Source organism: Bos grunniens, chromosome 8, assembly GCF_055505025.1.
Source record: "Bos grunniens cultivar Pamir isolate PY7600 chromosome 8, Bosgru_T2T1.0, whole genome shotgun sequence".
NCBI classification, from domain to species: Eukaryota; Metazoa; Chordata; class Mammalia; order Artiodactyla; family Bovidae; genus Bos; species Bos grunniens.
In genome coordinates, this window is record NC_141172.1 from 75,749,068 (window position 1) to 76,002,388 (window position 253,321).

At 41.5% G+C, this 253,321-nt stretch overlaps 3 protein-coding genes and 4 long non-coding RNA genes across 15 annotated transcripts; 2 read left to right on the forward strand and 5 right to left on the reverse strand.

The window, feature by feature from the left end:
* Positions 1 to 3,874: 3,874 nt before the first annotated feature.
* On the forward strand, positions 3,875 to 51,785 carry LOC147367481 (uncharacterized). 3 transcript variants are annotated; one of them, XR_015170112.1, is made up of 2 exons: positions 3,875 to 4,261; positions 49,548 to 49,689. It is a non-coding gene; the product is annotated as an uncharacterized LOC147367481 (long non-coding RNA). The 3 variants fall into 3 exon arrangements; XR_015170114.1 differs by having other exon boundaries at positions 3,932 to 4,211; positions 49,548 to 51,785; XR_015170113.1 differs by lacking the exon at positions 3,875 to 4,261 and adding an exon at positions 37,956 to 39,730 and having other exon boundaries at positions 49,548 to 51,785.
* Positions 10,069 to 11,216, reverse strand: CCL21 (C-C motif chemokine ligand 21). The gene is made up of 4 exons (XM_086416739.1): positions 11,095 to 11,216; positions 10,858 to 10,978; positions 10,581 to 10,763; positions 10,069 to 10,501 (listed from the first exon to the last, which is right to left on the reverse strand). Exons 1-4 carry the CDS (start codon positions 11,165 to 11,167, stop codon positions 10,477 to 10,479), a joined length of 402 nt encoding a protein of 133 aa, XP_086272865.1. The 5' UTR covers positions 11,168 to 11,216; the 3' UTR covers positions 10,069 to 10,476.
* On the reverse strand, positions 40,214 to 46,466 carry LOC147367483 (protein SPATA31F1-like). The gene is made up of 4 exons (XM_086416740.1): positions 46,326 to 46,466; positions 45,700 to 45,745; positions 45,126 to 45,186; positions 40,214 to 44,141 (listed from the first exon to the last, which is right to left on the reverse strand). The coding sequence occupies exons 1-4, from the start codon at positions 46,464 to 46,466 to the stop codon at positions 40,388 to 40,390; spliced, it is 4,002 nt and encodes a 1,333-aa protein (XP_086272866.1). The 3' UTR covers positions 40,214 to 40,387.
* Positions 51,786 to 66,322: 14,537 nt separating the features above from the next.
* On the reverse strand, positions 66,323 to 75,453 carry LOC147367484 (uncharacterized). The gene is made up of 2 exons (XR_015170115.1): positions 74,356 to 75,453; positions 66,323 to 68,317 (listed from the first exon to the last, which is right to left on the reverse strand). It is a non-coding gene; the product is annotated as an uncharacterized LOC147367484 (long non-coding RNA).
* A 4,855-nt stretch (positions 75,454 to 80,308) lies between these two features.
* On the forward strand, positions 80,309 to 97,043 carry LOC147367485 (uncharacterized). Its single transcript, XR_015170116.1, has 2 exons — positions 80,309 to 80,539; positions 96,879 to 97,043. It is a non-coding gene; the product is annotated as an uncharacterized LOC147367485 (long non-coding RNA).
* A 7,841-nt stretch (positions 97,044 to 104,884) lies between these two features.
* Positions 104,885 to 191,161, reverse strand: RASEF (RAS and EF-hand domain containing). Of its 3 annotated transcripts, none has more exons than XM_086416742.1 (17): positions 190,443 to 191,161; positions 156,650 to 156,796; positions 153,572 to 153,662; positions 148,513 to 148,608; positions 143,130 to 143,207; positions 140,922 to 141,037; positions 137,868 to 137,936; positions 134,829 to 134,913; positions 133,646 to 133,734; positions 123,588 to 123,822; positions 123,129 to 123,266; positions 122,865 to 123,012; positions 121,140 to 121,221; positions 119,573 to 119,687; positions 115,841 to 115,960; positions 112,117 to 112,193; positions 104,885 to 106,384 (listed from the first exon to the last, which is right to left on the reverse strand). In XM_086416742.1, the coding sequence occupies exons 1-17, from the start codon at positions 190,871 to 190,873 to the stop codon at positions 106,279 to 106,281; spliced, it is 2,223 nt and encodes a 740-aa protein (XP_086272868.1). In that variant the 5' UTR covers positions 190,874 to 191,161; the 3' UTR covers positions 104,885 to 106,278. The 3 variants fall into 3 exon arrangements, with proteins under 3 accessions (XP_086272868.1, XP_086272869.1, XP_086272867.1); XM_086416743.1 differs by lacking the exon at positions 190,443 to 191,161 and adding an exon at positions 160,179 to 160,338; XM_086416741.1 differs by lacking the exon at positions 137,868 to 137,936 and having other exon boundaries at positions 190,443 to 191,148.
* Positions 191,162 to 217,688: 26,527 nt separating this feature from the next.
* Positions 217,689 to 223,451, reverse strand: LOC147367487 (uncharacterized). 5 transcript variants are annotated; one of them, XR_015170130.1, is made up of 4 exons: positions 221,921 to 223,294; positions 221,054 to 221,212; positions 218,032 to 218,159; positions 217,689 to 217,841 (listed from the first exon to the last, which is right to left on the reverse strand). It is a non-coding gene; the product is annotated as an uncharacterized LOC147367487 (long non-coding RNA). The 5 variants fall into 5 exon arrangements; XR_015170128.1 differs by lacking the exons at positions 217,689 to 217,841; positions 218,032 to 218,159 and adding an exon at positions 223,305 to 223,440 and having other exon boundaries at positions 220,181 to 221,212; positions 221,921 to 222,396; XR_015170129.1 differs by lacking the exons at positions 217,689 to 217,841; positions 218,032 to 218,159 and having other exon boundaries at positions 220,181 to 221,212; positions 221,921 to 222,396; positions 222,958 to 223,294.
* Positions 223,452 to 253,321: the final 29,870 nt, after the last annotated feature.

The following is a 253,321-nucleotide window of genomic DNA, read 5'->3' on the forward strand; positions in this document are numbered from 1 at the left end:
GGACAGAGGAGCCGGGCGGGCTGCAGTCCATGGGGTCGACAGAGTTGGTCACGACTGAAGCGACTGAGCACACAGCCTAGGAAGTAGGGAGGAGCTGAGAAACAGTGGTCTGGGGAATGTTGCACCTTTATATGAAGAGGCACAATGCTTAAAGAGAAGCTTGGATTTGGGAGGCAACATCTATCCTATTTAGGAGTAGTACAGCAAAATATTTACTGGATACGGCATAAAGCTGGCAGTTTTGACTGAGGCCTAGAGCAAGGAAGGGGTCTGCAGCAGGTCTAGGCTCTGGAGAAATTTGCCTGGCTACTTGAGGCTTTGACTCATAAATCCAATGAATTTCAGATTGTCTGTGGCAGAGAAGGGTGCTGTAGGAGCCCCAGTAGGAGGCTTACAGCAAAGACTTAGGGTGTTGGAGGTAGCTCCAACACCCTAATGATTATTTTCTACTTGAAAATCAGTTTCTGATTTACCACTGGACCCTGGTCTAAAACTTAGACTATAGTCTAAAACTATAGATCACCCAGTGGCAATACAACCTAGGGTGTTATCTATAGCAAATTGTATAGTTAGATGTGCCTGATAGTATTCTACTGTCAAATGAGCATTGTATATTTGAGATCAGGCCTTAGAAGTTTCAGAAGGCATGGATAAAACATGGCTGGGTGACTCAGATTCCTACTTGTTTTCTACCTCTTCTTCTGATCATACTTGTGCCTTCACGGAGAAATTTTCTACAAACAGTTACTACAGAGAGAAAATTCTTGGTCTTGATTTTCAGATGGGTCTCCAAGGTATGCTGGCATCAGTCAGAGATAGATGGTTGTTTACCTTCAGGGGTGGCCCTGAAAGACAGCAGTGAAGGGAAGTCTTCTCAGTGGGCAGAATTTCAGGCAGTGTAGTTAATATCACTTTGTTGAGAAGGAGAGATGGCCTGAAGTTTGGAGCTATACTCATTCATGTACAGTGGCTGCCCACCGTAACCCTGCCCTCACCTCTGTAAATGGACACTTCACTAAATTTTTAAAAATTAAGCCTTTTAGGTCATGCCGTTTATTTCCCACCAAGATCTTGTATGATACAAGAGTATCATGCTGACCTGGCATTAAGCTTTCAATTAAATTTTAATACTCTCTTCCTGGAATTTCTGTTGGGAAAGATCTTGAGAATCAGCAGCAAAATGTGAAATAGTGAAATAATTATATACAAGGGATTTATACCACATTCATTCAACAAATATTTACTGAGGGCGTCTTATGTTCCAGACTTTGTTCTTGGCCCTGGGACACAGCAATAAACCAGAAAGACTCCTGCTCTTGTGGAGTTTTTATTCTAATGAAGGAAACAGCAATAAGCAAACAAGAAAAAAAAATAGTATGTCAGATGGCAGTAAGTGCTATAAAGAAAAATAAAGAGGGCCAGAGGGATAGGGAGTATTGGGGAGGATGGTCACGGAAGTCTTTTCTGATTACATTTGAGGAGAGAGCTCATCTGAAGTAGGTGAGGGAGAGAGCCATGTGGAGATCTGGGGAAGATGCTCTGTTAGAGAAAATAGCAAGTGTGAAGGTCTTGAGGCAAGAGTGTATCTGAGGAATAGAAAGGAGGCTATTGTTATGGGAGGAAAGTGAGCAAAGAGCAGAGTGGTAGGAGATACAGCCGGATAACAATATGGGACAGATAGTGTAGGGCTTTGTAGGCTATTGCAGGGTTTCTGTTCTCTGAAATGCGTTGGGGAAAGCTTTGGAGGGTTTTTAACAATGACATGATCCAGCATGTGTTAAAGGCTCCCTCTGGCTGTCAGATGGAGGATAGAACAAAGTGGTGCAAAAATGGAAGCCTAGAGACCAGTTTGGAGGCAATTGCAATAATCCAGGGAGGACATGAGGTTGCTATGAGTTGGTGAGAAGTGGTCAGATTATGGAAATATTTTGAAGTAGAGCCAAATAGCTCTGCTGAGGGGTTCAGCACAGGATATGAGAGAAAGACAAGAAAAAGAGAAAATAGTGCAACGGTTTTGGCTTGAGCAATGCGATGGTTGGAGTTATATTTATCAACATGTGAAGAGTTGTAGAGGAGTAGGTTTGTGAAAAGGTCAGGAGACTTGTTTTTTTTAATTTTATTGAAATATAGTTGACTTAGAATGTTATGTTAGTCTCAGGTATACAGCTAAGTGATTAGGTTGTATATATATATATATGTGATTATATAGATATATATATGTATATATTCTTTTCCACTATAGGTTATTACAAGATATTGAATATAGTTCCCTGTGCTATACAGATTCTTGCTGGTTATTTATTTTTTATATAGTTCAGTTCAGTTCAGTCGCTCAGTCGTGTCCGACTCTTTGCAACGCCATGAATCGCAGCACGCCAGGCCTCCCTGTCCATCACCAACTCCTGGAGTTCACTGAGACTCACGTCCATCGAGTCAGTGATGCCATCCAGCCATCTCATCCTCTGTCGTCCCCTTCTCCTCCTGCCCCCAATCCCTCCCAGCATCAGAGTCTTTTCCAATGAGTCAACTCTTCATATGAGGTGGCCAAAGTACTGGAGTTTCAGCTTTAGCATCATTCCTTCCAAAGAAATCCCAGGGCTGATCTCCTTCAGAATGGGCTGGTTGGATCTCCTTGCAGTTCAAGGGACTCTCAAGAGTCTTCAGGGCTTCCCCAGTGGCTCAGTGGAAAAGAATCTGCCTGCAATGCAAGAGACACAGGAAGCACAGGTTTGATCCCTGGGTCAGGAAGGTCCCCTGGAGGAGGGCATGGCAACCCACTCCAGTATTCTTGCCTGGAAAATCCCACAGACAGAGGAGCCTGGCGGGCTACAGTCCATGGAGTCGCAAAGAGTTGAACACAACTGAACACAACATGACTTAGCTTGCAGATGTGTTTTAATCCCAAGACCCTAATTTAGTCCTCCATCCAGGAGTCTTGCTTTGACTTTTTAAGATGAAGCTGAATTTTGGACATATAAATGGAGATGTTAAGTGGGTAGTTGGTAGTATGAGTTTAGAGTTCAAGGGAGAGATTCTAGCTGAAGATAAAAATTTGGGAGCATATGCCTGGTAGTTAAAACCTTAAGACAATGAGATCATCAAGGGAGTGAGTGTAGACAAAAGGGGTCAAGTTCCAGGGTCTGGAACCCCCTAGCACTGACACATCAGGGAGATGAAGAGGGATCAAGGAAGGTGACAGCTGTCAGGTGTTGTGATGGTACCCTCTATAATGGCAAAAAAGTGAGGGGATACAGGACCTGTGTGTGGAAGGTGTTAAAGCACCAACTCCCCAGTCGTTGGTTTAAATGATCCAGGGAAGGAGGGGGTGGGGCTGGAGACCAGGGCGGTGGGTTTGTAATGGTGTCTGACCATACACCTAGAATGTGCTTCGTGCTTCACCTATTTCAGTCTTTTCTCAGCCAAGTGACCTTTGTGGTGATCCTGGTTTAGTGTTAACTCTGGACAAATCTCCCAGCTTGGGGTGGCTCATACTCTTTCAAGGAGCCCACTCGGCCTTCATGCTCCTGGTGTGACCAAATCCATGTCCCAGGGGTCGCAGATTTTGGGTGGAGGGCACTTTAGTCACCGGGCAAGGGAGAAAGCTGCGGGACCTGGAAAGTCAAACAAGGGCATGGTAGGAGTGGGAGTAGAGGGGGGTTGGGGATTGTGGAGAGGAGCTCCATTAGACACTTAATAAATGTTTGTTGAATGGATGAATGTGCATATGTGGCTGAGCGTGACTGGTGTGCCTGTCACGTGTGTGTGTGTGCGCGCGCGGGCGCACACGCGCTGTGATTGTCTTCACTTCTGCGTGCCCGATGTTTCTCCCTTCCCAGGCCTGCAGAGGGCGCTCCAGCCTGGGAAGGGAGGCTCTGGAGGGAGCGCCGCTGATGCTCTAGCAAGGGCGGGGTGCGGCCGCGACCCGGCAGGCTCCTCAGAGAGACTGGGTAGGGCGCTGGGCCCAAAGTCCGGGGGCCTGGCACGGCTTCTGGTGCTGTCCCCTCTCTAGGCCCCCGCTGGTCCCCGAGGCCAGGGGTCCCGGCGCGCGGTCGGAACGTGCGGAAAGGAGACTCGGGCTGTGCGCGGGACCTGCAGCCCGGGGGACTTTGGGTCAGAGGGAACCTGGGAAGCCCCCCGGGAGGCGGTTACCCCGGGCTGAGCACAGCGGCCGTCTGGCCAAATCTTCGCCACTCGGGCCACTGAACCCGCAGGTACCGGGCGGGGCAGACCGGGGCGCGTGGGCAGCGGGAGGCGAGTGTTGGTGAGTGTCTGCCCCACCCCAAACATTCCCGACTTATCCCGAGTCCAGCCTCAACGTGGAGGACATGGTCATGTTTGTCTTAAAGCTTAAAGGCTGAAGAAAGTTCACTATGTCTCCGGGACTTCCTTCGCAGCATAAATAACCCGCACACGTAATTACTGAACTCTGAGAAGGGTTTCTTTCTTTAACGGAGGTTTTCTGAGCGCCTCTGTGCGGGGCTCAACCCTCCGTGCCGGAGGATGAAGTGGTTTCACCCGGACAAGGGCGGAAAAACGAGTTTGACCTGCTCATCAGTGCACACAGGAATTTCTGGCCTAGCATGAGACAATTTGAGGAAAATAATTTAAAATATGATCCCAGAAAGATGAAGGAAAAGAGAACAGTTCAATGTTACTCAACTCACAAGCCTGTTTGCCTTTAGAGGACCAAGGACCGCGGCGACGATGCTGCCTCCTGGTGGCGGAGTCGGGCAATAAAACCGAATGGAGTTTGACATCCGTTGTCGGGTATTCAGTTTAGTTCAGTTCAGTTGCTCAGTAGTGTCCGGCTGTTTGCGACCCCATGAACCGCAGCATGCCAGGCCTCCCTGTCCATCACCAACTCCCGGAGTCCATCCAAACCCATGTCCATCGAGTCAATGATGCCATCCAACCATCTCATCCTCTGTCTTCCCCTTCTCCTCCTGCCCTCAATCTTTCCCAGCATCAGGGTCTTTTCCAATGAGTCAGCTCTTCGCATCAGGTGGCCAAAATGTTGGAGTTTCAGCTTCAACATCAGTCCTTCCAACGAATACCCAGGACTGATGGACTGGTTGGATCTCCTTGCAGTCCAAGTGACTCTTGAGAGTCTTCTCCAACACCACAGTTCAAAAGCATCAATTCTTTGGCTCTTTCTTTGTAGTCCAACTCTCACATCCATACATGACCACTGGAAAAACCATAGCCTTGACTAGACGGACCTTTGTTGGCAAAGTAATGTCTCTGCTTTTTAATATGCTGTCTAGGTTGGTCATAACTTTCCTTCCAAGGAGTAAGCGTCTTTTAATTTCACGGCTACAGTCACCTTCTGTAGTGATTTTGGAGCCCAGAAAAATAAAGTCAGCCACTATTTCCACTGTTTCCCCAACTATTTGTGGGGTATTATGAACTGAAATTGGTGCCTGCTGCTCAGGTAAATCACAGGTGGAGTTCGTTTAATATTAGACTAAAATTTATTATTAGCACAATCCATGTCTGTAAAGCAAAAGTCTTCAAGAATATGTCAGTAGAGTTTCCCTGGGGAGTTTTGATTTGCCACCAGCTGGGAAATGGATATCTTGAAGAAAATAAAGTTTTCAGCTTCTTCACATAGCTAGCACAATTTCTGTAGGGGAACTGCAGAATAACCGTTACTAGGAGGATTCCAAATATAGGCATTAGAAAAATATTTGGCAATTTCAGCATCCATAAAAATGGTAATTCACTGGTCAAGATTGATACCAAAGAAAAGAAACCCTGATTTTTTTTTTTAAAAAAACAAAACAGCATTACTTTGTCCCCAAAATAGAAGAAATAACACTCAGATATGGGAAAGGAAAAGAACTTCACAAAAGAGGTCAGTGGAAGCTGAAGACATTTAGTCACATGTAAATGATTAAAGCTAGGAGACAAATTACTTTTGAGCTTTCATAAATAGCAAGTATAGATCTAGTTTCGCTGACCTTCCTATGCCTTAAAGCAGGATAGGAGGTGCCAAATATGTCAGTTGTGCTGTGCTGGTAGCTCCATAATACCCCATTTTTAATTTTTAAAAGGAAGAAGTCAAAAGAAAGTTCCTGTCATTGGTAATCATGTCCCTCTAAAGGCTGTGTTGATAAGTAAAGACTAAAGTAGTGGCTAGCTAAAGTGTGGCCCAGGTACCATGGAGGGAGGTGGGTGTTAGAAATCTGGTTGCTTAATCTGGCATTCGTTTCTGAGGTTAAGACATTTTTATTAGCTGTAATTCTGGGAAGTCTTACTTGCCCCATCCATTCTTTACATTTGTGTCAAAGGGGCACTTAAAGATTTACAAAGGAGTGAACCAGGGGAAGCAGAAAGTTTAAGGTTTTGAGGCAACACTGACAAGGAACTGGCCCACCATTTCATAAGTGTGTGTGTGGTTGTGTTATCATTTCATGGAAGAGACAGTGCTAAATAATCATTTAAAAACATGGTATTATTAATTTTCTGGATAACAGTGAGGATGATTTATTGTTAGACAATTGTAATTGTCTATTAAGGGAAAACCAGGATTCTGGGGATTACAATGAGTTTTCGTGTTTATGGGATGATGGTTTTATACATTTTGGGGATGACTGATGTTTAGAATTTTTTCCTTTTCACATTTCCAGTAAAAGCCATTGATTGTCTTACTATTGAACACTGGCATACTGTACTAGTATTCAGTAAAATATTTTTACTGTATGCATGAGCATAAATTTGGAAATCCTCCAAATTTATAATTTCATTTTATGCTTTGTACTTTTTTTTTTTTTACTAAAATGTTTGCTTATCTAAGCAGCAATCTTCTGGAAAGTTTCTTTTGTCTCCCCTCCCATTTATATTGTTGTGATTTGATGCCTTTATAAACATATACGCACACCAGAAACGTTTATTATAGTTTTAGTTGGGACTCAGGAAGGAGTGAAAATAAATGCATGTGTTTAATTTGCCATCTTTACCCTGAATTCCTATTTGTTTTTGAATTCAGTGGTATTGATCTTTCCCCCTTATAATTTGTGTTTTATGGCTTTATGTTTAAAAAGTTTTTTCTACCACAAGTTTATAAACACATTTATATTTTCTTTTATAACATATATTTTAAACATTAGGTCTTTAATCCTGTGATAAAATGTTTGAAAAATATTGAGGCTGTGATAATGGGAAAGTAGAGGTATTTTAAAAAAGGAAGAGCAATTAGAATCTTAAAAAAAAAGGCTGAGTGACAAAAGGAGAGTAAGCAAAGTATGCTACTTTTCTCTGCAATGAACAACACTTACATGGTCATTACGAAGTAAATTCTGATCATTGCCTAATTGTAGTTGTTGTTCAGTCGCTCAGTCGTGTCCAACTCTGTGACCCTGTGGACTGCAGCACGCCAGGCTTTTCTGTCTTTCACCATTTCCTGGAGCTTGCTCAAACTCATGTGCATTGAGTCAGTTATGCCATCCAACCATCTCGTCCTCTGTTGTTCCCTTCTCCTCATTCCTTCAACCTTTTCTAGCATAAGGGTCTTTTCCAGTGAATCGGGTCTTCGCATCACGTGGCCAAAGCATTGGAGGTTCGGTTTCAGCATCAGTCCTTCTAATGAATATTCAGGATTGATTTCCTTTAGGATTGACTGATTTGATCTCCTTGCAGTCCAAGGGACTCTCAAGAGTCTTCTCCAGCACCACAGTTCAAAGTATCAATTTTTCAGCACTTAGCCTTCTTTATGGTCCAACTCATACAGCCATGCATGACTACTGTATGGTGGTATAGGTATTTTTAGAGGATACGGTGACAGGGGAAGAGGGTTAGTAAGAGAGCTAAATCTTCACTTTTTGTAATAGGAAATCAACTGATAACTTTAAAAATAAGTAAATTAAAAAAAAACAGAGGTATGAACAAAGCATTTAGACATATGGCACTAACTCCTAGAAGAAGTAGCTTAAGAGTTAAAAGTTGTAGGAAATTGTTGTTCAGAATAAGTGCTTTGGTACTTTCTGATTTTATTAACCATGAGTATGTATTATTTGGTTTTTTTGAATGATACATCTTATAGAAAGAAGAAAGAACAGGATAGTATTGTCAAAGATGAAGGCAGAAAAGGAGAGTAGGGACTCATTCTCTGATGAGATAAATATTATATTACATGCCTATTCAGGTCAGGGCTTGAGGCAAATACCAGGTATGCAATGTGGTAGGATAATTTAGTGAAATATGAAGCTTTGTTTTGCCTGTGTTTTTCTTTTTTTCTCTTTTTGCTGATCATTTTCTTTTCTCTTTAGAGCAAGTGAGGATTTTGGTAGCGTTGAGAGTATCAGCACCCTGATGTCAGAATCCCTTTTACTTTTGTGAAAGTCTAGAGTAAACCTGGGAAGAGGTTTTACCTTGGAGGGACTGAAAAAAGGGAGGGTTTTGGAGAGAATTCCTGAAGACTGTGGAGGGGATTGGTGTGTATGTCTAGCCACTGTGGGCAGTGGGCTCTAATCCCTGACTGGGATGAAGCAAGTGGTAGGACCTAAGTAGATGGCTCTGGGGGGTGTCTGGGGAAGCCAGGACCAAGCCCAGAGGCTCTCACAGCTGAACTCCTGTGGCTCAAATGTGGCACAGAGCTATGAGTTGGGAGAGTCCAAAACTCAGGGAGTTGTACCTGCTGGGAACACAGGGGTCGCGGCATTCACTGGTGAGACAAATCCCCTGATGGGAGGGTGTCAGGGGCATGTAGGAAGCCTCCCCTGTGCCTTGCTATTTCTTTGACCTTTGCACAGCCCTTGGCAGATGGGATCCTGAGAGTGTCAGCCCTCCAGTGCAGGGCCTTGGAGTAGGTTCATTGGAAGAACATTTTATATTGTGTCTTTGGCCATGCCATGCAGCTTGCAGGATCTTAGTTCCCCAACCAGGGATGAACCTGGGCCCTAGAAGTGCTGAGTTCTAACCAATGGACTGCCAGGGAATTCCTGAAAGAGCATTTTAAAGTGCAGTAACTCTTGCACATCTGAGTTTATAGACTAAGATCACACCTGCTGCATGATGATAGGTAGGGAGCAGCCCCTGTCTTCACTGGCCTCAGGAGGAGCAGACAGCAAATATTTTCATGACTTGATAATAAGTGGTTAAGTGCTCTGGCATGCTCAGGCCCCAGAGGAAGAACAAGGGGATGCAGCAGACACCTCTAGCTCCTTGTCCCCCTCCCAGGAACTGTCCCCTCCTTTATCACTTGTCCTGGCCCCATCTAATGGTCTCTCTCCCCTCCCTTACCTAAGGGTGAAGTGGGGAATTGAGGGGTTCTCTGCTCTGGGAAGGGAGAGGTATAGGAGAGCCAGGCTGGAGTCTTCTTGTAGAAGAGACTAATTTACATCTGATTTCTGGGGTTCCAAATACCTGTCACTGGAGACTCATTCCATGGGCTCAAGAGGTTAAAGTGGCTAAAGTACCCTGGACTCCAGCTAGGGAAGAAAGGAGAAAAGAAGGGATGAGGAGGATGCATTCCTAGCTGGAAGGAAGCTGAGGCAGGACTTGAGAGCCCAGGTAGGAACAAGAGCACACAGCCCCATTGGGCAAGGAGGAGAGGCCATGCACCCCCTTTCACTGGTCAGGGTGGAAGGGAATCCTCTGGGGTCTTTGGGAGGAGATGGGAACTCTGGGTAGGGCAGGTTCCAGTAGAACTTGTGTTTGCCTGTGTAACAGGCGGGCTCAGGCTCCCACCTCCCTCCAGTATGCCAAAAGACAAGAGTGGACAGCCTCTGGTGAAGCTGAGAGTGAGAGTGCTGGGCAGAAGCAGAGTAAGTGGTGTCTTCAGGGTCTCAGAGGCCTGCAGAACCATTGAGGATGTGTGTCCTGGAGCCACCATCTCTCCATGGGCTGGGATTTCTCCTAGACCCGGAGCAGCCCAGCTCCCACCCCGCCAGTCAGCTTCTCTTTTACTGCCTGCGGGTCTGGGCACCTGGGAAGCAAGGAAAGTCTTGGGGTGGGCGAGAACATAGAATTTTTCCAGCCTGAGCTCCTGATTGGGACCTTAGAGTGTGTGACTCCCCCCTGTGGTGACAGTGGCTTCTCTGCGGACACAAACACACAGAAACAGAAACATGGGAAGAAGGCCAGAATGGCTGTTTATTCAATTGGGTGTAAGTCATATTTACAAAGGAAAAAAGAGCTGGGTAGTGTGTAGTGTGGAGCAGGGTCAGGTCCAGGACCCTGGGTGACCTTTCCTCGGAGGGGCAGGCCTGCTGCCACCTCTCACACTGCCTAGGGGACATGCCCTTCTCTGCCTGTCTAGGCCTGGCCTGATGTGGGCAGTGCAGCCGTGCAGGGTAGGGTGGGAATACAGAAGGGGTGGTTGAAGCTGGAGAAGGGGTGAGGCAAGGCCAGCATGAAGTGGCTGCTCTGGGGCCCCCGGGTCCTGCCTCTCTCCTAGCCTCTCTTGTCCCTTTGGTTGGGGCTCCAAGCCCTGGTGAGACTGGTGGGGACCTCCTGGGCTCCGGGCTGGTCACTGGGCTATGGCCCTTTTGAGATCTCAGTCCTGGGAGGGCAGAAGAGTGGTTTGAGCATGATCGAGGCTCTCCTTCACCTCCCTCCCCCTGTCCCTTTAGCTCCCTTACCTCTTACAGCCTTTGGAACCCTTTCCCTTCTTGCCAGACTTGGGGGCCCCCTTTTCCTTCTTACAGTCCTGGACTGGTTTCCGTGGGGCTGATGGCTTGTCCAGACGCTGCATCAGTTTCTGCACCCAGGCCTCTTTAGGGTCTGCACATAGCTCTGGCTGAGAGCGTTTCCGAGGCGAGAACCTAGGGTTCGGGGGTTAGCAAGCCTGTCCTAGTCTTGCCCATCATGCCCTCCCACTCAGCTGCCAGCCTGCACCCACCCTGTGTACCTACTTACAGGATAGCTGGCATAGCGCAACTCAGGGTTGGGTCCTGCTTCCGGTAGCTGCGGACAATGTTGGCGGGAATCTTCTTTCGGCTGTACCTGAGGCAACAGTCCTGTGCCCCTCCATCACTGCCTGTGGGTGGGGTTCGCAGGGAGTGAGAGGCTGCTTGTAGACTCCTACCCAGGCCTCTCTAGCTCTTCCCTGACCCTGTCCTCCTCCCCCTACCCCCGCAGGCAACTCCTTGATACCTTGGACCTGGAGGATGCAGAAGGCCAGGACCAGGACAAGGATGCTCAGGACCAGTGACTGAGCCATGGCCATGGCAGAGCTCAGGCGAGGTGGGCAGTTTCAGTCTGGGGGTCCGTGTGTGGACTACGACTGGTGTGCTGCCTATTTATGCAGGCGGACACTTTCGCTTCCCCCATCCCTAGGCACTCAGTCCAGGCAAGAGTAGGAATCTCCCTCCTTCCTTCCTGAAAGACACCCAGATCCTGTCCTGGCACCCAGCCTCACTAGTATGCGGAAATTAAAACTTCACACAGCTAGTCAGTCCCCAAGCCGACCCTGTCTCCTGCTCAATAAAAGTTGAATCTGAAAGGCCCGCTTTCTAGCCCCAGCCCCTGTCTTGATGGAGGACTTACCACCTCTCCTCTGGAACACTGTGACTGCCTCTTCAGTTCACTCCAGGCTCCATGTTCTTCCATTCCTTCAAGCAGACTGAGGACTGTTACTAAAATACAAATCTGATTAATGAGTTGTAAGAGTTCTGTGTACATTCTGGATAATAGCCACTTATCAAATATATGATTTGCAAATTTTCCTTCCATTCTGTGGGTTGTTTTTTCACTCTCTTGATATCTTGATAGTGTCCTTTGATGCACAAAAATTTTAAATTCAGTTGATCTAATTTTTCTTCTGTTGTCTGTATTTTTGGTATCATATTTAAGAAACCATTGCCAAATCTAAGCCCTTGAAGGTTTCCCCTTAGGTTTTCCCTGCAGCATTATTGAGGTATAATTGACAAAATTGTGTATGTTTAAAGTGTACAATGTGATGAGTTGATATATGTATATATTGTGAAATAATTACCACAAGTTAATTAATACCTCCACCACTTCATGTAGTTATACCTTTTTATTTTTTGTAGTTAGACAGTTTGAGGCCTATTTTCTTAGCAAATTTCAAGTATAGTATAAATGAAAGTTGCTCAGTTGTATCCGACTCTTTGCGACCTCATGGACTGTAGCCTGCCAGTCTCTGTCCATAGAATTCTCTGGGCAAGAATACTGGAGCGGATAGCTATTCCCTTCTCCAGGGGATCTTCCCAACCCAGGGACTGAACTCAGGTCTCCCGCATTGCAGGTGGGTTCTGCACTGTCTGAGCCACCAGGGAAGCCCACGGTACAGTATTGTTAGCTATAATCACCATGTTGTACATTTGATCCTCAGAACTTACTCATTTTATAACTGAAAGTTTGTAGCCATTAAAACATCTCTCCATTTTCCCCAGCCCCTGGCAATCACCATTCTACTTTCTTCTTTGTATTTGACTTTTTTGTTGATTCCCCATATAAGTGGCACCATACAATATTTGTGTTTCTCTGACTTATTTCACTTAGCATAATCCCCTCCAGGTTCCTTCTTTTTCTTATGGAAGTTTTCCCTCTTGTTGTGTCCAACTCTTTGCAACCCTATGAGCTGCATGAGCTATTAGTATATTTTGGAGATTAATACCTTGTCAATTGCTTCCTTTACAATTATTTTCTCTTATTCTGAGTGTTGTCTTTTTGTTTTGTTTGTGGTTTCCTTTGCTGTACAAAGCTTTTAAGTTTAATTAGATCATGTTTGTTTATTTTTGCTTTTATTTCCATTACTCTAGGAGATGGACCATAAAATATCTTATTGTGATTTATGTCAAAGAGTAGTAGTCTTCCTATGTTTTCTTCCAACAGTCTTATAGTGTCGGTCTTACATTTAGGTTTTTAATCCATTTTTAGTTTATTTTTGTGTATTGTGTTAGGGAATGTTCTAATTTCATTCATTTACATGTTGCTGTCCAGTTTTCCCAGGACATTTATTGAAGAGACTGTCTTTTCTCCATTGTATATATTCTTGCCTCCTTTATCATAGATTAGGTGACCATACATAGGTTTATCTCTGGATTTTTTGTACTATTCCACTGATCTATATTTCTGTTTTTGTGTCAGTACCATATTGTTTTGATTACTATAGCTTTGTAGTATGCTCTAAAGTCAGGGAGCCTGACTCCACCAGCTCCATTTTTTTTTTCTCAAGATTACTTTGGCTATTTGGGGTCTTTTGTATTTCCATACAAGTCATAAAGATTTTTTGTTCTAATTCTATGGCTGCATTAAATCTGTAGATTGCTTTTGGTAGTATAGTCATTTTCACAATATTTATTCTTCCAATTGAAGAACATGGTATATCTCCTGATCTGTGTCATCTTTGATTTCTTTCATCAGTATCTTATAGTTTTCTGAGGTCTTTGGCCTCCTCAGCTAAGTTTATTCCTAGGTATTTTATTCTTTTTGTTGTGATGGTCAATGGGATTATTTCCTTAATTTCTCTTTCTGATCTTTAGTTGTTAGTGTATAGGAATGCAAGAGATTTCTGTATTAATTTTGTATCCTGCAAGTTTGCCAAATTCATTGATGAGTTCTAATAGTTTTCTGGTAGCATCTTCAGAATTTTCTATGTATAGTATCGTGTCCTCTGCGAACAGTGACAGTTTTACTTCTTCATTTCCAATTTGGATTCCTTTTCTTTTTCTTCTCTGATTGCCATGGCTAGGGCTTCCAAAACTATGTTGAATAATAGTGGTGAGAGTGGACATCATTGTCTTGTTCTTGATCTTAGAGGAAATGCTTTCAGTTTTTCATCACTGAGAATGATGTTTGCTGTGGGTTTCTTGTATATGGCCTTTATTATGTTGAGGTAGGTTCCCTCTATGTCCACTTTATGGGGAGGTTTTTTTTTTTTGCCATAAATGGGTATTGAATATTGTCAAAACCTTTTTATGCATCTATTTCCCTAGTTTCTTATTGTCATCAATCTTCATTAGGGCCTCAATCAACTTGACACATGTAGGTTCATCATAGTTGGATGCAAGCACTCAAAGATGGGCATGGCACTGGTCTAATGCTTTGCAACTTTGCAAATCCATGTGCTAAGTCATTGTGATGAGAGTGGTCTTCAACACTTCTTGCAAAACAATATTAATGTCCATTACCCTCCAGCACCAGTGCCTTCCTTGGCCATAATGGTGGGTAATGGGTGGAGCTGAATCTTGAATGTACCCCAGGCTCCATCTCTGAGCTACTCAGAGGTTGCAGGAAAAGAGCCTCCAGAAGTTTTTTAGTTTGATGTACTCCCACTTTGTTTATTTTTAAAAGTATTTATTTATTTATTGGCTATGCTGGGTTGTCATTGCTGTGTGCAAGCTTTCTCTAGCTGCAACAAGAGGGGCCACTCTCCATTGTGGTGCTCAGGCTTTTCATTGTGGTGGTTTCTCTTGTAACGGAGCATGGGCCCTAGGTGCTCAGACTTCAGTAGCTGTGGCGCTTGGACCCTAGAGCATGCAGGCTTCAGTCGTTGTGGCATGCAGGCTCAGCAGTTGCAGCTTGTGGTCACTAGAGTGTGGGCTCATGGAGTTGTGGTACATGGACTTATTTGTTACATGGCGTGTGGAATCTTCTTGGAGTATGCATGTACCCTGCATGGGCAGGGGATTCTCAACCACTGAACCACCAGGGAAGTCCCCACTTGTTTATTTTTGCTTTGTTTTCATAAATTCAAAAATATCATCGCCAAGACCAATGCAGAGGAGATTTTCTTCTGCGTTTTCTTCTAGGAGTTTTATGGGTTTAGGTCTTACATTTAAATCTTTAATTAGAATTAATTTTTGTGGGTGGTGTAAAATAGGGGTCCAGTATCATTCTTGTACATGTGGCTATCCAGTTTTCTCAACACCATTTATTGAAAAGACTATCCTTTCCCCATTTTGTATTCTTGCTTCCCTTTCAAAGATTAGTTGACTGTATATGTGAAGGTATATTTCTGGACTCTATATTCTATTGCATTGGTCTATGTTTCTGTCTTTATGCCTGTACTATACTGTTTTGATTACTAGAGCTTAGTAATATAGTTTGAAAGCAGGAAGCATGATGGCTCCAGCTTTGTTTTTCTTCCTCAAAATTATTCTATTTGGGGTCTTTTGTGGTTCTATGTGCATTTTAGGATTTTTTAATATTTCAGTGAAAAAATGCAATTGGAATTTTGATAGGGATTGCATTGAACTACTTTGGGTAGTTATGGACATTTTAGCAATATTAACATGCCAATCCAAGAATATAGGATATCTTTCCATTTTTGTCTTCTCCAATTTCTTTCATCAGTGTCTTATAGTTTTCAGTGTATAGGTCTTTCACTTCCTTGGTTAAATTTATTCCTAGGTATTTTATTGTTTTTGATGCTATTGTAAGTGGGATTGTTTCTTAATTTTTTTCCAGATACTTTGTTGTTAGTGTATAGAAACACAACTGATTTTTTATGTTGATTTTGTATTTTACAACTTTACTGAATTTGTTTATTAGTTCTAAGAGGTTTTTGGTGGAGTCTTTGGGGTTTTATATGCATACATAAATTTTCTTGCCTGATTGCTCTCCCTAAGACTTCCAATACTAAGCTGAATAGAAGTGGTGACGATAAGCACCTGTCTTTTGTTCCTAATATTACAGGAAAAGTTTTCAACTTTTCACACATGAGTATTATGTTAGCTGAAGGCTTGTCATATATGGCTTTTATTATGTTGAGGTACATTCCTTCTATACCCAGTTTATTGAGAGTCTTTAAAAAAAATCATAATGGGTGTTGAATCTTGTCAAATGTTTTTCTGTGTCTATTGAGATGATTGTATGATTTTTATTCTTCAGTTTGTTAATGTGGTGTATCATACTGATTGATTTGTGGATGTTGAACCATCCTCATATCTCTGAAATAAATCCCACTTGATAGTGATGTATGACCCTTCTAATCTGCTATTGAATTTGGTTCTAGTATTTTATTGAGAATTTTAAAATCTCTGTTCATCAGGGATATTGACCTGTATTTTATTTTCTTATAGTGCCTTCATCTGGCTTTGTTATCAGGGTAGTGCTGGCCTCATAAAATGAGTTAGGGAATGTTCCCTCCTCTTCAATTTTTTTTGGAAGAGTTTGAGAAGGATTGATGCTAATTCTTCTTTAAATATTTGGTAGAAAAAATATTTGGTCGTATTCATTAATGAAGCTATCTGGTGCTGGGTTTTCCTTTGTTGGGATATTTTCATTATTGATTGAATCTCCTTACTTGTTATAGATCTATTTAGATTTTCTATTTATTCTTGAGTCAGTTTTGATAGTTTATATGTTTCTGAAATTTATCCATTTCATCTAGGTTACCCAATTCATTGATGTACAATTGTTCATAGTATCCTCTAATAACATTTTTTGTGTTTAGAAAATTGATAGTAATGCCCCCAGTTTCATTTCTGAGTTTAATAATTTGAATTATTTTAAAAACTTGAATTATTTAAAAATTCTTTCTTTTTTCCTTAGCAGTCTAACTTCAAGTGTGTCAATTTTGTTGATCTTTTCAAAGAACCACCTTTTGGTTTTGTTGATTTTTCTCTATTTTTTGTATTCTCTATTTCATTTGTTTCTGCTTTACTATTAGTTCCTTCTTTCTGATATTTTGGGTTTGGTTTTATTGACTTCTAGTTTCTTAAAATGAATAGTTAGGTTATTGATTTGAAATATTTTTAAATATAGGCATTTATAGTTATAAATTTCCCTCTTAGCATTGCCTTCATTGACTCTCAAAAGTTTTAGTTTATTATGTTTTTCTTTTTATTTGTCTCAAAGTATTTTCTAAGTTGCCTTGTGATTTCTTCTTTGACTCTTTATTTGAGTATATTGTTCAGTTTCCACATATTTGTGAATTTTCCACTTTTCCTTTTGTTACTGATTTATAGTTTTATTCTACTGTGATCAGAAAAGATACTCTGAATGATTTCAGTCTTAACATTTTGTTAAGATTTGTTTTATGGCCTATCATATGATTTATTCTAGAGAATGTTCCATGTGAACTTCGGAAGAAATCGTATTCTTCTGTTTTTGGTGTGTATAAATGTTAGGTCTAATATATTTATAGTATTGTTCAAGTTCCCTGTTTCCTTATTGATCTCCTGTTTTGTTATCCATTATTAAAAGTGAGGTATTAAATTCTACAGCAATTATTGTAGAACTGTCAACTCTCCCCTATAATTCTGTTAGTTTTTTGCTTTATATGTTATGAGGCTTGGCTGTTAGTTGTTTATAACTGTTATATCTTTCTGTATCAAACATTTTATCAAAATACAGTCTTTTTTATTTCTTAAAACCTTTTTTACAAAAAGTCTGTTTTTTCTGACAGGAATAGAGCCACTGTAGCTCTCTTTTGGTCACTGGTTGCATGGGATATTTTCCCATCCTTTTACTTTATTTATTAAAATATTTATTTATTTATTTGGCTGTGCTGGGTCTTAGTTGCAACATGTTCAACTTCGTTGTGGCATGCAGGATCTGTAGTTGTGGCATGTGGAGTCTTTTTCTTTTTAGTTGCCACATGTGAACTCTTAGTTGCAGCATGTGGGATCTAGTTCCCTAACTAAGGATCAAACCCAGGTCCCTTACACTGGGAGACCAGAGTCTTAGCCACTGGACCACCAGAGGAATCCATCCTTTTACTTTAAAGCTCTGTATTTGTATCTCAAGTTAGTCTCTTATAGATAGCATATAGATGGATCATGCTTTTATTTTTTCAATTCATTCTGCTAATCTCTGCCTTTTATTTATTTATCTACATTCATTTATACATTTTATTTATTTTTGGCTGTGCTGGGTCTTCATCACTGCATGCAGCTTTCTCTAGCTGTGGAGAGTGGGGACCAGTGTCTGTTTGTGGTGCTAGGGCTTCTCATTGCCATGGCTTCTCTTGCTGCAGAGCACAGGCACACATGCCTGTGTAGTTGTAGGGCACATGTGCCTTAGTAGTTGTAGTGAGTGAGTTAAGTAGTTGAGGCTCGCAAGCTCTAGAGCGTGGGCTCATTAGTTGTGCCATATGACATATCAGATCTTCCTGGACCAGGGCCTGAACCAGTGTCTCTTGCATTGCAAGAAAAGTTCTTAACCACTGGACTACCAGGGAAGCCCCACATTTTATTTATTTATTTATTTTTTATTGGTGTATTTTTTTTTAGTGGTACATTACACTGCTGTGGCATTTTCTGCTATACTGTGAATCAGTCATATGTATACGTATATCCCCTCTTTTTTTGGATCTTTTTTCCTATTTAGGTCAACCATTTAGAGCACTGAGTTCCCTGTGCTATACAATAGGTTCCCATTAGTTAGCTGTTTTATACAAAGTAGTGTATATATGTCAATCCTAATCTCCCAATTCATCCCATCTCCCCTTTTCCCCTTGGTGTATGTTTGTTCTCTATGTCTGTGTCTCTATTTCTGCTTTGCAAATAAGATCATATATACCATTTTTGTAGATTCCATATATATGTGTTAATGTACAATATTTGTCTTTCTCTTTCTGACTTACTCTGTATGACAGTCTCTAGGTCTATGCATGTTGCTGCAAATGGCACAATTTCATTCCTTTTTATGACTAATATCCCATTGTATATATGTACCATATCTTCTTTATCCATTCCTCTGTTGATGAACATTTAGGTTACTTTCATGTCTGAGCTGTTATAAGCAGTGCTGCAGTGAACATTGGGGTGCATGAATCTTTTTCTTTCCTTGACTCTGTAAGGTCTTAGTTGTGACATGTGGGATCTAGTTTGCTGACCAGGGATTGAACCTGGGCCCTCTGCCTTGGGAGCATGGAGTCTTAGCCACTGGACCATCAGGGAAGTCCCTGCTTGTATCTTTTTGAATTATGGTTTTCTCTGGGCCCCAAAGTGGAATTCTGGGTCATATGGTAGTTCTCTTTTTAGTTTTTTAGGGCTTTCCATGTGGCCCTAGTGGTAAAGAATCTGCCTGCGTAAGAGACACAGCTTCAGTCCCTAAGTTGGGAAGATGCCCTGGAGAAGGGTATGACAACCCATGCCAGTATTTTTGCCTGGAGAGAGGAGAGAGCATATAATATCTATACACTATCTGCAATCTCCAGAGACAGAGGAGCCTGGCAGGCTATAGTCCTTAGGGTCACAAAGAGTCGCACATGACTAAAGAGACTTAGCATGCAAGCACACAAGCTGTTCTCCATAGTGGCTGTATTAATTTACATTCCCACCAACAGTGTAAGAGGCTACCCTTTTTTCCACACCTTCTCTAACATGTATTGTTTATAGATGTTTTTGGATAATGGCCATTCTGACCAGTGTGAGGTGATACACCATTGTAGTTTTGATAATCTCTGCCTTTTAATTAGAGAGTTGAACTCATTTTTTTTTCACTTTTTTACAGTTTTATTGAGATATCATTGACATATAGTACAGTATAAGTTTAAGGTATACAGCATAAATATTTGACATATATATCATGAAATGATTATCACAAATCATCTCATATAGGTACAAAATAAAAGAAAAAAAGTTTTTCTTTGTGATGACAGCTCTTAGGATTTACTGTTTTAAAACCTTTCATATACCACATATAGTAATGTTATTTGTCTTAATTATATTGTATATCACATCCCTGGTACTTGTAACTGGATGTTTGTACCTTTTGACTCCCTTCAATCCAGTCCTCCCTGCCCTTATTCTACCTCAGGTAACTACAAATCCAGTCTCGTTTTCTATAAGTTTGTTTTTGAAGCACAGTTGACCTGCGACACTGTTAGTTCCTGGTGTAGGAACTATTTCTGTACAGTTCAAAATGATCACCACAATAAGTCTAGTTAGCTTCTGTCACCATATAAAATGTCTTATACTTATTGACTATATTGACTCTGTGCATTTCATACTCATGACTCATGTAGCTAGCTTGGAGTTTATAATTAACATCTTAAGCTTATAATAATCTAGTTTGAATAATATCAGCTTTGTTTCAGTAGTACAAACAAATAGTACTCTGCTCCTGTACATCTTCGTTCTACCTCCTTTATATTGTTACTGTCACAGATTACATCCTTATATACTGTGTACCCATTAACATAGATTCATAATTATTATTTTATGCCTTTTAAATCACATAGGGAAAAGAGGAGTTATAAACCAAAGATATGATATACTATCATTTATATTTGCCTGTGTTGTTAACGGCTGTAGCTGTCCATTTTGACTTTTCCAAAAATTTTTTGCCAAGTGCACTCTTTGATGTGTGTGGTCCCTGAAATTTCTGTTCTCTAATCTCTGTGGTCAGCCAATGTCCTGACAAAGATTTATCTCTCCCTCTCTCACAAGAGTTCAGTTCAGTTGCTCAGTCGTGTCCGACTGTTTGCGACCCTATGAATCACAGCATGCCCCTTAAATATTCTGATATCTGCTACTGTGGAAGCTGCTGCAGCTCAAGAAGGCAGAAACCAAGGCAAACGTCTGCACCTATCTCTCAGGGAACCCCCAGACCAACCAAAATATAAAACCCCAATTTTTGGAGGACATGATTCTCTGCCACCAACCAGCCACTACGGGAATGTGGGCTGCCATCCCCTAGCATTGACTAGTAGCTAGTTCATGTATGATCTCTTCTGAAAGATCAACATCCTTGGCCTTTATCAAGCACTCCTCTCAATGTTCTGTGTCCAGTTAGGTTCCAGAGTTCTGAAATAGGGGGTTCCAATTGCTTTTTTCAGCCCAATGGTTGCTTCAGTGGAGGGATTAACCCTAGAGTTTTCTACTTTGACATTCTGCATGCTGTCGTTCTTGTAGTTGAATTTCTAACATTTAAAATCTTGAAACCATTTGGAATTTATGCTGGGATACAGTGTGTGGGGATTATTAGGTCATAGGTTAGAATCTATGTTTAAAACCAGTGTAGAATCTCGAGTTATGATCACCAGGTTAGGACTAGAAAATTCATCTGGTTCCCAGGGTGCTAAACCCAGTATGCCCCTCACCCCCAGGCTTACCCCAGCTTTGTGGAAATAGAAGACCACAGGGAGGACAGGACTGGGAGGGGTGCAGTCAGGACAGCGCAGGCCAGGCACAAGGTAGTGACAGAAAGGTTGTGCCTGGGATAGGGGTGGTGCTATTGGGGAAGGATGGGATGCGGAGGGGATGGGATTAGATATGGAGATATTGCTGGGATGGGGGCCCCAGAAGAGAGGGGCTGGAATCTGAGTACATTAGAAGAGAGATACTTGAGATCTTGGGTTGGAGATTTTACAACAGGCTGAGATCTTAAGCAGGGCAGGGAGTGTCCCAGTTGGCAAGAAGCTGGCATTCCTGGAACAGGACCGGGCAAAAAGAAGGAGATAAGATTTCTTGGGTCTTTTACCTGATCTTATGGCAAATCCTGGCATGAGAAAGCTTCTAATTCCTATCTCTAAAATCTCCCCTTCCACAGCTGCCCTACCTTTTGTGGAAGTGTCTAAGTAAATAGTGAACTGCCTGTGTCTGAAGAGTTCCCAGAGAGGTGGGATAGCATGGGCCTGGGGGGACATGGAACTCATACCAGAGGCATATCATGTTAGATTGTTTACACTGTTTCCAAACTTGTCTGCACTTCGAAATCATGTGAAGAGCTTAATAAACATACAGAATTAGAGGCACCACCCCAGACCATCTTAAACAGAATCTCAGAATAGAGCCAAAGGATATGTATTTTTATCAAGCTGTCCAAGTACTTTCAAGAATTTGGTGGGGTGGGGCTGGGAGAGTAAATAGTGAACTCATTGCAAACTCCAGATGGGCACAGAGCCATGGGAAGGGAACAAAGGTGGTCTGGGGGAAGAGGACGCTGAGGTGATATACCCCTAATCTTCCTGAGGGAGGACCTTCTGCCCTAGCACAGCTTGTGGAAAGAGGGAGAACATGAATGGGGAAGAGATGGGGACTGTGCAGTCTCCTCTCCTAACATCCCAGGTTCCCTGGCTCTCCCAGGACATCCTGCCCCATTCCCCTTGTTGATGCCATCATGGGGCCTCTTGTTTGTTAGATGGTGTCCGCAGCCTCCTTGGGTCCCATCCTCAATTATCTTTCCCTCAATTTGGGAAACTTCTGAGGATTTGCCCTAAGTCCCTACCTCTGAACTTGTGCCTGTAGGGGTAGACCAGCCTCAGGGAGATGTTCCATACTGGAGGTACTGGGACTTCCTTACTTGCTACTGTGGCTCGGAATCTAAGTTAGGGGCTCTAAAGGAAGGGAAGGAAAGAGTGGGGATTTTGCCAGAGGTATTAATAGATACCTGGCTGGACCTAAAGCCAGGTTGGGAAAGAACTGCTCTCAGAGCAGGAAGGTGACAGAAAATCGCTGCCGTACACTGGCATGCATGCAGATGTCTGACTTGATGGGTGAAGGTGGGAGCCTGGAAAGAAGTGGGGCTCAGGTACAGATGCAGTCCCCAGGAAAGGGCCTCAGGTGGTGAGAGGAGTTGTTATCCTTATCCTTATCCTTCTCTGGGGCCTCAGGTCTGTCACCTAGCCATTCCTCTGCCCTCGGATGCTGGCCTGGGCCCACCCAAACCCTAAGCTTGGTGTAGGAGTCTGGAGCTTGCAGCCCTGAACCAACCCCTCTCTTAGTCCTCCAGCCAGCCTGGGTGTAGACATTAAGGAAGGGGACACAGAGACTCGAATGGCTGCACATATGACATGTGAGTAGCCACCTAAGTGTTCTAGTCTGTTGGGTGAAGATTTGGGCTTGGTGAGCTCCTGAGGGAGCCTAGGTGGTATTGGACAGTCTCTGCGGTGGCTGAGGTACAGAGGTGTGTTATACCAGACGTCCTGTGCTGAGGGAGAGGGAGGTGTATGTGATTCCCTTCAGCTTTACTTGCCGATGAGCACAGAGTGAACACACTCTGTCACCAGATTGAGACCCTGGAGGACAGGGAGAAGGTGTGCCGTCCACTCCTTCTCACCCTAGTGTTGGCAGGCTGCTACTTCTTTAGGACAGGCACCTGGGCCAGGCTCTGGGGTAGCAGTAGCGGTCCTAGGTGTGGGTTCACCAGTCTGGAAACCCCCACATTGGGAAGAGCCCGCATTCCCTTCAACCCCAGGCCCATTCATTCTTGCTTGATGGGGGTTCCAGTGCAACAGATGCTCCCAGCTTGGCAGGCGGGAGCCGGGGAGGGGTATGGCAGGAATTTTAGCTCAGAAGCCAAGCTAGTCCCGGAACAGGGCTTGGGGTGAGCTGGGCCCCTGAGGGCTAATACATCTAACAAGGGTCAAAGGACCTGGGTGCACTGGTGCTCCTGGGCTCCCAGATGATCACTGAGGCCTCCAGGGACAGGCTGCCCTGATGACTGTGCAGATGTTACTGAGGGAGCTATGGGATCCCAGGACTGCAGATGACCTGTTCCTTCATTAGTGTGTGATGTTTGTGCTCAGTGTAGTTGCAGACATTACCCGATGTGTGGCTGCCTAGGGTCAGGGTTAGAGTTCAGACCATGCTTGGAATATGACATAGTGCTTACAGATTGGAAGTAGACAGTGGTCAGCGTAGGACTAGAATAATGGTGATGGTAAAGTAGGATTTGGAATTGCGTTTATGATTCCTATTGATAGAGCTAGTTCATCTTGGACTAGGATTGTGTTCAGATTGGAGTAGGGTACTGTTTGAGTTTAAAATTGGGATCAAATGGGACAAGGAGATAAGTTTTATGTTGGGGGTGAGTTTTAAGCTTCTAAGATGGTCTGAAGAGGGACTTAAGCTTATGTGTATTGTGTGATATTGATTTGGTTTAGATGAGAGGTTTTGGATGTTTTATGGCCCTCTGCCTTTGAGAGTTATAAATGGCTGTGATTCCTGAAGCTGCAATCAGACTGGAGGGTAGTAGGGATCTAGCTCCTGGGGAGAGGGAATATCGCAGTTTTCTTTCCTAGACTTACCTGATCATGTAAACAGTTTTTGAGTAACACTCTAGCATTACCTTTCTAAGGTACAGTGTTCTGAGGGTCCCGCTTGAAAGACTGTGGTTTTAGATTGTTTGTGATTGAGGTTAGAATTGTAGTTAGGGTTAGGGTTAGGGGCATGGACTACAGTTATTGTTAAAAGTTTAGGGCAGTGTCATGTGGTACATCCTGAGTCAAGGGCTTTTTCCTGAGGAACCAAGAATGGGTTCCTCACAGTTCCCTGAGGCAGATTTTGACAGATAGGTCTGGCTGGTAGACTCTTCCTTTAGATTCTGTTTCTGTTGCGTCAGAGACTGAGTGAGGGTCAGGGCCCTGCTGCAAACTGGGGACACTCCTTGGGGTGGGAGGGGGTGTGTCGTAAGTGAAGGATGAGACTGCTGAAGAGGACAGAGGACTCACTTGCTGACTGATATTTTTTTAAAGCACACAGCCAAGTTATTAAGGGCAGGGGTGTGCACGTGGATGCAAGACTGTTTTTATTAAAGGACAGGCAATGGGACAGAAATTCCAAATTGGAGTTTAGAGGTGGATCAACAGGCCTGGGCTGAGGTTTTATGGAGGAGAAAGACTTTGCAGGATGGATTTGGAATGCATTTGTGTTTGTGGATTTGGAATGCATTTGTGTTTTTGTGGATTTGGAATGCATTTGTGTTTGTGGCCTGTGGGATGGGGGCTGTCTGTTCCATGTGTGTGGTGCCAGAGTCTGTGGACACATCTGACGCTGGGTGTTCATGAGTCTCTGAAGGTGTGTTTTCTGAATGGCTACTCCAAGTTAGTCTCTGAGTGGCATCACTGAAATTATGTCCTCTTGTGTCTGTAACCGTGTGTCTTTGACTGCAGTGAGGCTCTGCTCTGGCCTCTCACTTTCCCCTGCCCCTCTCCTCTGATGCACCCCAGCTGCCAGTGCTGTTTACCACAAGAGATGGTTTCCTTTCCCTTCCCGCTGTCTGGATTCCCATGTGTCCGGCTGCCTGCCCGGGGCCCTGCCCCTGGGGCCTCAGTGTGGGGCCTGACCTTGGGAATGATACACTCTGGAAAGCCCCCAGTATGCTCTCTGCCTGGCTGTGGACCCAGAGACGTTCCAGTGGAGGAGGGGGACAGGGTGGGAAAGGGGGGCAGCTGGCAGCAGGCACCCCTCCTTCTGGAAACAGATCGCCTTCTGGCCCCTTCTCAGGCCCCCTCTCTCCTCCCGTGCTCCCATCAGAGCAAGTACACAGGGTCCTGGCCTCACTGTGTCTGTGCCTGGGAAGGGACAGTCCTCTCCAAGCCCCGTTAGGCACAGGTCCTCGGCCTCCCCCAGCACCTTGCGTGCCTGCACTGTTTTCACTCCTCATGTCCCCGCCTGCACTCAGGGCTGTCCTCCCTTCTTTCCTCTCCCTGCAGTGGACTCTGTGCTTCCTTCTCCGACAGCCCAGGCCTCTGCCCTGAAGCAGGTGCAGCAACAGGCTTGGCTGACTGGGGAAGAGCAGAGACTCAGCTCCTGTCACATGGCACAGGAAGCAGCATCTCCAGTGGTGTTTATTCCTGTGCCCACCCCGTGTTTGTTGAGGTGGTACAGAAACGAAGCAGCCACGGTCCTTGTTTGCTGAGACTCAGTGTTTTACAGGAGAAGTGATTCTGTGGAGAAGCCATCCCCCCACTGCAGGAAGTTAGTTGCCTGAAATCCTCTCTCTAGAATTATTTTTTTAAAAAATATAAATTTATTTATTTTAATTGGAGGCTAATTACAATATTGTAATGGTTTTGCCATACATTGATGTGAATCCGCCACAGGTGTACATGTGTTCCCCATCCTGAAACCGCCTCCCAAGTCCCTCCCCATCCCATCCCTCTGGGTTATCCCAGGTGCACCAGCCCCAAGCACCCTTTCTCATGCATTGAACCTGGCCTGGTGATTAGTTTCACATATGATAATATACATGTTTCAATGTCATTCTCCCAAAGCATCCCACCCTCGCCCTCTCCCACAGAGTCCAAAAGACTGTTCTACACATCTGTGTCTCTTTTGCTGTCTTACATATAGGGTTATCATTACCATCTTTCTAAATTTCATATATATGTGTTAATATACTGTATTGGTGTTTTTCTTTCTGGCTTACTTCACTCTGTATAATAGGCTCCAGTTTCATCCACCTCATTAGAACTGATTCAAATATATTCTTTTCAATGGCTGAATAATATTCCATTGTATATATGTACCACAGCTTTCTTATCCATTCATCTGCTGATGGACATCTAGGTTGCTTCCATGTCCTGGCTACTATAAACAGTGCTGCGATGAACACTGGGGTACGTGTCTCTTTCAATTCTGGTTTCCTTGGTGTGTATGCCCAGCAGTGGGATTGCTGGGTCGTATAGCAGTTCTATTTCCAGTTTTTTAAGGAATCTCCACACTGTTCTCCATAGTGGCTGTACTAGTTTGCATTCCCACCAACAGTGTAAGAGGGTTCCCTTTTCTCAACATCCTCTCCAGCATTTATTGCTTATAGACTTTTGGATAGCAGCCATTCTGACTGGTGTGAAATGGTACCTCATTGTAGTTTTGATTTGCATTTCTCTGATAATGAGTGACGTTGAGCATCTTTTCATGTATTTGTTAGCCATCTGTATGTCTTCTTTGGAGAAATGTCTGTTTAGTTCTTTGGCCTATTTTTCGATTGGGTCGTTTATTTTTCTGGAATTGAGCTGCAGGAGTTGCTTGTATATTCTTCAGATTAGTTCTTTGTCAGTTGCTTTGTTTGCTATTATTTTCTCCCATTCTGAAGGCTGTCTTTTCACCTTGCTTATAGTTTCCTTTGTTGTGCAAAAGCTTTTAAGTTTAATTAGGTCCTATTTATTTATTTTTGCTTTTATTTCCAATACTCTGGGAGGTGGATTATAGAGGATCCTGCTGTGATTTATGTCGGAGAGTGTTTTGCCTATGTTTTCCTCTAGGAGTTTTATAGTTTCTGGTCTTACATTTAGATCTTTAATCCATTTTGAGTTTATTTTTGTGTATGGTATTAGAAAGCGTTCTAGTTTCATTCTTTTACAAGTGATTGACCAGTTTTCCCAGCACCACTTGTTAAAGAGATTGTCTTTTCTCCATTGTATATTTTGCTTCCTTTGTATAAGGTGTCCATAGGTGTGTAGATTTATCTCTGGGCTTTCTATTTTGTTCCATTGATCTATATTTCTGTCTTTGTGCCAGTACCATGCTGTCTTGATGATTGTAGCCCTGTAGTAGAGCCTGAAGTTAGGCAGGTTGATTCCTCCAGTTCCATTCTTCTTTCTCAAGATTGCTTTGGCTATTCGAGGTTTTTTGTATTTCCATACAAATTGTGAAATTATTTGTTCTAGTTCTGTGAAAAATACAGTTGGTAGCTTGATAGGGATTGCATTGCATCTATAGTTTGCTTTGGGTATATTTGTGTCCTTTTTGATTTCTTTCATCAGTGTTTTATAGTTTTCTATATAGAGGTCTTTTGTTTCTTTAGGTAGATACATTCCTAAGTATTTTATTCTTTTCATTGCAATGGTGAATGGGCTTGTTTCCTTAATTTCTCTGTTTTCTCATTGTTAGTGTACAGGAATGCAAGGGATTTGCTAATTTTATATCCTGCAACTTTACTATATTCATTGAATAGCTCTAGTAATTTTATTGGTGGAGTCTTTAGGGTTTTCTATGTAGAGGATCATGTCATCTGCAAACAGTGAGAGTTTTACTTTTTCTTTTCCAATCTGGATTCCTTTTATTTCTTTTTCTGCTCTGATTGCTGTGGCCAAAACTTCCAAAACTATGTTGAATAGTAGTGGTGAGAATGGGCACCCTTGTCTTGTTCCTGACTGTAGGGGAAATGCTTTCAATTTTACACCATTGAGGATAATGTTTGCTGTGGGTTTGTCATATATAGCTTTTATTATGTTGAGGTATGTTCCTTCTATGTCTGCTTTCTGGAGGGTTTTTATCATAAATGGGTGTTGAATTTTGTCAAAGGCTTTCTCTGAATCTATTGAGATAATCATATAGTTTTTCTCTTTCAATTTGTTAATGTGGTGTATCACATTGATTGATTTGTGGATATTGAAGAATCCTTGCATCCCTGGGATAAAACCCACTTGGTCATGATGTATGATCTTTTTAATATGTTGTTAGATTCTGTTTGCTAGAATTTTGTTAAGGATTTTTGCATCTATGTTCATCAGTGATATTGGCCTGTAGTTTTCTTTTTTGTGTGTGGCATCTTTGTCTGATTTTGGTATTACGGTTATGGTGGCCTCATAGAATGAATTTGGAAGTTTATATTCTTCTGGAATTTTCTGGTAGAGTTTGAGTAGGAAAGGTGTTAGGTCTTCTCTGAATTTTTGGTAGAATTCAGCTGTGAAGCCTTCTGGTCCTGGGGTTTTGTTTGCTGGAAGATTTCTGATTACAGTTTCAATTTCCGTGCTTGTGATGGGTCTGTTAAGATTTTCTATTTCTTCCTGGTTCAGTTTTGGAAAGTTGTACTTTCCTAAGAATTTGTCCATTTCTTCCAAGTTGTCCATTTTATCGGCATATAGTTGCTGATTATCTGTATGTAGTCTCTTATGCTCATAAGAAAGAATGAAGGGATGGAGCCAAAGCAAAAACAATACCCAGCTGTGGATGTGACTGGTGATAGAAGCAAGGTCCAATGCTGTAAAAAGCAATATTGCGTAGGAACCTGGAATGTCAGGTCCATGAATCAAGGCAAATTGGAAGTGGTCAAACAAGAGATGGCAAGAGTGAGTGTCGACATTATAGGAATCAGTGAACTGAAATGGACTGGAATGGGTGAATTTAACTCAGATGACCATTATATCTACTACTGCGGGCAAGAATCCTTCAGAAGAAATGGAGTAGCCATCATGGTCAACAAAAGAGTCTGAAATGCAGTACTTGGATGCAATCTCAAAAACAACAGAATGATCTCTGTTCGTTTCTAAGGCAAACCATTCAGTATCACAGTAATCCAAGTCTATGCCCCAGCCAGTAACGCTGAAGAAGCTGAAGTTGAACGGTTCTATGAAGATCTACAAGACCTTTTAGAACTAACACCCAAAAAAGATGTCCTTTTCATTATAGGGGACTGGAATGCAAAAGTAGGAAGTCAAGAAACACCTGAAGTAACAGGCAAATTTGGCCTTGGAATACGGAATGAAGCAGGGCAAAGACTAATAGAGTTTTGCCAAGAAAATGCACTGGTCATAACAAACACCCTCTTCCAACAACACAAGAGAAGACTCTATACATGGACATCACCAGATGGTCAATACCGAAATCAGATTGATTATATTCTTTGCAGCCAAAGATGGAGAAGCTCTATACAGTCAGCAAAAACAAGACTGGGAGCTGACTGTGGCTCAGACCATGAACTCCTTATTGCCAAATTCAGACTGAAATTGAAGAAAGTAGGGAAAACCACTAGACCATTCAGGTATGACCTAAATCAAATCCCTTATGATTATACAGTGGAAGTGAGAAATAGATTTAAGGGCCTAGATCTGATAGAGTGCCTGATGAACTACGGAATGAGGTTCGTGACATTGTACAGGAGACAGGGATCAAGACCATCCCCATGGAAAAGAAATGCAAAAAAGCAAAATGGCTATCTGGGGAGGCCTTACAAATAGCTGTGAAAAGAAGAAAAGTAAAAAGCAAAGGAGAAAAGGAAAAATATAAACATCTGAATGCAGAGTTCCAAAGAATAGCAAGAAGAGATAAGAAAGCCTTCTTCAGCGATCAATGCAAAGAAATAGAGGAAAACAACAGAATGGGAAAGACTAGAGATCTCTTCAAGAAAATCAGAGATACCAAAGGAACATTTCATGCAAAGATGGGCTCAATAAAGGACAGAAATGGTATGGACCTAACAGAAGCAGAAGATATTAAAAAGAGATGGCAAGAATACACAGAAGAACTGTACAAAAAAGATCTTCATGACCCAGATAATCACGATGGTGTGATCACTGACCTAGAGCCAGACATCCTGGAATGTGAAGTCAAGTGGGCCTTAGAAAGCATCACTATGAACAAAGCTAGTGGAGGTGATAGAATTCCAGTTGAGCTATTCCAAATCCTGAAAGATGATGCTGTGAAAGTGCTGCACTCAATATGCCAGCAAATTTGGAAAAACTCAGCAGTGGCCACAGGACTGGAAGAGGTCAGTTTTCATTCCAATCCCAAAGAAAGGCAATGCCAAAGAATGCTCAAACTACCACACAATTGCACTCATCTCACACGCTAGTAAAGTAATGCTCAAAATTCTCCAAGCCAGGCTTCAGCAATATGTGAACCGTGAACTTCCTGATGTTCAAGCTGGTTTTAGAAAAGGCAGAGGAACCAGAGATCAAATTGCCAACATCCGCTGGACCATTGAAAAAGCAAGAGAGTTCCAGAAAAGCATCTATTTCTGCTTTATTGACTATGCCAAAGCCTTTGACTGTGTGGATCACAATAAACTGTGGGAAATTCTTCAAGAGATGGGAATACCAGACCACCTGACCTGCCTCTTGAGAAATCTGTATGCAGGTCAGGAAGCAACAGTTAGAACTGGACATGGAACAACAGACTGGTTCCAAATAGGAAAAGGAGTACGTCAAGGCTGTATATTGTCACCCGGCTTATTTAACTTATATGCAGAGTACATCATGAGAAATGCTGGACTGGAAGAAACACAAGCTGGACTCAAGATTTCTGGGAGAAATATCAATAACCTCAGATACGCAGATGACACCACCCTTATGGCAGAAAGTGAAGAGGAACTCAAAAGCCTCTTGATGAAAGTGAAAGTGGAGAGTGAAAAAGTTGGCTTAAAGCTCAACATTCAGAAAACGAAGATCACGGCATCTGGTCCCATCACTTCATGGGAAATAGATGGGGAAACAGTGTCAGACTTTATTTTTTTGGGCTCCAAAATCACTGCAGATGGTGACTGCAGCCATGAAATTAAAAGACGCTAACTCCTTGGAAGGAAAGTTATGTCTAACCTAGAAGGCATATTCAAAAGCAGAGACATTACTTTGCCAACAAAGGCCCATCTAGTCAAGGCTATGTTTTTTCCTGTGGTCATGTATGGATGTGAGAGTTGGACTGTGAAGAAGGCTGAGCGCCGAAGAATTGATGCTTTTGAACTGTGGTGTTGGAGAAGACTCTTGAGAGTCCCTTGGACTGCAAGGAGATGCAACCAGTCCATTCTGAAGGAGATCAGCCCTGGGTGTTCTTTGGAAGGAATGATGCTAAAGCTGATACTGCAGTACTTTGGCCACCTCATGCGAAGAGTTGACTCATTGGAAAAGACTCTGATGCTGGGAGGGATTGGGGGCAGTAGGAGAAGGGGACGACAGAGGATGAGATGGCTGGATGGCATCACTGACTCGATGGACATGAGTCTGAGTGAACTCCACGAGTTGGTGATGGATAGGGAGGCCTGGCGTGCTGCGATTCATGGGGTCGCAAAGAGTCGGACATGACTGAGCAACTGATCTGATCTGATGATCATAAGTAGTCTCTTATGATCCTTTGTATTTCTGTGTTGCCTGTTGTGATCTCTCCATTTTCATTTCTAATTTTGTTGATTTGATTCTTCTCCCTTTGTTTCTTGATGAGTCTGGCTAATGATTTGTCTATTTTATTTATCTTCTCCAAGAACCAGCTTTTGGCTTTGTTGATTTTTGCTATGTTCTCTTTTGTTTCTTTGCATTTATTTCTGCCCTAATTTTTAAGATTTCTTTCCTTCTACTAACCTTGGGGTTCTTCATTTCTTCCTTTTCTAGTTGCTTTAGATGTAGAGTTAGGTTATTTTCTTGACTTCTTTCTTGTTTCTTGAGGTAAGCCTATATTGCTATGAACCTTCCCCTTAGCACTGCTTTTACCATGTCCCATAGGTTTTGGGTTTTTTGTGTTTTTATTTTCATTAGTTTATATGCATATTTTGATTTCTTCTGTGATTTGTTGGTTATTCAGCAGCGTGTTGTTCAGCCTCCATATGTTGGAATTTTTAATAGTTTTTCTCCTGTAATTGTAATCTTACTGCATTGTGGTCAGAAAAGATGCTTGGAATGATTTCAATTTTTTTGAATTTACCAAGGCTAGATTTATGGCCCAGGATGTGATCTGTCCAGGAGAAGATTCCATGTGCATGAGAAAAAGGTGAAATTCATTGTTTTGGGGTGAAATGTCCTATAGATATCAGTTAGGTCTAACTGGTCTATTGTATCATTTAAAGTTTGTGTTTCCTTGTTAATTTTCTGTTTAGTTGATCTATCCATAGGTGTGAGTGGGGTATTAAAGTCTCCCACTATTATTGTGTTATTGTTAATTTCCCCTTTCATACTTGTTAGCATTTGCCTTACATATTGTGGTGCTCCTATGTTGGGTGCATATATATTTATAATTGTTATATCTTCTTCTTGGATTGATCCTTTAATCATTATGTAGTGTCCTTTGTCTCTTTTCACAGCCTTTATTTTAAAGTCTATTTTATCTGATATGAGTATTGGTACTCCTGCTTGCTTTTGGTCTCTATTTGCATGGAATATCTTTTTCCAGCCCTTCACTTTCAGTCTGTATGTGTCCCTTGGGTGGGTCTCTTGTAGACAACATAGATAGGGGTCTTGTTTTTGTATCCATTCAGCCAGTCTTTGTCTTTTGTTTGGGGCATTCAACCCATTTACATTTAAGGTAATTATTGATAAGTATGATCCCATTGCCATTTACTTTGTTGTTTTGGGTTCGAGTTTATACACCCTTTCTGTATTTCCTGTCTGGAGAAGATCTTTTAGCATTTGTTGGAGAGCTGGTTTGGTGGTGCTGAATTCTTTCAGCTTTTGCTTGTCTGAAAAGCTTTTGATTTCGCCTTCATATTTGAATGAGATCCTTGCTGAGTACAGTAATCTGGGCTGTAGGTTTTTCTCTTTCATCACTTTAAGTATCTCCTGCCATTCCCTTCTGGCCTGAAGCGTTTCTATTGAAAGATCAGCTGTTATCCTTTCTCTAGAATTCTGAAAGGCTCTCTGCAGAGACCAGGCTAAGGGCTCCATGTAGGACAGGGTGGTACTGCAGAACAGAGAGGCAAACTCCAATGTTCCCAAGCAAGCACCACTGTATTCCTAGCATCTGCCAGCAGTTCTGGAGTTTGTACTCTGCCATGAGGGTTTTCATTCTGATTTTAGCTCTTGAGTCAAGGGGGAGCTGGATGGTGGGGCTTGTGCTAGGGTTATAGGATGGGATGAGTGAGACTTCATCCCACTACACCATCCTGCATAAATCCTAGGCTCTGAGCCTATCTTCTCTCAGCTCTTGGTTTTGGTGAGAAATTGAGAATCCTGAAGGTCTTGGTTCCAGCTCATCTCTCTGCCCCCAGCCCTTTCTTGCAGGACTTGGTCAGCACTATGAATTCATGCTTTTCTAGGGCTGGTAGCCTGTGGTGGACCACAGGAGAGGCCCATTTCACCTAAGCCAGGATGTTTGCACACTAACCTCAGCTTCCACTTGACCTCCCTCTCCTCTCCTCTGTGGCTCTCTTTTCAACTCCCAGCAGGCTGGGAGGATGTGCCTGCCACAAGACCTCCTCTGATCTTTGGGGATGCTTTAGGGAAACAATGGAGGGTGTGGCTCAGCAGGGTTGAGCCTTGTGCCTCCTCCCCTTGGGGGCACAGTATCACCATCCAGAGGGACACTCTTGCTTCTTCCCACCCTGGCTTTTCTGCATCCTGCTCGCAGGACACATTGTGCTGCATTCTGGGTCCTCACAGAAGAAGAGTCCTGCTTCCACCTCCTGGTCTGATGTATGTTGAGCCATCCTGGATTTCCTTGGGAATCAGTGAGGCAGGGGCACCCCACAGAGCCCCACACCATATCGCGAGAAAGCTGCAGCACTTCCTGTCCTTACTGCAGCTTTTGGCTCTTCTGTGGTAGGTCAGAAGGTGAGAATGCAGAAGTGTCACCTTGTGAGAGAAACGAGGCGTCCAAAGCAGAGGTCCCTCCCATCTACTCAGGGCAGCCTCTCTGTCTTTCTGTTTCCCAGTTCTCACTTCCCACCCGCAGACATCCTGGTCTCTTCCTGGACACTAGGATGCCACATCTGCCCATTTTCTCAGTCTCAAGCCCCAACTTCTTCATGCTCTGTGTATCTGGAGCTTTCTCCCCTTGTATTCCAAGAACATCTGCTTCACACATGTGATCACCAACCACATGTTTGCCCACCTGGGCTCATGTTCTGCTACTGACTTCTTAAGCCCTAAAAGAAACCACCTGCCATGGTAACTTCCAGAGTTTTGGCTGTCTTTATCAGTTCCTCCCAGTTTGTCATTCACTCCTTTAGGTATTTGCCCCATTCTTTAATTGTAGGGAAACTGTTCTTATGATACACAAAGTCCCCCATTACTGTCCCTTTCTCTGTACTTAGCACCAGCAAGCCATCTGTGATTTAAGCCAAGGCCAACCCTTCAACCTGGGGACTCACTCCTATTCTGCTACTTCTGCACCATGACATTGCTCCAACAGCTCCCCCTTTCTCTCCTGCATCAAGTTATTTCTCTTGACTGGATCTTTTCCATCAACATCCAACATGCTACTGAATATATCTCCTACCTTTAAAAAACCCTCCTGATGCTATTTCCTCATTTTTCTGCAACTCTGTGGAAAAACCTCTCTAAAGCAGTTGATTACACTTGTTATCACCAATTGCTCTCTCTCAAATCCACTTGTTATGCCTTTACCTCAGTCTCTCATCTTATTCTTCTCAAGGCCACAAATGATCTCTGTTATTAAATCTAATGATCAACTGTGAGTCCTCATCTTACTTGGCAGATTGGCAACATTCATGCAGTTGACCACTTTCCCTTGAAATACTTATCTCTCTTGGCTTCTAGTACTCTCCTGGTTTTCCTCCTATGTCACTGGCTATTACTTCTCAGTCTTTGCTCACTCATTCCTGCTTTTCACCTCAATTTTTTTTTAAACATGGGTGATCAATATCAATAACCTCAGATATGCAGATGACACCACCCTTATGGCAGAAAGTGAAGAAGAACTAAAGAGCCTCTTGATGAAAGTGAAAGAGGAGAGTGAAAAAGTTGGCTTAAAGCTCAACATTCAGAAAACTAAGATCATGACATCCAGTCCCATCACTTCACGGCAAATAGATGGGGAAACAGTGGAAACAGTGTCAGACTTTATTTTTCTGGGCTCCAAAATCACTGCAGATGGTGATTGCAGCCATGAAATTAAAAGACACTTACTCCTTAGAAAGAAAGTTATGACCAACCTAGATAGCATATTAAAAAGCAGAGACATTACTTTGTCAGCAAAGGTCTGTCTAGTCAAGGCTATGGGTTTTCCAGTAGTCATGTATGGATGTGAGAGTTGGGCTATAAAGAAAGCTGAGCTGCTTTATTGAATATGCCAAAGCCTTTGACTGTGTGGATTACAATAAACTGTGGAAAATTCTTCAAGAGATGGGAATACCAGACCACCTGACCTGCCTCTTGAGAAATCTGTATGCAGGTCAGGAAGCAACAGTTAGAACTGGACATGGAACAACAGACTGGTTCCAAATAGGAAAAGGAGTACGTCAAGGCTGTATATTGTCACCCGGCTTACTTAACTTATATGCAGAGTACATCATGAGAAACGCTGGACTGGAAGAAACACAAGCTGGAATCAAGATTGCCAGGAGAAATATCAATAACCTCAGATACGCAGATGACACCACCCTTATGGCAGAAAGTGAAGAGGAACTCAAAAGCCTCTTGATGAAAGTGAAAGTGGAGAGTGAAAAAGTTGGCTTAAAGCTCAACATTCAGAAAACGAAGATCACGGCATCTGGTCCCATCACTTCATGGGAAATAGATGGGGAAACAGTGTCAGACTTTATTTTTTTGGGCTCCAAAATCACTGCAGATGGTGACTGCAGCCATGAAATTAACAGACACTTACTCCTTGGAAAAGTTATGTCCAACCTAGATAGCATATTGAAAAGCAGAGACATTACTTTGCCAACAAAAGTCCGTCTAGTCAAGGCTATGGTTTTTCCTGTGGTCATGTATGGATGTGAGAGTTGGACTGTGAAGAAGGCTGAGCGCCGAAGAATTGATGCTTTTGAACTGTGGTGTTGGAGAAGACTCTTGAGAGTCCCTTGGACTGCAAGGAGATCCACCCAGTCCATTCTAAAGGAGATCAATCCTGGGTGTTTATTGGAAGGACTGATGTTGAAGCTGAAACTCCAATACTTTGGCCACCTGATGCGAAGAACTGACTCATTTGAAAAGACTCTGATGCTGGGAAAGATTGAGGGCAGGAGGAGAAGGGGATGACAGAGGATGAGATGGTTGGATGGCATCACTGACTCGATGGACATGAGTTTGGGTAAACTCTGAGAGTTGGTGATGGACAGGGAGGCCTGGCGTGCTGTGGTTCATGGGGTTGCAAAGAGTCAGACACGACTGAGTGACTGAATTGAACTGAACTGATCATTAGAAACATATCTGGAGCTGTGGAAAAAAAAATAATATGCATCTGGATTTTAAAAAGTGATTACAGGTTTTTCTATTAAATGGTAGCTTTGGTGATACCGAATTCTGTTATTTTTCTGTTGACTAGTCATGATACAATGGTATTAAGTGAATAATAGTTACATAATCACAATAGTAAAAGATGTTTATCAGTTTTCACAATCAGTAGCCAGATAAAAAGTAAAAGATAATTACAATTGCAATCCATAATGGGAACATGATTAACTTAACAATATAAAATAATTACATATAATTTGGGGAGTCAAGCAGAGTGATGTCGTGAGTGGAAGTGCATACATGCACATGTTTTCATTTGCCCAGCCAGTCTCTGTCTTTCGGTTGGTGCATTAGTCCATTTATATTTAAAGTAATTATCGATATGTATGATACTATTACCATTTTAATTGTTTTGGGTTTATTTTATGTAGGTCTTTTATGTTTTCTGCCTAGAGAAGTTTTTCTAGCATTTGTTGTAGAACTGTTTTGGTGGTGCTGAATTATCTTAACTTTTGCTTGTCTGGAAAGCTTTTGATTTCTCCATCAGATCTGAATAAGAGTCTTGCTAGGTAGAGTATTTTTGGCTGTAGGTTCTTCCCTTTCATCAGTTTAAATATATCATACCATTCCCTTCTGGCTTGTAGAGTTTCTGTTGAGAAATCAGTTGATAACCTGATGAGAATTCCCTTATATGTTATTTGTAGTTTTCCCCTTGTTGCTTTCAATATTTTATCTTTTAATTTTTGTCAGTTTGATTACCATGTGTCTCGGTGTGTTCCTCCTTGGGTTTATCTTGCCTGGGACTCTGATTCCTGGACCTGGTTGACTATTTCCTTTTCCATGTTAGGGAAGTTTCTGGCTATGATTTCTTCAAATACTTTTACTTTCTCAGGTCCTTTCTCTCTCTCTTCTCCTTCTGGGACCCTTGTAATGTGAATGTTGGTGTGTTTAATGTTGTCCCAGAGGCCTCTTAAGCTGTCTTAATTTTTTTCATTCTTTTTCCTATATTCTGTTCTGTGGCAGTGATTTCCACCATTCTGTCTTCCAGGTCATTTATCCATTCTTTTGCCCCAGTTATTCTGTTGACTGAGCGACTTCACTTTCACTTTTCACTTTCATGCATTGGAGAAGGAAATGGCAACCCACTCCAGTGTTCTTGCCTGGAGAATCCCAGGGACAGGGGAGCCTGATGGGCTGCCGTCTATGGGGTCACACAGAGTCGGACACAACTGAAGTGACTAAGCAGCAGCAGCAGCAGCAGCAGTGTATTATTCATCTCTGTTTGTTTGTTCTTTAGTTCTTCTAGGTCTTTGGTAAACATTTCTTGCACCTTCTCCATTGTTTTCCCGAGGTCCTGAATCATCTTCACTATCATTATTCTAAATTCTTTTTCTGGAAGGTTGTTTGTCTCCACTTCATTTAGTTGTTCTGGGGTTTTACCTTGTCCCTTCATCTGGGACATAACTTTCTGCTTTTTCATCCTGATTAACTTTCTGTAATGTGGTTTTTGTTCTAGCTTCTGTGGGATTGCTGCTTTTTTTTTTTTAATTGGAGGATAATTGCTTTATAGAATTTTGTGGTTTTCTGTCATACATTAAGAATCAGCCATAGGCACACCCATGTCCCCTCCCTCCCAGACCTCCCTCTCATCTCCCTCTCCACTCCACCCTTCAGCCTGTTGCAGAGCCCCTGTTTGAGTTCCCTGAATCATACAGAAAATCCCCACTGGCTGTCTGTTTTACACATGGTATTGTAAAATTTCTGTAAATTCATCAGCACCATCTCTTCAGATTCCATATACGTCAATATATGATATTTATATTTCTCTTTCTGACTTACTTCACTCTATATAATGGGCCCTAGTTTTGTCCACCTCATTAGAACAGATTTAAATGCATTCCTTTTATGGCGGAGTAGCCTCTGTGGGTTTGTGGTTCTTGCTTCTTCTGTCTGCCCTCTGATGGAGGAAATTAAGAGGCTTGTGTAAGCTTCCTGCTGGGAGGGACATCTTGCTGTGGCTTCTTTGTCTTTGGACATGGGGTATCTTTTTTTTGGTGGATTCCAGTGTTCTCCTGTTGATGCTTGTTCAACAACTAGTTGTGATTTTGGTGTTCTCCCAGGAGGAGATGAGCACATGTCCTTCTACTCTGCCATCCTGAACCAGAAGCTTAATCCCTTCAATTTCTTAATGTTGGGCTGTCCCAGAACCTGGTCTTTAGATCTGTTCTTTGTTTGTGAATCATTGCCTTGGTGGTCTTATTCAGTTTTATGGTTTTACATTTCAATTTTTCTTTATTTCCTTCTTTCTCCTCTTCCTCCCTCCCCTTCCCTTCCTCCATTTCTGCATCACCACCATCATCACCATCTGATCTATCTTTCTATCTAATTATCAACAGCTAGGACCTTACCTTAGGTGCAGCAAGCTTCTGTGTTGAGAAAAAAAATGTTGGAAGTATGATCTCAGGCAGAAGCTGAGAGATTAGTCATGTTACTATTGCAGTAATCATAGCATCAGAGAGAGAAATGGTCATGTTTTGAATTCATTTCATAAGATGTAGCCAAAAGGATGGTTTGGATGTGAATGATCAGGAAAAATGTCAAGGATGACACCACTGTTTTTGTCCAGAACAACTGGAAAGACGGAATTGCTATTAACTGATGTGACTACTGTGATTGGAGCCTGTTTTGTATATGTAATTAGATGATGGTTGGGGCAGGGACTCAGGAGTTCACTGTTGTGTAGTTTAAGGTGAATATTGGCCATTCAGGTATTTATGTTGATTTACAATTTGGGCAGGTGAGACTGTCCCATGAAATCATGAACTCCATTGTGTACTTCCTATGTCTTTGCTGTGATTGTGATAGTACCTTGCATATAGTAAGGAAGCAAATATTTTAATTGAATATAAGACACTTCTCAAGGTGTTTTTTTTTTTAAATATTTTTCTTCCCATTTTTACTTTGGCTATGTGGTTCAGCTTGTGGGATCTTAGTTCCCTGACCAGGGATCAAACCCATGCCTCCTGCCGAGTCCTAACCACCGGACCACCAGGGAATTCCCTTCCAGTTTTAAGATATAATTGACACATGGCACTGTTAGTGTGCAGCATAATCAAGGTTATTTTTATTGTGACCCTTCTGGGGTCCTCCTAAGAAGAGTACTTCAGTAAGCCTGCGGCAGGATTCCCTGTTTCATTACATGTCATACTAATGTAATGATTTGTGTGCCTCCCCAGGTGTCATTCACTCCATGCAGCTGATAGGCAGTGGAAGTGGGATACAGGCGAGAGAGCTCCAGCAGCCTCCCAGGTGTGTTCTCCAGAACGATCTAGCCAAAGAGGGGCAAAGAGGGGAGATTCTACCATTTGCTTCTGACATGAGTTATATTAATATGCTGTTGATAATAAACCAAAGCACCTCCTCAAAGCTGGAACACTGGCACTTCCCTCCAGATTGTGGGCATATATAGAAATCATCAATGAATTTTGCTTGTGGGATTCCTGGCTACTCCTTCTTGACAGTACTATCCTCAGGCCCACAATGGTCCTCTGTGCCCAAGGATGCCATGATAGAAGTCAAGCCTGATCTTTACTTTCAGTGTACCTTAGACAAGGGCCTTCCTTCTCTGCTTAAGTCCCTTTCTCCACAGTCCAGTGAGGGGGGTGTTGTGTGGAATGCTGACCCAGCTTAAGTGTGAGTTACAGCTCCTTTTCTAGATAGGAAGAACATTTACTTCCCATGTGCCTTTCCTGAACACACCACAGTGGAGTAAAGAGCAGACACACAACTCTCTGCTTAGACATATAGAGTGTATTTTGGGTGGTATTCTGCCCACCTGTACATTAATGAAAATTACAGTAGTATCCTCTTCAAGGGATGCAGACATTGGGTAGACCATGAAGTCTTTTGATTGCGACGAGTCTTCTTGAGCAGACCAGTGCTTTTGTCTGAGGTGACAGCTGAGGGTCATGGTGGATTCCCTGGTTGCGTGGCACAAACCACTCGAGGACAGTGCCGAGGGCAGTGGTGGGGGGTGCTCAGAACAGAGGCTGAGTGGAGTTGATGCGAGTGGGAGTGGTGCCAGAACTTGCTGTCCAGGGACCGGGGTATGTCCGTGAAGACCAGGCCCATCTGCTTCTCAGGGGGTGGAAATTGGGCCTTCAGGTCCCCTCTTGTCTTCTCTGTCTTAGTTCTCTCCTTGGGACTTCTGGCTGGAGCCAGGCTCTTTGTTACATTTACTTTTCTTGTGTTAGCCATTTTCTCAGAGGTGGAGGACGTGGATTCCTTATGTCCTTTGCCTTTTGTTTTGAGGTTAATACAGTGCAAAAAAGATTTCATCTTATTTCTAAAGCCAGAATCTGAAAGACTGGGCCTCTGGTGAGTATAGCCTGGCATCACTGGCCCCTGCAACATCTGACCATGTAAAGTGCGGCCCCGCAATGGGTTACCTGGATTGAGTTGGCCCAGGAAAGGCTGGCCCTGTGACACCGGGGGTACCACCTGGGCGTTCTCAGGAACTCTTGCTGGTTTGAGGATGACATTGAGCTTGGCTTGACTGGCTCGCAGGTCATTCTCAGAGTCTTTTCCCTCAGGGACTCCAGGAGGTAGCTCTGGGAGTTTAAGCTGAGGGTGATGCTGAGGACTGTGCTGGCAGGGAGCATCAAAGTGAAAATGACGTCTCTGGCAACAGGAGCTGTGGGGTGTCCTGTTCAGGAGCACCCCTTCTGGCCTCTGCGCTTCAGTTGAGTGGTTTTTTTCTCTTGTGGAGGAGAGTGTGAAGCTTGCATCCCCTTCTCCATGCTCCCCAACTGATTTGGGTTTGCCTAGCTTCTTTCTCTTTTCTGCCAGTGTGGGAACTTGGGCTGAGTCCTTGCTCTTATCAGGCCTCTGGGGTTCAGAGCTCCGGGGCTCCTCCAGGCTGGGGTTGTTCACACTGGCTTCCAGCTGAGCACAAAGCACCTGGGCTTTGGCCTCTGTCATGTCCCCACTGGATTGTGAGATCTGGGTGGCCCAGTGGACAGAATCACAGTGTGCTGCACTGGAATGATGTTGCTTCTGTTTCTGAGGCACTGTCTTTAACTCCGTGGCTAGCTCTTCTGTGAGGTGGAGCCATTCTGGATCTGGGGAATGTGGTGTGTCTGGTGGGATGGGGAGATCCTGGAGTGGTGGTTTTCCTTGGTTGTCTAGCTTCCCAGGAGACTCCTGTGTGCACATGTTCTTTGGCATTGCTACAGTTTTTTCTCTGGACGCCCTTGCCTTTAGGGGAATTCCCAGTTGTATCTCTAGGATCTTCTTTCTCAGATGGAAATTTAGTTTAGCCAAGATAGGTTCCTTGAGTGAGCAGGGCCTCGCAGGCCCTGTCTGGCTTTCTTGAGGCACCATCTTGATTATCTCTTCTATCTGCACTTCAGCCTGGAATTCACCTGCAGCGTCTGCACAAGCCTCATTGCCATCTTGAAAGCCTGGCCCAGGACTCAGACCCTGCTCTTCAGGTGAGGGCACCTGAGTCAGAGGTTCTGTTGGGAATTGGACAGGTCCAGGCACCATCTCTGTCTTCATAGCTGGGGAAGTAATTGCTGGAGCCATAGCCCTGGAGAGAGCCACATAATAAAGAGCAGGCAGCCCTGACAAGAAGGCCAGATACTTGTGCTGTAAAGTTGTCTTCAGTTTCTCAATGGCTCCCTGAGACAGGGCCCAGGGCAACTTAGGATGTTTAATGAGAGCATCTGATGAGGCTTGTTGATGCTGGTCAAGGGCTGTTGGCATCCAGGGTGTAACTTCCTGTCGTTGGTCCAGGTCATCTGCTGCCTGTAGTTCCAGGGGCTTGCTTTCTTGGATGCAGGTGAAGGGAGCCACTTGCAGGCCCCCAGGAATTCTGAACTCGCAAGAGCCACATATGCAGACAGGAACCTTGCCCTGGTGAATCTCCTCGCATTTGGAGTCAACATGGCTCTGCAGTGTTGCCTTGGCCTGGTCAATCACATGCGGCATAGGGACTGACGTTGGGCCCTTAATGGCTGGGAGGGGGTTGCCAACCCCAGTGCCCTCTAGATCTGTGGGTTGGGGGACATTCACATTGTCCAGGGCTGTGCTGCTCCTGGACAGAGTCTGCTGGCCAGCAGAGGGCAGGAGCAACTGGAGGGACCGCTGGATCTTCCAGGGCAGGCTCGAGCGATCATGAACCAACTGTCTCTGGAGGTGGAATTCCAGCAGCCTCCTGGCCTGCTCTGGGAAGAATAGTTTCTTTGTGATGATGGAGACAGGCTGACCTGGCCAGGAAGTTTTACCAGTCTCAGAAGATTGAGCTTGGTCACTGGGCTTACACTGCACAGGGCTCTCAGTGTGCTGATCTCTCTGGAAAACATCTGGAAAGTCCCACCGAAGCTGGAGCTGCCTCTGCAGCAGGTGCCACTCCAAGGCTTCACATTCGTCCAGAGTCAGCAAGGGGCTACTGATCTGAGCTTGTTGGTGCTCAGGTGGAGCTGTCCAATTTGGGGAAGATGGAGAAGAGGGTAGAACTGACTGGGGCAGAGTTTTAGGCATCAGAGGGAAGCAGGAGAGCTCTTTGAAGAGAAAAGGATACTTCAAGGAGTGCTTGGACATGCTCCCGTTCATGGAGAGGCCTTGATAACCCAAGAAGGTGTCAACCAGGGACTCGCTGTGCAGAGAAGGGAGGCCACAGAATAGCTGGCTGTATTTCAGCTGCACAGGGCCCTCTGAATCACTAGCCTGTTGCCCAGGCATTAGATAAAGGCCACTTAATTCTTTGAGAGCTACATAGGGTGAGGCTAGAGTCATATGGTTTGAGATTTGGTCATAGTGTCTTTGTTCTGGGTCCATAATGGACCATTCAGAAACCCAGAAGGCCTGGGTGGGTTGGCCAGCTATACATGAGCCCCAGTTCTGGTATGAAATGGTCCTGAATTTCTCAACAGAGAACTGAGAAATATCATTCTGGATGAAAGAAACTGGTTGATTATGTACAGGGTGGCAAAATAGTGGCGGGTTTGGCATAAGCTGCCTCAGGGACTCTTCCACACGTCTGGGGAGCCCCCACCTCTGGAAATGCATCAGTCTTCTTACATGCACCTCAAGAAGCCTCAGGACTTCAGGACTAAGGAACGGCAGGTGGGCAGGGAGAACAGTGACCATATTTAAGGCCATAGGATGTGTTAGAGCTGTGATTTCTCGATTCAGGGTCAGGAGAGAGACCTGGGAATTCAAGGGCTGCTGGCCTTGATTCCCATAGACAAGGTTGGGGTGGCTCTGGATTATCTCCTGCAGGTTCACTGAAACCCTTGGCTCCTCAAATCTCGAAGAAAGCATAGTCTCTGGGTCCCTGGGCACTTCTGGCATTTGAAATCCCTGCCTTAGCTTGAGTTGTTCAGCCCAGTAATCATGGATGCCAGCTGTACCAGTTGACTGGGCCACTGACTGTGCCAAGGACTTCTGTGACACTGTGAAGTTTGCAGATGGACGTGAAAGGTCTTTGGAGTGTGGGGAATGATGCTCCATACTCTGCTGGAAAGAAACTTTAGGAGTGGACAAAACCTCTAGGCAAGAGGAGCCCTGTGCTAGCCCCCCTGAAGTCGGGGAGACCAGGGTATTCTCCTCTGCCAGCACCTGCTGAATCTCCAGAGCCATGCCGTTGCAGGTTTGGCAGCAGGGATCTTCACACAGGAGGTGCCGCACACTCCCCTCTTGAGGAAGCCAGTCCTGGCTGGGGAGGGAAACATAGCAACTGTCTGTTACTGATGGAGTGACAGCTGCCTCTTTGGCCTCAGACTGGGCTGCCCTCCCCTAGTCCTATAAGCTCAGAGGCCTGCCTCTGCTGCCTGTTTACTCATCTGTTTTTTCCCCTAGGGAAATGACATTTGGCGAGTTATGGTGGGCTGGGCTGAGGGCCTGGGGCTTGTTGGATGAGGTCTCAGACAACTGATGGGAGCACAGGGCCTTGAGAGAGTGGGTGGTCGGTGAGTCCTTTGTGACCTGTGTTGAGAAGCTGAGCTAGGAGAAGGCAGGCAGGGGGTGCAATGTTTAGCTGATGGCACAGCACCAGGAACATCACCATGTAGAACCTGGAGTCATTCTCTTGAGGGGCCGAGGCTGTGACCTGGTATTCAGTATTTCTAAACTATGAAAAAGGAGATGCTTTTGGGAACTCTGTTCTGGGGATTAAAGAGTGTACACAACATCTCTTGAGAGTCCATCCCCTTTCTCTAGAGAAGAAAGAAATAATATGACAAGCTCCTGTCTGAGGGCTGTCCCAGGAACTGACCTCCCTGAAGACAGAACCAGAGGAGGTAATGTCAGCAGGGTCCAGGGGTCTGCCCTTGAATGGGTGTAGCTGTAAAGAGAATATGAAAATGATGAATTAATTATGCACTTAATTATCTATTCGCCTGACTGTATAACTTCTCTTGTGGCTTGAGTGCAAAACCATGTAGACTCTTTTATGAACTAGTGCATCTACTAGTGAACTCCTGAATTCCAGGGCGACTTGAGCCTAGCACAGAGAACTAGGACACTCTTCTGAAGTAGCTGAGCGCCCCTTGCCCTGGCAACCCTCCAAACCAGTGCTCCAGGCTCCAATGTGTCTGGCTCCCTCCCAGCCATTCTCCTCTCCAACCTTGTCACAGGTCAAACAGACAAATGATCACAGGCTAGGTTGGGAATTGGGAGACTGCAAAGAGCAAGAGATCACCTTCTCATGACAGAAAGCAGCTCCCACGGCTTCTCAGCTTCTTCCTGGGAAAGTCTCCTAGCTGAGAAACCAGGAGACAGTGTTATATGGAAAAGGAGAGGGTTCAGGGACTCCTATAGGAAGCCTTTGAATGAGAGGAGATTACAAACTCCAACAGTGAGTGCTGTAAAGCACGTCTGTGTATGACTTAACCAGGTATGATGTGCTCTTCTGGGCCTGCTCTCATTTGATCTTCACAGCTATGCTGTGAGTGAGGCAGGATCATCAGATACTGTTTCGTAGGAACAAGACTGAGAGATGAAGAGACTTCCAGAGGGTCATAAAACTAGTAAGTGACACAGTTAAGGACTTCTCCTGTGTTTCCTCTTTTCGTTCCTGGGGGTAAGGTGGACTTTAGAACATTCCCAGACTCTGATTTCCCATCCCCCCTATTTTTTTTCTGGGAGAATTTGTCAGCTTAGACAATGGAAGTCTTCAGTGGTTAGAGTACCTGGCTCCTGGCACCAGGGCCCATCAAGGGACAGGGTTCCTTGCCCACAGTGGAGGGGAGTGAGAGCAGAGACTGAGACTTTACCTCTTGACGCTGCATCTCTAGCCCCTTGTCTGACTTTTCGGTGACTCTTAAAGAAAAAGAATTAAAAGAGTGTGACGCTGGGACATCATTTTTTTTCACATCCAAAATGAAACAAAGGAAATATACATTTCCCAGTCTCTTTCTGTATATCTGTCTGCATTTTATACACTTGTCTATATGTTCGTCCTGTACTCCAGTTTTTCACCTGAACATTTCATTTTTTTTACTTATTTCGCACTTACTTCAGTGCTTTCCATGTTCTATACCTCCTGTCCCCTTTCTCAGGACAAGTTTGTCAGGGGGCTTAATGTGATACGGGAGGAATAATGGAATGGATTAAATGGTTGGTGGCCCTCAGCCAAGGACTTCTGCTTACTAAGTCCACCAATCAGAAAAATGCCCCATTTTTGGAGGTCAGAAGAAATCCAGTGAGGTCGATTCCATTTTATCTAGCACTCAACCCAAGTTAGATAGAAATTCTTAATTTTTCAACTAGAATATACAGAAGGGGTGGGCTAGCAGAGCATTATTTCTAGGCTCTGAGAAAGATAAGTACTATAAAGAGTAACTGAATGTGTCTTATCTAAGATTTAACTAGTGTAGCCATGGTCATAGCATTTCCCTACCGGGCAGAAGCTCCTTTTATGTTCTGTTAATCCATGGTAACTCTCTTTCACTTGCCAGATAGTTAGGATAATAATGAAGATGGAACCATAGATATATAAGAGATACCCTAAATCCCACAGAACAGAAGTCGGGATCAGCATGGTCTAAAACCTCCTTAGCATGAGGAGACCAACCATTCCTATATGTAGGCACTCAGGGTCCTGGTGCCTAATGACTCTCCATGCTATGCCTGTGGTCTCTACCTCACAGATGACGGAACCAGCCATCAGACTACATCACAAAGCCGGCCTGTTTCACAAGGCAGGTGTGGTGTCAGAAGACATACCTGTCTAGAGAAGCTCACGTGGTGATTCAGTCTGTAAATGAGGGCATCTTGTTGTAAGGACTGAAGGTGTTGCTTGCAGGCAGTGTCTTTGCTTCCAGTCTGTCTTCACTTTCCACAGCCTCCACCAGCCTGACAGCTCTGCTTTTCCTTTGTGACAGCTGTCTTGTCAGCCATCCACTGAAAACTGAGTGTTTAGGAACATTAGGTACCTTTTGAGAAAGAGTAGCTGGGACAGAGGAACCTATGTAAACTCCACCTGTACTGAAAATGTACGTGAGAAGCATACATTAGCTTAGGGACAGCAGAGACTGGGTATGGCTTGGGAATGGAGAACTTTATTTATGGCTGCTCTGGGTCTTCCTTGCTGCTCTTGGGCTTTCTCTAGTTGTGGAGAGTGGGGGCTTTCTCTAGTTGTAGAGAGTGGGGGCTAATCTCCAGTTGTGGACAACAGGCTCTAGGTGTATGGGCTTCAAAAGTTGCAGCATGCTGGCTCAGTAGTTTTGGGTTGCTGGCTCTAGGACTCATGGGCTTCAGTAGTCAAACACAGTGGCTTATTTGGTAACTTTTAGGCATGACGGGTGTTTTCCAATCACTCCCAAGACCCATCATTCCTACACCTTGACTATTAGATTTAGACATTATATTACCTGCTTGGCTGTCTGTGGATATTGTGATCTGACTCCAATATCTCAAAATTTCTGAATTTCCTTGAGAGAGTCTTTCCCTGGTAACAGTGATCTCACAGCCAAAAAAATTCTTGGCCTCAATATCTCTGAAGTTACCACTTGGTCCTTCCTCCAGTGTCCAGGCCTCTATCCATCTAGCATGGTGAGTGATCAATCTGCGCTCAGTCCTAAGCTGGACAGTGTCAAGGATACAAAGATATTTTCAGTCATGTTGTTTTTACAGCCAGCAACCCAAAACCACTTCACTGGTTTCTAAGATAAGACTAATCCACACAAAGTAAGAACCAGCAATGGAAAACAAATGGAATCATTTATTCATCTGTGAAGCCCAGGTCACAAACATCCCATTCCTAAGGGGAAAAAACACAGTGAGGATCAGGATGCATAGACAGAGAAGGGTCCTGGGTAGAGTGAAACTGGATTTGAATGTTACAGCTCTATTTTATTTAGAAGATAGCAGGAGAATCCAAGACTTGAAGAGAAGAGAGTGGAGGAGTGCGTGGGGAGGGAGGGGGAGGGAGGGAGAGAGAGGGAGAGAGAGAGAGAGAGAAAGAGAGAGAGAAAGAGAGAGAGAGAGAGCGCATGCACTCGGGAGAGAGAGTCCGTGAGAAAACGCTTTGGCTCCTCCTTTTGTATGTTTTTTTTCTCCACCTGGGCCTGCCCTATGCAAATTGGGCTTAGCCAGGAGTGCTGTTTGTTCTGCCTGAAGTTTTCACTCTGGTCCTCGGACCTTCCTTTGACCTTCCTTGTCTTTTAGCCACTGCCATTTTGGACTCCTTTTCCCTATTCTACCTACCTAACACTCTGGAGGAAGGCATGGCAACCCACTCCAGTATTCTTGCCTGGAGAATCCCATGGACAGAGTTAACCTGGTGGGCTATAGTCCAGTGGGTCGCAAAGAGTCAGACATGACTGAGGGACTTAGCAGCAGCAGCAGCTAATTTGAGATTTTGATTGTTCTTTTTCTAATTCTTTTAGGTGGTAGGTTAGGTTTTTTGGAAATTTTCTTGCTTTTTGAGGAAGGTCTATATTTCTCTGAATTGCTCTATATTCCCTCTTTTAGACTGCTTTTGCTGTAGATATTGTATGGTTGTATTTTCATTGTCATTTGTCTCAAAGTATTTTTTAATTTCCTCTTTGATTTCCTCATTGACCCATTGGGTTTTTAGTTGGATATTGTTCAGGCTCCGTGTAATCATTTTTTTCTCATTTCTTTTTCTGTGGTTGATTTCTAGTTTCATGCTATTGATTTACAATAAATCAAAAGAATGTCTCAAGGTTGAAAGATCTTATTAGACCCACTCCTACAATTTACATTTTAAGATGACAGGATTAGAACTAACAATAGAAAGATTTTACCAGACCCACTCCCATAATATACATTCTAAAATAACAGGATTAGTCAGAAGGCTTTCAAGAAGGAGAAACTGTCCTCAAGCAGGATACATTGTTATATAATCCTTAGTACAGAGGTTAAACCGAGTTGTCTGTTGAGGTCAGAAAAGATGCTTGAAATGATTAAATTTAATCTTAAATTTCTTGAGGCTTGTTGCCTATCCTAGAGAACATTCCATGTGCAATTGAAAAGAACATGTATTCTGTAGGTTTTTAAAAATTCAATATCCTAAAAATATCAATTAAGTCTAACTGTTCTATTGTGTCATTTAGAATATGTCACCTTACTGATTTTCTGTCTGAAAGATCTGTCCACTGATGTTGGTGGGGTGTTAAAAGTCTCTTACTATTATTGTATTGCATTCCTGTCAACTTCTCCCTTATGTCTGTGTTTGTTTTATGTATTTAGGTGCTCCTATATTGAATGCATATATGTTAGCAAGTGTAATATTCTTTTCTTGTACTGATTTTTTTATTATTATATAGTATTTTTCTTTATGGCCTTTGTTTTAAAGTCTGTTTTGTCTGATATGAGCATTGCTGTCCCCACTTCACTGTCATTTCCATTTACATGAAGTATCTTTTTCCACCTCCTTACCTTCAGTCTGTGTGTGTTCTTCACCCTACAGTGGATCTCTTGTAGGCAGCATATGGTAAGCTTTTATTATCCAACTTGCCATTCTATGTCTTTTGATCGGATCAGTTAGTCCATTGACGTTTTAGGTGATTATTGACAGACATGCATTTATTGTCATTTTAAACCTTGTTTTCCAGTTGATTTTGAATTTCTTCTTTGTTCTTTTTTTTGCTTTTAGGGTTTGATGGAAGGAACATTTCATGCAAAGATGGGCTTGATAAAGGAAAGAAATGGTATGGACCTAACAGAAGCAGAAGATATTAAGAAGAGATGGCAAGAATACACAGAAGAACTGTACAAAAAAGATCTTCACGACCCAGATAATCACAATGGTGTGATCACTGACCTAGAGCCAGACATCCTGGAATATGAAGTCAAGTGGGCCTTAGAAAGCATCACTACGAACAAAGCTAGTGGAGGGGATGGAATTCCAGTTGAGCTAATTTCAAATCCTGAAAGATGATGTTGTGAAAGTGCTGCACTCAATATGCCAGCAAATTTGGAAAACTCAGCAGTGGCCACAGGACTGGAAAAGGTCAGTTTTCATTCCAATCCCAAAGAAAGGCAATGCCAAAGAATGCTCAAACTACCGCACAATTGCACTCATCTCACACGCGAATAAAGTAATGCTCAAAATTCTCCAAGCCAGGCTCCAGCAATATGTGAACCGTGAAGTTCCTGATGTTTAAGCTGGTTTTAGAAAAGACAGAGGAACCAGAGATCAAATTGCCAACATCCGCTGGACCATCGAAAAAGCAAGAGAGTTCCAGAAAAACATCTATTTCTGCTTTATTGACTATGCCAAAGCCTTTGACTGTGTGGATCACAATCAACTGTGGGAAATTCTTTAAGAGATGGGAATACCAGACCACCTGATCTGCCTCTTGAGAAATTTGTATGCAGGTCAGGAAGCAACAGTTAGAACTGGACATGGAACAACAGACTGGTTCCAAATAGGAAAAGGAGTATGTCAAGGCTGTATATTGTCACCCTGTTTATTTAACTTCTATGCAGAGTACATCATGAGAAACGCTGGACTGGAAGAAACACAAGCTGGACTCAAGATTGCCGGGAGAAATATCAATAACCTCACCTATGCAGATGACACCACCCTTATGGCAGAAAGTGAAGAGGAACTCAAAAGCCTCTTGATGAAAGTGAAAGTGGAGAGTGAAAAAGTTGGCTTAAAGCTCAACATTCAGAAAACGAAGATCATGGCATCCGGTCCCACCACTTCATGGGAAATAAATGGGGAAACAGTGGAAACAGTGTCAGACTTTATTTTTCTGGGCTCCAAAATCACTACAGGTGGTGACTTCAGCCATGAAATTAAAAGATGCTTAGTCCTTGAAAGGAAAGTTATGACCAACCTAGATAGCATATTCAAAAGCGGAGACATTACTTTGCCAACAAAGGTCCGTCTAGTCAAGGCTATGGTTTTTCCTGTGCTCATGTATGGATGTGAGAGTTGGACTGTGAAGAAGGCTGAGCGCCGAAGAATTGATGCTTTTGAACTGTGGTGTTGGAGAAGACTCTTGAGAGTCCCTTGGACTGCAAGGAGATGCAACCAGTCCATTCTGAAGGAGATCAGCCCTGGGATTTCTTTGGAAGGAATGATGCTAAAGCTGAAACTCCAGTACTTTGGCCACATCATGTGAAGAGTTGACTCATTGGAAAAGACTCTGATGCTGGGAGGGATTGGGGGCAGGAGGAGAAGGGCACGACAGAGGATGAGATGGTTGGATGGCATCACTGACTCGATGGACCTGAGTCTCAGTGAACTCCGGGAGTTGGTGATGGACAGGGAGGCCTGGTGTGCTGCAATTCATGGGGTCACAAAGAGTCGGACACGACTGAGCAACTGATGTGATCTGATCTGTGTTCTCTTTTTGGTTTTTGTGAATCTATTGTACGTTTTTGATTTGTGATTACGCTGCTTTTCAAGGGGCTTCCCTGATGGCTCAGATGGTAAAACGCCTGCCTGCAATGCGGGAGATCCGGGTTCGATTCCTGGGTCGGGAAGATCCCCTGGGGAAGGAAATGGCAATCCACTCCAGTCTTGCCTGGAAAATCCCATGGACGGAGGAGCCTGATAGGCTACAGTCCATGGGGTCGCAAAGAGTCGGACACGACTGAGTGGCTTCACTTTCACTTTCACTTTGCTTTTCAAGTGTGTTAACCCATTACTATATCTACTTGCTTTAGTGGTAGTCATATAAGCTCAAACACATTCTTAAAAAAAAACTACGTTTTCTTATGTCCCCACCCAACATTTTATGATTTTGATGTCTTCTTTTAAAACTTCATGTTTATCCTTTTGTTGTTCATTATGGTTATAATCACTCTCATAATTTTTTTTTATTTTAAAAATCCTAAAAAAAAAAAAATAATAATAAAAATCCTGTGTATTGCCTTATTTAAGTGATTTACTTTTTGTTTTATTAATTATATTGGAGTATAGTTGCTTTACAGTGTTGTTTTAGTTTCAGGTATATAGCATAATGATTCAGTTACACATATATTCATTCTTTTTCAGATGGGTTATCCACATCTGAATATGGTTTTTCCACATGGGTTATCACAGAATATTGAGTAGAGTTCCCTGTGCTATACAGTGGGTCTTTGTTGATTATCTGTTTTATGTATTGCAGTGTATATATGTTAACCTCAAGTTCTTTTTTATTCCTCCCCACCCCATGTTTCCCTTTTGGTAATCATAAGCTTGTTTTCGAAATCTGTGAGTCTGTTTCTTTTTTTTTTTTTTAATAAATTAATTTATAACATTAAAAATTAGACTCCACATGAGTGGTGCATGCCTGCTAAGTCACTTCAGTTGTGTCTGACTCTGTGTGATCTATGGACTGTAGCCCGCCAGGTTCCTCTGTCCATGGGATTCTCCAGGCAAGAATACTATAGTGGATTGTCATGCCCTCCTCCAGGGGATCTTCTCAACCCAAGGACAGAACCTGCATCTCGTATGTCTCTGGCTTTGGCAGGTGGGTTCTTTACCACTAGTACCACCAGGGAAGGGCCCCACATGAGTGATATCATATTGTATTTGTCTTTCTCTCTTATCTCACTTAATATGATAATCTCTAGCTCTATCCATGTTGCTACCAATAGTATTATTTTGTTCTTTTTAAAGGTTAAATAGTATTTCAGTGTATATATGTACCACATCTTCTTTTAAGTGATTCATTTTCTTATTGTGATTTTCTTTTTCCTGTACATTTTTCTTTTCTATTTAGGGAAGATCTTTTAATATTTCTTTTAGGATATGTGTAGTATTGCTGTATTCTTTTAGTTTTTGTCTGAGAAATTCTTTATCTCTCCTGTTCTAAATTATAACCTTGCTGGGTAGAATACCCTAGGTTGTAGGCTTTTACCTTTCAGGACTTTGAATATATCTTGTCACTCCCTTTGGCCTGCAACATTTCTGTAAAGAAATCAGCTGATAGACTTGTAAGTTCCCTTGTGATTAATGTTTTGCTTTTAATATGCTTTTTTCTTGCTGCCTTTAGAATCCTCTCTTTAACTTTTGCCATTTTTATTATAATACATCTTGGTGTAGGTCTGTTTGGGCTCATCTTCTTTGGGTTCCTCTGTGCTTCCTGTTGGAGAAGGCAATGGCACCCTACTCCAGTACTCTTGCCTGGAAAATCCCATGGATGGAGGAGCCTGGTGGGCTGCAGTCCATGGGGTCGCTAAGAGTCAGACATGACTGAGCGACTTCACTTTCACTTCTCACTTTCATGCATTGGAGAAGGAAATGGCAACCCACTCCAGTGTTCTTGCCTGGAGAATCCCAGGGACGGGGGAGCCTGGTGGGCTTCCGTCTATGGGGTTGCACAGAATCGGACACGACTGAATCGACTTAGCAGCAGCAGCAGTGCTTCCTGTACCTGGACATCCATTTTCTTCTTTAGGTTTGGAAAATGTTCAGCCATAATTTCTTCAGATATATTTTCAATCTCTTTTTCTCTTTTTTCCCCTTTCTGGGATCCCTATAATGTGTAGATTGGCTTGCTTTTATATTATCCCTTAGGTCTCATAATTGCTTTCATTGAAAATTTTTTGTCTATTTGCTGTTCTAATTGGGTAATTTCTATTACTGTATGTTCCAGATCACTTATTCATTCTTCTGCACTATTTGGTTTGCTGTTTATTGCCATTAGCTCAGTTTTCATCTTGGCAGGTGAGTCTAATTTTGATCTGCTCCTCTTTATAATTCTAATTCCTTGTTATAGTCATCTGCTTTTTTAATTGATAGCCTTTCTTAATTCCTTCAGTATTTTTATTACCTCCTTTTTGAATTTGCAGTCTAATAGACTGGAAAGGATTGTTACATTGTTCTTTCCTGGGAATTATCCTTTTATTGGGAGCGGTTCCTCCACTTCTTCATTTTACTTCTATTTCTCTCTGTGTGTGCTTAGCCGCTCAGTCATGTCCACTCTTTGCGACTTCATGGACTGTGGTCTGCCAGGTGTCTCTGTCCATAGGATTCTCCAGGCAAGAATACTGGAGTGGGTTGCCACTCCCTTCTCTGGGGGATCTTCCTGACCCAGGGATCAAACCCAGGTCTCTGGCATTGTGGGCAGATTCTTTGCCATCTAGGAATTTAGGAGAAAGTTATCTACTGTGGTCTTAAAGAGCTGTTTTTATGTGGGACCCTCCCTGGTAGCCTGCATGAGTCTAATGTTTTTGACGTGAGGGCTGTTTATAGTATGGATACCCTCCACAGCTTTTCTCAGTGTGTGCTGGCTGTTATTCTCTTGACAGGGGGTGTGATTAATATTGCAGTGACTACAGCTGCACTGTATGTTGAATAGGGCCTCCTCCTTGCTCTGTGGTTGTCACATCCCTGTCAGGGGCAGAGTCTGTTTCCCAGTTGTTGGGGTAGAAGCCCCCAGATTTGGTTCTAAGCTGCAGTATGAGGTAGGTGGGACTGGAGTGCTCCGGATGGGAGAGGAGCTACTAAGTATTCCCTTGCAGGAGCTGTCCACTAGAAAGTGCACTTTGTGGTGTTGCCTGTCACTTGTTGTGTGAGCTCACAAAGTACACTGTCCTTGGCCTCGTCTCAGCTGTGGGAATCTGCCTGGATGTCCCTCAGGTACTGTGCCCACAAAGCTGCTGATACACTTACATCCAGCTGCTGGATCCACTGTAGTTGTACACCTGTACCCATCCTATGAGCTATAGGAATCAGCCTAGACTGCAGCCCCAGTTCTGTGTGTGTGTACCCACAAAGCCTGCCGCTGCTAATGCTGGACCCCCTCCAGCCTTGGGAGCACCAGTAATCTGCTTGGATGTCTTGCAGCCCCTGCACTTAGAAAGCCACCAGTGGTACAAATCTGCCCAAATCACACAGTCACAGGGAACTGGCTCAGATTTCAGCCCCAACTTCATGTATGAGAAACCTGCTGGTGCTTGTGTGCTCCCATAGCTTCTAGAGGCGGGCCCTTACCCAGTGTGAACATGTGGAGAAGGAGGCTTCTGTGGTGGGGGCTTTCCCTCTCTCTTTGCATGTGTGTTAACAATAAGGCTGCTATGGAGGATCTGGCTCCATTCTGTACAAATCCCTGGTTGTGGCCCAGACCACGCTCTAGCCCCTTTGGGCTGTTTCTGCACAGCCAATCCCAGTACTCTCCCCAGGTCTGTCTGCTGAAGCCCATGTTTCAGCACTTAGGCCCCATGCATACCACCAAGGCATGTTTCCAACTGGAGAGTGGGAAACAAGGTGGCTGGGACTGTCTTTGCGGTTTTCTCTGTGTTCCACCTGCAGAAGGTCAGCTGCTGCTCTCTCCCCTGAGTCTTTGAAGTTCCCTATTTGTCCTGACTGATCCCCCAGCCAGTGACAGGGGTTCCCAGAGTGAGGGAACCTTCCCCCTTTTTTAGCTCCCTCCCAGGGGTTCAGGTCTCGTACCAATTCCTTTTTTTCCATCTTGTCCTACCTGGTAATGTAGTGATCTTTCTTGTAGCTTTGGTTGTATGAGATCTTCAGCCAGTGTCCAGTAGGTATTCTGTGAGACTTGTTCCAAATGTAGTTGTATTTTTGATGTATTTGTGGGAGGAGGTGAGCTCCATTTCCTTTTCTTCTGCCATTTTGATCTCTGCCCTCTACAAACACGTATTTTTAGAATTTTATTTAGTTATGTATTTTTGGCTGTGCTGGGTCTTTGTTGCTGCATGGGTTTTGTCTAATTATGGTAAGCAGGGGCTACTCTCTAGTTGCAGTGTGCAGGCTTCTCATTGTGGTGGCTTCTCGTTGCAGAGCATGGGCTCTAGGGCATGCGGGCTTCTTAGCTGTGGTACGTGGGCTCAACAGCTGTGGCTCCCAGACTCTAGAGCCCAGGCTCAGTAGTTATGGCACATGGACTTAGCTGCTCCGTGGCATGTGAGATCTTTCTGGATCAGGGATTAAACCCATGTCTCCTGGATTACCAAGTGGATTCTTTACCACTGAGTTACCGGGAAGCCCTCTGCAAATATTTTTGTTACTTGATATTAATGATAGTCTTTTTTTTTTTGCCATGCAGAAAATCTGCATTGTATGTAGTAAAATTTATTAGCCTTATTATTAATATTTTGTTTTATGGCTTCTGTGTTTTAAGAAAACTTAGAAGCAAGGCACCCAAAGCCAGTGCTCTGTGACAACCTGGAGGGATATGATGGGAAGGGAGGTGGTGGGGGGTTCAGGAGGGATGGGACACATATATACCTGTGACTGATTCATACTGATGTATGGCAGAAACCATCACAGTACTGTAAAGTAATTATCCTCCAATTAAAATAAATAAATTTAATTAAAAAAAAGAAAACTTAGAAGGGTTTAAGTTCTCCCCAATTCTTCAGGTACTCAGTTTTATTTCTTGATGCTTACACCTTTGCTCCATTTGGAATTTATATTTGAGTAATGTTGCTAGTTGGTACTTGTATTAGTTACAAATTGCATTCTAATACATGTAACAGACTTAACTACAAAACAGTTTCTCAGGGGCCTTTGGATTCTGCTTATGACAGAGGGACGCTGGAGACAGCACTGCTTCCACTATTACAACAACAACCAAAAAAAATCACAAGACAATCTGTAAATCCACAACTTTTTGGAATTTGTTGGAGAGCTGATGTTTCAGAGCAATCTAATTAATCTTAATCTTAGGAAAGCCAGGTGCCTCCAAGGAGATATAGCACAGGTGCATTTGCTTATTTGAGACTGACTCCATACCTGGACACCATCAATCTGGTAAGAATTCAGTTCTAGGTTTTAAGGAATTGCTCAAGGCCAAATGTAGGCCAGTGTGAGAATTCAAAATACTTCTGGGAGTCACAAGTACATGGGAAATGCACACTCACTTGCAGGCTCTTCTCCAAGGACCTTACCATGTGTTCTTATGAAAGACTGGGACAACACGCAAATCCTGAGAAAGTTTCTCTTGTGGTACAGGCCTGTAGGAAAGGAAGAACAGCCACTTCAGGGAAAGGCATCAAGCCCTACCCAGATCCTTCTCCCTTGTCTTCCCTATAGAACAAAAGCCGTAAGCTGCTGGTGAAGGGCAGTAAATCCTGTCATCAGGCAGAAAATCTTGTGTTGGTAAAGACCAGCTGTAGCTGGAGAAAGAAGAAGAAAATCCCTGCGCTATAGGGAACCCAGATCATTAGAGATTTTCCAGCAGAAGGTGGGGTAGGATCATAAGGAAGGCCTTAACACTAAGACCTGGTGGGGTGTGGGGTGGGTACAGTGTTTATCTAAAACTGACACTGAATCAGAAAAAGAGAGAACACCTCCCTTGCCCTGTCAAGGAGACTTGTGAGCATCAAGTAATAGGTAAAAGCAATCTACTGCTAAAATAGCATCAGGAAGATGTGAAGCTTGAGGGTGGGGCAGACACTGATAAAATCTGTGGACGAGCAGCCTCAACAACAAACACAGGTAATGTTAGATAAATTTGAAGCTTGCAATACACTGACAGTATCTATAGCACAAACAAAACCCAAAAGCAAGTCAGCTCTTGAGTACACTGACTCAATCTCTTACACTAAAGTCCTAGTAGAAGGAAAGGTGTGTCCATTTCCAGGAATAAAAACTATTTACCTCAGTCTTTATTGCCTTGCAATAGATGTCCAGCTTTCAACAAAAATTATTACAAGGCATACAAAGAAGGAAGAAAAAAAATCACACACTATTAAGAGACAAAGCAATTAATAGAACCAGACTAGATATGATACGGAGAAGGCAATGGCACCCCACTCCAGTACTCTTGCCTGGAAAATCCCATGGATGGAGGAGCCTGGTGGGCTACAGTCCATGGGGTCGCTAAGAGTCGGACACGACTGAGAGACTTCACTTTCACTTTTCACTTTCATGCATTGGAGAAGGAAATGGCGACCCACTCCAGTGTTCTTGCCTGGAGAATCCCAGGGACGGGGGAGCCTGGTGGGCTTCTGTCTATGGGTTCGCACAGAGTCGGATACGACTGAAGCGACTTAGCAGCAGCAGCAGCAGCAGCAGCAGATATGATACAGATACTGGATTTATCAGACAAGGAAATTAAAGGAACTATGATTAATAAAGTTAAAGGACCTAGTAGAAAAAGTGGAAAGCCTTTAAAATTAGGTGGGTCAATTTCAGCAGAGAGATGAGAACTCTAGGACTAAAGAATCAACTGGAAATACTAGAAACAGAAAACATGGTAACACAAAGATTTCTTTTGTCTGGCTTCAGTAGTTTTGACACAGAGAAGGAAAGGATCGGTGAACCTGAAGATAATTCAGTAGAACTATCCAAATTAAAATGCAAAGAAAAAAGTGGAAAAAGAAACCCCCAACAGAACAGAGCATCCTAGAGCTGTGGGACAATATCAAAGAGTCTGATATATGTGCAACTGGCATCACAGGAGAGAGAGGAAGGGAGGGAGGAGAAGAGAGAGAGAAGAAGTGAGAGAAAGAGAAAGCAAAAGAGACAAAGTGAGGAGGGGAGAAGGGGAGAAGGAGACAGAAGAAATGGGACAGAAGAAATATTTGAAGAAATAATGGCCAAGAAATGATTTTCAAATTAATGACAGATATAAAACCATAAATACAAAAAGATTAGAGAATATCAAACAGGATAAACAACTAAAATACAGCTAGACATATCATACTTGAACTGCTGAAAACTAAAGAAAAAGGGAAGATCTTGAAGGCAGCTTGAGAAAAAAAGAAACATTACATAAAGAAGAGGAAATTAGAAATATAGCAGACTTTTCATAAAAAACTATGTAAGAAGGAAGACAGTGGAGTGACATTTTCAAAGTGCTGGAAGGGAAAAATAAGGTTAACCTAAAATTCTATATTAAGCAAAAAAAAGTTTCAAAAATTAAAGAGAAAGCCTTTTTCAGACCAATAAGCTTTCTCCTCTTTATAAAAATAGGAAATTGGCTGCCAGCCAGTGATTCTCCCAATTCTTATCTAACAGAACCCCAATTTTAAAAAATTGAGATAAATTTAATCATTTCAAAAATAAGCTCTATACTCATTAAGCAGTCGATCCCCATTCATTCACCTTCCCAGTCCCTGTCAAACACTCATCTGCTTTCTATATCTATGGAATTTCCTATTCTGAACATTTAATGGAGTCAAACAACATGTGGCCTTTTGTGTCTGGCCTCTTTCACTTAGCATAGTGTTTTCAAGGCTTGCTCCTGTTGTAGAATGTATCAGTACTTCATTTTTATAGCTGAAGACATTCTATTTTACGGATATACCACATTTTGTCTATCCATTCCTTAGCTGATGGATATCTGGATTGTTTCTGCCTTTTGGCTATTATGAGTAATGCTGCTATGAACAGAATTGTTGGGTCATATAGTAATTCTTGCTTTCGTGATCACAGCCTTGTCATGGTGAAGGGGCTTGCATAACTCACTGAAGCTATGAGCTATGCTGTGCAGGGCCATCCAAGATGGACAGGTTAAAGAGTTCTGACATAATGTGGCCCACTGGAGGAGGAAATGGCAACTCACGCCAGTATTCTTGCATGGAATATTCCATGGGCAGATGAGCCTGGTGGGCTACAGTCCATGGGGCCACAGAAAGTCAGACATGCCCAAGCAACTAAGCAGCAGCAGCAGCAGCAGCAGAAAGGCTACTGTCAATGACAAAAGCAAAGAGGCTAAAAAGCTGAGCAGAAACTTTAATGGATTCATAGAATAGAGGAAAGAAGAATTAGAATTATGAATAAAGTTACTATAAATGTCTGTGTGCATCTGTGTGGGCCTGATAGGAAGGGCTCCAGTAAACACCATAGACTTTTGTTTGGGACCCTGAAAGGCCCATGGCAATAACTGGAATCAGACAAGCCTTTACAGGGACTGAATCCTCTATGTCCCTGACTGAACTACAGTAATCTGGAATTGATGGTTGGATGGCATCACCGACTCAATGGACATGAGTTTGAGTGAACTCTGGGAGTTGGTGATGGACAGGGAGGCCTGGTGTGCTGTAGTCCATGGGGTTGCAAACAGATGGACACGACTGAGCGACTGAACTGAACTGAACTGAATCTGGAATTGCCAGTGCCTCTAGCTTAGCTTCCAGCTATAAGAACCCAAACAAAGCCTGATAAGGATAGTGTGAGAAAGAGAAATTACCGGCTAATCTCATTTGTGAACATAGATTTTACAAGCCTAAACAAAATATTATCAAACCAAATCCATAAATAATAAAAACAATAACACACGATGACTGAGTTGGCTTTATTTCAGGAATTCAAGGGAAGTTTAGGATTGAAAAAGCAATCACTACAATTTCTTTCTTATTCTTTCTAGTAGAATAAAAGAAGAATTATACAATTATTATTAATTATATTAATTAATAAAAATAATTAATAAAATAAAAAGTAACAAATGTCAAAGAATTTGGTAAAATTAAACATCCATTCAAGAGATAAAAAGTTTTCCTAAACAAGGAATAAAAGAAATCTGATACAGACTACTGCTAAGTAAACCTATATAAAGAAGAAATGTTGAAAGCTTTTCCCTGAGATAAGCAGTGAGACAGGTATGCTTGCTATCATTCTTTATATTCAATATTGTCCGTGTAATAAGGCACAAAAAAGAAGGAAGAAGGTAAGGACTGGATAGGTGGAAATAAAGTAGCTATAATTCAAAGATGATTTATATGTTGAAAATAAGTGAATTTAGCAAGGTTACTAGATAGAAGTATACCTATCTATCATATATATATAGATGCATCCATATATAGATATATGCTATTCTATGCTAAGTCACTTCAGTCGTGTCCGACTCTGTGCGACCCCATAGACAGCAGCCCAACAGGCTCCCCCATCCCTGGGATTCTCCAGGCAAGAACACTGGAGTGGGCATATAGATATATAGTATATATAAAAATCAATAGAATTTTATACATTAGCAACAAATTCCATTTTATTTCCTAATGAAAATAAAAATAATACAATTTAAAAAATCATCAAAAATAATCAAACAGCCAGGAATAAATCTAACAAAAGGTGTGCAAGAGCTTCATGCATAATTTATAAAATGTTATTCAGAGAAATTAAGAGAAAACAAATAAATGAGGAATATACCATTTTAATGTATTATCAATATTATAAAGATGTCATTTTTCTCCTGACTTGATCTATGATTTCAAGAAAATATCAATCTAAATATCAGTGATAATCTTTCGTGTGTGACAACCTGGGTCTAAAATGTATATAGAAATGTAAAGAACCAAGAACTGTGGAGACAATCATGAAGAACAAAGATCATTTACCAGGTATCAAAACTTGACTTATTATAAAGATACAGTAATTAGAAAATCTGGACATCAGCAGATGGTCGATACCGAAATCAGATTGATTATATTCTTTGCAGCCAAAGATGGAGAAGCTCTATACAGTCAGCAAAAACAAGACCGGGAGCTGACTGTGGCTCAGATCATGAACTCCTTATTGCCAAATTCAGACTGAAATTGAAGAATGGAGGGAAAACCACTAGACCATTCAGGTATGACCTGAATCAAATCCCTTATGATTATACAGTGGAAGTGAGAAATAGATTTAAGAGACTAGATCTGATAGAATGCTTGATGAACTATGGATGGAGGTTCGTGACATTGTATAGGAGACAGGAATCAAGACCATCCCCAAGAAAAAGACATGCAAAAAAGCAAAATGGCTGTCTGAGGAGGCCTTACAAATAGCTGTGAAAAGAAGGGTAGCGAAAAGCAAAGGAGAAAAGGAAAGATATACCCATTTGAATGCAGAATTCCAAAGAATAGCAAGGAGAGATAAGAAAGCCTTCCTCAGCGATCAATGCAAAGAAATAGAGGAAAACAATAGAATGGGAAAGACTAGAGATCTCTTCAAGAAAATTAAGAGATACCAAGGGAACATTTCATGCAAACATGGGCTCAATAAAGGACAGAAATGGTATGGACCTAACAGAAACAGAATTTATTAAGAAGAGGTGGCAAGAATACACAGAAGAACTGTACAAAAAAGATCTTCATGACCCAGATAATCACGATGGTGTGATCATTGACCTAGAGCCAGACATCCTGGAATGTGAAGTCAAGTCGGCCTTAGGAAGCATCACTATGAACAAAGCTAGTGGAGGTGATGGAATTCCAGTTGAGCTATTTCAAATCCTAAAAGATGATGCTGTGAAAGTGCTGCATTCAATACTCCAGCAAATTTGGAAAACTCAACAGTGGCCACAGGACTGGTAAAGGTCAGTTTTCATTCCAATCCCAAAGAAAGGCAATGCCAAAGAATGCTCAAACTACTGCACAATTGCACTCATCTCACACACTAGTAAAGTAATGCTCAAAATTCTCCAAGCCAGTCTTCAGCAATACGTGAACTGTGAACTTCAAGATGTTCAAGCTGGTTTCAGAAAAGGCAGAGGAACCAGAGATCAAATTGCCAACATCCGCTGCATTGTGGAAAAAGCAAGAGAGTTCCAGAAAAACATCTATTTCTGCTTTATTGACTATGCCAAAGCCTTTGACTGTGTGGATCACAATAAACTGTGGAAAATTCTGAAAGAAATGGGAATACCAGAGTACCTGACCTGCCTCTTGAGAAACCTGTATGCAGGTCAGGAAGCAACAGTTAGAGCTGGACATGGAACAGACTAGTCAAGGCTGTATATTGTCACCCTGCTTATTTAACTTATATGCAGAGTACATCATGAGAAACACCGGGCTGGATGAAGCACAAGCTGGAATCAAGATTGCTGGGAGAAATATCAATAACCTCAGATATGCAGATGATACCACCCTTATGGCAGAAAGTGAAGAAGAACTAAAGAGCCTCTTGATGAAAGTGAAAGAGGAGAGTGAAAAAGTTGGCTTAAAGCTTAACGTTCAGAAAACTAAGATCATGGCATCTGGTCCCATCTCTTCATGGCAAATAGATGGGTAAACAATGGAAACAGTGCCTGACTTTATTTTTGGGGGCTACAAAATCAATGCAGATGGTGACTGCAGTCATGAAATTAAAAGACGCTTACTCCTTGGAAGGAAAGTTATGACCAACTTAGACAGTATATTGAAAAGCAGAGACATTACTTTGTCAACAAAGGTCCATGTAGTCAAGGCTATGGTTTTTCCAGTGGTCATGTATGGATGTGAGAGTTGGACTGTGAAGAAAGCTGAGCGCCAAAGAATTGATGCTTTGAACTGTGGTGTTGGAGAAGACTTTTGAGAGTCCCTTGGACTGCAAGGAGATCCAACCAGTCCATTCTGAAGGAGATCAGCCCTGGGTGTTCATTGGTAGAACTGCTGTTGAAGCTGAAACTCCAATACTTTGGCCACCTGATGTGAAGAGCTGACTCATTTGAAAAGACCCTGATGCTGGGAAAGATTGAGGGCAGGAGGAGAAGGGGATGACAGAGGATGAGATCGTTGGATGACATCACTGACTCAATGGACATGGGTTTGGATGAACTCTGGGAATAGGTGATGGACAGGGAGGCCTGGTGTGCTGTGGTTCATGCGGTCACAAAGAGTTGGACACAACTGAGTGACTGAACTGAAGTGAATTAGAAAATGTGATACTGGTGCAAGAATAGACAAAGTCACACAACAAAAGAGAGAATACAGAAATAGGTCTATAAATATACAGATGTTTCATTTATGACAATGTGGCACTGCAGAAAAGTGGAGAAAGGAAGACTCTTTTAAGTAAATGCAGCTAGGTCATTTGGATATCCGGCTTCCCTGGTGGCTCAGAATTTAAAGCGTCTGCTTCCAATGCGGGAGAACCGGGTTTGATCCCTGAGTTGGGAAGATCCCCTGGAGAAGGAAATAGTAACCCACTCCAGTATTCTTGCCTGGAGAATCCGATGGATGGAGAAGCATATTAGGCTACACCCCACAGAGGTGTCACAAAGAGTTGGACACAACTGAGCGACTTCACTTTCTTTCTTTTCTTTCTTAAGTTAAAATAAATTAAGCAACCTCTACCTCAAACTATGCATAAGATTCAACTCCAGATGTACAGTATATCTAAATGTGAAAGTAAAACCACATAATAAAGAGTCTGACTCATTTTTTATGTTTGATTGCCAATAGCTTTTTATAGCTTCAGCCCTCTCTCTTCCCCTTGTGCCCTCTATTGGGTGAAACTGGTAAGAAAGCCTGGTTTCTGTCCTTTGGTACTGGTGGAAGATTCACATAAGGCCCTTCCTCATAAATGGGAACACTTACCCCACCCCCAACACCAAATTTACAATAAAAAGTCCAAGCCAGTCTCTCTGCTTGCTCAGGATCTGCTTTTGAGGGTCTGTCCTGCTCTCCCCAGAGATCTCAACTATGTAAGCAATAAAACTTCTCATAACTTCTTGACATGTGCCTCTGACATAATCAGTCTTGACATTTGAGTCAAATTGTGGGTGGAAGCCTATCTTGTTGCTTTAGGGTAGTCACAACATATCAGAAAGCTTCTAGAATATAATACAGAGGAATATCTTCATGACCTTAAGGATAGGACATTTTTCTTTAAAGGGACACATAAAGCACTAACCATAAAGAAAGGTTGATGTATCAGACTACATTATAATCAAGATCTTTTGTTTATCAAAAGATACCATTAAGAGAGTAGAAAGAAAGCCACAGAAGGGTAAAAGATTATGTGTGTGTGTATGTGTGTATGTGTATAGTCAATGATAGTGTATACATATATATGACATTTAGTCTATAAATTAGGTTGCATCCAGAGTTCTAAAGAAAAAAATATCTAAATCAATAGAAAAAGGCAGACAACCCAGTAGATGAATGGGCAAGAGACTTGAACAGGCACTTCACAGAAAAAGATATCTATCTGACCAGTAAACAAATGAAAAGGTTCACAATTTCATTAGAAGTCACTATAAATAATTAAAACCACAATGAGATACTATCATAGGCCTACCATAAAGTATTCAATTAAGAAGCCCGACAATGCCAAAAGATGACAAAGTTCTGGAGCAACTGAAATGTCCATACAGACCTGGCAGGAGTGTAAACTGGTACATCACTATGGTAAACTGTTTGGTCAGATCAGATCAGATCAGATTAGTTGCTCAGTCATGTCTGACACTTTGTGACCCCATGAATCGCAGCACGCCAGGCCTTCCTGTCCATCACCAACCCCCAAAGTTCACTCAGACTCATGTCCATCGAGTCAGTGATGCCATCTAGCCATCTCATCCTCTGTCGTCCCCTTCTCCTCCTGCCCCCAATCCCTCCCAGCATCAGAGTCTTTTCCAATGAGTCAACTCTTCACATGACGTGGCCAAAGTACTGGAGTTTCAGCCTTAGCATCATTCCTTCCAAAGAAATCCCAGGGCTGATCTCCTTCAGAATGGACTGGGTGGATCTCCTTGCAGTCCAAGGGACTCTCAAGAGTCTTCTCCAACACCACAGTTCAAAAGCATCAATTCTTTGGTGCTCAGCCTTCTTCACAGTCCAACCCTCACATCCATACATGACCACAGGAAAAACCATAGCCTTGACTAGACGGACCTTTGTTGACAAAGTAATGTCTCTGCTTTTCAATATGCTATCTAGGTTGGTCATAACTTTCCTTCCAAGGAGTAAGCGTCTTTTAATTTCATGGCTGAAGTCACCATCTGTAGTGATTTTGGAGCCCAGAAAAATAAAGTCTGACACTGTTTCCCCATCTATTTCCCATGAAGTGGTGGGACCGGATTCCATGATCTTCGTTTTCTGAATGTTGAGCTTTAAGCCAACTTTTTCACTCTCCACTTTCACTTTCATCAAGAAGCTCTTTAGTTCCTCTTCACTTTCTACCAACCCATATTTTACTCTAGGCATATACCCAGAGAAATGAAAACATGTTCATGCAAAAACTTGTCCACGAGTGTTCACAGCAGTATTTCTAATAATAACCAAAAGGCAGAAACTACCCAAATGCCCATCAACTGATAATTGGATAAACGAATGTGGTATATATCCATATATGGGATATTACTCAGTCATAAAAAAATGAAATACTGATATGTGCTACAACATGGGTGAAACTTTCAAACATTCTGTTTAGTGAAAGAAGTCCATCTCAAAAGACCAAACTATATGATTCTACTTACATTAAATGTCCAAAACAGGCAAATCTATATATAAAGAAAGTAGATTAAGTGAATTTCTAGGGTTGGGGAATGGGAAGGTTGAGAGGTGATGATTAAAGGATATGGGGTTTCTTTTAAGGTGATGAAACGTTCTTAAATTGAAGGGGTGATGTTTGCCTAACTCTGTGAATATACCAAGAATCACTGATTTTAATCTTTAATTGGGTGAATTATATGGTACGTGAATTATATTTCAATTAAAACCATTCCCAAAAACACTATGAAAGGTTGTTGTTGAATCACGCGAATACACCGGGATTTTTGGCCCCCAGAGGAGAAGAATTCAATCCAGGGCCAGAGACGAGGCTTGATCGCTCAGAGCTTTTGTGTAATAAAGTTTTATTAAAGTATAAAGGAGATAGAGAAAGCTTCTGACATAGGCATCAGAAGGGGGTAGAAAGAGTACCCGCTTGCTAGTGTTAACAATGAAGTTATATAATCCAAAGAATATCTGGAGGTTGTAAAGACCTCATCAGACCTACTCTCATAATTTACATTTTAAGATAACACTGTCCTCAGGCAAGATACATCCTTGTAAAGACCAGGTCTACTCTCATAATTAACATTTTAAGATAACAGAAGGTTGAATCTAAAGACTGTCCTTAGGCAGGATACATTATTGGTATATAAGCCTAAGGAATGTGGAGAAAGAAAAAAAGTTTTTCCTTTCTTTTTCCTTGAGAATTTCAGACCCCTCTCCCCTTGGGGACCCCTAGACTCCCTATCAACCTGTCTAGGAACTGACTCATTCTCCCCCCTTTTTTTAGGAGAATTATGTTGTCTAGGGAAAAGGGGCGTCGTTCTCATTTTATAACTACTTTCGAGCTGACAAGGGGCGTTGTCCCTAAATTGGTGAGGCAACATATTTTCCTAATCCTCATATTGAGGATATCTGATCCAGGGGCCCCAAATAGTAGCTGTAGGAAGCTACAGCAGTAGCAGGAGTTTGAGCAACCATTTGTAACTTAAAAGCTTTCATGCGGCTAGAAACAAATCCAGTTATACAATTACAGATGCAGGGAGCAAACAGCAAGAACAAAACAACCAGAATTATTGTAATTAAGATAGTTGTCCACCATGGGGAACTAGTTAACATTTCTCAAACTGAGGCAATTGAGGCTTCAGGAGTATCCATGGCCCTAATCATCTTGTTCATGTGGCTGGTAAAATGAGTAACATTCGTGCTCATATCAGGTATATATGTACAGCATTGGGTATGAACAATGGCACAAGTTCCTCCTTGTGTAGCTGTCAGAATATCTAGAGCAAATCTGTTTTGTAAAACCACCTTTCTAATTTGTGCTTGTTCAGCATTAAGAGCTGAAATAGCCTTTTGAGAATCTTGTAATGTCTGCTGAGTAAAATTAGTCAAAGCATCCACTCGTAACATAACATCTGTAGTTCTCAAAGAGGGAACAAACGCTGTAACCAAATAATCATACCAATGAAATACAGACCTTGCCCACCGAGTTTTAAGGTGGGGTAAATTAGCAGGCTTTTCTGGAAGCTCTGAAAATATAAAGCCATGAGTAAAGGCTAGACCCAGGGTACATCTCCCTATCCAACCAGGGGGAAGCCATGCCCATAGGTAAGAGCCACATAGCCAATAAGTCCCGTTTGGAGCAAGCCAGCGCGACTGAGATATCCAGTCCCAATTCATGCCTGGCCAGACAAAGGGAGAACCTGAACTGGAATTGGAAAACACGGGAATGATTACATTGTATGTTTCCTGAGACAAATATCCCAATTGTTTCCAATCATTGTAAGTAAGTTGTTGGCTAACTTTTGGGGACAGCTCTGTTTGTTCCCAGCATATAGAGGCAGTAGATATTAAACGTCCTTTTTCAGGAGTTAGCCATGTAACCTCATCTCATATTTGATAAACGTCAGGTAAAAAACCATTAGATCTAGACCTATTTACGTTATATGTAGCAAAATAGTCATTGAACCGAGACAATGTATAATCAAAATTACAAGTTTTTAAAACATTATGTCCATAATTAGAGTACAAAGTGTTGCACCAGTCCATTTTAGGGTTGGTAGATGTCATCAGATGAGGAAGAGGCATGGCATGTGATTGTTGTCGAAGGTATTCACAGACTTGGAGAAAGTCTTTTCCTTGAAGTGGGGATGTCCACCACGGGAAGCCTTCCACTGATGAAGAGGGGAGCGCTCCACAGACCCAGCAGTTAGATCGATTGTGGAATGCAGCATAGGAGTGAGCCCAGGACAGGAAGACATTGTCTTGAGGATCCAACGGCAGACTCAGGATATTTGGAGTCAGCAGAAGTAAGCTCACATAGGTTATCAGGTCCATCTAAAAGGTACAAAGTCAGAGCATAGAAAGTAAAGACATAAAATGAAGTCACTTAATTTTGGTCAGGGTGCCACCTCTTAACTCGAATATGATGTACCCACGAATCAATTTTTGGCACTTTGACAGCTGTGGGAGAAGAAAAAATAACCTGGTAAGGACCTTCTCAGAGAGGCTCGAGGGATGGGCCCCCAGATCCCAATGTTTTTATGAGGACCTCGGTTCCTGGCTCAAATAGAGGCTTGCTTGTCTCAGAGGCTGGGTCAGGAGTCGTCTCCCTGAGTTCTGTTAATGCCTGTTGAAAAGCTGAGAGCTGAGTTACATAATTAGTTAATTCCAGGCTTCAGGGTCTATAACAATGTCTGTGCATAAGAAAGGCCTTCCATAAATACATTCAAAGGGGGACAGTCCCTCCTTTTTGGGGATAGTTCGAGCCCTCATTAAAGCTATGGGTAGGACTTTAATCCATTTGTCCTGCGTCTCTTGAGTTAATTTGTGCAGATGTCTTTTGATAATGTCATTAGCTTTTTCAACTTTTCCGGAGGATTGGGGTCTCCAGGAACAGTGTAAGTGATATTCTATTTCTAGAGCTTTAGATACCCCCTGAGTTACAGCAGCTTTAAAGGCGGAGCCATTGTCACTCTGAAGGCTCCGTGGCAGCCCAAACCTGGGGATAATTTCATGGATTAAAATCTTTATAACCTCCTTAGCCTGTTCACTATGACAGGAAAAGCCTCAATCTATCTAGTAAAGGTATCTACCCAAACTTGTAAGCAAGAATATCCATTAGCTTTTGGCATATGAGTAAAATCAATTTCCTAATCTTCTCCAGGATACTTTCCACTTCGTTGTAATCCAGATTTTGCTAGCTTTTCAGTCTTTGGGTTATTTTTCCGACAAATCTCACACCTTTTGATAATATTCTTTAAAGTTTTCATTACATTTTTACCTTTAAACAAATGAGAAACCATTTGGTAAGTACTCTTGGCACCCAAATGAAAACTCTGATGTAAACCCTTAAGAATTTTCCACTGAGCATTTTCAGGAATTATTAATCGTCCATCCTCAGACTGTAACCATCCTTTATCAGTAATCTTTGCTCTTCGTTTCTCATATCTTTCTAATTTTTCCTCAGTATACTGTGGTCTTTTTTGTTCCACAGGACCTGTCCAGATCAAAGGCGTCTGTAGTGAAGGGGTTTCGTAAAGTGCCGCTTTTCTGGCTTGACAGTCAGCCAGATGATTACCTTTGGCTATTTTACTCCCATCCCTGCTGTGCCCTTTGCAGTGTATAACAGCTGCTTCTTTAGGACAATATATAGCAGTTAAAAGTCTCTCGATCTCTCTGAAATGTTTAATAGGTTCTCCTGTTGCTGTTTTAAAGTGTCTCTCTTTTCATATTGTAGCATGAGCATGTAAAGTCAAATAAGCATACTTAGAATCTGTGTAGATATTTACCCACTGCCCTTTGTTTAACTCTAGAGCTCGGGTCAGGGCCACAAGCTCCGCTAACTGAGCACTGGTTTCCTGGGGGAGAGATTTTGCTTCCAAAACCTGTTCAGCAGTCACCACTGCATAACCTGCTTTACGCTTTCTATCCCGAACAAAAGAACTGCCATCTGTAAATATTTCCACGTCAGGATTGTGTAATGGGATATCCTTTAGATCCTCCCGAGCTGCATAGTTTAAAGTTAGGAATTGAGAACAATCGTGATCAGGTGTTTCATTTTCCTTCTCAGGAAGGAAAGCGGCAGGATTTAAATTTCCACAAACTTTAAGCTTAGTTACTGGTCCTTCTAACAATGACTGATACTTAAGAAGCCTACTGTCTGTCATCCAAATGTTAACCTTAGAATTTAAGATTCCACTCACATCATGAGAAGTCAGTACAGTAAGGTTTCGTCCATTAATTATTTTTAAAGCTTCAGGTGCTAATAAAGCCGCTGTCCCAATTACTCTTAGGCAGTGGGGCCACCCACGTGAAACTACATCTAATTTTCTGCTCAGATAAGCAATAGGTTGTTGGTGAGGCCCTCGGGGTTGTGTCAAAACTCCCAATGCCACACCTTTTCTTTCAGTGACAAACAAATTAAATTTTGACCCTGTGGGCAAGCTCAGAGCTGGAGCTTGCAGGAGAGCAGTCTGAAGAACCTTAAAAGCCTTTTTGAGTTTCTGGAGACCAAACCAGTTTGTCGGTTTGGGCCTGCTGAGTTTCAGCTATAAGTTTATATAAAGGCCAGGCAAGTTCCCCGTAACCCGGAATCCAAATGCGACAGTAACCTGTGATTCCCAAAAATCCTCTCAATTGTCTTAAAGTCATAGGTAGGGGATGATTTAGTATAGGTTTAATTTTCTCAGGGCCTATGGCCCTAGTCCCTTCTGATTTGATTAGGCCCAGATATCTAACCGATTGTTGACAAAGCTGAGCCTTTTCTCTTGATGTCTTGTAACCACAGTCTGTCAGAAAGTTCAAGAAATCTTCTGAGGCTCGCGAACAAGCTTCCTCTGTCTCAGCACAGAGCAAAATATCATCTACATATTGTAACACCACTGTTTCAGAGCTATTAAAGTTTTGTAGATCCCGTGACAAACTTTGTCCGAATAAGTGAGGACTGTCACGAAATCCCTGGGGCAAAACTGTCCAGGTTAACTGTCCTATATATTGTTCAAAGGCAAATAGGAATTGACTTTCTTCCGCCAAATGCACTAAATAGAAGACATCTTTTAAATCGATTACTGAGAAATATTTGGCCCGTTCAGGAATTTTAGACAATAGAGTATAAGGATTAGGCACCACAGAGTGTAAAGGAACTACATCCTCATTTATTATTTGTAAATCTTGAACTAGTCTCCATTTACCATTTGATTTTTTTATACCCAAAATAGGAGTGTTGCAAGGACTGTTACAGGGAATTAATAGTCCCTGCTCCTTTAAATTTTCAAAGATGGGTTTTAACCCTTCCTTAACTTCAGGTTTCAGTGGATACTGCTTCTTATGTGGAAATACATGTGGGTCTTTGAGCTTAACAACTACAGGAATAGCATTTTGTCCTCGACCCACAGATTTTCCATCAGCCCATTCTCTAGGATTTACATCTTGTTCAATTAAAGGGAGAGAAAGGGAGGGCTCCATATTTATGAAAACAGAGGCATGGACCTTGCTCAGTATATCCCTTCCCAAAAGGGGTGAGGGAGATTCTGGCATGATCAGAAACTCGTGTGAAAACAGCACAGAATCCCAGTTGCAAGATAAAGAATAACTGAAATAATACCTTTTGGCTCTTCCAGACAGTCCCATTACGGAAGCGGATCGGGAAGAAAGTGGGCCAGGGGCTTCAGTAAGCACAGAATAAGTTGCCCCAGTATCTAAAAGGAAATTGACGGATTGGCCCCCCACAACTATTAATACCCGGGGTTCCTCAGGTGTAATTAGGATGGGAGCTTGTGTGGGGACCCCCGGGCACCTTTAGTCCTGATTGTCTTGAGTCCGACCCCGGAGACCTGCGCCTCTGGGGGCAGTCTCTCTTCCAGTGTGGTCTTTTGCAGACCGGACATGGAGCCGGGGGCGGCTTAGATGCCTGAGGGCAATCCCGCTTGAGGTGCCCCTCCTTTCCACAGCAGTAGCAAGCCCATCCCTTTTCACCTGGGCCCCTCTGGGCATTTTTCTCAGGCTGTTTAAGAACGTTTTTTATAGCCATGGCGAAGGCTTCCGCCTTTTCCTTTGTCTTTTTTTGCCTTTTTTTCTTTTCCTCATATTCCCTACCATAATAGACTGTCTGGGCCAGTTGTAACAGAGTGTCTAAAGACTGATTTGGTCCATACGCCTGTTTTAATAGCTTACGGCGATATCTGGAGCCGACTGAGTGAGAAATCTATCCTTTAAGATCACTTTTCCCTCTTCACTTTCGGGATCAATCTCAGTGAATCTGAGAAGGCCTTCTCTCAGTCTATATAGGAATTTACCAGGAGCTTCGTTCTCTTCCTGTTCTATATCTGTGAATTTGCCATAGTTTAAAGGCTTAGAACGCGCCTGCCTAAGTCCTTCAAGAATACATCTAACAAAATGACTCTGATCCCATCTTCCTTTAGCTGTGTTGTAGTCCCAGTCTGGTTCTATAGTTGGGACCACCTGATTCCCAGTGGGGAGGGCCGCTATCTCGTTTTCTCTCTTTCCTACTGATTTATTACCAAACCATTCATCTCTATAAGCAACTGCTTTTCCCAAAACTCGAGTCTTTGACTTGGGAGTCAGCGTTTGTCCCAAGATATACATCACATCCTTCCAAGTGAGGCCATAAAGCAGAGTAACACCTTTAAAAGCTCTAATATATTTTTCTGGGTCCTCTAAATAGTCTCCCAGATCCTCCTTGATTCTTTGTATTTCTTGATAAGAAAAAGGCTTATTAACTCTCACAGACTGATTATTTCTCCCAGTGGGTGTTTCATAAAGAGGCAACAGCTTGTGTGGCTGTTCCTCAGTCTCTCTGGCTACTCTGCACATATGATCCCAGGGATAGACTGGAGAAACCTGTTTTTTCTCTTCTCTTTGTCTCCTGTCCTCCATCTCATCTCTTACTTCGATGGTCTGAGTTTCTACTGAAACCAGAGTAGTCTGAGGTCGTACTGAGACAGGAGTTGTTTGGACCTCCATGTGGGCAGTTTGAATCCCAGTTTGGAGTCTCAGGTACGGGGGCAAAGTAAGAGGACAGGAGGGAGCTGAAGATTTCACGCCCAAATCTATACCCTTAGGACATAAGTCTGGAATATTTTGCAGAGAGAAAAAGGGCAACACATATGCTACTTCTACCCATTTCCCTTGTTCCTTACAGAACCGGTCTAATTGTAGAACAGTATTATACTTAAGAGACCCTCCAACTGGCCACCGTTCGCCGTCCTCCAATGGATACCGTGGCCATGCAGTATCACATAGGAAGACCAAGTATGTCTTCTTTAAGCCCTGGGGATCAAATCTATCCCAGTTTTTCAGGATACAGTTCAAAGGAGTGAGGCTGGAATTGTTAGCTCCCATCTGTAAGAGAGAAAAAAAGCGACCAGTGCCATTTTTCTACCGGAGGCGTCCCTCCCTGCTCTAGATAGGGGTGTAGACAGACGTTACACCAAAAGCTTTTCCTTCCTGGTCGGACTTAGTCTGTCCCTTACCGACGCAGGCACCGTACTCGTCCCTCCCGGTTCTACCACCGAGATGGGGTGGGGATGTACCAGGGGTAGACTTGATAGCATCCCTACTTGACGTCCAGCTCTTCACCCTTAACCTTGCTTGCCTCTGATGTCACCCGGGGTGAATCAGAGTAACCTTCCGGAATGCCTCCCAAGCTAAGACCGCTGTGGGAAACTTTCGTCACCTGAGTGCCTGTGCACGACCCTGATTCCTGACTACAATAAGACCGACACGAACATAAAACTGAGATGTTCTTTCCAAGCATCACCACACCAGTATAACAGCCTCCTCTGATCCACTAAGAGCCGGCGTTACCAAAGAAAAAAAACCCATCGCAGTCCCAATCTGTGTAACCTTTAACCTCAGAGATGTTCTGGGAGCTAGAGCTCCATCTAGTTTCCGAACTTTCGATTCCTAGCAAGGCTAGGCACGTTATTGGCTACCAATCCAAGTTTGGGACCTAAGCCACAGTACACAATAACAGTATAGATCACAAGTCCTTTGAAAGTCTATGATCCGATAGATTAGGTTAGTACTTCTAATTCCCAAGGAGTTATGAAATGGTCAAAGAGACCGAAAAGCTTGACCGAGAAAGGAGAGTTTGGTCCACATGCTTTGCCCATTTCTGGTCGGTTCCCGAAGGAGACATTGGGTGCCTCTTGGCATTGGCAGGTCGGTATAACCCCCGACAGGTTTCTGCCATAAGCCCTATGAGATCACCATGGAACCGCAGAGCAGGGCTCCTTACTTGCTTCATGCAGGGCATGCCATTCATTCACACAAGCACATGGTAGAGTTAGTAAAGCACAGCAGAAAACGTGTTCGCTAAGAGAACAAAGAACTAAAGCTACAAGCATCCTTACCTTGTCCTGAAGGATCCCGGATGAGCCCCCAAGATGAAAGGTTGCTATTGAATCACGCGAATACACCGGGATTCTTGGCCCCCGAAGGAGAAGAATTCAATCCAGGGCCAGAGACGAGGCTTGATCGCTCAGAGCTTTTGTGTAATAACGTTTTATTAAAGTATAAAGGAGATAGAGAAAGCTTCTGACATAGGCATCAGAAGGGGGTAGAAAGAGTACCCGCTTGCTAGTGTTAACAATGAAGTTATATAATCCAAAGAATATCTGGAGGTTGTAAAGACCTCATCAAACCTACTCCCCTAATTTACATTTTAAGATAACACTGTCCTCAGGCAAGATACATCCTTGTAAAGACCAGGTCTACTCCCATAATTAACATTTTAAGATAACAGAAGGTTGAATCCAAAGACTGTCCTTAGGCAGGATACATTATTGGTATATAATCCTAAGGAATGTGGAGAAAGAAAAAAAGTTTGTCCTTTCTTCTTCCTTGAGAATTCCAGAGCCCTCTCTCCTTGGGGACCCCTAGACTCCCTATCAACCTGCCTAGGAACTGACTCTCAACTATTAGCATGAGGGTTTTGTTCCCCGGCCCAGGCCTAAGTAAGAATATTTAGAAAATGATTTAAGACAAAGAAACTATTACTTCATGTAATTAAAAAAAATCCTTATCATCTATGCAAAACCAAAATAGATCCTTACATTTAAGATAATTTAGGAATATACAAAGTAGTTTTTATTACTTCCCTACATGTATTATAAAGCCTAAAATTTCATGTGCTGCCTTGACATTCTAAGCCTTATATTAAGGGTCTCAAAGGACTAACCGTGAGTTCTACCCTCGCAGCTTTGCCCCTCACCCAGCGGGAAAGGTCTCCTACTCACTAGTTTCCCTATTGGCTGCACCAGCTGCACACGACCCATCCTCAACCTAATGGGCTTCAGCTCCCCACAGCCTGTGGAATTATTCAAACAAACAAATCAGATCTTTTGTGGGAACCAAGGGTCACCTCACCCTCTTGTTACTACAAAGCCTGCCTTCTGCAGCCCCCGTTTGTTCATACTTCTGAGAGCAGCCCTGTATGGCACTACATGGTGTTTTGTGTCCTCCTCCCCTGGGATGTGAATATGTGTGATTAAAAAATTGCTGTCAATCGCAGAGATCCAGTGTCAGATGTGTGTTTGGCTATTCCCAGAATCCTAGGGCGGGTCTCTCCCAATGGGATGAAGAGAAGGTGAACAGGATACTTTATTTCCTACCCAATCGGTTCCTGCTTCCTGAAGCTGCTGCCATCGTTTTGTTGCTGCAGCATTTCTCACTCTCCCATTAGCCTGACCTCTTGCCCCAGGAAAAACCCATCAAATTCAGCAAACCTGGCACTAGCTCCAACCCGTATACTGTTTACCTTACAGATAACCCACAGTCACTATCATCCCATTAAGCCATTAAAACCTGTGCTGCAAACTCCTCTACAGCACCTTACACAGTCCTTGCTCCTCTGTCTCAGAGCTGAGGAGTCAGAGCCAAAGACAGTCTTACGCCTTTTCGCAGAGTAGGTCTTTAGTACAGGTTTATTTATTGATTCTGTACGCACTGACAGAGGGTGCTTGTGTGGACAGGGCAATGGGACCAGTGCCTTCCTAAACAGGGTCACATTCATGTAATGAACACATGAGTGTGTTCATTAAAATGATGTGGGCATGGGCCTTCACATTTACCCTTCCTGTTTCATGGTTAATAGAGAACTCTGGAGGGCTACAAGCTGTAAAGGATTCAGACTCATCTGTTTCTAGAAAACTTGCTAAAGTCAGATTCTGCTTCCATGATAATGCTTTGTGTTAGTTGCTCAGTCATGTCTGATTCTTTTGCGACCCCATGGACTGTAGTCCATCAGGCTCCTCTGTCCATGGGATTTTCCAGACAAGAATACTGGAGTGGGTTGCCATTTCCTTCTTCCATGATAATGCTGCTGCTGCTGCTGCTAAGTCACTTCAGTCGTGTCCGACTCTGTGTGACTCCATAGACGGCAGTCCACCAGGCTCCCCTGTCCCTGGGATTCTCAAGGCAAGAACACTGTAGTGGGTTGTCAGTTCCTTCTCCAGTGCATGAAAGTGAAAAGTGAAAGTGAAGTCACTCAGTCATGTCCGACTCTTAGCGACCCCATGGACTGCAGCCCACCAGGCTCCCCCGTCCATGGGATTTTCCAGGCAAGAGTACTGGAGTGGGGTACCATTGCCTTCTCCAATAATGCTACAGCATCTCAATTATTGCTATAATAGAATTTCTTTAGGAAACTTCAAGGTTACTGATTAACACGTACCGTGGGTCATATCATAGCCTCATAAGAAAAATCCTCACAGAGAGGCCACTGCTATGATTTTTGTCCCTCAACATGAGCCTTACAAAGGAGTTACACTGTGTTTTGTCCCAGGTTCTGGGGACAGAGAGGCATAGTTGCTGCCACTCAGAAGCAATGTTTTTATACAAAAGCATTTTTATTAGTGACAAAGAGCTAAGATTTCTAGGGAGTTGGACAGGAATCCTCAGAGTAGTGTCAGGCAGCAAGACTACCAGAACACACACAGCAGGTTGCTACACTACGCAGCAGTGCAGCAGCTACCAGTAAATGACAGCCAGAGATGTTCCCTGATGGCTCAGCGGGTAAAGAATCCATCGGTGATGCAGGAGACACAGGAGATGCAGGTTCAGTCCCTGGGTTGGGAAGATCCCCTCCCTAGAGGAGGGCATGGAAACCCACTCCAGTATTCTCGCCGGAAAAAATCCCATGGATAGAGGAGCCCAGGGTTGCAAAGAGTCATACATGACTGAGCACACAAGCACTAGAGGGAAGCATCTGCCCAATCAATGAGTCCTTGGGACTCAGTGACAGGAACTTTAAAATGTCATCTATTTTGCAAAGGAAACCATCAATGAAATGAAAAGAAAAATCTACTGAGTGAGAGAAAATATTTCCAAATGATATAACTGATAAGGGGTTAATATCTAAAATATATAAATAGTGCATACAACTCAGTATCAAAACAAACAAACCACCTGATTATAAAATGGGCAGAAGACCTGAAAAATGTCTTGCTTTAAAGAAAGCAACTATTATATCTCTCCAACGTTAAGGTTGGCTGAGGTGCTAGTCAAGTAGATCAATAATATGTCCATGTCCTCATTCTCATTCTGAGATTGGCTAAGACATGGTAGGATCTGAGATAAAAAGCTATACTTTATTATAAAAACTTATCAAGAAAATTTCCATTAAATAACAACAGGAGCTAAATACCAAGGAGCTCTTTTCATAGGTGATCCTCAATTCTAAACATTAAATCAGCATTAACTTGCTAGATTTCAGCTCACATTCCAGTATTTATATAAGAGCCAGCTATGTAAAGGAAGCTAAAGTCTACGAGACTGATACCTAGGATCAGTCAACAACACATAAAGTTTTGCTGGTAGGAGTGTAAACTGAGACAACTCCTTAAGAAGGGGAAGTGGCTATGGATATCAAAGGCTTATAAATGTGCCAATTTTTGGACTCAATAATACCACTTCTAGGAATTTATCTTAAGGAAATAATTAAGTGTATATAAAAATCCCATGGACAGAGGAGCCTGGTGGGCTACAGTCCATAGGGTCGCAAACAGTCCCACAGGACTGAAGTGATTTAGCACACATGCACACAGAAAACCTTATTACCTAGTATGATCATCAAAATAAATCATTAAATTTTACACTAGAATACTAACAGGAGGGAAATGGACAAGGCACAACTTTTGAAAGCATGACATAGATAAAACATAAACTTATTAGAATCAAATGGGTCCAAGATGGAAGACAAGTTGACTTCAACTAGACCTTGATCCTCAATCAGCAAGCTAATTGACACACTCAGAGGTGCCATGACAGTTCCAAGGCACTGTCAAAAGACCAAGCAGTGGGCAGTGGCCCAATTCCTGGAAATCCCCATCCTTTCCCCAAAATAGTTGGAATAATCCTCCCACTCATTAGCATATGAAATTACCCAGCCCATAAAAACTAACCATGCCACTGTTTGCCACTACACTTAGCTGTGATGGCCCACACTCTTGTCTGTGGAGTGTGTTTCTCTCTAAATCCACTTCTTACCTATCACTTTGTCTCTCACTGAATTCTTTCTGCAGTGAAACATCAAGGCATCTTGTTGTCTGTTTTTCAAGAGAAGAACCTGAGCTTCATTAGGTCCTGAAACCAGGTACTATGGGTTTTGGCTGGGTTTGAGTCCCAGCCATGTGGATTAGAGTCCCAAGCAGGGTTTTGGCTGGGTTTCATTCCCATACACGTGTGTTCAAGTCCCAGTCTAAGGTAAACAATTTCAGAATATATTCACTTAATGCAAAAGAAGGCAGTAAGGAGGAAAGAGCAAAAAAGATATGAAACAGAGAAAACAAACTCAGAATGGCAGAGATAAATCTAACCATATCAATAATAACAGTAAATGTGAATGGATTGTGTAACAGTATCTTAGATGGTAAGAAAGCTGATTCTTTAGCTCCTGTGTTTGATCTGGCTGCCCACTATAAAATTGCAAAACTTGCCTCAAAAAATAAACTTATAGTCCTGAGAGTGAGATAGCTTTTCTGTTTCACTTTGACCTTTACTGACTTCATCCAAAAATCCTCCTCAAATGACCTATCTGCAGACTTCCTGCCATCAGAATTCTAATAGGTCTCTGATTCAACATGAACAAACCTTTGTTTTCTCATCCACTCATCACATTCTCTCAGTATGCTTCACACTGCATCTCAGGGGACATGCATATCCCATGCCTTAGCAGTGAGCCATCTGAAAATATAACCTATTTTTCAAATATAAACCAGGTTACAAAAGTGGCCCCTGGGGAACCTGGAGTATGTTCAGGTTGCCAATCAAGAACTATTCCAAATATTTTCTCCCATTCTGAGAGGTGTCTTTTTGCCTTGTTTATGGTTTCCTTTCTTGTGAAAAATCCTTTAAGTTTAATTGGGTCCCAGTGGTTTATTTTTGCTTTCCTTTTCATTATTCTAGGAGGTGGGTCAAAAAAGAAGCAACAGACAAACACAAAAAGCAGCAACAGACAAAAAAGAAGCAACAGACAAAAGGTCCAAAATAAACAGCTCATAGAGCTCAATATAAAAAAAAAATCCAATCAAAAATGGGTGGAAGACCTAAATAGACATCTCTCCAAAGAAGTCACACAGAACATACAGATGGCCAAGAGATATGTGAAAAGATGTGCCACATCACTAATTATTATCTAAATGCAAAACAAAACAATGAGGTATCACCTCACACTGCCAGAAAGGCAATTATCAAAAAACCTACAAACAGTAAGTGCTGGAGAGGATGTGCACAAGAGGGAACCCTCTCAAACTGTTGGTGGAAATGTAAATTGATACAGCCACTGTGAAGAACATTATCAGTTCAGTTCAGTTCAGTCGCTCAGTCGTGTCCGACTCTTTGCGACCCCATGAATTGCAGCACGCCAGGCCTCCCTGTCCATCACCAACTCCCGGAGTTCACTCAGACTCACGTCCATCGAGTCAGTGATGGAGGTTCCTTAAAAAACTAAACACAGAACTACCATATGACCTGAGGCCCGAGTGGGCAGCTGGCCTTGACAGGAGAGGCAGACCCCGGCCCAGGCCGCTGGGTGAATCATTCCGACCTCCCCAGGAAGGTGGCGGAACTGGGAGCGGCCGCAACCCCCGAGGAGGCCCCTCTCAGACTGTCTCCTCCAGGCAGGCACTAACCTTGCTGCGGAGCTGATGGGGAGCGCCCACAGGGACCCGAACCCGCAGCTCATAGGAGCGGGCCATCAAGCCCGGGCCGAGCCACCACCCTCCAGTGGTCCCTCGGCGCCTCATTCGCACGCGCCGTGGCTAGCTGCCGCGCGAGGGCTGAGCGTCGAGGCTCAGGAGGCAGGGCAGGGCGCGCACCTCCCTGCCCGCGGAGGCCGTTGCTCGCGTGCGCACGCGCCGCAGGCGCGCGGCCAGAGGGTGGTGTGCTCGGGCCGCGCGGGCACCCTGAGGCCCCCTCCATCGGCTGCTCTGCCTCAGCGTGCTTCTCTGCGTGTTCGGCCTGCTCGCGGCACTTGGCCAGCCCCGGCAGGCGGGAGACCTGCAGCCCCGGGCTAGCGTCCCGCAGCCTGACCGTCCGGTAAGCGGGGACGGGGGCGGCGGGGAACGGGCAAGCACCATGAGGGGCTGGTCTGCGGGCAGCGGACAGCCCTCCGTGGACTCTGAGGTGTGGTATTGCGGCCGCCCCGGAGCGGTCCCTTTGTGAGTGGATGAACCTCAAGTGAACCTCAGGGGTCCCTGCTTCTACCCTCTGGGAGCGTGCCAGAAGCGGAGCTGCCACACGGGGAAGACCTCGTGTGAATGGAGACTCCGGGGTGCTCTCTGCATTTGCTGCCATGGGGAGGCCCTGTGCGGAGGACGCTAGATGGAGACCTGTGAGAGGGCAGGGGTGGTCTCTGGTGTTGTTTCAGTGGAAGACGATTCGGGAACAGAAGGGAGCCTCAGGACCCTGCACCGTGGGGATGGACCCCGCAGAGGACTGGTATACGGGAGGACCTGAGTTCTGCCCCAGAACTGCCTGGAAGGAATCTAAGTGGTGGGAGGGATTCAGGAGTATCTTCCCTTATGCCCAAAGATCTCTGGCCTTGATCTCCTTCAGGGTTTAATGTGCCCTAGGTTGTGTCCCTCCAACATGGTCGAGAGGCAGGAGCCCTGTGGGGCTGGATTTTTGTCCATTCCTCCCCCAAACCCTGTTAGAATGAGTATGCTCTGTGGTAGCTCAGTTGGCTCCAAGCCGGATATTAGTGTGGAGGCATTAACTTCGATAAGAGAACAAGGTTAGGGGAGTTGGGGAGGACCAGCGAGTCCTCTGAAACAAAGAAAGGAGATTTGAGACCCTAGACTTGACCCTCAGGAATAAAACGGTAAAATCAGGTAGAATAACTGACTCTGGCAGGTCCTGTAAAGAAAGTACTTTGAAGGAAAAAAGAAAGGAAATAAAGGTTTATTGAGCACCGGTGTGCTAGGCACTACACTAGCAATGTTTAAACCTATAACTCTTAAAACAACCTTGTGAAATTATCTCTTGAGGGATAATTAAACTGAGACAGATTAAGCAATTTGAGAAAGGTTATAAGGATTAGAATCATGAAATATGGTTTTCAGATTTTATTTGGAAAGAAATATCAGAGACTGCAACGAGAATGTATGTTTGTCTAAGATCTAGAACTATAAAACTCTTAAGCGAAAGAAGGAGAAAATCTTCATGGTCTTGGATTTGGGAATGGTTTCTTAAGTATGACATCAAAAGCACAGACAAAAAAAGAAAAAATAGAAAAATTGGGCTTTATCAAAATTTAAAACTTTTGTTTATCAAAGGACGCTGTTGTGAAAGTGAAAAGACAACCATGGAATGGGAGAAAATATTTGCAGATCTACAGCTGACAAGGGGTTAATATCCAGTTAAAAACAGAACTTTTACATCTCAACAAGAGCAAAAAATCCAACCTAATTCAAGAATGAGGAGAGGACAGGACATGAATAAACATTTCTTCAAACAGAAGATATACAAATGGTCAACTAGCACATGAAAAGATGCTCAACATCATTAGTCAGTAGGGAAATGCAATGAGATATTAAAAAAAGTCAAACTGTAATGAGATAGTCACATCCACAGAAGGCTGTTCTTGAGAGAAAAAAGGAATATAATGTGTCTGCAAGGCTTTGGAAAAATTCGAATCCTGTTGCATTGCTGGTGGAAGTGTGAAATGATGCAGCTACTGTGGAAAATGTTTCATGGTTCTTCAAAATATTAAAAAGAACTTCCATATGACCTAGAAATTCTACTCTAGGATAAATATGCAAAAGAAATGTGATGGGTTATGGAAACTGACTAAATTCCAAAATTTAGTAGCTTTCTCCCATGAGCAGAGAAATCATATCTGTTGTACTGGTTACCTAACATCATCCCTGCTAACCTTCAGATCAGATCAGATCAGTCGCTCAGTCGTGTCCGACTCTTTGCGACCCCATGAATTGCAGCACGCCAGGCCTCCCTGTCCATCACCAACTCCCGGAGTTCACTCAGACTCACGTCCATTGAGTCAGTGATGCCATCCAGCCATCTCATCCTCTGTTGTCCCCTTCTCCTCCTGCCCCCAATCCCTCCCAGCATGAGTCTTTTCCAATGAGTCAACTCTTCACATGAGGTGGCCAAAGTATTGGAGTTTCAGCTTCAGCATCATTCCTTCCAAAGAAATCCCAGGGCTGATCTCCTTCAGAATGGACTGGGTGGATCTCCTTGCAGTCCAAGGGACTCTCAAGAGTCTTCTCCAACACCACAGTTCAAAAGCATCAATTCTTCGGTGCTCAGCCTTCTTCAAGGTCCAACTCTCACATCCATACATGACCACAGGAAAAACCGTAGCCTTGACTAGACGGACCTTTGTTGGCAAAGTAATGTCTCTGCTTTTGAATATGCTATCTAGGTTGTGCTAAACTTAGCTCACCATTTAGCCTCCACCTCTGAGGAAACACAATGGATATGATGAGCTTGTGATTGCATAGTTTCTAGAAATGAGTTCTGAAGAATCGGTCTTCTCATCCCCCTTTAGCCCACATTGAACTAGAGAGAGGGTCTGACATTGATATAAAGAAAAAAAAACTTTTAGTTTTCCTTACTCATCTTTTCAACATTTCTTCAAGAAAAATTTATTGAATACCTACTCTATGTAAAGCTGTGGGAACTATCTCGATTGTTCCTCCTTCCTGAACTGAAAAATCTGGGGCTCATTTTTCTCTCTGTAAAACCCTTTGTTTTGGGTTGCTTCCCTACTTTTCAAAAGTTTCTTTTGTGTTTTCATTTCTTGGAGAACACCCCTGTGTGGGTGTGCTAAGTCACTTCATTCATGTCCGACTCTGTGCAACCCTATGGGCTGTAGCCTGCCAGGCTCCTCTGTCCATGGGATTCTCCAGGCAAGAATATTGGAGTGGGTTGCCATGCCCTCCTCCAGGGGATCTTCCCAACCTAGGATTGAACCCAAGTCTATTATATCTCCTGCATTGGCAGGCAGGTTCTTTACCAGTAGCACCACCTGGGAAGCCCTGGGGAATACCCTTCCACATGTTCTAAAGATCACTGTTAATTATAATTTTGAGCCTTTTAGGAATGTGTGCATGAAGGCACAAAAGGATAACTTACATTTAATATGCAGGATGAGATGTTTCCAGCCCTATAAGGAGGGCTGCAGGCTCTCCCTAGCTACACGTCTTTATAGAATAAGCTGAGGGAGAGGAGTTCCCTAGATGCCTTCTCCTCTATTTCTTCCCTGGCTCATACTGTGGAATTAGGGTGTGCCTTGCTTATGCACAAATTCCATACTTCAGACATATGCCTTACTGCCTTACAGATGCTTCTCTTTCGTGGTTACAGCAGTGTATTTTCTATTACTGGGTAACAAATTACTGTAGATGTAGTTTAAAACAGCGTACAATTTATTGTCTCATAGTCTCTGTGGCCTCAGAGGATAAGATGGTTAGATATCATCATTGACTCAATGGATATGAATCTGAGCCAACTCCAGGAGGTAGTAGAGGACAGAGGAGCCTGACATGCTGCAGTCCATGGGATTGCAAAGAGTCGGACATGATTTAGTGACTCAACAACAACAATTTCTGTGGGTCAAGAGACCAGCTTGGTCCTCTGCTTAGGGTCTTACAAGGCTGCAGTTGGTGCAGTGTTGTCTGGGCTGTGTTCTCATCTGGAGGCTTGACTGGGGAAGAATCTTCCAGGCTCACTCAGCTTGTTAGCAGAATTCATTTCTTTGCAGTTGTGGTACTGAGAGCCTAGCTTCTTGCTTGCTCTCAACTGAAGACCACTCTCAACAACAACTAAAGGCCACACACAGTTCCTAGAGGCCACCTACAGTTCTTTGCCACATGGGCTTTCCCAGCATGGCCACTTCATCAAGGCAGGAGGTAGTCTGTAGAGTGAGTATGCTAGAAGACTGTCTTATGTAATATAATCATGCAGTGGCATCCTATCACCTTTGCTGTGTTCTGTGGATTAGAATCAAATCACATGTCCACCCATACTCAGGAGGATGAGATTACACAAAGCATGAACACCAGGTAGGAATCATGAGGAGAAGCCACTTCAGAGACTTTTGCTTCTAACATGGAAAGGTTTAGGTTGTCATTGGCTCTCATTTTTTCCATTTCATTCTGCCAAATGGACCTATTCAGCTTTCAGGTTCTACTGTTATTTGCCACCACCTTCCCCTGCCCCTTGAAGATTTTTCTGAACTATTCTCAAGTTACCAGTTTTTTCAGTATTCACATTGTCCCTATGATAGTATCTTCTCTCTCCCTTGATAAGGACCAAGACAGCCTCAGTTGCACCTGTCAGTTAAATAAGTAACGAATAAGCATTCTTTGTTGAGGCTTTGTTAATTGATTTCCTTTTTAACTGGAGTATCTCCCCTGGGACTTCTGGTATAGATAAAGCTGGTTGGTTTTGTTTCATTTTTTTTTTTTTTCTCCTTCACCAGCCATTTATTTTTACCCATTGCTAATCACTGTTGAGAGGCAAACCACCTTAGGCCTTTAGGATTCCTGAATGTTCTTACTAGGTAGGCCAAGACTGCAAAACCCTGTTTCCCAGACCATTTCTCACAATTGAATTTGCAACAAGCTGCCTTGACAGATAAAGCAACATCTCCCCTGGACAAAGATTAGGCCTGATTCTTCTTACTATAAAAGCAGTGAATCACCAAACTTCATTGCCACACACATTTGCCTTACTGCCTTACAGATATTCCTCTTGTAACATAGCCCACTGTGTGTGCAGGCATCTACCATATATCCTGTGCCAACCCCTTGGTACTTGGTAGGCATGGGAAACTGATGCACAAACCTATGCTAAAGCTCTTGCTATGCCTGTGCTATGAGTAATAAAATCCTTTACATCAGACCCAGGAGTCTTGCGTCTTCTACCAGCATTCATGGAACAGTAACATGATAGCCAATTAACTTACAAATAGAGTAAAATCTCACTCTTTGTGCAGTACTTGGCAATCATGTTTATCTAGATGGTAAGCTGATTTTGTTAATTTCTCAAGCACCTCATGTGCATATCATGGAGCTTGCAGCCCTGAACCAACCCCTCTCTTGGTCCTGCAACCAACCTGGGTGTAGACATTAAGGAAGGTGACACAGAGACTCGAATGGCTGCACATATGACATGTGAGTAGCCACTTAAGTGTTCTAGTCTGTTGGGTAAGATTTGGGTTTGATGAGCTCTTGATGGAGCCTAGGTGGTATTGGACAGTCTCTGCAGTGGCTGAGGTACAGAGGTGTGTTACACCAGACGTCCTGTGCTGAGGGTGAGGGTGAGGGAGGTGCATGTGACTCCCTTTAGCTTTACTTGCTGATGAGCACAGAGTGAACACACTCTGTGACCAGATCGAGACCTAGAGGAGAGGTGGGGGATGTGCTGTCCACCCCTACTCCCCCAGTGTTGGCAGCCACCTCTTTAGGACAGGCACATGGGCCAGGCTCTGGGGTAGCGGTCCTAGTTGTGGGTTCACCAGTCTGGAAACCCCCACATTGGGAAGAGCCCGCATTCCCTTCAACCCCAGGCCCATTCATTCCTGCTTGATGGGGGTTCCAGGACAACAGATGCTCCCAGCTTGGCAGGCAGGAGCCAGGAGGGGTATGGCAGGAATTTTAGCCCAGAAGCTGAGCTAGTCCCAGAACAGGGCTGGGGGTGAGCTGGGCCCCTGAGGGCTCATACATCTAACAAGGGTCAAAGGACCTGGGTGCATTGGTGCTCCTGAGCTCCCAGCTGAGTACTGAGGCCTCTAGGGATTGGGTGCCCTGATGACTGTGCAGATGTTATTGAGGGAACTGTAGGGTCCCTGGACTGCAGATGACCCTTTCCTTCCTCAGTGTGTGAGGTTTGTGTGCTCAGTGTAGTTGCAGACATTACCCCATGTGTGGCTGCCTAGGGTCAGGGTTAGCGTTAGGACTATGCATGGAATCGCACTGACATATCATCACAGATTGCAAGTAAAGAGTGGTAAGCATAAGGTAATGTAAAGATTGTTTTGGTAAAACCTACTAGTATTACCTTGATGGAGTAGGTCTGTTTGGTTGACTCTTCCTTTAAATTGTTTTTCTGCTGCATCGGAGAGACTGACTTAGAGTCAGGGCCCTGCAGCAAACTGGGGACGCTCCTGGGGGTGGGAATGGGTGTGTAAGTGAAGGATGGGGCTGCTGAAGAGGACTAGGGACTCACTTGCTGACTGTGACATTTCTTCAAAGCACACAGCCAAGTTGTTGAAGGCAGAGGTATGCACGTGGATCCAAGACTGTCCTTATTAAAGGACAGGCAATGGGACAGAAATTCCAAATTGGAGTTTAGAGGTGGATGAACAGGCCTGGGCTGAGGTGGCCTAAGAGGATTTATGGAGGAGAAAGACTTTACAGGCTGGATTTGGAATGCATTTGTGTTTGTGGCCTGCAGGATGGGGGCTGTGTCTGTTCCATGTGTGTGGTGCCAGGGTCTGTGGAGCATGTCTGAGGCTGGGTGTTTATGAGTCTCTGGAGGTGTGTTTTCTGAATGTGTCTCTGGCTACTCCGAGTTAGTCTCTGAGTGGCGTCACTGAAATTATGTCCTCTTGTGTCTGTAACCGTGTGTCTTTAACTGCAGTGAGGCTCTGCTCTGGCCTCTCACTTTCCCCTGCCCCTCTCTAATGCACCCCAGCTGCCAGCGCTGTTTACCGCAAGAGATGGTTTCCTTTCCCTTCCCGCTGTCTGGATTCCCATGTGTCCGGCTGCCTGCCCGGGGCCCTGCCCCTGGGGCCTCAGTGTGGGGCCTGACCTTGGGAATGATACACTCTGGAAAGCCCCCAATATGCTCTCTGCCTGGCTGTGGACCCAGAGACGTTCCAGTGGAGGAGGGGGACAGGGTGGGAAAGGGGGGCAGCTGGCAGCAGGCATCCCTCCTTCTGGAAACAGATCGCCTTCTGGCCCCTTCTCAGGCCCCCTCTCTCCTCCCGTGCTCCCATCAGAGCAAGTACACAGGGTCCTGGCCTCACTGTGTCTGTGCCTGGGAAGGGACAGCCCTCTCCAAGCCCCGTTAGGCACAGGTCCTCGGCCTCCCCCAGCACCTTGCGTGCCTGCACTGTTCTCACTCCTCATGTCCCCGCCTGCACTCAGGGCTGTCCTCCCTTCTTTCCTCTCCCTGCAGTGGACTCTGTGCTTCCTTCTCCGACAGCCCAGGCCTCTGCCCTGAAGCAGGTGCAGCAACAGGCTTGGCTGACTGGGGAAGAACAGAGACTCAGCTCCTGTCACATGGCACAGGAAGCAGCATCTCCAGTGGTGTTTATTCCTGTGCCCACCCCGTGTTTGTTGAGGTGGTACAGAAACGAAGCAGCCACAGTCCCTGTTTGCTGAGACTCAGTGTTTTACAGGAGAAGTGATTCTGTGGAGAAGCCATCCCCCCATTGCAGGAAGTTGGTTGCCTGAAATCCTCTCTAGAATTCTGAAAGGCTCTCTGCAGAGATCAGGATAAGGGCTCCATGTCAGGACGGGGTGGTACCTCAGAGCAGAGAGGCAAACTCCAAAGTTCCCAAGCAAGCACCACTGTATTCCTAGCATCTGCCAGCAGTTCTGGAGTTTGTGCTCTGCCATGAGGGTTTTCATTCTGATTTTAGCTCTTGAGCCAAGGGGGAGCTGGATGGTGGGGCTTGTGCTAGGGTTATAGGATGGGATGAGTGAGACTTCATCCCACTACACCATCCTGCATAAATCCTAGGCTCTGAGCCTGTCTTCTCTCAGCTCTTGATTTTGCTGAGAAATTGAGAATCCTGAAGGTCATCTCTCTGCCCCCAGCCCTTTATTGCAGGACTTGGTCAGCAGCAGATGCCAGGGCTGGCATCCAGCAAGTAGGATACATCGGAAGGACCTGCTCCACCTAAGCCAGGATGTTTGCACACTAACCTCAGCTTCCCAGTTGATGCTTAGTCAGTTCCCTTCATTTGGGCCTCCCTCTCCTCTCCTCTGTGGCTCTCTTTTCAACTCCCAGTAGGTTGGCAGGATGTGCCTGCCACAAGACCTCCTCTGATCTTTGGGGATGCTTTAGGGAAACAATGGAGGGTGTGGCTCAGCAGGGCTGAGCCTTGTGCCTCCTCCTCTTGAGGGCACAGTATCACCATCCAGAGGGACACTCTTGCTTCTTCCCATCCTGGCTTTTCTGCATCCTGCTTGCAGGACACATTGTGCTACATGCTGGGTCCTCACAGAGGAAGAGTCCTGCCTCCACCTCCTGGTCTGATGTATGTTGAGCCATCCTGGATTTCCTTAGGAATCAGTGAGGCAGGGGCACCCCACAGAGCCCCACACCATATGGCAAGGAAGCTGCAGCACTTCCTGTCCTTACTGCAGCTTTTGGCTCCTCTGTGGTAGGTCAGAAGGTGAGAATGCAGAAGTGTCACCTTGTGAGAGAAACGAGGTGTGCAAAGCAGAGGTCCCTCCCATCCACTCAGGGCAGCCTCTCTGTCTTTCTGTTTCCCAGTTCTCTCTTCCCACCTGCAGACATCCCTGGTTTCTGGCTGGACACTAGGATGCCACGCCTGCAATACTTCTGTGTCTCTAGCCTCATGCCCGAGGCTGCATGCATCTAGAAGATCTCTGCAGTCTTTCCTGCTGCTCCTGCTTCCAGGAGCATCTTCTTCACACATATGATCAGCAACTCAACCACCTTGGACACCTAGTGCTTACGCTGAAATAGTAATTTCTCATGGTAACTTCCAGAATCCATCTCCACCTTTGACATTCAGCTTTGGTTCTTCATACTCCCATCCTCTACCCTCAGCCATGGTCCCTTCCCAGTTCCTCTTTTAAGATTGTAAAAAAAACTTAAAAAAAAAGTTTATTTATTTATTTGGCTGTGCTGGGTCTTCATTGCTATACTCGGCTTTCTCCGTTTTTGGTGAGCGGGGGCCTACTCTATCTTTGCAGTGTGCGGGCTTCTAGTCGCAGTGGCTTCTGTTATTGCAGAGCATGGGCTTTAGACTGTGAACTTCGGTATATGCTGCATGTGGGCCTAGTAGGTGCAGCACATGGGCTTAGTTGTTCTGTGGCACGTGGAATCCCTTCAGCCTATGAGTCAAACTCTTGTCTCCTGTGTTGGCAGGTGGATTCTTAACCACTGGACCACCAGGGGAGTCCCTCATTTACTCTTTAAGTCTTTGCCCAGGCTGTCTTACATGTGGGAGCAACCTTTCTTCTAATGTTCAAAGTCTATCTCATTAATGGCTTCTTCTCTCTACTAACCACCAGCCAACTGTCTGTGCTTTTTCCAAGACCAGCTCCAGGACTTGGATATTTGCTCCTATCTCCTCATCTCTACACCACCACAGGACTCCAGCCTTCTCTCCTTCCTCTCCTGCAGTATCAGTTTATCACACCTCAACTGCATCATTGATGCTAGCATCCAGCACATTAAGTCTCAGGGTGCTTAGTCTCTCAGTTGTGTCCGACTGTTTCTGAACCTGTGGACTGTAGCCCTCCAGGCTCCTCTGTCCGTGGGGATTCTCCAGGCAAGAATACTGGGGTGGGTTGCCATGCTCTCTTCCTGGGGATCTTCCCAATCCAGGGATCAAACCCAGGTCTCCCACACTGCAGGCAGATTCTTTACCATCTGAGCCACCTAGGGGGGTTGCTCCCTCTTTTAAAAAACCCCTCGCAACCTCCCTGGGTTGCATTTTCTCTTATAGCTATATCCTTGTTTTTCTGCACCTCTGTGGAACAAACCTCCTTGAAGGAATTAATTACACTTGCTATCACCAACTGCCCTCCTTTCATTCTCTTTTGAATCCACTCCAGTCATGCCGTCACCTCCATCATGTGTGAGTCTGTTCTCAAAGCTGCGAGTGATCTCTGTGTTGTTAAATCTAGTGGTCAACTCTGCATCCTCATCTTACTTGGCCAATTTGCAACTTTTCATGCAGTTGACCAACTTTGTCCTTGCTATATTCCCCGCTCTTGACCTCCAGTATGCCACACTCTTCTGGATTTCCTTCTTCCTCCCTGGTTACTGCTTCTCAGTCTCCTCTGCTTCCTGGTTCTTCTTTTCCCTTCCAATTTCTTAATGTCAAAATGTCCCAGAGTCCAGTCCTCAGATCTGTCCATTTACACTCTTTCCTTTGGTGACCTTATCTGGCCTCATGGTTTTATATTCCTCTATCTGTCCACCCATCATCTGTAGCCAGTACCCTCCCTGAGCACATAGGGCTTCTGTGTTGAGAATAGACTGTATGGTCTCAGGAAGAAGCAGGGTGATTAGTTATGAAACTACTGCTGCAATCATCGTAGCAGAGGAAGCAAGAAGGGGTTTCATTTTGTTTCTGATTCTGGTTTCATTTTGAAGGCAGGGACAATAGGATTTACTGATGTATTGGAAGCTGATTGTTAGAAACGTAAGTCAGGGATGACACCATTATCTTTGGCCTGAACAACTGGCAAAAGACAGATGCCATTAACTAATGTGGCAAATACAGTGATTGGAGCAGGTTTAGTATGTATGATTGGGTGGTGGGGGTGGTGGGACAGGGATAAACAGTTTTGAGATAAACATTGGACATCCAAGTATATTTTGATTAGACGGTTTGTGCGTATGAGACTTTCTACCCCATAAGATAATGACCTTGGTCAAGGCATGTGTCTTGGTGACTGTTATGTCTGACACAGTTCCTGGCACATGGTAAGTACTCAGATATTTTAATTGTTAAGCGCAAGATGCCTCTCAAGGTCATTTTTATTGTGACCCCTTTATGCCACCCTACTTTATTTTTTGGGCTCCGAAATCACTGCAGATGGTGACTGCAGCCATGAAATTAGAAGACGCTTACTCCTTGGAAGGAAAGTTACGACCAACCTAGATAGCATATTGAAAAGCAGAGACATTACTTTGCCAACAAAGGTCCATCTAGTCAAGGCTATGGTTTTTCCAGTGGTCATGTATGGATGTGAGAGTTGGACTGTGAAGAAGGCTGAGCACCGAAGAACTGATGCTTTTGAACTGTAGTGTTGGAGAAGACTCTTGAGAGTCCCTTGGACTGCAAGGAGATCCACCCAGTCCATTCTGAAGGAGATCAGCCCTGGGATTTCTTTGGAAGGAATGATGCTAAAGCTGAAACTCCAGTACTTTGGCCACCTCATGCGAAGAGTTGACTCATTGGAAAAGACTCTGATGCTGGGAGGGATTGGGGGCAGGAGGAGAAAGGGTCGACAGAGGATGAGACGGCTGGATGGTATCACTGACTCGATGGATGTGAGTTTGAGTGAACTCCGGGAGATAGTGATGGACAGGGGGGCCTGGTGTGCTGTGATTCATGGGGTCGCAAAGAGTCGAACATGACTGAGTGACTGAACTGAACTGAACAGTCATCCTCATCAGCTGAGTACTTCCTTCTGTGGCAGGACAAGACATACCATAGCACTCATCACACTGATGTATTAATTGCTGTGCTCCCTCAGTCCAGACTTTGCATCAAGTACTATTAAGGTATTGCTATGCATGTGCCAGCCACTATTCTAAGCCCCGGGGATACTGTAGTTGTTCAGGAAAGAAAGGGTGAGAAACTGAACTATAAGCAGAGACAGTAAAAAATAGAGGAAAGGGGGGCAACTTCATATCAAAATTAGAACCCAGTGACTGACTTGGGGTATGGTCTGAGTAGATGTATAGTGGCATCCATTCCCTGACATTAGAAAACAATTTGGTGGTGTGGAGGATGTTTGGAAAATTTGGCTTAGTTTGCACTGTCTTTGGAGCAAGACAGAGCTTCCCCTGGCTATTGACTGTACAACTAGAGCCCAGAGGAATGGCTAGTGCAGAGAAGTGGCTTTGGGAATTACCAGCACATTAACAGTGAATGATGTTTTGGGTTTGAATATACTGTTATTCTCTGTTTCTCAGATGAAGAAATGGGCTCAGAAATATTAAGTAACTTGTCAAATGTCAGATTCTGACTCTGATGATTTTTTCCACATTCCATTCTTGTGAAATTGACCTTAAAGTCTGCGTCCTCTCCAAGGGTCACACATTTGGCCTGAAAATTGCAAAAACACATGCCCAGGGATTTTGTAATGTTTTCCTTGTGTTGTGATTTTGCTGCCCTTTATTCATGTTTATCATCATTGTCTGAAATGATTCTCTGGCCACTTTAGCCAGAAGTTTCCTTCCAGAGGGAAAGGGGTGATCCAAATCTTTTACTTATACTTAACCTTAAATTGAGTAGAACAAGTACAGCCTTGAGCTATGCTGTTCTGCCATGAACTTCTTAATGGTCTGTGGTTCCAGTCTTCCTTCCAGGGAGACCAGTTCCTGCTCCAACCTAGTTAACAGGAGAAGCTAGGACAGGGTCCACTTATGCCTCCTCAGGAGGTCAAGGGAATATGAGTATGATGGCCACCATTAAGAGGTCCATTCTGGCGCTTCCTTGGTGGTCCAGTGGTTAAGAATCTGCCTTGCAATGCAGGGAACACTGGTTCAATCTCTGGTCAGGAAAGATTCCCACATACTGCAGAGCAATTAAGCCAGTGCACCACAACTACTGAGCCTAAGTGCTGCAACTACTGAAGCCTGCACATCATAGAGCCTGTGCTCTGCAACAGGAGAAGCCACTGCAACAAGAAGCCTGCACACTGCAACTAGAGGGTAGCCCCCACTCACAGCTGGAAAAATACTGTATGCAGCAAAGAAGACCCAGTGCAGCCCCAAACAATATATATATAGGCTTCCCTGGTGGCTGAAGTGGTAAAGAATCTGCCTGCAATGCTAGAGACCAGGGTTCAGCCCCTAAAAAGAGATCCATTCATGCATTGGGTGGTCGTGCTGGATGTGGGGGTGGGATGCAGGCTGACTGCACAGGAAGCAGGAAAGAGCTCTAGGAATATCTCAGTATGGCAAGTTATTCAAGAGGCTTCCTATAACAGTATGTAGGAGGAACTCCATTCAATCTAAGGGTTTCAGAGAATTTCATGTAATTACATTAATGATAAACAGATATTTCTCTGAAGTATCCAATTATTGGGCATCGTCAGAGAGAAGTAAAGGGGCCATAGACCCTCTTCTGTTCTGAGCATTTTATCTGATTTTTGAAGATTCATGTGTGGCATTAAATTCTAGATTCCTGGCCACTTTCCATGTCTGTTTAATGGAACCAGACACTTTCCAAAGCCTTAAAAGTTTTCTTTTGACAGTCAAGGTGAATCATCTGGTGCTTTCTGCAATGCAGTAAGACATAATCAAGAAATGGGGAATGATGACAGGAGTGAAGGGCTGGAGCTAGCAAGGTTATATGATGAATCTTTGGGGAAAGGACAGGAGGCACCCTCTGAGAGGAAAGCACCAGGCAAATCCTGGCAGGGCCCACAGCTGACTTGAGTTTAGCACCATATAATATACATATATAAATATATACATGAATATGCAGGGAGGCAAGGCTGGTGGGAAGGAGGAAAGTGGAGAAGGATCCCAGGAGTAGGTGGTGTAGAAATGAGACACAGCAGTAGGGCTGAGTATAGGCTGCTGGCAGTTAACTCAACCACAAGGATCTGTTTAGAAAACCTTGTGTTTGTGGTACTCTCCCAGAAGCTTCAGTGCTAAACTCACTGCTCTTTATTACACTGTGGGCAAACACTGAAGCTGAGATTTACTTGCCTTCTTCTTCCAAAAGGAGGACCTTGAGGTGGCTTCCTGGCTCAAGGTTCTTTTGAACCAAGGTTCTTTCGCTGGTTTTAGATAGCAAACCATCTTTTTGTCTTATCATGCCCTCTTCAGGAACATGTCAGTTTCTATCCCAGGTACTCAGACCCCCATCTACACGATCTTTCTTTCTGTTTCTCTTCCTGCCTACCCTTAAGGGAAGGGTCCAGCCCCTTCCCATGTCCTGCTTCCGTGGACTACTTTCCATGTCCCTGATCTTCACTCCAGGTGCCATTCACTCCATGCAGCTGATAGGCAGTGGGAGTGGGATACAGGCAAGAGAGCTACAGCAGCCTCCCAGGTGTGTGCATGCATGCTAAGTTGCTTCAGTCAAGTCCAACTGTTTGTGATCCCATGGACTGTAGCCTGCCAGGCTTCTCTGTCCATGGGGTTCTCCAGGCAAGGATCCTGGAGTGGATTGCCATGCTCTCCTCCATAGGATCTTCCTGACCCAGGGATTGAAACTGTGTCTCCTGTATCTCCTGCATTGGCAGACAGGTTCTTTACCACTGCACTATCTGGGAAGCCCAGAAATATGGAACCAATAACCAACAGGGGCAGAGACGAGAGATTCTACCATTTGCCTTTGACATTTGATTATACTGTCGTTCAGTCCCTCAGTCATGTCTGACTCTTAGAATTGAAAGACATGACAGCAGAAATTTTTTAAAAAGTAAACAATATAGAGTTTTGTAGATAGATTTGAGGAGTCTTCCATAAAGAAAAGTTCAAAGAAAGAGAAACCAGGAGACCCCCTGGACTGCAGCACACCAGGCTTTCCTATCCTTCACAGTCTCCCAGAGTTTTCTCAAACTCATGTCCATTGAATCGATGGTGCCATCCAACCATCTCATCCTCTTGTTGCCCCCTTCTCTTCTTGCTCTTATTCCTTCCCAGAAGCAGGGTCTTTCCCAAGGAGTTGGCTCTTAGCATCAACTTCAGCATCAGTCCTTCCAATGAATATTCAGGGTTTATTTCCTTTAGGATTGACTGGTTTGATCTCCTTGCAGTCCACGGGACTCTCAAGAGTCCTCTTCAGCACCACAGTTCGAAAGCATCAGTTCTTTGGTGCTCAGCCTTCTTTATGGTCCAACTCTCACATCCGTACATGACTACTGATTGATTATGTTATCCTGCTTTCCCTGTTGTTTCCTTCTGGAACAGCTAGTTTTGGCTATTATACTTCCTTCCTTCTCTCCTGGTTTCTCTTTCCTTGTGCTTTTCTTTCTGGAAGACTCCTCAAATCTGTCTTCAAAACTCTATATTGTTTACTTTTTTAAAAATTCCACTGTCATGTTTTTCATTTCTAAGATCTTATTTTTTGCTCTATGAATGTTCCTTATTGATACTATCTTGTTCTTGTTTCATGGCTACAGCAGTTTTGTCTGTCTCTCGAGATACATTAATGAAAGATTTTTTTTCCTCTGCATAAGCTCTATTTCCCCAACTTGATATTTCCCTGTTTTATTTGGTCTCCATTTTCCATGTTAGAACCTTTCCATAAAAATCCAGTGGTCCTTCGATTGTTCAGAGGAGCTAACATCCTAATTGAAAGCTCAAGTGATGGGAGCTATTTACCAATTTTGAACTTTACAGTAGGGTGATGGGGGCAGGGTCATTTCTTGTAAAGGTCTTTCCTCTTATCTGGTCAGTATTCCAGGGGAAAGTCTTTCAGTCTCTGAAAGATAAAGGCATCAATGTCCTGAAAGCTGAGTGGGTAGTATTAGCTTTTAGCGCTGAGCACTCAGATGACATGTCATTTAACTCCCCTGCTTTTTGAATAGTACCAGCACACTCAACCATGCCTTGTATAGCCCCCAATCTAGCATCCTTGTTTTACTGCAGAAAATAGATATCCATACTTAGCTCAGAGTAGTAATGGCATAGCATGAGAGGATATACTTAGGGATAAAACTTATGCTTAAGGATAAAACTGCTTCTCAAATTGCTTTCACCCCACCTTCCCTTATACCCCAACCCCTAGTTCCAGAGGTACCTGCTTCTGCCAGTTCCTGAGTCTGTTGGGAAATCTGCAGTGTAAACCTAGATTGCTCAGTTTCCCCACACTACTAGCTTAAGATTCAGCCTTCTTAGGTTAACTCAGTTCCAAGTTTTCCATCTACTTTCCAGCTTCATAATTTTGTCCCTGTTCTGCCTTTCTGGCTCTGATTCTTTAAAAGAAAAATGCATTTGACTCTAGTTTCAGTGGAGTTTTAGAGGAGAAAAATGATTGCCATCACACCCTGGAAAACATTCAATATTTCTGCTTCTCAACTCAGTTATCCCCAATCTTTATACCTTTCTTAACTTCCTCAGCCCATGTTCATGACTATAAGATAGATTAAATCAGATTTGCTTCAGAGCTGCAGTTCTTTTTTAGTTGTACTCTATTTGTAATATTTAATTTTTTAATTAGAGGGTAACTGCTTTACAATATTGTGTTGGTTTTTGCCGTACAACAACGTGAATCAGTCATAATTATATGTATATCCCCTCCCTCGTGAGCCTCCCTTCCATCCCATCTCACCCCTCTAGGTTGTCACAGAGCACCAGGCTGGGCTCCTGTGTTATATAGTAGCTTCCCACTAGTTATCTATTTTATACATGGTAGTATATATATATATATATATATATATATATATATATATATATATATAATCATTGCTGCTTTCTCAATTCATCTCACTCTCTCCTTCCTCCACAGAGCTGCAGCTATAAAAGCAAGAGGTAGACTACAACACATTCCTGCAAGGACAACATTTTATCCTTAAACTTCAGCACACTGGATGGTCAAGAACAATTGGCTACATACATTCTTTTTCTTCTGTGAGATCTGGCCTGCTCACATATAAATGGCATTTATAATGTTGGTATCATGCTCCTCTGCTTGGAGCCTGGAGGGGAGTATATCAGCAATAAGTGGTATTCAGGGGTGCAGGACAGAGCAGGGGGACCAAGGCCCCCTTCCCACAGCAAGCTTCCAGGCTGAAGCAGACCTGAACTGGATCAGGGAGAGGATTGATACTGCTCTGTCCAGCTTTGAGTTTTGATTTCTATGTGAGAATTCTCTTCTAAATAGTCTATGGTTGCAACTTCTCACCCAGGGCAGGGGTTTTTACTTGGGGCCATGAACCTACTGGGTCAATGGGTAAAAAAATCTGTATTTCTACACTGAATGGGAAAAAATAATGTTTATTTACTTACTAAACTAACTGGAATTTAGCATTTCATTTAGTATAAAATGCTAGCACCAAACCCCAGGAGGATTATTGGTATCTGTGACTGTGTCACCAATAGAAATCACAGATATTTATAATTTATATTAGGTTCTTTGCAGATGTCTCAGAATACAATTTACCTTCATCATGATGTCAAAATAATGGTTGTTAATACATGCGCCATCAGTTCTTGTAATTTAATGTGCCAGTAAAGCAGCATCAATACCTGATAGCTCAGTTAGTAAAGAATCTGCCTGCAACGCAAGAGACCCTGCTTCGATTCCTGGGTTGGGAAGATCTGTTGGAAGGGATGGGCTACCCGCTCCAGTATTCTTGGGCTTCTGTGGCGGCTCAGCTGGTAAAGAATCTGCCTGCAATGTGGAAGACCTGGGTTCAATCCCTAGGTTGGGAAGATCCCCTAGAGAAGGGAAAGGCCTACTCCAGTATTCTGGCCTGGAGAATTCCATCTACTGTATAGTCTATGGGGTCACAAAGAGTTGGGCACAACTGAGAGACTTTCACTTTGATAATGTAAAATATCACAACATTTTTATTTAAAAAAAATTTATTTCTTTGAACTTGTTTCATTCTTTTCATTTGTTTTTTTTTGGCCATGTCATGAGGCTTGTAGGATTTTAGTTCCCTGACCAGGGATTGAACCCAGGCCCTAGAACAGAGTTCTAACCACTGGACAGCCAGGGGATTCCCCACAACATTTTAAATATCTTGGGAATAATCTTTCAATATCATTGGCTTCCTTAATAATCTTATCTATTTTATTTTATTCATTTAAAAACATTATTCCAAGGGGATCCTGAGCTTCAGAGAAGTCTATGACATAAAAAACCCTTGAGACCTTGATCCAGAGGAATATGAAGTCATGAGGCTGCTGAAGTGTGCACTGAGGGTGGGGAAATCTTTACCCCTACTCAGTAAATTCTAAAGGGCTGCAGGAAACAAAAGTCATCCAGCATGTCAGGTACACAGGTAACCTGCTTATCACATGCAGTCTGACCAGGCGCTGTGATGGGCATTGGGATAGAAATCACAGGGGGAGAGGCCCTAGCTCAGATCCCAGGGTTGGGCATAGCTGCTGGGAGTCTCTGAATTGAGATGTACAGGACAGAGAGGAGTTGGGCAGGCTGATGCCGAGAACAGACAGAGTGGTGTTCCATGCAGAAAGTGGAGCTGAGTAAAGGGCTGGAGGAGAGAGAACAAGGCTTGACAGGAACAAAGCTTTCCTGTGCCTGATTGGGGGCTTTGGGGTGGAGAAAGGTGGGGAGGAGGCAGAATGTGGATCTTCTTTGTTTATTAAGTTTGTTGTCAACCCCTACCAGAATATAGTCTGCTTAAGATCTGTCTTTCTCTGCTTCCCCTGGGTCTAGAATTGCACCCATGACACAGGCTCAATAAAAACAACTGATTAGTGAGAGAACAACTAGGAGTGAGATCACAGAGGGCCTGAGAGGTCGTGTTAAGAAATTTTTGGATTTCATCTAAGAGTAAATATATCTGTTTCTGAAATGACTGATCAAGAACAGATTTGTGATGAATTAAAGAGCATTAGTTTTACTCCTAAAATTACACTGGAACTCATAAAACTCCCTTTGAAGAGATGTTTATCCAGCTCTTGAGTTCTACCTTGCTTTACAGCAATGGGAAGATGTACCAGTAAACTGAAATTGAAAAATTTTCAGAAAGTCAAAATCCTAAAGACAGTGAAGGACTCTATAAAAATGTATGCCAAAGGCCATGAAATGTGGTTCCTGAACTGTCAGCCTGAGAGGTCACAAGTCAAAGGTCCTTAGAACTAAATTCCCACTCTCTGGAAATTTAAGAAATATAAATTCTCAAATAAACCTGATAAACAAATGCAGATGAAAAATTAGAACTGGATAGTTATTCTTAAGTTTTGCACTTGAAAATTTATCTTACTCCATATTTTCAAGTTGAAGCAAGGATTTGTGCCTATTTCCTATTTTCAGCTATGAAAACGTCTTACCGTCTAGATCTGGAAAGAAAAGATATTATTTTAAGGCTTGCAAAATATGCTTTGTTGGTGATTCATTCCTATCCTGTGGACTTTTGGATATATATGCTGGAAATCCTTGTCAAGAGGCATCATAGTATATAAACATAAAGGTTGGTTTCCACTTAAATAACCCCAGTACCCACCATCATTTTTATTGTCAGGTAGATTTGAAATCCCAGTTGGAGCTCTTCTTCCTTTTAACTGCTTCATCCAGTCACCCCTTAATAAATGGAGGGTCTGCATTTACAAGGATTCCATTCTAGTTTTCAGGCCCTCATTTTTCTCTCAAAAGATTTACTTCTCTTTTATGGTTCTGGTTCAAGATGATGGAGTAGAAAGACATACACTCATCTTCTGTGAGAGCAACCAAAATTGCAACTAGCTGTTGAACAACTATCAATAGGAAGACACTGGAATCCACCAAAAAAAACACACAAAAAACAAACAAAAAAAACACCACGTCTAAAGACAAAGAAGCGGCAATAAGATGATGGAGGGGTGCAACCAAATAAAATCAAATCCCATACCTGGCGGGTGGGCAACCCACAAACTGGACAGCAATAATAGCAAAGAAGTTCTCCCACTGTTGTGAAGGTTCTGAGCCCCGTGTCAGGCTTCCCAGCTTGGGAATCTGGCAGAGAGACTGGGAATCCCTAGGGAGTCTAACCTTGAGGGCCAGTGGGATTTGATTATAGGACTTCCACAGGACTGGGTAACACAGAGACTCCAGTCTTGGAGGGTACAAACAAAATCTTGTCCACACCAAGACCCCGGGGAAAGAAGCAGTGACCCCACAGGAGACTGAACCAGACCTGCCTGCTAGAGTTGGAGGGTCTCCTGTGGAGGTGTGGGTCAGCAGTGGCTCACCTTGGGGACAGGGGCACTGGTAGCAGCAGTCCTGGAAGGTGCCCCTTGGCATGAGGTCATCAATAACCCTATCATAGAGCCCACATATGCTAGGGCTGGGTCGCCTCAGGCTAAACAACTAACAAGGAGAGAGTGCAACCCAGCCCATCAGCAGATAATTGGGTTAAAGCTTTACTGAGCATGTCCCTGCCTACTAGAGCAAGACCCAGTACTCACCTCCAGTCCCTCCCCCATCAGGAAGCTTACACAAGCTTCTTAGCCTCATCCACTAAAGGGCAGACAGAACCAAAACCACATTAAAGAAAGTTAATCAGGATGAAAAAGCAGAAGGTTATGTCCCAGATGAAGTGACAAGAAAAACAACTAAATGAAGTGGAGATAGGCAAGCTTCCAGAAAAAGAATTCAGAATGATGATAGTGAAGTTGATCCAGGATCTTGGAAACAGAATGGAGAAGATGCAAGAAATGTCTACCAAAGACCTAGAAGAACTAAAGAACAAGGAGAGATGAGATGATTATACTAGAAGTAATCAATAGCAGAATAACTGAGGCAGAAGAATGGATAAATGACCTGGAGGACAAAATGGTGGAAATCACTGCTACAGAGGAGACCATAGAAAAAAAGAATGAAATAAAATGAAGACTGTGTAAGACCCCTCTGGGACAACATTAAACTCACCAACGTTAGCATTATAGAGGGTCCAGAAGGAGAAAAAAGGACCTGGGAAAATATTTGAAGAAATAATAGCTGAAAATCCTAATAAGGGAAAGGAAATAGTCAACCAAGTCCATGTTGCTCTCTCCAAGCACAGAGAGTCCCAGGCAGGTTAAACCCTAAAAGGAACATGCTGAGATACACGGTAATCAAAAGCACAAAAATTAATCTACACCACCTTTATGGCAGAAAGCTAAGAGGAATGAAAGAGCCTCCTGATGAGGTGAAAGAGGTGAGTGAAAAAGCTGGCTTAAAACTCAACATTCAAAAAACTAAGATCATGGCATCTGGTCCCATCACTTCATGGCAACAGACGGGGAAACAATGGAAACAGTGACAGACTTAATTTTCTTGGGCTCCAAAATCACTGCAGCCATGAAATTAAAAGATGCTTGCTCCTTGGAAGAAAAGCTATGACAAACCTAGATAGCATATTAAAAAACAGAGACATCACTTTGCCAACAGAGGTCCATCTAGTTAAAGCTATAGTTTTTCCAGTAGTCATGTATGGATGTGAGAGTTGGACCATAAAAAAGGCTGAGTGCCTAAGAATTGATGCTTTTGAACTGTGGTGTTGGAGAAGACTCCTGAGAGTTCTTTGGACTGCAAGGAGGTCAAACCAGTCAATTCTAAAGGAAACCAACCCTGAATATTTATTGGAAGGACTGATGCTGAAGCTGAAGCTCCAATACTTTGGCCATCTGATGCGAAGAGCCGACTCACTGGAAAAGACCCTGATGCTGGTAAAGATTGAAGGCAGGAGGAGAAGGGGACGACAGAGAATGAGATGGTTGGACGACATCACTGACTCAATGGACATGAGTTTTAGCAAGCTCTGGGAGACTGTGAAGGACAGGGAAGCCTGAGGTGCTGCAGTCCATGGGGTTGCAAAGAGTTGGACATGACTGAGTGACTGAACTAAACTGATCAAGGTGCCAGGTACTGTTCTCAGCACTTTCCTTACATACACTTAAGGTACTGTTATCATCTCTGTTTTACCAATGAAGAAGCTGGGGTACACAAAGGTTAAATAAGCTCCTTATTCACAGTTACTGACTAGAAGGTTCATGAGGCAAGGTTCAAACCCAAGCAGGCTGGCTACAGAGCTCAGACCTGTGGCCACTACAATATACTGCCTGTTATTCTGTTGTGTGTGTATGTCTCTGGGTATGTGTGTCTGCAGAAACTCTGCAAAGCCTGCCTTATTTAAACAGTTTTCTTTGATCACCCATTCAAGCACTGTGTATAGCAGAGGGGAGGCAGCAGCAAACAACAGGGATAAAGCTCAAAGAATATGTCTAGTTAAACAAATATGGGGTCAGTAAGGATGCTGACCAGTTAGAAAGAGTACTAAACAAGTGAGCAGGTAGCCGCATCCAAACCAGGATGAGCAGGGAAACTTCCTGAAGGAAGTGACGTTTAAGCTAAAGCAGAAGGAGAAGCAGGAGTTAGCTAGGCAGGGTGTGTTGCGGGGGGCGTACAGAGGGGTGTCAGAGAAGGGGCCTAGCCCAAGGTCATGAGAATGGCCAAAGTTTGTCCTGCCAGTTTTCTACTAAAGCCTCACTACTCCTATATATCACACCCCAAAGCTGGTCGACCGGTAGCCCCGCTGGTCGAGAGGACGAGATGTGCCACAATACCACACACCACCCTTTTCTTCCCCAGCTAGCTGCCCCAGCCAGGGTTTTAGAGGCGCAGTTTCATGTAGGCACATCCTAGAACTAAAATTACTTCAGCAATGCCTGCAGCAAAGCTGGAGGAAATACCAGAAGACCAAAGCAAGTGTTTTTTTTTAAACTGAATTTATGATGCAGAAAATATAATGTATTCTTTAGACATTTGTACTACCATAAATTACACATTATGGGATAATTATTAATGGTTTGAAGAGAAACAGTATAAATGAAATACAGCCAATATTATGAAAATGTAAACCATGTAAATCAAAATCATAAAATAATTATTTCATTACTTAGAGGTCTTCTTAATATATATGTATGAAATTTCTTACACATACATATAATAAAAGCCCACAAAAACCATGACTCTGAAGCTGATCACTACAAATATGAAAATAAATCTTTATCTTTAAGCTCAATTTTATCTTCAGCAAGAGGGTTGTGTGGTTTGGGCCTTATGTAAATCACATTTAGTATTAAATAATCAGATGTCACATATGTTATATAAAGCAGCAAGTGGAAAAAATAAATTATAAAAATGCACGAGGCTAAAAGTTAACAGGGAAAAATGTCTCTATGGCCAGTGTTCTTTTCATGTCGAAACTAAAATAACATCCAGTGTGTCAGGATACATAAAAAAGAGTGTAGTGTGATTGTGATTTTAAAATTTCTACAAGGAGTAACTGAGACAAGATGAATAGAGTAGCAAATTAAGTTCAAGTTAAAAACACTAGCTGTTTTTGTTATTACCAAAAATAAACTCTAAATTTGGGAACAGCTTCATAAAATCAAATGTTGGTAATAAACTTAGTTTCCTAGCAGGGCAGTGAAAGAGCTAGCAGTAGCTTTTCTTTAAATAGGATCGCTAACCAGAGCTGTAAGTCTAATTTGAAAGTTGTAAGTCTAATTTGAATTTTGTTGCAAAAATATTTATCCACATTAAGATAGTTAAAGATGTGTGCTTCATTTATCATAGGCACCTATGTAATCTAATCGGTTTGGGTTACTGCCCATATAGTCCAGAAGCAAAGACCAAGATAATACTTCTGTATCAAAGGTATATACTATTATATACATATTGTAAGACAATATAGACACTGGGGGAAAATAAATAAAGACAACACAATAACATGTATACTAACACAATTTTGTGCAACTGCACCAAACTCCTAAACTTGAATACCATATATCAACACACAGGTCTGTTAGGTCTGTTCTAACCTGGGCTCCACAGATGCCGAGGCAAACAGCAGTGGTAAAACTTTCATCGCACCATGGCACAAAAATAACCATCCCTCCCTGAATCAGTTTGACAGTTCCCCACCAGCAAGGTATTTCTTTTTAGTAAAAAATGTAAACTTTTTTCCCCTCTCTGGGACCAAAAAACAGGAAACAGGAATCCATGGTAGAGTTGTTGAAGACAGAACCAACTTCCCAGTGAAAAAGAACAAAACCAAACTAGATCTCACCAGTAGAGAGAAGGCACACTTTGAAAAGCTAAATGGATGTTGTGGCTATTTATAAGCTGTGTTAACATACTACCCAATTTTCATTAAAAAAAAAAAAAAAAAACCTTGGAGAATTTAAGGTCTGATCATAAAAACTGTAAGTAGAGTTGTTTTAATTCCATAAGAGGGATGTTTTTAGCTTACATAGTACAATAAATAAGAGCTATTATTTTTTTCAGCAGGCTACTTGGGGCCTGGACCTATGAATCACGTTAAGTTCAAGTCTTTCTGGTTGGGAATAACTTAGTTGGTTCTGGCCACTGAAAATTGAAACCAAAGACCACGCCTGGCTGACCCACCCTAGGGTCAGATATTGACTCCTTTGGCTCTTGGAGACATTTCAGTGGGGAAGTCTGGGAGGCAGCACAGCTTCTTAGGAGAGCAAGACCCCTGAGGCTGTTGGTGAGGGTGAGTCCCGAGTCACCTCAGACGAAGGACTGACTCACCTGTACCCTAACCACAATTCCTCTTCAAAAGAGATGATTTTTCAAAACTACACATAACATTTCTTTCACTGTTCATTATTTAAGATGTGAATGCTGGCAGCCAAGGTGTTAGGGTATCTGTTATAGAAAAGACATTATGCTCTTAAGCCATGGGGAGGTTTGAATTTGCATATTTTCATCTGGCAAAATGATAAACTAGTATATTTTAAAAACTATATATATACACATATATAGCTCACATACCATAAGATTCACCATTAAAGTATATAATTTAGTATATAATTTAGTGGATTTTAGTATATTCACAAAGTTGTGCAACATTAGTACAATATAATTCCAGAACATTCTCATCATCCCCAAAGAAACTATATACCCATTAGTACTGCTACTACTAAGTCATTTCAGTCGTGTCCGACTCTGTGTGACCCCATAGACGGCAGCCCACCAGGGTCCCCCGTCCCTGGGATTCTCCAGGCAAGAACACTGGAGTGGCTTGCCATTTCCTTCTCCAATGCATGAAAGTGAAAAGTGAAAGGCAAGTTGCTCAGTCGTGTCCGACCCTCAGCGACCCCATGGACTGCAGCCTTTCAGGCTCCTCCATCCATGGGATTTTCCAGGCAAGAGTACTGGAGTGGGGTGCCATTGCCTTCTCCGATCCATTAGTAGTCACTCTCAGTTACTCCCTTTCACCAGCACCTGCAGTCTCTTGCTGTTTTTTTTGTTTTTGTTTTTTAAGTGAAGTGGGACAACTTTCCTGGGCATTGTATTTTCAGTAGTATGTGGCTTTATATTTTTCGTTAGAATTTTTAGCAGTGAATTCAAACCATGGTCTTTATAAGTATTCTGAGATTATAAAACACCCTCTTTAATATACAAACTATTTTTGTCCCCCAAATGTTTTCTTTATATATAAGACAATAGATTTTTCTATCTCCACGGGAGCATAAAACATTACCATTTTTCCCTCAATTAAATTCTGTTCTTGTACAAGAAGTGAGAAAAATTGATACTTAAATATTTAAAAAGATGAACAACCAGAGTCCTTATAAACTGTGGGCCATCACACTCTCCTTCTCAGTCCTTAAAGAGCTTCAGAGCTGAGAGAGCCGAGGCCTCAAAGGCCAAGCTGCTTGTTTACAGATGAGGAAATGGATCTAATGTGGGTTGGTGACAGGTTCAAGACCAGAAGGCTAGTTTACAGCAAAGGTAGGAAGGTAACCCCCTTTTACTAGTTTTCTATTGGGTTGACCAAAAAGTTTGTTTGGGGTTTCCTGTAAAATGGAGAAAAACCTGAATGAACTTTGTGGCCAACCCAATAGTACTGAATATTGGAAGTAAATGTCATCTACCACATGAATCTAATTATATCAGTGAATTTCTTTTACAGCTTTGATCTGAGCATAAAAATACTGTCTAAAGATAAGGCAGGCATATTTAACCAGGGGGCCCAAATCACTCATTGAAACAGCAAAAAAGAGCTGAGGTTCTGGAGGGACCCAAGAACACAGTTCAGATTCCTCGCACTGTAACTCTCCACGCAAGTGTCTGTAGGATGTACCACTTCACGTAAGAAGCAAATAAGTCATATACATTCAGTACTCTGGGAATGATGGCTTCGTGGGCTAAGGATGTTTTGGAGTTAACCATTGCAGCAGTTCTTCATCTGGGTTGACTTTTTGGAACTAGTGCCACTCAGATTGGTAATGGATTTGCTGTCATCCTCATCAGTTCTTTTTTTCACTTCCCTGGAGACAGAAAGAGAGACATACAGACAGAGAAGATTACTGAGGTATAAAATAGAACCATAAACAATTCTGTAGAAATAAAACTGCACTGCTAAGCACTTGCTGTGTGCCATCCAGACAGGGTGCTAAATGCTTTGTAGGTATTGACATTTAATCCTCACAGGTAGGATTTTACTGTGTCCCATTTTATATGTGAGAAAATGAAGGCAAACAATGTTAAGAAATTTCCCTTAGGTCACATAGCTGAAGAAGTGGCAGAACTTGGATTGCAACCATGCAGGTGAGCTCCAGCCATCTGCATTCTGAACAGTAGGCTACACACTTATGCATGTACACAGAAACACATACCCAGGTGCATACACACATGCACACAGGCTACTGTTGCTCTCCTGTGGTCATGCCTGGTGTATAGTCTGCCACACGCACAGCTCATTCCTTAGGACTCTGGAACCTAGCTTCCACCCCCAGCTAATGCTTAACATTAACAAAAGCAATGATGGCTTTATAACCATTTTGTAATAATACTTGATCATGGAGATAACAGCAGATGGTTAAAATCCAAAAAATCTTTTTGTCTCTTCCTAAATTTCTTTTAGAATTAACAGAGGCACTTTTAGAATTAACAGAGGAACATTTCATGCAAAGATGGGCTCAATAAAGGACAGAAATGGTATGGACCCAACAGAAGCAGAAGATATTAAGAAGAGGTGGCAAGAATACACAGAAGAACTGTACAAAAAAGATCTTCACAACCCAGATAATCACGATGGTGTGATCACTCAGCTAGAGCCAGACATCCTGGAATGTGAAGTCAAGTGGGCCTTAGAAAGCATCACTATGAACAAAGCTAGTGTAGGTGATGGAATTCCAGTTGAGCTATTCCAGATCCTGAAAGATGATGCTGTGAAAGTGCTGCACTCAATATGCCAGCAAATTTGGAAAACTCAGCAGTGGCCACAGGACTGGAAAAGGTCAGTTTTCATTCCAATCCCAAAGAAAGGCAATGCCAAAGAATGCTCAAACTACCGCACAATTGCACTCATCTCACATGCTAGTAAAGTAATGCTTAAAATTTTCCAAGCCAGGCTTCAGCAATATGTGAACTGTGAATTTCCAGATGTTCAAGCTGATTTTAGAAAAGGCAGAGGAACCAGAGACCAAATTGCCAACATCCGCTGGATCATGGAAAAAGCAAGAGAGTTCCAGAAAAACATCTATTTCTGCTTTATTGACTATGCCAAAGCCTTTGACTGTGTGGATCACAATCAACTGTGGAACATTCTGAAAGAGATGGGAATACCAGACCACCTGACCTGCCTCTTGAGAAACCTATATGCAGGTCAGGAAGAAACAGTTAGAACTGGACATGGAACAACAGACTGGTTCCAAATAGGAAAAGGAGTACATCAAGGCTGTATATTGCTACCCTGCTTATTTAACTTATATGCAGAGTACATCATGAGAAACGCTGGGCTGGATGAAGCACAAGCTGGAATCAAGATTGCCAGGAGAAATATCAATAACCTCAGATATGCAGATGACACCACCCTTATGGCAGAAAGTGAAGAGGAACTAAAGAGCCTCTTGATGAAAGTGAAAGAGGAGAGTGAAAAAGTTGGCTTAAAACTCAACATTCAGAAAATGAAGATCATGGCATCTGGTCCCATCACTTCATGGGAAATAGATGGGGAAACAGGGGAAATAGATGGGGAAACAGTGGAAAGAGTGTCAGACTTTATTTTTTGGGGCTCCAAAATCACTGCAGATGGTGACTGCAGCCATGAAATTAAAAGACGCTTATTCCTTGGAAGGAAAGTTATGACTAACCTAGATAGCATATTCAAAAGCAGAGACATTACTTTGCCAACCAAGGTCCGTCTAGTCAAGGCTATGGTTTTTCCAGTGGTCATGTATGGATGTGAGAATTGGACTGTAAAGAAAGCTGAGCACTGAAGAATTGATGCTTTTGAACTGTGGTGTTGGAGAAGACTCTTGAGAGTCCCTTGAACTGCAAAGAGATCTACCTAGTCCATTCTGAAGGAGATCAGCCCTGGGATTTCTCTGAAGGAATGATGCTAAAGCTGAAACTCCAGTACTTTGGCCACTGATGTGGCCAAAGGAGCTGATGTGCTAAACTTGGAAAACCGCTGCACCTGAGTAGGAAAGAAAAGGGAAACTAGTTCTTGCTGAAGACCAGTTAATAAATGCTATGGTACACGTTTTCACGTAGTCCTTATTACACACAACACACACACTGTCACGTGACAGGTGAGCATCACTGTCTTCACAGATGAGGAAACAAAGACTCAGGAAAAGGAGGAGGATATACAGTTCAACCCATAACACCCTATAAGACCTGGTTCAGATTTATGACCTCCTGAACTATATTTGTATTGCTTAAACCACTAGGTTAGTAGGAATTTGTTACAGTGACAACAGAAAACTAATACAGCTTCCAAATGCAAAATCTTGACTACCGGGTCATTCAACAAGTGTCCGACTTATGCCAGGCTCTGGGATCCTCAACTAGTGAGCTCTGAGAGCCAGATAATCTAAATAAATCGTTACCAGGTCCTGAAAGCTGCTAACACACAAGCACAGTGGAGCCGACCTACTGGCAGGATAGGGATTCATTTAAAGAGGAAGGGAGGTCACAGCTTGCATAGAGACAAAGAGGAATAAAAGAACCTGGCCATGACTGGAGGCAACCTTGCTGTATCTAGAGATTATCCTTCATTTGGGAAGCAAGAAGAGATGCAAACAGAAAGGCAGGTGAGATCTGGCTCTGGGGGACTGTTAGCCACTTGCTAAAAGAGACAGGGTTCTTTGCTGTAGGTCGGACACCAATGTGGGGTGCAGGCAGGAAAGTATTAATTGGATTTTTATTTACAAAGATCACCCTGATTAGAGAAAGAATATGGACAGATTGAATAAAAAGTGCAGAGAGGTCACCGAATCATTAGGGCCTCAGAACCCACTAGAGGCAGATGATGAAGAAAAAGGAAGAAGTCAAGACTGACTCTAGGTTACTATTTTTTTTATTATAATGTTAATAGTTTCCTGAAAAGGGGAGTATAGAGTGAAGAACAATTTTATAGAAAACACATTAGGATTTAGCTATGTTGGGTCACTCAGATCTATAGAATTTCCATTTGTTGGTGGGTGGGAACATGGAATTTTAAAAAAGATGGGAGTTAAAAAAAATGGGAGTTAAAAGTATAGAAATTGGAAGTCACCTTCTAGACACAGTTTTAGGAACCATGGGGATGGAAGACATTAGGCAGAGAAAGTAAGAGCAAGAATAGAATCCTGAAATTGCCAGCATTTAAAAGGCAAATCAGAGATTCAGAGTAGTGCAAAGTCCTAATTTTGCCACTTAGCAGCTGTGTCACTTTGAGCAAGCTGATAAAGCATTCTAAACCTCAGTTTTCTTATCTGTACAGTGGGCACAGTAAACACAGCATCTTCACAAGACAACATACATCTCTCTCTCCTGGGAGGTCCAACAGGCCCCTATCAGCTATGCATCATATGGCTGCCTGGTCATAGTTTTCTTTTTTTCCTCTAATTTTAAATTGAACAGCCTATCTTACATACCCTGATATCCCTACAAGGCCTTCATGCTGAGCACTCATAATAATGCAGACATTACTGAACCTTGAAAGCAAATATTAAGGGAGAAAAACAGGCTGTATTTTTCACTTGGCCTTCCGTTTCCTTAAATCTACTCAAAATGCAGGCACTCCCACTTTAAGGGACTCAGGAAAATACAATTCCAAACATCTAAACCAGGTTTAAGGTTGGGAAAACTAAATTACCTCACCCCAAACTGCCATATGCTTAACTGCATTTTAAATGAATCAGTCTTATGGACAGATTTACACCCAGTGAGTTCAGCAATGGTGCTGAACTGATTTTTCAGCCTGAGCTTTTTATGTTTTTCTCAAATTTCAGGCCACTGACCAATTTGATGCTTGTAGTACTTGAATCTATTGCAAAATGTTTAAAGCCTGTGGCTCTAGTGGTGGCAGACTGACTTACTGATGGACAGTAGTTGGAATGAACGTCCTGTCAGCCCTACAGGGAAACTAAATTTCTAGGAACGACTTTTCTTGGAATTGAGATGTTTTTCAAGAAAAGGCAAAGGAATTCAGGTTGTTAACCAAACACTTATGGCCTCCCTTTAAAAACAAACACTGTTTCAGACAGTGAAAATCCATAAACTTTTCTAGATCAGGTTTTAAGACATGACATGGTATGAAATGGAATTATGGGAACTATCTTATGAGATCAAGTCAAGAATTTAATGTTTTGCATTATACACAACGTTTTGAAGGCTGTAAAACTTTTTAAAGTTATCTTACTGGTGGAAACGAAACCATTTTAAGACTTGGTACTCTGACAAACAATCAGATGACATGGTATAAAGCAAATTAAAGGCTCTCCAGATTTGCTTTATTTATAATTTTCCTATTTAACATATTGTTAACATAAGTAACCTAGAGGTCTCAACAACAATTTAAAGAGCTCTCTGATGAGTGATTCACAAGAAGTGACCTTGTTATCAAAATGCTTCTGCACATAGCTGTTTTAAGTAAAGCTACATTGTAAACGGGGGCTGCTAGGCTGACTCAACACACTTATCTATGGACTCATAGGCTGTCAGGACTAGAAAGCCTTACGGATCATTTTCTTTAGCCCCTTCCCTCATTTTACAGATTAGAAATGCCGGACTTAGTCACGACTCCACAGGTGTTCGGGGAAGATTTAAGATTGGACTTTGAGCCTCCTGACACTACACTCCTCCAGCGTGCTGGGCAGAAGCCCTCAGCCACGCAGAGCGCCTTAGCTGGAGCTTCCTTTCCTGCTCAGCTGGGGCAGCAATATAGCACCTCCTACCTGAGGTGAAGGTAGTGCTGAGCCCTTTATTCTACTAAAGTTAAGATTCTTATAAAAACCAGAATCTCACAAATGGTCAGACACAGAACTACATGCCTAAAGTGGTTTTGCTTTGTCAGCAATTAAAATTCATTGGCTGGATTTTGATAACACACGTTTTTATACTTTTTCTTTCTTTTTTTTTATATTTAAACTGTTGGATCAGTAAAGAATCATCTTTTCACTTGTGGCAGAAAACTAGCAGAAGAAATAAGTCTAACAGAAAACACTTATTTCCTAAGAATACTGCAAAGATTGAAATACAGTTAAATCCAAGTTCCTCAATGCTGCAGTTTTCATTCTAATCCACATCCCAAAATGTTATTTATTATTAACACCATTGTCTAAGCTTAAAAATTACCTGGATAATAATGTAAACAAAGTGCTTCCAACTGGCATGATATACAATTTGCTTTGTGAAATTTTTTTCCTTTACCTTGGAAAATGTCATAATACATAGTTATATTCATAATGGTCTCTTGTGTTTAAAATCTGGTTCCTGGAAATGATTCATACACGTCAGCTGTTAGCTTTGTGGTGACATTTTGCAGAAATGTCAACGACACCTCAGATGCACCTGCTTTTGTTTGGCAGTAGAGGTATTTTCCCAATGTTCACAGGGAACAAGCAGCATTACCAGTTTTTTCAAAAACTGTTTCTCCAACCACTACTGAAAGACAAGACAGTGTTCCCCAATATAGATTCACTTTATAGTCAATATATTTGACACATACAGCAGCTAAGTGAAAATTCAATCCTACATTCAGTTTTTCAAATATAAGGCAAAACTTTACCGAGCAAGATGGAGAACAGCTTCCACTATATTTGAACCATCTTTGGCGCTTGTTTCACAAAATAATGCCCCATAGGTCTGTAAAAAAACATATATATATGTATATACAATTAAATGAAGGTTTTGATTAGGTTTCCTGGAATGTTCACTTTTAATATCAATAAAATAAAAATATTCTCCTGTTGAGTATGCTAAAAATAATAGTTAAGTAATTGGATTCAAAGTTTCAAGACTTTAAAAAAAAACACATTTGAGCCTAGTTATTCCAGTAACATTTCCTAGTCAAAGAATTAAAAAAAACAACTTTTTATTTTTTATTAGGGTATATCCAGTGGCACCCCACTCCAGTACTCTTGCCTGGAAAATCCCATGGACAGAGGAGCCTGGAAGGCTGCAGTCCATGGGGTCGCTGAGGGTCGGACACGACTGAGCGACTTCACTTTCACTTTTCATTTTCCTGCATTGGAGAAGGAAATGGCAAGCCACTCCAGTGTTCTTGCCTGGAGAATCCCAGGGACAGGGGAGCCTGGTGGGCTGCTGACTATGGGGTCACACAGGGTCGGACACGACTGAAGTGACTTAGCAGCAGCAGCAGCATCCAGTTAACAAATAATGTTGTGATAGTTTCAAGTGAATAGCAAAGGGACTCAGGCATACATATACATGTATCCACTCTCCCTCAAATCCCTGTCTCATCCAGGCTGCCACATAACACTGAGCAGAGTTTCATGTGCTATACAGTAGGTTCTTGCTGGTTATCCATTTTAAATATAGCAGTGTGTACATGTCCATCCCAAACTCCCTAACTATCCCTTTCCCCCAACCTTCCCCCTGGCAACCATAAGTTCCTTCTCAAAGTTTGTGAATCTGTTTTTGTTTTTTAAGTAAGTTCATTTGTATAATTTCTTTTTAGATTCCATATATAAGGGATATCTTATAATTTTTCTCCTCTGTCTGACTTACTTCATTCCGTATGATGCTCTCTAGGTCCATCCATGTTGCTGCAAATGGTATTATTTCATTCTTTTTAATGGCTGAATAATATTCCACCCAGAGAATTTTTATTTTGCACCCCCTCCAAAACCCATCCCACTATACAAAATTTCATAGTTTAACATTCTTATATCCAAAAGTCACACATGCCACCAAATGTTCTCTATCAAATAATTTGAGACAGATAAAAATGATAGCTTAAGGTAACCACACAGGAATTAAATGTCCATCAGAAGTATGTCTCCTTTAGGCCAGCAGCTAACACACCCCTCTTCACCATATCATCCTTTTCTAATGAGATTCAGCAGCCTTTGTGTTGCTAAAACCAATGGACATTTTCTAGTCCTCTATTATTTAACCTCCCAGTGGTTATACATACAGTCACTGATTGTTATCACTCTTCTGCTTCAGACCTTCTGATGTTTCCCATCCCTCACAAGCAATATTGAAACACTTACCTGGCTGACAAGGCCTAGGTATGCTTGTATGGGGCCCCAGCCAACCTCTCAGTTCTACTAGTGGCCACTCTCCCTCACAACGCTCAAGTTACCCTGGCCATCCCTCTATTTCTCCAATGCTCCAAATTTTCTCCCACCTCAGGACCTTTCTGGGCTTCCCTTGTGGCTCAGTGGGTAAAGAATCTGACTGCAATGTGGGACACCTGGGTTTGATACCTGGGTTGGGAAGATCCCCTGGAGAAGGGAAGGCTATCCACTCCAGTATTCTGGCCTGGAGAATACCATGGACTGTACAGTCCATCGGAGAAGGCAACAGCACCCCGCTCCAGTACTCTTGCCTGGAAAATCCCATGGACGGAGGAGCCTGGTGGGCTGCAGTCCATGGGGTCGCTAAGAGTCAGACACGACTGAGCAACTTCACTTTCACTTTTCACTTTCCTACATTGGAGAAGGAAATGGCAACCCACTCCAGTGTTCTTGCCTGGAGAATCCCAGGGACGGGGGAGCCTGGTGGGCTGCCATCTGTGGGGTCACACAGAGTCGGACACGACTGAAGTGACTTAGCAACAGCAGCAGCAGCAGTACAGTCCATGGGGTCGCAAAGAGTCAGACACAACTGAGCGACTTTCACTTTCAGGACCTTTGCACCTGTTGTTACCACTACCTAGGTTATCCTATATCCTTAGTAACCCACTTCACCAGGCTGACTTTTACCTGCCTTTTCAATTTTTCAGTAATCCTTCCTTGAAGTTGAGAAGGATGAAGAAGTCAGCACTAGGAATTCCTATTATAAAACCTCTTGACATGTATTTTTCCAGCACGGCACTTGCCACAATTGTAATTGATGAAGTGTGTCTTTGTCTAACAAGCTGGAAACAACTCCTTTAGGAAAGGAGGACTGTGTGTGGGGTGGGGCTAGGTATGGTTTACCTGGTTCCTGTGTGGGACTGGGAGAGGATATGATGGATACTCTGGAGCAGGGAGAAAGGAACAACCAAACAATGGGGAAAGATTACTGTGAAGCTTTTACTCATGACCCCCTCAATCCACAGCAATGCTAGAATAATTCCCCAAATGAATCTTACTTCTAGTAGAAATGGATAGTTCTGCTGCTGAATTTCATAGTCAGGATGTTACCGGGTGAAATAGAGATGGCCTTAGAGGATGCAGGAGGGTGGTGGACATGAGATGCATAATAAGTAAGCAAACCTTGGGGAACCAATAAGAAATTTTGGAGAAGGAATAAAGTTGGCATGCGGCCAGGAATGATGGCTCTCTAGGGGGGACAAGTGGATTACATAGGTTTAATGTCTGTCTCCCCTAGACAGTAAACTATGTGAGGGCAAGGATGGTCTCTTTTGTTCTCTACCCTTTGCTCAGCTCACAATAAAGTACTTTTCACATGGTAAATACAATTAAATATGTGTTGAATGGATCTTGTCTGTATTTCATTGCCTAGTTTTAATGTTTATCATATTTGGCTCACAGTTATAACATTTAAAATAAGAAACAATTCCAACTTAAAATAGGGAAATTGAAACTTCTTTTTAAAGTTCACTTGTTTGTATTATAGAGCAGTCTTTTCATTGATGACGATAGACAACAATGTAGCTATGTCAAATGAGACTGTTACGGTAAGAACTTATTTGACCCAAGGGCCATCTGATTCCTTGTTCGGGTAAAACAAATCATAAGAAGGCCACGAAGATTCTGACACAATGACAATGATGAGAGAATAAGCACTGCCCACAATAGTAATCTGAACAAAAATGAGGCCCATTCCTTATACAAGTGCGTAACCAAGAATAATTTTATACTATTCCAACTGAGTACAAATCTTAGAAAAAAGAACATGTCTACCAATTCTCTTCACCCTGTCACCCAGTTAACACCCTGCATCATCCGCTGCTCCTTGGCACAGTGACCCTCTGGAACCAAAGTCAACTTTTCAAAACAGGACACCCATTCTTATTCCTTTACCTGGATCCCAGGACTAGAGGAGGGTTCCAGGAACTGGGGAAGAGTGAGGAAGAAGACAGGAGAATTTTGCCTCCTCTTTTTCACTGATACTCAGTGGGGAAAATGATCACATGATTGTTTTACCCCCACAAGGGATTTAATTCTTGTTGTTAATTATTTACATTTATGGGGTGGATAGGGGGCACTGGGAATTCTGTCTGTGTAAGGACAGAAAACCCATCACACAGAGTGGAGGTAGCACACATAGAGAAAAGTGAAAGACCCCTTCTAGTTTGGACCCACTCTTACTCTTACCATGGCCAGTTTTTCTCCAAAGTACCCTGGGACACATTTTTGTCCCTCTGCTTCAGCAGCATCACGAAGATCAGCCTTGTTTCCTACCAACATGATAGGAATGCTCTCATGGGCTGCATCCTACCACGAAGAAAAGAAAAAATGGTGCATACATGAAACACTGGACAAGTTATGAGGATGATGACAACAGCTGCCATTTCTGAATGCCCCTTGTATACCACATGGTGTACAGACAATATCTTTAAACTTCAAAGTATCTCTAAAAGGACACAAACTTTTCCCCATTTCCAGACCAGAACACTGAAATTCAGAGAGGTTAAATAAGATGTTGTAAGGGTGAGGGCCAAGGTCCAAATGACTCCATCATCCTTGCCATTACAGAAATCGATACAAACTCAAGATGCATGACCTAGAGTTACATTTAGCTGTAGTGCTCACATAATTTGCTATAATTTTCACTCCAAACAGAGGTGATAACAAGCCGGCTTCATTATCCCAGGTACAAAACACACAAATATTCCCTCAGCTATGAGGGGACAAAAAAGGAGTCTGAAAGTTCCACACTCACCGCTATCTGGCTCACAACAGAAGCAAAATACAAAGGCCCTAAAGATCAACATATTTCTTGTGAGGAGTCGATGAGCAATCATTCAAAGTACCAGTTTCTCAGGATAATGCTCCCCAATTAGCATGTGCACACTGTCGTGGACTTCACAGAGGAGCTGGCTGACTGACTGGAAGATGTGAGAGGCAGAAGTGAGTTTGAGACTCCACCTCTCCCACCACCTGGCTGCTCACCGGCTGTGACTGAGTGAAATCCAGCAAATCTCTTCCTGTTTCTGACTCCATTTCCCTGTCTGTGAAATGAAGGGGTCAGTAAGCCCCCCTCAGCAGGCTATGATGAGAATAGAAGACTACGTGACTAGAAAAACAGCCTTTTGGCTCCTAAACAAGCGAAGCAGCAGTGGTGACTGACACGTGGGGAAACGACCCTTTGTGGTGCCTAAACACAGCCGGGTGCTCACCCACTTTGGTGCCACACCTGATACAGCATCAAAAATGAGCCTTGAAACTAAAATTATACTTCACCATTCTCCTCCAACGGAATGCATCAGCATGAAGTAAAAGCAAAGGGGAGAAGGAAATGAAAAGCCCTCCCCCAGACTAGACCCCACCCATTAATGTGTTAAGTAATTGCATTCTGTGGGGAACTGCTCAGGATCATATGGAAGCCATTAATCAAATATTCACTTAAGCCAGCCAAGACTTCTCAAAGCCACATGGGTAAGTAATGGCACATTCAAGTCTTGACTCAAATATGACCTCCTGGTCCGACCGGCCTGACTGCACTACCTGCAGCACTCTGCCTCCCCATAAGGCCGTTTATCCTGGCCTTGTTTTGTTTCTACATCTAGCACTTCCTGTCATTCATTTTATTTACTTATGTTGGTTGCCTTTTAAATCTCCCTAACTAGAATACAAGCTCCAAAGGGTAGGGCCTTTTGTTTTTGTTTGTTTTTTTTTTGTTTGTTTTTTTAAATGGATATACTGCCAATACCTGCACAAAACTGGGATGCCCAAAATATTTTTGAATGTGTAAAAGTCGAAAAGAGATCTCATGTCTCAAGTGTCTCCATTCAACTTTTACCCACATATCCAATCAACAAATTATTCATGACAGGTATATGGCCATAATTTTAAGATTTTATAACCCAGTGGTTTTCAAGTGAAATATATTAATTATTAATTCAGAGGGTCCATTCAGCACTGACACTCCACTGCTTCCCAATCCTTTTATGCATCTGAGCTATCTCACTGTTAGTTTTGACCCATATTATAGTGGCCATATAAACTGTCCCAACAGAATTTCCCCAAATGAGACAAGGTGAGCCACGGTGAAGACTCACTGAGATAAGTCAAAGTCAAATGCCAAGCAACGTCTCATTTTTTCTCCAGTAACAAATTCAATATTTCATCTTGAATACAGTTTTCTCCCTTTTCCGACCCTATGAAAGATAACACCAATAGCTAAATGAATCACTTGCCACAAGTACGTGCTTACTTATCTAGCAAATTATGGCAGTAGGGCACCTGGTATAGGCCGTAACGTCACACAGGGCTTTTTCCAACCCTATGGCTGACCCTGCCTTTTGTGCCTCCTTGTCTTGAGTATAATCCAAAGTCTTGAAAGAGAGATCAAGTCCAAAAGTTTCAACAATAAACAGTTTTGCTATAGATCCTAAATATCTGTGTGTGAGTTAGTTGGGATTATCCATTCTTCTCTCGTTGGTCTCCCCAGAGCTTCCTCTGTTCCCTTGAGTAGATGCCTCTCCTCTAGGCACTACCTACCTTGGAGATCCTTTCTTGATATTGCAGGAGTTTCTCTTAACCTGCTGCTTATTCTGGAGCTTCATCAAAAGAACAACCTGTGTTGAACCAGGAGGTCTAATTCTCCCTTCCACTCCAACCTCTAAATGACTAAAAGCCAGTGTCATGTACTTTCTATGACTCAGGTTTCTCATAAAAAGTGAGAGCAACATTACATTTACTTCCTTTCTCAGATATGTTACAGAGGTGAATATAACATGGAGAAAATTTTGTGAAATAAAAATACTACATAAATGTCAACATGCTTTTGATGTATATATAATTTTCAGTCATGATTTTTCAGTTGAGCAAAATGCATATTTATCATTGAGTCTTATTGCCATTTTTCAGTCAGTCATTTCTTACATCTTTAGTTAGAAAGAGAACATTTTGGTATTTTACAGGGTATGAAACAGGCCCAACTAAAGAATCTAGAGGCTGACTTGAGATCAGACAGCAATCAGTTCTCTGTTCAGCCACCACTGCACTTAATGCCTGTTAAAAATGATAGATCATAGACATACTTGAAAAATTGTATTAGCCACTAGGTTTTTTTCTCTTCCCCCAAGAGACTATGCTGAATCATGGCTTGAACTGTAGTTTTACGGTGATTAATAATGTTGGCAGCACATTAACTGTGGTCAAAATAGTTTCCTACTTTAAAAAATTATTGACCATGAAACAAAGGATATGAAAGCTCCTCAAATGAAAGACACCATCTCATTTGAGCAAAAGAAAGCATAGATAGTAAGCATACATGTTTAAAATACCAATTAGTATGTTAGTAGTACTTTGGGTATGTAAAGACCCAAATCTCTATCAGAAGAAGGCAGAGAACACAGTTCCTATGGAATTTGGACCAGGTGGTGCCAGGTGGTGATGGTATTTCACCTATACTTCTAGCACACGTGTTGGTGTGCTTTCACCTATACATCTAGCACACGTGGAAGCCCCTATTACACCTCCAGTCACACTACACACCCAGCTCCATCACCCTCTTGTTTGTGAGAACTGATTTTCCTTGGGTTGTCTGGATTTTTACTTGCTGCCAATCGGGTTCTGATCATATTAAAACCCAGGACTTCCCCCTCTCCCACCACCACTCAGAAGCTCACTTTGTTAGTGTCCTTGGTTCTGTGGGAACTGGCCTGCTACTGAGGAGGAGACCAGTGCTGCTAAGTACCATTAGGAACCCTGCCTCCCACAGGTTCTTTCTGAGAGCCTAGATCAGTGGATCTAGGTTCTTTCTGAGATCCTAGATCAATGGTTTCTGAGTTCATTTTTACAAAGGAGAAACAGCATTTCCTGAGATCCAGCCTATAACTCTCCCATGTAATTTTTTTGTTGTCTGTTTTGATTTCTTACCTCAATCATATCTACCCATTCTCGTACATTAAGAAAGCTTTTCTCACACGTAACATCATACAGCAGCAAAACACCATCTGCTCTTCTGAAGTAAGACTTGGCAATGCTTCTGAATCTGGAAAAAAGCATGAAGGTAACAGTTCTAATCAGTCAGTCAGTTTGGTGTTGCCTCATTCTTCATCTCTTTTATGCTCACTTCCCCCACCCCCTCATCTTTAAAGCAAGCCTTGGGACTTCCCTGGTGGTCCAGTGGTTAAGAATCTGCTTTGCAATGTAGGGGGCGCAGGTTCGGTCCCTAGTCAGGGAACTAAGATCCCACATGCCTCAGCGTAACTAAGCCTAAGCAAAACTGCTAACCCCTTGTGCCACAACTAGAGTGTCTGTGTGCTGCAACGAAAGATCCTGCATGACACAACTAAAACCCAATGCAGCAAATAAATAAATAAATAAAAATATTAAAAAGAAAAACCAAGCCCAATTGAGAAGAATCTAATGGCAACGTATTTCTGTGAAAGAGTCATCCCAGAGGACTAGAATGACCTAGTGAAAGGTAACAGAAGAATCTGCGCTAGTGATTTAAAAAAGTCAATCATTTTTTCCACCAAACAATCTCAAGGAAGTCTACAAAGCCCAGGGCATAGTCAGGACAAGGTTGAGAGCATAACTTCTAAAATTGTCAGTCTCAGCAACAAGCTACTGGAACCCAGGTGTGGGACACAGAGAAATATGGAAGGAGAGGCACATCCAAGCAAAATTATTTTTTGGGTGGTGGGGAGGGAGTACTGTGGGTGGTTGGAAGAAGACCCAACCATGTGGAACACCACAGGTACACACATGGGGTGTGGGGGGCTTCCCAGGGGACGAGCACACCTCAATCTATATGTCCTAACTCAACCAAGTATAATATTCTGCAAGATCTTAAATAGGGCCCTGTCAACCACACATTTTTAAAATGCTGCTGGAAAATATGAGCTCTGTGTGAGCAGGTATTTGTGTGTGTCTATTCACTGTTGAATCTGAAAACCCTAAGTGGCGCCCTGTTACAGAGGCTGGCAGGTACCCCCAAAATTTTTGCTGCACAACCAGATTCAGTCTGTTCCCAAAGAGTTAGATAAGATTAAGACCTATGCTTCACACTTCTGTCCATCAGCAATGACAGAAAGGGAGGGAACTGTCTGTCGCCATATGCAGCTCTGCTGTTTAGTTTGTCTCTCTGCCCTTGAACAGAAGAGCTAACAGGTCTTCTTCTCCATCTTCTCTGGAGCCCCAGCTCCCCAGCTGCTCACACTGTTGCCACTTTCAGGAGTGCTGCCTCACCAACATTCTCTCACTAGGAAAGGGCACTCTCTTTTCCCAATGGGTCACCAGTTCAAAGGGAGCTTAGAAGGACTCACATGACTGATGATGGAAGAGTGAAGAAGGAAAGGATGTGGAAAAAAGTGAGCATTCTTAAAATTCTAACACTATATCAGAACTATATTATCATGAGCACAAAAGATACCAAACGTCCTACAAGGCCTGTCCATGCAAACCCCAGCAGAATTCAAAGCACTGGGAAAGCACTTGCCTCTCCTGGCCCGCTGTATCCCACAGCTGCAGTACTGTCCGTTCTCCATCTACGATCAGCATTTTCATTTGAAAATCAACTCCTGAAAAAGAATATAAGAGAACATGGAGAACACAATGTAAATAATTCCCTTGGATTTTACTTTTCAAGCCCTCTTTAGATGAGACAAAGCCAATAAGGTGAAGTTCAGTGAGACAGAGGAAAGAACCTGGCCATCAATGAGAGTGACCTTCACATAGTAATTATAAGCCAGATCACACTTGTAATCTGGCTTGGAGATCGGCTGGCTTGGGGAAGGATTTAATCTGTGGACAAAAGGAAAATCTATGTTCTGTGTTTACGTAATTAGATGGACTCAGTTTTATGTGTGTGCATGCACACAAATATGCCTATGTATATATGCAGGTATATCCATGTGTGTATGCATATGTATATAAGTACATGTATATGGTGTGTATATATGCCAGGTGCTCTAGCAACTGAACCAAATATTTTAGGCTTTTTATGACTTGAAGTGAACTTTCAGCTTTGTTATCTTGAAGGGTTGTAACAGTACCATAAATTTACAAAGACATCCATTGTGAAGAGGGTAACCAATCTGTTTTAGGGTTTCTGGTTATCAAAATAAGAGTTCTTTGCGACCCCATGGACGGTAGCCTACCAGGCTCCACCGTCCATGGGATTTTCCAGGCAAGAATACTGGAGTGGGCTGCCATTTCCTTCTCCAGGGGATCTTCCCAACCCAAGGATCAAACCTGGGTCTCCTGCATTGCAGACAGACGCTTTACCGTCTGAGTCACCAGGGAAGCCCAGATAAAGAATAATAATATATGATAATTTGCATATCTTCTTTTACTGATTATTATGCAAATGTGGAAATGAGGAAACTACTTTTCCTTGTTCTGAGAGGTATTATTCATGTGTTCCATTGTGAGGGAGGGGAGGGAACATACACTTGTCTATAATTCTGACCATGATGACAAACTGGCCATTGGTAAGATCACTTTATCAACATCAAGTGACTCCTGATCAGAAAGGCTTTCCCTGGGCATCCTGTGCCAAAAGGCACTTCTCCCAAACCTTGTTTTTTAAAATGTGTTTCTCATCCATTTCCCTCTTTGTGGGCTGGGATCTAGCTAACTTTCTTTACTGTGTATCTGTGGTGCCTGTAGGGCTTCACTGGTGGCTCAGTCGGTGAAGAATCTGGCTGCAATGCAGGAGACCTGGGTTGGGAAGATCCCTTGGAGGAGGGCATGGCAACCCACTCCAGGATTCTCTTTCCTGGAGAGTCCCCATGAATAGAGGAGCCTGGCAGCTGCAGTTCATGGAGTCTCAAAGAATCGGATACAATTGAGTGACTAAGCAGTGCCTGTAACAGTACGTGGCTCACAGTAGGACTCCAGAAATGCTTGCTGAATAAATGAATCCGTCATCTCTGGCATTAAACTCGGTTTGGTTGATCTCACTGGGTAAGCAGATACCTTAGTCCCTTGTTAGCAGATACCTCAGTCCCTTGTTAGTCTTCCTTTCCGAAATTTAGGCCTTGGCCAAAGCAGAGGATTATTCTATAGCAAAGGACACGTGAGCATTGACATACACATGTACATATGTATTATACAGAGGGAAAAGAGAGAGACCTATGGGTCTGTGAATATAATACCTAAAGAAAATAGAATCAACCTAAAGAAGGTCATTTTCCCGTTATCCTCTGAAAAAGAACCGTACCCAGGGTAGCACTTGTGTTTCCTCGAAATTCATTCTTGCAAAGTCTCATGAGGAAACTCGACTTCCCCACTGCAGCGTCCCCGGCCAGCACAATCTTGTAAGCCTTCTGTGAGCTGGAAGATTTATGGCTTTCATCCACCATGTCTGTCTAGGGGAAGGAAGCCACAGTGGATGACAAAGGCAGTGCCCGCTTTCTTCCTAGTAAGTTATATGACATGAAAATGAAGAGTGTTCATGAAGAGAAGTGTCTCTGAAACCACATACCTGTGGTGAAAGTGCAGAGATGGGCTTTCTTGAGGAACTAATGATACTGCCTTCACTAGCAGATCCCGGGGGCTTCCAGTCCAGGATGGAAGCCACACCTTCTGAGCCATATGTCTCTTCATCCCTTATATCAGGAACCTGTATTTTTTTTTTTTTAAGTCAGTCATTAAAAAACAAAGAAAGTCTTTCATTACACATGTACATTGTGAAATAAAAAGAAGAAAAATATGCTGCTGAATCAACAGTCAGTGCTGTTAGGGAACAGAGTGGCCACAAAAGGAAATCTATTTTCCTTTTTCCCTAACTTGGTAGAGAAAAATGTTCTCCCAACTATGTTTCACATGTATAACCTTTAAAACAATGCCTGTGACAGATAAAGCTCAAACAGGGTGGGATATGTATTTCTGTGGAAGAAAGGAGAGCAGGCCTAGGACTTGAAGCAGTGACTTCAGGGCTTACGTCCGTGTCCGAAGCATCACCTCCAAAGCTCTCTTGCATGCCGTGCGACCTCTGGAATCCTCTCTGGTGCTTGTACTCCACCTCCGAGTCATATTCATTGGAATCCCGAAGGGTAGACAAGCCACTATCGAAGCAGCTCTCAGGCAGGCTGTCAACATCACAGTTCATCCTCTGCATGGGATCACAGAGGGCCAGCGAGTCACAGTCCTCATCCATGTAGGAAGAGCGGGATGATCTGGTAATAAAGGAGAGGACTGCTATACCTGAGGGCTAGTGATTCTCAAGATGACACAGCAATGGAATCAGAGAGCAATGCAATCAAGACCAATATTTTTGTTCTTACCAAGAGCTGTAATGTAGTCCAGGATTAAGCATCAGGGGAAATAAAAAACTCAAAGAAACAGTTCATTCTATGCAACAATCGATTAAGATAAAGACATTTAAGTCAAGTCAAACATTTAATTAAGGAAGTCATTTAAAAAAAATCACCTTCCTTATACAAAAAGAATCAGAATGTCCAGAATGTAAATGCAATCTCAAGTTGTGTTAACAAAAACGTATACAGAACATGGGAACATTTTTATTCTAATATGATCGGACCATATTCTGAACAGTGTGTTCATTTCTGGATAATATCTCTATTGTGACTTGAGACTTAAAACCCAACGGTCTGAGAAATGATTCAGTGCACTTGGCTGAAGTTGTAATTGTTTCTTCTCTCCTCAAATACTTGGAAGAGTTGACCCTAAGGGCCAAGTGATAAACTTTTCCGGGAGTCACATCTCTAATCGACATGGTGAAAACTGACAGGCAGTTAGACGTGTATGACCTGGACTGGTTTGGCATATGAGACAAGGTTTCTGCCACGAAGTGTTGACGTGTCTGCAAAGACTCTGATGGGGGGCGGGGGGGGGGGGAAGGCGTTTCCTAAGAAGGTGCCCCAGAGAAAAACTAGAAATCCTGACTTCGATGGGTCTTTCCACTTGGGAAATGCCAATATTTTATAAATGTATATTTTCTCAGTTTATTTTGCTTTTCCATTTGATTCCCATAAGTATCTAAGTTTATATTGAAAGAAAACAACTTATTTAGTCCCTACTACACATTGGGAACCATACTAGCCATTTGATATGATATCATCATAAAGAGGAAATGGGAAGGAAACATAGATCTCCAGATATGAGAAATATTCTCAAATGAATATTCTTAGACAAGAAAGGGTAATCTTTACAGAAATATATGCCATATAAACCTGAGAAGTCAAAAATATTTTGGTATCATAGCAAATGTTTAAAATTAACTAAAAAGGTAATTTAACCACCTAACTTTCTGTAAATATGTTGCTCAATAATAAAGTCTTTCTCCTGGGACAGGAATTTCACACAATATCTCAATCTGCTTAGCTAAATGTGTGTACATTTTTTTAATTTGTCTCATCTTTTATGAAACTCTCCTTCTGACACTGATTTTAGGTCAAGCTGTAAGGAACCTAAAGAAACCATTTCATTATAATATAATGAAAGATATAAAATATATATAAAAATCAGCTCCATGTTATGATTAGTCAGAACATTTTTTTTAACCTATTTGTATTTCTGATTAGGAATGACCGAGAAAAAAATCCTGATTGAAAAGACACCTTCATACAGAATCTAAATTAAAAATATAGGTATAGATCAGACTTTCTCCAGAGAAGGCAATGGCACCCCACTCCAGTACTCTTGCCTGGAAAATCCCATGGACAGAGGAGCCTGGTAGGCTGCAGTCCATGGGTTGCTACGAGTCAGTCACGAGTGAGCGACTTCACTTTCACTTTTCACTTTCATGCACTGGAGAAGGAAACGGCAACCCACTCCAGTGTTCTTGCCTTGAGAATCCCAGGGACGGGGGAGCCTGGTGGGCTGCCGTCTATGGGGTCGCACAGACTTAGACACGACTGAAGCGACTTAGCAGCAGCAGCAGCAGCAGACTTTCTCAAACTCAACTTATATACATACCCTTTCAAAAGTAAACTAATCTTTCTGCCTGAAGAATATTTTCACTACAATTAAATATAAAAAAAATAACACGTTATTATATATTTTAGAGTTCTTAGAAAAAACACAAAACTAAAACAAGTATACAACTTAAAATCCAATAAGGATGCAAAAGCAATAAATAAAATTAAATTTACAAGATGCTTTTGATTAAAAAATTTTAATTGAAGTATAGTTGATGTACACTATTATATAAATTATAGGCACAGAATATAGTGATTCACAATTTCTCAAGGTTATATACTCCATTTATAGTTATTATAATATATTGGTTATATTCCCTGTTGTATAATATATCCTTATAGCTTTTTTTATGTCTAATACTTTGTACCTTTTACTACCTTATCCCTATATTGCTCCTTCCTCCTCTCCCCTCTAGTAGCTATTGGTTGGTTCTCTATATCTGTAAGCCTACTTTTTTGTTATATTCACTGCTGCTGCTGCCAAGTCACGTCAGTCGTGTCCGAGTCTGTGCGACCCCATAGACGGCAGCCCACCAGGCTCCCTTGTCCCTGGGATTCTCCAGGCAAGAACACTGGAGTGGGCTGCCGTTTCCTTCTCCAATGCATGAAAGTGGAAAGTGAAAGGAAGTTGCTTAGTCGTGTCCGACTCTTAGCGACCCCATGGACTGCAGCCTACCAGGCTCCCCCGTCCCTGGGATTCTCCAGGCAAGAACACTGGAGTGGGTTGCCGTTTCCTTTTCCAATGCATGAAAGAGAAAAGTGAAAGTGAAGTCACTCAGTCATGTCCAACTCTTAGCGACCCCATGGACTGCAGCCTACCAGGCTCCTCCGTCCATGGGATATTCCAGGCAAGAATACTGGAGTGGGGTGCCATTGCCTTCTCCGATATACACACTACACCCTTTTAATCCATTCATCTGCTGATGGACACTTAGGTTGCTTACATATTGTGGCTATTGTAATGCTACTATGAACACTGGGCTGTATGTATCTTTTAGAATTTTTTTTTTTTCAGATACATACCCAGACGTGGAATTGCTGGGTCATATCATTTATTATTTGTGTTCTTTTTGATGATACCCATTCTGACAGGTGTGAGGTAATATCTTATTGTGGTTTTGATTTGAATTTACCTGATAATTAGTGATGTTGAGCATCTTCTCATATGCCTATTGGCCACTGGCATCCTCTTTAGAAAAATGTCTATTCAGTTCTTCTGCCAATTTTTTAATTCAGTTGTTTGCTTTTTTGATTAAGTTGTATGAGTTGTTTATGTATATTAGATATTAACTCCTTATCGATTATATCATTTCCAAATATTTTCTGGCATTGAGTGGGTTGTCTTTGATTTTCTGATAGTTTCCTTTGCTGTGTAATAGCTTGTAAGTTTAATTAGGTCCCATTTGTTTGTTTTTGCTTTTATTTCCTTTGTTTTAGGAGACAGATACAAAAACTATTCTATGATTTATATCAGAGTGTTCTGCTTACATTTTCCTCTATGAGTTTTATGGACCTGATCTTACACGTAGGTCTTTAATCCATTTTGAGTTTATTTTTGTATATAGTGTTAGAGAATGTTCTAATTTCATTCTTTTACATAAAAGCTATCTGGTTTTCCCAGGACAGCTACTGAAGATACTGTGTTTTCTTCATTGGATATTCTTGCCTCCTTGTAATATATTTATTGACTGTAAGTGCATGGATTTATTTTTGGATTCTCTATCTTATTCCACTGATCTATATATGTGTCTGTTTTGATGACTGTAGCTTTGTAGCATAGTCTGAAGTCTGTGAGTATGATTCCTCCAGCTCTGATATTTGTTTTCAAGATGATGTTGGCTATTCAGGGTGCCCTGTGTTTCCACACAAATTAAAAAATTTTTTTTTCTAGTTCTGTGAAAAGTGCCTTTGGTATTTTGTTAAGGATTACACTGTTAGGGATTGCATTGACTGTAGATTGCACTGGTCATTTTAACAAAATTAATTCTTCTAATCCAGGAACACAGTATATGTTTCCACCTATTTGTCTCATCCTCAATTTCCTTCATTGGTGTCTTATAGCAGTAGTCCCCAGTCTTTTGGTACCAGGGACTGGTTTCATTGGAAGGCAATTTTCCCATGGACCAGGGTGGGAGATATGGTTTAAGGATGATTCAAGCACATTACATTTATTGTGCACTTTATTTCTATTTTGTGGCAACCCCAGGATATTTTTGCCTTGACTTTAGGGTTAGGGTTCACACTCCTATGAGAATCTAATGCCGCTGCTGACCTGACAGGAGGCAGAGCTCAGGCAGTAATGTGAGCGATGGGGAGTGGCTATAAATACAGATGAAGCTTCACTTGCTCCCCTGCCACTCACCTCCTTTTGTGCAGCCTGGTTTCTAACAGGCTAGAGACTGGGGTTGGGGATCCCTGTATTATAGTTTTCCTAGACAAGTCTTTTACTTCCTTATGTAGGTTTATTTCTAGGTATTCTTATTCTTTTTGATGAGATGGTAATGAAAATATCTCAATTTCTGATAGTTTGGTGTTAGTGTATAAAAATGCAACAGGTTTCTGTTAAATTGATATAAAATTAATATATAAATTACAAATATACGAATTTGTATATATTATAAATTTGCAATATAAAAATTACATTAATTAAATTAATATACAAATTAATTTTGTATCCTGGAACTTTACCAAATTCATTGATGAACCTAACAGTTTTCCGGTAGCATCTTCAGGATTTTCTATGTATAGTTTCATGTCATCTGCAAACAGTGAATTTCACTTCTTCCTTTTCAATTTGAATTCCGTTTGTTTCTTTCTATTCTCTGAGTGTTGTGGATAGGACTCCCAAAATCATGCTGAATAAAAGTGGCAAGAGTGGGCATCCTTGCTTTGTTCCCGATTTTAGAGGAATGCTTTCAGTTTCATGTTGAGTATAGTATTAGCTGTGGGTCCATCATATATGGCCTTTATTATTTTGAGGTATGTTTCCTCTATGTCCACTTTTTGGAAAGTTTTTCAAATCATAAATGGATGCTGAATTTTGTCAAAGGCTTTTTCTTCATCTATTGAGATGATCATATCGTTTTCATTCTTCAACTTGTTAATGTGGTATATCACATTGAAACAGAAAAATCCTTGCATCCCTAGGACAAATTCTACTTGATCATGATGTATAATCATGTATGATCATGATGTATTGTTGGATCTGGTTTGCTAATATTTTGTTGAAGATTTTTTTGCATCTACATGTATCAGTGATATTGGCCTATAATTTTCTTTTTTAGTGATACTTTTGTCTGGTCTTGGTATCAGGGTGATGGGGGTCTCAGAGGATCAGTTTGGAAGTATTCCCTCCTCTGCAATTTTTTGGACTAATTTTAGAAAGATAATTGCTAACTCTTCTCTAAATGTTTGGCAGAATTCACCTCTGAAGCTATCTGGTCCTGGACTTTTGTTTGTTGGGAGTTTTAAGATTACTAATTCAATTTCATTACTGGTAATTGTTCTGTTCATATTTTCTATTTTTCCCTAGTTCATTCTTGGGAGACTGTACCTTTCTAAGAATTTGTCCATTTCTTTTAGGTTGTTCACATTATTGGCATATAGTTGTTTGTAGTAGTCTCTTATAACCCTTTGTATTTCTGTGGTGTTGGCTGTAACTTTTCTTTTTTCATTTCTGACTTTATTGATTTGGACCCTCTCTCTCTTTTTTTTTTTGATGAATCTGGCTAAAGGTTTATCAATTTTATCTTTTCAAAGAATCAGCTTTTAGTATCATTGATCTTTTCTATATCTTTTAGTTTCTATTTTATTTATTTCTGATCTTTATGATTTCTTTCCTTCTACTAACTTTGGGTTTTGTCTGTTCTTTCTCATTGCTTTAGGCGTAAGGGTAGGTTGTTTATTTGTGATTTTTGTTTCCTGAGGTAAGCTTATATTGTAGAACTGCTCGTAGAACTCGTAGAACTGCTTTAGCTGTGTCCCATAGGTTTGGATCATTATTTTTTAGTTTTCATTGACCTCTTGGTATTTTTTAATGTCCTCTTTGACTTTCTCAGTGATCCACTGGTTCTTTCATAGCATATTGCTTAGTCTCCCATGTGTTTGTGTTTCTTTACAGTTTTTTCTTGTAGTTGATTTCATCTCATTGTGTTGTGGTTAGAAAGATGTTTGATATGATTTCAGTTTTCTTAAATTTACTGAGGCTTGTTTTTGTGGCCCTTCATGTAGTCTATCCTGGCAAATGTGCCATGTACACTTGAAAGAATGTGTATTCTGCTACTTTTGGATGGAATGTTCTCTCTATATCAATTAAGTCCATCTGGTCTAATGTGTCATTTAAGGCCTATGTTTCCCTATTGATTTTCTATTTGAATGATCTGTTCATTGATGCGAGTTAAAGTCTCCCCCACTACTATTGGGTTACTGTTGATTTTTCCTTTTTTGTCCATTAATATTTGCTTATATACTTAGGTGCTTCTATGTTGGGTTATGGCAGAAAGTGAAGAGGAACTAAAAAGCCTCTTGATGAAAGTGAAAGTGGAGAGTGAAAAAGTTGGCTTAAAGCTCAACATTCAGAAAACGAAAATCATGGCATCCAGTCCCATCACTTCATGGGAAATAGATGGGGAAACAGTGGAAACAGTGTCAGACTTTATTTTTTTGGGCTCCAAAATCACTGCAGATGGTGACTGCAGCCATGAAATTAAAAGACGCTTACTCCTTAGAAGGAAAGTTATGACCAACCTAGATAGCATATTGAAAAGCAGAGACGTTACTTTGCCAACAAAGGTCCGTCTAGTCAAGGCTATGGTTTTTCCAGTGGTCATGTACAGATGTGAGAGTTGGAGTGTGAAGAAGGTTGAGCGCTGAAGAATTGATGCTTTTGAACTGTGGTGATGGAGAAGACTCTTGAGAGTCCCTTGGACTGCAAGGAGATCCAACCAGTCCATTCTGAAGGAGATCAGACCTGGGATTTCTTTGGAAGCAAGGATGCTAAAGCTGAAACTCCAGTACGTTGGCCACCTCATGCGAAGAATTGACTCATTGGAAAAGACTCTGATGCTGGGAGGGATTGGGGGCAGGAGGAGAAGGGGACGACAGAGGATGAGATGGCTGGATGGCATCACTGACTCGATGGACATGAGTCTGGGTGAACTCCGGGAATTGGTGATGGACAGGGAGGCCTGGCGTGCTGCGATTCATGGGGTTGCAAAGAGTCGGACACGACTGAGCGACTGAACTGAACTGAACTGATGTTGGGTTTAGATATACTTACAATTGTTATATCTTCTTGGATTCATCCCTTGATCATTATGTAGTATCCTTTTTCATCTTATGCTATGCTAAGTCACTTCAGTCGTGTCCGACTCTGTGTGACCCCATAGACGGCAGCCCACCAGGCTCTCCCATCCCTGGGATTCTCCAGGCAAGAACACTGGAGTAGGTTGCCATTTCCTTCTCCAGTGCATGAAAGTGGAAAGTGAAAGTGAAGTCGCTCAGTCGTGTCCAACTCTTAGCGACCCCATGGACTGCAGCCCACCAGGCTCCTCTGTCCGTGGGATTTTCCAGGCAAGAGTACTGGAGTGGGGTGCCATTGCCTTCTCCGTTTCATCTTATAACAGTCTTTATTTTAAAGTCTATTTTGTCTCATATAAGTATTGCTATTCCAGCTTTCTTTGGATTTTCATATGTATGGAAATCCTTTTCCCATCCCTTCACATTCAATCTGTGTGTGTCTCTAGATCTGAAGGGAGTCTCTTGTAGGCTACACATATATGGGTCTTGTTTTTATATCCAGTCACTCTATGTCTTTTGGTTGAAGTATTTAGTCCATTTACATTGTTGATGGGGTGATTTTAGCAGAAACTAATGTCTATGGCTGGGGATTTGTTATGTAAGTGAACGTCGAAATGTCTCTTGTCAGTAATGTTTGGGTAACAAAAGACATATAAATATGTCTCTGGTCAATAAAGTAATTATCAATGTGAAGAATCCTCCTGCCAAGCAGGAGACACGGGTTCTATTCCTGAGTCAGAAAGATCCCCTGGAGAAGGAAATGGCATGCCATTCCAGTATTCTTGCCTCAGAAATCCCATGGATGATGGAGCCTGGCAGGCTACAGAGCATGGGGTTGCAAAAGAGCTGGGACTAACTAAACAAACAAACAAAAACAATCTTATTGTCATTTAAACATTAATTTGGTCTTGTTTTGTAGGTATTTTTTCCCTTTCTTCTTCTTTTCTTTTCTCTTGTGATCTGATGACTAATAAGTTTTACATTAGCATCAAAAAGAAAATAAAATATTAACTTCCTATATCAAACTGTAACTCCCCCCTAAAGGAACATCAGTCTGGATCATGGTGGCCCTCTAGTGACTGTTCCAGGTTATGAGCACAGAAGTGCTATATTCCTGTCACTTGGAGGCAATGGGATATGATGACTTTGTCCCTTAGTCATATTGCTAAGGAGCTCTTTGTTTAGTACTACCAGCCTTATTCATGGTGCCCACTATTTTCAAAAATTAATCATGGTGAAATTTCTGAAATAATTTTCAGTAATCTAGCTTTTCCCTTATTTGCTTAGAACTGACCTTAAGCGTCAGTAAAGAAAAATAGCATCACACCCATATATTTTAAAAAGTAGTATCTACTTCTCAAAAACAGAAAAGCCAGATGCCTAGAGATACCATTAAATTGTTTTACTTCACAAATCAGTGAAAAAATTCTGATATTTGGATAAAATTTTATTAAAAGTGATCACCAATAACCTTTGAAAATAGACCTTCTGGAAAAGCTATCTGGCCATTTTGCTGTTGCCAAGATATTAGATGCATTATTCTTTAGCCCAAAAGTTCTCAAATGAAAAGGGAAGGAACATAAAATATGAAAGTGGCATCAGAAGTGGAGGGCCAGAGATCGACAGTTTATGCACTCACTTCTACCATCAAACTTGATACACTACAAAATGAGCCTTCTAAGTAGCAACACTGGACACGTGTGGTAAATCTCCTACATAGGAACCTTCAAGTTGTGAACTTTCAAAGATGTGAACATGCATTTCATCAACGTCAGGCATGAGTGAAATTGCCCTCCATCTCCTATTGCTGACAATCCTTCAGCTCTACCATCTCCCACCTCCTCTCCTATCTCCATTCAGTAACTCTTCTTACCTGTTCACTCACTGCCAGCCCCTGTATGCCAGCTGCTGTACTTACTACTGTACTTTCCAAGGTACTGGACTGTAAGATTAAAAATGTTCTCTTTATTTTTTGAGTTTACTTTTTATGTATTATTTATGTGAAAATATTATAAACCTATTACAATACAGTATTATAGAGCAGGTTGTATTAGTTGGGTACCTAGGCAAACATTGTTAGACTTATGAACAAACTAGACTTGTGAATGTGCTCTTGGAATGGAACTCATTTGTATGTAGGATATTTATTATATATGTACACACATGTATACACAAATATAACATTTTAGTTTTCATTGCTAGATCTCAAGTAATAGCAGGGCCAATATTTCACTTCATTTGATTAAAAACAGAGCTAAATTCTCACTTCTGGAAAGCCTCTGTGACTCCTTTTGTACATTAACTCATAAACATCTACTCTCTACATTTCTATTTGTTTTGAAAGTTTCCCTTTCCTTGAACATAGCTTGCATAATATATACTGAGCCGCTAAACATTTACAGATTGTTCCAAGAATCTTAACATCATACACCACAACATCCCATATGGTAGTTCCACTGGCTTTCCTGAAACACCTCTTACAAAGGGCACTTCTAAGAAATAAGACATAATAGGGATGATGTAAGGGTGAGCATACATAAAACCAAGTCATGATAACATCTTAAAGAAATCACTTTGGCCTCTCTGAAACATTCTAAAACACTTTAATCTTTACGTGTTTCATGTTTCAGAAATTCACAGAGAGTAGAAAATAAAAATTAGTGCCCCAAACGTACGCTTTTAATTTACCTCTAAGGAAATGTACTTTCCTTTTAACTTTGATCCAGAATTCAAACAAAAAGTTAAAAAGGTGTTAACATACCTGTCATAGCCCAGAGGTTGAGGAGAATGAAGATTAAATTTAGGACTGCTTCTAGAAACTGTATTCCCTGGTGAGATATTATTTATGCGCTGTAATACATAAAATACAGAAGTAATATTTTGTCATTCCATTTAAACATTTTCTATACATTTTAAAAACCTGTAGTACACTAATCTACTAATGTAATTGAGAGTTTGGTATCCTATATGAGAAAATGTAAGCACAGATATCAAGGGAAAAAGTGCAACAAATGCCCAAAGGACTCTCTCTCTTCATCTGAAGTCCAAACCATGCCATATAAGCCCTCAAGGGGCATCCTGGCTCCCAGATTTGCCAGGACCTTGCAGTACCAGCTTTGGATTAGTCTCTTCTCAAATCATCATTTGACTTAGTGACTGACTCATCCACACCCAAAGCTGTGGCACTGGAACCCCAACCTTGAAGCTGACCTCCAAAAGTCAGGGAAGAGGCTTTCTGGCTTTCTGGTTGGGAAAAGGTCCTCAAAATTCTAAATGGGCCTTAGCCTGTTTCTGTAGGAGGGTTTAAAAGCCCAAGGTTTCCACTCTGGTGATCTCATAACCACAGAGAACAACCAAAGAGTCTAAATAAACTCCTTGGCCAGAAGCACTCTCCCTCTTCTCTCTACAGGGAAATAGTTATTTGTACCTCCATGAGACATCTTACTTTTTATATTAGTGGTATCTGTGCACATCTTAATTCCTTGCGTGCGTGCAAAGTTGCTTCAGTCGTGTCCGACTCTTTGCAGCCCCATGGACTGTAGCCCACCAGGCTTCTCTGTCCATGGGATTCTCTAGGCAAGAATACTGGAGTGGGTTGCCATTTCCTCCTCCACGGAATCTTCCTGACCCAGTGATGGAACCCATGTCTCTTTTGTCTCCTGCCTGGGAAGCCCCCTTAAGTCCTTACCATACTACAAACTTTTCCAGGATCCAGGCCACATCTTTTATATCTTTCTCTGGTTTTCTGGAACATTGAACAAAGAGTTGGCAAACATCTACACATTATTCAGAGGAGTGGCATATTTTTTAATTTGGGAAAATGTTGCCTCCTTTTATTATATGAAATTGTTTTCTCATTCTTATAAGTTCTAAGACACGATTTTTTGATCAAAATACTCTACCACAAGAAAGAAGAAATTGCGTTGTAAAATTCTGTGGCCTACCAAGGCTCTGCTGAGCTTGCTGCAGCTGTTTTCAAGGGCACTCCTTAGGCCGTCGTTACTGTCATGCAGTTTCCTGTTAGCTGTTCTGCAGAGTAAATACATACAATAAAGAAGCAGATAAGAAAAGTATTAGTGGGATCAATGTCACCACTTTCTTTTCAGGCTGTGATGTTCAGAACATGGACCTATTACCTCTTGTAACTTTCTACCACTTCCCTTCAAATCTTCTAAACTGAGATGTTAATTCATTACTAGAAGTGCAATTTAACAATGTGTTAACTCTCTTCAAAGGTCTCCAGGCATTTTAGGAGTGAGTCAGTCATGCTGTGGAAACTGCTTCTCCTTCAGGGAGCTCCACTGTTAAGACAGGTTTGGTGCAGGCCTTTCTGTTCCCTAAAGGCCTGAAGCCAGCTTGCCCCACTTACTCTCTCTCCCCTCCATGCTGGGGGATACATCTGGTGTGTTCTGTCACACTTCTTTCTCCTGGTTCCTCCTACTTGTGGCCTGGTGCTATACTGCCAGGCCACAAGTAAACCAGTTAAAAGCTCCAATGTTACAGCTATATGCAAAAAAATGAAATTAGAACACCTCCTTACACCATACACAAAGAGAAACTTGAAATGGATTAAAGACCTAAATGTAAGACCAGAAACTATAAAACTCTTAGAGGAAAACATAGGTAGAGCACTTGATGACATAAATCAAAGCAAGATCCTCTATGACCCACTTCCTAGAATAATGGAAATAAAACAAAAGTAAGTAAGCGGGACCTAATTAAACTTAAAAGCTTTTGCACAACAAAGGAAACTATAAATAAGGTGAAAAGACAACCCTCAGAGAAAATGCTCATTTTCTCCCAAAGGAAACAACTGACAAAGGATTAATTTCCAAAATATATAAGCAGCTCATACAACTCAATACCAGAAAAACAAACAACCCAATCAAAAAGTGGGAAAAAGATCTAAACAGACATTTCTCCAAAGAAGACATACAGATGGCTAACAAACACGTGAAAAGATGCTCAATACTGCTCATTTTAGGGGAAATGCAAATCAAAACTACAATGAGATATCACCTCACACTGGTCAGAATGGCCATCATCAAAAAGTCTACAAACAACAAATGCTGAAGAGGGTGTGGAAAAAAGGGAACCCTCTTGCACTGTTGGTGGGAATGTAAATTGATAAAGCCACTATGAAAGACAGTATGGTGATTTCTTTAAAAAACTAGGAATAAAACCACCATAAGACCCAGCAATCCCACTCCTAGGCATATACCCTGAGGAAACCAAAACTGAAAAAGACACATGTATCCCATTGTTCACTGTAGCACTATTTACAATAGCTAGAACATGGAAGCAACCTAGATGTCCATCAGCAGATGAATGGATAAAGAAATTTTGGTACATATACACAATGGAATATTTCTCAGCCATAAAAAAGAACACATTTGAACAGTTCTAATGAGGTGGATAAACCTAGAGCCTATTATACAGTGTGAAGTAAGTCAGAAAGTTAATATCGTATACTAACGCATATATGTTGAATCTAGAAAGATGGTACTGGATAATTTATCTACAGGGCAGCAATGGAGAAAGACATAGAGAACAGACTTATGGACATGGGGGGAGGGCAGGAGAGGGTGAGATGTATGGAGAGAGTAACATGGAAACTTACATTACCATATGTAAAACAGATAGCCAATGGGAATTTGCTATATGTCTCAGGGAACTCAAACAGGGTTCTGTAGCAACCTAGAGGGGAGGGATAGGGAGGGAGGTGGGAGGGAGGTTCAAGAGGAAAGGGACATATGTGTACCTTATGGCTGATTTATGTTGAGGTTAGACAGAAAACAACAAAATTCTGTAAAGCAATTATCCTTCAATTAAAAAATAAATTAATTTAAAAAAAGCTCCAATATTGACTCAGGATTCAAACCCCAACTCAGGCACTTACTTTCCATATATCTTACAGAAGCCATTTAAACAGCCAGAGCCTCAGCAACCTCTAAAATCAAATAGTCTCTGCCTTAGAGACCAGCTACTCTTTCCCTGCTTCAGGTTTATTCATCCTTCAGAACTCAATTCAATTGTTTCTTCCTCCAGAAACACTTTCTGGACCTTCCTGGATAGGAGAATGCCCTTATGAGATGCATGGCTCCCCTTGGCCCCCCTCTCTCCTTTGGCACGTTATATTTAGAAGTACTGATCAGGTTCCATCTTCTTCCTCTAGACTAGCCCATAAGGAAAGAGGCTGAGTGTCTCTCTGAGTGTCAGCTCCTGGTATACCTGAACCATAAAAGGTGCTAAATGAAAACCTGCTGAATAAATGAATAGATGAATTAACAGGATTTTTATAACATATCAACTCTATCAGTGCCACAGGTGAGGCTTCATAAGCATTTGTAATGGTGAAAAAAATCATCAAGCCTGACCTGACATTACCTGGGGGAAGTAAAACCAGAAGAAAATATTGCCTGGGAGAAAAGAGAGAAAGGGCGTCAGGGAAGAGGGAGGTTTTGTCAGTGAGGTCCTCAGAGAATGGATTCTGCAGCTTAGTTGCAGAGTTGACAGAGCAGGTGCAATATTTCCAAGAGATTTAAAAAAAAGAAGAAAAGCATACTGCTAACCAGGCACAATAGACTGAGCGAGAATGATCGTGTATGCCTGGTGATGTGACAAGCACTATGAGGGATGCCTGAGACCTCTCAGTGTGCCAAGCTGCACAGAAAGCTGATGAGGTCAGGGCTGTTGTTCTTTCCAGTATAATAAATCTATTATAAAGATGCGCTGGACATACCAACCTGATTTAAGAGGACTTCTAGAGAATTCTAATCTCGTTCCTGGATTGGAGGAGTTTATGTAGGATGAGCAGCATCAGAAAGCTAAACTGATGTGCTAAAGTCACCATATCAAGAAGGAACATGTGTGGCTCTCCGAACCCAGCCTCTGATATATGGCAACTCGTGTTATATGTGGCACATGTTTTACTAACAAAATGTAAGTTAAATGTAAGTGTGATGAGAAATATGAGAACTTACTGGAGTATTTCAATTTGCCTCTCAAGACTATTTCGATCTTCTGTGTATTCTCGGATTATTTCCAGATCCCTGTAAAATTACATTTTATGTTTGAATGAGCATTAGGTGTTCAGTCCTGCCTTACCTGTACCTACTCTCCCAGACTCCTTTCCACCTCTTCCAAAGTCCTGTGTCCTTGACCATGGTTTCTATCTCTCCATGCTCCTGCTCAGATTCCCTCAGCCCATTAGCAGCCTCTTCTCCCCTTTGAGCCACAAGCATACCCACACCTCTGCTTCCTCCTGCAAGGCTCTGCTTCCTCCATTCCCCTTTGCAGCATCCACAGCTCCTCCACCCCAGCCCACTGCCCTGGCTCTGTTCCTTACCGGGACTGAAACCCTGGTCTTCTACTAAGCCTGCTCTCCACAGGCGCTCACATTACCCATTCAACCCAACTCACTCTCTCATCTCTGACTCTTCTCTGCTCATTCCAAGCCTTACTGCTATTGCTGCTAAGTTGCTTCAGTCGTGTTCAACTCTGTGCGACCCCAGAGATGGCAGCCTACCAGGCTCCTCTGTCCCTGGCATTCTCCAGGCGAACACTGGAGTGGGTTGCCATTTCCTTCTCCAGTGCATGAAAGTGAAAAGTGAAAGTGAAGTCTCTTAGTCGTGTCCAACTCTTCGTGACCCCATGGACTGTAGCCCACGAGGTTCCTCCATCCATGGGATTTTCCAGGTAAGAGTACTGGAGTGCGGTGCCATCAAGCCTTACACAACCCCTGCTGCTGCTGCTGCTAAGTCGCTTTAGTCGTGTCCGACTCTGTGCGACCCCATAGATGGCAGCCCATCAGGCTCCCCTGTCCCTGGGATTCTCCAGGCAAGAACACTGGAGTGGGTTGCCATTTCCTTCTCCAATGCATGAAGGTGAAAAGTGAAAGTGAAGTAGCTCAGTCCTGTCCGACTCTGAGCGACCCCATGGACTACAGCCTACTGGGCTCCTCCGTCCACAGGATTTTCCAGGCAAGAGTACTGGAGTGGGGTGCCATCGCCTTCTCCGTACGCAACCCCAATCCCAGCTATATTAATACTCCTTTCTCATCTCTGTGCTCCCAGTCCTGCTGGCCCAATCCCAGCTATATTAATACTCCTTTCTCATCTCTGTGCTCCCAGTCCTGCTGGCCCTCCCCTCCCCACCCTAAGCCACAGAGGGATCCACAGAACTAGGCTTTCTCTGTTCACTATAAACTCATGCTCAGCAAGTCCTCTGTTGCTTTATTATGAAGCAGTCCTGGCCTTCTCCTTAAAATGTCCATTCAGAACATCAGCCACTTCCCTCCAGCCCCTATCCCACCCCAGCCCCATTTCTAAGCAGACAACCCCCATCACTATCTTTCCCAGACCCCCAGGCTGTCAAATTTTGTCCCTAATAACTAACTTGCCCATTTGCACTCTTGATAAAGCTACAAGTGTCCCAATTGTCTCTAGGAATTTAAGTTCCTTAGCCAAAAATTCTGGGACCTTTCATTACAGCCTTAAACTAGTTTTAAAACTTTTAAAATTTTTTAAACTTTTGCCTTTCCATTCAAAATATCTTTTTCTGTCCACTGGCCTGACCACTGTTGCCCAAACTAGTCATGTCCCTCCTTATGTCCTTGCCTCTGCTTTGGGTTTTGCCACACATGGAATGTCTCTGAGACTCTTTTTCCATCTGTAAAATGAGGATAAGGAAAGGTCCTATTGCATAGGAAACTGTGACTGAGTTAATGCTAATGAAGTACTAAAGACAGTGTCAGGCAGTTGTCAGTGGGACCTGTGTTACTTGTTGACAAGCTAACTCAAATGTCTCTTCTTTAATAAAGTCTCCACCTTTCTGAACTAAAAGAACACTTTGTCTACCATCTCACGGCAATAAACGCAACGTGTGACACTGCTGGTGGTATTGTTTCTGACATTGTTGAGTTCTTATACTGTTTAACTCCGTAACCTTTTAGGTTTTAAGTTTCCCAACTAAATTTGAAGTTCTCAAAGAGCAGAGGCCACATCTTTTCTTTTTTTAAAATGTACTCCACACTCATAACTCCTTATCTAGCTCAGGGTGTATATAGTAAACACTTAATAAATGTATGACTGCTTTTCACTGTGCGTGGGCATGCTCAGTCATGTCTGATCCTTGCATCCTCATAGACTGTAGCTCACCAGGCTCCCCTTATCTATGGAATTTCCCAGGCAAGAATACTGAAGTGGGTTGCCATTTCTTACTTCGGGATCTTCCCGACTCAGGGACCGAACTCAGATCTCCTGCATTGGCGGGTGGATTTTACCACTGAGCCACCTGGGGAAGCTTTCCATTACAGGATCTTAATTCTGAATAAGGTTGGTGAAACAACAAACAAAACACAAGGTATTTTTCTCAAGTGTACATGTACTAGGGGATACATGCATATACATGCATATAGTCATGCATATAGATGCATTTTCATATTTACAATACTCCTATATAAATATATATAAATATCTATGTGTATCTTCCCTATGTATAATTACATGCCTTTGTGTGTACTAGATCCTATATTATTATGTGTGTGTTAGATCCTATATTATTAACACCATACTGCAAAACTAAAGCATAGTAAAAATAAAATGACTTGCCTATGTTGCAGGGCTGGAGTTTCTACCTTCAAAGCACCTCAGTTAGCACTGCCTCTTGATACTTTAGGTATATTCTTCTGCTCCCATTTAATTCAAACATTTCTAAGCCCTCCACTGTTCTGAGCAGTCAATAATTAAACTAATGAATCAGTTTGTTTTTTAAAAAATTAAAAACATAAGAATCACTAGATCTGACACTAAACATAAAATCTTTAGAAAGCAAAGAAAATAATAGCAAACTTAATAAATTAGCAAACTTAATAAATAAACTTAATAATAAACTTTATTTATTTTATTTATATAGTACCTTATTTATTTATTTATTTATATAGTACCTTATTACTATATAGCTAAGCTTCATTCACATGGATGTTACCTAAATAAACATTCCATTCAAACTACAAAGTAAAATGTGAAGTTTCATACCTTTCAGAATTCAGACTCTGATCAGCATAATCACTTTTCAAAGAATCTAATTCACTCTGAAGAAAGGCTATGTTTGTCTGTGCTTCTAAAAGATCTTTCTTAACTTTCTGATTTTCCTAGAGGAAAGGAACAGTGCAGGTCATTAGACTCAGAGTTTCTTCCACAGGGAGCCATGAAGTCAAGTACAGTTTAACTTTCCCACATGTCACTCTCACCCCTCCACTGTCTTCAAACCTTGGTGTTCAAAGAACTAATTATCAATTCAAGGTAATTTTAAATTTTAATAAAGTTTTAAAATGTCAAAATTAAATCCTCAAAGTTGTTGTTGTTGTTCTTCTTTTTTAAATACTTGGCCATTTGGTGCCAAACTACAACAGTAAGAGTTTATCATGATGATTCTTTAACATGTAATTGGTAAAACAATGTAGACCAAACATTTAAACATCTGCTTTACTTAATGAGAGCTGTGGAATTACTGATAGTGTGTGGAATTGACAGTATCTATTACCAGGTAGATGGGCTACTTTTCATAATACATCCTATTACCTAATATTATTAACTTTTATACTTAAAAATAAGCCTGTGTGGTTAGGAAATTTCTATATTTTTCTTAAAAACAAAAAAGAAAGAACAAAAAAAAAATCACTGGAAGTTTCTGGTTAAATATGGTAGACTGGGCACATGAACTAGTCTTCTTTCCCTTTTGAGACCCTATTAACATGAAATACCAAAGGAAATAAACTAATAAAAGAATGGAAGAGGGGCCAGTCAACAGCCAAGTGATCTAAAAACATTGCTGGAAAAAGGAAACTGGATGGCAATGCGCTGACAAAGGGAAGACAGAAGGGGAAAATGAGGTCCAGATGATAGGTGTTGAAGGTTCTGCTGTAGAGCAGAGCAGAGACAACTGGTCAGGCAGAAGCCCAGAGAGTGAGAAAGAGGGCTGAAAACAGAGATTAAAATTGTGTATTAAGTCATGCTGCCTCTCAAGCCCATACCTGCTCTTACTCTAGGAAAGAAGAGCAGAAAGCCAGAGCTGATTCCAAAGGCAACAAGTTATTTAAAAATAACTGAATGATTCCCCAAAGGAAAGCTACGCCTTCTCTTTGTACATATCCATGCCTCATGCATATGGTACCTGGGGTTCCACGTTTGACAGCCAGCTTCACATAGAGAGCTCCAAGCAGACTGTCTTTCAGAAGAGAGGCCCTGAAGTAAACAGATCTATTTTCCTAGCTGCACAGGAATCATACATTGGCTACCTGAAATGGTCAGAAATTCCAAGGTGACATTTGAGTAGCAAATTTAAAAAGCAATCAATCCAATAAGAATTGAAATCTCCTGGACTCCAAAACTTCTCCAATATTTTCAGGAGATGAAAAAACAAATTCCATGTACTGCAAAGAATAGATAGAAATTGCAAGGTATCAGGGATATGAAGATGGCAGAGTTTCTTTTTATAAGTAACCAAAAACCCCACCAAGAGAATCCAAGAGAAGTAAGCAACTCTTTAAAGTCATGATTCAAGCATAAAACCAACTAAGAGGTAGCAAAATCTGGAACTGGTAGTGCATAAATGGATCCTAACCACAAAGCTGGGGGACCTTCTCTTTTTGAGTGACACAGGGATAATAAGTGGAGAGAAATAAATGCAATTCTAGCTCATTCATGCTCACTTCTTGGCTCTGCAGGGGAGAATATTTAGATTCATAATAAAGGAAATATTCATTATTGGCTTTCAGTGTTTGAGTCAACCTAGAAACTAAAGAAAATAATGATGATGAAACAGATATAGATATTATCAATTCTGGGAACAGAAATACTAGAGATATTGTCAGCAGAAGATGGAAAGGGACAGCAAGAGGAAGGATAGGGCAATAAGACCTCATCTTACAAAGCTAGGGAAGCAGATCTGAGTTGATGTTATATGAATGCAGGGGTTAACTAATAAATGTTTAAAGGTCACATAATCATTGCTCTGAGTGAAAAATAAAAGCATTTACAATAGGTATTAGGTAACAGACTGAGGGAAAAGTCTGCCAAAAATGTAACACCTTTAGTCAGAGGTATTTCAAAGACTCTCTAACTGTAGTATTAATTTTTCTTTAAGTTTTTATTCCTGGAACACTGAAATCATAGCATGATTTTATTTAAGAAACAGTAGTCTAACAGGAAATACATTACTGAGAATGAAAAGGTAATTCTTACCATTGATAAATCATAAATTTGTTTCTTTAATGCAGCCACATCTTGTTTCTGACTTATGTGTTTTGATTGTTCTTCTAGCTGAAAGAGCAAGTAAAAGTTGAACATTTACAAATTCACTTTTAGTTGGTTCCACTAAATTTAGGAATATATTCACATTCAGATCTGGGAATTCTAAACGTCTTCAATTTTGAACATTATACAACCACATAAATCATTAAATTAGATGTAATCCATAAGAATTTGAAATTTTGCTTTAAATAATTAAAATCTTTGAAATGCAGGTTTATTTATTTTTTCCAAGTCGTACTTTTAAAAAATTTATTTATTTTAATTGGAGGCTAATTACTTTATAATATTATGGTAGTTTTTGCCATACATTGACATGAATCAGCCATGGGTGTACATGTGTCCCCCTGTTACAAACCCCCCTCCCACCTCCCTCCCCATCCCATCCCTCTGGGTTGTCCCAGTGCACCGGCTTTGAGTGCCCTGTTTCATGCATCGAACTTGGACTGGTCATCTATTTCACATATGGTAATATACGTGTTTCAATGCTATTTTCTCAAATCATCACACACTCGCCTTCTCCCAGAGTCTAAAACTCTGTTCTTTATATCTATGTCTCTTTTTTTGCTGTCTCGCATATAAGGTCATCGTTACCATCTTTCTAAATTCCATATATATGCGATAATATACTGTATTGGTGTTTTTCTTTCTGACTTACTTTACTCTGTATAAGAGGCTCCAGTTTCATCCACCTCATTAGAAATGACTCAAACGCGTTTTTTTAATAGCTGAGTAATATTTCATTGTGTATATGTACCACAACTGTTTTATCCATTTATCTGCCGATGGACATCTAGGTTGCTTCCATGTCCTAGCTATTGTAAACAGTGCTGTGATGAACATTGGGGTACACGTGTCTCTTTCAACTCTGGTTTCTTTGGTGTGTATGCCCAGCAGTGGGATTGCTGGGTCATATGGCAGTTCTATTTCATTTTTTAAGGAATCTCCACACTGTTCTCCATAGTGGCTGTACTAGTTTGCATTCCCACCAACAGTGTAAGAGGGTTCCCTTTTCTCAACACCCTCTCCAGCATTTATTGCTTGTAGACTTTTTGATAGCAGCCATTCTGATTAGCGTGAGATGGTACCTCATTGTGGTTTTGATTTGCATTTCTATGATAATGAGTGATGTTGAGCATCTTTTCATGTGTTTGTTAGCCATCTGTATGTCTTCTTTGGAGAAATGTCTGTTTAGTTCTTTGGCCCATTTTTTTGATTGGGTTGTTTATTTTTCTTGTATTGAGCTGCATGAGCTGCTTGTATATTTTTGAGATTAATTCTCTGTCAGTTGTTTCATTTGCTATTATTTTCTCCCATTCTGAAGGCTGTCTTTTCACCTTGCTTATAGTTTCCTTTGTTGTGCAAAAGCTTTTAAGTTTAATTAGGTCCCATTTGTTTATTTTTGCTTTTATTTCCAATACTCTGGGAGGTGGGTCCTAGAGGATCCTGCTGTGATTTATGTCAGAGAGTGTTCTGCCTGTTTTCCTCTAGGAGTTTTATAGTTTCTGGTCTTACATTTAGATCTTTAATCCATTTTTAGTTTATTTTTGTGTATGGTATTAGGAAGTGTTCTAGTTTCACTCTTTTACAAGTGGTTAACCAGTTTTCCCAGCACCACTTGTTAAAGAGATTGTCTTTTCTCCATTGTATATTCTTGCCTCTTTTGTCAAAAACAAAGGTGTCCATAGGTTTGTGGATTTATCTCTGGGCTTTCTATTTTGTTCCATTGATCTGTATTTCTGTCTTTGTGCCAGTACCATACTATCTTGATGACTGTAGCTTTGTAGTAACTTTGAAGTCAGGCAGGTTGATTCCTCCAGTGCCATTCTTCTTTTTAAGATTGCTTTTGCTATTCAAAAAAACACAAATTTTTTGTGTTTAAATACAAATTGTGAAATTATTTGTTCTAGTTCTGTGAAAAATACCATTGGTAGCTTGATAGGGATTGCATTGAATATATAGATTGCTTTGGGTAATATACTCATTTTCACTATATTGATTCTTCCAATCCATGAACATGGTATGTTCTCCATCTATTTGTGTCCTCTTTGATTTCACCAGTGTTTTATAGTTTTATATATATAGGTCTTTTGTTTCTTTAGGTAGATATATTCCTAAGTATTTTATTCTTTTCATTGCAATGGTGAATGGAATTGTTTCCTTAATCTATTATGGGCAGTGTGGGGTCAGTTCAGTTTAAGATAGTTCCTTGTTCCAGCCTTTATTTGTTCTCAAGGTCTATAGGCCCCCTCCAATGCATAGTCAATGTTAACTACAGGGTTTAATCTGTTGCACCTGTCACTTCTGGAGCAGTTCCCTCTTGTTTGTTTATTTTGCCTTCCTCTGTTTGCAAGTCTCTTCAGTGTCCAATTTCTGCCCTGACACAAGGGGGTAAAAGGGGTCACTTATTTAGGCTCACTTGTTCAGTTGTGTTGTGGGGAGGGAGGGACACTGCAAACAAATATTGCTGGTGTGTGTGTGGGGAGTGCTTGCAGTGTATGGACTAGAGGACCCTGCTGTGATTTATGTCAGAGAGTGTTCTGCCTGGGTCTGCCACAGCTCAAGGCAGCATGTGCTTCCCGGGTCTACACTGCTCAGGCTCCAGGGTGCTCTGCAAGGGCACTGTCTGAAGTGGGCCCTACATTTCATACATTTCCCAGGTCTAAGTCTGTCAGGTTCTTGTGTACTCTGCAAGGGCATAGACATGGATTGGTGTGCATTTTGCACCCTTCCCAGCTCTGAGCAATTCAGGTGACCAGGTGCTTGGCGAGCACACTGTCCTGGGGGACCATGCATCTTAATCACCTCCCTGGTCCCAGCCACTCAGGGTGCTTTATGAGAGCACCATCTCAGCTGTGCCATGTGTCTCCTCTGGGGAGCTGATCTCAGGCTGCAACCCTCCTGGCAGATGTCAACCATCCAGGATCCCATGAAGACATGGTTAGCTACTGGAAGCATGCTCACAGTTTGGTGGAAGATGCTATCTCTGGGGCCGAGACTGTAGCAGCCCCTTGCCTTCTGGCTCTGGCTGTCACATGCCTGCCTCTGGGAGGATGGGGTGAAGGGGCTTGTGTGCAGCCACCTAGCTCTCCTTTGGTATTCGTTCAATCCATTTTTTTGTGAATGGGCCAGGTGAACATTAGAGCTTTTGCGGGAAAGTTCTTTTTTTTTTTTCTCTCTCTGGTGATCCCACAGTTCGGGTTGCTTACCTCACATTAGCTTCCTCAGATTGCCCTCAGGCATTCAGGCCCAGTCCTTACTTTAAGCACTGATGATACAGCCTACATCTCCCTGCCCAGTGCCCTGCTCACTGGTGGTAGATGCAGGCGTCTGGGCTACTTCTCCACTGGCAGTTGCGGTTAGGCTTTGAACAAGCTATTAAACCTGGAACTCAATGTCCTCAGCTGTAAAAGTGGGAAACTTATACTTTCCTCAGACAAAGTTTGAGAATTCGATTTTCTTAAATAATGAAGAAGAGGGTTAATAAGCTACACAGTCAATAAAATGTCAGTTATTGTGGTTAGACAGGACAGTTTATTATTAATCCCATTTTACAGATGAGAAGCTAACCATCAGAATCATGAAGCCAATTGTCCCAGGTGTTACAGGAAGGAATTGGCACAGCCTCGATAAAGACTCAGGTCTCATCACTCCTGACTCTTACTGTTCAGTGCCTTTTTGGTCTTCATCATTATGTTGTATGAGGGCAAGAAATTCTTGTGTCTCCTCTTTTTTTATTAAAATATTTATTTATTTATTTTTGGCTGCGTCAGGTCTTAGCTGTGCATGTGGTATCTTTGTTGTGGTGGGTAGGCTCCAGAGTGCTTGGGCTCAGCAGCTGCAGCCTGCATGCTTAGTTGCCCCATGGCATGTGGGATCTTAGTTCCCTGACCAGGGACTGAACGTGTGTCCCCTGCAATGGCAGACAGATTCTTAACCACTGGACCACCAGTGAAGTCCCTCTGTGTCTCCTCTTGCAAACATAATCTTAGTATAATGATTTGGGATGACATGGAAATAAGTAAGGACAGGGACTAGGAGAATCTATGACTCTAGCATAAAGCAAAGGATTGGTCCATTCAAATTCTGTAATACAAGCATTGTATTATGGTCTAATGACCTCTGGAAATCACATACAAGGTTGACATTGATAATACTTTTCCAAGAAGAATGCTGGGGAGAAATCTTAATATGTCAGAGGTTTAAATTACAATAACCCACAAAATACAGTTGTCACTTAATCTCATTCAGTATGAGCACTGAAAGGAGCATTAAAGGTTATCGTATGACCGATCAGAGAAGCAAAGTGATGTGCCCACATTCACAGTGCCACTTGCAGGGACAATTATTTTTTAAGTACCTATTTTCATTTTAGCTAAGATATTTCTATTAGTTATAGAGACAATCCACATGCAGGAAGTGAATCCAATACTGTGCTGGAGACAATGTATATCAGCAGGTGAGAGCCTATTTATTTTAAGCATCTCTTCCCAAACTGCATTCAGTGATGTCAACTTGGCAGCTTGAAATTGGTAATGGTGGAAATATTTATACTATGGAAATTGGCAAATATCAGAAATCCTCCTTCTTTCCTCCCCTTTCCAGAACCTGCTTTTTCTTTTTAGGCTGTGCCAGGTGTGGCATGTGGGATCTTACCCCCATCAGGGATTTAACCCACGACCCCTGCAAGGGAAGCTCAGAGTCCTAACCACTGGACCACAGGGGAACTCCTCCAGAGCCTGTTGTTAAACACCTACCAGCAAACCACACAGTAAAATGGACCCTAATCTTTAGAAAACAAATAGAACAAAGGCCAAAACCAATCACACCTTTGCTTTCACTTCAACAGATTCTCTCCCACCCTGTGCTCTGATCAGGGGTCCTCTAGATCTGGAACTTGCTACAGAGAAGAGAAATATTCATTTCATTTAATAAATATCCAGTGAATACATGTAACCTGTAGTAAGCTGGGTGAAGGACTACATGACCAGGAAAGACTGTTGCTGCTGTCATGAGAAGACAGTCCACCAGATACGTGGGACTCGAGGGCACTTGGTAAAGACATGGAAAGAAAACTGAGGTTTGATGGACAACTGTTCAAGGGATCAGAAATATCCATTAGATCTATGCAAAAGATATGCTGCCCTTAGAAAAAGAAATTGAGGCCTTTAAAAAAATTCTTGCCAAGGAGTCCAATTTGATTCTGATATCTGATCCATCCACAGCTTCAATATGATTCCCTATGTTTTTAGTTGCTAAAAATTTAGACACACGGAGATAATGAAGTTATCCCTCAGTCGAGCTGCCCTATATCTACCTTCTTGAGTTTCTTTATCGTCACCTGCAGGTCTCCCACTTCTGTTTCATACTGACGCCTGAGGTCACTGAGGGCTTCCTCAGCTTTGCGTTTTTCCTGGAAAAAAAAAACAACACACACACACAACAAAACCAACTTGTTGATTTAAATAGGCTCTTCAAAATACTAGAGGTGAGAAACATTTTGTGTCTAACCAAGAGAGCTGGACTATAAAGAAAGCTGAGCGCCAAAGAATTGATGCTTTTGAACTGTGGTGTTGGAGAAGACTCTTGAGAGTCCCTTGGACAGCAAGGAGATCCAACCAGTCCATCCTAAAGGAAATCAGTCCTGAATGTTCATTGGAAGGACTGATGTTGAAGCTGAAACGCCAATATGGTGGCTACCTGATGCAAAGAGCAGACTCATTGGAAAAGACCCTGATGCTGGGAAAGATTGAAGGCTGGAGGAGAAGGGGACAACAGAGGATGAGATGGTTGGATGGCATCACTGACTCAATGGACATGAGTTTGAATAAACTCAGGGAGTTGGTGATGGACAGGGAGGCCTGGTGTGCTGCAGTCCATGGGGTCGCAAAGAGTCAGACATGACTGAGCAACTGAACTGAACTGAACTGAAGGCTGATCCCAAATCTTCTACACAGAGATGGTGAGAAGGCATAAGGGAAGTAACCAAACTTAAGATGCCCAGCACTTCCAGAATGGAAACCTACAAGAGTGAAGGAACTGCGGAATCCTATAACCTATATACACACATTATCTGGGGTGACACCTCTAAGGCCACTACTTGATTGTGATAGAGGGCTGTAGCACATTGATTAAGTAGCTAATTAAATACTGCTATGTTTAATGAAAAACTCTGGCTCAGCCAAGGGCCCCATCACTTGCCCGAGTCCCATCATGTTATCAGGACTCAGGAAGACCTGGTGTGTTCACTGTTTTTCCAAGAGTCTCCCTGGGCTTCCCTGGTGGCTCAGATGGTAAATAATCCACATGCAATGCAGGAGACCCGGGTTTGATCCCTGGGTTGGGAAGATCCTCTGGAGGAGGGCATGGCTACCCACTCCAGTATTCTTGCCTGGAGAATCCCATGGATAGATGAGCCTGGTGGGCTACAGTCCATGGGGGTCACAAAGAGCTGGATACAGCTGAGTGACTAACACTACTACTATACCTTATCTAAATACAAATCACACCAACTGCAAATTTCCATGCAAAGTGCTGCTCACAGGCTGGTACTTCTCTTATGTATTGCTCCTGGTGCAGAGAATGGCAAAAGGGCACCCCTGGAGGTCAGGGGCTGTAGCTCTCATGAGCCTAAATAGCTCTTAATTTTCTTTTTCTCTTAACATATTGTGGAATTTTATATCCTGTGTTCTGTATTCAAATAAAGTTTTAAGTTTATAATGTAAAACTGAGTGTAATAAGACCTAAATAAACAAAGAATATATCAAGTTTGTGGATCATTCATTGTTATTAAGATGCCAATTCTCCTCCAATTGATCTATAGATGCAATGAAGTCCAGCCGAACCCCAGCAGAGTTTTTTTTTTTTTTTTTTTTAAGAAACTGACAACCTGAGTCTTAGAGAAGGAAATGTCAACCTGCTCCAGTATTCTTGCTTGGAGAATTCCATTGACAGAGGAGCCTGGAAGGCTATGGTCCGTGGGGTCGCAAAGAGTTGGACACAACTTAGTGACTAAACAACAAACAACAACCTGATTCTATGGAAATTGAAGACCTAAAATAGAAACTTTGAAAAAGAACAAACCTGAAGAATTAATTTTATTTGATTTCAAGACTTATTTATGAAGCAACAGTCATCAAGACAATGCAATACCAGCATTGTTGCCATTGCTGTTCAGTCGACGAGTCGTGTCCAATTCTTTGCGACCCCATGGAACAGAATGGAAAGCCCAGAAATAAACCAAACACAGATAAAAATGATTTTGGACAAAGTGCAAAGGCAGTTCAACTGAGAACAGATAGTATTTTCAACAAATGGGCTGAAACAATTAGATATGCACATGCAAAAAAATATGAACTTTGATCCATACCTTGCGAAATGGATCCTAAATGTGAAACCTAAAACAATAAAACTCATAGAAGAAACATGGGAGAAAAATCATTGCAACCTTGGGGTAGGCAAAGATTTCTTAAATATCAAAAGCAGGATACATGAAAGAAAAAGCTGACAAACTGGACTGAAAAAAAAACCCCAAAAATGTCTACATTTTTAGAGACACTGTTAGGAGAATGTAAAGATAAGTCACAGTCTGGGAGGAAATATTTACAGATAAGAATATATAAACAACTCCTAAAACTCAATAATAAGAAAACAACCAGGGACTTCCCTGGTTCCCAGTGGTTGGCACTTCATGCTTCCACTGCGAGGGGCACAGATTTGATCCCTGGCTGGGGATTTAAGAACCCACACATTTTGCCCTGTGCATGGCGAAAATAAAAAAAGAAAAAAGAAGACAACCAAACGGAGTTTTAAAAATGAACAAAAGACTCTGACAGATGCTTCACTGGAGAAGACACCAAATGGTTCTGACAAGGAGGGGCCGAGAGGGAGGCATGACACAGGGGCATGGAAACCAGCAGTATGTGAATGTAACCATTACCTTGACTGTGATGGTGGTTCCTCAGTATATACATAAATCTCATCATATTCTACTCCTTGAGTATATACAGTTTATTGCCTGCCCATTACACCTCCATAAAGCTGTTAAAGCATATTTTTTTAAAAAACCCTAATTGACACAATGGGATAAACACTACCTGTGCAAGAGGAGTCAAGGTCAGGAGGAGGTGAATGTGGCTGGAGGACTATGGCAGGGCACTGGGGAGAAGGGAAGACTTTCTCTGAGCTTTGCAAAATTTAGGAAAGTGGAAAGGAGTCATCAAGGCCAAGAAAACAGCTGGAGTGAAAGCAGAGCAATGAGCCGTGGAGAGCCAGGTGAGACATGCTTAGTAGAGGTAAGTTACGGAAAGTCTTCAATCAGCCTAGAAGTGTTATTCCAGACAGACTAGGAGACTGGGACAGACTAACAAACAGGTGTCATCCCACGGTCAAAGGAGCTCTGTTGGCAGCGTGTGCTGAGGTTTTCAGAGACTGTGTCTGTGCAGTGACTCACTGGCTGTGTATGCCATTTCTGTGGAACACAGCAACGCTGCTGTGGATGCCACGTATGCACCACCCCTGTACCAGAGCCAAGGAAAGAGAGGAAGATGTTATAATGAACAAAACATGAAGTTATAACAGATGGTCTGTGGTCAGGTATCCACTGTGTGCTAGTCTGTGCTTAGTCATGTCTGACTGTTTGCGACCCTATGGACTATAGCCGACCAAGCTCCTCTGTCCATAGAATTTTCCAGACAGGAATACTGGAGCAGGTTGCCATTTCCTACTCCAGGGGAGCTTTCCCACCCAGGGATCAAACCAGCATCACTCTGTCTCCTGCACTGGCAGGAGGATTCTTTACCACTGTGCCACGTGGGAAGCCTGGGTATCCATTACCAACAACCAATTTGGGAAATGCTTAGCTGGATGAGGCAGAGATTTATCGCAGAACAAAACATGTGCTTGATATGTGCGATGAGTGAATGAATGCAGATTAAATGGCTGGAGAGGGGAAAGGCAGAAAAATTAGGATGTTATTGTTTTTAGACTAGAAAGATAAAGGGCTAACAAAAGAATGAGATAACCATTACATTAACCCTGGATCATGGACTCTGAGCCATTTACATGATATCCAAACAGTTATTAAATGTGTTATTAAGAGATAGGAGAACAAAGAGACCTGAAGGCATATATGTGGTAAAGCAAAGCAAAGTGAAGAATCTGAAAGATCATAAGGTATACAGAGCAATGGGAAAGAGGAGAATGGTAACAGCCATGGTGCCCCTACCACACCTCAGCACTAGGCTAGGCATGCATATAGACCATCAGGCTCCACCCTCCTTAAAGCAGGTTGGTGGCTTATCCTATCTAAAGTTGAAACAACAAAGGCTCAGAGGCTAGGTAATTTTTCCAGTGCCACTTAACTGAGATGGGGCAGAGCCAGGAGGCAAACTTAGGCCTGCAGTTAAGTTGCTAAGTCCTGTCTGACTCTTGTGACCCCTGGACTGTAGCCTGCCAGGCTCCTCTGTCCATGGGATTCTCCAGGCAAGAATACTGGAGTGGGTTGCCATGCATTCCTCCAGGGGATCTTCCCAGCTTAGGAATCGAACCCAGGTCTCCTCTATTGCAGGTCTATCAGAGGCCAATACCCGGGCCCTTCTCACTCAATTTTCTCCTTCTCAGAGTTAATGGGGAAAAATGAACAGAAAAAAGAGAACGTTCAACCTAACATTAGCTACTCAAAGAAATATGTCTCTTTTCTGTTTGCAGTAAACATTAATCACTCAAATATATTTTATAAGGAAGAAAGACAATTATTTCTCCTATGAAAGTCACTAAAGGTTAACACCTAACTTCCAACTATGAGAGTTCCTGTATTGGTAAGTAAAAGCATATCCCACCGTGACAGTGTTTTAACTTCATTGTAATCTAGATTTATTTAATTTATATTATTTATTTATTTGACTGCCCCGGATCTTAGTTGCGGCATGTGGGATCTAGTTCCCTGACCAGGGATCGAACCTGGGCCCTCTGTATTAGAAGCTTGTAGCCTTAGTCACTGGACCCCAGGGAAGTCCTTGCAATCTAGATTTAAAGCAGTAGTGGCCATGGGCTGAGAGACAGTGGTATTAAGGGTGAAGCCAACCTCCCCTATGAAGACGGGTTCAGCCTTCTCCTTTAGGCCTCAGCTCTCCTGTCCCCTCTTCAAGGAGGCTCCTGACCTCCAAGTCTGAAGCAGCTTAGCCCCTTTATTTGACTTCTTATTGTCTCTCTCTTTTTCCCTAATCTATCCCCCTCAAAACCACCACCAACAAAGCCCTTGTTGAGAGTGCCTGTGGCAACCTGGATGTGCCATAACCCAGAGAATGCCCCGTGCCCTGTACACAAAAGGTAGTCCAAGGATTCATCGCATAAACAGGCCAGTCCCACAAACTCACATCTTTCCGTGTCTTGTGTTCTGCAGCCTGAATCCTCTGATCCATTTCCTCTTCCAGTTCACTCAACTGCATGGCTGCCTTGTCCTGGGCTCTGAAATTCAAGAGGGTACACACCTTTTCATTATACTCTTGGCCTTGTAGCATGAAGAGAAAATTCTGACCTCAGCTATTTCAAGCTATTTTACAGATTCCTTCCACATAATAAAGTGAGATTGGCAATTTGACCAGCTGGGTGTAAAGGGACATTGAAACTAGATATTAAATAAATGGAACAGAATAGATTAAGTGGTATTAAACTATACTGTAGCAAAGAACAGAGAAAGATACCAGATTACTGAGAGCTCGCAGTAAATTCTGAAAAGTTTTTTTGCTGCTGAGCTACAACACTGAAAATCTTTTTTGCTGCTGAGGTACAACACTGGATTAAAAAAAAAAAACCCTCCATGGATAGACACAATTCTGAAATTTTATTACATGAAACACACAATGCTATATGCTACAGTTAAACAGGAAAAAAGATCTGAAAAATTATTTCTAGTCAGTTTCCTAAAGTTTTGCAATGTAGATATTGTTGCCCTTTAGAAAATTCCTGTTTCTTTTATGAATATAATCAATAAATCATATTTCTATGGGGGCAGAGCATACTGAATTGCCAAAAGTTAGAAACAGGACAATTTCTTTGAGATGATGTTCAGATAGTTTTATTTAATAATTGTCTAGTAAGAAGACATCTGTCACTTTACAATAATTGAGGCTTCAGATTAAGCCCTAAAAATTTTTGGTTCAATCTCAGCTCGATGTCCAATTATCTAAATTTTCACATGCATATGTCTTGCCTACTCAACTAGATTGTGACTTGAAAGCAGCCACCATGAGACTTAGAGTCAATTTACTTGCCCCAATGATATGGTGTTGATAAAAGGAGAAACAGGATTCAGTAGAAGGCCTTCGTCTTCCAGTCTAATGGCTTCCACCACACCATCCTGCTGCTGCTGCTGCTAAGTCACTTCAGTCGTGTCTGACTCTGTGCGACCCCATAGACGGCAGCCCACCCGTCTCTGCCGTCCCTGGGATTCTCCAGGCAAGAACACTGGAGTGGGTTGCCATTTCCTTCTCCGTTGCATGAAAGTGAAAAGTGAAAGTGAAGTCGCTCAGTCGAGTCTGACTCGTAGCGACCCCATGGACTGCAGCTTACCAGGCTCCTCCACCCATGGGATTTTCTAGGCAAGAGTACTGGAGTGGCTTGCCATTGCCTTCTCCACCACACCATCCTACCTGCTTCTAATTCATTTACTCCCTCTCATACAATTTACTCGTTAGTTTAATTTCTACATAAGGTTCCAAACAAGCATTGATGGGTGGAGGGAAGACCCCAAAGTAAAATTCTGGGTGACTTATAACTGTTTTCTGCTCCCGTTAACTTCCTCCTCACCTTACAGCCCGCTGAGGTTATGTTAACCAACTCTGGACTGTCATCTAGTTTTAGTCTGTTTACAAACACTTGCTATTTCAAATGCAGGCACCATGTATCTCCACAGAGACTTTCAGGTTTTATTGGTCAGCTCTGGGACTGTACGTAGCTAAGCCACACATTTGTTTCTCCCTTTACATGTTCATTTTCCTCAGCCACCCAGTGCCAGACATCTGGGCACTCAGGACTGCTCCTGAATGTGTCCTCTTTGCCTTCTTCACTTCTGAACAACTCTTTTTTTCTTTCATTTTTTTTTTTTGGAGGGTTAAATCAGGGTAGTCTATAAAGACACACTGTTTGCCCCATAAGACTTGGTCAGTCAGTCAGTTTAGTCGCTCAGTTGTGTCCAACTCTTTTCGACCCCATGGCAGAAAGACTCAACTCCCAGTAATGTGTCCAGCATGTTGGGAATGCCCACTTTAACCTTAGTCCAGGACTCCTACTAGGACACTGGGAATCCCTTCTTCAGACGCAAGGGTGGAGTGAAAAGACTGAGGCCCTCCCCCAACCCAAAACACATGAAGACGGATGGTCCTTAGTCAAGAAGGTAAGAGAATGTTTACAGGAGTCACCTAAACACCTCAGTGAGGTTTCTGTCAGCTCAGAGAAGCGGCCTTTAAGAGGCCTTGTGCTTAGACCAGATCCCACGCACAGAAGTAGAGGGGAGAGATGCCCCAAGAGTTCTACTCCCTCTACAGCGGAGAGCAGCCTGGCTGGGAAGGAGAACAGAGGGGACAGAATGCCATTCTTTCTTCCTGATGGGTTTACACAGGACTATCCTTACAGGCCACCTGTGTGAATGTGTGTATATCTATGTGTGTCCCATGTATCTGTGTGGGTACATGTATATACAGGGAGTGAGTGTGTTTTCGCTGATGTTTGGACTGTAACATATAAATTATATTGCAAATATAAATTTTTCTTTGGCACTGCATTGCTGTTAAAACCATTAACAAAGTCTGTGTGAGCCAGCTGTGGCTTTCATAAACTGTCTGATGAGAGTCAGGGGCTAGAGGTTTTCAGACTTTCAGTTTAAGCTGGTGAGGAGGGCTAGAGAGAGGGAAAGGAGCACTGCTGAGCACTCGCCATGTGGTAAGGCCAGTGCCAAGGGCATCACCCATGACTCACCCATGAAGTCTCCACACCCTGAGGATGTGAAAATTTATAGCCTCACTTTGCAGATGCAGAACCTGAGACTCAGGTAGAGTAAGTAACCCACCCAGAGTCACTCTCCTGTTAGTGACAAGGTCAGGCTTCAAATGAGAGACAGGCTCTGCCTGCCTCTCTCTGGATGAAAAGTTTCCTGTAGGTTTCAAGTGGCTGGATATAAGATAATGAAACTCTTTCAACAGTTCTGTATGGATCACAGCCCTTGAAAGGTTTATACGATAGGATCATGGGGACATGCTGATGGACTGCTGGCTGATGCTACAAAGTACTGCCAGACTCAGCTTCCCTCATGCTGGCTTAGTTCAGAAGGCTCCAGATTCCTCAGGTTTGGGCAGTCCCCCCATATCATAACATAATATGTTTCATTTTTGTGCCACTCAGTCAGAGAGCCACTTAAAGGACCCCTTCTGCCATGGAGAGAGGAAAGACTTTAATACCTCTTCACTGCAATGGCGAGGTTTTCCATTTCTGTGCTCTGAAGTTTGATCTCACGGATAAAGTTCTTTATAACATGTTCATATGGTTGAATGAGTCTTGGCTCCACGAGGTTGATGTTTTGATACAAGGTACTGACTTGCTCTTTTCTGTCCAAAAAAAAATTAAATTAAAAATTAAATAAAACCAAATACAAAAATTCAAATTTCAGAATATGTCTCGGAAAGAGATATATAAGAACCAAGGAAGAAAAATGTAAAAACAAAATGACCAGAATAGAGGGAAAACAGAAGTCAGAGATGCTAATACATTATTCTACATATTATTATTATTTTTTAACAGTGAACAGCAACTTCATTTTTTCCCAGCTTTATTATGATTGACAAATAAAAATTGTATATATTTAGGTTGTACAATATGATTATAAAAGGTGTATAATGTGTACAAAGTGGTGATTTAATATTAGAAGATCGAGGCCTTCTTCACAGGGCAGGTCTGATAGGGAAGGATATTTTTTGTCACTGCTGGCTATTTCCTTTCTTTCACACATAGATTTATAGAAAAAAATTAGGCAACCAGTTAATTACTTATAACATGTTCTACCAACCCCTATAAGATGTATTTCAGACTTTATGATCATAAAAGTACATATACCTATCATTTTATAGTCAGTTAAAAATTATTTCATTTATTATTATGTGACAATCCTCATACCTGTTATTGTTTGTAAAAGCCAAATATTTTGGGGTCATTTCAAAAGAAAAACTGGCAAGACTGGGCAGCTGACCTGCTAGGGGACAAAGGACTGAGTCAGTGAGGCTAGTGGTGTCCTTGACCCAAGTATGGGAGCTCACATGCTGAGTAATACCAAGGGAAGACCATGTGAAGACATGGTTAGATGGCCAGTGACAAGCCAAGGGGAGAGGCTCTCACCTCCAACCCTCCAATACCTTGATCTTAAACTTCTAGCCTTCAGAATTGTGAGAAAATAAATCTCTCTTGTTTAGGCCACCCAGTCAGAAATATTTGCTATCAGAAATACCTAGGCAACCATAGCAAACAGTGAAAGTTTCCAAGGTCATATACTGATTGAATGGTGGAGTTGGGATTCAAACTCAATTTGATACTACAGATCACATGGCCAACCATTACATTATATTGCTTCCTAGTGGTGTCAAACATCTGAAACTTGGCAGAAGAAATGGGATTCAAACTCGTTCCAATAACTATGAAACACTGCAAAGTGTCAGGTATATATTAACCCGAAGCTTAGTTAAGCATGGCCCTGAGGTGTGTCCATGTAGCTATAAACTCTCCCAGGGTTTGCTCTTAAAAATAAACTGCTTGATGTGTGTAGAGGCCAATTATGATTCAAAAGAATGGCTCATGTGAAGTATTATTAATAAATCTGCAGGAATATGTCAATTTATTTGGTGATACGAGGTACTCATTCCTATCAGAGCTGAGTACAAACACTGCCCACAGTAGTGAGCCTTATATTAAAGGGCAGCAAAAAAAAAAAGTCTACTTTTAGATTGTCCCGTACTTTAATGGATCACTAACTTCTTTACTGACTACCAGTGGTATACAAAGCATTAAAACTTTCTTGTTAATAGGAACCTGCCTGTGAAGGATGGCCATTAAGACGGTGCTCTGTGACAACCTAGAGGGGTGGGATGGGGAAGGATGTTCAAAAGGGAGGGGACATATGTATACCTATGGCTGATTCATGTTGATGTATGGTAGAAACCATCACAATATTGTAATTATTCTCCAATTAAAAATAAAAAAAATAGTCACCAAGAGTCCTTATCTCTTGGATAACTGCACAGCAATAAAATGTTCAGAAGTAGATGTCTCATAAGATTCCCTGAATTTCTGAAAATTTCTAAAATAAGAAAGAAGCATAATGTATGTACATTCTCTTGGGTCCTTTGCTGGTCCTGGTATTATACAGAATGTCAGGAATAGTTTACAGTGAAGCGTACAAATAGGTTAATTGTAGGAATGTCTGCCATTAGCAGGAAATATGTTACATGGTTAACTGTTGTATCAGGGACTAGCTGAGATCTACCCTGCTTCTTTTTTTTGTTTGTTTGTTTTGTTTTAATTAATTAATTTTAATTGGAAGCTAATTACTTTACAATACTGTAGTGGTTTTTGCCATACATTGACATGAATCAGCCATGGGTGTACATGTGTTCCCCATCCTGAACCCCCCTCCCACCTCCCTCCCCATCCCATCCCTCAGGGTCATCCCAGTGCACCAGCCCTGAGCACCCTGTCTCATGCATAGAACCTGGACTGGCAATCTATTTCAGTTCTAATGAGGTGGATGAAACTGGAGCCTATTATACAGAGTGAAGTAAGTCAGAAAGAATAACACCAATACAGTATATTAATACATATATATGGAATTTAGAAAGATGGTAACAATGACCCTGCTTCTTTTTATAGGGGAGAACTGATTCTTCAGCACCTTAGGCAGGTAGGTGGGAGCCATGTGACTAGTTGTGGCCCATGGAATGGGAACAGAAATGATGTGTTTGCCACTTCTGTGCTTGGTTGCTAAAATCCTTTGTAAGATGCTAGCTCGAAGCTAGCTGATATTCATTCTCATTATCTCTTTCTTGTATCTATTTTGTTTGCACTCTCACACCCCTGCCCTCTCTCCTCCCCATCCCCACCACTATCTGTCTCCTCCTTTGTCTCTCTCCTCCTTTCCTCACCCTCGCAGCTGAAGTGAAAATCTCTAGCATGGCCAAATATGTGATGAAATGTGTTTGGATCACCTCACTGAAAGACACTGCCTGACTACATCAATCTTCCCAACATGAGAGAAAGAAGTTAGTATTTTGTAGAGCTTAAGACTTGGAAGTTCTTTGTAAAAGTCAACTTGGACTTAAAAAGTTGGCATTACACTTTCCTATTTTGTTTTTTTAATCATCATCTTCCAGATTAAATTACCTTCTTCCTTCCTTCCTTAATAGCTTCATATTAACTAAACAATAAAACTTCTATGACGAAGGTAAATCTTTACTGCCACCATCTACTCTCTTCCAAAGGAATAAAAGACTATTCTGAAGCATTTATATAGTGAAGCAGACATTTATTAAGCTCCTTGTATATGCAGTCCTGGGGTGATCTCAGCATTTACATGTACTAGTCACTTAACGTTCATGACAACACTATGAAGACGTTACCACTGGTATGCTATTCACCACAGAGGAAAGGAGGTGAGTACCATCCTGGTCTCAGAGCCAGGATTCCAATTCACCCCACCTGGCTCCAGAGTCTAGCTCTCAGGGAAGAACTATCTCTAGGCCTAGAGTAAGCACTAATGTGCTGTTCAAGGGTCCGAAGGGCATACTTCCAATAAAAAATATTGATGTACCAAGATGTTTTGAAAATTATTTTAGAGGAGGATAGGTATTACCACTATAAGGACCATCTATATTACAAAGGGACTCCTTTAAAGAATGAAGGCATGACTAAGACTAAGATGAGATAACCTTACCAATTCTTATTTACCTAAAGCTATCTGGGGAAAGCACTACTGTACACAGGGGGCACACTTCCAACTCCCGCTCCTTTTGCCCGCTTGCTTCATCTAGTCCGTATCTGTGAAACTAGAGAACCACTGGGATTATGCCAAGAGACTGGAATGAAGTGCAGTTGGAGATTTTCATACCTGATGCAAAAAACAGAACAAAAACAAAAAAATACTTTATCTGAACAAAAGATGATACGTGGTGCCTTTATGTAAGATCCTGTACAGGCAGCTAAACACCTACGGATTCTTCAGTTCAGCAGGCTGGGCACCATTACTTGGTGCCAAGACAGTCTTTTGTTCTGCTGCCAAGAGGACAGGAGTCCCCAGCGTCCTCACTCCTGACGTCAAAGGTTAGACAAGCAGACCGCATGACAGTGTATACATAGCTCTTGTTTTCTCCTGGCCCTGACCCAGGGTGGTACCTCTGGGTGCTAAGAAGGGTGCCCAGTAGTGACAAGGCTCTGAACATTTTGAATTCATTAAATCCAGGGTCTCATATAAGACAACTGGGCTTGGATTCACAAACGCCGTGCAGACCTGTTTACAGGTGTACTGGACAAATACTGGGTAAAAATTCAGGGTTGCACTGTATGTGTTAATTAGCCAAGATGAAAAAAGGTTTTTTTCTTCTGTTCAGAGAGAGTTACTCACTAAAAATTACCTAATTTATATGTTAAGGAAAGAGATCAAATGAAGTGAGAAAAACACGCCCTGGATTACCAACTGGTTTTAGATGTCTAAAATCCGAGCCTTTTCATCTTCTTATTCGATAAATTACAAGACTTTGTATCTAGAGGCAAACTGCTGATGAAAAAGTCACAACTTAAAAATGTAAAATTATCCCTGGAAAATAGACATTGTAAATTGTAAATATTTCCATTAAAGCTGAGAGGGAAATTGTCTGAATTTAGGAGAAAAAATTGGTTATCATTAAAATGGGTAAAAAAATTTAAAGGTCACACACTTCCACAGGATTAACGTTTTACATATTTAATATTACATATTAACATAGCACATATTTGTCTATGTTTATATATTGGTAATGTAGTAGGGCCTCAGATGGTGGAGAATCTGCTTGCAATGCAGGACACCTGGGTTTGATTCCTGGCTTGGGAAGATCCCCTGGAGAAGGGCACGGCAACCCAGTCCAGTATTCTTGCCTGGAGAATCCCATGGACAGAGGAGCCTGGTGGGCTACATACAGTCCATGGGGTCCCACAGAGTTGGACAAGACTGAGCAACTAACACACAAGGTAGTAAGGCCAGTATTCAGAATGCCTGGACCCCTTTAGTCTCAGGACAACCTTGGGAAATAGTCAAGTACAGGCAACACCACTCTAGGCTAAAGAACATGGTGAACCAGTTGGTAGGAAAAGTTGGCCCTTAGATTCCACATCTTGCTGTTTTAAGCATTGAAATACAGAGCTAAACTACTTATTTAAACTATAAGTTATATATATTTAAAACTTTAAATGACTTTCTGTAGACAAAAGCAAAGAGTATTCAATGCCAATGTCTACATCATTCTACATTCAGTTCAGTTCAGTCGCTCAGTCGTGTTCGACTCTTTGCGACCCCATGAACTGCAGCACATCAGGCCTGCCCTGTAATCATTCTACATTAGGGATGGCTGGAAGACTGATGCTATGACCCTAACATCTGGGCATGGGAAATGAAATACCCACACAATCCAAAGGGCACTATGTTAGATCCTGGAAATAAAATGCTAAGAAACAGACTGAGTACCTTCCCTTATGGGGCTCACAATGAAGATTAAGTATAAGACGCTCTGACAGCCCAGAGCAGGTGAACGAGACCAAGCCTTGGGAGATGATGACCTGAAACATGACTAGATGTGAATGAGGCAGAAGTGGGGTATAGGTAACTTCTCCCAGGAACCAATAACCATAGGCTGAGGGAGAAGCAAGGGAGGGGCCAGAAGAAGTTCCTGTAAATGGAAGAGGCTGGGGAGCTTGGAGTAGGGGAGGGGCCAGCAGCATTAGATTGGGAGAGGTATTAACAGGAGCAAGGGACTGTACAGAGACTGAAAGCATGGTAAAGATAAGACATGCAAGGGAGCAGTTATTTTGAGAGGGTGGTAAGACACTGGAAGGTTTGAAGGAAGAGATGACACGATCAAGTATACATCTTAACTATTCCCATCTTCACAGAGTTCTGGCTGAAGCAGAGAATTAAGCAAAGGATTGTGAAACAAGTTTACAGATACAAAGGTAAACCTCAGTCTACTGTAATTTAATCCAGCAATGTGGGGCTTCAGGAATTTTCATGAGCTTCTATTTTCCTTTATTATAGAACATGTAAAATTATAGACAACTAAATGGCAGAAGTGAAGAAGAACTAAAGAGCCTCTTGATGAAAGTGAAAGAGGAGAGTGAAAAAGTTGGCTTAAAGCTCAACATTCAGAAAACTAAGATCATGGCATCCGGTCCCATCACTTCATGGCAGATAGGTGGGGAAACAGCGGCTGACTTTATTTTTCTGGGCTCCAAAATCACTGCAGATGGTGACTGCAGCCATGAAATTAAAAGATGGTTACTCCTTGGAAGGAAAGTTATGACCAACCTAGACAGCATATTCAAAAGCAGAGACATTACTTTGCCAACAAAGGTTTTTCCAGTGGTCATGTACGGATGTGAGAGTTGGACTATAAATAAAGCTGAGTGCCAAAGAATTGATGCTTTTGAACTGTGTTGTTGGAGAAGACTCTTGAGAGTACCTTGGACTGCAAGGAGATCCAACCAGTCCATCCTAAGGGAGATCAGTCCTGGGTGTTCACTGGAAAGACTGATGTTGAAGCTGAAACTCCAATACTTTGGCCACCTGATGCAAAGAGCGGACTCATTGGAAAAAGACACCGATGCTGGGAAAGACTGAGGGCAGGAGGAGAAGGGGACGACAGAGGATGAGATGGTTGGATGGCATCATCGACTCAATGGACATGGGTTTGGGTGGACTCTGGGAGTTGGTGATGGACAGGGAGGCCTGGCATGTTGCGGTTCATGGGGTCGCAAAGAGTCGGACATGACTGAGCGACTGAATTGAACTGAAAATCTGATTGTATAGACAAACACATCAATGGAACAGAAGAGACAGCCCAGAAGTAGACTCACGTAAGTACAGTCAGCTGAACTTTGACAAAGGAGCAAGGACAACACAATGAAGCAAAGATAGTTTCAACAAATCATGCTGGCACAACTGGACAGCCACATGAAAAATCATGAACCTAAATACAGATTTTATAATCTTCATAAAAACTAGCTTAAAGTGGATCACAGATCTGAATGTAAAATGCAAAGTTATCATACTCTTAGAAGAGAAGCCTAGGAGAAAATCAAAATAGGCTTGGATATAGCGATGCCATTTTAGATTAACACCAAAGGCATGATCCAAGAAAGACATAATCAATAACCTAGCCTTCATTAAAATAAACTGCTCTGCAAAAGACAATGTCAAGAGAATGAGAGGATAAGTCAAAAGCTGGGAGAATATATTTGTAAAAGAAACATTTGATAAAGTTATCCAATATATAAAAAGAACTCTTAAACTCAGTAACAAGAAAAACGACCTGATTATAAAATTGGTCAAAGACCTTAATTGATACGTTATCAAAGAAGATATACAGATGGCTAATGAATATGAAAAAGATACTCTACATCATATGTCATCAGGGAAATACAAATGATAACAATGAACTATAACTATATACATATTACAATGGCCAAAATCCAGATCACTGACAGCACTAAATGTTACTGAGGATGTGCAGCAACAGGAATTCTGGTTTGCTGCTACTGGGCATGCAAAATGGTATAGCCATTTTGAAGACAATTTTGCAAATTGTAATAAAACTAAATACTCTTTTACCATATGATCCAGCAATCGATTTCCTTGGTTTTTATCCAAAGGAGATGAAAACATAAGTCCACACAGATTTATTCTTACAGCAGACTTATTCATAACTGTCAAAATTTGGAAGTGACCAGGATGTCCCTTAGTAGGTGAATGAATTAATAAACTGTGGTATGTCCAGACAATGGAATATTATTCAGCAGCCAGACAACGGAATATTTTTCAGCATTAAAAATAAATAAGCTATCAAGCCATGAAAAGATAGGGAGGAACTTTAAATATATATTACTAAATTATTGTTGTTGTTCAGTTGCTAAGTTGTGTCCAACTCTTTGTGAACCAATAGACTGTAGCATGCCAAGCTTCCCTGTCCTTCACCATCTCCTGGAGCTTGCTCAAACTCATGTCCATTGAGTCAGTGATGCCATCCAACCATCTCACCCTTGGTCGCCCCCTTCTCCTCCTACCCTTAATCTTTCCCAGCATCAGGGTCTTTTCCAATGAGTCAGCTCTTTGCATCTGGTGGCCAAAGTTCAACTACATGACGTTGTCAAAAAGGGAACATTTCGAGGCAGTAAAAGTATCAGTGGTTGTCAGTGGTTGGAAAGCAGGGAGGTAGATGAATAGGTGAAGCACAGAGGATTTTTAAGGCATTGAAGATACTTTGTATAATACCATAAAGAAGGGTACACATCATTGTACACTTGTCCAAAGACACAGAATGTACAACAGCGAGATTGAACCCTAATCTAAAATAAGGAACTGGGTGATGATGTATAAATATAGGTTCATCAACTACAACAACTGTACCAATCTGGTGGGAGTTGTTGCTAATGAGGGGGGCTGTGTATGTGTGGGAGCAGTGCGGTATATGGGAGATCTCTGTATCTTCCTCTTAATTTTGCTGTGAACTTAAACTGCTCTAAAATATAGACTTTTTAAAAATCTGATAGTTATTTTTCTCTGGGAGTAAGAATAATAAATATATTCCTATTCAGGTAACACCAGCAGATGTTTTTAGTTGCCTTGAACAAACCAGACTGTCATATGTCAATTGAGGGGACATACAAGTTAAATGAAAATGAATGATTTCAAAATGCATTTTCATTACATAGTACACGTACTTTCAGAATAAGCCCAACTAAGTGGAAAATAAATTCCAGCAGCCAAACTCCAGCAGTGCTGCTAGAACAGGGCAGCATTAGTTCCCGGCATTAATTTAAGGCTTGCTTTCCAGACAGGATATGCCTCTGCCTGCTAACAGCCTAGCGCCGGCTGCCTGTAACTGGAAGTGATTCGAGTCTCTGTTCTCACAATAGGTTTGGATCTTCATTAACTCAGTTACAGAACTGTGACTGGCTCTCCCTTCTAGAGAAAACAAACAATGGTCTATTCCACCTGGTGCTGCTCCCCCCAGACTGGGAAAGACATCCAGCAGTTGCCTGGGCTTTTTCCAGTTGTTTTGATGCTACAGAGTCAGAGGATGACCTGGTCCAGGTATTCAACCACTGTTGAATCCCTCAGTTCCCCCAGCCCGAATACACCTCCTGTAGGTAAAATTCCTCCTGGGTTCATGCCACCCTCAAAATATCTTACTTGCCTAAGTACTTACAGGCAGTGAAAGGTCCCTGGAGGAGGGCACGGCAACCCACTCCAGTATTCTTACCTGGAGAATCCCATGGACAGAGGAGCCTTGCAGGCTACAGTCCATGGGGTTCACACAGAGTTGGACACGACTGAAGCGATTGAGCATGCACACAAAAGTACTTATTTGGGTAACAATTCCTCGTAAAGGCTTAAAATGGAAACTTCTGGAAGAACAGCCTGTTAACGAGATGTATTAAAAGTCTAGAAATATTTCAAATTGAAAATTGCTTTCTATGTAAAATCACTGAAATTTAGTTTCAATGGGAGTTTGCCAATGGAGGGAGGAAGACAGAGCCAGCAAGAGGCACTGTGCTGAAGGTTTAGAGATGGCCCACATCTAACAGCTGAGGGCTTCTGAAGTCAGGAAGGAATAGCGCATGGGGTATGCCTGACAGCCTGGCTAAATTCAAATGCTTCCTCAGCACGTCCTGGCTTGACCCAGGGCAAAACACTTAATCTCTTGAGCTCCAGTGTCCTCAGGTACAATGTGGGTATAGTACTGGAATCTACCACGAAAATGAGGATTAACTGTACTGAAGTACACTCAACAGCACAAGGCACGCTGTAGGTAATTGGTAAATGTTAGCCATTGTTATAATCTGTTATACTTTTTGACTCTTCTACTCAAATGAGTTAGACAGAAGTAGGTGGTAATTTCCTGTCTGCTTCTATCAATACATTGTGTTTTGGAAAAAGGCTGAAAGGAAGAAAGTTGTGTGGTGTGGAAGCCCCTTGGACAGAAATGTTGTCTTCTGGGACCAGTGCAAAGGAAACTGACAAATGAGAGTTGGGTCACACTTGAGGTCAGTCTGCAAAGCGTATATAGTCCAGGGGTCAGTACAGATATAAAATATTACCATCTTTGCTGTTACTACTTAACTCTGCTATTGTAGCATGAAAGCAGCCATAAACAACAATCAATGAATGAGCTTGGTTGTGTGCTGATAAAACTTTATTTATACTAACAGGCAAAGGGCCAAATGGGCCTTACTTTGATTCCTTTTATAGTCTATTAGCATAAGGCCCTGAGCATAGGAATGGGGATGGGGCAATGCCCAGGAAAATAAGCCTTTGCTCACATCTTGATCCTCGGTCCATACCACATTTTTTCATTTATGGACATCACATTATCAATGTGCTTATATATGCAGACAGTAAACAGGGCTTCCTTTGTAGCTGAGTTGGTAAAGAATCTGCCTGCAGTGCAGGAGACCCGGGTTGGATTCCCGGGTTGGGAAGATCCCCTGGAGAAGGAAATGGCGACCCACTCCAGTATCTTTGCCTGGAAAAATCTCATGGACAGAGGAGCCTGGTGGGCTGCAGTCCATGGGATAGCAAAAAGTCAGGCACGACTGAGTGACTAACACTTAAACAGGCATATGTGGGAATATGCACCTTTTAATTTCAGAATTCTTAACTTATAATGCACATCCATTCTCCCAATATTTCTCTTCTATCAATTTACCTCAAGTCAAGTAAAATGTAGGCATAATCTAGTAATGTTAGTGCAATTAGGTGTATTATAGTTATTTTTCACTGAAAATGTCTATTTTGGCAAGAAAGAGAGGGATTGGGAAAAAACTAAAGAGTGTTATGTCAGTTTCTATGCTAAATTTTCCCTTCAGATGACATCTATCACTTCTCAAGTTTGCCAGGAACAATTTCAGTTTAAGCCTGTTGTCCTGTATTCAGTCCACTTTAGTATTTATCATTTCGCCTTTTCGGTAATCAAAAAGTTACATTAGCGGTAACTGTTATTATACCGTACATTAAAGTTATTAACAGCTGTGTTAAAATAAGCCAAGATGAGTTGGTGGATGTGCGCTTTACACCTTTGCCGTTCAGCTGGTAGTGAGACATCCATGCAGTTGGAAACATTCTCATTAATGTGCAGCTAAATCAGAAGACAATCAGTGATAACTCATCTCTCCTCTCCTGACTCTCTCCAGACACAAGATAACTACGATTTTCCTTTCAGGAGTGGGGAAACAGGAATACTCACTGATAAAACAAATTAAGCATAGGCAAGAGAAGCTGGAGACAGATCACTCCTACTGGTCTCAATGCTGATGAGAATGATGGAGAGGGTTACCCTGCAGGCCACCGGGAGAACCTGCCCGTTGTGCTGCTACCTGCAGATGCACAGGGCTGCAGGGCAGCCTTTCAGCCAAACTGACAGGAAATTAGGAAATTACAGGCACAGTGTATGTGAAATGGGTAGAGAAAACAGAGGGTGGAGAGTCCTGCTACAGAGCAACAGACAGTAACTAGAGCGTCCTTGCTATTGTGATTTAACCATTTTTAGTATGGCTTAATTGTATCAGTAATGCTTTTTATATTTGGAAATAAATCCTTTTAGAAGCAATGTCTTCACAAAACAAAAGTGCATGCCTAATGCACCAAATTTCCTGTCTTTAATAAAGATGGTGATAAATGTATAATTCGCTTGAAATATTTAACTATGACAACTAAGTATAATGTGGTGCCCTGGATGGAATGGGAGAAAACAATGGCACCCCACTCCAGTACTGTTGCCCGGAAAATCCCATGGATGGAGGAGCCTGGTAGGCTGCAGTCCATGGGGTTGCTAAGAGTCAGACATGACTGAGCGACTTCACTTTCACTTTCCACTTTCATGCATTGGAGAAGGAAATGGCAACCCACTCCAGTGTTCTTGCCTGGAGAATCCCATGGATGGAGAAGCTTGGTAGGCTGCAGTCCATGGGGTCACACAGAGTCGGACACGACTGAAGGGACTTAGCAGCTGGATGGAATGATGGAACTAAAAAAGGACACCAGGGAAAAACTGAGGAAATCTGAATAAAGTATGGACTTTATTTGCTAATGATGTGTCAATATCATTTCAATGACTTTAACAGATGTACTACACCAATGTAAGATGTTAACAATGGGGGAACGTGGCTACAGGTTATATACGAACTCTCTGTACTGTCTACACAATTTTTCTGCAAATCTGAAAAGATTCTTATAAGCATCTTTAAGATTCTATAAGCTTAAAAAAAATGGAGAAGGAAATGGCAACCCACTCCAGTATTCTTGCCTGGAGAATCCCGGGGACAGGGGAGCCTGGTGGGCTGCCATCTATGGGGTCACACAGTTGGAGATGACTGAAGCGACTTAGCAGTAGCAGCAGCAGCAGCAAGCTTAAAAATAAGCTTATAGGGGCTTCCCTGATGGCGCAGTGGTAAAGAATCCACTTGCCAATGGAAGAGATGCAGGTTTCATCCCTGATTTGGTTTTTTTTTTTGTTTGTTTTTGTTTTTTTGTTTGTTTGTTTTTTCATCCCTGATTTGGGAAGATCCCACATGCCACAGGACAACTAAGCCCGTGGGCCATAAGTACTGAGCCTGCACAGTGCAACTACTGAAGCCTGAGCACCCTAGAGCCTGTGCTCTACAAGAGAAGCCAGCACAATGAGAAGTCTACACAACGCAGCTAGAGGGGAGCCCTCGCTTGCCTCAACGAGAGAAAAGCCTGTGCAATAACAAAGACCCAGCACAACCAAAACTAAATAAATAAAATAGAAAAAAATAAGCTTATAAAAAAGTCTGTCAACATTTATTTTCCATATGAACCAGACGACACAAATCAATCTGAAGAAGCATCAACATCAACATCTTTTAAATTTACACCTTGTATCAAAATAAAATGAATTTGAAAAGGCCTATAATTTTGAAGCATCTACGTATGGGAAAACATTCAAGGGTTTTCAATGGAGACAACTTACTTGATAAGTCTTGTCTCATAAAAGCTAAGAAACTTGTCAAGATATTTGTCAAAGAAAGTACTTTGAAGGGAGGCAAAAACATAGAATTTGTGACAATCAAGGGCTGAAATATTTACAAAAGTCAATATTTATACATGTCAATATCAAAAGAAAAATAGAATTGAGAATATCTTCCATTTTGTAGAATTTGCTCTAAGCTTATCACATAATTTGCTCTTAAAGTGCTCTTCAGTCCTTGTACAGAGAATAATTTTCTTAATTAAAATATTATGACCTACAGAGAAGAGTCAATTGCTGATTCCAACAATTTTAAGTTTAATAATCATAACATATAACTCTAAAAAAGATTATAAGCAATTTTATGGGGGAAAAAGCATGATAAGGTCACATTGAAAAATATTTATATTCTTCAGAAAAGTATTAGAGGTACACATGAAAAAGTAACTGATTAAAACACTTACCTGTTTTCCAAAACTAACTATTCTGCTTATGTAATTTTAAAATATTCATGGAATTAACAAAAGATTTTCTTTGTGCTAATACACCTAAAATTTTTATGTTTAGAAATAACTTTTTTATTTATTAAAAAACTTTTTATACAGAAATCTTTTAAAGGACAACATATATAATAAAAATAATTTGTCAGACAATAATATAATACTTAGATAATATTAGATAATTTTAAGTATATTAGTCCTTCTCATTTTATTCATAGGAAAATTCTGGTTTGGAAACTCATTCCATGGCCACTCTACTTGCCTATCTCATCTACTTCAACTTTCCCATTTTCTAAACACTCTTAGGTGCTCACACTCCCAAGTATTTTGCACCATGCCCAACACACAATACATAAATTTTCAACAAAGGCAACAAATGTATTATCTTAGTTGATTTCACATTATCCCATCCCTTAACATTTTTTTTTTCAATTTTTGAGACTGAAAAGAGTTGGGAAACAGCTTTATCTTTTAATATTACTCTATGACCAAAACCCAAACTTTTTGCATTTCCTACCTAGAAACCAAACCCTGCTTATCAGTCAAGGCTCTCCCAAAAGTCACCGCTTCCATGAAGCATGCCCTGACTGATTCAACCACAAGAAAATTCTTCCCCTGCCACATTTTATCTGAAACTCTATGTACTGAGTTTTTTGTGGATGTCTTATATCTTTCCGTATCTCTTGAAGCACTCAGAGATCTGACCAGCAACAGATCCTGCATGAATGAGTGAATGAGGCTGGAACCTGGGGAAGGAGGACACAGTGGGAGGTGAAATGAAGAAGGTAGAGCTTTGTTTGGATCTGAGGCAGGTGAAGGACTCTGTCTTACGGAGGGCAAAGAAGACAAGTGGTGAGGAGGGATCGGAGGGGACTTCAGGGCACAGGATCAGGAAGGAGACACACTATGGTGAATTTGATTGCCAAGCTGAAACAGGTCAATCCCCTTCTGAACACAGTGAGAAAGGAGAGATTCTAGAAAACACACCAGACTGCATCTGAAATCTACAGGCAAGAGATTTCAAAATCTACACTCCTCTTCAACCTGCTGGCCGCCTTTTGCCTTGATTTGATTTTCACCTTTTTCTTTTCACGTGGTTTCCAGCAGGGGAAGTGTCCAATATTTGCTATGTAACATTTACTAAGAAAGCTGAAGAGAGTCAGAAATGGCCAACTGGAGATACTGTCCTGGGAGGATTTCTAGTATTTCTGATACACAGAGGCCCCTTCATTTCCCTCCACCTTGGACTTGCGTTTCTGTGGGTTGAGGATGCTGAAATCAGAACTCCAAGCTGAGTGGGCTACAACAATGCTGTGAATTCCAAATACATTTCAAGAAATTAAACTAGGATGCATCTTAAACAAAGTAATATTTATACTTAAGTTTATAAATACTATTACATATATATGTGAATTTCAAAAACATGAATTAAATCACATGATTTAATGAAGATCAACATGGACTTAAAATATTGTATGACATAGATAACTCATCACGTTTCTATAGAAGATAAGGATTGGCTTGTCTTTCTAAAATCTCCCAAACTTCTTATACTCCAGAATCATGAGTTCCAAGAAAGAACTCATTTTCTCTCCTAAAATTAGCATATTCTGGGATATAAGTGTATTCTATCTGTTACCTCAGCAGTAAATTTATTTCTTGAATTCGTACTTTAACATACATTGAATACCTACTACTAACTACTGAATGACTAGCATTTCACTCTAAATTATTATTGATATTATAGAACTGTTAGGTGCATAAGCTATAGTCACATTTTCTTCAACAGTTAAATCTCGACCTTAAGCTTGAGCATACATCATACTGGCAAGAAGATCTGTTGGAGATTACACACGACTTGCTCTGGACTTCTTTAAAGTTTTTCTCACAGGTTGTAAGAATCTGCTCTGAAAATCATGTAATTAAATGAGAATTTCTTTTCTATTAACATGGCATCTTTGAACTATCTTAAAACTATTTGTAAACATTAAGTATTTTTTTTAGTTATTGTGTAAAAATAACACAGAAGAATTTTTAATCAACTTTTAGAATCATTGCCTTTACCTACCTACCTTGCAAGATAAACCAATAATGGTCTTTCAGTCTCTCTGTGCAGAGGTGGACCAAGGAATATTAAACTGAAACAAAATTAGTTGTAGAGATTTTCTTACAAATCTTCTTGAACACACTTCCCCTTTAAAATAAAATGTTGTTGGGACTTCCCTGGTGGTCCAGTGGTTAAGACTCCCTCTTTCAATGCAGGGGGTAGAGGTTCAATCCCTGGTTGGGGAGCTAAGATCTCACATGCCTCGCAGCCAAAAATCCAAAACATAAAACAGAAGTAATGCAACAAATTCAACAGACTCTAAAAATTGTCCACATTAAAAAACCTTAACATAAAATGCTGACATCTTCAATTTCAACATTCCAACAGTTAAAACCCTTTGAGAGGTTCTTGGTCTCATTCAACAATGCCTGGGGTGTATTCTCCACAAGGTGGAAGTTTCCTGAGATAAGAGGAGGAACTTTGCCTTTCATTCCTTCCCTAGCAAACTGCAGGAAAGTTTAATTACTTTTCCTTTGGTTTTCTGAAGAACTATAGGGTGATTTTCTGAAATGTGATTTAAAAAAATGGTAGCCAAAAATCCTGTTGAAGTGTGACTTTCTTACACTATACCAGGATCGGTTGTGCAGAAAAGAGTCTACTTTTGTGCTCCCAGAGCCACAACCCATGAAAAGAGCAAATGATCTGCAGATTCTCAAATCCTATCTCCTGATGTAATCTAACCTCAACCACTCAGGAGAGCCATTCAAAGAAAAACCAGTCTTTACTGAGTCATCATCTTAATTCACTGGTTCATTAGATCATGAAAAAGCAATTTCAGTCAGCTGTGCATTTACATTTATTTCAGTTTACATTTTTCACACCAAACTTTTATCCTTTCCTGTTTTCCAGGTCTTGTTCCTGAGGTATGAGCTACCCTCTCTCAACAAGGTGGGCAACATCCCTTCTCAGCAGTACAAATAGCCTAATAGCTACAAAATAAAATGGAAATAAATGCTGAATGACTGCTTTAAATACAAGTGATACTGTATTTAGTATCACTAAATAACAGTAGGAGCTGTAAAAAGGTTATTGCGATAATCCACAAGTGGCCAAGAGGAACCCACACAGCAGTAGTATCTGTTTACCTCCATGTATAGTTTTTGTAGCATTTCCCCAACACTCAAAAAAAAAAAAAAAAAAAAGACCACATTAAAAATAATTTGAATAACAAACCTTCGGGCTAGGGGCCCAAGATCCAGGATCACATCTTTTCAGACTCCTGTGGATTCATCTCAGCTCTCACATGTATTCATAATAATATAAATGCACGTTTTGTGCTTACTTTTCTAGATGGTATAACTTCTACAAAGACAATTTAGAATTGCAGTGTCTACCTTGGGGAACTTTCAGAATGAATACAAGGGGGCAAGGAGTTAAAATATAAATAAAAATGGAAGAGGAACAACACTACAAATAATAATAATTTTAAACAAGGGCAGCATTCCAGCTATCGGAAACTCAGGTACCTGGCACCATAAAGAATTCAAAAGAAGACTGAAAATCAAGAAACTGTGAACAGCAGCCTATGAGCCACTTCGCCTTGGCACAGGAATAACCTGCATTCAAAAGGGGGTTTTAAAACACAATTCTAGTATATCTGATCATTTTGCTTTTCTGCATCTTCAGCATACTAAGGTGCCCAGGAAGGACGGAAGGAAGGAGGGACTGACAATAGTAAGTGCACAGAAAATGCACACAGGAACTCAAAGAGCCAAGCTGGACTGCCATCCCCACAAACGCTGGGGACACACTACACCAAAGTCCAGGATGAAACTCGACTCCATAACGATGACCCTGAGTTAGCAAGGAAAGCTGAAATTATTTTGTAAACAGTTATTGAAAGCAAGGCATTGGGTGGGGTTTCCCTGGTGATCCAGTGGTGAAGAATCCTCAAGGGACACCAGCTTGATCCCTGGTCTGGGAAGATCCCACTTGCCACGGAGCAACTCAACTCATGCACCACAGCTACTCAGCCTGTTGCTCTAGAGCCCAGGAGCCGCAACCACAGAGCCCACGTGCCCTAGAGCCTGTGCTCCACAAGAGAAGCCACCGCACCACAACTGCGGAGTAGACCCCACTCTCTGCTACTAGAGAAGGCCCGCATGCCGTAGCGAAGACTCACCACAGCCAAAAATTAAAAAATAAATCTTTTTAAAAAAGGAAAACAGAAAGCAAGGCATTGTGTGAGCCCATGTGTTGACCAAAAGATGTGTGCCAGATGGCCCATTGCAGCACGATATGTAATAGCCACAAAGTAGAAATGACTCAAATGGCCACGCACTGTGAAGTGGATAAATAAGTTGTATCTTCACACAATGAATACTCTACAGCAGTGGGAATGACGGAGCTACAAGCACAATGTTGAGTGTGAGAAGCCAGACCATGTAAAAGGAAAAAGACATAGGAGATCAGGCCTGGAGGTCAGGGAGGGACTGTAGTGATTGGAAGGGAGCACAGAGGCTTCTAGGTAACATGCTGTTTCTTTTTTAAGTTCTTTTTAAACATTATTATTAATTTTTAATTGGAGTATAATTGCACTACAACGGTGCAATTGTGCAATTGCAACGGTGCAATTTCTGGAGGGAGGGGATGTATGTATACATAAAACTGATGCACGCTGTTGTTACAACATGCTGTTTCTTGATCTGGATGCTGTCCATGTGGAGTCAGCAAGCTGTACACCAAGCTCCATGCACTTTTCTGTAGGTTTATTTGTCTCTGAAGAACACATTGCCAAAATAACACACAACAGACTTGATGGAAGTATAAATTTCTTACCTTCATGGGGAATTCAATCACCAACATGTCACAATTCAGATTTCAAGTTCAGAGGCAACCCAAGGCAAAAATTTTGAAGCAGGTGATGTTTATCTTTTCTACCTCAGTTCCACATTCTCTTTCTGGGGCTTTTCTATGTTGTTGTTGTTGTTGTTTTTCATCATTTTTACTTTTCTGGGGTTGTGCTGGGTTTTCACTGCTGCACGCAGGCTTCCTCAAGTTGCAGAGAGCGGGTGCCACTCTCTAGTTGTGACGCATGGGTTTCTCATTGTAGTGGCTTCTGTTGTTGTGGAGCACAGGCTCTAGGGCACGCAGGTTTCAGGAGTTGCATCTAACGGACACTAAAGCACAGGCTCAGTAGTTGTGGCACATGGGCTTAGTTGCCCCATGGCATCTGGGATCCTCCCAGACAAGGTATCAAACTGATGTCCCCTGTATTGAAAGTGGATTCTTAATCACTGGATCACCAGGGAAGCCCCTTTACCTTTTTAACAGGAATTCTCAACCACATCCCACACACTAACTTCTCATTTCTTTATCAGAGTTTAAGACATACAAATCACCCAGGGACCTTGTTAAAGCACAGATGCTTCAGTAAGTCTGTGGTGGGGCCTAGTGTCTGCATTGCTAGAGAAGCTCCCAGGGGTGGCCAGTGCCCCTGGTCTGAGGCCTCAAGCTGCAGAGAAAAGACATGATTTAAAAACCAGTGTCTGCTGAGCTCCTGGGAGCGGAATGCCTGGTCCTGGGAATCTGAGCATGGAGCTCATCGCTTTCTTATGGCTGAATTTTAGGACCTAGATCCGGTGGAACATTCTGGGCTTCCCTATGCCTCTTGGCTTGCACCCCTGTTATTAAGCTACCAACTCAGAGTCAAGAACTGGTAGCTGGGGACAGTAAAGTAAGAACTGTTCCTACCCTATGGAGTTTTGTACTGTTTCTCATTCAAACATCATCTTTGGACTTCTGAGTACAGTGCTTTTCCCACAGCTTGTGCAGAAGGGAGGGAGGAGGGGAGGGAATAAAGGAGGGGAGCAGGCAGTTCATTTGCCTGAGGAATTGTAGCAATGGTAAGTGCTGGTGTGACTTGCTAGATGACTGAGGCTGCTTAAATTCAAGATGTGTCTTCCATGAGGGGCTCAGTGTGGTTACGGACATTTTAATGAGTGAGATTGGAGGGTGAGCATGGAGGGGGAGACACCAGGGTGAATAAGCCCTCGTCTCCCAGGGGGTCATCTCAGAGCCATGAACACAAGGAGGCAAAGCCTTTCCTTGGCAGATAGAAGAATGTTAATAAATTTTAAAGCTGCCCCAGAAAATTGGAAGTGTTTAGGCATTTGGAAACAGTACAAGGGGAATATAATGTATGTGGGATTTTTTTTCAGATTTAAACAAATATTTGAAAATTTTCTAGTGCACATTTTATAAGTTGGAAGCAATAAAAAATGCTCTCTGATCTCTCCAGAGGTGATTCCCATAAAACAGGGAATCCCATAAACAGAGTATCTGGAGAAGTTTTTTTTAGCAGCTGTGATGGTTAATTTTATGTGGCAACTTGGCTAGGCTGCAGTGCTTAAATACCTGGTTATACATGTCTGGATGTTGCTATGAAGGTCCTTTTTAAATTAAATTGATTTTTAATTGAAGGATAATTGCTTCATGAAGGTGTTTTGTACATGAGACTAACATTTCAATCTGTTAAGACTTTGAGTACAGCAGATTACCCTCCAGAATGTGGGCAGGCTTCATCTAAAGAGTTGAAGACCTTTAAATGAAGACTGAGTACCCCCAAGGATGAGGTGATTCTGCCAACCCACTGCTTTGGGGCTCAAACTGTTGTATCACATCTTCTCTAGGTCTCCAGTCTTCTGGTCTACCTTGCAGATTATAGACCTGCCAGCCTCCACAATGGTATGAGCCAATTCCTCAAAATAAATCCAACCCTGCCCCTCTTGCTCCTTCCACACTCCCCATACTGTTTCCTAGCCACTACATCTTATTGGCTCTATTCCTTTGGTGAAGCCTACTAACACAGTGGCTTATATCACTGTACTTTCACTGAGGTTAATCACATAAACAAATGCACCAGCTTCACAGTGAATATATGTTAGCACTGCTTAAAACAGTTGAATCAACATTGGATTCAATAAGAACTGAATTATTATTCAGTTGTGGAATAAGAACCTTAATTTTAAATATTACTCAACAGAATAGGTCACTTTTTAATGGTCCAAATGCTCACCTACAACATAATATTATAATAATTCTCATCAGGGTTCATTAGGATTGTAACAGCCTATCTAACAGATCTGTGGACTTTTGTGGACGGATTTCTATTCGCCTGAAGACAGCTTATTCACTGTAATCTTTCAGCAGACAGGCAATGCATTATCCTTTTTAGTTCAGTTCAGTTGCTCAGTTGTATCCTTTTAGACCAATGTAAAACCTCTGGACTCATGCACACAGAATCAATCTAACCCTCATTTTTGGCTTGGTGCCTTGCTTTAGTCTCCCATGAATTTGTATTCATGACTAGGACTGCTCAGACACAGTGCGTGTTCCTACAGCATCAATTAGCTTTCCCCTACATTAGTAGGTGAATGATTAAAAGACGCTTACTCCTTGGAAGGAAAGTTATGACCAACCTAGATAGCATATTCAAAAGCAGAGACATTACTTTGCCAACAAAGGTTCATCTAGTCAAGGCTATGGTTTTTCCTGTGGTCATGTATGGATGTGAGAGTTGGACTGTGAAGAAGGCTGAGCGCCGAAGAATTGATGCTTTTGAACTGTGGTGTTGGAGAAGACTCTTGAGAGTCCCTTGGACTGCAAGGAGATCCAACCAGTCCATTCTGAAGGAGATCAGCCCTGGGATTTCTTTGGAAGGAATGATGCTAAAGCTGAAACTCCAGTACTTTGGCCACCTCATGAGAAGAGCTGACTCATTGGAAAAGACTCTGATGCTGGGAGGGATTGGGGGCAGGAGGAGAAGGGGACGACAGAGGATGAGATGGCTGGATGGCATCACTGACTCGATGGACGTGAGTCTCAGTGAACTCCGGGAGCTGGTGATGGACAGGGAGGCCTGGCATGCTGCAATTCATGGGGTTGCAAAGAGTCGGACACGACTGAGCGACTGATCTGATCTGATCTGATGCAGAACTGGAAGTTGCATTTTCCAGCATGTCAATGCTCTGCGCCCAGGTAACAGCCACCCAATGCAAGCCCATTACTGCAGCTGAAGGCAGCTGGCTGCAAGTGGACATGGTGCTAGACACAATGCCCACTCCCTGGGCTCTTCTTGGCACAAACTATCCACATGCTTTGTCTTTGTGCATTTTGTCTTGTCCCCGTAACTCAGCAACCACAACTCATATACCTCCATCCATGAAGCTACCTTCACCTTAAAAAATAGGCTGCAAAATGCTATACTTTCATTGTTTATAACAGTAACAGTTTTTCTGTACTGATATTCTGGACTGTTGCATGTTTCTATTAGGCATCTAATGTGACTTTTTAAAAATTTTGCTATTATTTTTTTTTAGTTTTATGGATGCAAATCTGTATAGATACAGAGAGATTGGCCCCATCCCTACTTTCTCCCTCATACATCCTTTGTGTGCTTGCAGAACATCAGGTTCTTCTGAAATACAGATACTGTGTTAGAGCAGAAATGTGTGACCATACTTCATTCATTAACATCCCCAACCTAACTATATCTGCCAGACTGAATTACATGCCATGCCAACAGATTGTCAAGGAGGAAAAGAAAACATATTTGGATCATAAACATGAACACTAGTTTATGGCGAGTCCATTACAAACATGGCATACAAATGTCTTAAAACATAGATTTTCTTTTTTTTTGTCTTTAGATATTTATATTGTCAAGTCTGAGAGGATATCCAGGAATCTGTAGTTTTTTTTTTAAATTAATTTATTTATTTTAATTGGAGGCTAATTACTTTACAATATTGTGGTGATTTTTGCCATACATTGACATGAATCAGCCTCACATGTACATGTGTCCCCCATCCTGAACCCCTCTCCCACCTCCTTCCCCATCCTATCCTTCTGGGCCATCCCAGTGCACCGGCTTTGAGTGCCCTGTTTCATGCATCAAATTTGGACTGGTCATCTATTTCACATATGATAACATACATGTTTCAATGCTATTCTGTCAAATCATCCCACCCTCACCTTCCCTCACAGAGTCCAAAACTCTGTTCTTTATACCTGGGTCTCTTTTGCTGTCTCGCATATAGGGTCGTTGTTACCATCTTTCTAAATTCCATATATATGCATTAATATACTGTATTGGTGTTTTTCTTTCTGACTTACTTCACTCTGTATAATAGGATCCAGTTTCATCTACTTCATTAGAACTGATTCAAATGCATTCTTTTTAATATCTGAGTAATATTCCATTGTGTATATGTACCACAGCTTTCTTATCTATTTGTCTGCTGATGGACAGTAGGTTGCTTCCATGTCCTAGCTATTGTAAACAGTACTGAGACGAACACTGGGGTACATGTGTCTCTTTCAATTTTGGTTTCCTTGGTGTGTATACCCAGCAGTGGGATTGCTGCCTCATAAAAACATGGATTTTCTAAGCAAATGTTGGTTGACTCCTCAAGAATTCTTCCACCTCAGCCAGGGCAGACTGTCACTCTGTTCTACAGGAGCAAGAATTATGAGGTCGCACCTGGAGATAAAACTGCAGCCATCATGCCCAAGAAGATGGGCAACAGGCCAGCACCTGCCACAACCTCCCACCACTCCTCCATGTGGGGACCAGGCAGTCACAGGAGGCTTACAGCAGGTGAGACTTCCACCACTGCATCTGGATTCAGAATAAAGAACTGATTTGTGCTTGTTTGTTTTCGAACCAGACATTAAAAAAAAACAAAACACTCTAGGTCAGAGGTACCATTGTAACAAAGTGGCCACTTGAGCATGCTCCATAATTGTAATGCTCACGAGGGGGTATCATGGCTGAACATTCCCATAAAATGTCCCCCAAAACTAAAACTGAAGAGAGTGGTTGTTTTCAGTATGTGTGGTGGGAAGGAGCACCCAGAATGTGTCATTATCACAAATATTTCTGCTCGGTTACCTAAACATGACAGGTGTGAGTACATTTAAGGGACAACCCTTGAGGGAGCCTATATTCGGGACTGATCCAAGTAGATATGAGACATAGAGCCTTTGTAGCTATCCAGATCTTTTACCTCTGTAAAAAAAAGAAGTTTTACACTCTACATGTTTGCTTTTCTTGTGGTTAAGAAGCATATAACATAAATCTACGTCCTTCACAAACTTTGAGGTGTACAGTGTTGTTGCCTACATGCCTATTTTCACGCAGAGCCTTTTCCACGTTGAACGACTGAAGTTCCATAACCCACTGAACAGCAGCTCTTCATTTCCTAATCCCTGGGCCCCTGGCAATCACCATTCGACTTTCTAAAAGTTGTTTACTTTAGACACTTCATATAAGTGGAACTGTACATTATTTGTCCTTCTGTGACTGGCTTACTTCACTCAGCATAATGTGCTCAGGTCCATCTGGGTTGTCACATACTGCAGAAATTCCTTCTTTTTGTATAGCTGAGTAATAGTCCATTGAAGTATATAGCACATTTTCTTTATTCATTCATCTGTCAATGGGCATGTGAGCTGTTTGCACCTGCTGGCTATTGTTACTAATGCTGCAATGATCACAGGAGTGCGGATATCTCTTCAAGATCCTGATTTCAATTTTTTTGGATATACACGCAGAAATGAGATTGCTGGATCATACGGAAGTTCCATTTGTACTTTTCTGAGTAACCTTCATACCATTTTCCATAGTGGCTGCACCAATTTACATTCCCACCAACAATATACAAGGGTTGCGATTTCTCTATATTCTCAGTAGCACTTATAATTGTTTTTTTGATAACAGCCAATAAGTGGCAATTTCCATTGCAATTAAAAAAAACTTATTTATTTTTAATTGATGGGTAATTGCTTTACAGCACTGTGTTGGTTTATACCAAACATCAACATGATCTATTGCAGTTTTGATCTGCATTTCTCTGATGATTAGTGATGAGCATCTTTTCATCCTCACAAAAATCTTTTTTGACTGCAGGACAAAATATTCCAATAATGAAAGGATATACCATTATGTTACCAGAAAATATAACCTCTTATCACTAAATTCCCTTATTTTTATTCCATGCCAATTGATTTTTTCCCATGTCTTAAATCCGTGACAAATACGTTCAGTTTCAAATGATGAGAAGGAAAGACATCAGGGTAAAAGGTGTTTTGGACATCTCGGTGCTTTCAGAGCTCAGCCCTCCTCCCCCAGGGACGCACTTACCAGAGCAGCGTAACCGGGAGATAGAAAATACTGTACAGTAACATCTGATGGGCTTGAACTTGGTAACTTGGGAAAGTACAAGAACATGCAAGAGCAAAAAAGAGAGTCAAGACAGACTACCTTTGGGTCAAAATACTATCCCACAAACTTGGACGGGGCAGAAGCAGCATGGTTAAGGTTCTAAGCTACAGTGCCATGGAACCACATGTTCACATCAACACGACCTTCAAAGCAAAGATCACATCTGACACTTGAACTTACCACTGCACGTTCTCAGGCAGGAAACAGGGGCTGCAAACTGGGAAAAGTATCTTTCCCACTTTTGTGCTCTGTCCTTCACAGAGAACACAAAACTGGAAATTCCTACATAAAATCTGGATACCTTACCATCCTTTCTAAGTTGGCATCAGTGATAACACCAGGCCTACCTCCTGCATGGCAGCACGTGTGTCTATACTAGTAGATGATGCAGAGGTGGGTACTGGGCTCCAACTCCTTCCACCGGGTCAATGTTAGCTGCCTAATCCCGGAGGCCTCGGTGTCTGTGAGCTCCCAGTCCATTACATTAGTCACAGTCCACAGCGGGACTGAGGGGATAATCTGATCAGAGCCTAGAGTGTCTCTTGTTGGAACTGTAACACTAACATGCAAGATAACTGCTCTACTAAAGAGAAGAATACACTCCCTGAATTTAGTTCATCTGCTTGTTTCCTGACTCCCACTGAGAGCTGGACCCAGACTTTGTGATTTTCCCTCTTCATTATCTTCCCTGGTGCCATCACCTCTGGAGAGAGAGCAAATGGCCAAGAAACTTTGATTTTTTGACTGGATATAATTTTAAAGCACCCAGTTTCTAGTGCAGTCCCAGGCACACATAGATTACAAAAGTATTTTAAATGAAACAGTGAATGAATGACATAGGAAAAAGGCAAGAAGAGTTTCTTCTTTGGGCAAATAACAAAAATGGTCCTTAAGACTGAGAGCAATTTAAGTTGAACTTCTTCCACAATATTGATATTATGCCTTCCATTTATTATTTTTTAAATTAATTAATTAATTTTAATTGGAGGCTAATTACTTTACAACACTGTAGTGGTTTTTGCCATACATTGACATGAATCAGCCATGGGTGTACATGTGTTCCCCATCCTGAACCCCCCTCCCAACTCCCTCCCCATCCCATCCCTCAGGGTTATCCCAGTGCACCAGCCCTGAGCACGCTGTCTCATGCATCGAACCTGACCTGGCGATCTGTTTCATATATGATAATATACATATTTCAGTGCTATTCTCTCAAATCATCCCACCCTCACCTTCTCCCACAGAGTCCAAAAGTCTGTTCTACACATCTGTGTCTCTTTTGCTGTCTCGCATATAGTGTCATCGTTGCCATCTTTCTAAATTCCATATATATGTGTTAGTATACTGTATTGGTGTTTTTCTTTCTGGCTTACTTCACTCTGTATAATAGGTTCCAGTTTCATCCACCTTATTAGAACTGATTCAAGTGCATTCTGTCTAATGGCTGAGTAATATTCCGTTGTGTATAGGTACCACAGCTTTCTTATCCATTCATCTGCTGATGGACATCTAGGTTGCTTCCATGTCCTGGCTAGTGTAAACAGTGCTGCAATGAACACTGGGGTACACACGTCTCTTTCAATTCTGGTTTCCTCAGTGTGTATGCCCAGCAGTGGGGTTGCTGGTTCATATTATATCTTCAATTTAAATGACAGACAAGATTGATATGCAATGAAAACCAGGGAAGCTAATGTTTTCCATCTTATATAGTTCTTAAGGATTTCAAGTCCTTTTGAAACAGTATTTCTCCCACTTGATAAACATGTAGTCCTTACTAAAGAAAAGGTGACATAAACATTATTTATATCATGTTACTTAACTATGAACAAACATAAACCAGATATAAACTCCTTATACTTACAGCTCCCAAGCATTTATGTGACCAACACATGTTTGGAGAATCAAGGGAGTGAGAATGAGAAACATTTATTTAATCCGACAAGGGACACTCCGCTACTGAAACTACAGCCCCAAAGCCAATAGCACCATGATCCTTGGAAGCCTGTGTGCTGCACTCTCCAGCCACACTCACAGGATCAAAACCCTGTTCCCCAATCACTTTTCAACTGAGAACACAGACAACCCAACACTCTGTGTTGCTGGTCACTTTCAATTTACATGGACATGTCTCTACACTAGGCCCACAGCTGTGCCTTCCTCACCAGCCCATGACAAGAACAGCGTGCTGTGGACGCCACACAACCTTAAACACCACACGGGCAGGTTCTCAGTCAGTCAAATCTGTCACGGCACAGTCATCTAGGTGATCCCAAATCTGCTCAAATTAATTTGTTTTATATTATCAGATAATGATAACATAAAATGAAAACAAAACTGTTTAGTCTTCTAAGATTCCCAAGCACACATGTAAAGACCCAAAGGGCCCCCAATTTGAGGAACTATCTTGCCATGAAATTTCTACATTTTGGAGATGTGCCCAGAGGCATTTTTCTGCATATATTATACTGCATCTCAGCTCCTTTGGGTGTCAGAAACTCCTAGGTATTCAAAAAGGTGATAAGCTCCTTGAAGGTCAGGGTCAGGTCTGTAAGGGAGTCTCTCTAGTGCCTGGGACACTGGCAGGCATATGAATACTGGGGGAACTAGAGAAAGAATGAAAGAAACATGCCTGAGCTACTGCATCTATATGTCTTGCTTTTATAAGGCATATAGATGAAGGCCTCAAGAGTTAAAATTCACCTTTCTCTTTTTATAATTACTCTGACAGAAGCAATTATAATTTGGAAGACCCCACATATTTACCAGTTGAACCAATGAAACTGTTTTTTTTTGAGAAACTAATATCAAAGAAGTCATACATATCATTCCGTCATTACAACTTTCCTCTGGGAAACAGTGTTTACTTTCCATTTTATAACCTGATACGAGACTAACAGTTAGATAGGAGCAGCCTGAATACCCATGATAAATCGTCTCTTCCCATTTCTTCCCCCCAACAATAGACTGCAGTCAGGTACAACTAAGCTTTAACAAGCTATATGGGAAGCAAGAAAGTATTTTCTGTATATTCTCTTAGAAGAAAAATGCAGACATCTGAATCACCTTGGCACCCTAACCTCACCATCTTCTAAAGGCTCTGCCATCAGCCTCTACGCTTCCATTCCAGGAAGATTAGCCAAATTTGGCTACTTCTGTTTTACAAATAAAATCAAATCATATAACCTGGTAAGAAATCCAGAAACAGGTTTTACATGCTCAAAGTGATAGGAGTAGCATGACTGAATTTCAACAATGATTTAGGAGAGGAGTAAATGAAAAATTCAGGCTAAAAGACAGGCTAGAGAAGAGTCTGTAGTTCTTGGAGAGCAGCCTTCCAATGGCATCCTGTCTTAGGCATTTTACTTGGTACCTACACCATAAGGGCAGAGCAAACAATCTCTCCTCAAAACCTGACAGCAGTGTTTTGAACAGTCCGTGAGATCTGAGGTTCAGAGCAGCCCCCTGTCCATATGGCCAAAGCCGGGAGTCCTCTAAGGCTGGGAAGGCCAGAATACCTTTCTGGGGCCAAGAGGCCAAAAAGAAACTACCCTGAGATGAAATTCCAATATCAGAACCAGAAGGGGCCACCACCAGCAAGCAGAGCTCATAAAAGGTAAGCCACACAGAGATGCCTGCCGGGCCCAGGAGGAAGGTTTGGAAGGTTCAAGAAAGGGCTGTAGTCTTAACAGACAGGTTTCTCCCACTCAGCAGTAGGGTAATGACACAGATAATTGTGAAAAGAAAAAACAAAAAGCAACAGACAAGCAACAGTTAGAAATAAAGACATATATAATCTATATAGAGATATACAGACACATAAAAATATATAAAATGTATGTATTATACACACACACACATACACACACGTGGGCTTCCCAGGTGGCTCAGAGGCAAAGAATCTGCCTGTCAATGCAGGAGATGCCAGTTTGATCCCTGAGTTGGGAAGATCCCTGGAGAAGGAAACGAAAACTCACCCCAGTATTCTCATCTGGGAAACCCCATGGACAGAGGAGCCTGGCAGGGCTACAGACCATGGGGTCTCAAAAGAATCAGATATGACTTAGTGTCTAAACAGCAACAACACTATACACACACACACACACACACACACACACAAACTCCCAGGTCTGAATTAAGAAAAGTCAGAAAATCTCTGGAAAGCTTGTGGCTAGCACTGATAGGCCCCAAAGTTAGTGCCAAAGGTAAGTATCACACACAGTCAAACACATCTCTGAACGTCTTCCAGGACTGAGGTCCAACCCACTCTGGTACCTCAAGGTTAGAGCAAATCTTTATTTCTGGATGAACACCGGACATGACTGGTCACATGAGTGACAAATATGTTTATCTTTAAACACTACAAACACCATCCAAAGCACCAGATGCTCACATATGGAAGATACTTTTAAGAGCTAGTGCTCAAGCAGAGAAGAGCTAATTTAACTCTGGCACCTCAAGCTGGCTCAGGGCCAGAACCACACTGAGTGGGCAGAGAGGGGAAACTGAGGCACTACCTAATCAATCATCAGTGTCTCTCCATCTGCCTGCTGGTCTTCTGCCTCCTCTCACCCTGCCTTCCTCATGCTGGGTCTCCAGCCCTCTCCCTGTGTTTACCTCTCTCTGTGCATCCCTCTCTCCTCTCCCTTTTCCATCTTTCCAAGCACCACATCTTGAAGTGGTGAAGTGGGCTTAGGAAGCAACTGCACTGTTACAAATGAAGATGATCAGAGCCCAAAGTGGACCCCAAGAAAGGGAAATGTAAAGGAAACTATGCCTCTGCCTACTGTAGCTTCGTCCTACAAGTTAAGTGGGATTGGTGTCAGCCGTTGTATTTCCACTCCATTTTAGCTGTCATCCTCATAGTTATACAGACATGCTGAAGCAAACTGTTTTGATGATCCACATGACAGTTCACATGTGGGTAGTTCTGGTTCTTCTCAATTAAATTTGTTTCTAAGCCATTCAACAAAAGACTTCTTCAACACTGCACACAGAAAGGGCACAGACCATGTGAAACAACTGACCACGTGGGTCTAATTTTGGTGCCTGAACAAATCCTACCCTAACCCTGTCTGGCAGGTCATCAGCTGTGCGAACCCTTATTACACCAGAGGCACCCACTCTGGGTCTGCTCTAAATACCGTGGCAAAACTCATGCCCGTTCACAAGTCCATTATGGTTTTGGTGCCGGCTGGACCCTTGTGCTTCTGTTTATGAGAATGTGGGGTTCTAAATTATTAAAGTTAATCAGTCCATAAATGAAACTCAGAATTTCTACAGATGGGACTGAGAACACTCTGAAAAGTTCTGGCTCTGACTAGACAAGAGAGATGAATTCCTGCCATGCCCCCTCCTCGGTCAAATGGTCAATGCATGCATACACACACACACACCTTGTATCCTTCTCTCCTTGCTAATCTCAGGACACGTGAGCTCTCATCGGGAACTTGCAAACAAAGGGAGGGAACCAACAAAAGAAATGAAGAGAATGCATACAGCACGAACTAACTGCATTCTCAGGATATGAAGCAAGGAATCAAAGAACACTGAACAAATATTTACTGAGTACCCACTGTGTAAAAACCTTTCTTTCACCAAGGTAATGCCTGGGGCCCCAGAAATGGGCTCCACTAGGTGGTTACAAGTCTGGTCTCTGTTTCTCCCCAGACATTCTCTCCCCACTTCATGAATTTTTCTTGGCCTGATGCAACCTTCCTTCTGGAATTCTCTTACATAACTATACTGCCTTGCCCATTCTGGTTTCACCTGCCGGCTGACCTTGTTCCAGCTTACCAAGAAGTGGCAATGGCCCATTCTGACCCTCTGGACCATTTACACATGTCCACCTCAGGTGAGCAGGTCACGCGGCTACTTGGGATGCTTCCCTCCCCAGGCTTGAAGGCAAAGACTCCCTCAGTTTTCTAAGGGAAAACCAACTTATGAGGGTATTAACACATATCTCAGAGACTATTTTTATTCTTTCACAGTACAAATTATTTTTCTCTAATAACACAATTATCAATGACTGAGGAGTTTAACCCAAATTTGCTTAACATTTTCATCTAAGAGCTTGAATGATCTTTGAAATGGAAATCACCACCACCAGTTTTGCCTCTATAGGAACCAAACCAATCACTCCCAGTTTTGCCTCTATAGGAACCAAACATTCCTATATCTGATATCTGTTCTCCTCAAATTGTACATGAATAGTCCCCAAAGACAGGCATGGGACAGGGTGCTATCCGCAGGAAGGTGGAGTGCCAGGTGGGAAATTAAGGCACCAGGTGAGAAATTAAGGCACCAGGTGAAATGGCACACCTTCCCAGAGAGACAGTTTTTTCTCTGGAAGAAAATATAATATTTTATATTTTAAATATAAAATTTAATATAAATATATATAAATATATATTATATATTATTAAATATATATTATTATATATATATAATATGTTTATATATAAATTTATATTAAATTTTATATTTATATTTATATATATTAAACATAAATATATATATTAAATAAATTATATTAAATATAAATATATTTATATTTATATTTATTTTATATTTAAAAAATATATATAATATATATATAAATATAATAATATATATAATATATAATATATAAATATAAAAAATCTATAAAATAAATATATATATAATATATATCAAATATAAATATATTTAATATATAATATATATTAAAATATATTCTAAATATAAAATTTAATATAAATATTAAAATAATATTATGTTAAACCAACTCGCAAGATATTATACAGTAAAATGAACAAATACATGACTTATTTTTTTGAGATAAAAATTCAAAACTTCAAAGAAAGTTCCTGCTTGCTGGCAGTCTGTTGGGCTATGCCCACAATTCATGGCATGCTAAGTCGCTTCAGTCATGTCTGACTCTTTGTAACGCTTTGGACTGTAGCCCGCCAGGCTCCTCTGTCCATGGGATTCTCTAGGCAATAATATTTGAATGGTTGCCATGCCCTCCTCCAGGGGATATTCCCAACCCAGGGATCCAACCCCAGTCTTGTGCAACTCCTACACTGTGGACAGATTCTTAACCACTGAGCCACCAGGGAAGCCCACAATACGTGGAGTTTACTGCAAATAATTTTTCTGCTTTTACATCCCTCTAAGGAAATTTTTGAGAAATATTTTACTCACACTATGAACTTCTTGAGGGCATGAACCACGGTCTCCTGCTCTTTGTCTCCAGGGACCTAGGACAGTACCTAGGACAGTGGTTGGCACAAAGGAGGCACTCAATAATGTTTGCAGAATTAAAATAATGACAACGGCATTGTCAATAACAACAGATTTTTATCAAGTTTGAATGGGAGAAAGAGAAGGTGAACAGCTATATGAGGAAGTGGAATAGAAGGAACCCAATTTACCCAAACAGCTAATGGCTGCCATAGAAACAATCAGATGAAGCGACTCAGTTTAGTTCTTCAACAAGTACAGGAAGGCAAATATTGTATTTGTTAATCTCTCAGAAGGCAAGGGTGGGGCTTAGGACACAAGTCTATCAGGTGACACTGGTGCCATTAAATTTAATAGGTTCTCAAGAATTGGAAAGGCACAGTGATAAGAATAATGCCATCAATAATATTAAGGCCAGGTTGCACGCTGATCTTAACAAGATTATTTTGATCATTTAGAGGCTGAGTCAAATATCTGCTGCTGAGACTTGACAACTTTGAAAAGTAGTTTTGTGTGTGCGTGTGTGTATAAAATATGGTGCGGGTGTACCTTTTCTTATTCTTAATATTGTTACCTTTTTTACCTAGCTGGACCCAAACCAAGTTACAGATGGAAGCTGATTCAAAGTGTATATATATATATATATTTTTTTTTTTTTCCAAAGTGTTTTTTTTTTTTCAAACTTCCCTGATGGAGACACTGCATTTTCACTCATTTGTACATAATAGGAAAGATGGGTATCACACCCACTTTCTCTACACAATTCCTCTTATACTGCAGTGAGTCACTTTCCATGCCCAGTACTCCCTGAACTTTTCAAACTGGAGGGAGAAGAAGCTGGGCGGTGGAGGAAGTGAGAACTCCTAGCCCTGTAGGTGTAAGCTGTGAATGGGTGAGCCAGGTCACTGCTGCCTTCCAGAGCTATTTCCTTTTCTCAGTCTTCTGTCTCAGATATGTGAACTGCCAACCAAATGATGCCTTTCAGATATTCCCAACAACGACAGCCAGAGACCCATACAATTCCAGAGAGCAGAAAAACATAGCATTAAGATGTTTGTGGCGCCCGAGGAAGATGTGCGAATGGCTCAAGACATACAATGACTAGAAGCAGAGACAGATGCAAATTAATCTCAATAAAACCTGAGTATCTTTCCCACCAAGTCCTGAACCTGCAGGCATCCCCCTTTTGCCTGAAAAGTAACTTGATCCTATGCTATTTCTGTCAGAGCCACAAGAGTAGTTTATTGTGTGATTTTTATCATTTTATTCTGTGGTATAAAAAGTGAGAGTTTTTCAGTTCACAACATCTGGGATCAAATACTGCTCTTTCAGCAACTGGACAAGTCCCTTAACGTCTTTAGGTCGAAATTGCTCCATCAATCAAAGATAAGAAAGTCCACCCCCAAAGTTGCTCTGAATATTAAACAACCTTGTAAAATGCTCAGCACGTAGCAGTGATGAATATTTGTATGCCGCAAAATAAATGCACAGCAAGGTTTTGTTTTCTACGTAGTAGGAGAAAATACCAAAAACTACTATAGAGAATGCCAAATTGGCTAGCGGCCCGGGTCACCGCTCGGGGCTGCCGCTGCGAGTGCAGCCTGGAGGCCAGGAGTAGGAGACGATATAATCAAGTCGCCGAGGTTTGGGGAGCACTCCTAAACCAGTGTCCTGGAAGAATCTCCGGGCGCTGCGGGTTTCACTCTGGCCTGTGTAACTCACAAAGTGCCCTTTGCAGCTGAGAGGATTCTCGTTCCTTAAAGGGTCTCATCTGGGAAAAGTTCAAGTGAATCAATAAATGGAGACAAGGGAGAAACAGGATCCACGGGGTCTGCACACTCCGAAGGTAAGGGGGAGAGATGGCAGGGTCCCGGGAAGGACAGGAAACAACACCACCACCTCCCGCCCTCCAAACCACACTCGTACCTGGGGATGAACTTGACCTCGTCCCCGAGTCTCGCCTGGAAGTCCTGCCAAGCCTGGCCGGAGCTCGCCGGGTCCCAGGGAGCGGCCAGAGCCGCTGCCGCGTCCTCGTCGCCCTCGTCCTCCTCGCCAGACCCGGAGTCGGACCGCACCTGGGCCGCGGCGGGCGCGGGCTCTCGCGGCCCCCAGCCCCGGCGCGGACCCCCGCGGCGGGCCCCGCGAAAGCCGCGCGCGAACTCCTGGAAGGTGATGGCGCCGTCGCGGTCGGCGTCAAGCCGCTGGAACACGGCCTCGGCGTCGGCCGGCCGCACGCGCAACTCCGCGCACAACGCGCGGAACTCCTCACGCTCCAGGCGCCCGGAGCGGTTCGCGTCGCAGGCGGCGAAGACGGAGCGTAGCCGGGCTAGCTCCTCCAGGTCCCCGTCCGCCTCCATCCCGCTCGCGAGGGCTCCGGGGCGCGTGGCCCACCACGACTGCGGCGACGGCGGGGAGTCCGGGGCCACCTGCTGCCGCTGGGAGCTGAGGCAAGTTCGGCGAGTCGGGCAGGTTAGGCCACTGGCGCGGACGTCGGGGCGGGGCGAAGCGCCTGAGTGGGTCGGTACTGTGCGCTCCGACGCGGCTTCGCGCGCCGACCTGTGCCGGCTCTGGCAGTCCCAGAGCCCTGCGAACGCGCCTCTGGCCACCCTCGGCCGGCTCAGCAGCGCCTGCCGCGACTGACAGCCCTGCGCGGCCGCACGCTCTGGCCCGGAGGCGTCCGGCTCCGCCCCGCCAGGAGGAGGAGCGACTGGCTCCAGTTCCCACGCTTTCGCGTGTAGGGCTCTGGAGCCTGGGTTTAGGGCTTCTGGAGTTGGGGGACCCGGTTGGAACTGTGGGGAGGCAGTAGCGTTGCCAGGCCCTTGGTGTAAACAGTGTTTGCTCGGGTAAATCGAGCGCTGGTATGAGGAGCTAACTACTGGATAGAAAGAGGAAAGGAAGGTTAGGGGTAGGGTTGCAAATTAGTTAACATTATGTGTGTCTTATTATTTTCTGATTCTGGAAAATCCGTAAACATCTGTATATCCCAAACCAAAGTGTGAGATTTACCAGAAGACCCCGTTTTCTGATATTACGGGCTTTCTTTTTAAAAAACATTTATTTTTGACTGCATTGGGTCTTCGTTGCTGTGTGCTGGCTTTCTATACTTGCCAGGAGATGGGGGTTTCTCATTGCCCTGGCTTCTCTTCTTCGGAGAACGGGCTCTAGGATGGGGGCTTAGTTGCCCTGGGCATGTGGGATCTTCCTGGACCAGGCATGGAACCCGTGTTCCCTGACTTGGCAGGCAGATTCTCAACCACGGGGCCACCAGGGAAGTCCCATGGCCTTTCTTTAATGCATGTCGGTCCAACGTCGAGGTCCAACTAGTTAATGCACATTAGGAATCACATAGATCTTCCAGATCCTCAAATCCAAGTAATTTTTCTCAGTCCTTGTCTCCTCAACCTGAGAGAAAATTAATAACCAAAATCTTTCAGGCAGCAATATTTAAACAAGGACTGAGGTATTGATAGCTTTTTTTTTTCTTTAAACAAATCTTATGGAAATTAGGCAGTTGTATTTTATCCTTTGATCTTAAACATTTATTTCAACAGTGCCATTGTGTCTTTGATACTGGCTGCTTCCTGGTTGTGGAGAAGGAAATGGCAACCCACTCCAGTATTCTTGCCTAGAGAATCCCAGGGACAGAGGAGCCTGGTGGGCTGCCGTCTATGGGGTCGCACAGAGTCGGACACGACTGAAGCGACTTAGCATGCATGCATGCATGCTTCCCGGTTATCAGATCTTTAAAATTCATCTATTTTTATCCTTAAAAAAAAATCTTGTCTTATTTCTGAGAGACCCTCACTTTGTCATATGACTTACGTGTATGTGTACTTTGATGATTCTCACAGCCTGTGAAAATGCATTTGGATAATTTTTACTTTATTCATATAATGTCCCTCCACTCTTAAGACGTTCTTTTATTTATTTTCACTTCTTTTAGTTATGACTCTGTATTTCATTTCTTTTCATTCTCAGTTCAGTTCAGTCACTCAGTCATGTCCAACTCTTTGTAACCCCATGGCCTGCAGGATGCCAGGCTTCCCTGTCCATCACTAATTCCTGGAGTTTACTCAAACTCGTGTCCATTGAGTCAGTGATGCCATAGCCATCTCATCCTCTGTCGTCCCCTTCTCCTCCTGCCTTCAATCTTTCCCAGCATCAGGGCCTTTTTCAATGAGTCAGTTCTTTGAATCAGGTGGCCAAAATATTGGAGTTTCAGCTTCAACATCAGTCCTTCCAATGAATATTCAGGACTGGTGTCCTTTAGGGTGGACTGGTTGGATTTCCTTGCAGTCCAAGGGACTCTCAAGAGTCTTCTCAAAACAAAACAAAACAAAACAAAACATAAGAGTCTTCTCCAACACCACAGTTCAAAAGCATCAATTCTTCGGTGCTCAGCTTTCTTCACAGTCCAACTCTCACATCCATACATGGATGTGAGAGCTACTGGAAACACCATAGCTTTGACTAGACAGACCTTTGTTGGCAAAGTAATGTCTCTGCTTTTTAATATGCTGTCTAGGTTGGTCATAACTTTTCTTCCAAGGAGTAAGCGTCAATTTCATGGCTGCAGTCACCAAATGCAGTGATTTTGGAGCCCAGAAAAATAAAGTCTGTCAGTATTTCCACTGTTTCCCCATCTATTTGCCATGAAGTGATGGGACCGGATGCCATGATCTTAGTTTTCTGAATGTTGAGCTTTAAGCCAACTTTTTCACTCTCCTCTTTCACTTTCATCGAGAGGCTCTTTAGTTCTTCACTTTCTGCCATAAGGGTGGTGTCATCTGCATATCTGAGGTCATTGATATTTCTCCAGGCAGTCTTGATTTCAGCTTGTGCTTCATCCAACCCAGCATTTCTCATGATGTACTCTGCATGTAAGTTAAATAAGCAGGGTGACAATATACAGCCTTAATGTACTCCTTTCCCAGTTTGGAACCAGTGTTATTTCATGTCCGGTTCTAACTGTTGCTTCTTGACCTGCATACAGATTTCTCAGGAGGCAGGTCAGGTGGTCTGGTATTCCTATCCTTTGAAGAATTTTCCACAGTTTGTTGTGATCCACACAGTCAAAGGCTTTGGCTTAGTCAGTAAAGCAGAAGTAGATGTTTTTCTGGATTCTCTTGCTTTCTCGATGATCCAGTGGATGTTGGCAATTTGATCTCTGGTTCCTCTTCCTTTTAATTTCTCTTCTTTTCATTCTGGATTCTCTTTATTCCTATCACGTTGATTGTTTTCAATATAATACAAATAGAAGATTTGACGGACACACTTCCTTAAGCAGATGTTCTTAAACAGAAAGCTAAGTGCTAAGCATCTGAGGAACTGTTTCTTCTTGAATAGTACAATAGATATAGTCAACTCACAACATCTGTCAAGCTGTAATTACCATCTATAAATTTAACTGGTAAATTACGTGTGCATGTGTTTCTTCAGTCATGTCCAACTCTTTGCGACCCTATAGAATGTAGCCTGCCAGGCTCCTCTGTCCATGGGATTCTCCAGGCAAGAATACTGGAGTGGGTGGCCATGCCCTCCTCCAGGGGATCTTTCTGACCCAGGGATAGAACCTACATCTCTTAAGTCTCCTGCATTGGCAGGCAGATTCTTAACCACTAGTGCCACCTGAGAGGCATTATATTAGAAGCCCTGGCCTTAGCAATCTAATTACTAAGTGAATATAGTTCTATACAAGTAGGTGGTAGTACACTGAAATGAGTTTTATTATTAGTTCAATATAGATTGTTACTGATTTTGAGTTTATGTGCTTTCTTGCTTATTCTAAAGGTTGATATTTTTTTTCCCTATTAAGAAATGGCTAGCTTGGTAATGCCTTTAAAGCTTTATAAATATACCTAAGTTGAATGTTTGAAATATTATCATTATTTTGTTAACAATGAATAAATATCTGTATTTTTCAAAATAAATAAGTTAATGATATTTTTTACTGCTTAGGCAGAAGTATTTTTTAAAGACTGCTCATGCAACTTCCTTCCTTAACTCACTCTGATCTTTGCACTCAATTCTGAATTCCTGTATTGTTTGTCCTGCTCTGTCTTTCCAGTTAACCCCTTCGTTGAAAAGTCATTAAGAAACATGGATTATTACAAATGTCTGTGTATGTCATCTCATTTCCACTGATTCAAATCTATTCCAGACCTACTGTAACAATTATCTCTCACTACATAACAGCACAGCAAACATCTAGTGATTTAAAATATCAGCCATTTTATTTGTTCATAATTTCATTGCCCTCAACTTGAGCAGGGCTCCAGTGTAGGTGGTTTTTCTGCTGGCCTGCCTAGAATCATGTAATCATGGTAGGTTTATCATGGCTGCATGGTCTTAGAGTGCCTCATTCATATGTCTGAAGTTGGTGCTGGCTGTTAGCTGGACATACGTCTTCAGGAGGCTGGCACCAGCTTTGTCACATGGTGGCAGTGTCTCAAGAGGGTTAAGTCCCAATGCACGCTTTTCAAGCCTCAGCTTGTATCATGTTTGTTGATATTCCATCGATCAAAACTAGTCACATGGCCAAGCCCTAAGTCAGTAGAGGAGGAAATTATACAAGGTCATGGGTACAGGAAGATATACTTTATTTGGGGCCCTTACTGTAACAATATACCATGCCCAGCCTCTGATACATTCTCTCAGGCTCCTGTCCTGCTGGTCTCTCTCTTCATTCTATTGGGTTGACCAAAAAGTTTGTTCAGGTTTTTGTAAGATATTATGGAAAAATCCAAATGACCTTTTTGGCCAACCCAATACAAACACAGCTGGACAGTCCTTCTAAAATGCCAGTTATTCTGTCATTCTGGAGCTCAGTGGTTCTGAATTAGTGATCATTTTGTTCTCCAGGAAACATTTGGCAATATTTGGAGATATTTTTGGTTGTCACACTTCAAAAAGTGGGAGATCCTGCTAGTATCTAGTAGGTAGGGGCCAGGGATGCTGCTAAACATCCTAGGGTGTACAGGCTCAGCCACCGTTAACAAAAAAATAATCTGGTCGAAAATATCAGTAGTCCTGAGGTTGAGAAAGCCTGTACCCTAGCTCATCAACCCCTAGAGGGGTTCTCCCAATAAAAAGAGAAATCAAAGTAATCTCTTCATCTGGGCATCCCAAATCCGCTACAGTCTGGCCCCTTACATATCCAAACATCTTTCCCTTTAATCTCCATCAGGGCTCCTACTGTCCCCTAGATATGCCACACTTGATCATATGATTAACTTAATAGCTTCTCATTGTCATGACAAAATGAAAATATCAAACATCTTTTAGTTTTTTTCTCTTCTGCCAAATCAAACCATATCTCAGCCTGAGGGGAAGGGTTGGATCCTGCTTTTCCTACCAGAGTTTCTACAATTTCATTGTGACCTGTCACTTATAAGGACACTGCTGAGCATATATTATGTCAGCTCAGGCCACAGAAATGCTTACTTTTTTAGTCTTTTTCACAGTTTTATTTTTCATATTAAAATGGGTTCATCTGGAATTTATTTTGTGTCAGATGTGAATTGTAGGTTCAACTTTATTGTTTTCTGACTTTCTACCTAGTTTATTTCTACACTGTTATTCATGGATTTAAATACCACCTTTAGCATATACTAAATTCCTGTACATATTGGAGTTTATTTCTAGACTTTATAGTCTGTTTGTTGAGAAATCATTCTCATCTTAAGCTTATAAAAAGATTACTAAAGGAGCCCTATTGAGTTGCCTTTTGTATTTTCAAGTGTTTAAAGTACCTCACAAAGTACTTAGGAATGCTTTTGAATATTTCTAGCAATATACTCAGGGGAAGGCAAAGGTTATATAATCTGTCTCTAATTTTTTTTTTTTTTGAAGAATTAGGGGAAAGAGAGGAGCAGAAAGAAATAGGAGGCATTTCTTTTCAGTTTTAGTGTCCAGAAACAGCTAATGAGGAACTGGAGATAACAGAGCAGCCTTTGAGAGCCAATGAATTGGTAGGTAAGGAGAGCTTGCTTATAGCTATCAGCACGACTTTTTAGAAAGATCAGCTTGCTTTGTGGCTGCTCAAGGATTTTAAAAATCAGAGATAATCTTGTTAGAGCATGTTTCTCAAAAGAGTGAAAGATACTATTGTGATGAAATATGTTTCTAAAACACAAATACATTTGGAAAAGAGTCCTACCATATCCCTTCTAAGATAAAGAATGCCGTTTATACTTGTTTAATATTTCCTAAATGTATTTGACTATGGAAGCTTTTAGGTTTGGGTTTTTTTTTGTTTTTTGTTTTTTTTTTCAATTTCTGTGGGCTATCCACAGAATTAGTGCTCTTGGGAACATACTTTGGGAAATCTTGTGATAGACAATGACAAGCATAATGAGTAATGAGAAATTATCCTTTGCCACTACATCCTAAATAGACCCAACTTCCTATAACAGGGAATGAGCACTACCCCTTATCTTTTTCATCCAGTAAATGGGAGAGGCTTTTGTTGGAAGCCTGTTGTAATCGACCCGCAAGGACTCTCCTTGCAGGTACAAGACCCTTCCTCAGAGCTTGACTTAACTCTGAAGTTACTCTGCCCCAGAAAGATCTGATAAGCCTATTAAGATGGAACTAGATATCCAAGTAATGGCATACCACTGAGGGACCAATTAGTAGGTTTAGGAACTCTCCTAAACAAACACAGCCCTGCAAGAACTTCTGAGTTTTCACATGAGTATTTACTCAAGGCTTCTTATTCCTAAGGAAGTCATAAGGAAATTTTGAAAAGTTTACAAAGAAGACTGTGTCAGCAAGTTTACATCACAGTGATTTACTCAAATTTGCTCAAAGTGTAAAGAGTAAGTGTGTACTCATATCCCACTGTGGTCTTAATTTACATTTCCCTGATGGCTGCTGATGTACACTTTTCATATGCTTAGCCTATTCTTGTATCTTCTTGAAGGGAATGTCTGTTCAAATTATGTGCCCATTTTTTATTGACCTGCCATCCTAATAAGTTGTAAGCATTCCTCATATATTCTAGAAACAGGTCTTCTGTCATCTATATACTTTGAAATTTTCTCCCATGCTATGCTTTGCCTTTTCCTTTTCTTAATGGTGTCTTTTGAAGAGCCCATGGTTTTAGTTTCGATTAAATCCAACTTAATGTTTTATTTTATGGTTTATATTTTTGTGACCCGCCTAGGAAGTCTCTGTCTACCCAGAGTTGCAAAGATATTCCTTCTGTTTTTTTTTTTTTCTAGAAATAAAGATTTTTCATTTTCTATGACACCACCCTTATGGCAGAAAGTGAAGAAGAACTAAAGAGCCTGTTGATGAAAGTGAAAGAGGAGAGTGAAAAAGTTGGCTTAAAGCTCAACATTCAGAAAACTAAGATCATGGCATCCGGTCCCATCACTTCATGGCAAATAGATGGGGAAACAGTGGAAACAGTGTCAAACTTTATTTTTCTGGGCTCCAAAATCACTGCATTTGGTGACTGCAGCCATGAAATTAAAAGACGCTTACTCCTTGGAAGGAAAGTTATGACCAACCTAGATAGCATATTAAAAAGCAGAGACATTACTTTGCCAACAAAGGTCCATCTAGTCAAGGCTATGGTTTTTCCAGTAGTCATGTATGGATGTGAGAGTTGGACTGTGAAGAAAGCTGAGCGCCGAAGAATTAATCCTTTTGAACTGTGGTGTTGGAGAAGACTCTTGAGAGTCCCTTGGACTGCAAGGAGATCCACCCAGTCCATCCTAAAGGAGATCAGTCCTGGGTGTTCATTGGTAGGACTGATGTTGAAGCTGAAACTCTAATACTTTGGCCAGCTGATGTGAAGAGCTGACTCATTTGAAAAGACCCTGATACTGTGAAAGATTGAAGGCAGGAGGAGAAGGGGACGACAGAGGATGAAATGGTTGGATGGCATCACCGACTCAATGGACATGAATGTGGGTAAACTCCGGGAGTTGGTGATGGACAGGGAAGCCTGGCGTGCTGCGGTTCATGGGGTTGCAAAGAGTTGGACACAACTGAGCAACTGAACTGAACTGAACTGAATCTGCCTCTCATTCCCGATAGTCTATTAGTGAATGAATAGACATGATTCTGTTTTTGTATAACTGTTCTTATTCATTTCTGGGCCTAACCTAGATGTCAACATAAAAACCTCATTATTGCCCCCAGAGAGTGCAGACAGATTTCTGCTGAGGGTTTTCATGAGCACAAGACTGGTGCTTCTAGGAAAACAAATTCGCTAATATGAGAAATGCAATGAAAGGACAGGTTTTATACTGCTGTAACACTTTTCTCTCACATTATTTAATGGCCACTGGAAGTTCCCATCACTATCACTTTTAGAACAAAACATTCTTTTCTCTCATCATTGAGTAAATCCTGCTAAAATTAGCCAGGCTCTGCTCAAGAGGTATCATGGCTCCAAGAGTTGTAGTAAAACAATGAGGCACTGATGTTCCTGAGTGCCTGACATACATTTATCTACTCAGTCACCGCTCTGTAAATTAAACTACTGAAGTACTGGCTTGGGTGCAATAAACAATACAGTGTACTTGTTTTGAATGAACATTTGAATCAACAGGATGGGAGTAAAATATTGGGTTGGCCAGAAAGTTGGTTTGGATTTTTCCATTGCATCTTGCAGAAAAACCTGAATGAACTTTCTGTCCAAGCCAATATAAATGCAAGATAACAAGGAGGCCTGAAATACTTTGAGAGTTCCTGGAAAGCCAACAAAAATGGGGATGTTGCCATAGTTTCCAGGAAACACACACTGCCTAAAATCTCAGTATCAGAAGGAAACTGAAAATGCAGCATAATAAGCTCTAGAGTCAGGGGTTATTCTCTCCTCTGTGCTTTAATTAGTGTGATCTTGGCCTTTGGAGACAAGCCACAATGAAAAAAAAAAAGTGTCTTCAATTCTACCTGTTGGCAACGTTCTATCCTTATGAAGCTCTTTGGAGCTTCTGCTGGGTAATGAGAGACACAACCTCTGTCTAAAATGAAGATGATTTCCTAATTAGGGAATTGATGGGAGCTTCAAAGCTCAGCACTGTCCGTAACCCAAGGAAACTGTGGTTCTAGCTGAATCACCCTTTTGTTAGTTCTCCATCACCCAAGGAAGCTACTTTATCCCAGAGACAAAATCAGTAGTAAAAATCTAACAGTGGCTTATCGTTAGCCCCAGCATACCCCATATTCACTTTTTTCTTCATTATATGTTACTAAGATAGTTATAAGTGAAATTCAAGAATGTATAACAAGTTCATCAAAGGGATCATAACTGCAATCTTTATCCAGATATTCACAGATGAAAGACAAAAAGAAATGCAGAAAGAGAATTTCCATCTGTAATAGGGCTTAAACATAAATAACAAGTTGGGCCTAAATTAAAATGAGGCTTCAGAGCTGTAATTGTGTGCATGCATACTCAGTCACTTCAGTCATGTCCAACTCTTTGTGACCCTATGGACTAAAGCCCATCAGGCTCCTCTCTCCATGGGATTCTCCAAGCAAGAATACTGGAGCAAGTTGCCATGCTATCCTCCAGGGGATCTTCCCGACCCAGGAATTGAACCCATATCTTCTGCATCTTCTGCATTGCAGGCGGATTCTTTACCCACAGAACCACTGTAAATTTATTATATCTTTCTTTCTATTTACTTTGATTTTTCTCATATAAGAGTTTGCAGGACTCAGAAGTTTACTCCACCTACCACTTGCTGCATAAATGATGGAGACCATGGATGGAAGTATAACTAGAAAGAAGGGCTTCCCTGGTGGCTCAGAGAATAAAGAATCTGCCCACAGTGCAGGAGGCTGGGTTTCAATCCCTGGTTCACAAAGATCCCCTGGAGAAGGGAATGGCTACCCACTCCAGTATTCTTGCCTGGAGAATTCCATGGACAGAGGAGCCTGGCGGGCTGCAGTCCATGGAGTCACAAAGGGTCGGACATGACTGAGTGACTAACACTAGCATGAGCACGGTAAACAGCAGGGGCAGCATACCAATTTTGTAAACCCACCAGGGTGTTGTGAGCATACTAATGTGCAAGCACAGGGCTATGTGTGTGCAGTAAATACCTCTATGGTAAATGAGTGAAAAATACCTGAGTAGTTTGATTTCATGTCTCTCCAGTATGGCCCAGTTTTTTTCCCCATTGAGATCCATTCCTGGACCCTATATCTAATTAAACACACAGTTCCACAGGCAGAAACTAAGTACAATCATTTTCTTTGTTCTGGAATATCAGTGGATCACAACTTAAATGCCCCCTTAGAGCATGTGAGTTCTGTAAGAGCTTTGTCTGTGACTCTTGAATTGATAAATGATTATCTCACATATTATCTTTAATTAGAGATTTTCAAGTTTAAGAGATTTATGTTTTTATCATTTTGACATATCTAAAACCATGTATACTTTATATATCCTCATATGCTATGCTATGCTAAGTCGCTTCAGTCGTGTCCGACTCTGTGCAACCTCATAGACAGCAGCCCACCAGGCTCCCCCGTCCCTGGGATTCTCCAGGCAAGAACACTGGAGTGGGTTGCCATTTCCTTCTCCAATGCATGAAAGTGAAAAGTGAAAGTGAAGTTGCTCAGTCGTGTCCAACTCTTAGCGACCCATGGACTGCAGCCTACTAGGCTCCTCCATCCACGGGATTTTCTAGGCAAGAGTACTGGAGTGGGGTGCCATTGCCTTCTCCAATATCCTCATATATTCTACCTTAAAATATACTCAATATATGAAGAAAACCCAAGAGAATTAACTGAAAAACTTTTCATAAATGATATACTTGGACAAATACCTACAAAATATTTTAAAGAACAAGCATTAATACCCTAACATTAAAAAAAATATTTTATTGAAGTACAGTTGATTTACAATGTGTTAATCTCTAGTGTATAGCAAAGTGACTTATTCTTTTCCATATTCTTTTCCATAAATAGTTTATCACAGGATATTGAATCTAGTTCCCTGTGCTATTCGGTAGGACCTTATTGTTTGTCCACTCTATTATATATACTAGTTTGCCTAACATTTTTTGAAAAATGCAAATCTATGAAATAGGTGTATGTTTGAATAGTTAAAGGGGCCAAAAAAATCCATACATATACACACACAAAATAAAAACAAATCAAGAAATACAAAGGGCCAGTAACAGTATTAAAAAATTAATGCCAAGAATTATCAGCAAAACAAATTAAAATAAGACACTCTTGACATAATGTTGGCTAAATATTTGAGAGCACTGGAGTCCAAAGGTGCGGCAAACTCAGGACCTTCATATATCACTATTAGAAGAATAAAATGTATAGCCTTTCTGAGGGCAACATAGTAATATTCACTTGAGATCCTTTAAGCTGTTCATTTTGTAACTTTTGAACTAGAAATTTTGTTTCTAGGGCTTTATACAAATTAAATAATAAAATATAAACATGCAAGGGTATTTTTTACTGTTATATTTTTCATGAGTGAAATCAGAAGCAATCTGTATGTTCTCTATGTTCAACAATAGGATAATATTGAAATAAATAATATCAAATTTCTATAATGGAATAGCAAGCATCAAAACAGTGTTCTTGAAAAAATAATGAATAAGAACATGGTACAAGTTCAGATGGAAAGAGAGAGATACAAAACTATATTTACAGCATGACACATACTTAAGTATATTGTAATAATTCCATATCTTAATTTCATTACAATAACCTAAAAATGTTTTATTTGATTATGAAAATCCTAAATCAGTGGTCAACACACTTTCTTAAAAGGCCACATTGTAAATAGTTTAGGCTTTGTGAGATTTAATTTGTATTTGATCACAGGCTAAGAGGAAAAATAGCAAAGGTATAATACAGGTTTTTATACTTTTATACAACCATTTAAATTATAACCATTTAAAGTTGTAAAACGGAGAAGGCAATGGCACCCCACTCCAGTACTCTTGCCTGGCAAATCCCATGGATGGAGGAGCCTGGTAGGCTGCAGTCCATGGGGTCTCGAAGAGTCCGACGTGAATGAGCGACTTCACTTTGACTTTTCACTTTCATGCATTGGAGAAGGAAATGGCAACCCACTCCAGTGTTCTTGCCTGGAGAATCCCAGGGGCGGGGGAGCCTGGTGGGCTGCCGTCTATGGGGTTGCACAGAATCGGACACGACTGAAGTGACTTAGCAGCAGCAGCAAAGTTGTAAAAACCATTTTTAGCTTGTTCAGTTCAGTTCAGTCGATCAGTCGTGTCTGACTCTTTGTGACCCCGTGAATCGCAGCACGCCAGGCCTCCCTGTCCATCACCAACTCCCAGAGGCCATGTTAAATAACAGGCAGCTGACTACAATTTTCCATTCCTATCCCCACATTAGTAACTAACTTGGTAAGCTCTCAAGTTGCTTTCTGGTTTAAAATGTCCTATTCAGTAGTTGGGAATATTAATACTTGCCTGATGCACTTCGCAGGACTGTGCCAAGAATCTGATGTGTAGGGAAGCTTTTGTCAAATGTAAATTCTAATACACACTTTATATATATATCTCTCTCTCACAGTGTAGAAGAATTTTCTGTCTTCTGGAGTTTCTTTTCCTTTTTTCTGCCTGCCTAAATCCTACCAGTCCTTCAAGGTTAAACCCTTTCCCAAAAAGCCACCTCCACTCCTAAAGCTCTAACAATCTCTTTTTTCCTTCAAAGGATGTGCATGCCATTTAGATTTCTGTATGTGTGTGTGATTTTCTTTTTTCTCAAATTAGATGACAAGTACCTTGAGGGAAAGACTTGTCTTGGATATTGTTTTCTATCCCTCACTACAAATAGCTCATTGTAATTATTTTGAATTTATTATATATTTAAAACACATCAGTTAAATGAAATGACAGGAATTATACTATTGCATCTGTTTCAACATACTCAGCTTTGTGGTTCCACAAAGAAGACAACAACAATGCAGTCTTTTATTTGAAATTTTAAAAATTGTAACAACAAATAGGTATAAGAACATCATTTAACTTTCCAGGACAGCAAAATTGTCTCCAGTAACTCACAGCTACCACCATGCCCTCCTACTTCACTGAAAACTAAAAAGTAGTAATGGTGATAATACATGGCATCTAGGGAGTCCATGGACTTCTTTTAATTATAGGGAGTTGATTGTCTATATTTAGCTATTCTAAACTAGTATCATTTACAGATATAAAATCTCCATTTTCACAAGATGAAATCACTGAAGCACCATTAAAAAGAAGCTGCAAAACTTCAAACAGTAATTAATAATGTGCACGAGATGCTTCAAACTGCACACATTCCAAACGGACACCTCTTCTATGTTTCTTATTTAGTTACTAGACATTATTAGACAGATTTCTGCTTCACTGACTATGCTAAAGCCTTTGATTGTGTGGATCACAACAAACCGACCACCTTACCTGCCTCCTGTGAAACTTGTATGTGGTCAAGAAGCAACAGTTAGAACCAAACATGGAACAATGGACTGGTTCAAAATTGGGAAAGGAGTATGTCAAGGCTGTATATTGTCACGCTGCTTACTTAATTTATATGCAGAGTACATCATGCAAAATGCTGGGCTGGATGAAGCACAAGTTGGAATCAAGATTGCCTGGAGAAATATCAATAATCTCAGATATGCAGATGACACCACCCTTATGGCAGAAAGTGAAGAAGAACTAAAGAGCCTCTTGATGAAAGTGAAAGAGGAGAGTGAAAAAGCTGGCTTAAAACTCAGCATTCAAAAAACTAAGATCATGGCATCTGGTCCCATCACTTCATGGCAAATAGATGAGGAAACAATGGAAACAGTGACAGACTTTTCTTGGGCTCCGAAATCACTGTCGGTGGTGACTGCAGCCATGGAATTAAAAGATGCTTGCTCCTTGGAAGAAAAGTTATGACCAACCTAAACAGCATATTAAAAAGACCTTTGCTGGCAAAGGTCTGTCTAATCAAAGCCATGGTTTTTACAGTAGTCATGTATGGATGTGAGAGTTGGATTATAAAGAAAGCTGAGCACTGAAGAGTTGATGCTTTTGAACTCTGGTGTTGGAGAAGACTGTTGAGAGTCCCCTGGACTGCAAGGAGATCCAACCAGTCCATCTTAAAGGAAATCAGTCCTAAATTTTCATTAGAAGGACTGATGCTGAAGCATCCATACTTTGGCCACCTGATGCAAAGAGCTGACTCATTGGAAAAGACCCTGATGCTAGGAAATGTTGAAGGCAGGAGGAGAAGGGGACGACAGAGGATGAGATGGTTGGATGGCATCACTGACTCGATGGACATGAGTTTGAGCAAGCTCTGGGTGTTGGTGATGAACAGGGAAACCTGGTGTGCTGCAGTCCATGGGGTCGCAGAGAATCGGAAATGACTGAGCGACTGAACTGAACTGAAAATTACTATGTTGAAGCCCTAACTCCCAATGGGACAGTATTTGAAGATGGGATCTTTGGGTAGTAAACATTAGATGAGGTCATGAATGTGGGACCATCATGATAGGATTGGTGCCCTTATAAAAAGAGACACCAGAGCATTGCAGTCCCCCCATCCTCCCACACCCCCTTTAAGAATACAGCACAAAGGCAGCAATCTGCAGGCCAGAAAGAGAGCTCTCACTGGAACACAACACTGCTGACACCCTGATCTTGAACTTCCCAGGTTCTAAAACTGTGAGAAGTACATTTCATTGTTTTCTTGTACTGAGTCTATTTTGCTATAGCAGCCTGAGCAGAGTATTCACATTCTATGTTATAAGGCCAGGGAGCACTGGTTCTGGATATACCGATTCTGGGCTCTGGAGGTGAGAAGGGTTTGAAATAAAACAAAAAGAAGATATTTCTAGAAACTCCAAGAGATGGTAAAATTGAAAGAGCTATATCATTAGGAGTTCAAGAAACCAAATGGAATGACTTTTTAAAAGCTATGCCCAAGAAATAGAAGGCTTTCCCTAACTCCTAGAGAAAGAAGTAAGTGACCGAGGCCCCAAAGATAATATCAGGGAATAGCAGAGTGGCTGAAATCAGGAATAGTTCAACTTGGCAGTTTGGGTGTCCAAAGAGGAAGAGTGGTGGCCCCATCACCATGGCAGGTGGAAACTAGGAGAAAAAAGTGGAGGAATGGCATAAGCAGCCAGAGCAAAGAGACAGCAGAGACAAGGGCAGCTGCTGGACTCTGCAGACAGATGGACACATCACTGGGTCTTCTTTGAGAGACACAAACTATAGAAGAATGGGAGTGCAGCCACTTGGCTAGTGGGAATTACAAATCTGGCAGATTTAGGGGCAGTCAGTTAAAGGAAACTTCCCCAGGAGACATGAGGTAGCAGAATGTTGGGCCCATTAAGATTTTACTTCATGGGGAAGATCCACTGGAGAAGGGAAAGTCTACCTACTCCAGTATTCTTGGGCTTCCCCTGTGGCTCAGCTGGTAAAGAATCTGCCTGCAATGCGGGAGACCTGGGTGTGATCCCTGGGTTGGGAAGATCCCTGGAGAAGGAAAGGCTATCTGCTGCAGCATTCTGGCCTGGAGAATTCCATGGACTGTATAGTCCATGGGGTCGCAAGGAGTCGGACACGACTGAGGCACTTTCACTTTTACCAGTCAGTGTACGAATAAAAACATCAGGTTTGTAGAGGAGGCATTCCTCTGTGATAAGAAATGATAGTTTACCAAGAAGATACAAAAAAACTCCAGAAAACCAAGTTTAAATGCACAGCTATGTCATTTTATACAGGGCTAAAGAACCGTATGCACCTTTATATCCTGCAAGGCCTCAACCACCCATCCATGAGTTGATGAACAATTATGTTGCTTCTGTATCTTGGCTATTGTAAATGACAGTGCTGTGAACACTGAAGTGCATGTATCTTTCTGAATTAGTGTTTTCATTTTTTCTGGATGTATATCCAGGAGTGGAATTGCTAGATCATATGATAGCTCTGTTTTTAGGTTTTGGGGAACCTCCATACTGTTTTCAAAAGTGGCTGCAGCAGTTTACTTTCCCACCAACAGTGTATGAGGGTTCCCTTTTCTCCACATCCTCGCCAACATTTTGTTATTTATGGTGTTTTGATGATAGCCATTCTGACAGGTATGAGATATATCTCATTGTAGTTTTGATTTGCATTTCTCTAATGATTAGTGTGCTGAACTCCTTTTCATGTACCCATTGGCCTTCTGAGCCACCAGGGAAGCCCCATTAAATTTACCTAGTAGTAAATATTTACTTAACTACCAGTGCTCTTTGTTTGTTTCTATTGATTCACATTACTCCTAGATAGCACATTGAAAAGCAGAGACATTACTTTGCCAACAAAGGTCCATCTAGTCAAGGCTATAGTTTTTCCAGTAGTCATGTATGGATGTGAGAGTTGGACTGTGAAGAAAGCTGAGCACCGAAGAATTGATGCTTTTGAACTGTGGTGTTGGAGAAGACTCTTGAGAGTCCCTTGGACTGCAAGGAGATCCAACCAGTCCATTCTAAAGGCGATCACCCCTGGGTGTTCTTTGGAAGGACTGATGCTAAAACTGAAACTCCAGTACTTTGGCCACCTCATGCGAAAAGACTCTGATGCTGGGAGGGATTGGGGGCAGGAGGAGAAGGGGACGACAGAGGATGAGATGGCTGGATTGCATCGCTGACTCGATGGACGTGAGTCTGAGTGAACTCCAGGAGTTGGCGATGGACAGGGAGGCCTGGCGTGCTGCAATTCATGCGGTCGCAAAGAGTCAGACACGACTGAGCAACTGAATTGACTGACTCTTTATTGTCTTTTCATTTAGCTCACAGGACTCTTATTGTTTCTTGTAAAGTAATAATTTCTAATTTTACCTTCATTTTTAAAGGATAGTTCTTACTGGATTTAGAATTTTTGGTTGAGTTTTGTGTGTGTCAGTACTTTGAATATGTCACCCTACTAACTTCTGGCCTTCAGAGTTTTTGGTGCAAAATCAGCTCTGATGCTCATTTAATCTTAATGAACATCATTTATAGATGATGAGTTTCTGTCTTTTTGGTTTCAAGCATTTCTCTTTGTCCTAGTCTTTAAAGAACTGAATGATGATTTATCCACATATGGATCTGTTTGAGTTTATACTACCTGGAATTTATTGAGTTTCTTGGATGTACAGATTAATGTTTTTCATCATATTTTAGAAATTATGGGACGTTAGTTCTTCAAATATACTTTCTGTTCCTTTCCTTCTGTAACCCCCATTATGTGTATGTTGATCTGCTTTAAGATTCCCGGCAGGTTTCTCAGGCTCTGTTCATTTTCCTTCATTCTCTTTTCACTGTTTTCCTCAGACTAGATACTCTTAGTTAATGTATCTTCATGTTCATTGATCCTTTCTTCTGCCTGGTCAAGTATGCTGTTAATTTTGCATTTCAGTTATTATACTTATCTATTGCATAGTTTCTATTTGGTTTCTTTTTACTTCCTTTTATTGGTATTTTCTAATTGACATGAATATTTTCTATTGATATACACATTGTCATCAGACTTTCCCTTTAATTCTTTAGACATGGTCTTTGAGTATATTTAAAATAGCTGATTTAAAGTCTTTATCTAGGAAACCCAATGGCTGAGATTCCACCAGGACAGTTGTTACTAGTTGATTTAATTCCCTTTGTATGGGTTTTACTTTTTTGTTTCTTCACATGTCAAATAATTTTGGTTAACAACTGGACATTTAAAATAATATAATAAGGCAACTTTAAAATTCAGATTCTCCCCCTCTCCAGAGTCTGTTGTTGATGCTATTTATAATTCTTGTTGGCATTTATTGTTTAGTACTTCTATGAAATAATTTTTTGAATTCTGTATTCTTTATCATTTGCAGCTGCTGAAATCTCTGCTGAGTTAGTTTAGTGCTTAGCCGATGACTTCACAGAATGTTTCCTAAACGTCTGGAACCATTACATTCTCCAGGGGACTCCCTGTGTGAGTTGAAGCGTGCCGTCAATATTCAGTTAGGTAGGTAACTCTGCCTTAGTTTTTACTTCATATTTTCACAGAGCCTCAAGGTCTGTGAGTATTGTGGGCCTTCTCAGGTATTTTTTGAGTATTAACATAGCTTTGCACATGTACATCTCTTTCCTTTTGAGCTTTTTGGTTAGTGTATTATTTGTGTCAGCTGTTCTCCACTGCCTCAAGCAGCTGTACTGTAAAAATATTTACCAAATGCTCTCTCAGGAGATGCTTTTGGTACCCAAGTTTGAATGAGGCCAAATAAAAACAAAACTTTTGATTGAGGTCTTACAGGGAATCACTGGCTAGGTGAAATAATAATTCTTTGGGAATGAACTCCTGTCTGCTCTTTCTAGTATCAGGAATGTGGACTGTTATTTTCCGGGTGATCACTAAGCTGGGGGTGGGGAATTGGAAGTGAGAAATAGATTTAAGGGCCTAGATCTGATAGAGTGCCTGATGAACTATGGAATGAGGTTTGTGAAATTGTATAGGAGACAGGTATCAAGACCATCCCCATGGAAAAGAAATGCAAAAAAGCAAAATGGCTGTCTGGGGAGGCCTTACAAATAGCTGTGAAAAGAAGAGAAGTGAAAAGCAAAGGAGAAAAGGAAAGATATAAGCATCTGAATGTAGAGTTCCAAAGAATAGCAAGAAGAGATAAGAAAGCCTTCCTCAGCGATCAATGCAAAGAAATAGAGGAAAACAACAGAATGGGAAAGACTAGAGATCTCTTCAAGAAAATTAGGAATACCAAGGGAACATTTCATGCAAAGATGGGCTCGATGAAGGACAGAAATGTTATGGACCTAACAGAAGCAGAAGATATCAAGAAGAGGTGGCAAGAATACACAGAACTGTACAAAAAGATCTTCATGTCCCAGATAATCACGATGGTGTGATCACTGACCTAGAGCCAGACATCCTGGAATGTGAAGTCAAGTGGGCCTTAGAAAGCATCACTACGAAAAAAGCTAGTGGAGGTGATGGAATTCCAGTTGAGCTATTCCAAATCCTGAAAGATGATGCTGTGAAAGTGCTGCACTCAATATGCCAGCAAATTTGGAAAACTCAGCAGTGGCCACAGGACTGGAAAAGGTCCGTTTTCATTCCAATCCCAAAGAAAGGCAATGCCAAAGAATGCTCAAACTACCGCACAATTGCACTCATCTCACATGCTAGTAAAGTAATGCTCAAAATTCTCCAAGCCAGGCTTCAGCAATATGTGAACTGTGAACTTCCTGATGTTCAAGCTGGTTTTAGAAAAGGCAAAGGAACCAGAGATCAAAATGCCAACATCCACTGGATCATGGAAAAAGCAAGAGAGTTCCAGAAAAACATCTATTTTTGCTTTATTGACTATGCCAAAGCCTTTGTGTGGATCACAATAAACTGTGGGAAATTCTTTAAGAGATGGGAATACCAGACCACCTGACCTGCCTCTTGAGAAACCTGTTTGCAGGTCAGGAAGCGACAGTTAGAACTGGACATGGAACAACAGACTGGTTCCAAAAAGGAAAAGGAGTATGTCAAGGCTGTATATTGTCACCCTGCTTATTTAACTAATGTGCAGAGTACATCATGAGAAACGCTGGACTGGAAGAAACACAAGCTGGAATCAAGATTGCTGGGAGAAATATCAATAACCTCAGATATGCAGATGACACCACCCTTATGGCAGAAAGTGAAGAGGAACTAAAAAGCCTCTTGATGAAAGTGAAAGTGGAGAGTGAAAAAGTTGGCTTAAAGCTCAACATTCAGAAAACAAAGATCATGGCATCCGGTCCCATCACTTCATGGGAAATAGATGGGGAAACAATATCAGACTTTATTTTTTGGGGCTCTCAAGTCACTGCAGATGGTGACTGCAGCCATGATATTAAAAGATGCTTACTCCTTGGAAGGAAAGTTATGTCCAACCTAGATAGCATATTCAAAAGCAGAGACATTACTTTGCCAACAAAGGTTCATCTAGTCAAGGCTATGGTTTTTCCTGTGGTCATGTATGGATGTGAGAGTTGGACTGTGAAGAAGGCTGAGCACCGAAGAACTGATGCTTTTGAACTGTGGTGTTGGAGAAGACTCTTGAGAGTCCCTTGGACTGCAAGGAGATCCAACCAGTCCATTCTGAAGGAGATCAGCCCTGGGATTTCTTTGGAAGGAATGATGCTAAAGCTGAAACTCCAGTACTTTGGCCACCTCATGCGAAGAGTTGACTCATTGGAAAAGTCTGATGCTGGGAGGGATTGGGGGCAGGAGGAGAAGAGGACGGCAGAGGATGAGATGGCTGGATGGCATCACTGACTCGATGGACGTGAGTCTGAGTGAACACCAGGTGTTGGTGATGGACAGGGAGGCCTGGCGTGCTGTGATTCATGGGGTCGCAAAGAGTCGGACACGACTGAGCAACTGAACTGAACTGAAATTAAAAAAACACTACAAAGTTCACTGTTCCTATAGAGATACAGCTGTTTTGTTTTGTATAAATGTGTCCAGGGTTGCTTCAAGTTACAGTTCTGGAAAAGTTTGATTCTGACAATTGTTGCCAGTTTTTTTCATTGCCTTGATGGAGGGGCACATTTGAAGGTCTTTACTCTGTCATTTTCACTCATACATCTTGGAAACTTAAGTTATGAAAATCTTCAAATGTGGAACAAACTATTTCCCTCAAAATGCCAGATAATAAGATGTTACTAACATGAGATGGCATTTTGAAAGCACATCTTCATGTTGATAGCTCCATGAATGTTTTAGTGGAGGTAGTCCCATGCCCAAGCTTAAGTGAGACTCTTCCTCTTATGGGTAGATGTAGGGCCCTTTGAAATGACTGAAGCAGCATCACTGGAAGAGTGGTCTATTATTTCCAATACCATGGGGAAGGGAGATTATGATTTGAGAATTTAGAAGGAAATGCTACTCTGGGGGAAAAATCGATGATGGTTCAGGAAGCATGAGTTGACAGGTTTCAAAAGCAGCTGGAATCAGTCAGCCCATACCCTGTGAGGTACCTGTGTAAGGGAACTGAGATTCCAGTCTTGGGACATGCTGCAGTAAACTGAGGTATTGAGAACATTTCTCCCTCGAAGAACCCAGTTGGCTTCACTGGAGATCTAGTTCCATAAGCATCACTGGAACAGGGGACCCTGAATCTACTGAACCATGAAGGATGAGTCTTTAACATCTCCCCTTGTGGCAGCAGGAAGCAAAGACAGTAGTGGACTCATGAGCTTCTTCTTTTCACTATGACCCTCCCTCCTTTTTTGACTGTAAACCTCTAAGGCCCCTGTATAATTTAGTGAAGAGGCAGACCAAAGAGAAAGAAAATAGATTTCCTGTAAATAAGGCAGGAATTGCTTAAATGAACAATTACTTAGAAAAGTAAATAAGTACTACCATATTTTAATTCTTATTTGTGTAGTGGTTCATACTAGGCTATATACAATATATCATTTGTATATATCCTTCTTGGCAAACAACCTCCCCTCAGTTGATTGGATAAATCTCCATTCATATTTTCATTTAGCATCTATAGCTTCCTTTTGGCCCAGCATATCATAATTGACATTATAAAGTGATAAACTGAAATGGATAAACTCATGATTCATGTTCTTAAACTACATAAAAAAGGATGATCTGAAAATTCCTATCTTTTTTTCCTTATCCCTATAGAACCTAGATCCAGATACTTGAGCTGGTGGCAGCTTCTTGCCAATGCATGGATGCCTGCATTGGTTACCTGTTGGCATTCACTCACATCAAGATACCTGTAGAGTTTAATTTAAAATGATTTAGTAGGGACTTTCCACAAATTGGCACACTCACTTTCTCCTCTCTTAGCTAGCAGGACAAGAATTGGTGCATCTCTATGAGGAGAAACACTAGCTTCATATTTAACTAGCTGAGAGAAAAGGCCATTTCTATAGAATTTGCTGCTATAAAGAAGACACATATGCTTCAAATCACATGGTGCATTGCCCCAAGTCTCAGTTTCCTAAATAGAGAAAAGGCTCTGTCTTCTATGTTCCACACATCTATTTGGTTAAGTACCATGAGCTCTGAGCAACTAACAAGTTTAGCCTTATCTAGATTTTCATAAAATGTTCTGATCAGAAGAATTATTTTAAAAAAGGTGTTAGAGATAATATAAACTATATTTCCATGATCAGAGTTCAAATAAAGCTCAAATATTTCTGCTGCTTTGTTTAAATAATTTAAGTATCAAAATCAAGAAATAGAAAAGACTGTTCTAAATGAAAAACTATTTGAGAAATCATTGTCAAATTTTTGCAAGGGCAAAAATAGCTTTAGCTTTCAGAATAGAGAACTTCTACATAAACATTTACACAGATACAATAATAATAACAACCATATTATTAACTTTGAATTGTTCCTGTTATTTATGTTATTATTCCCCTTTCTTCTTCCATTTCTAAAATCACCTTGTGGAGTCAGTTTATAATCCTTCAAACATCACCTCCTTCGTCTTCTCTTATTTCTAGAAACCACCACACCCTACCTGCCTTGCTTCTCCAGGGAAGCAAATACCCATCTCTAAAGCCTCTGCTTGGCTTGACTGGGAGCCATGGGTAACAGCTTGTAACAAGGTGCACTGCTGGTAGCAGGAATAACATTGGTTGCCTTTTACTCCTTTTCCCTTCTTCTAAACAAAAGAGGACATTCTTGGGAAGTGGAAAATTCACTAGATGAGTTCAGATGCTGGAGTCAAAAGTGCTGACGTTGTGTCCCTGTTCTATGATTCTTCCATGACATTCAACCCAACTCTCTTAGAACACATAAAACCAGGATACCCCTAACTATGTATGTTGCTCATTAAAGATGAAAACAGTTTTCTTATTTAGGAAAAATAGCATAGGATGTGCAACCAGATGACTTGATGGGGAAGCCTACACTGCCACTTACTGATTAGGCAAATTTGGACATGTTACTTAATTCCTTTGAACCCCAGTTTCCCTTGGGGAAAAAATGGGGAGAACTGCTTAACACTTAAAGAGTTATTACTGTGAATAAATACATTTCTCTGTGAAAGTGCTAATCAAATAGAAGGCAACGTTATTTGACAGGTAGCATATTGTGGATTTCCTAGTTGCTCTTCTATCCCCTATGTTTTCAGGAGTGGTGTGGTCACTGTTTTCTGCAGTCTTTGATGCTACTGCTGGTGTCTTTGCCTTTTCAAAGTGCTCTTCCACGAGAGAGACACTTGTTTACAGTGAATGTTGTCTGGGTACTAGTACTCAATGGTGGGGAGAACACTTGTTAATCAGATGACTGGGATCCAATCCCAGCTCTGCCGCTGCCCATCTGTGTGAGCTTGGGAAAGTCATGACATCTCTCTGGGTCCTGATAACATCCTCATTATTTAAGCAAGTGTTTGGATTAGGGGATGTTTAAGGATTTTTTCAGCTCAGAAATTCTAAGTCTATCATTAATTTAGATATATGACAAGTTATTGATACTTTCTTTTAGGTGCCTCACCTATAGGATGGCCCTTTTCTTTTTTTTAATGGGACACTCATGCTGGAGCCCTGAGCTACCATGTAAGAAGTTTTACTATCCTGAGGTCTCCCATGTTGTGAGGAAGCCTAAGCCGTAAGGAAAGGCCATGTATAGGTTCTTCAGTTGATGTTATCAGCTGAGTCCAGAGTTCAAGTCATCCCTGTCCAGATGCCAGATGTGAGTTAAGGAGCCGCCAGATGATTCTAGACCCAGTCATTAAGTCACCATGGCCTGATACTTCCCTGGTGGTTCAGTGGTTGGGCATCTGCCTGCCAATGCAGGGGACATGAGTTTGGGGCCTGGTCTGGGAACTGGGATCCCACATGCCTTGGTAGCAACAGCTACTGAAGCCCATGTGCCCTAGAGTCTGTATTCTGTAACAAGAGAAGCCAGCACAATGAGAAGCCTGTTCACCACAACTAGAGAGTGGCCCCCCCTCAACACAACTGGAGAAAGCCCATGCACAGCAACCGGGACCCATTACGGCCAAAAATAATAGGTGAATAAATAAATAAATATTAAGTTACCTCAGCCTTTCAGTCTTCCCAGCTGAGGCCATAGACATGGTGGAAGAGAGACAAGCTATCTTTCCTATGCACTGTCCACATTAAAAAAACACAGACTCTAATGAAATGGTTATTTCACACTATTGAATTCCAGGATGGTTTTTTATGCAGCAACAGCAACTGAAACATACTCTTAACAACACCATATTGCATAAAGATACAAAAATTTCCCCATTGTCTTTTGAAGCTCTGTTATTTGGGATTAAAAGCTCTGCAATTTGGGGACAAAGTGTCATGAGATGGGAATTAATTAAGCAAATAGTGCCATGGCTCAGATCCTTGCATGCCACATCTTTCTCTGGTGAATGCTTGTGGGTAAGTGGGCTTCTGTCATGGAGTGCATTTCCTCTGTGACCACTCTGCCTTCTCTTACCTCTTCCCACTGTCCCAGCTCTTGCTTATGTTTGATGGTAAAAGAAAGAAGCAGTAGAGTTCAGAGTTCAGAATCCTTACAGTTCTGTTTTAGAATTCATATCCTAAATTGGCTCTTCAAAAAAATCATTCTATGAGGCCATCATCACCCTAATACCAAAACCTGACAAAGATGCCACAAAAAAAGAAAACTACAGGCCAATATCACTGATGAACATAGATGCAAAAATCCTTAACAAAATTCTAGCAATCAGAATCCAACAACACATTAAAAATATCATACATCATGACCAAGTGGGCTTTATCCCAGGGATGCAAGGATTCTTCAATATCCACAAATCAATGTAATACACCACATTAACAAATTGAAAAATAAAAACCATATGATTATCTCAATAGATGAAGAGAAAGCCTTTGACAAAATTCAACATCCATTTATGATAAAAACCCTCCAGAAAGCAGGAATAGAAGGAACATACCTCAACATAATAAAAGCTATATATGACAAACCCACAGCAAACATTATCCTCAATGATGAAAAATTGAAAGCATTTCCCCTAAAGTCAGGAACAAGACAAGGGTGCCCACTCTCACCACTACTATTCAACATAGTTTTGGCCACAGCAATCAGAGCAGAAAAATAAATAAAAGGAATCCAGATTGGAAAAGAAGAAGTAAAACTCTCACTGTTTGCAGATGACATGATCCTCTACATAGAAAACCCTAGACTCCACCAGAAAATTACTAGAGCTAATCAATGAATATAGTAAAGTTGCAGGATATAAAATCAACACACAGAAATCCCTTGCATTCCTATACACTAACAGTGAGAAAATAGAAAGAGAAATTAAGGAAACAATTTCATTCAGCATTTCAACCAAAAGAATAAAATACTTAGGAATATTTCTACCTAAAGAAACAAAAGACCTATATATAGAAAACTATAAAACACTGATGAAAGAAATCAAAGAGGACACTAATAGATGGAGAAATATACCGTGTTCATGGATCAGAAGAATCAATATAGTGAAAATGAATATACTACCCAAAGTAATCTATAGATTCAATACAATCTCTATCAAGCTACCAATGGTATTTTTCACAGAGCTAGAACAAATAATTTCACAATTTGTATGGAAATACAAAAAACCTCGAATAGCCAAAGCTATCTTGAGAAAGAAGAATGGAACTGGAGGAATCAACCTACCTGACTTCAGGCTCTACTACAAACCCACAGTCATCAAGACACAAAGACAGAAAGACATACTGGCACAAAGACAGAAATATAGATCAATGGAACAAAATAGAAAGCCCAGAGATAAATCCATGCACCTATGGACACCTTATCTTTGACAAAGGATGCAAGACTATACAATGGGGAAAAGACAATCTCTTTAACAATGGTGCTGGGAAACCTGGTCAACCACTTGTAAAAGAATGAAACTAGAACACTTTCTAACACCATACACAAAAATATACTCAAAATGGATTAAAGATCTAAACAAGGACCAGAAACTATAAAACTCCTAGAGGAGAACATAGGCAAAACACTCTCCAACATAAATCACAGCAGGATCCTCTATGACCCACCTGCCAGAATATTGGAAATAAAAGCAAAAATAAACAAATGGGACCTAATTAAACTTAAAAGCTTCTGCACAACAAAGGAAACTATAAGCAAGGTGAAAAGACAGCCTTCAGAATGGGAGAAAATAATAGCAAATGAAGCAACTGACAATGAATTAATCTAAAAAATATACAAGCAATTCCTGCAGCTCAATTCCAGAAAAATAAACGACCCAATCAAACAGTGGGCCAAAGAACTAAACAGACATTTCTCCAAATAAGACATACAGATGGCTAACAAACACATGAAAAGATGCTCAACATCACTCATTATCAGAGAAATGCAAATCAAAACCACTATGAGGTACCATTTCAAGCTAGTCAGAATGGCTGCAATCCAAAAGTCTACAAGCAATAAATGCTGGAGAGGGTGTGGAGAAAAGGGAACCCTCTTACACTGTTGGTGGGAATGCAAACTAGTACAGCCAGTATGGAGAACAGTGTGGAGATTCCTTAAAAAACTGGAAATAGAACTGCCATACGACAGCAGTGGGATTGCACAATCCCACTACTGGGCATACACACCAAGGAAACCAGAATTGAAAGAGACATGTTTACCCCAATGTTCATCACAGCACTGTTCATAATAGCCAGGACATGGAAGCAACCTAGGTGTCCATCAGCAGACGAATGGATAAGAAAGCTGTGGTACATACACACAATGGAGTATTACTCAGCCATTAAAAAGAATAAATTTGAATCAGTTCTAATGAGGTGGATGAAACTGGAGCCTATTATACAGAGTGAAGTAATCTAGAAAGAAAAACACCAATACAGTATAATAACACATATATATGGAATTTAGAAAGATGGTAACAACAACCCTGTATGTGAGACAGCAAAAGAGACACAGATGTATAGCCTTTTGGACTCTGTGGGAGATGGTGAAGGTGGGATGATTTGGGAGAATGGCACTGAAACATGTATATTATTATATGTGAAATGAATCGCTAGACCAGGTTTGATGCATGATACAGGATGCTCAGGGCTGGTGCACTGGGATGACTCAGAGGGATGGGATGGGGAGGGAGGTGGGAGGGGGGATCAGGATGGGGAACACATGTACACCCATGGCGGATTCATGTCAATATATGGCAAAACCAATACAATATTGTAAAGTAATTAGCCTCCAATTAAAATAAATAAATTTATATTTTAAAAAAACATGAAAAAAAAATCTTTGGTCCAACAAAGTCTCACATATCCCCAAATCATGCATCCATTCCTTTCCTTTTGCCTCAATTCCAGTCAGTGATGATGGGTCAAATCATTGCAGAGAATGATGCTGGCTGCTCTGCCAAGACACAAAAATGTATCAGGTGGAATCCTGGCTTCCAGTCCATTCATCCATCGACTAGAGTGTATTGGTTATTCCAGTGACTTAAATAAGGAAAAATCAAAAAACCAAAGCCAAAACCCTAAAGATTTATATAACCACTTTTCTGGGGTCTAGTTAGGATCCCACAGAGAAGAAAGTACCTGATAGTTTGCAGATAGGTGCTGATTGCCACCAAGCTCAAGTCTGTTACCTGAGAGCAGGAGCTGAGGACCAGACTGTCAAATTTAGGATATCATGTGACAATGAGATGGACAGTCTGATCTCTCACCTACAGGAGAAAACAGACAGGATTTATTTTCAAGCACATGTCTCTCTTCACAGAGAAGATGGGGCAATGAATGGAGAGTGTTAGAGATTAAAATGTTCGTTTTTCTCAGCTGTGTTATAATCATCATCACAATCATCATATTAATAGTTTTCATTGGAGGACTGCCTGAGGTATGTTGGATTCTGAGCAAGGGATTTATGTGTGTTAGCTCTAAATCTTTCAGTAGTCCCAACAAAATAGATATTTTTATCCCCACTTTACAAATAAGGAAATTGTGGGTCTGGTAATTAAATGTCTTGTTAAAGCTACCCCTGTGTAAAAAACAAAGCTGAAAATCAAATCTGGAACTGGTGATTCCAAAGCCCATGCTTTTTCCAAAGCATTTTCAGTTTAGAAAAAAACTGTGATCTGATGCAAGCACCAAGGTTCTTTATTAGTAAAATCAGCAAGTAAGAGAGACCTTGAAAAACTGATGATATAAAATGAAATTAGCTGTAAGATTCTAAAGTGAAAAATTTAGGTTTCATAGGTTGTGTTTTAATGAAACAAGTTATGAAACGCTAAGAAAGTAATATGTTATAAAGGATCAGAATGTACCAAACTGGAACCTGATAAATGTTGGAAAATCAGATATAATCTATGGCTAACTCCAAGATTTTATATGATTTTTCTACTTATCTTACTATTGCTCATTAGGTTTTTACTTTTGACCATCATTTTAATGACTACATAGTACTCTATTAACATAAATACTTTATTTCCCTAATATCATCATTATATAAAAAATCACTAATAAGCACCTAATTGTAATTAGGATGGTGCTAGGCACTGAACACAGACCCAAGCCATAAAAAAGGATGAAATCTTGTCATTTGTGACAACATGAATGGCCCTAGAGGGTATATGCTAAGTAAAATAAGTCAGAGAAAGACAAATACTGTATGATTTCACTTACATGTGGAATCTAATATAATAAAACAGGAACAGAGTTATAGATACAGAGAAAAAAAGAGCTGGTTGCCAGAGATGGGAGGGTAGGAGGAAGAGAGAAGTAGCTGAGGGAGATTAAGAGATACAAACTCCCAAATGCAAAATAAATGAATCGCAGGTATGAAATGTGCATTGTGAGGGAATATATAATTGTTTTTTTTTTTAAGTAAAACTTACAGAGTAGGTAAATTAAGAAGAAGCTTTCATTTTACAGATGATTCTAGGCAAAGTTCTTAAGTATAACAAGCTTTTACTATACATTCAAAATGAGAATTGATTCTCAAAAATTCAATTGACACATAATTTACTGTGATACAGCCTTCAGAGCCTGGTTTCAACCCAATCATTAAGTAAACAAAAATTTACAGTGCACTGACTATGTGCTGGGAACTGTGCTTTGCTTCGTGATCAACACCAAAAGCCCCAATGGCCTTTTGGGGCTAGGCTCCAAATCTGTGCTCTCGCACATCTGTTTTAGTGCCAGAATCTATAGAATCCCCATCTGAATATCAAGGAGAGTCATGGACATGCTTATCCCATATTGTGTTTAGATTAACAACAGAAACTCAAATATGATAGTAATACAGCATTATTACACTCAAATAATTTAATCAATAGGCCCTGTCCTTGTATGGCACCCATCATCTTATTTAGGATATTGAGTAATCCAGAATGGCTCACATAATGCTCATTTAGGAACTTTTCATGGATTAAAAGTGAATGCCTAGAAACTGAGTAAGATTGAGCTATTGTTGTGTGAGTTTGCTGTTTTGAGTGAAAAGAGACTAAGAATGAAACCTTATTTATTCCCAGAATTTTGAGTTTGTGAAAGACTTCCCCAAACATATCTAAATACAACATCAAGCAAGCTAAGAGCAGACTGTCATCTCTTAAAGAATTCCTTTCAAAGACATGACATTTTGATTAAAAAGAAGGAGAAATATAGTATTGTTCTTCTCTTGTTAATTCATTCAGGGTTTAAGGCAAGAACACTTCAGAACCCAAGATGATCCTAGTAAAAAGAGAAAACTGAGAACTTAAAAATTTTAATGCAACTGCTGAAGTCAGAATATCTTTTCATTGGCTTCCAATCAACCAGCATCAAACAAAATGATAATAATCTGTTTTCAGCCAGAAGTACTATCCACTCCAAGCTCACAGAATTTCAATCAACATTTAATTTGTGAAAAGCAGCCTGTCCCATTGTCACATCACCGTTTGGCTAATCATGTCTGAGGGGGAGGACAGATTCCCTTCTCACACAGACTGAAGCCAAGTGAATATAGTGGGGGGAAACCAGCAAACCTGGGTCCAGACTTACAAGCTTCATGACCTGGACCATTTTTCTTTCACCTCCCAGAACCTCAATGACTCTACCTGTAAATTGGGGACAATGCTTCTTCTCACACAGGTAGATGGGAAGCTGGTGAAATAATGTGTGTAACAAGTGCCTTATATGTTCCTGAAACATGGAAGGGGCTCTGTAAATAATAGCTATTATCATTATCTCTTATTTAGTAGTTCCATTGAATTATTGTAAATACTAGCTCAGTTAGAAGAATGGAAAAAGATTCAGTTAACTAGATCAACTTTTAGATCTGCTACCTACATATTCTATAACCAAATAGCAATGTTTTCTCAGTGAAACAGTTTCAAATATTTCTTCTCTTGAGTAGAAGAAATGGTCCACTGTCCAAACCCTTTCTATCACACCGATACTCTGTGATTCTGTCCCCTGTAAAATGTACATTTCAGAACATTATTTCATGATGAGGTGGGAAAGACATGGAAGCATTATTTAGTTTCATGTTCTGAAAACTTAGGCAGGTGGAAACCAATTAAAATGTCAGTCTGAGTCCAAGAAGTCTCATCATTTTGAAGCCAGCAACATTAAGGGCAGTCACCTCTTGTAAGTTCTCCAGGCTCCTGACCAGGCAGGCCTTAGAGACCTTGGGGACTCTCCCAATATTCAGGATCTGAAGGTGTGAACACTGCGAGGCCAGGGAGCCCACACTCCTGGCAGTAAGAGCAAGGCAGCCAAATACTTCTATTTTGTGGAGACTCTGGAAGGAAAAAAAAAAAAGTAAAATATTATACTGTACTCCCTGATTCACTGCACTTGAGCAGATTCCCCAACTCACCCGAGTGACATTTTTACTTTTTCATGGTGGAAAGTCTGCATTTTAACATTATATTTGAGAAGTGAACATATAGTGCTGATAACACGAAATGAACTGGTAAACTTGATCAACAGATGAAGAAAATTCACTAAGCGTGGTGCCCTCAGCAAATCCAAGCCATGTTGACTCGCCTTATTTATGGTAGTTGTGTTCTAGGAAGCTGCTCAAACACTGGGTTAGCAAATCCTCAATCATTGCCTCTAAGGAAATACAGGGTTAGATTCCTGTGAGCTTCTGGTCATAATGTTTTTGTCAACTGGTTAATACATAACCTTGTTTTAATGTGTGTTTTTGTTTAAAAGCACCTCATTTAATGTATATTATTGATTCATTAACACTGAACTCATGGCCAACAGGACTATAACTCGTACTTGAACAAAGCCAGTTTGACATGTGTATTTACTCTACAAGACACACCATAGCCCTCTCACCCTTAGGAATACTAAATAGCTCTTCAGTACTATATTTGGAGGCCATTTTAATAGCAAGTCACTAATAAAAAGCACAAACAATGGGAAAACATGGCACTAAATGGACCATGAAAAGGATACCTCCTTATAGTAGGACTAAAACAAGAAGATAGAACCTCACCCTATTGGATCTCAGCTGAGAACATGCACCTTGGACAACTCAATTTTTCAGTTCAGTTCAGTTGCTCAGTTGTGTCCGACTCTTTGCGACTCCATGAATCACAGCACGCCAGGCCTCCCTGTCCATCACAAACACCTGGAGTTTACTCAAACTCATGTCCATCGAGTCGGTGATGCCATCCAGCCATCTCATCCTCTGTCGTCCTCTTCTCCTTCTGCCCCCAATCCCTCCCAGCATCAGGGTCTTTTCCAATGAGTCAACTCTTCATATGAGGTGGCCAAAGTATTGGAGTTTCGGCTTTAGCATCAGTCCTTCCAATGAACACCCAGGACTGATCTCCTTTAGAATGGACTGGTTGGATCTCCTCACAGTCCAAGGGACTCTCAAGAGTCTTCTCCAACACCACAGTTCAAAAGCATCAATTCTTCGGCGCTCAGCTTTCTTCACAGTCCAGCTCTCACATCCATACATGGCCACTGGAAAAACCATAGCCTTGACTAGATGGACCTTTGTTGGCAAAATAATATCTCTGCTTTTTAATATGCTGTCTAGGTTGGTCATAACTTTCCTTCCAAGGGGTAAATGTCTTTAATTTCATGGCTGCAGTCACCATCTGCAGTGATTTTGGAGCCCAGAAAAATAGAGTCTGACACTGTTTCCAGTTTCTCCATCTATTTCCCATGAAGTGATGGGACCAGATGCCATGATCTTAGTGACACCTAAATTATAGGATAGCAATGCTCAATGGCAGTGGAGGTTTATAAAAAATATTTTCACATTTCTTATAAATAGATTGTATTCAGGAATATGAAACCACCCCTCACTCTCAAATTACAGGACGTGTAAACCTGTCTGATTGTTTTAAAACATGAAAGCTCGCAGTTATTTGTGTCTGTTCTAGCAGCTTGGTGCTCTTGGTATATTTTTCACACATATCTGTCTGACCTGAGTCACTACTATGACCTAGAAAATTTCAGGTCGTAGTGAGGGCACAGGGAAGATAGTAAGTAATAATACTGTCTACTTGGAGGACTTACATTGTCATCCAGTGGTTAAGAAACTGCCTTGCAATTCAGGGTATGAGGCTTCAATCCCTGGGTCAGGGAACTAAGATCCCACATGCCACGGAGCAACTAAGCCTTTCACCACAACTACTGAGCCCGCATGCCACAGCTAGAGAGTCCATGCACCGCACGGAAAGATCCTGTGTGCCACAACTAAGGCCCCACACAGTTAAATAAATAAGTAAATATTTTAAAACAAACAGAACAGAAGAGCACATTGGGTACTTGCTATTAGACTGCAAGCCCATGCGTTGGTTCTGAAGAAATCAGGCAACTCCCACCAGTCCCTCTTTTTGTGTGACTTTCAGTTGAATGATTACCTAAAGCAGCAGCTCTCCTCCAAATGTGGTTCTGTAACCAGCAGTAACCTGTTAGAAATACAAATACCTAGAGCCCACCCCAGAACCTCTGAGGGTGGGGCCCGGTGACTTGTGGTTTAACAAGCCCTCCAGGTGATTCTCATGCCTCTTTAATTTGACAATCACTGACCTCAGGAATCTTCCTAATTATTCCCAGGTCACTTGAGTAGTTAGCACAGGCACATGGGTCCTGAGTCCATGATTACATCTTGGATAATTGAATTCACTATGGAATAATGAAGCTTTAATCTATATTCCCCAGAACCAGCACAACATAATAAAATACCTTTTTAAACTGACAGTGTATTTTTAGTACATTATTTCAAAATCAATTCATATTACATGAGTAATATGTTGACTTTACTGTTGACTACTGCAAAATTGGATGAGGTATGCAGGACCATGAATGAGTTATTGTGGGATATTTTAACACATGAACTATTAATTTATTGCCCCATCCATCTAGATAGGTTAATCTCTATTAAGGAATTTTTTTTTTAAGACAATAGGAGAGTATTCAGGTGTAGAATGAGTATATGTTGTGTGTTTGTGACTACATTTATGTGTATAGAAGCAAAAATCAGAAATAAAAACAGCATATTATAGAGTGTAAGTATTATAATAAAATACGACAAACCATTATAAGACATTTTTTCTGAGGACATGATTAATTTCCCAGTTATTTAAATACATATTTGTTCTATTGATTTGATAGTGTTACAGCCAAGTTACTCATAGTCCACTAGAACTTGTTACTGAATAGAAGTCAGATTTCACTAAAAGTTAACACAGTGGCTTTCCTGGTGGTTCAGTCAGTAAAGAGTTTGCTTGTAATGCAGAAGACCCAGGTTCAGTCCTTAGGTTCGGAAGATCCCCTGGAGAAAGAAATGGCAACCTACTCCAGTATTCTTGCCTGAGAAATCCCAAGGACAGAGGAGCCTGGCAGGCTACAGTCCATGGGGTGGTAAGAGTCAGACACAACTTAGTGACTAAACCTATCAACACCATGAAAGAATGTGTACTTTAGTATTAAAAAGCCTACACCTTTTTGCAGTGGATACTCTTAGGACCAGTCCTTTACCTCTCTGAGGCTCGTTTCCTCATATGTAAAATGAGGATGTTGAATTTATAAGGGTCCGTAGTGTCTGATCTTAGAGAAGGAAATGGCAACCCACTCCAGTGTTCTTGCCTGGAGAATCCCATGGACGGAGAAGCCTGGTAGGCTGCAGTCCATGGGGTCGCACAGAGTCGGACATGACTGAAGCGACTTAGCAGCAGCAGTAGGGTCTGATCTAACGTTCTGCCTAAGGTGGAAACTGAGCTGGAAATGCAAGAGTTAGCTTGAGAACTAGAGTCTCAGAGAAGAGGAAACACTTGAGGTAGAGTCAGGTACTGAGAATCTCAGATATAACCCTTTACTGTTGACTACTGCAAAATTGGATGAGGTATGCAGGACCAGCAGGCATGGTGACCTAAGAGAAGAAATACTGGGGAAGCTTCAACATCAGAATGTGAGAGAACACTGCCTTTCCTACAGTCTTAGGGGAATGTATTTGAGGTGATATTCATATCTAAGAAAAATATAATTCCCCTGAATTCAGCCCACCTTGGGAAGCTAGCAAGATAACTGAATGATTGCCAATTATTATTCAGTTATGATGTCTTTCACATGCTGTTGACCTCGTTGTCTGTCCCCTTCTGCTATTCTTTTAGTGTTTGACCTCCAACCCAATTACCTGACCCAGGACTGTCACCTGCTTCCAATTAGCTTGTTAGATCTTCCAGCAGCAAGTCTTGGTATGAAGTCTCAGAGAGTCTCAAATGGAACCTTTTCACCAGAATTTGATCAAGTCCCATCAATGAAAAGCCAAAAGGATCCTTTGACTTCCTGTTCCTATCCAGTCATCACTTTTCCTTTTTTCCTACCCTTTTAGACAAAATTTCTCTGTTCCATTCATTCATCATTTCATGTCAATGTGTTTTTTTACTCTGTCACACCCCTAAAACAGTTCTCATGAAGATCATTAATGATTGCTAGTAGCTAAATCCAATAAACATGCTAAAATCCCCAATTTATATACATTTTAAGTAGCACTGGACACTGTTAACCACTGCCTATTTCTTAAAATTTTTCTCCATTTCTCAAAATAACACATTTTTTTTGTTTTCCTCATATATCTTTGGCTTTTCCTTCTCATTCCTTTTGTAGACTCGGCTTCCTTACATAATCATTGACAAATGGGGCTTCTCAAGGCTAATGGCAAGACCCTCTTCTCCCCTCACAGTATAATCTCTTTCTAGATGTCAGCCATAGCTTCTACAATGTCCATCTCTAGGCAGATCCTGCTCTGAGCTCCAGAGTCCTCTATCCTTCAGTTCAGTTCAGTCCAGTCACTCAGTTGTGGCCGACTCTTTGCGACGCCGTGGACTGCAGCACACCAGGTCTCCCTGTCCATCACCAACACCTGGAGTTTACTTAAACTCATGTCCATTGAGTGGGTGATGCCACCCAACCATGTCATCCTCTGTCGTCCCCTTTTCCTCTGGCCTTCAATCCTTCCCAGCATCAGGATCTTTTCCAATGGGTCAGTTCATTGCATCAGGTGGCCAAAGTACTGGAGTTTCAGCTTCAGCATCAGTCCTTCCAATAAATATTCAGGACTTATTTCCTTTATGATGGACTGGTTGGATCTCCTTGCAGTCCAAGGGACTCTTAAGAGTCTTCTCCAACACCACAGTTAAAAAGCACCAATTCTTTGGTGCTCAGCTTTCTTTATAGTCCAAGGAAAAACCATAGCTTTGACTAGACAGACCTTTGTTGGCAAAGTAATGTCTCTGTTTTTTAATATACTGTCTAGGTTGGTCATAACTTTTCTTCCAAGGAGCAAGCATCTTTTAATTTCATTGCTTCAGTCACCATCTGCAGTGATTTTGGAGCCCCCCCCCCCCAAAAAAAAGGTCTGTCACCGCTTCCATTGTCTGTCCATCTATTTGCCATGGAGTGATGGGACCAGATGCCATGATCTTAGTTTTCTGAATGTTGAGTTTTAAGCCAACTTTTTCACTCTTCTCTTTCACTTTCATCAAGAGGCTCTTTAGTTCCTCTTTATTTTCTGCCATAAGGGTGGTGTCATCTGCACATCTGAGGTTATTGATATTTCTCCCAGCAGTCTTGATTCCAGCTTGTGCTTCCTCCAACCCAGCATTTCTCATGATGTGCTCTGCATATAAGTTAAACAAGCAGGGTGACAATATACAGCCTTGATGTACTCCTTTTCCTCTTTGGAACCAGTCTGTTGTTCCATCTCTAGTTTTAACTGTTGCTTCCTGACCTGCAAACAAGTTTCTCAAGAGGCAGGTCAGGTGGTCTGGTATTCCCATCTCTTTCAGAATTTTCCACAGTTTATTGTGATCCACACAGTCAAAGGCTTTGGCATAGTCAATAAAGCAGAAATAGATGTTTTTTTGGAACTCTCTTGCTTTTTCGATGATCCAGTGGATGTTGGCAATTTGATCTCTGGTTCCTCTGCCTTTTCTAAATCCAGCTTGAACATCAGGAAGTTCACAGTTCACATATTGCTGAAGCCTGGCTTGGAGAATTTTGAGCATCACTTTGCTAGCATGTGAGATGAATGCAATTGTGCAGTAGTTTGAGCATTCTTTGGGATTACCTATCTTTGGGATTGGAATGAAAACTGACCTTTTCCAGTCCTGTGGCCACTGCTGAGTTTTCCAAATTTGCTGGCATATCAAGTGCAACACTTTCACAGCATCATCTTTTAGGATTTGAAATAGCTCAACTGGAATTCCATCACCTCCACTATCTTTGTTCATAGTGATGCTTCCTAAGGCCCACTTGACTTTGCATTCCAGGATGTCTGGCTTTAGGTGAGTGATCACACCATCGTGGTTATCTGGGTCATGAAGATCTTTTTTGTATAGTTCTTCTGTGTATTTTTGCCACCTCTTCTTAATATCTTCTGCTTCTGTAAGGTCCATACCATTTCTGTCCCGTCTTTGCATGAAATGTTCCCTTGGTATCTCTAATTTTACTGAAGAGATCTCTAGTCTTTCTGATTCTATTGTTTTCCTCTATTTCTTTGCACTGATCACTGAGGGAGGCTTTCTTATTGCTCCTTGCTATTCCTTGGAACTCTGCATTCTAATGGGTATATCTTTCCTTTTCTCCTTTGCCTTTTGCTTCTCTTCTTTTCTCAACTATTTGTAAGGCTGCCTCAGACAACCATTTTGCCTTTTTGCATTTCTTTTTCTTGAGGTTGGTCTTAATCACCACCTCCTGTACGATGTCATTAACCTCCATCCGTAGCTCTTCAGGTACTCTGTCTATCAGATCTAATCCCTTGAATCTATTTGTCACTTCCACTTATAATAGTAAGGGATTTGATTCAGGTCATACCTGAATGGTCTAGTCATATCTGAATGGTTTACCTCTATCCTTATACCTGCTTAATATCTCCACTTATATATCCTCAAGCACTTCAAACTCAATATAGCCAAGAACACACTCATTTTTCCTCCCCAAAATAACATTCACTTCCAAATTTTCTCTGTCTTTTCACAGAAGTATAGTTTGCAATAAACCAAAAATTGGACAACCTAAGTAAAATAAAAAGTGTGACATATTAGTTCAATGGGATACCATATATTGATTAAAATGAATATACCATAACCATATGTCTTAACATCAGTTCATCTCACAAAAATATTAAACAAAAGAAGGAAGTCACAAAATAATCTGTACAGAATGACTCCAGTTACAAAATTTTTAATAGGCAAAATTAAGCTGTTTTTTAAGGATGCATACACATGTGGTAAAACTATAAATAAAAACAAGATTAATGGTTCTCACAAAGGTCAAGGCCATTGATGGTCTCTATTATATAAGCAGGGTAATGTACATAGGTTTATAAGCAATCAATGATATTCTGTTTCTTAAGATGGTAAATATATGAGTGATTTCTGATTAGTTTTCTTTATACTTTATAATTACCTACTAAATGGTGTGCTAAAATATTTAATATGCAAGGAATTTTTCAAATACACATAATTTTTTAAGATAGAAGAAAGACTGTATTGGTAATGTTATTTATGTAAAGATTTGAAAACAGGGCTTTGGAATTATAGGGAAGGGTAGAAAGGTTCTCATAGGCAAAAGCGCTGTACAACTCACTACTACAAATTTAGGCTGGGCTTGTTATAAATTATGGGATTAGTAATCATAATCATTCTGTAAATGAAGTACTTAAATATGTAATAATATGTGTGTGTGTTTGAACTCACTGAAGAGGTAATCCATGCATGAACATGAGCTGTTGTGAACAATAGTTCTGGAGATGATTGTGGGCAAGCTGAAGCAAGAGATAAACATCAGTAAAATCACATGTTTTTGTAAAAACCTCTAACTGTTGTAAGAGGGTCATGTTGCAGAAGTGATACGTAAAGTCAGCCACTATTTCCACTGTTTCCCTATCACTTCATGGAAAATAGATGGGGAAACAGTGGAAATAGTGCTGACTATTTTTCTGGGCTCCAAAATCACTGCAGATGGTGACTGCAGCCATGAAATTAAAAGACGTTTATTCCTTGGAAGGAAAGTTATGACCAACCTGCTGCTAAGTTGCTTCAGTCATGTCCGACTCTGTGCGACCCCATAGACGGCAGCCCACCAGGCTCCCCTGTCCCTGGGATTCTCCAGGCAAGAATACTAGAGTGGGTTGCCATTTCCTTCTCCAGTGCATTAAAGTGAAAAGTGAAAGTGAAGTTGCTCAGTCATGTCTGACTCTTAGCGACCCCATGGACTTCAGCCTACCAGGCTCCTCCGTCCATGGGATTTTCCAGGCAAGAGTACTGGAGTCGGGTGCCATTGCCTTCTCTGATGACCAACCTAGACAGCACATTAAAAAGCAGAGACATTACTTTGCCAACAAAGGTCTGTCTAGTCAAGGTTATGGTCTTTCCAGTGGTCATGTATGGATGTGAGAGTTGGACTATAAAGAAAACTGAGCCCTGAAGAATTGATGCTTTTGAACTGTGGTGTTGGAAAAGACTCTTGAGAGTCCCTTGGACTACAAGGAGATGCAACCAGTTCATCCTAAAGGAGATCAGTCCTGGGTGTTCATTGGTGGGACTGATGTTGAAGCTGAAACTTCAATACTTTGGCCACCTGATGTGAAGAGCTGACTCATTTGAGAAAACCCTGATGCTGGGAAAGATTGAGGGGAGGAGGAAGGGGATGACAGAGGATGAGATGGTTGGATGGCACCACCGACTCAATGGACATGGGTTTGGGTGGACTCCGGGAGTTGGTGATGGATAGGGAGTCCTGGTGTGCTGCAATTCATGGGGTTGCAAAGAGTCAGACACGACTGAGCAACTGAACTGAACTGAATATATACTTAACAGAATGGCAGTGGAGGATATAATGGATATGGGTACATTTGAAGATCATAAGCCCTAAAATGTGTTAATGATCTAAAAGCAAATGTAATGCCAATATTTATTACATAAAAGTGGAAGTGGTTACAATGGAATACTACTCAGCCATAAAAAAGAATGGCAGCAACATGAAATTATCATAATTAGAAAGTATCACACTAAGTAAGTCAGAAAGAGAAAGAGAGATACCATATGATATTACTTATATGTGAAATCTAAAATATGACACAAGTGAACTTATTTATGAAACAGACTCACAGACATAGAAAACAAAAAGGCTACCAAAGGGAAAAGGGCTTAGGGGAGGGATAAATTAGGAGTTTGGCATTAGCAGATATAGACAACTATATACAAAATAGATGAACAACCTATTTTATAACACAGGAAACCATATTTAATATCCTGTAATAAACCACAGTGGAAAAGACTACAAACATGAGTATGTATGTATATGTATAACTGAGTCACTTTGCTGTACAGCAGGAACTAACACAACATTGTAAATCAGCTATGCATGCTAAGTCACTTCAGTCATATCCAACTCCTTGAGACTCCAGAGACTGTAGCCTTCTAGGCTCCTCTGTCCATGGGTTTCTTCAGGCAAGAATACTGGAGTGGGATGTCATCCCCTCTTCCAGGAGATCTTCCCAATCCAGGGATCAAACCCAAGTCTCTTACATCTCCTGCATTGGCAGGTGGGTTTTTTTCTTTGTTTTGATTTTAACACTAGTGCTACCTGGGAAGCCCAAATCATCTATAATTCAATTTAAAAAAAGTAGAAGTGGTTAGGTAACATCATGAGAACTAATTCATGATGACATGAAGAGTACAGGCCTTTCTTGAGAAAAAATCTGTAATGAACCCAATAGAGGAAGATGAAGAGTATTCAGATCTTGAAAATTTGGACACAAGGATGGTGGAAAATCTATGTGGCTCCAGTAGGAACCAAAATTCTTAAGTTTCTTAAGTGGCTGAAAAAGATTCAGGGCCATAAGCAATCCAGAGCAGGATAATAATCTGGATCGATATCTAGAGCTGCCATTATTTATCTAATTTTAAAAGACTGACCTCTGGAAACTATTCTTGGTATCTTCTGTTCCTCATGTACTATTCCAGTTTCTTAGCAACTTCTATCCATTTCATTCATAAATATCTCATTTCTCTCTGAGTTTGCACCATCACCACCCTTAGATGCCTTCGTCTCTAAACCACATCCATAATGATTACTAGATGAGAGTCTTGCTACTCAAAGCATGTTTTACAAGCGGACAGTATCAGCACTTTGCAGGAACTGGCCAGATATGCAGATTCTCAGGTCACATCCTGGACCAACAGAGTCATAATCTGCATTTTAACAAAATCCCCAGGGGATTTGTATGCACATAAAAGTCTGAGAAGCACTGGATTAAAGGGCATTAGAAACTTCTTCACAATTCTGTGAGCCCATGATAGTATAAAACCAATTGGTTTTTAGTTTATACTACTGATCTGAGGGTAAAGGAAAGAAAGAAATTCTGCATCAAAGAAGGATTCAGATCAGATCAGATCAGTTGCTCAGTCGTGTCCGACTCTTTTCGACCCCATGAATCGCAGCACGCCAGGCCTCCCTGTCCATCACCAACACCCAGAGTTCACTCAGACTCACGTCCATCGAGTCAGTGATGCCATCCAGCCATCTCATCCTCTGGCGTCCCCTTCTCCTCCTGCCCCCACTCCCTCCCAGCATCAGAGTCTTTTCCAATGAGTCAACTCTTCGCATGAGGTGGCCAAAGTACTGGAGTTTCAGCTTTAGCATCATTCCCTCCAAAGAAATCCCAGGGCTGATCTCCTTCAGAATGGACTGGTTGGATCTCCTTGCAGTCCAAGGGACTCTCAAGAGTCTTCTCCAACACCACAGTTCAAAAGCATCAATTCTTCGGTGCTCAGCCTCCTTCACAGTCCAACTCTCACATCCATACATGACCACTGGAAAAACCATAGCCTTGACTAGACAGACCTTTGTTGGCAAAGTAATGTCTCTGCTTTTGAATATGCTATCTAGGTTGGTCATAACTTTCCTTCCAAGGAGTAAGCGTCTTTTAATTTCATGGCTGCAGTCACCATCTGCAGTGATTTTGGAGCCCCCAAAAATAAAGTCTGACACTGTTTCCCCATCTATTTCCCATAAAGTGATGGGACCGGATGCCATGATCGTCGTTTTCTGAATGTTGAGCTTTAAGCCAACTTTTTCACTCTCCACGTTCACTTTCATCAAGAGGCTTTTTAGTTCCTCTTCACTTTCTGCCATAAGAGTGGTGTCATCTGCATATCTGAGGTTATTGATATTTCTCCCAGCAATCTTGATTCCAGCTTGTGTTTCTTCCAGTCCAGCGTTTCTCATGATATACTCTGCATAGAAGTTAAATAAGCAGGGTGACAATATACAGCCTTGACCTACTCCTTTTCCTATTTGGAACCAGTCTGTTGTTCCATGTCCAGTTCTAACTGTTGCTTCCTGACCTGCATACAGATTTCTCAAGAGGCAGATCAGGTGTTCTGGTATTCCCATCTCTTTCAGAATTTTATACAGTTTATTGTGATCCACACAGTCAAAGGCTTTGGCATAGTCAATAAAGCAGAAATAGATGTTTTTCTGGAACTCTCTTGGTTTTTCCATGGTCCAGCGGATGTTGGCAATTTGATCTCTGGTTCCTCTGCCTTTTCTAAAACCAGCTTGAACATCAGGAAGTTCACGGTTTAGCATGACTTAATTCCTACCCGACCCATTCAAGCTGACAGTAAAATGCTGAGAATTCTTATCAATCCTTCAAATATGAAGAAAAACAAAATAAATTGTGTATAATGGGCATATAAATCATAAGCTGAAGACTTTTTCCTTGAAAAGATAAGGAAAAAGAAGACTGAAAAAAATTTTAAATATTGATAGCAGATAATTTGGGGTGTTAGAAATACATAGTTATATTTATGTATGTTTTTCGTTTTCAAAGAACAATATCCAAGAATAAAATATTTCAAAAAATAATAAATATTTAACTGTGAAAAGAATCAAACATGTACTCCATAGAAGAATAGAGACAAATAATCAATAAACATGATGTTCAATTTTGCTATCAAAGAGCAGCAAAGCAAATTGATAATATAGAACTCCAGTCTATCAAAGAAGCAAATATTTTTATTTAAAATTATAATAGTAGTCAGTGCTAGCAAAGTGAGGTTAGATTACATTGTTAAATTCTGTTGGAATGCATATTGTGACCCCTTTCTAGAAAGCTGTTTTGCAGTATTTGTATTCTTACCCTCTGATCCAATAATTCCACCTCTAAGATTCTATCTTAGAATTTTCATCATATTATATATATGGTTAGTCATTCAGTCATGTCCAACTCTTTGTGACCCCATGGACTATAGACTGCCAGGCTCGTTGGTCCATGGGGATTCTCCAGGTAAGAATATTGAAGTCGGTTGCCATATCTTCTTCCAGAGGATCTTCCCAACCCAGGCATCGAACCCAGGTCTCCTGCACTGCAGGCAGATTCTTTACCGTTTGAGCCAGGGGAAGCCCAAGAATACTGGAGTGGATAGTTTCTTCCTTCTCCAGGGGATCTTCCTGACCCAGGAATTGAACTGGGGTCTCCTGCATTGCAGGAGGATTCTTTACCAGCTGAACTACCAAGGAAGTCCCATACTACATAAAACAGCAAACATTTAATAGTTGTCCAAAGATCTGTAGTGAAATTGTGCATTTGTTTTACACAATCATTAAAAATTATACTTTCAAAGGTTATTTAATGAATTGAGAATATTCTCTCCACGCACCTAATGAAAAGAAATACTACAAAAACTATCCTTGTGATTATAGTTTTGTTTAAAACATTTCCCCACATATAGAATACAGACTGAAAGTAAATAATAAGATGTAAACAGTGCTCATCACTGAGTATTAAAATTAAGGGCAATTTCAAAAAAGGAACAAATTCGAGTCAGTTGAACTGAGATGGATGGACCTAGAGTCTGTTACAGAGTGAAGTATGTCAGAAAGAGAAAAGCAAATATCATATGTTAACTCATATGTACGGGATCTAGAGAAGTGGTACTGAGGAACCTATTTGCAGGGTAGGAATAGAGACACAGATATAGAGAACAGACTTTTGGACTCAGCGAGGGAAGGAAAGGGTGGGACAAATCAAGAGAGTAGCATTGAAACATACACATTACCGTGTGTAAAACAGATGGCTAGTAAGAAGTTGCTGTATACCGTAGGGAGCTCAGCCTGGTGCTCTGTGATGACCTAGAGGAGTGGGATGGGGGATGGACGGGAGGGAGGTTCAAGAAGGAGGGATGTATGTATACTTATGGTTGATTCACATCGTTGTATGGCAGAAACCAACACAACATTGTAAAGCAATTATCCTCCAATTAAAGTCAAGTCAGTCAGTTGTGCCTGACTCTTTGCGACCCAATGAACTGTAGCCTACCAGGCTCTTCCGTCCATGGAATTTTCTAGGCAAGAGTACTGGAGTGGGTTGCCATTTTAACAAATTAATGGCAGTTTTTATGTGCTCCTTTAACTTTGTATGTTTTAAAGTAAAAAAAAAATTGTTTCAGCAAATATATAAGAAGTAAAATAAAACATACATAGAAGATTCTGACATCTAGATAGAAAAGTACTGTGCTGTCTTAAAATTAATGAAATTTCTTTGTTACAAAACCCACTATGCCTTCAATAGGACTTGAACAGAAAATTAATAATTGACAAAATGCAAATAGCAAATAGATAAAGATAAAACTAAGTAATCAAAGACAAGAATAAGAAAGTAATCTTACAAGAGAAAAAACTTTTTTATTCATCAAATCAGTGAAGTTCACTTTGTTCCTACCCCTCAATTTTCCACCCCCACTGCCAAAGAACAGTGACTGGCAAGTGTATGATGAACAGGCATTCTTTTCCACTGTTGATGGAGTATATGTTAATCCAGTCCTTGAGAACATTTGAAAATGTAAATTAAGAAAAGTTAAATCCAGAAATTCTACTTTGAAGAATCTAGCCTTAATAGTCATTAAGGGGGAGATGGGACTCTCCATGCAAAAAGGATCATTGGTGTAGCTTTTACTTCAAAACATTAGGAACATCCTAACTGTTCAAAACTTAAGAGATGGCTAATACATTTTGAAAAGGTTAAAATGATGCTAATAGCAAGCTTTCAATAATGTAGGAAAATATTTGCTAAAATGCTAAAGACAAAGGTTCTATACAATTATTTTTTTAAAAACTGATGCATTAGAAATAATTCAAAGCAAATACAGTCAAAATAGTTTTAACAAAGAAACAAGAAAAAGTACACTGGAACCTTCTGAACCAAAGCATTGTATTAATATTCCAAAGTGAGTGACCGTGAGATATGAAACTGTGGCAAAAGGGACCATTTTGGATTTCAATGCCAACACTTCATTTCTAGTTTTATCTTTCCATTTGACTATGGCAAAATTGTTCAAGGACTAGTATTCAAAAGACTTGAGATAATTCAGAGAAACCACAAGCTGCTGCCAACTTACATAAGAAATGTTGGCCTTCTTAATTTACTTAAATACTTTGCCAGTCAGATTTCAATTTGATGAGGTTTTATTGGCCAGTTCCAGGCTTTTTTTTTTTTTTTTACATCACAGGGGCCACACTCCTTGGTGTGTTTTTCTACCAAGTAAGCTATTACACAATTTACAAGCCATTCGAGGTGTTTCCCCAAGTTATGTCTTGCATTGTGCCTGCATTTCTGCAGGGGTTTAAAGTATTCTTGTGTTAAAAGTTGGTTAAGAAGACAAGGTTATAATTATAGAAACAGTTGGGAATGTGTGCTGTAGGCATTCAGAGTGGGGGATAATCAATGGAGCCTGGAATAAAATAAAGTAGCATTTATTGAGCACACACTAAGTACTAGTCACTAAGGGTTTTATGTATACTATTTTTTAATTTTCACAACAGCTCTCCTTGATGATTATTATTACCCATATTTTATAAATAAGGTAACTAGGGTTCATGGGCTAGGTAATGGACTTCCCTGGTGGCTCAGACAGTAAGTAATCTGCCTGCAATGCAGGAGAGCTGGGTTCATTCCCTGGGTTGGGATCATGGCATCTGGTCCCATCACTTCATGGGAAATAGATGGGGAAACAGTGGAAACTGTCAGACTTTATTTTTTGGGGCTCCAAAATCACTGCAGATGGTGACTGCAGCCATGAAATTAAAAGATACTTGCTCCTTGGAAGAAAAGTTATGACCAACCTAGACAGCATATTCAAAAGCAGAGATGTTACTTTGCCAACAAAGATCTGTCTAGTCAAGGCTATGGTTTTCCAGTGGTCATGTATGGATGTGAGAGTTGGACTGTGAAGAAAGCTGAGCGCCGAAGAATTGATGCTTTTGAACTGTGGTGTTGGAGAAGACTCTTGAGAGTCTCTTGGACTGCAAGGAGATCCAACCAGTCCATTCTGAAGGAGATCAGCCCTGGGATTTCTTTGGAAGGAAAGCTGAAACTCCAATACTTTGGCCACCTCATGCGAAGAGTTGACTCATTGGAAAAGACCCTGATGCTGGGAGGGATTGGGGGCAGGAGGAGAAGGGGACGCCAGAGGATGAGATGGCTGGATGGCATCACCGACTCGATGGACATGAGTTTGAGTGAACTTCGGGAGTTGGTGATGGACAGGGAGGCCTGACATGCTGCGATTCATGGGGTTGCAAAGAGTCAGACACGACTGAGCGACTAAACTGAACTGAACTGAACTGTCTCTGAGTCTCAGATTACTTGACAGACAACTGTAGGTAATGCCTACCTCAATGAGTGCTTGATAAGAACATCAGATAAAGAAATACAAACATACATAAATGGAAGCTACATGTAAATGAAATATTTATCATTATTTTACCTGTTTCCATGCTTTTTAACTAAAGCTGCAATGGCTTTGTCTGTGATCTGGGATCCATTAACAGAGTCCTTGCAGGCTGAAAAAGAAATTACATGTCAATAATATCTCTATTTAAAAAGAAGGATTTCATACCAAAAGCTTGCAGTTCACTAGTTATTCAAATAGCTGCAAAAAATATCTAAAGAAGATTTTGTTTTGATAAACCATGCACTCTAATTTTCTTTTGATAGCTTTGGGGGGCTCAATGAGTCAGACACAAATATATATCTTTATTTCTTGAACTTCTTTTCTGTTGCCTTGATTTCATCTTTGGGGGAAACATATTTTCATTTCAAATTATTTTCTTTATTGTGACCAAAGAACATGGTTGTGTAAGGGATATGGAATGCTCCTGGGTGTGGCCACTTAAAGTATAGTTTCCATCGTCACCACCATGTTATTCAGCCAAGAATAGTTTCCTATGGAGATAAATTAAGGAAAACATACAGTGACATCATGATCATTACACTTATTTTCTTTGCTCAACACCAAGCTTCAGTTAGAAATTGACAAAGAAATGAAATATAGTGAGTCTTACATAGCATTTCTTTTAAGATTTACCACTAAATATAATGGGACATGGGTGTCCCTGGTAGCTCAGCTGGTAAAGAATCCACCTGCAATGCAGGAGACCCCCCAGTTTGGTCCCGGGTCAGAAAGTTCCCCTGGAGAAGGGATAGGCTACCCACTTCAGTATTCTTGGGCTTCCCTGGTGGCTCAGATGGTAAAGAATCCACCTGCAATGCAGGAGACCTGGGTTCAATCCCTGGGTTGGGAAGATCCCCTAGAGGAAGGCATGGCAATCCACTGCAGTATTCTTGCCTGGAGCGTCCCCACGGACAGAAGAGTCTAGAGGGCTGCAGTTCACGGGGTTGCAAAGAGTCAGAAATGATTGAGCGACTAAGCACAGCAAAGACAATGATGTGTTTAACATGACACTACATGTGTTTCCCAAACAGTTCTTATACGGTGCAGAAAGTATATCTGTGATGCTTGACAACACATCTGATTTTGTGACTCTGGACGGAAAGCCATAATCACTGATTGCCTTTGGCATCTGATATATATTGACTACACAGATTCTATTAAAATATCTGAAGGAGTCCTTGCCTACTGCCAGAGAGCTACCATTAACTTCATCAGAGCTGGGCATTAGGTGGTTAGAGAGGCAGGTGGAAAACTAAAACTACTTTGGCCACAATTCTACTCTAAAAGATTAGTGAAGATCAATTTTGATGTCGGGATGACTGTTTACAAATGCCTGGTTTTCTCTTTCCTTCTCTTTAATCTTTGCTTTATGCTTTGAATATACAATATACAAATTGGAATTACTTCAGTTTGTTGGGGATATAATTAATTTTCTCATGAAAAATATTTATAAGGTAAAGTACTTGCAAAGATTATTTTGTATTCTGATTTTTCTGCAAATCAGAAAAAGAAAAAATTTTCAAGGCAACATATCAGTATAGGTAAAAACATCATACCATTTAAATATATACATATGTATATTAAACAGTTGGACATGACTGAGCAACTTTCACACACACACTTGTAAATATTGACCTACATATTAATATATGCAAAAGCTTTTATGCATGTGCTTATGTGGCTCATTTATGGGTAAGGAATCCATTACTTTCATCTGAGTCTCAAAGAAGTTGTTATCCATAGTATTTTAAGCACTTCTCAAGACTAGGAGTTAGCAAATTATGGCCCATCAGCCAAATGCATTCGCCATCTGATTGTGTAAACAAAGTGTTACTGAAACAGGACTATGTTAGTTTATTTACGTACCATCTAGGGAAGTTACAAAGGCAGAGTTAAGTAGTTATGACAGATTGTATGGCCTGCAAGACCTGAAATACAAACTACCTGGCACTTGAGAGACAAAGCGTTTGATCCCTGCTCTGGACGCTGGTCCATCTGGAAACCTGGCGCTCCTGGTTGTGAACTGAGCCTACCCAGGCCAAGTCTACAAAAATCATGGATGGCATGCTTAGAGCCAAACATTAAATCCTGAAGGAAACATCCTCATGTTTTATTTCTGTAAGAAATAGATATGAGGCAGAGGGTAGTCAGAATCTGAATCCCCTTGTTTAGGTTCCAGTTCAAACTACTACTTACTACACGTGTGAAGTTAGGCAAGTTACTTAACCTCACTAAGTCTAGGCTTTCCTCCTCAGCAAAATGAGGAAAATAATAATACCTATCACTTCATGGCAAATAGATGGGGAAACAATGGAAGCAGTGAGAGACTTTATTTTCTGGGGCTCCTAAATCACTGCAGATTATGACTGTAGACATGAAATTAAAAGACGCTTGCTCCTTGGAAGAAACGTTATGACCAATCTAAACAGCATATTAAAAAGCAGAGACATTACTTTACCAACAAAGGTCTGTCTAGTCAAAGCTATCGTATTTCCTTGGACTATAAAGAAAGCTGAGCGCCAAAGAGTTGATGCTTTTGAACTGTGGTATTGGAGAAGACTCTTGAGAGTCCCTTGGACTGCAAGGAGATCCAACCAGTCCATTCTAAAGGAGATCAGTCCTGGGTGTTCATTGGAAGGACTGATGCTGAAGCTGAAACTCCAATACTTTGGCCACTTGATGCAAAGAACCGACTCATTGAAAAAGACCCTGATGCTGGGGAGGATCGAAGATGGGAGGAGAAGGGGATGACAGAGGGTGAGATGGTTGCATGGCATCACTGATGCAATGGACATGAGTTTGAGTAAACTCCAGGAGTTGCTGATGGACAGGGAGGCCTGGCGTGCTGCAGTCCATGGGGTTACAAAGAGTCGGACATTACCGAGCGACTGAACTGAACTGAACCTCATAGAGATGTTCTAGGGATTAATATAATGCAGATATAACATGTAAAACAGTGGCTTGCATATAACAGGAACAAGAAAAGTTTTATTTTAAAAATATATTGTCAATTAATTAGTGGGGAAGTGGCAGGGCAACTTTTGATGCATTACCTTGAAACTGCTTGTATGAGTGCCATCATGCCCACATCTGTGGTCCCCAGACCAACTTAGATCCACTGCTGTCAATCTGCTAAAAAGGGCCCCTGCATGGAGCAGGACCTTGTCTCCCCTAAGCCCACGGCCACTGCTGCTTGTCTCAGTCAGCTCCTGGGCGGATTAAAACCAAGTGAGCCTTCATTAGAAATGCTTCTGAATCCCTTCAGAATAGGGCATGATCAGAAGATTTTTACTAAGAATACTAGGGAGTAAGAGAAATCAACACAGAGGCCAACAGCTGAGATATAAACAGCTCAGCAAAGGAGGAAGAAAAACATGAGGTGAGCAATTAAAACTACTCGGTATGTCTCTGTTCAATCAACTCATCTTCCTTCAGGCCTGCTTACTGAACCTGCCACACTTTCCTCCTGACAACAGGGGAGATAACTGTATTACCATGATAGGATTATCATGGAGCTCATTCAAACAGCCAATGATGATGTAGCCATTAAAAATTATTTTCCTGAAGAGTTTTTAATTAATTGAGAAAATGCTTAAATGAAAATGACTACAAAATGTTTTATACTTTTTATAATCTCCAGTATTTCTATAAATGTGTTAAAATGCCCTTAAATAAATATGTATTGATTTGTAGCTTAAAAAATGTTATTTATGAACAAAGTGAGGCCAATTTATAGTGGAAAAATCCAGATGAGTGATTACCTCTGGGGGATGGTGGTGTGGGGACTGAATGGGAAGGTGGCATGGGGCAACTTTCTGAGATGGTGGGAATGTTTGCATCTGGATGGGATGGGTAACACAGGTGTCTGCATTTGTCAAAACTCCATAAATGGTACACTTACAATATGTGTGTTTCATTATATATACTGCTGCTGCTAAGTTGCTTCAGTCATGTCCGACTCTGTGTGACCCCATAGACGGCAGCCCACCAGGCTCCCCCGTCCCTGGGATTCTCCAGGCAAGAACACTGGAGTGGGTTGCCATTTCCTTCTCCAATGCATGAAAGTGAAAAGTGAAAGTGAAGTAGCTCAGTTGTGTCTGACTCTTAGCGACCCCATGGACTGCAGCCTACCAGGCTCCTCTGTCTGTGGGATTTTCCAGGCAAGAGTACTGGAGTGGGGTGCCATTGCCTTCTCCAATTGTATATACATTTTACCTCAAAAATAAAAAGGAATTGTAATGATATACATGTTGAAGTATTTAGGAGTGAAGTATACCAGATGTCCATAACTTTGAAAAAGAACTCAAAGAAAATGAAGATGGATTGATGCGCAGATAGAGGAATGGATTGATAGAACTGTGGTAAAGTAAATATGCTATCACCCAACTATAGAGCCAAGGTGGCAAATATAGATGTTAACTATACAATTCCTTTAATTTTTAAACATATTTTAAACTTTTAATTACAAAATGATGGGAAAATGCAAACAAAACCTAAGTCTGGTCTGTCCTTCAATCCACACCAGAGCTTTGTACTAGTGTTGGAGGTAAGAGTTACTGGTAGGCTTTCATAAAGCCAGTTGGTGAAAACTAAGAATTCTAAATTAGATACTTGGATGTAAGTATTCTTTTTTTATTAAAAGGTTATTCATTTGAAATAAATAGCTGGAGGATATTATCAGTTGGATATGTCACTCTATTACTTTTATCTGAGCTGAACAGGATTCACCAAACCCCTAGAATCTGGACCATCTTAAACACATTCTCCATAATGGCGGCCCTACTGACTTACCAGTTCACACCTGTTTTCATTTTTCCACACATAACAGGAGTGACTGTTGTTTGATGTAAAAAAGGAACAGAGAAATCAGTCTTTCTAGGCTAGAAGCTTGTCATCCCAGGCAACAGAAATTTTCTACCAGTAGAATCTAAAAGTTTTGAGAGGCTGAGTTAAAACTGAATTATATGAAATAATATTGACAGAGAGCCTCAACTTGATTTCTACTCCTATCCCAGATTCAATAGGCTAAAGACTGGGAGCTGGAGCATTATACCTAAAGCTCCACATTTTCCCTGGGAGGATTCCCAGTGGCTGCCTACTCACCTGGATGGCAGCTCTTAGCTTTTTACAAATAACCAACACTACCAGACATTTCCTGTTCACCATCAGCACCAAAAGTGTTATGCACAATGGTGTTCTAATTAAAGATCACCAAATTAATTTTGTTTTGATCTATTATATTTTTATTTGAAATAATAACTGGGGCTTTCCTCAGACACCAAAGAATCATGCATGGATTCTCAGCCCTATTTGTTCACAGAAGCATTTAGCCCTTTTTTTTGCCATGCACACCTCTGACAGCCTATATGAGCCTGTGCCTGAATAATGTTTGCAAATGAATAAATTATAATATGTAGGATTGCAAAGGAAACCAATTATATTGAAATACAGTAATCAAAATGTGAAGAAGTTTGTGATCTAACATATTTGCCTGTTTATTAATAGTGTATGTAATATGATTTAGCCACCTGGTACAGTAACTAACATAGTTTTGAAGTAGTGACAGACATAAACTATATTTTGAGATTATTCAATGATTTTAATGTGAAATGAAAATATGATTTCTGTTGGTGATCAAATCACACATTTTGCTAATATATGATCAGTTGCCTAGAGTCATAGTAGAAGGAGATGCTAAATGAATGAATTGTAGGGTAGAAATGAAAATAAATGATTTTTTTCCCCTATTGAAGTTCAAAACCCCTTCAATTCTATCCAGAGACCCCAGGTTATGAGTCCCTAGTCGAGACTTTAGTTATCTTTCTGTTAGAGCAAGCTGGGAAAGGAAAAGCAGGAATGGGGTGAGAAAAAGTCTCAGAGAATAATGAGATTGGGAGAATGAGTGCCAGAGTAGAACAATTCTAGCCATGTGAATAAAAGTGTTGTAAATGTGCTGGCAGGAAGAGTGGAGAAAGAAAAGGCAGGGACAAAAGTGAAATGATAGACTGGAACAAAAAGAAACTTCATTTCCAATGCACCGCGGGTGAGAGTTAGTTACAGCGTGTCCTGATCTGGGGGTGTGACCACTTTTACATGTGACCCTTTGTCTGGGAGCGTGAAACAGGATACTATTAATAATAGCAAGGATGTGGGAAACCTGGCAAGTCTACTGAGATGTGTACCCTAAAGTCTGCAGGAGCCACTGACTCACAGAAACAAATTTAGAGATGATTTCCCTAATTTTTTTACTCGTTTCAGCCAGAACCAAACCTACTTGTGGTGGATAGTATATCCCAATATTTCTTAGATGAGTTGCTATTTGCTCCTATTCACTGTCCCAAAACTCAAAGAACAGGGCCAAAAAAATAGAGTGCCTGAGAGGACCATAAAGAAAGCTGAGTGCTGAAAAATTGATACTTTTGAACTGTGGTGTTGGAGAAGACTCTTGAGAGTCCCTTGGACTGCAAGGAGATCCAACCAGCCCACCCTAAAGGAAATCAGTCCTGAATTTTCATTGGAAGGACTGATGCTGAAGCTGAAACTCCAATACTTTGGCCACCTGATGCGAAGAACTGACTCATTTGAAAAGACCCTGATGCTGGGGGAAGATTGAAGGTAGGAGAAGGGGATGAGATGGTTGAGAGGATGAGATGGTTGGATGGCATCACTGACTCAAAGAACATGAGTTTGAGCAAGCTCCAGGAGTTGGTGATGGACAGGGAAGCCTGTTGTGCCACAGTCCACGGGGTCACAAAGAGTTAGACACATAAGGGATTTGATTTAGGTCGCACCTGAATGGTCTAGTGGTTTTCCCTACTTTCTTGAATATGAGTCTGAATTTGGCAATAAGGAGTTCATGATCTGAACCACAGTCAGCCTCCGGTCTTGTTTTTGCTGACTGTAGAGAGCTTCTCTATCTTTGGCTGCAAAGAATATAATCAATCTGATTTCAGTATTGACTATCTGGTGATGTCCATGTGTAGAGTCTTCTGTGTTGTTGAAAGAGGGTGTTTGCTATGAGCAGTGCATTCTCTTGGCAAAGCTCTGTTAGCCTTAGACCTGCTTCATTCTGTACTCCAAGGCCAAATTTGCTGTTACTCCAGGTATCTCTTGACTTCCTACTTTTCCATCCAGTCCCCTATAATGAAAAGGGTATCTTTTTTGGGTGTTACTTCTAGAAGGTCTTGTAGGTCTTCATAGAACCGTTCAACTTCAGCTTCTTCAGCATTACTGGTTGGGACATAGACTTGAGTTACTGTGATATTGAATGGTTTGCCTTGGAAACGAAAAGACATCATTCTGTTTTTGAGATTGCATCCAAGTACTGCATTTTGGACTCTTTTGCTTACTATGAGGGCTACTCCATTTCTAAGTAGTAGATATAATGGTCATCTGAGTTAAATTCACCCATTCCAGTCCATTTTAGTTTGCTGATTCCTAGAATGTCGACATTCACTCTTGCCATCTCCTGTTTGACTACTTCCAATTTGCCTTGATTCATGGACCTAACATTCCAGGTTCCTATGCAATATTGCTCTTTTCAGCCTGTAACTTTGTTTCTATCACCAGTCACATCCACAACTGGGTGTTGTTTTTGCTTTGGCTCCATCCCTTCCTTCTTTCTGGACTTATTTCTCCACTGATCTCCAGTAGCATATTGGGCACCTACCAACCTGGGGAGTTCATCTTCCAGTGTCCTATCTTTTTGCCTTTTCATATTGTTCATGGGGTTCTCAAGGCAAGAATACTGAAGTGGTTATTTATATAAAGACAAAATATTTTCATTATGGAACATCTTAGCAATTCTGAGACTCTTTAAAAATAATGACAGATTCAATATAATAGTTTTTATTCCATATTATTTTCTTCTCAAACTCATACCTAGTAATTTGTTAATCACAATTTCAGCAAAATCAATGGTTTTATCCCTACATAGATCAGTTACTTTTAAATAAAAACAAAGAAAAAAATCAAGTTATTGTGTATGTCATACAAAGCTAGTGGAGGTGATGGAATTCCAGTTGAGCTATTCCAAATCCTGAAAGATGATGCTGTGAAAGTGCTGCACTCAATATGCCAGCAAATTTGGAAAACTCAGCAGTGGCCACAGGACTGGAAAAGGTCAGTTTTCATTCCAATCCCAAAGAAAGGCAATGCCAAAGAATGCTCAAACTACTGCACAATTGTACTCATCTCACACGCTAGTAAAGTAATGCTCAAAATTCTCCAAGCCAGGCTTCAGCAATATGTGAACTGTGAACTTCCTGATGTTCAAGCTGGTTTTAGAAAAGGCAGAGGAACCAGAGATCAAATTGCCAACGTCTGCTGGATCATGGAAAAAGCAAGAGAGTTCCAGAAAAGCATTTATTTCTGCTTTATTGACTATGCCAAAGTCTTTGACTGTGTGGATCACAATAAACTGTGGAAAATTCTTCAAGACATGGGAATACCAGAACACCTGATCTGCCTCTTGAGAAATCTGTATGCAGGTCAGAAAGCAACAGTTAGAACTGGACATGGAACAACAGACTGGTTCCAAATAGGAAAAGGAATATGTAAAGGCTGTATATTGTCACCCTGTTTATTTAACTTATATGCAGAGTACATCATGAGAAACGCTGGACTGGAAGAAACACAAGCTGGAATCAAGATTCCTGGGAGAAATATCAATAACCTCAGATACGCAGATGACACCACCCTTATGGCAGAAAGTGAAGAGGAACTCAAAAGCCTCTTGATGAAAGTGAAAGTGGAGAGTGAAAAAGTTGGCTTAAAGCTCAACATTCAGAAAACTAAGATCATGGCATCTGGTCCCATCACTTTATGGGAAATAGATGGGGAAACAGTGGAAACAGTGTCAGACTTTATTTTTGGGGGCTCCAAAATCACTGCAGATGGTGACTGCAGCCATGAAATTAAAAGACGTTTACTCCTTGGAAGGAAAGTTATGACCAACCTAGATAGCATATTCAAAAGCAGAGACATTACTTTGCCAACAAAGGTCCGGCTAGTCAAGGCTATGGTTTTTCTTGTGGTCATGTATGGATGTGAGAGTTGGACTATAAAGAAAACTGAGCCCTGAAGAATTGATGCTTTTGACCTGTGGTGTTGGAGAAGGCTCTTGAGAGTCCCTTGGACTGCAAGGAGATCCAACCAGTCCATTCTGAAGGAGATCAGCCCCAGGATTTCTTTGGAGGGAATGATGCTAAAGCTGAAACTCCAGTACTTTGGCCACCTCATGCAAAGGGTTGACTCATTGGAAAAGACTGTGATGCTGGGAGAGATTGGGGGCAGGAGGAGAAGGGGATGACAGAGGATGAGATGGCTGGATGGCATCACCAACTTGATGGACATGGGTTTGAGTGAACTCTGGGAGATGGTGATGGACAGGGAGGCCTGGCATGCTGTGATTCATGGGATCACAAAGAGTTGGATACTACTGAGTGACTGAACTAACTGATGAAGAACATCTGAGATGGGAAAAAATATTTATGAAGCAGGGTAGCCAAGTTTTGAGAGACATATCACCAAGCCCTCCATTTCTGAGGAGACGGTTTTAGTGTGATGACTAAGATTTTATCTAAGGCCCCAACTTTCAAATGTTGAAAATCTAGTACCTGATGTTTTGGGAGTCACCTCCAGCTGGGGGATACTGTTCTCAAGCTAGCTCTCTTGAGTAAATTACTGCTTTTAAATCCAACAAGGTCCTTCCATTTCTCTAACAATGCATTTCATAATCTTTCTCCCCACTCTGTTTGCAAAATTCAACTGATTTTCTCTGTGCTATTGGTATTGATGCAATTCCATATACAATATTTCAAATATTTAAGTATCAATACTTTTCCACTCCTAACAATGGTATGTCATAGTTTGGGTTGCCCCATAAGTAGATCCTAGGACAAGAATTTAAGGGTTAGGAGGTTCAAGAAACACCAGTAGCTTATTGGTATGTCTCTCTAAAACACCAGTGGCTTATTGGTATTTTTCTCAAAGACATTCAATTTGTTAAAGACCCACTTTACTTGAAGAATATTTTCCAGGGCCATTATGGATTATAGTAGATCACTTGTGAACCTACTGCAGTCTAAAATCTAAGTGCCAAGAGATTGCATACAACCTGATTCAGTCACTGGCCTCAATGAAGAAGGCTAGAGTATTAACTTTTTCTGAGTCATGAAATCTAAATACCTAAGTGGGTACATCCATACAGGATTTTAAATAATGGTATCTTTTAGTACAGTCATGCCAAGTAATTCTTTTGTGACTTGTATATCTGGGTATCTCCAGAACTTGTGAAGACAGATGTTTCTGACCAGTCAATCTGTCTTTCTACTTCTGCTTCTACCAGAAACAGCTCCGGTGATTACTGCTTAAAGCAAATTCACAAAGTATGTTTCATGGAACCAACATTGAATAGATACCATAGGAAAAACAGGGTTCTGTATTTTCCAAATACAGTAGCAAGAGTATCTCCTGTCTACAGGCTCTTATGGAACTTTGCCACTTTCTCAGAAAGATGTGGAATTGAATTCCCTTATTCTTGTGGTCTTGTAACTCACCTGTAATTAACAGAAAACAGTGAAAGTAATGCTGCATAATTTCTAAGGTTATAGTCAAGGTTATATCACGGTGGCTTTCACCTTATGAGTTGAAATACGTTTTTGGAACTCTGAGTTTCCATGGAACAATCCTACTGCCCTGAGGACGCCATGCTGTTGGGAAGCGCAATGGAAACTAAATGGAAAGACCACAAGGAGAAGCCCTAATGAGATATGAAGAGAGATTCCCATCTGCTCCTACCTGCTGTTCTAGCACCAGTCACCACCTGTCTGGACCACATGAAAGATTCCAAGCCACAACCACCCAGGTGAGTCCTTCTAAAATTCCTGACTCATAGAAACTATGAAAAATAAGGAAATGATTATTGTTTTCAGACTTTAAGTTTGGGGGCATTTGTTTCACAAAAAAGTTTCTATAACAAAAATTGGGCAAAATTGAGTTAAACAAAATGCTATAGATTTTTGTTTCCCCTTGAAGGATTTCTCAGAGCCTCCCTATGTTAATGAGGATGTACATTTCCAAGACTGGCACTTAGTATGCAGTATTTTCCAATTCTTTTTTTCAAGAAACCATTTTTATAACTACCCTCAAGGGATAACTTTGGAAAATGCTGGGCTAAAATGATGCCCTCTTTTCATGGGTCTGTTTCTTTCTTCCCCAGTGATCTGAACTACAAAAAATAAAGATTTTATTTCATTGTGATAATAAACTGAAGAACAAATAATTATTGGTCAGCCCAGAAAGAGTCACCACTTGGTAACTCCCGGGTGTGACGTACACTCGTTCCAGCAGTATCAGAGAGCAAACAGCGTAAACTCTGAATGTCACTCATTATTTGCTGTGCCAATAATAGCTCCAGGATGTGCTGTTTGTTTTTCCAATGGGTTTGACAAACATTTCGATGCACTAAATTTCCATAACCCTCTGGCCCTTCTATCTTACTTTTAAACTGAAAAGCTCTTAGAAGTAGGCTAAAAAGAAAAATTCAGAGATTTTGGTCCCTAATCTCTCTGAGAGGAAGGAAGGAATTATGCAGAAAAAAAATCCAAATTCCACTCCAGGGTAGTATTAATTTCTTTCTTGGTTTTAAAACAGAGTACTTCTCCCGTACAGAAAATTCTAAAAGGTCGGGAATGAGGATTAAATTGTTAGTGATTGGGAAATTTGTGCTGCTTTTGTGAGTATTAAAAAATTGGAGAGGCAATATTGAAAAAGTTAGAAATTTTTCATTTTTCTAATCGAACATGTGAAACTGGAATTGAGGTGAAGGGATCAGACTTCAGTAAATATATAACAAGGCAGTATCACCTATGATTTGATACAAGACTAGGAGTGAGGAGAAATTCTTCTGATCCCCAGTTAGGTCACTGTATGACTACAGCAAATAATCTAATCTACGTCTTGGTTTCTCAATGAATAAATCGCCACTCAGTTTTCTAGTTTCTTTACCTAAAGAACTCTAAATAGAGTCAGTGTCAGAGCTGAGACTAAGGTGAAGCCTTAGTGCCCCTTGGGCACACAATTTAAGAGAATACCAAAAATCTTAGTTATTAAGATACATAATATTTAGTGCAATATTTTTTTTTCTTTTTTTTTAAATTTTATTTTATTTTTAAACTTTACAATATTGTATTAGTTTTGCCAAATATCGAAATGAATCCGCCACAGGTATACATGTGTTCCCCATCCTGAACCCTCCTCCCTCCTCCCTCCCCTACCCTCCCTCTGGGTCGTCCCAGTGCACCAGCCCCAAGCATCCAGTACCGTGCATCGAACCTGGACTGGCGACTCGTTTCATACATGATATTATACATGTTTCAATGCTATTCTCCCAAATCTCCCCACCCTCTCCCTCTCCCACAGAGTCCATAAGACTGATCTATACATCGGTGTCTCTTTTGCGGTCACATACACAGGGTTATTGTTACCATCTTTCTAAATTCCATATATATGCGTTAGTATAGTGCAATATTTTTAAAAATCAAAGTTAATGCAAACAAAATCCATGATGAACAAAACATCAAACCTTCAACAAAGTCAGGATCAATATTACTGATTTTTCTTTTTACCCTCAGGCTCCAGTATAGCTCAGCACAGAACTGTTACCGAGCCCTTAAAGTTACATAAATTGAGCTCCACCAGTTTCTCACACATGATGATTGTGACAGACAAGAAATCGATGCTTACATTGGTTTAGGTTCTCCCATACTACTCAGAAACATACTTTTACATATAGGTTATAGTATTTATTTAAGCAAATCACTTCCGTACTTTGAATGAGTCAAATTCTGATAGCCAACTTCAACAGATATAGTTACAGACATAAACACGGGTATACAGACAGACATATATAGATAGATGGTTGTATAGACAAAGCAACCTATCCCAAATGTACTGAAATGGATTTTTTCCACTCACAGTTATTCCCATCCCTCTTCTCCCCTTCCCTATCCTGAGTTTCCTGATCAGCAGAGGTGGTTTCAGTGCACTTTCACAGGTAGGTGTAACAGAGAACACTTAGGATAGGACCTTAACAACTCACACAGGGAATCCTGTGAAGAACATTTAGCTCACACCTCTTTGCAACAGGTCTGTAATTTTGGATAAACTGATTGGGTGCAGATTCTTTCCTCCAACAAAGAATCTGTTTCCTTTTGATCACAATAGCTTCTATATACAGCATAAGTGGGTCTTTGCTCAGTTTAAAGACAAAACGGGCACCCAAATGGATTAAAAGCCCGTTGCAACAGGCCTGGGACCTACAGATTGGGGTTTACAAATTTTTAAAAGTCCATCTTGTTTCCTAATTATTAAAGTAATATATGCCCACTATAGAAGAATAACTAAATGAAAGAGGAAAGGAAAGGCCAACTGCAATGAGACAGTAAAATGATGTAGCTCCTTCGGAAAAGACTCTAGCAGTTTCTCAAAAATATCAAATATAGGGTTCTCATGTGATACAGCAATTTGACGACCAGGTACCTAGCTAAGAGAACTGAAAACAAACACACGTCCACACACAAATTCATAAGTAAATGCTCATAGCAACATTGTCCATAGTGGACAAAAAGTGGGAACAATACAAATGTCCATCAACAGATGAATGGATGAATGGATAAACAAAATGTGGTATCATCCACACTGAGGAAACCAGAATTGAAAGAGACACGTGTACCCCAATGTTCATCGCAGCACTGTTTATGATAGCCAGGACATGGAAGCAACCTAGATGTCCATCAGCAGATGAATGGATAAGAAAGCTGTGGTACATATACACAATGGAGTATTACTCAGCCATTAAAAAGAATACATTTGAATCAGTTCTAATGAGGTGGATGAAACTGGAGCCTATTATACAGAGTAAGCCAGAAAGAAAAACACCAATACAGTATACTAACGCATATATATGGAATTTAGAAAGATGGTAACAATAACCCTGTATACGAGATAGCAAAAGAGACACTGATGTATAGAACAGTCTTTTGGACTCTGTGGGAGAGGGAGAGGGTGGGATGATTTGGGAGAATGGCATTGAAACTTGTATAATATCATATAGGAAATGAGTCGCCAGTCCAGGTTCGATGCACGATACTGGATGCTTGGGGCTGGTGCCCTGGGATGACCCAGAGGGATGGTATGGGGAGGGAGGAGGGAGGATGGTTCAGGATGGGGAACACATGTATACCTGTGGCGGATTCATTATGATATGTGGCAAAACCAATACAATATTGTAAAGTTAAAAAATAAAATAAAATAAATGTGGTATCATCAATTAACAAAGGAGTTACTTATCCGTAAAAAAAGAATGAAATACTGATCCATGCTACAATGTGGATGAACCTTAAAAACATGATGCTAAGTGAAAGGAGCCAAATCCATTTAGGCATTTCCATACAACTTGTATGGAATTCTCAGCCTTGTAACGCTCAGCCACAACATAACCAATAAATTGGGCTTTGGGATTGAAATGCACACTCTGCTATATTTAAAACAGATAACCAAGAAGGACCTACTGGTAAAAAATATATATATAACCCATACACTGAAACTGTCAGTCATGAAGAAGATTCTCTAAAGAAAATACTAGAATAAGGAAGTAATTGTGCTGGAGGAGAGGTCTAGGAAATAGTGGATGACAAGTAGGCAGGGGGATCAAAGCAGTCTTACCCTGAAAATTAACTCTGACTTAAGTCCGACACCATCAGTTCAGTTTAGTGGCTCAGTTGAGTCTGACTCTTTGCGACCCCATGAATCGCAGCACGCTAGGCCTCCCTGTCTATCACTCACTCCGGAGTTCACTCAAACTCACGTCCATCGAGTCAGTGATGCCATCCAACCATCTCATCCTCTGTCGTCCCCTTCTCCTCCTGCCCCCAGTCCCTCCCAGCATCAGAGTCTTTTCCAATGAGTCAACCCTTTCCATGAGGTGGCCAAAGTACCGGCGTTTCAGCTTTAGCATCATTCCTTTCAAAGAACACCCAGGGCTGATCTCCTTTAGAATGGACTGGTTGGATCTCCTTGCAGTCCAAGGGACTCTCAAGAGCCTTCTCCAACACCACAGTTTAAAAGCATCAATTCTTCGGCGCTCAGCTTTCTTCACAGTCCAACTCTCACATCCATACATGACCACTGGAAAAACCATAGCCTTGACTAGACGGACCTTTGGCAAACAGAACACTACAATGGAATGTGTTTTGAGGGGACTTCTATAACGTATCATCCAAATTGACAAGGGCATTTATTTTTATTGACTGTCAAATCTTCCAGATCAAAAGGGTATTTACTTTTATGGAATGTTAAAACAGCCACAACACAGTTCTTCTAGAGCAAAGCCAACTTTCTAAACCATAGCTCCAGACACAACTTTGGCTATTTTCCTAGGAAGATTACATTCTTTTCAGAAATCCTTTTGTGAAGCTACGTAATCTCTTGCTCCTCAAAGGACAGTCTGAATTTTTATAACATCACTTGCTACACAATAAACTCAAACTCTTAGACATTTTAAATAAATAAATAACATATGATTGGTGTCATGGAAATGATAAGTCTAATCTGTGGCTGTCACATTCGTCCTCTAACAATCCCCTCCCAGATTAAAAAAAAAAAAAAGGCCATGAGTATTTGAATGTGAAATGGCACACATTATTGACAGAGTAATCACTTGGTGACAGTCTCTGCTTTGAGGGGAGAGGTCATAGAACACTAGGTTATAGAACACTGGGCCCTCAGTGAGTCTGGAAATGGAGATATTTCAGGATTTTTCCTGTTTGTATCTTCCTGAATGGTAACCCAAATCCAAGCTGGCTCCAAATCAGGTCAGCCCTCCCAGCACCTTACTGCTCTTAACCGCAGTGTCTACATCACCAGGGAGCTTGTGAGAATTGCAGAGTCTGCATTTTAACAGCACCCCCAGGGGATCTGTGCACACAAAGTTTTAGATGCCTTGTATATTAAAATTTGAGATTTGCTGCTCTAGTACACACTCCTCCAAGATACTTCTTTGTATACAAAGTAGAGCAGAAAATGCAAATTTTTAAGGAACTTAAGCTAAAAATATTAAGGGTCATAGAAAAAAATCTCCCCTGGACAAGAGAACATTTCATTAGTTTAGCCAGTATTTGGAAACTTTTATTACATGCTAGCAGGTTGCTAAGTTTCCACTTCAACTTTAAAATAGCAATGTGATAAGAAAATAAAATAGCAGTAGAAACTAAATCATCAATGATATCAAGGATGTTTTTAAATCACCGTGAGGAATTAGTTCTAACCGTAATGTAGATGAGTCATACTGAGAAATCATGGCCGGTGAGCTCATATATAAAGGTCTCTGAAAGATAGCAACGTAGACGTAAAAAATAACCATTGTATTAGAGACCTAGTTCCTGAGGAGAATCTTCCTCCCTAAAAGAATTCTTCCTGGAGGATTCTTCAGTGTTTCATTCCTAGGGAAACTTACAACAACCGGTATTTGAACCTGAGCTCAAGACGGAGAAGGCAGTGGCCACCCACTCCAGTACTCTTGTCTGGAAAATCACATGGACGGAGGAGCCTGGTAGGCTGCAGTCCATGGGGTC

What these genes read in the sequence shown, in the direction of transcription:
- CCL21 (XM_086416739.1), bottom strand. Translation starts at nt 11,167, where the DNA reads ATGGCCATGGCTCAGTCACTGGTCCTGAGCATCCTTGTCCTGGTCCTG. An exon ending in CTGCATCCTCCAGGTCCAAG is followed by an intron (nt 10,979 to 11,094) that starts GTATCAAGGAGT and finishes CCCCACCCACAG; the next exon opens with GCAGTGATGGAGGGGCACAG. An exon ending in GGTTCCAAAGGCTGTAAGAG is followed by an intron (nt 10,502 to 10,580) that starts GTAAGGGAGCTA and finishes CTGCCCTCCCAG; the next exon opens with GACTGAGATCTCAAAAGGGC.
- LOC147367483 (XM_086416740.1), bottom strand. Translation starts at nt 46,466, where the DNA reads ATGCTGATCCCGACTTCTGTTCTGTGGGATTTAGGGTATCTCTTATAT. An exon ending in TAGAGATGCAGCGTCAAGAG is followed by an intron (nt 45,187 to 45,699) that starts GTAAAGTCTCAG and finishes CTGGTTTCTCAG; the next exon opens with CTAGGAGACTTTCCCAGGAA. An exon ending in CTGCTTTCTGTCATGAGAAG is followed by an intron (nt 44,142 to 45,125) that starts GTGATCTCTTGC and finishes TTCCCTCCCCAG; the next exon opens with CCAGGACTGGCTTCCTCAAG.
- RASEF (XM_086416742.1), bottom strand. Translation starts at nt 190,873, where the DNA reads ATGGAGGCGGACGGGGACCTGGAGGAGCTAGCCCGGCTACGCTCCGTC. An exon ending in GAGGTCAAGTTCATCCCCAG is followed by an intron (nt 156,797 to 190,442) that starts GTACGAGTGTGG and finishes TTTTTTGGACAG; the next exon opens with AAAAGAGCAAGTCAGTACCT. An exon ending in GATACAGCGGGCCAGGAGAG is followed by an intron (nt 119,688 to 121,139) that starts GCAAGTGCTTTC and finishes GCTTTTTTCCAG; the next exon opens with ATTCAGAAGCATTGCCAAGT.